This window comes from Hyla sarda, unplaced genomic scaffold (genome assembly GCF_029499605.1).
Source record: "Hyla sarda isolate aHylSar1 unplaced genomic scaffold, aHylSar1.hap1 scaffold_401, whole genome shotgun sequence".
Taxonomy (NCBI): Eukaryota; Metazoa; Chordata; class Amphibia; order Anura; family Hylidae; genus Hyla; species Hyla sarda.
In genome coordinates this window covers 1-283,120 of record NW_026610418.1, presented here as the reverse complement: position 1 = coordinate 283,120, position 283,120 = coordinate 1, and the positions used below count along the sequence as shown (strand labels likewise).

The following is a 283,120-nucleotide window of genomic DNA, read 5'->3' as shown; positions in this document are numbered from 1 at the left end:
CTTTACAAAGGGACAGGCTCCCCTCTTCCTCAGGTCCAACCCTCCTTTAGGCGTTTCACAGGAATAACAGCCAAATAGAGAAAATTCAAAATCTTCATTTTATACACTTATGTTCTTGTAGACCCAGTTTTTTAATTTTTACAAGAGGTAAAAGGAGAAAAATCCTCTCAAAATTTGTAACCCAATTTCTCTCGAGTAAGGAAATATCTCATGTGTATGTCAAGTGTTCAGCGGGCGCAGTAGAGGGCTCAGAAAGGAAGGTGCGACAATGGGAATTTGGAGAGTGAATTTTTCTGAAATGGTTTTTGGGGGGCATGTCACATTTAGGAAGCCCCTACGGTGCCAGAACAGCAGAAAACCCCCCACATGTCATACCATTTTGGAAACTACACCCCTCAAGGCACTTAACAAGGGGTCCAGTGAGCCTTAACACCCCACAGGTGTTTGATGACTTTTCCTTAAAGTCAGATGTGTAAATGAAAAAAAAAAATTCTCACTAAAGTGCAGTTTTTTCCCCAAATCTACCATTTTTATAAAAGGCAATGGAGAAAATGCCCCCCAAAATTTGTAACCCCATCTCTTGAGCATGGAAACACCCCATGTTATGATGTAAATTGCTATGCGGGCAAACTATAATGCTCAGAAGAGGGAGTCACATTTGGCTTTTTGAAAGCAAATTTTGCAGAAATGGTTTTTGGGGGACATGTCACATTTAGGAAGCCCCTATGGTGCCAGAACTGCAAAAAAACAAAAAAACACATGCATACTATTTTGGAAACTACACCCCTCAAGGAACGTAACAAGGGGTACAGAGAGCCTTAACACCTCACAGGTATTTCACGACTTTTTGTTAAAGTTGGATGTGTTAATGAGAAAAAAAAAAATCACTAAAATGCAGTTTTTTTCCCCCAAAAAACAATTAAAAACAAAAATTTGTAACCCCATTTCTTCTGAGTATGGAAATACCCCATGTGTGGACTTCAAGTGCTCTGCTGGCGCACTACAATGCTCAAGAGGAGGAGCGCCATTGAGCTTTTGGAAAGAATTTGTTTGGAATGGAAGTCAGGGGCCATGTTCGTTTACAAAGCCCCCAGTGGTGCCAGAACAGTGGACCCCCCCACATGTGACCCCATTTTGGAAACTACACCCCTCAGAATTTAATAAGAGGTGCAGTGAGTATTTCAACTCCACTGGAGTTTGACAGATCTTTGGAACAGTGGGCTGAGCAAATGCAAAATTAAATTTTTTCTTTTCACGGACCACTGTTCCAGAAAACTGTCAGACACCTGTGGGGCGCAAATGCTCACTGTACCCCTTATTACATTACGTGAGGGGTGTAGTTTCCAAAATGGGGTCACATGTGGGAGGGGTCCATTGTTCTGGCACATTGTAAACACACGTGGCCTTCAATTCCGGACAAATTTTCTCATCAAATTCCCAATGGCGCTCCTCTTCTGATCATTGCAGTTCGCCCACAAAGCACTTTACATCCACATATGGGGTATTTATATACTCAGAAGAAATGGGGTTACAAATTGTGGGGGGCTTTTTTCCTATTTTCCCTTGTGAAAATGAAAAATTTTGGGTAACTAGCATTTTAGTGAAATTTTATTTTATGGCTCACTATACCCCTTGTTACATTCCGTGAGGGGTGTAATTTCCAAAATAGGATCACATGTGGGTATTTTTTGCGTTTATGGCAGAACCGCTGTAAAATCAGCCACCCCTGTGCAAATCACCAATTTAGGCCTCAAATGTACATGGTGCGCTCTCACTCCTGAGCCTTGTTGTGCGCCAGCAGAGAATTTTACGCCCACATATGGGGCATTTCCGTAATCAGGAGAAATTGCATTACAAATTTTGGGGGTCTTTTTTTCCCTTTTACCTCTTGTGAAAATAAAAAGTAAAGGGCAACACCAGCATAGCATGTTAATGTAAAAATTCTTTTTTTTACACTAACAGGCTGGTGTAGACCAACTTTTCCTTTTCATAAGGGGTTAAAGGAGAAAAATACCCCCAAAATTTGTAGTGCAATTTCTCCCGGGTACGGAAATACCCCATATATTGCACTAAACTGTTTCCTTGAAATACGACAGGGCTCCGAAGTGAGCGCCATGCGCATTTGAGGACTAAATTAGGGATTGCATAGGGGTGGACATAGGGGTATTCTACGGCAGTGATTCCCAAACAGGGTGTCTCCAGCTGTTGCTAAACTCCCAGCATGCCTGGACAGTCAATGGCTGTCCGGAAATGCTGGGAGGAGTTGTTTTGCAACAGCTGGAGGCTCCGTTTTGGAAACACTGCTGAACAATACGTTTTTCATTTTTTATTGGGGAGGAACAGTGTAAGGGGGTGTATATGTAGTGTTTTACCCTTTATTATGTGTTCGTGTAGTGTTTTAGGGTACATTTGCACTGGCGGGTTACAGTGAGCTTACCGCTAGGAGTTTGCACTGCGGCAAAAAATTTGCCGCAGCACATACTTTAAGCAGGAAACTTACTGTAAACCCGTCCATGTGAATGTACCCTGTACGTTCACATGGGGGGGGGGGGGGGGGGCAAACCTCCAGCTTTTTTAAAACTACAACTCCCAGCATGCACTGACAGACCATGCATGCTGGGAGTTGTACTTTTGCAACAGCTGGAGGCACACTGGATGGATAACCTTCAGTTAGGTTCTGTTACCTAACTCAGTATTTTCCAACCAGTGTGCCTCCAGCTGTGTCAAAACTACAAATACTTGCATGTACTGATAGTCAAAGTGCATGCTGGGAGATTTAGTTACACAACTGCTAGAGGTACGCAACTACAACTCCCAGCATGCTGAGACAGCTGTTTTGCAACATCTGGAGGTCTACAGTTTAGAGACGACTGCACAGTGATTTCCAAACTGTGGGCCTCCAGATGTTGCAAAACTACAAATGCCAGCATGCCCAGACAGCAAACTGCTATGTGGGCATGCTGGGAGTTGTAGTTTTGCAAGATCTAGAGGGCCACAGTTCACAGCACAGTGATCTCTAAACTGTGACCCCTCCAGCTGTTGCAAAACTAAAAATCCCAGCATGACAGCTGTCTGGGCATGCTGGGAGTTGTAGTTTTGCAACATCTGGATGGTAACAGTGTAGAGACCACTGTATAATGGTCTCAAACTGTAGTCCCCTAGATGTTGCTAAGCAACTTACCGGCTTCCATCAGATCCAGGGAGCTGTCCTCTTCTGCCGCATGACATGCCTCACGCACCGATCTCCGACACCGATAGTCGCCCGCAGCCTCGCCCGCAGGGTAAGTGGATCTTCAGCGCCAGTCCCCTTTGTTTCCCCGTCCTGCCCCGCCTATTGTGGGTGGACAGAACGGGGAAAACGAAAGTTAACCCCCCCGCCCCCGATCTATTGGTGGTCGCATCTAGACCACCAATATCAGGGATAGGAGGGGTGGCACCCCTGCCACCTCACTCCTATCCCTTCAGGGGGATCGTGGGTGTCTTGGACAAGCGCGATCCCCTTATTTTCCGGGTCACCAGGTCACCATAGACCCGTAATCGCGCAAATCGCAAGTGGGAATTCACTTACCATTTGCGCAGATCGCCGACATGGGGAGGTCTGATGACCCCCCCCCCCCCCCGCCCCTGGACATCTGTGCGGGGTGCCTACTGATCGATATCAGCAGTCACCCCGGTCTGGTCCCCAAAATTCCCGCGGGCGTACAGGTACGCCCTTGGTCCTTAAGTACCAGGGAGCAAATGCGTACCTGGTCCCTTGGTCCTTAACAGAAAAAAATATGCAATTTTTGCTTCCGTAAGCATATATATATTTTTCTTTTCAAGTGTATAAAACCTATATGTTAACTTGTTGGGGGACAGAGGGCGTATGTATACGCCCACGTCACTTAAGGACAGAGGGCGGTACCTACACGCCCTCTGCATTTCCGATCACTGCAAATCACCGGGTGGTGATCGGAACGGGATGCCTGCTGAAATCATTCAGCAGGCATCCGTGCCAATGCCCGGGGGGGGGGGGGGTCCCGAGATCCTATGTGGGCGGTGATAACGGGCGGCTCCCTGGTGCGGCAATGACGTGCAGACTACAGAAGCTGGTGAGTTGCCTAGCAACATCTGGAGGGCTACAGTTTGAGACCACTATACAGTGGTCTCTAAACTGTAGCCATCCAGATGTTGCAAAACTACAACTCCCAGCATGACCAGACAGCTGATTGCTGGTTAGAAAATACTGAGTTAGGTAACAGAACCTAACTGAATGTTTTCCAACCAGTGTGTCTCCAGCTGTGGCAAAAGTACAATTCCCAGCATGCACGGTCTATCACTACATGCTGGGAGTTGTAGTTTTGAAACAGCTGTAGTATCCCCCCCCATGTAAATGTACAGGGTACATTCACATGGGCAGATTTACAGTGAGTATCCTGCTTCAAGTTTGAGCTGCAGCTAATTTTTCACCGCAGTGCGAACTCCCAGCGGGACACTAACCGTAAACCCGCCATAAAAACACTACACTACCACAAAATAAAGGGTAAAACACTACATATACACCCCCTTACACTGTCCCCCCCCCCTCATAATAAAAACGTATCGTACAGCAGTGTTTCCAAAATGGAGCCTCCAGCTGTAGCAAAACAACAATTCCCAGCATTTCCGGACAGCCACTGCCTGTCCAGGCATGCTGGGAGTTTAGCAACAGCTGGAGGTACCCTGTTTGGGAATCACTGGCGTAGAACACCCCTATGTCAAACCCTATGAAATCCCTAATTTAGTCCTCAAATGCGCATGGCGCTCTCACACTTTGGAGCCCTGTTGTATTTCAAGGAAACAGTTTAGGGCCACATATGGGGTATTTCTGTAGTTGGGAACAATTGCACTACAAATTTTGGGGGCTTTATCTCCTTTTACCCCTTATGAAAAGGAAAAGTTGGGGTCCACACCAGCCTGTTAGTGTAATTTTTTTCAATTTTTTTTACACTAACATGCTGGTGTTGCTAGGAAGAAAATACCCCCAAAATTTGTAACGCAATTTCTCCCGAGTATGGAAATACCCCATATGTGGGCGTAAAATGCTCTGCAGACGCACAAGGCTCAGGAGTGAGAGCGCACTATGTATATTTGAGGCCTAAATTGGTGATTTGCACAGGGGTGGCTGATTTTACAGCGGTTCTGACAACCACAAAAAAATACCCACGTGTGACCTCATTTTGGAAATTACACAGTGAGCCCTAACACCCCACAGATGTTTGACGAATTTTCATTAAAGTTGGATGGGAAAAAGAAAACTTTTTTTCACTAAAATGCTGGAGTTGCCCTAAATTTTTCATTTTCACAAGGGAAAATTGGAAAAAAGCCCCCCCCCCAAAAAAAAAAAATTTGTAACCCCCTTTCTTCTGAGTAAGAACATAACCCATATGTGGATGTAAAGTGCTCTGCGGGTGCACTACAATTCTCAGAAGAGAAGGAGCACCATTGGGATTTTGGAGAGAAATTTTGTCTGGAATTGAAGGCCACGTGTGTTTACAAAGCCCCCATAGTGCCAGAACAATTGAGTGTAGTGCGCCAGCAGAGCACTTGTAGTGCGCCAGCAGAGCACTTTTAGTCCACACATGGGGTATATCCATATACAGAAGAAATGGGGTTACAAATTTTGGGGAGCATTTTCTTCTCTTACCCCGTGTTAAAAATGTAAATTTGGGGAAAAAAAAATGTTTTTCTTCATTTACACATCCGACTAACAAAAAGTCGGCAAACACCTGTGAGGTGTTAAGGCTCCCTGTACCCTTTGTTACGTTCCTTGAGGGGTGTAGTTTCCAAAATAGTATGCCATGTGTTTTTTTTTTGCTGTTCTGGCCCTATAAGGGCTTCCTAAATGAGACATGCCCCCTAAAAACCTTTTCAGCAAAATTTGCTTTCCAAAAGCCAACTGTGACTCCTCTTCTGAGCATTGCAGTTTGCACGCAGAGCATTTTACATCCTAACATGGGGTATTTCCATACTCAGAAGAGACGGGGTTACAAATTTTGGGGGGCATTTTCTCCCATTACCCTTTGTAAAAATTGTAAATTTGGAGGGAAAAAACTGTACTTTAGTGAAAAAAGTATTTTCTTCATTTACACATCCAACTTGAACGAAAAGTTGTCAAACAACTGTGTGGAGTTAAGGCTCACTGGACCCCTGATTTTGAATTTTCTCCTTCACTTTGCTGCTATTCCTGTGAAACACCTAAAGGGTTAAACTTTCTGAAAGTAATTTTGACTACTTTGAGGGGGTGCAGTTTTTATAATTGGGTCATTTGTGGGGTATTTCTCATATGAAGGCCCTTCAAATCCACTTCAAAACTGAACTAGTCCTTCAAAAATTCTGATTTTCAAAATTGTGTGAAAAATTTGAAAATTGCTGCTGAAGTTTGAAGCCCTCTGATGTCTTCCAAAAGTAATAAAAATGTCAACTTAATAAAGCAAAGTGGACATATTGTATATGTGAATCATTATATAATTTATTTGCAATGTCTATTTTACTTACAAGCCGAGAGCTTCAAGGTTGGAAAAATGCTAAATTTCCAATTTTCTCATCAAATTTTGGAATTTTTCACCAAGAAATGATGCAAGTATCAACGAAAATTTACCACTAACAAAGTAGAATATGTCACGTAAAACAATCTCGGAATCAAGTTTATAAGTAAAAGCATCCCAGAGTTATTAATGCTTAAAGTGATAGAGGTCAGATTTGAAAAAAGAAATGTTCCCGTCCTTAGTCATAATGGGCTTCGCCCCCAAGGGTTTAACCGTTACATGGCCATGAAGTGCAGGAGCTGTGCCCATTTCATAAGCGGTGAGAGACGGCTATTATCAGAAGCAATCCCGCAGCTCATTAACCCTTAAAACGCATGATCAGCATTGATCACGGCGTCTAAAGGTAGAAAATGCTGATGCCTTATAAGTTACGCAAATAAAACATATGTTATATGGAATAGCGCAGAGTGAGCTCAGCCAGACAGCAGTGTACGTTTTTCAAATCTTGTGCAGAGGAACAGCTGACCATGATAACCAGATTCCAGCTTTCATTTTTTTTTAAAGCCTTTCTAAAAATAAAAGCTGAAATCCAGTTGGTTGCTATGGGCAACTGCTCCTGCACAAGGTTTGACAAATCTCCCCCTATGGCCATGTTCACACAGGAATGTCTGCACGGAAAATGTCCATACAGAGATTCCACACAGCGGAGCACTGGCAGAACACGCTAGAACTGCTCACAAATGCTCCGCCTCAGACAGCAATGCATTTCTGAGCGGAATCCACGAGAACAGAACAGGTTCAATGTTGTTACTGGCGTCAGAATAAGGATTTCCGCAGTAGATGCTGCAGGGGCGATTGTTGTGCGATGCAGAATATTTATGCGGAATTCCGCACGGACCTTCCGCTGTGTGAACGTAGGCTACGGCTATGTTCACATTGCAGAATTTTCTCTACTTCTCCATGCAAAAACCATGGCACCCAAGTCATTTTAACCCCACAGTTTTTCAGTTTTTGCATTTTCGTTTTTTGCTCATCACCTTCTAAAAATATTAACACTTTCAATTTTGCACCTACAGATCAATATGCGGGCTTATTTTTTGCGCCACCAATTGTACTTTTTAATGACAAAACTTTTTAATCGCAAAACCAGAAAAATTTATATTTGTGGGGCAAAACTGAAAAAAAAAAAAAAGCAACCCATTTTGTAACTTTTGGGGCTTCCGATTCTATACAGTACGCTTTCCTGTAAAAATGACACCATATCTTTATTCTGTAGGTCCGTACGGTTACAAGGGGAATAATATGGAGGGGGGTGATGACTATCCTCACTCCCTCTGACCCCCTTGTGCCATTATCCCTCCCCCCTCTATCCTAATGCCCGTGTGCTATAAAAAAAAAAAAGTGTAAAAAAAAATAGTCACTAAATTTGATTACCCCCCCTCCGTTTCCCTTTTTGCCATATCTGATAATAAAAGCACAAGGGGATTAATATAGGGTGTGATTAATCCCCCTTAATCCACTTTTGCCATTATTCCCCCCTCCATCTGATGCCCTTTTGCCATTATCCCCCTCCATCTTAAGCTGCTTTCACACTATAAAATTCATCCGTTTTAAAGATCTGTGATGTTCCGTTATGAAAACCCTGAAAAGCTGCCATTAAACGTCCGTTAGAAAATCCCATTATAGTCTATGGGATTTTTACATGATCCCGTTTTTATCAGTTATAGTCCGTTATTTTGTGACTGAAGATAGTAACGGGAGAAATAGTGCATGCACTAGTTCTTCCGTTCATTCTCCTGTTACAAAATAATGTCCATTATTAATAACAGACTATAACGGATTGAAACGGATCATAGAAAATCCCATTATAGTCTATGGGATTTTTACAACAGATGTATGGGATTTTCTAAAGGACGTTTAATGGCCGATTTTCTGGGTTTTCATAACGGAACATCAAACGGATCTTTAAAACGGATGAATTTTATAGTGTGAAAGCAGCTTAAGATGAAGGGGGATAATGGCAAAAGGGCATCAGAGGGAGGGGGGGAATAATGGAACAAGGGGATTAAGTATCGCATTAGTATAAAGGAAAGCACACGCCTTTTGTCCACGGGTACCCCTCGCGCGCAAGTTCCGCATGAGGAGTACCCGCAGACATGCTTTCAGCCTTTGTGGGTACAGTCGCTAAAAAGGTTAAGAACCACTGTTCTAGAGGACACCTTATCACTGGATCATGGGGGGGTTTGGTGGGTAAAACAGTACCTCCCCATAAGAAAATTTAAATAGCCCATAGGGTGGTGGTACCCAAAGAGGGAGAATCCAGCTTTTGCTAAACTACAACTCCCAGCATGCCTGGACCATCAAAGGCTTTCTGGCCATGCTGGGAGTTATAGTTTTGCAACAGCTGGAGGCTCCCTGTTTGGATAACAGTGCCCTATGCTCAGGGCTGCTGTCAGAAATTTGGGGGCCCCTTACACTGATCAAGGCCTAGGCCCCCCCACCCCAGGGGCCCACCTCTGATTCCCCCCACTAGGGCCAGTCTCTACTCCACACCCAAGTCCTCCCCAACTCTAGGAACTATATATATTTTTTTGAACCATGAAGTAAAACTTTAGTATGAATTAATTACCATTTTAATCGTATGAACCCCCAAAAGTTGCAAAATTGTGTTTTTTATTCAATTTTACCCCACATTTTTTTTCCATAGACTCCAAATTACAGATTTCATTACAAAGTACAATTGGTGGCACAAAAAAGCCCCATATGGGTCTATAAGTGGAAAATGTAACGTGTTATGGCTTTTAGAAGGCAAGAAGGAAAAATGAAAATGCAAAAAAAAAAAAAAAATTCCTTAAAGGGGTTAATATAATGGTGTCAAAAAGTCCCATCAGCACAAAAAATGCCCCTCGTACATCCCTGTATACAGAAAAATAAGTTATAGGAGTCAGAAGAAGATATTTATTGTCTTATAAATAGTTATAATTTTTTACAAATAGTACCATAAAACAACCTATCAATTGGGTACCATTGTAATTTTATGTACCTTTATAATTTAATACCCTTAACCACTTAAAGGGGTACTCCGCCCCAAACCTAAGATGTTAGATCGCGGGACCCCATGCGATCTCCGGTGCGGCACCCAGTTATTCGGCACACGGAGAGAATTGTGCGCCATGGCCGATGCGGCCACCGCGCCCCCTCCATTCATTTCTAATTTAAGGTACATACAATACCCAATTTATAGGTTGTTTTATGTTACTACTTGTAAAAAATGATAACTTTTTGTAAGACAAATAGGCTTATATAATTCTCCTTTTCTGACTCCTATAACTCTCTGTATACATGGATGTATGAGGGGCATTTTTTGTGCTGATGGGACTATTGACCACTTTCCATTTTTTTCTTCTAGTACAGTGGTGGGCAACCTTTTTTTTACCAAATGAGCCAAATCTCGCCAAAACCACGATTGAAATTTATTTTGAGAGCCACATTTTTTAAGCCGAATACACATAGGATGGTACCCTGTTTATAGTTTCAATACGTTTTTATAGAGAATATTCTGCATGCAAGTATCCACATAGGTCGGGAGGATACAAATAACTAATAAAACAAAAACTTTAGAATAATATTATTTATCGATAACGTTATATTCCGTAAAATTTGCCATACAATGTAGAGAAAATTACATCCTGACAAATTGGGACCTGTGGATGGCGCACTGGCATTTACCTGTGGATGGCGCACTGGCATTTACCTGTGGATGGCGCACTGGCATTTACCTGTGGATGGCGCACTGGCATTTACCTGTGGATGGCGCACTGGCATTTACCTGTGGATGGCGCACTGGCATTTACCTGTGGATGGCGCACTGGCATTTACCTGTGGATGGCGCACTGGCATTTACCTGTGGATGGCGCACTGGCATTTACCTGTGGATGGCGCACTGGCATTTACCTGTGGATGGCGCACTGGCATTTACCTGTGGATGACGCACTGGCATTTACCTGTGGATGACGCACTGGCATTTACCTGTTTATTTACTCAAGTATAAGCCGAGTTTTTCAGCACGATTCGTGCTGAAAACACCCCCCTCGGCTTATACTCGAGTGAACTCTCCGCACTCAGTGGTCTTCAACCTGCGGACCTCCAGAGGTTTCAAAACTACAACTCCCAGCAAGCCCGGGCAGCCCCCCTTTTCACATCAACCCTTTTTATGTCAATTCCACAATGTCACATTTCCGCGCCCCCCCCCCCTCGTGTCACATTTCCGCCCCCCCCCCCTCGTGTCACATTTCCGCCCCCCCCCCCCCTCGTGTCACATTTCCACCCCCTCCACCTCGTGTCACATTTCCGCCCCCCTCCATGATGGCCATCACGCCTTTCTTTTTCCTCTGCCTTATTCACATCTCTGATTTCCATAGTTAGGCACACTTAATTCATAATCACCACCCCCCCTCTCCCATGATGGCCATCAGTCACCCCTTTCATTTGTCTCTCCCTGGCCCTGTCCACATTTCTCATTTCCAAGTTCCAGAGGCATATAGTTCATATTCATGTTCCAAAGGCAGTCTGGGCATGCTGGGAGTTGTAGTTTTGCAACAGCTGGAGGCACCCTGGTTGGGAAATACTGCTGTACAGGTACACCCAATTTATACGAGTTAGTTCATTTAGTTAATATAGTTGTTGTAGGCCCCTCTCAGATGGCGACATACCTGGGGACTGTGACCTACAACTATATGGGAGCAACTGTCTGCAAAGAGGGGCCCTACGACAACTATACCCCCATATAACCACATGCTAACAGTTGCTCCCATATAATTGCAGACCTCAGTCCCCAGGACCCAGCTGCCTGTCACTGTCATTCCGTATTTACACCAACACTCCATTGGAACCCACCCCACCCATGCTTATACTACTATGTACCCTCACGGTTGGCCGGGTGCCTTCAGCTCAGGGTAGGCTCTTCTCCAAGGTGTCTAGGCCTATTCATCCGGTACGCTTCAGCTCCTCCCCAGCAGGCAGCGCTACTGAGATGGTGGGGCATGCCGATTATAGCGCAGCGGACGTGCCTGCGAACTGCACCTTCATTATGCTAACTGTGTATAGCGGCTGCTCCACTGGAGCCATAAAAACAAAAAATGAAAGGCGCCGGGTACCGGTTGTACCCCCCTGATGGGGCCCCTGCCTATGGGCTAATTTTTTATGTGGGGAGAGAGTAACCGTATAAAAGGTGTGTGTAAATTTAGTGTTATAGGGGAGATTTATCAAAACCTGTCCAGAGGAAACGTTGCCCATAGCAACCAATCAGATGACTCATTTTTCAGACGCCTATTAAAAAAGAAAGATTTGATTGGTTGCTATGGTAAACTCCGCGACTTTACCTTCAGAGAGTTTTTGATAAATCTCCCCCTTAGGCTTCTTTCACACTATGTAAGTGGTTCCGTTACAAACGGACATTAAGTTTTTTTTTGCCCCCACTTTAACTGCCCTTAATGTCCGTTATTGTAACGGAGCCTAACGGGAGTCATAACGGGCAAAGAGGATCCCATTCACTTGAGTGGGATTCCACTAGCGTCCGTTAGAACTCCTGTTATTGTGGCCGAATATAGCGGGAGGAAAATACGTTGCTTGCACTAACCGCACTAACGGCAATGTGAAAGGAGCGTTACTCTATTTCATTTATTATTTCATTTATTGCTGATCAGTAACAATTATTGATCAGCAGGTATAGGGGCAGGTGGCAGACTAATAAAACTCTGAGCATGTCCTTTGGCTGTCCAAAGGGCATGCTGGAAGTTGTAGTCATGCAACAGCTAGAGGGTATATTTTTCCCCTAACACTCTCTCCAAGGGGAATCAAACCATTTAGACTTTTTTTGTGTCTAAATTTGTCACATGAAAAATCACAGGCTGACCCTCTGACATTTTCAGAGACATTTACATCATCCTTATCTTCCGTGCCCCTGGAAGCCAAACTGGCCCGTGAGCGCCGTGATTCGCATGTCAAAATTTACCGGCCAATGACTGCGATCGAGGTCATGAGGAGGTCTTTACGTATATGTTTTATTTCTATTTAACTCCTTGGGGACGAAGGGCGTATGCATGCGCCCTCGCGTCCCGTCACTTAAGGACAGAGGGCGTATCCATACGCCCTCGGCATTTCCGATCACTGCCGCTCGCCGGGCGGTGATCGGACCGGGATGCCTGCTGATATCTATCAGCAAGCATCCCGTGGCAATGCCTAGGGGGGTCCTGAGACACCCCCCCCCCCATATCGGCGATCGCAGCAAATCGCAGGTCAATTCAGACCTGCGATTTGCCGCGATCCGGTCAAATCGGGTCACTGGTGACCCGATCTCCCGGAAAATAAGACTGATCGGAGCTGTCAGAGACCGCTCCGACCAGCCTAAAGCATAGGAGCGAGGTGGCAATGTTGCCACCCCCTCCAATCCCCTGCCATTGGTCGGTCAGGCTGACCACCAATGGCAGGAGGGGGGCGGGGGGTTAGAGTTCATTTCGGCCCGCTCTGCGCACCGATCGAAGTCGGTACAGAGCGGGGGGAACACGGGCGGCGAGGTGGGAGACATGGCCCGGCTTACCCAGACCGGAGGAGGCGGCGGAGGCGGCATCCTGGAGCAGCGGCACGAGCAGGAGGAGCGGGGGTCGGAAAGTGCGGCTGAGAAGGCTTGCAATGAAGATCGCGATAAGTGTTCAACACTGTGGCCTTCTAAAAGCTGCAAAAATACAACTCCCAGCATGCCCACACAGCCAAAGGCTGTCTGGGCATGCTGGGAGTTGTAGTTTTGCAACATCGAAAGTGGCACAGTTTGGAGACCACTATATGGTGGTCTCCAAACTGTAGCCCTCCAGATGTTGCAAACTACAACTCCCAGCATGCCCAGACAGTCAGGGATGCTGGGCGTGTAGTTCCGCAATATCTGGCCCTTCAGATGTTGCAGAACTACAATTCCCAGCATGCCTGGACAGTAGGGGCATGCTTGGAGTTGTAGTTTTGCAACATCTGGAGGGCTACAGTTTGGAGGCCACTGTTCTTCCCCAGTTGTTGCATAACTATAACTCCTAGCATGCCCAGACTGTCCAGGCATGCTGGGAGTTGTAGTTCTGCAACATATGAAGGGCCAGATATTGCAGAACTACACGCCCAGCATCCCTGACTGTACGGGCATGCTGGGAATTGTAGTTTTGCAACAGCTGTAGGCACATTGGTTGGGAAACACTGAGCTAGAGTCTGTTTTCTAACTCAGTGGTTCCAACCCGTGTGCCTCCAGCTGTTGCAAAACTACAACTGCCAGAGTGCACTGACAGACCGTACATGCTGGGAGTTGTAGTCTTGCAACAGCTGGAGGCACATGGGTTGGAATCACTGAGCTAGAGTCTGTTTTCTAACTCAGTGGTTCCCCACCAGTGTGCCTACAGCTGTTGTAAAACTAAAACTACCAGCATGTACGGTCTGTCAGTGCATTCTGGGAGTTGTCATTTTGCCACAGCTGAAGGTTTGGGGTGCCCCCCCCCCCCCCTTGGGGCGCCCCCCACCCCCCCATGTGAATGTACAGGGTACATTCACACGGGTGGGTTTACAGATGGTTTCCTTCAAGGAAACTTACTGTGAACCCCCGCCTGTGTGAATGTACCCTAAAAACACTACACTACATTAAATAAAAAGTAAAACACTAGACATACACCCCCTTACACGTCGCGCCCCCCCCCCCCCCCCCCCCCCAGTAAAAATGAAAATGTCTCAAACGGAGGTTTCCTAAACGGCGCCTCCAGCTGTGGCAAAACCACAACTCCCAGTGTTGCCGGACAGCCATAGACTGTCCTGGCAGGCTGGGAGTCTTGCAGCAGCTGGAGGCACCCTGTGGGAGACACTGCTGTAGGGTTTTGGTCGAGACAAGCCCCATCCTTGTAAGCGGGTCCACCCCTACTGCAAATTCCTAATTCAGGCCTCAAATGCGCATGGCGCTCTCTCACTTCAGAGCCCTGTCGTATTTCAAGGCAACAGTTTAGGGCCACATATGGGGTATCTCCGTACTCGGGAGAAATTGCGTTACAAATTTTGGGGGGATTTTTCTACCATTACCCTTCGTAGAAATGGTAAATTTGGGGGGAAACCTGCACTTTAGTGAAAAAATTTTTTTTTCATTTACACATCCGAATTTAACGAAAAGTCATCAAACACCTGTGGGGTGTTAAGGCTCACCGGACCCCTTGTTATGTGCCTTGAGGGGTGTAGTTTCCAAAATAGTATGCCATGTATTTTTTTTTTGCTGTTCTGGCACCATAGGGGGCTTCCTAAATGCGACATGCCCCCAAAAACCATTTCAGCAAAACTCACTCTCCAAAATCCCATTGTCGCTCCTTCCCTTCTGAGCCCTCTACTGCGCCCGCCGAACACTTGACATACACATATGAGGTATTTCCTTACTCGAGAGAAATTGGGTTACAAATTTTGGGGGGCTTTTTCTCCTTTTACCCCTTGTAAAATTTCAAAAACTGGGTCTACAAGAACATGCGAGTGTAAAAAATTAAGATTTTGAATTCACTTTGCTGCTATTTCTGTGAAACACCTAAAGGGTTAACAAACTTACTGAATGTCATTTTGAATACTTTGAGGGGTGCAGTTTTTATAATGGGGTCATTTATGGGGTATTTCTAATATGAAGGCCCTTCAAATCCACTTCAAAACTTAACTGGCCCCTAAAAAAATTCAGATTTTGAAAATTGTGAAAAATTGGAAAATTGCTTCTGAACTTTTAAGCCCTCTGATGTTTTCCAAAAGTAAAAACATGTCAACTTTATAATGCAAACATAAAGTAGACATATTGTATATGAATCAAAATATTTAGAATGTTTATTTTCCTTACAAGCAGAGAGCTTCAAAGTTAGGGTGGGTTCAAACTACGTTTTCTCCCATACGGGAGCGCATACGGCAGGGGGGAGCTAAAACCTCGCGCACCCGTATGCCTTCGTATGCGCTCCAGTATGTCATTCATTTCAATGAGCTGGCCGGAGTGAAACGTTCGGTCGGCTCATTTTTGCGCCGTATGCGCTTTTACGACCGGACCTAAAACCGTGGTTGACCACAGTTTTAGGTCCGGTTGTAAAAGCGCATACGGCGCAAAAATGAGCCGACCGAACGTTTCACTCCGGCCGGCTCGTTGAAATGAATGACATACGGGAGCGCATACGAAGGCATACGGGAGCGCGAGGTTTTAGCTCCCCCTGCCGTATGCGCTCCCGTATGGGAGAAAATGTAGTGTGAACCCAGCCTTAGAAAAATGAAATTTTTCACCAAGAAATGATGCAAGTATCGACAAAAATTTACCACCAACAAAGTAGAATATGTCATGAAAAAACTATCTCTGAATCAGAATGAAAAGTAAAAGCATCCCAGAGTTATTAATGCTTAAACTGACAGTGGTCAGAATTGCAAAAAATGCTCCCGTCCTTAGGGTTATAATGGGCTCCGTCCCCAAGGGGTTAATTGCATACCTTACACCAAAGCAAAAGCTCAGTGTGAACTCACCCATACAGCAGCGTCCATTTTTCAAACCTTGTACAGAGGAACAATGGAGCAGTTGCCCATGACAACCAGATTCCAGCTTTCATTTTTCAGAAAGGGAAGCTGGAATCTTATTGGTTGCTATGGGCAACTGCTCCACTCACTGTTCCTTTGTACAAGGTTTGATAAATCTCCCCCTATGGCAGTATTTTCCAACCAGCTTTAGCAAAACTACAACCCCCAGCATGCCTGCCTACAGCAGTGCTCCACACCCAGGCTGCCTCCAGCTGTTGCTAAAACACAACTCCCAGCATTTCTCTACAGCAGTGTTTCCCAACCTTTTTCGGGTCTGGGCACACCTCGAAAAAAAAAAAATCCGCGGGCACCGCTACAGAGGTTGACGAGCAAAAAACAAAAAAAAAAAAGGGGGGGGGGGTGGAGAATGGTAAAAAATGCAATGCACTATATCTATCAGTGGTATGTAGTTTAAAGTGCTGCTTTATACAGCAACTCACCAATGACGTCTTCTCTAATTTGCAATGTTGCCTTCTCTTCTCCATCTGGTCCAGGCCATCATCACGATTTCTTCCACACACAATTCTTCACCGTTAAACCTGCAAAACAAATCTATTAGGCGCCGAACTTTTTTTTAAATGGGTGACAGAGGGGGCCGGACAGAGGGGCGTAGAGGGGGGGGGGGGGGCGGACAGAGGGGCGTAGAGGGGGGGGGGCGGACAGGGGGGGGCGGACAGGGGGGCGTAGAGGGGGGGGGGCGGACAGGGGGGCGTAGGGGGGGGGGGCGGACAGGGGGGCGTAGGGGGGGGGGCGGTCAGGGGGGCGTAGGTAGGGGGGGCGGACAGAGGGGCGACCGGGGGGGGGCGGACAGAGGGGCGACCGGGGGGGGGCGGACAGAGGGGCGACCGGGGGGGGGGGCGGACAGAGGGGCGACCGGGGGGGGGCGGACAGAGGGGCGACCGGGGGGGGGCGGACAGAGGGGCGACCGGGGGGGGGCGGACAGAGGGGCGACCGGGGGGGGGGCGGACAGAGGGGCGACGGGGGGGGGGGCGGACAGAGGGGCGACGGGGGGGGGGGCGGACAGAGGGGCGACCGGGGGGGGGGGCGGACAGAGGGGCGACCGGGGGGGGGGCGGACAGAGGGGCGACCGGGGGGGGGGCGGACAGAGGGGCGACCGGGGGGGGGGCGGACAGAGGGGCGACCGGGGGGGGGCGGACAGAGGGGCGACCGGGGGGGGGCGGACAGAGGGGCGACCGGGGGGGGGCGGACAGAGGGGCGACCGGGGGGGGGCGGACAGAGGGGCGACCGGGGGGGGGGCGGACAGAGGGGCGACCGGGGGGGGGGCGGACAGAGGGGCGACCGGGGGGGGGCGGACAGAGGGGCGACCGGGGGGGGGGCGGACAGAGGGGCGACCGGGGGGGGCGGACAGAGGGGCGACCGGGGGGGGGCGGACAGAGGGGCGACCGGGGGGGGGCGGACAGAGGGGCGACCGGGGGGGGGCGGACAGAGGGGCGACCGGGGGGGGGGCGGACAGAGGGGCGACCGGGGGGGGGGCGGACAGAGGGGCGACCGGGGGGGGGGCGGACAGAGGGGCGACCGGGGGGGGGGCGGACAGAGGGGCGACGGGGGGGGGGGCGGACAGAGGGGCGACGGGGGGGGGGGCGGACAGAGGGGGCGACGGGGGGGGGGCGGACAGAGGGGCGACCGGGGGGGGGGGCGGACAGAGGGGCGACCGGGGGGGGGGCGGACAGAGGGGCGACCGGGGGGGGGCGGACAGAGGGGCGACGGGGGGGGGGCGGACAGAGGGGCGACCGGGGGGGGCGGACAGAGGGGCGACCGGGGGGGGGCGGACAGAGGGGCGACCGGGGGGGGGCGGACAGAGGGGCGACCGGGGGGGGGGCGGACAGAGGGGCGACCGGGGGGGGGCGGACAGAGGGGCGACCGGGGGGGGGGCGGACAGAGGGGCGACCGGGGGGGGGCGGACAGAGGGGCGACCGGGGGGGGGCGGACAGAGGGGCGACCGGGGGGGGGGGCGACCGGGGGGGGCGGACAGAGGGGCGACCGGGGGGGGGCGGACAGAGGGGCGACCGGGGGGGGGCGGACAGAGGGGCGACCGGGGGGGGGCGGACAGAGGGGCGACCGGGGGGGGGCGGACAGAGGGGCGACCGGGGGGGGCGGACAGAGGGGCGACCGGGGGGGGCGGACAGAGGGGCGACCGGGGGGGGCGGACAGAGGGGCGACCGGGGGGGGCGGACAGAGGGGCGACCGGGGGGGGGGGCGGACAGAGGGGCGACCGGGGGGGGGGCGGACAGAGGGGCGACCGGGGGGGGGGCGGACAGAGGGGCGACCGGGGGGGGGGCGGACAGAGGGGCGACCGGGGGGGGGGGCGGACAGAGGGGCGACCGGGGGGGGCGGACAGAGGGGCGACCGGGGGGGCGGACAGAGGGGCGACCGGGGGGGGGCGGACAGAGGGGCGACCGGGGGGGGCGGACAGAGGGGCGACCGGGGGGGGCGGACAGAGGGGCGACGGGGGGGGCGGACAGAGGGGCGACGGGGGGGGGCGGACAGAGGGGCGACGGGGGGGGCGGACAGAGGGGCGACGGGGGGGGCGGACAGAGGGGCGACGGGGGGGGCGGACAGAGGGGCGACGGGGGGGGGCGGACAGAGGGGCGACCGGGGGGGGGCGGACAGAGGGGCGACCGGGGGGGGGGCGGACAGAGGGGCGACCGGGGGGGGGCGGACAGAGGGGCGACCGGGGGGGGCGGACAGAGGGGCGACCGGGGGGGGCGGACAGAGGGGCGACCGGGGGGGGCGGACAGAGGGGCGACCGGGGGGGGCGGACAGAGGGGCGACCGGGGGGGGCGGACAGAGGGGCGACCGGGGGGGGCGGACAGAGGGGCGACCGGGGGGGGCGGACAGAGGGGCGACCGGGGGGGGGCGGACAGAGGGGCGACCGGGGGGGGCGGACAGAGGGGCGACCGGGGGGGGCGGACAGAGGGGCGACCGGGGGGGGCGGACAGAGGGGCGACCGGGGGGGGCGGACAGAGGGGCGACCGGGGGGGGGCGGACAGAGGGGCGACCGGGGGGGGGCGGACAGAGGGGCGACCGGGGGGGGGCGGACAGAGGGGCGACCGGGGGGGGCGGACAGAGGGGCGACCGGGGGGGGCGGACAGAGGGGCGACCGGGGGGGGCGGACAGAGGGGCGACCGGGGGGGGCGGACAGAGGGGCGACCGGGGGGGGCGGACAGAGGGGCGACCGGGGGGGCGGACAGAGGGGCGACCGGGGGGGGCGGACAGAGGGGCGACCGGGGGGGGGCGGACAGAGGGGCGACCGGGGGGGGCGGACAGAGGGGCGACCGGGGGGGGCGGACAGAGGGGCGACCGGGGGGGGCGGACAGAGGGGCGACCGGGGGGGGGCGGACAGAGGGGCGACAGGGGGGGGTGGACATGGGTGACAGGGGGGGGGGTGGACATGGGTGACAGGGGGGGGTGGACATGGGTGACAGGGGGGGGTGGACATGGGTGACAGGGGGGGGTGGACATGGGTGACAGGGGGGGGTGGACATGGGTGACAGGGGGGGGTGGACATGGGTGACAGGGGGGGGTGGACATGGGTGACAGGGGGGGGGTGGACATGGGTGACAGGGGGGGGTGGACATGGGTGACAGGGGGGGGTGGACATGGGTGACAGGGGGGGGTGGACATGGGTGACAGGGGGGGGTGGACATGGGTGACAGGGGGGGTGGACATGGGTGACGGGGGGGTGGACATGGGTGACAGGGGGGGGGCATACGGTGGACCCGGGTGATGGGGGTGGGGGGATTGGACAGGGGTAACAGAGGGGTGGAAAGGGTACAGTACCTTAAGCAAGCCGGTCCACGCAGCTTTGCAGGTCCACGGCAGGCACGGGAGTCCGGCAGGTGAAGATCGTTCCGATCCAGGGACCCATTTTCGGCCCACTGCACCGCAAGGTAGAAGGGGGAGGGGGACGCAGGGGGAAGGGGACGCAGGGGACGCAGTGGGGAGGGGGAGGGGACGCCGTGTGCGCAGTGCGCACGCAGGCTTCCCTTCCCCTCTGCGCCGCCAGTCATAAGCGCGCAGGCCGGGGCGGGATATTTAAAAAAAATAAAAAAATAAAAATAAAAAACGGCAAAATCCCGCGGCACCACGGCCAGTGGCGAACGGCACACACGTGTGCAGCGGCACCGCGGTTGGGAATCACTGCTCTACAGCCTAAGGTGTCGGGGCATGCTGGGGGTTGTAGTTTTGCAACAGCTGGAGGCTTCCTGGTTGGCAAACACTGCCTTAGGGAATTACAAATTTGGCTCCATTCAGTTTGGCTCCATTCATTTACTTCAATGGACCTGAACTGCAATACCACACAGCACCTCAGGAGAGGAGTGGTGCTGTTTGAGGAAGAAACCAGCTGTTTGTTTCCTATTCCTGGATAACCTATAACCAGATTGTTTAGGACCAAACAGGCAGAACAGGTGCATTGATTTTGAACCCCCCCCCCCCATACAACAGTGTCCATTCTTCAAACCTTGTACAGTGGAGCAATGGAGCAGTTGCCCATGACAACCAAATTCCAGCTTTTATTTTTTTTAGAAAAGAAAGCTGGAATCTGGTTGCTATGGGCAACTGCTCCATCCCTGTTCCTTTACACAAGGTTTGATAAATCTCCCCCTATGACAGTGTGTCCCAACCAGCTGTTGCAAAACTACAACTCCCAGCATTCCTGCCTATAGCAGTGTTTCCCAATCAGACTGCCTCCAGCTGTTGCAAAACTACAACTCCCAGCATTCCTGCCTACAGCAGTGTTTCCCAACCAGAGTGCCTCCAGCTGTTGCAAAACTACAACTCCCAGCATGCCTGCCTACAGCAGTGTTTCCCAACCAGAGTACCTCCAGCTGTTGCTAAACTACAACTCCCAGCATTCCTGCCTATAGCAGTGTTTCCCAACCAGAGTACCTCCAGCTGTTGCTAAACTACAACTCCCAGCATGCCCCGACAGCAAAACACTGCCTTATGGTGGAGTGAACTTTGCTCCATTCACTTCAATGGAAAGGAGCTGCAACCCCACACAACCGGAGGACAGGAGTGGTGATGGAAGAAACAGCTGTGTGTTTCCTATTCCTGGATAACCCATTAACCACATTGTTTATGACAAACTGTTTTCTCACTGCTGCTCATAAAGCACAATGCTATAAAGTCTTGTGTTATTTTTATGCATTTATCTCTGCAGTTCTCAAAACACGAAGGTGTGAACACAGCCCAAGTGAGTAACAAAGAACATGGCCGCCAATACAATGAGCACCAAACATCTGGGGCCAGTGTGCCCATAACTGTTGGCACATGGAGGTGCAGTAAAGCACAGGAAATGCTGCCAAAGTGTCCTCCACCCCATTACACCCCAAGGTTCACTTACTTTGGCCACAAACGCTCCTTGACATTTCCCTCCAAAAGTTTGGTGCACACCTGTCCTCATCTCCTCCAGGAAACCTGAGCCACACTGGATCAGCTGTATTTAAGGGTCCTTAATTAAGTGGCCACGCCCCCTCCAGAGCTGGAATCACAAACACCCTTTCAGTGCTGAACATATTTCAGAGCTGGTTTATCAAATTTATCACACTGCGTTCCTGTTTAATCGTATCCATCAACACCTCTCCAAAAACGGATGCTGACTTATACTGTAAATCGGGGCAGCTGACCCCACTTCTATGGACAAACAAAATCAACAGCGCCCTCCCCCTGTTTGGAGTCTGCTAAAAATAGCGAATATGTCCCAAAAAGTATTCATTAGGGAACTCTGGCCATAGAAGTGAATGGGGTCCGCAGCATCTCTTTATTAAAATGTATATGTTATGCAAAAGCGCTATGTGAACCCAGCCATACAGCAGCATCCATTTTTAGCATCCATTACCATTTCAGTTTTTTCGTTTTCAAGTATATAAAATGTATACGTAAAAGCGCAGTGTGAACGTACCCATAAAGCAGCGTCCGCTTTTTAGCATCCATTACAGTTTATGTTTTTTTCTCATTTTTAATTATATAAAACGCATACATAAAAGCTCAGTGTGAACCCACCCATACAGCAGTGTCCGTTTTAGCATGCATTACCGTTTATGTTTTTGTTTTCAAGTATATAAAACGCATACATAAAAGCGCAGTGTGAACCCACCCATACAGCAGCGTCCGTTTTTAACACCCCTTACTGTCTACGTTTTTTTCTTGTCTGTAAGTACATAAAATGCATACGTCAAAGCGCAGTGTGAACCCACCCATACACCAGCGTCCGTTTTTAACACCTGTTTCCGTCTACGTTTTTTTTCTTGTTTGTAAGTACATAAAACGCATACGTAAAAGCGCAGTGTGAACCCACCCATACAGCAGCATCCGTTTTTAACACCCGTTACCGTCTACGTTTTTTTCTTGTTTGTAAGTACATAAAACGCATACATAAAAGCGCAGTGTGAACCCACCCATACAGCAGCGTCCGTTTTTAACACCTGTTACCATCTACGTTTTTTTCTTGTTTGTAAGTACATAAAACGCATACATAAAAGCGCAGTGTGAACCCACCCATACAGCAGCATCCATTTTTAACACCTGTTACCGTCTACGTTTTTTTCTTGTTTGTAAGTACATAAAACGCATACATAAAAGCGCAGTGTGAACCCACCCATACAGCACCATCCGTTTTTAACACCCGTTACCGTTTACGTTTTTTTCTCGCTTGTAAATACATATAAAACCCATAAGTAAAAGCGCAGTGTGAACCCACCCATACAGCAGAGTCCGTTTTTTTTAGCATCCATTACCATTTTTGTTTTTTTTCCCATTTTTGATGATATAAAACGCATACATAAAAGCTCAGTGTGAACCCACCCATACAGCAGTGTCCGTTTTAGCATCCATTACCATTTTTGTTTTCAAGTATATAAAGCGCATACGTAAAAGCGCAGTGTGAACCTACCCATACAGCAGCGTCCCTTTTTGACACCCATTACCGTCTACATTTTTTTCTTGTTTGTAAGTACATAAAATGCATACATAAAAGCGCAGTGTGAACCCACCCATACAGCAGTGTCCGTTTTTTAGCAGTCATTACCGTTTAGGTTTATTCTCATTTTTAAGTATATAAAACGCATACGTAAAAGCTCAGTTTGAACCCACCCATACAGCAGCGTCCGTTTTTAACACCCGTTATTGTTTACATTTTTTCAGTTTTCAAGTGTATAAAACGCATAAGTAAAAGCGCAGCGTGAACCCACCCATACAGCAGCGTCCACTTTTAACATCCTCTACCGCTTACGTTTTTTTCTCTCGTTTGTAAGTATATAAAACTAATACGTAAAAGCGCAGTGTGAACCCACCCATACAGCAGCGTCCGTTTTAGCATCAATTACCATTTACGTTTTTTGTTTTCAAATATCTAAAGCGCTTACGTAAAAGCGCAGTGTGAACCCATACAGCAGCGTCCGTTTTTAACACCCGTTGCGGTTTACGTTTTTTTTTCTTGTTTGTAAGTACATAAAACGCATACGTAAAAGTGCAGTGTCAACCCACCCATACGGCAGCGTCCGTTTTTTAGCATCCATTACCGTTTAAGTATATAAAACGCATAAGAAAAAGCTCAGTTTGAACCCATCCATACAGCAGCGTCCGTTTTTAACACCCGTTACTGTTTAACTTATTTCAGTTTTCAAGTGTATAAAACGCATACGTAAAAGCGCAGCGTAAATCCACCCATACAGCAGCGTCCACTTTTAACATCTATTACCGTTTACGTTTTTCCGTTTGTAAATATATAAAACGCATATGTAAAAGCGCAGTGTGAACCCACCCATACAGCAGCATCCGTTTTTAACACCCGTTACTGTTTAACTTTTTTCAGTTTTGAAGTGTATAAAACGCATACGTAAAAGCGCAGCGTGAACCCACCCATACAGCAGCGTCCACTACCGCTTATGTTTTTTTCTCTTGTTTGTAAGTATATAAAACAAATATGTAAAAGCGCAGTGTGAACCCACCCATACAGCAGCGCCCCTTTTTAACATCCGTTACCGTTTACGTTGTTTTCTTGTTTATAAGTACATAAAACGCATACGTAAAAGCTCAGCGTGAACCCACCCACACAGCAGGGTCCACTTTTAACATCCATTACTGCTTAGGTTTTTTCTCTCGTTTGTAAGTATATAAAAGGAATACGTAAAAGCGCAGTGTGAACCCACCCATACAGCAGCGTCCCTTTTTAACATCCTTTACCGTTTACGTTTTTTTTCTTGTTTGTAAGTACATAAAACGCAAACGTAAAAGGGCAGTGTCAACCCACCTATACAGCAACGTCCATTTTTAACACCCGTTACTGTTTGACTTTTTTCCGTTTTCAAGTGTATAAACGCATACGTAAAAGCGCAGTGTGAACCCAACCATACAGCAGCATCCGTTTTTTAAGCATCCATTGCTGTTAACGTTTTTCGTCTGTAAATATATAAAACGCATATGTAAAAGCGCAGTGTGAACCCACTTATACAGCAGCATCCGTTTTTAACATCCGTTACTGTACAACTTTTTTCCGTTTTCAAGTGTATAAACGCATACGTAAAAGCGCAGTGTGAACCCACCCATACAGCAGTGTCCGTTTTACCACCCATTACAGTTTAAGTTTTTTCATTTTCAAGTGTATAAACGCATACATAAAAGCGCAGTGTGAACACACCCATACAGTAGTGCCCACTTTTAGCATCCGTTACCGCTTACATTTTTTTCTCTCATTTGTAAGTATATAAAACGCATACGTAAAAGTACAGTATGAGCCCACGCATACAGCAGTGTCTGTTTTTAGCATACGTTACTGTTTACATTTTTTCGTTTTCAACTGTATAAAACGAATACGTAAAAGTGCAGTGTGAACCCACCCGTATAGAAGCATCCGTTTTTAGCATACGTTACCATTTACGTTTTTTCCGTTTTAAAGTGTATAAAACACATATGTAAAAGTGCAGTGTGAACCCACCCATACAGCAGCATCTGTTTTTAGCATCAGATACCTTTTACGTTTTTTAACCCCTTAAGGACTCAGGGTTTTTCCGTTTTTGCACTTTCGTTTTTTCCTCCTTACCTTTAAAAAATCATAACCCTTTCAATTTTCCACCTAAAAATCCATATTATGGCTTATTTTTTGCGTCGCCAATTTTACTTTGCAGTGACATTAGTCATTTTACCCAAAAATGCACGGCGAAACGTAAAAAAAAATCATTGTGCGACAAAATCGAAAAAAAAACGCCATTTTGTAACTTTTGGGGGCTTCCGTTTCTACGCAGTGCATATTTCGGTAAAAATTACACCTTATCATTATTCTGTAGGTCCATACGGTTAAAATGATACCCTACTTATATAGGTTTGATTTTGTCGCACTTCTGGAAAAAATCATAACTACATGCAGGAAAATGTATACGTTTAAAAATGTCATCTTCTGACCCCTATAACTTTTTTATTTTTCCACGTACGGGGCGGTATGAGGACTCATTTTTTGCGCCGTGATCTGAAGTTTCTATTGGTATGATTTTTGTTTTGATCTGACTTTTTGATCACTTTTTATTCATTTTTTAATGTTATAAAAAGTTACCAAAATACGCTTTTTTGGACTTTGGAATTTTTTTGCGCGTACGCCATTGACCGTACGGCTTAATTAATGATATATTTTTATAGTTCGGACATTTACGCACGCGGCGATAGCACATATGTTTATTTTTATTTTTTTTTACACTGTTTTATTTTTCTTATGGGAAAAGGGGGGTGATTTAAACTTTTATTAGGGAAGGGGTTAAATGACCTTTATTAACACTTTTACTCAAAAGTGTAGGCTGCCGCTCTATTGAGTCCCCTGAAAATAGTGCATACAGAGTCATTAGTGGGGAGATTTATCAAAACCTGTCCAGAGGAAAATTTGCTGAGTTGCTATAGCAACCAGGTTGCTTCTTCCAGATCGCTGATTGGTTGCTATTGATAACTCAGCAACTTTTCCTCTGGACAGGTTTTGATAAATCTCCCCCTAGGTGACCCTGTTTGGCCACAGACATCAATCGGGTTCGCTGCTCCTGTTAACTGCAAATACTGCTATTGTTTTTGGCAGAATGCAAACAGACACCCCTAATGGGGCACAAACACAGTATGAACCTACCCTAAGTGAACCTTGGGGTGTAACGGGGTGGAGGACACTTTCACAGCTTTCCTGTGTTTTACTGCACCTCCACGTGGGATCAGTGATCGGCACACCGCCCCTTGAGCCCCAGTTGTTTGTTGTTTGGTGCTCATTGTATTGGCAGCCATGTTTTCATGGGATAGGGACCCCCCATACCCCAACCCCCAACAAAAGTCCCCTTTAAATAAAGACACTGCAAGTTAATTGCAATAAAGGCCACGGCCGTTTATTGAGGGTATATTTTATTAATAAATAATCAAATAAATTAATAATAAATAACCATTTAAATATATAATAAATATCTAAATAACTCCAAAACCATCATAAAAGATATAACACAGTGTGTACTCACAAACATCTGTCCACCCAGAAAACTCTGGGTGACACCCCCACACACATGCCCACAAAGGCATGCTAACCCACAACCGTGGCCTTTTCTAAGATATTCTGCAGACCAACATTAAATATATCCACACCAATCTCAGAAAGATGCACATTATCAGATCTATACAACCTTCTAAATCTATGTGTCTATAAGAGTACTCTCCGATATTTTTCATAAACTTCTCCATACCTCTGTTGATTCGTTTACGAATCCTGTCTAAAAAACGCTCTTTCTTAAAGGACCATGAAAGTCTTGGCACTATTTCGGACAAGACTAATTTAGTTGAGGGAAAAATCTCCTGAATAGCAAAGATCGTTTGTTTAAAACTCTGAAATAAAAGCGATGTGTTGGTTTTCCCAATATCATTGCCACCGATGTGCAAAACCAAAACATCTGGACTTGGCCATATAGCAGCTTTAGCTAAACAAAAATCAAATAACTCTGACAGACACAAACCACGTTTCCCACCCCAAAATACACAGACCTTCTCTTCTGGAAACCCTAAATTTAACCCATATGGTCTTTTGACAGCTTGTCTCCTGGCCCAATAGATGAAAGAATGTCCCAGAATCCAGACAATCGCTGTGGGAACTTCTGAAAGAAATGAATATTAAATGATTAACAATTCAGGTCTTATATATATTTAGAATCTATCCGACTGCCACCTGCCCAATGCTTTGATGACATCATCAGAGAGACCGGCTAAGGAAGCCTCTGTAGCTGCTCCAATTCTAAAAGAATGTGATTTGATGCCTGCTCCGATTAATCCCAAATGGCTAGAGCATTTTTGTAGAATATAATTAAATTGAAACCTGGTGAGGGCAGACCCATCTTTGTGAACGAACAAAGGTTGACCACCCTCTGGACGTACACTCAGATAAGTTTCCATTATTTTCACAGGACATAAGCTATTATCCAACAAGCGATATATATATATATATATATATATATATATATATATATATATATATGTATATATATATATATCTGTTTACCTTTACCTAACTTGTCTGTCTTTGACCTCTTAATATTAACTCTCATGTTAGCCTGAGAAATGCAGATGTCATCAATAGTCAAAGGAGACACGGATTGTCTATTCTGTGCAGCAAATTCTACTACTCTTAACCACTTAAGGACCGGGGTTTTTTCCGTTTTTGCATTTTAGTTTTTTGCTCCTTGCCTTTAAAAAATCATAACTCTTTCAATTTTGCACCTAAAAATCCATATGATGGCTTATTTTTTGCGCCACCAATTCTACTTTGTAATGAGGCCAGTCATTTTGCCCAAAAATCTACGGTGAAACGGAAAAAAAATCATTGTGCGACAAAATTGAAAACAAAAACGTAGTTTTGTAACTTTTGGGGGCTTCCTTTTCTACGTAGTAAATTTTTCGGTAAAAATGACACCGTATCTTTATTCTGTAGGTCCATACAATTAAAATGATACCCTACTTATATAGGTTTGATTTTGTCGGACTTCTGGAAAAAATCATAACTACATGCAGGAAAATGAATACATTTAAAATTGTCATCTTCTGACCCCTATAACTTTTTTATTTTTACGTGTATGGGGCGGTATGAGTGCTCATTTTTTGCGCCGTGATCTGAAGTTTTTAACGGTATCAATTTTGCAGTGATAGGACTTATTGATCTTTTTATTCATTTTTAAATGATATAAAAAGTGACCAAAAATGCACTATTTTGGACTTTGGAATTTTTTTGCGCGCACGCCATTGACCGAGCGGTTTAATTAATGATATATTTTTATACTTCGGACATTTCCGAACGCGGTGATACCATATGTGTGAAGCCTAGTTAGGCTGTATTTGTGAGAGGGGCGGTAACATCTCCACCCCCCTTGCACGTCAGGCGGCACATAGGGTTGTGGGCGGGGGCAGGGGTATATAGCGCCCCTACCTCCTATCAGTGGGCCGTTCCTGACGTTTGCGGACGTTGCCGTGCCGGGCAGGGAACACAGACTTCAAATCTCCCGCCAATATTTGGAGCTCCGCCAGTCCGACTACCGAAGCTTCGCTGTTCCGGTGGTGGTAATGTATAGGGAGATTGCTGGCATAGCAGGTGCGGCATGGGCGACAGGGGTTCAGGGAGGCAGAGGCTACGCGCAGCTTCTGTCAGAGAGGACCCCACAGAATCAGCGCAGTTACACTGGGGGGAACTGCTGAAGGAGCACGGCCAGGCTGCGGTGGTTCTGTCTGAGGCAGCGTGCTACAAGGCAGTTTGTTACCCCCACCACGCTCCGTGTTTGTGAGCACGAGCTTCCTTTCCTCAGCTGTAGGCAGTTGCCAACCTCGGTGCGCAGGGGAGACAGTGCGGTCTGCTGGTATATAATGCAGCCGGGCCGTACGTGGTAATGTCTGCTGTATAAGCCTCTCGAGCCAGGCTGCTAACTGTTGTATAATCAGATGGTATGGTGCACAACGTACATTTCAGGGCAGCTCCTCTCTAATTTGGGTGTCTCATTGTCAATATCGGGCAAATGTTACTTTTGGGGTCTCTTTATCATGAATTTGTTGCAACCGTTGAATTGTTTTCTGTGAACTGTATCCCCGCATTTGCCTTACAAACTCACCCCTGCTCTACAACTACACTTAACCTGCCCAACTCTCCTATACATATCAATGTATTCTCGGGGGCTGCAGTTGGGCGTGTTTTTACACCGCGTGGCCGGGATGCCTGGCGGGCATCTCTGTTTGCCGGGGCTCTGTAGTGGGCTCCCACTCCTGCTCCCCCAGCGCAGTGGAGTGAGAGACGGGACAACCAGACATCGCTCCTGTATCATGCCATGTCATATCATGCCAGGTTTAGAACACGTCTGCTTTCCATAGTTCCAAGCGAAAAAAAAAAAAAAAAAAAGTTTTGCATCACATACACTTCCAGTTGTTTGCATGGGCCGGTGCCCTCATCTCTGTGCGGCTCATGCACTTATGGGTTGCTAATTTAAGGACATTGGTGCTGCGCTTTCACTTTTATTGGTCACGCACAGCAGCATATCAGTTTCAATTATTACTTGGTCACACGCTCATAGCGTTTTCTTACAAATCACAGATTGGTATGTCATGGCGTTTACACGATCATTGTCGCCCACCACACGTTTTGCTCATACAACCATAGCATCCATACTATTTTATAGGTGCACGGGTTATATGGGTCTTACATGTGCACCTTTTCACACTGACCACACGGGCAAGGCATCTCACTGCTGGTACCTCCATTACTTGACGCATCACGCAGGGTACACTGCTCGTACATCCATAGTATGTCTACGGTTCACACACATGGCACACAATAGTCATCTGGCCATATGCCATAGCATTCATACTTGGCAATCTCTTTCATTCCATTTAATCTCTGTTAGTTGTATTCCCATACGCACAGCAGTTCATATTGTCCACTCATGTCACTCATGCGTCTACACGTTCTGGCATCTACATTTCTCATGTTCTTTCTATATGGTGGCACATCATGGTTGGCATGCATACTGTTCACATGCTCATGGCTTTCCATACTGTTCATACGTTCACGGCATTTACACTGTCCATGCGCTAACAGCATTTATACTGTTCATACACGCATGGTTTCTTACCCATGGGTTTGTACACTGTTGCACATGCTCACGAATTTTACTCGGTTCACACACGCACCGCTGTATAGCGTTCACACACTCACGGCATTCACACTGGGTGTACGCTCTTGGTTTCCGTGCACACATCATAGCATTTACACTATTTCATACGCTCTTGACATTGAAATTGTCCACACGCTCAAAGCGTCCACACCGTACGCATTTGTCCAGACGTTCATAGCTCTACACAGTTCATGTGCCGTGGCATTTTTCACTGGGCAGTTGCGGTGGTTTTTAAACGGGTTCATACGCTCTGGCGGTTATTTCATGCATTATGCACATGGCATTTCATTTCTGTTGGTACGCTCAGGACATCTACAAGATTGTGGCATTCATGCTGGTCATAAGGCAGGGCAGCTATACTCGCACCAGTTACACTGCATACACTCATGACATTAATACTGCCCGTACGCTTGATATTCATACGGATCGCATGCCCACAATATTCATACTGTGCACACACCCACAGGTTTGCTGTCATACGCACATGGCGTTTTGCACCTTTCATATGATCACAACACACATACTGGTCATGTGTCAGCATCAACACCGTTGCATTCACTGCTTGGCCGCTATGCTGGTCATAAGCTCAGTATCTATAGTGGCCATGCGCTCATATGTTCATGGCATCATCACTGTGTTTGTTAACCACACTGTTTTGACACGCTATTAGCATTTTTTACTGTCATTTGCTCATGGCTTGCACACGGTTCATACACGCAGTTATACTCTCCAAATGCAATGGATTTTATTTTGATCATACGCAATGGTATCTATACCGCTCATCCGCTCATGGCATTTACACGGGCACATGCTCTTGGCATTGACATTACGTTTTTGCCATTCGTACTGCACATACGCTCATCAGCATCCATACTGTTGCATTTGTCCTTAGCTCTTTCGGTGGCATACGCTCACGGTTCTTTGCTGATCATGCACTCTCGTTGGTCAGACATCCATTGGTTTTCATGACACACATGCACTCTTGACGAGGGACTGGTTGTGCATGTGTGGTGCTTTGTTTCTCTGTGTTTCACGCGCCTCGGGCTTTCGGGCTGTTCAGACGCTCATGGTGTCAGTGCCATGCGAAGGTGCATGGCATTGGCGAGCTGGTAGTGCTTGGTTTAGTGTATATACTCATAGTTTCATTGTACATTATGGGTGCTTCCATGCAGTGCATGCAGTAATAGTACACCTACGCGCATACCATCACACGACTCACACGCTCTTAACTTTGCGGTGCCCACGCTGGGACTACGTTATAGTTCCCATGACTACCACGCCTTCTGAGCAATAACATCACGACACACAGGTGGTTTAACCTGTCTCGTCTGCCACGTCTGCAGGAGGAGGCACCATGCAGGTTATTGTTACCGACACGTTCTTCAGAGCAATAACATCACGATACAGGTGGTTTACCTGTTATGCCTGCCACGTCTGCAGGGAGAGGCAGCACGCAGGTTATTTGTTACTGACACGTCTTCAGAGCAAGTACATTATGACACATAGGTGGTTGTTTTCCTGTTATGCCTTCCACGTCTGTAGGGGGATGCGCCACGCAGGTAATTGTTACTGACTTGTCTTCAGAGCAATAACGTTATGACACATAGGTGGTTTCTTTACCCGTTATGCCTGCCACGTCTGCAGGGGGAGGTACCACGCAGGTTATTGTTACTGACACGTCTTCAGAGCAATAACATTACGACACACAGGTGGTTGTTTTCCCGTTATGTCTGCCACGTCTGCAGGGGGAGGCACCATGCAGGTTGTTACTGACACGTCTTCAGAGCAATAACTTCACGACGCATAGATGGTTGTTTACTTGTTAGGCCTGCCACGTCTGCAGGGGAATGTACCACGCAGGTTTTTGTTACTGACACCTCTTCAGAGCAATAACATCATGCCACATAGGTGGTTGTTTACCAGGTATGCCTGCCACATCTGCAGGGGAGGTACCACGCGACAATTGTTACTGACACGTTTTCAGAGCTATAACGTTACGACACATAGGTGGTTTCTTTACCCATTATGCCTGCAACGTCTGCAGGGGGAGGTACCACACAGATTATTGTTACTGACACGTCTTCAGAGCAATAACATCACGACACATAGGTGGCTGCTTACCTGTTATGCCTGCCACCTCTGCAAGGGGAGTTGCCACGCAGGTTATTGTTACTGACACGTCTTCAGAGCAACATTCCGAATTAGGTTTGTTACCCTTCATGCCTGCCACGTCCGCAGGCTAAGGCTCACGCGGGTCTACACTACTGACACAGTCGCAAGGCAATAGACCACGGGTGAGCAAAAGCAACTCGCCACACACATGGGGTCACCATGTGTGACAACACGTCTGCCAGGGGATACACCATACAGGTTGTCACCAACATGTTTCCAGCATTGTTACCGACACGTCTTCAGAGCAATAACGTTATGACACATAGGTGGTTTCTTTACCCGTTATGCCTGCCACGTCTGCAGGGGGAGGTACCACGCAGGTTATTGTTACTGACACGTCTTCAGAGCAATAACATTACGACACACAGGTGGTTGTTTTCCCGTTATGTCTGCCACGTCTGCAGGGGGAGGCACCATGCAGGTTGTTACTGACACGTCTTCAGAGCAATAACTTCACGACGCATAGATGGTTGTTTACTTGTTAGGCCTGCCACGTCTGCAGGGGAATGTACCACGCAGGTTTTTGTTACTGACACCTCTTCAGAGCAATAACATCATGCCACATAGGTGGTTGTTTACCAGGTATGCCTGCCACATCTGCAGGGGAGGTACCACGCGACAATTGTTACTGACACGTTTTCAGAGCTATAACGTTACGACACATAGGTGGTTTCTTTACCCATTATGCCTGCAACGTCTGCAGGGGGAGGTACCACACAGATTATTGTTACTGACACGTCTTCAGAGCAATAACATCACGACACATAGGTGGCTGCTTACCTGTTATGCCTGCCACCTCTGCAAGGGGAGTTGCCACGCAGGTTATTGTTACTGACACGTCTTCAGAGCAACATTCCGAATTAGGTTTGTTACCCTTCATGCCTGCCACGTCCGCAGGGTAAGGCTCACGCGGGTCTACACTACTGACACAGTCGCAAGGCAATAGACCACGGGTGAACAAAAGCAACTCGCCACACACATGGGGTCACCATGTGTGACAACACGTCTGCCAGGGGATACACCATACAGGTTGTCACCAACATGTTTCCAGCATTGTTACCGACACGTCTTCAGAATGATAACGTTATGACACATAGGTGGTTTCTTTACCCGTTATGCCTGCCACGTCTGCAGGGGGAGGTACCACGCAGGTTATTGTTACTGACACGTCTTCGTAGCAATAACATTACGACACACAGGTGGTTGTTTTCCAGTTATGTCTGCCACGTCTGCAGAGGGAGGCACCATGCAGGTTATTGTTACTGACACGTCTTCAGAGCAATAACTTCACGACGCATAGATGGTTGTTTACTTGTTAGGCCTGCCACGTCTGCAGGGGAATGTACCACGCAGGTTTTTGTTACTGACACCTCTTCAGAGCAATAACATCATGCCACATAGGTGGTTGTTTACCAGGTATGCCTGCCACATCTGCAGGGGAGGTATCACGCGACAATTGTTACTGACACGTTTTCAGAGCTATAACGTTACGACACATAGGTGGTTTCTTTACCCATTATGCCTGCCACGTCTGCAGGGGGAGGTACCACACAGGTTATTGTTACTGACACGTCTTCAGAGCAATAACATAACGCCACACAGGTGATTGTTTTCCCGTTATGCCTGCCACGTCTGCAGGGGGAGGCTCCATGCAGGTTATCGTTACTGACACGTCTTCAGAGCAATAACATCACGACACATAGGTGGCTGCTTACCTGTTATGCCTGCCACCTCTGCAGGGGGAGTTGCCACGCAGGTTATTGTTACTGACACGTCTTCAGAGCAACATTCCGAATTAGGTTTGTTACACTTCATGCCTGCCACGTCCGCAGGGTAAGGCTCACGCGGGTCTACACTACTGACACAGTCGCAAGGCAATAGACCACGGGTGAGCAAAAGCAACTCGCCTCACACATGGGGTCACCATGTGTGACAACACGTCTGCCAGGGGATACACCATACAGGTTGTCACCAACATGTTTCCAGCAGAGTCCATTCACACGGTCCACGGCCCTATTAGCGCCTGCTTCACCGGCATTATCATTTGCACAATTGTCCAGCGTGTGGGCACGACTGCTCAGGCACAGAGCGGTAGTGTCTGCAGGTACATTTGGGTAGGCAAATTACAGACAGGATAGCTAGTGGGTCACTCGCAGTGGGACACCATTCATGAGGCAGTGGTGTTAGGAATGGGGCATTGGGTTAGCTTAGTTTTCAGGTAAGGTGCCCAGATACTGTTTGATCTACAGGAAATTAGGCTGTTCAACACCAAGGGTAATCGGGGGGTGTTGGTTGTGCCTATATGCTAACAGTTATATATTTGGCCACTTATTAGCAGGAACATGATAGGATTCATCAGGCCTGATAGGTCACAGTGTTTCACTCCTGCACTGATATTAGGCAGCATGCTACAGCGGACATCGGCTGGGGGTTTGGCCTGACCTTGCTCAAGTGCCAACTCTGGTTTCGCTCTTCAGTTTCCAGGCATAGATTCCGCAGCCAGTCAGTTCGCTTCACCAATTCCATCTCAATATCAGAGCTTTATCTTGGTCAGTGCTAGGGCAGGGGCTTTAGTCCTTGATTACATTTAATTCCCTACTAGATTTACTTTTTGCCCTCTTAAGGTATGGCCTCCGTCGCGGTCATTGGGCACATCTCAGACCGATAGGTTTAGTCATAATGTGTACATAACAAGTAAGTATATATCATTGTTATCACGAGTACGAATGTGTAAGCCCCGATCACAAGTGTGAAGCCTAGTTAGGCTGTATTTGTGAGAGGGGCGGTAACATCTCCACCCCCTTGCACGTCAGGCGGCACATAGGGTTGTGGGCGGGGGCAGGGGTATATAACGCCCCTACCTCCTATCAGTGGGCTGTTCCTGACGTTTGCGGACCCCTCCCAACCCCCCTTTCTTTTTCCTCTTTTATTCTTCATTTCATCCATTACAGGGCATGCCCTCTTAAGGTATGGCCTCCGTCGCGGTCATTGTGCACATCTCAGACCGATAGGTTAAGTCATAATGTGTACATTACAAGTAAGCATATATCATTGTTATCAAGAGTACGAATGTGTAAGCCCCGATCACAAATGTTTATTTTTATATTTATTTACACTGTGTTTTTTTTTATTGGAAAAGGGGGGTGATTCAAACTTTTAATAGGGGAGGAGTTAAATGATCTTTATTCACATAGGGACCTATAACACTGCACACACTGATCTTCATTATTGATCACTGGTTTCTCATAAGAAACCAGTGATCAACAATTCTGCCGCATGACTGCTCAGGCCTGGATCTCAGGCACTGAGCAGTCATTCGGCGATCGGACAGCGAGAAGGCAGGTAGGGGCCCTCCCGCTGTCCTGTAAGCTGTTCGGGATGCCGCGATTAGCCGCGGCTATCCCGAACAGCCCGACTGAGCTAGCCGGCAACTTTCACTTTCGCTTTTAGCCGCACGGCTCAGCTCTGAGCGCGCGGCTAAAGGGTAAATAGCGTGCGGCGCCGCGATCGGCGCTGCGCGCTATTAGAGGTGGGTCCCGGCTTCACTATGACGCCGGGCCCGCCGTGATATGACCCGGGGTTACTGTGTAACCCCGCATTATATCAGGAGAGCAGGACCAAGGACGTACCGGTACGTCCTTGGTCCTTAAGGGGTTAAATTCTGGCACAAAGAAACCTATTGAAAATCCTTCAATCAGTAAATTAGCTTTCTGAGAATTTGGAAATTTGCTTAGCCAAGGCAGCATGTTTATTAAGCTCACCGGCATCAACGCTTTTAGAAAGCGTCTCCCTGCTGGTAGGGGTGTTGTGAGAGGTAGAATTGATTTTTTTAAAACACTTATTGACCGGGTGGTTTCCCCCACAATGGGAACATTCATGTCTGTATTTACAGCGGGACTGCCACCGGCACTGACCTTCATTAAAGGCGAAACACACGCCTTTACGAAATGAACCCTGGCCCGCGACAGTAAAGCTGTGTGATCTTTGAGGTAACATCAAATTTAACTATAGCCCTACATCCTTATAACCCCATTTTATATGCGGGTGCACAGCTATTTTATGCTGGAACATTTCATCATAAATGATCCAGGCTGTTCCACCAAAGTTTCTATATGCTTCCAAAATGATGTCAACATATTGAAATAAAGAAGAGCACAAATTCGGCTTCTTCTCACCTAAAACTGCAGAAAAAATACAAAATGCCTGTATCCAATTATTAAAAGATTTCACTGGCGAAGATCTTTTCTTATCCTCGTCCTTATCCTCTTTCTTATCAGTATTTTTATTTTGACTCTCTCTAACCGAAGGACGCAAGGAAAATATGTCAACGTATTCTCCCTTCCATATCTTCTCCTTGGTGCCGTTTGACAAATGGAAACCCAATGGAGACAGCTCACAAGTTAAAGCTTCCTTCAAACAAACACCAGGAGCAGACAAAGAAGGCAGAGCAACAGATTCACTAGCTGTATTTTCTGTAAGCGCTGGCTGATTACTAAGCTGTTGTGCTGAACTAACACCCTGCGATACATTATTAATGACATTAGCCTCACTAACTACACACTCTTTCTGACGAACAACCTTGTCAATAACTGACGTAAAGGAGTTAGAACTACCTGACTGTGGAGGTACAATGGGCGGTGGAGGGGGGGGGGGGGAGCTGAGAAGGAGGTACCCAGGCGGCACTGACTGTGGAGGTAGCTGCTGAACCCTGAACCCTTGCCGGCCAGGCAGCCATCATGTTAAAGAAAGCCGCCATACCAGCAAAAAGGTCCCCGTACATCCTGGCGTTTTCCGGTCTATGCCGCTCGCCGGGCAGAGATCGGAACCGGATGCCTGCTGAAATCCTTCAGCAGGCATCCAGGGCAAACGCCGAGGGGGGCCATGTAGGCCCCACATGTCGGCGATCGCCACAAATCGCAAGGGAAATCGCCCTTGCGATCTGCGGCGATACCGGGCTGATCGGGTCTCTGAGACCCGACCACCCGGTAATTTCGCATGATCCCGGCTGTCACAGACAGCCAGGACCATGCTGAAGACTAGGAGCGAGGTGGCAAGCCTGCCACCTCCTCCGATCCCCTGAGATCTGTCGGTTAGTTAACCGACCAATCGCAGGAGGGGGGGCGGTTACTTCCTCCCGTCCTGCACGGCCCCTTGAAGTCCGGAGAGGACAAGAGGAAGACCGGAGGACGAGGCGGGGGACGGGGGAGTGCTGGGGACCGGCCCCGGTACTTACCTCGTCCCTGAAGACCCGGATCCAGACGATGAAGACGGCGGCGGCGGCGACAGGTGAGTATATCTTCAGCCGCGGTCGGGCCCTTTACAGCAATGCACGTCGCCGTAAAGCGACATGCATTGCTGTAATAGGACCCTGTAAACTACAACTCCCAGCATGCCCAGACAGCCCTTGGCGTCTGGGCATGCTGGGAGTTGCAGTTTTGCAACTTCTGGAGGTCCACAGTTTTTGGACCACTGTGCCCTTCCAGATGTTGCAAAACTGCACATCCTCAGCATGTGCTTACTGTCCAGGCATGCTGGGAGTTGTAGTTCTGTAACATCTGGCCCTTCAGATGTTGCAGAACTACAACTCCCAGCATGCCTGGACAGTTTTGGCATACTGGGAGTTGTAGTTTTGCAACATCCGGAAGGGCACAGATTGGGAACCACTGTATTAGTGGTCTGCAAACTGTAGTCCTCCAGATGTTGCAAAACTACAACTCCAAGCATGCTGGGAGTTGTAGTTCGGCAACATCTGGCTCTAAAGATGTTGCCGAACTACTACTCCCAGCATGCCTGAGAATGTTTGGGAGTTGTGGTTTTGCAACAGCTGGAGGCACACTGGTTGTTGTTTCCTAACTCAGTGTTTCCCAACCCGTGTGCCTCCAGCTGTTGCAAAACCACAACTCCCAAACATTCTCAGGCATGCTGGGAGTAGTAGTTTTGCAACAGCTGGAGGTCCCCCCCCTGTGAATGTACAGGGTACATTCACATGGGCAGGGGGCTTACAGTGAGTATCAGGCTGCAAGTTTGCGATGCAGCAAATTTTGCGCGGCAGCTCAAACTCGCAGCGGGAAACTCGCTGTAATCCCCGGCCCGTGTGACTGTACCCTAAAAACACTACACTAACACAAAATAAAATAAAAAGTAAAAAACACTACATATACACATACCCCATACACAGCCCCCTCCCCTCCCCAACAAAAATGAAAAACGTCTGGTACGCCACTCTTTCCAAAATGGAGCCTCCAGCTGTTGCAAAACAACAACTCCCAGCATTGCCGGACAGCCGTACATATATGTGGTATTGCCGTACTCGGGAGAAATTGACTAACAAATCTTGGGGGTCTTTTTCTCTCTTCACCCCTTATGAAAAGGTGAAGTTGGGGTCTACACCAGCATGTTAGTGTAAAAAAATTAACTTTTTACACTAACATGCTGGTGTTGCCCTATACTTTTCATTTTGACAAGAGGTAAAGGGGAAAAAAGCCCCCCAAAATTTGTAACGCAATTTCTCCCGAGTACGGAGATACCACATATGTGGGCGTAAAGTGCTCTGGGGGCGCACAACAAGGCCCAGAAGGGAGAGTGCGCCATGTACATTTGAGGTGATTTGCACAGGGGTGGCTGATTGTTACAGCGGTTTTGACAAACGCAAAAAAAACAAAACCCCACATGTGACCCCATTTCGGAAACTACACCCCTCACGGAATGTAATGAGGGGTGCAGTGAGAATTTACACCCCACAGGTGTCTGACGGATCTTTGGAAGAGTGGGCTGTGCAAATTAAAAATGTTGTACAGCCCACTGTTCCAAAGATATGACAGACACCAGTGGGGGGTAAATGCTCACTTTAAACCTTGTTACATTCTGCAAGGGGTCTAGTTTCCAAAATGGTATGCCATGTGGGGGTTATTTTGCTGTCCTGGCACCATATGGGCTTCCTAAATGCGACATGCCCCCCGAGCAAAATTTGCTCTCAAAAAGCCAAATATGACTCCTTCTCTTCTGGGCATTGTAGTTCGCCCGTAGTGCACTTCAGGTCAACCTATGGGGTGCCTCCATACTCAGAAGAGATGTGGTTACAAATTTTGGGGGGTATTTTCTGCTATTAACCCTTGCAAAAATGTGAAATTTGGGGGTGAAACACACCTTTTAGTGATTTTTTTTTATTTTTACGTATGCAAAAGTCGTGAAACCCCTGTGGGGTATTAAGGCTCACTTTATTTCTTGTTACGTTCCACAAGGGGTCTAGTTTCCAAAATGGTATGCCATGTGTTTTTTTTTTGCTGTCCTGGCACCATAGGGGCTTCCTAAATGCGACATGCCCCCGAGCAAAATTTGCTCTCAAAAAGCCAAATATGACTCCTTCTCTTCTGAGCATTGTAGTTCACCCAGGTCAACTTATGGAGTACCTTCATATTCAGAAGAGATGGGGTTACAATGTTTGGGGGGTATTTTCTGCTATTAACCCTTGCAAAAATTTGAAATTTGGGGGGAAACACACATTTTAGTGAAATTTTATTTTAATTTTTTTACATATGCAAAAGTCGTGAAACCCCTGTGGGGTATTAAGGCTCACTTTATTCCTTGTTACGTACCTCAAGGGGTCTAGTTTCCAAAATGGTGTGCCATGTGGGGGATTTTTGCTGTTCTGGCACCAGGGGCTTCCTAAATGCAACATGCCCCCCAAAAACCATTTCAAAAAAACTTACTCTCCAAAATCCCCTTGTCGCTCCTTCGCTTCCGAGCCCTCTACTGTGCCCGCCGAACACTTTACATAGATATATGATGTATGTGCTTACTCGAGAGAAATTGGGCTACAAATATAAGTATACATTTTCTCCTTTTTCCCCTTGTAAAAATGCAAAAATTGGGTCTACAAGAACATGCGAGTGTAAAAAATGGAGATTGTGAATTTTCTCCTTCACTTTGCTGTTATTCCTGTGAAACACCTAAAGGGTTAAAAGGCTGACCGAATATCATTTTGTATACTTTGGGGGGTGCAGTTGTTATAATGGGGTCATTTGTGGGGTATTTCTAATATGAAGACCCTTCAAATCCACTTCAAACCTGAACTGGTCCATGAAAAATTGTGAGTTTGGAAATTTTGTGAAAAATTGGAAAATTGCTGCTGAACTTTGAAGCCCTCTGGTGTCTTCCAAAAGTAAAAACACATAAATTTTATGATACATACATAAAGTAGACATATTGTATATGTGAATAAAAAAAAATTATTTGGAATATCCATTTTCCTTACAAGCAGAGAGCTTCAAAGTTAGAAAAATGCAACATTTTTCAATTTTTCATCAAATTTTGGGATTTTTCCTCAAGAAAGGATGCAAAATACCACAAAATTTTACCACTTTGTTAAAGTAGAATATGTCACGAAAAAACAATCTTGGAATCATAATAACTAAAAGCATTCCAGAGTTATTAATGTTTAAAGTGACAGTGGTCAGATGTGCAAAAAATGGCCGGGTCCTGAGGTGTAAAATGGTTGGGTCCTTAAGGGGTTAATACCCCACAGGTGATTGACGTACTTTTGTTAAAGTGAGACGTGAAAATGGAATATTTGATTTTAACATTAATATGCTGGTGTTACCTCCAGCCCTTCAAACAACACCCCTACAATCATCATCCTTGCCCACCCAGGAACACTCACATCCGCATGACCAACACACCTGCACCATATATGTTTCTCTGACACCTGGATCCATGACTGTTAGCCACTTTACCCAAACATGCTTTCCTCTGCATCCTCCATTTCTACACTCTACCTGTCAGGCTTGCTCTTCTCCCATGATTTAATTCAGAGAGATCCAGTGAGTGCAGCAAGCCCAACAGATATCAGGGCAATGGAGTGTGGACCTGAACTCACAGCCTCTGCACTCCAAAGCAGCAGCTCTAACCATGAGCCTGTGGGAGCTGCCTGGAAACAGGACATAGCGACCGCGGTTGTGGTCTTGGCCTGTTTTGACAAAAAGAGAAAGCCCACATGAAGGACTGGAACCAAAGACCGAGCTACCGCTCAGGCTTGCCACATACACAGCTACGGTTTGAGTCCCACAGCCTAGTGGTTAGAGCAGCCACCTTGCAGTGCTGAGGTTGTGTGTTTGAGTCTTGTGAACCCCCTGAGACTGAATTGAGAGATAGAAGGTGACAACAGCTGTAACACTTTTTGGCACCAGTTGATTTAAAAAAAAATTGCTTTCCACCGGAGTATCCCTTTATGATCCGCAACTAACTCCTTGATCTGTTTGTGGTTTGACTAAACTTACATCTAAAAAGTGTGACGAGAACCAGCCACCAACTGGTTCACATTCCTTAGATCTAGTGATGAACGGCATAGGCCATATTCGAATACGCGATATTTCGCGAATATTCCTCGCATATTCGTTATATTTGCTTTTTTTCCGCATATGCAAAAATTTATGTGCATATTCGTGAATATTGAGCCCTCCAGTGAACTGTGACTAGTGCATTGACTCTGTGATTTTTTGCATGTTGAAATCAATAGGCCCATTGTGGTCAATGGGGATCGCATGACATGTAAAACAGTAAGATAAGCAGGACTGTCTCAGCAGCACAGTGGAATGGGAGACCACCACTGGTTCAAGCCCTGGGGTGGGAAAGAGTGTTACAGTGTTGTGGTTAAACTTTACTTTCCTGGAAAAGCTGCTGAGTTACCCATACCAATCAGATTGCTTCTTTTATTTCTGAAAGAAGAAATCTGATTGGTTGCTAAGGGAAACTCAGAAACTTTTCCAGGAAAGTAAAGTTTAACCACAACACTGTAACACTCTTTCCCACCCCAGGGCTTGAACCAGTGGTGGTCTCCCATGCCACTGTGCTGCTGAGACAATCCTGCTTATCTTACTGTTTTACATGTTGTGAGATCCCCATAGACCAGATTGGGCCTATTAGTTTAAATAGGCAAAAAATCACAGAGTTAATGCACTAGTCACAGTTCCCTATACCATTAAAGAAGGGAGGGCTCAATATTCGCGAATATGAGCATAAACTTAAACAATAAGATAAGCAGGACCGTCTCGACAGCACAGTGGAATGGGAGACCACCACTCCTTCGAGTCCCTGGGTGTTACAGTGTTGTGGTTAAACTTTACTTTCCTGGAAAAGTGTACTATAGAGCCTTTTTTTCTGTCATATGTGCATACCACATAGCTACATCTAAGTAGTGTACTTTTTTGAGCCTGTTAATCTGCAACAAGCCGACATACAGTGAAAGGCGTATAGAGAAGCGTATTTTACTCCCCTTGTATACGCCCTAAGTATGTCAGGCAGAGAAGTGCCAGGATGTGCTCAGAGGAGTGGCAGAGGCCTAAATTTATCAGGCAGAGGTCGCAGCCAACTAGGGGCGAGTGGCAGCCGGAGTCGCAGCGAGAGGCCGGAGCTCGCGGTATCAGCTACCGGTCGTGTCTCTACCGACAACCCATCTGTCGTCGTTGATTCGTTGACGCGGTCATCCACTTCATCACGTCAAGTAACATTTGATACCCCCACAACTCTCAGATTGGGGAGCAGTCCCTGTCCCCAAATTGCCTCTGTCCTATGCTGTTCCCTCCCCTAAAGAATTATCTTACGCAGTGGGTTCAGCTCCTCTATTCAGTCAGGAAGATGTATTAGACGACAGTCAGCAGCTACTGCCCAGCCAAGAAGTGGAGGAGGCATCTGCCACTTCCTATGCTAGGCAGGCAATTAATGGTGAGTAGTGCGACGTGGGAGGTGGTGTTACTAGCATTCATGGTCCTGAATCATACACTGTTGAGGAACCTGAGGAGGACATCAGTGACGTTCAGACAGAACTCGTTGATGATGAAGCCGATCGCACTTGGGAGCCGGGTGCAGAGGGGGCTTCATCATCATCAGCAGAAGAGGGTTGCAGGTTGCCCGTGAGGCAGCAGATGAGCCAGCAAGGTGGTAGCATGGTTGGAAATTCAGAAGTGGAAATTTATGAGCCAAATGTGCCCGGGGTAGGCCACCTGTTTCGCAGCAGTCTACCTTCCAGGGAGGTAGTGGAACAGGGGTTCCTGGAGATGGCGGCAGTAGCAGTCGATTATTGCGCATTGTTGGTGGTAAAATCAGATACTCGGCGGTCTGGCAGTTTTTCATCAAATATCCGGAGGAAGTTAACACAGCCACATGCAAGATATGTCGTCAGAAGGTGAAGCGTGGACAGGGTATCAATGTTGGCACCACAGTCCTGCGTCAACATATGATGCGCCACCATAAAGCGGCCTGGGACAACCGTGGCTCAGATGTGGTGGTCCAGCCTGCCGCATCACCCAGTGGCACTAGGCAGCCAAACTTGATTTATGGCCGCAACTAGCAGGGTTTGCCCCGGAAAAGCTGTCCGGCAAGTAGTGTGCCATCAGAGCGGGTGTTTAGTGCGGCCGGGGCCATAGTCACCCCAAGGCGAACTCGTCTGTCCACGAAAAATGTGGAGAGATTGACCTTTGTGCAGATGAATCAGGCATGGATCAGCCAGGATTTCCACCCACCAATGTCAGATGCCTCAGAATAGATCGACCATGCTTCTCCACCAACACTTCACAATTATGGTTATGAAACCCTTTTGGGTGATCAATTAGGGTTATGAAACCCTCTTCGGTACTGCGAATGCCTGCTCCTGACTGATCTTGTGTCTTTTTGGAACTACTTGCCTCAATGATGCTTCTGGCCTTGGGCCTTTAATTTTTGGATGTTTAGCAGTGGCTAAATAGATGCTTAATGCAAATTTCAACATTGATCTTTAAATGTAAGGGGTTATAAAACCCTCTTGGGTACTGCGAATGCCTGCTCCTGACTGATCCCGTTTCTTTCAGGAACTACTTGCCTCACCGATACTTCTGGCCTTGGGCCTTTAATTTTTGGATGTTTGCACTAGCTACATACATGCTTAATTGAAATTTCAAAATTGATCGTGCAATGTAAGGGGTTATGAAAGCCTCTTGGGTACTGCTGATGCCTGCTCCTGACTGTGTGTTTCAGGAAGTACTTGGCTTATTGATGCTTCTGGGTTTGGGCCTTACATTTTTGGATGTTTAGCACGAGCTAAATACATGCTTAATATAAATTTCAGCATTAATATTTCAATGTAAGGGGTTATGAAACCCTCTTAGGTACTTCTGATGCCTGCACCTGACTGCTCCTGTTTCTTTCAGGAACTACTTGGCTTACTGATGCTTCAGAGCTTGGGCCTTAAATTTATGGATATTTTGCACTAGCTTACATACATGCTTAATTGAGATTTCAACATTGATCTTTCAATCTTAGGGGTTATGAAATCCTCTTGTGTTCTGCTGATGCCTTTTCCTGACTGTGTCTTTCAGGAACTACTTGGCTTACTGATGCTTCTGAGCTTGGGCCTTACATTTTTGGAGGGTAGCACTACCTAACATGCATCTTCAATAGAGATTTCAACATTCACCTTTTACTTTTAGGGGTTGTGAACCCCTTATGTGTACTCATGCTGCTTCCTGCTCCACTCTGTCAGCCCGTTGGTCCTGTGACAGTGTTTGACTCCACCTCCTCCATGTCCTCAGCTTCCACTGCCCGGACAAGTCTCAGTGGTCCTTCAGCATACCCTGTGTACAGGGTATGGCGGTGTCACGCTGTTCTTCACATGGTTTGCCTTGGCGCAAAGTGTTGGAAACAATGGCTGGTCAGGGCTATGGAGACATTGCGCCTACATCTCATGGCCACATGAGCCCTGTGGGGGCTTGTTAGATTTATCCCTTTGTACCCACACGCCGGGGTCCGGGACACTAAAACTTGGGAGTTAAAAGTTCAATTTCAAAATTAATAATTTCAATTTCAAAATCTTAAATTTAAATAAAAATAATCATACATTTCAATGGTCTCTTCATGCTTCAGCCAACTCCAGGCTGTGTCATTCAGGCAATATATGGTTTACTGATACTGCTGCTGGGTCTGGGACTGAAAATTTTGTTATGGTAGCACGATAACCACTAGGCTGTGGGACTCAAACTCTAGCTATGGCACGCCTGAGGAGTAGCTTGGTCTTTGGTTCCAGTCCTCCTCTGTGGGCTTTCTCTTTTCGTCAAAACAGGCCAAGATCACGGTCACTATGTCATGTCATGTCATGTCATGTCATGTCATGTCATGTCATGTCATGTTATGTTATGTTATGTTATGTTATGTTATGTTATGTTATGTTATGTTATGTTTCCAGGCAGCTCCTATGGGCTAGTGGTTAGGGCTGCTGCCTTGGAGTGTAGAGCCTGTGAGTTCAAGTCAATACTACTCCATTGCCATACTATCTGTCGGGCCTGCTCTGCTTTCCCAATCTCTCCGAATTAGATTGTGGGAGCAGAGCAAGCTTGATGGGTGGAATGTGGAATGTGGAATTGGAGTATGCTGAAGAAGGCATGCTTGGGAGAAGCAGCTGATGGTGACAGATCCAGGTGTTTGAGAAGTGTAAATGGTGTGGGAGAGTCGGGTTGGGTGATGGTTGGGTGCAGGTGTGGTTTGAAGGGCTGGAGACAATTGTGGTTGGTAGTGGATCCACTTCTCTTGTTATATAAATATTAACAAAATAATTAAAGACTGCCTTTTTGAACCTAATGCCAAATCCCACTGCTCTACTCACCTCAGCAAACAAAACACCACTTTTGGCAGATCTACAACCTCACATCCTCCATCAGTGAAAGGGGTGCACCTGCCTCCACTTCTACCTACACCTTTCACAATCCCCTCCAACAACTTACCTCAACATCACCTCACGTATTGCGTCCCATGTCACTTACCGCACACCTGCTGCTTCTTCCCGGCATGCGCGGCCCCGCTCCCTAAGGCACGCGCGCGAGCCGGCTTACTAAGATTTAAAGGGCCAGTGTACCACTAATTGGTGCCTGGTCCAATCTGTGTAAAACATGTAAAAGCCCACTCCCCCTTCCTGTCCTTGCCGGATCTTGTTGCCCTAGTGCCCTGAGAAAGCGTTTTGTGTGAATCCCTAGCCTTTGTATCCAGACGCTTTGCTGTTGCCCTTGACTACGAACCATTGCCATCTGCCCTGACCTTCTGCTTCGTCTGACCTTGCCTTAGCCTTTTCCTTGTGTACCTCACCAGTCTCAGCTGCCAAAGAGGTCGAGTCGCTATCAGGGGATATGACCTGGGAGTTACCACCGCAGCAAGTCCATCCCGCTTTGCGGCGGGCTCTGGTGAAAATGAGTAACTCCTTAGAATCGATCCCCCGGTACGGCCCACATCATCACCTCTCTGGCACAGAGGATCCACCTCCAGTATCCTCACCAGCCGCCAGACCAGACCCTGACAGTTAGCCATAGCTTCAAAGAAAAATACATTATTGGAAGCTGCTAAAATAATTGATTTTGCTAGAAAACAAGAGCAAGGAGAATTATCCAAAAAGGTTTGTCGTCAGACTTCATATAATACAGTATCGCAGCAGAAGAGACAGATACCAGAGGGAAACCAGATACCGCAGAGGAAAATAGAATCACAAACACATAGGAGGGCATTTATTAAAGTTTGCTTACGTAGGTTTTTTTGTTTTAGTTTTTTTTTAACTTCCCTTCAGCTTACGTGCGACAAATTTACTATCTTGTCGCACTACGTTAATAAATTTGTCGCAGGTAAGCAAAAGTGTGCATTTTTTCGCATGTAAGCGAAATCCTTAGTCAGAGTCTTTTTTTTACTTGCGAAGTTGTAAAGTTTAGTATTCTGACAAAAAATCGTTAATGGAGTGTTTTGACTAGTGTTCATTACGCCCCTATCTACTTGTTTAATATATTATACTTAGCAATGTCGAAAGTGGGTGGGAAACGGTCATCCAAAAGCCGTCACCTTTCACAGCCTACTGCAGCCGAGCAGATTTTAGAAAATGTAGGCGGACATTGCTAGTCAGGAACCCTCAGAGGCCTCCATGGTTCCTCTGTCTCAAGATGAATCTGAATGTTTTGATTCCGGGGCACCTCCAAAGAGTCGACTGCGTGCAGCTAAAAAAAAAATCTATACAGATCAAGAGATGGAGTTGCTAGTTGATGAGGTAATTATTTTTTTTATTATTATTTAATTATTTGGATGGCTAACATTGCTTTAATTTACAATCACATGTTTATTTTATTTTTTTTTTTTTTGTGGTGTCCCTTAGCAACTTGTCTATTTTTTTTCCCCTCCTGTTCATGTGGAATATTTTTTTTTAATGATTACTAGTCTATTGAAATAAATATTAATTAATTTCAAAATGTTGAATAGGTTAATTAAAATTAAAAACTGCAAGTTTGCTTGATTGCTACACTTTGGGTCAGTTTTCCCACATCTTTGTGGAATTAGCCAATTCTGTCCTTGTTAATCTGGTGGCTTCTTAATGATCGACAGCTCCACAAAGTGCAGGATCCAACACAAGAGTGGTAAGGTTAAATCAATCGTCATGTGACCAGACAATTTACCTGACCCCTTTTGTGCCCTATCATGCGCTTCGACGAGCTGACGTTCACTGTGAAGCCACAGCGATCTTCACCCATCAAATTTACAGACGGAAGCAGATAACGTACCTTACTTTCATGTGCCTAACATTATTTTATATTTTGTTTTTAAACTTTTTGTGTAGCTCCTTTCCTGCATTTTTATTTTCACAATGTTAAAAAATTTTTGACACCAAGTAGCGTTCTCCTATTTCACTTTCGTTCTTGATAAACTAAAGTTGGCCAGAGCAAATAATGAGATTGAACATTTCATTTTACACTGGCCTCTGCCAAAATGAAATAAGTGATCATATTGGTTGCTTGGGCCAACTTTTTTCAGAAAATGTTTTCCCGGTCCTTTACAATTTAGTCCTCTCTCAAACTCCGATGTTATCTTTCCATTATAGATTATAGGGAATTACAGCACCCTTTTTCCGGGTAAAAGGGATAAAATTCCAATGGAGGCCATAAATTCAGCGTGGAGCAACATTATGGAAAAAATGTACTCCATTGGAATTGCAAAATGCACTATCCCTGAACTTAAAAAGAAATGGTGTGATTTGAAGAAGAAGGTTAAGTCAAAAATGGCAACTATAGCAAGATATGCGCGCCAAACAGGTGGTGGGCCAAGCTGTCCTGAGAAATTAAATGCCATGGAGGAGAAGTTTGGCTCAACCTGTAGTCGTGATCAAATTGAAGGTTTTGGTTCTGCGGATATGTGCATGACTGCCCTTACGCCAGGTAAGTTTACTTTGTCTTCATACAGTTATTCTGCTTGGCCAAAACAAGCATACTTTTTGGGTGTGATTTGACTCTAAGCATGTTGCGCATGTTGCCTTTTTTTTACAGACCATTTAAAAAAAAATTAGTTTAAGTTTCTTAGCATTATGAATTGTGAGATGTGCAATTAGGCAGGAGTGAATGCGCTACTGCATAATTGCTTATTCCTCTGGGTCGTATATCTGCCAGACACATAGGACGTGAAAGCTGTCTGTAACACTATTGCGGTTGATTTTGCAAATCCTGTCCATAGGAAATGGGGATGAGTTGCCCCTAGCAACAAAATAAGATTGCTAATTGAATTATCTTAAATAACACTTCCAAGTTTAAGAAGACATATTATTGATTGCTATGGGAAACTCAAAATCATGCCCTATAGACATGTTGGGATAAATCTCGCCCCTATTAGTTGCTGAAATGCCTCACAAAACTGAAGCAAACAAAAAATGTGATAAATGATAATATTGAAATTGCCCTGATTTAATAAAAGGACAGTCTTCAAATAAACACTGGGGGAGATTCATGTAAACCTGAGCCGAGGAAGAGTCGTCCAGTTGACCATAGCAAACAATCAGATCTCTTCAGTCTTTTTTCACAGGCATCTTTACAATTGAAAGAAGCAAGCTGTTTGGTTGCTATTGCCAACTGCATTACTCTTCGTCTGCACACGTTCTTAAACTTCTCCACCACTGTGTGCACACAATAATATAGAATATAATTTTTTTTACTATTAATTCTCAAGACACATTTAAAAAAAAATTTTTTTCTCGAACAGAGCACCAAGTTGGGGTAGTGTGGTGAAATGCATCTAAATGTACGTCAGACGTATTAACTATTGGTGCAAATGGTATTAACGCCTTTGGTTAATGATGACAGAGCCTGGTTTAGCCTTAACCACACCGAGATAATACCGCTAAGCATGGGCTAAGCATAGGTCCATTTAATACACGGACACAAAGTGTCTGTAAACGATGGCTTTACTGTCACTAGACATATTACACATTCTTTACAGTACAGCCATTTTCCACAGGAGGTGACACCTGTTATGTTTTTTTTTTTTTTTGACTGTGTCTTCATAATTGAAGTCTTCATAATCTTACTAAAAGTAAGATTAGTTCTTCATGAACTTTGGTTATTCAAATATACATTTTGTTTAACATGCAAATTTGGATAATATTAATTTTAAAAGGCTGGCATTTATTTAAAAATAAAAAGGATTATGCTTTGTTTATTAATAATTTTTTAATTTTTGTATATTGGCGAATAAGGTAACAGATGAAGTCCTGATCACAAGTAACCCAATGTCCAATGAAGATCTTGAAGTACAAGATATGGAACATCCTGACTATGCTATGGTTGAGGTTCCTGAGGGAACTGTATATTGTCCCGAAAATGAATCTCCTACCCCCGAACAAATCATGCTACCGTCTGATTTGGGACTCACCCACAATCTGATTTTCTAAATGAATACACCAAGCAACATTTGAAGTATATGGCAGGAGTAGATACAGTGTCAATGGGACTTTCAAAAATAGCTAATATTTTGGAACATAAATTTGAAACAACTAACGAAAAGGTCAACTTTCCGTTACACACCAGCTCAGTGATCAGACACAACACTACTCCAGACCCAAACTATCCTAATCAAATAGCAATCTCTCCTTGTTCAGTACCTCCCAACCCTATTGTAACTTCAAGCAATCATTCAAGGTCAAATTTGTCAGATAGTACAGTGGTCCCTCAACATATGATATTAATTGGTTCCAGGAGAACCATCATATGTTGAAACCATCATATGTCAAGTACATATGTCTATGTAAAAATGGTAATTGGTTCTGTGGCCTCGGAACCATTGTATGTTGAATACATATCTCTATGGGAAACTGCTAATTCGTTCTGGGATGACCATTGTATGTGGAGTGTATGGGGAGTGTTTAACAAACCAGGGTGCCTCCAGCTGTTGCACAACTACAACTCCCAGCATGCATGTACAGCCATTGACTGTCTGGGCATGCTGGGAGTTATAGTTTGGCAACAGCTGGAGGCACACTGATAGGGAAACATTGATGTATGGGGTGTATTGTGTGTATATGTATTGTATGTGATGTGTGACATCGCATACAGTACTGTACAGTTCTTTAAATACCTTCAGGGGGGACAGAATGTCCTCCATTACGATCCTGCCGACTACAGCTCAATAGGAAAGGAAGGGGAGGGCAGCCAGCAGCTCATTGGATGCCTGCAGCAAGATGCTGCAGGCTATTGGCTATAGCTGCACTGGGGGGGCGGGGCTTACACGGAGCTCACAGTGGAAGCATGCGTGGGTTAGCAGGACAGCATGTGAGTAACAGGAGGCAGAACGGGGCACACGGGGCACATTAAACAACTATCTGTCAGTTGCTGAAGTTGTCAGCGCTGTCATATAGCCGTTCATGCGATGGCCCCGACACACAGCAGCATCATATGTCGATGCTGCCTTCAACATACGATGGGCTCTGAGAGGCCATCATACGTTGAAATGATCATATGTCGGGGCCATCATAAGTCGGGGGGTCACTGTATATGGTCCATGGATTCCATCGTTTGTGAGGATGAGCCTACACTTGATGATCCTATTGACTTCTCTGTGACTAAAGGTCCTACTGCACAGACAAATAAAATAAGTGCAACTTTATATGAACCTTATTCTGACCATCCTATTACTTCTGACCAATTTTTAATGTCCTGCAAGCAGAAACTTTCTATCCAAGGCGACGTAAAACAAACTCCTTTTACAGTAGATAAGTGTTCCCCTCAACCTAAAAATTTAGGCAGACCTCGAAATACACGAGCAAATAAAAAAAATAAAAAAAACATTACTTCAAGAAAATAGTTAGCTATGTAATTTCCAATAGTTAAATTTAAAAATTACTTCAGTCGGCAGTTCTTGTCTTGTCAATAGTTTTGGCCAGTTACTTAATTTTACAGTTTGATTTGGATGTAGTTTGTTGGATATGAAATTTTTTGGATATGAAATCTTACACAGTTTTTTGATCAGCAACCAATCACAGCTCATCTTTACTTTTCTGGTAAAATTAAAGCTGAGCTGAGATTGGTTGCTCTTTTAAATAAAAAAAATTCTTCTATTACACAGGTTGATCAATCATGACCAATATTCGGCTGTTCCTAGCTGCATTTACAGATACGATCCTCCAAAGGTTACCCTCTTCAAGCTCAGACCTCCACTAAGGAGATCAGACTGCATGCAGCATTGAAGTATTATGAAAGGATTAGTCCAGTGCTTTTAAAGTGAAACCATATCCTAGGGGATAATTTTCTAAATTGGCGGGTTTCCGATTAATGTGGCCCCTACCATTTCAGGAACATGTCTCCAAAAGTGGGGGGGAAGGGTGAATGTTGGCCAGCTCATGAGATGGCACATAACACGCCTCCTCAATCTAACTCTCTGTAAGAGCCGGACATTGACGAAGCCAGCGCACATGCTCGGACAGAGTTTGATTGATGAGGCGTGTCAGCTACCGCTTAGTGCAGTGGTCAACATCCCCCCATCTGGTTGGCTAGCGTTGACACGTATAGGGGATTGTGAATGCCACAGCGCTCATACAACACACTTATTAAAAATTATACTATATTTTTTGGGATATTGGATAACTTTAAAATAAATAGACTATTCCTTTTAAAAATTCATTTGTCCCCATTAAATTACGAGATATTAAATATTATTTTATGCAGAATAACTTTACAAGAGCTTGCGTTTCCAAAAAGTATTATATTAAAAGTGTAAACTTATTTGTAAACACTCTGTTTCGACCTACTAGTCTTTCTTAAAATATTTTTGAGTCTTTATTGAGTTCAAAAAATCTATCAGCCTTGAGACATACAAGCTCCTTACTGTTCCATGCAATGAACTGGTTCTTTTTATGACAGTTTCCAGGCTGAAGTTAGAGATTACGTACAGCAGCATGATTCTACTAACTATAATAAAGGACTGGTAGTGAGAACCACAGGGTGGCCCATATATATGGATACACCTTAATAAAATGGGAAGGGTTGGTGAAATTAACTTCCTGATTGTTGCTCATTAGTATATATGAGGGGGGAAACTTTTCAAGATGGGTGGTGACCATGGCGGCCATTTTGAAGTCGGCATATTTGATTCCAACTTTTTTTTTTTCAATAGGAACAGGGTCATTTGACACATTCAACTTTCTTGTAATTTAACAAGAAAAGCAATGATGTGCTTGGTTTAAAAGTAACTTGATTCTTTCATGAGTTATTTCCAAGTTTCTGACCACTTAGAAAATGTGTTGAATTTGCTACCCATTGTGTTGGATTGTCAATGCAACCCTCTTCTCCCACTCTTCACACACTGATAGCAACACAGCAGGAGAAAAGCTAGCACAGGCTTCCAGTATCCGTAGTTTAAGGTGCTTTACATCACGTATCTTCACAGCATATACAATTGCCTTTACATGACCCCAAAGATGAAAATCTAAGGGGGTGATATTGGGAGAATTTGGGGGCCATTCAACTGGCCCACGATGACCAATCCACTTTCCAGGAAACTGTTCATCTATGAATGGTCGGACTTCACACCCATAATGTGTTGGTGCACCACATTATGGGTGTCATGTCCAAGGATTCCTAGATGAACAGTTTCCTGACAAGTGGATTGGTCGTCGTGGCCAAGTTGAATGGCCCCCCAGGTCTACCGATCTGACCCCCTTACACTTATATCTTTAGGGTTATCTGAAGCCAATTGACTATGCTGTGAAGATACGAGATGTGCAGCACCTGAAACTACAGATAATGGAAGCTTGTGCTAGCATTTCTCCTGCGGTGTTGCTATCAGTGTGTGAAGAGTGGGAGAAGAGAGGTGCATTGACAATCCAACACAATGGGCAGCATATTGAAGATATTTTATAAGTGGTAAGAAACTCTTTACATCTCGGATACGATTCAAAAAATCTGTGGTGTCTTGAATATAAGATTTTGTGCGAAAAACAAACGGTCTCAGCACACGATCCAGGAAGATAGAGGCATTGCTTAAAAGGGAATTACGGCCCGATACTATGGGGAGTCCGGGGGGATTGACCAAACTCTTATGTATTTTAGGGAGAATATAGATTACTGGTGTGATAGGATATTTCACCGTGAGGAACTCTCTGAGTTCCTCATCAATGATACCTTCTGAATAGGCTTGTTCAACTATATTGGTCAACTTCCTCAAAATGTCATTTTTTGGATCTCTATCCAAAACTTGGTAGGTTTTGCCATCTAGTAATTGCCTATATACCTCTCTCTTGTAGTCAACTGTGTCCATAACCACGACCCCACCCCCTTTATCAGCGGGTTTTATGGTGAGGTCGCGGTTATGGACCAGTGACTCTAAGGCCACCTTTTCCTCTTTAGAAAGATTGTTATGTTTCAGTTCTCACCGTGTTGAATCCTCCCTTAGTTTCTCTAAGTCCTGCCGGACAAGAGAGACAAAGGTTTCAAATGGGTGTGAAACCACATTTGGATTGAATACACTTTTGTTGTACAAATCAAATTGTTCAAGTTTCAATGTCCTTTCTTGTATCAAAGCCCCTACACGTCTCTCTAAATGTTCCTGTTGATTAAACCAAATTTTAAGTTTAATACGCTTAAAGAAACTCTGTACATCACATTCTAGATCAAAAAGTTCGGGCAAAAAGATAAACCCTTTGATAGTAAAAAATAGCTCCGCCTCTGAAAGGGAATATGAAGATATATTTACCACTGTATCAATAGATGTTAAGTCATTTTTTTGTTGGTCTGAGGTTGAGTTGGCATCTGTTTCCCCAGCTTTTGCCTGCGAGTTCTTCCTGGATCTGTGTCTTTTTCGGCCACCTCTTCTAGTTGGTTTTTTGAAGAGGGAGTTCCCGATTGTCCTGCTCCTAAAAAATCTTTAGAAGAAGCAAAATTATCAGTCATGCTTTTAGTGGATGGTTTTTGAGCTTTGCCACGCTTTGTAGAAGACTCATGATTATCCATGTTGTTAAATGGTTGCTGATTCTACGTGTATATCCTCCCTTTAGTATAGTCAGTTTGATCCCTCTACCACTTTCTCTTTTTAACATCCATGACTTCACTCCTGAATTTCTCAAAAAAACTCTTGCTTTTATCCATATACAGCGTCAACATCAGCAGGCAACATCTTGGTTAGACTCTGTTCTAACTCTTGTACTCTCAGCTGGACACCAATCAATTCATTTTGTAAATGATCCAGGTTCAACAGTATAATATCATGCGCATATCTGTCTGAAATCTCCTCAAATTTCTTCTTAAAATTAGCATTATCCGTATAGACCGAAGGTCGCAATCTCGACCTCATACCTCTTGGAATTCTTTTACATCTATAGTATTCATACAAGGTGGTTAAATGCAGTTGCATATTAATTAAACGTTTGGACTAGAGATGAGCGAACTTACAGTAAATTCGATTCGTCACAAACTTCTCGGCTCGGCAGTTGATGCCTTTTCCTGCATAAATTAGTTCAGCTTTCAGGTGCTCCGGTGGGCTGGAAAAGGTGGATACAGTCCTAGGAGACTCTTTCCTAGGAATGTATCCACCTTTTCCAGCCCACCGGAGCACCTGAAGGCTGAACTAATTTACGCAGGATAAGTCATCAACTGCCGAGCCGAGAAGTTCATGACGAATTGAATTTACTGTAAGTTCGCTCATCTCTAGTTTGGACTCATATTTAAAACTTCGTTTAACATCAATGATAGTTGGAGTAGCCAGGAAAGTAACGTCTCCCCTGAGACCACCCAAAATTCTATTCACCTCACTTTCGGCATACGATGAACCATGAGAGTCAGTATCCTTATTCACTTCTTCTATAATAGCAGTGTGCCAGCAGCAAAATCAATAGACAAAAACCAGTAGAAAAATTGCAGCACTACTTCCAACATAGGTAAGGGGGGGTGCCAGCATTAAAAGACCCGATCACAGTCCATATTCCAATAGAAAACCAGTAGAACACAGCACTCCAAAGTAAACTTATGAATTTATTCTCTCATAGCAGCATACAACGTTTCAACTCCTCCTGGAGTCTTTTTCAAGCATGTGACACACACAGTTTAGGAGGGTATATAAACCCATACAACTCATTAGTGCAAATAACAGTTAATCACAAATCCATTATAAAAACATAATCAAAAAAATCATTACCAAAGTGCTAAATTCATATATATATGTAAAGTGCAGTATATGACATATAATAATAAAGTGCTTGTGTGCTAAATAGTGACTGTGAGTTAAAATCAATGCTTGAAAATACATATTTCATATATAATTACATCTAATCACCTATATCATACATAATTCTTATACCTGTAAACAACTTATTACATACTTTTAGCAGCAGCGAGGAGGCATGCACCCTCTGTAAAGATGGCGCGGGTGGCGTGAGTGAATAGCCCTATGCCCCTGCGCCAAAGCGCATATCAATCTAAAAAATCACGTGTGTAATCATGTGATCGGTCGTCCCGGCAACGCCGACGCTATAGCTATATGGAGCGCAGGAAGTCCCGATCTACAAATTTGAGATGCCGTGTATCATTAGTCCGATCAACCCCGCGGTAACATGTGCTGTAAAAACACAACATGCGGGGGAGATCGGGCCAATGCCTCAGCCACTCAAATGGTGTGAATATGAACCTAAAATACATCCAATAGGCACAATGTACAAAGCGTCTCACTACGCCAAGGGAGGCATGGAGATGAGACAGGGAGCAACCTAATGCAAAGACCACCCATATGTTAGAAATATTAATAGACAAAATTATATATAAAAATTATAAAAAATTATGAAAAAATAAAAAAAATGTGAAAATAAAAGAAACAAAATAAAAAAGTATAAATGAAAGGTAAAAAAATAAAAAAATATATAAAAATATGTAAAAATTAAAATATGAAAAATGAAAATAATACTAAGGGTTTATCTTTTTGCCCGAAGTCTACTGTTAACTGGTTTGATCTAGAATGTGATGTACAGAGTTTCTTTAGGCGTATTAAACTTAAAATTTGGTTTAATCAACAGGAACATGTAGAGAGACGTGTAGGGGCTTTGACACAAGAAAGGACATTGAAACTTGAACAATTTGATTTGTACAACATAAGTGTATTCAATCCAAATGTGGTTTCACACCCATTTGAAACCTTTGTCTCTCTTGTCCGGCAGGACTTAGAGAAACTAAGGGAGGATTCAACACGGGGAGAATTGACACATAACATTCTTTCTAAAGAGGAAAAGGTGGCCTTGGAGTCATTGGTCCATAACCGCGACCTCACCATAAAACCCGCTGATAAAGGGGGTGGGGTCGTGGTTATGGACACAGTTGACTACAAGGGAGAGGTATATAGGCAATTACTAGATGGCAAAACCTACCAAGTTTTGGATAGAGATCCAAAAAATTACATTTTGAGGAAGTTGACCAATATAGTTGAACAAGCCTATTCAGAAGGTATCATCGATGAGGAACTCAGAGAGTTCCTCACTGTGAAATATCCTATCACACCAGTAATCTATATTCTCCCTAAAATACATAAGAGTTTGGTCAATCCCCCCGGACGCCCTTTAGTATCGGGCCGTAATTCCCTTTTAAGCAATGCCTCTATCTTCCTGGATTGTGTGCTGAGACCGTTTGTTTTTCGCACACAATCTTATATTCAAGACACCACAGATTATTTGAATCGTATCCGAGATGTACAGACTTGTGATGACACGTTACTATTGTCTTTGTATATCACGAGTCTCTAAACCTTGATCAGCCATGAGCGAGGTTTGTCAGCCATTTCAAAGGTTTTGTCGACATCCGAGTTCCCCATAGCGGCCCAAAGATTAATGTTAGAGTTATTGAATTTGATTCTTACCAATAACTATTTTTTATTTGAAGATAAGTTTTTTTTTACAGTTAATTTGGACCGCTATGGGGACGAATGTCGCACCTATGTATGCTAATCTATACGTTGCAGCAATGGAGGAAGACGTTGTCTATCCATCCCACCACGCCGGACATTGTCTGGCGTGGTGGCGATTCATAGATGACGTCTTCCTCTTATGGGATGGTACCATTGAAGAGTTAGAGTCCTTCCACCTCTTTCTGAATAATATCGACCCCAGCATCTTGTTCACCACGTCCTACTCTCGAGAAAGCATTAGCTTTCTCGATGTTACGGTGAGCAAACATGAAGGGTGTTTACATACTTCACTATTCACGAAGGAAACTGACAAGAATACTTTACTACATTATAAAAGCTGCCATCCAAGAAAAATGGTTGAATCTCTAACGTTTAGCCAAATGATAAGAGCAAAACGGATAGTAGATGTTGAACAAATGTTAAACTCTACACTTGATCAGATGACACTAAATTGATTGAGAGACAGAAAATGAAAGCTAGTGCCCTAGACAGACAGTCTACTCTCCAAAAGAAAGCTAGAACACCACATACAAAAAGAATACCATTTACTACAGTATACAACATTCAGAGTATACATATATCCAAGATCATAAATAAACGCTGGCCCTTCATCCAACAGAGCTTTGCTAATATAGCAGAATTCACAGCCTACAAAAGACCTAGAAATTTGAGGGACAGACTGGTGAAAACTGAAGTCGAACCTCCCAAGACGTCTAGACAGACATTTCTGTCCACACAGAGGACGGGCTCTTTCCCGTGCCTGTCTTGTGTGAACTGCAAACTAATGATGAAGGGTTCATGCTTTGTACACCCAGTTTCACAGGTTGAATATAAACTGAAGTTTTATTTAACTTGTGACTCCTCCTGTGTAATTTATCTTTTGATGTGTCCTTGTAACCTTATTTATATAGGCCAGACTACTTGGAACTTAAAAACACGAATTAATAATCACCGCTTTAGTATACACAAGTGTAAGTTTGATCTGCCAGTTTCCAAACATTTCTCAGAATGTGGACATACAGAGAATGAACTCCGCTTTATGGCAATTGACCATATCCCAAACCCTGTGAGAGGGGGTGACAGATTGGCATTGCTAAAAAAGCGTGAGCTTTGGTGGATCCACAAGTTTGATACATTACGACCAAAGGGTCTTAATGTAGAATTTACTGTTTGCTAAGACATGAGTTCAATATTTAGTGGAGTCACTGTCCAGGGGAGGGAAATGTAGTCCTATCTGGGTTTACTCAATAATTCCGAACACCTTATATTCAGGCATGCAATATGACACACCATGTAATATTTATTTGTATCAACATGTTATGCGATTTTTTTTGTTAATTCTTTTCTGATACATTTTTTATTCTTTTTATTTTTCAGATATAGATGAACAAATACAGCAGAGAGGAGACACCACCATCTGGGCTACATTTATTATCACACAATTTTTATTTAGTTAGTTTGTAATAAAAATAAGCTTTTTTTTTTAACCCCTTAAGGACTTTTTTCAGTTTTTGCACTTTCGTTTTTTCCTCCTTACCTTTTAAAAATCATAACCCTTTCAATTTTCCACCTATAAATCCATATTATGGCTTATTTTTTGCTTCACCAATTCTACTTTGCAGTGACATTAGTCATGTTACCCAAAAATGCACGACGAAACGGAAAAAAAAATCATTGTGCGACAAAATCGAAGAAAAAACGCCATTTTGTAACTTTTGGGGCTTCCGTTTCTACGCAGTGCATATTTCGGTAAAAATTATACCTTATCATTATTCTGTAGGTCCATACGGTTAAAATGATACTCTACTTATATAGGTTTGATTTTGTCGCACTTCTGAAAAAATGCAGGAAAATTTATATGTTTAAAAATGTCATCTTCTGACCCCTATAACTTTTTTATTTTTCCATGTACAAGGCGGTATGAGGACTCATTTTTTGCGCCGTGATCTGAAGTTTTTATCGGTATGATTTTTGTTTTGATCTGACTTTTTGATCACTTTTTATTCATTTTTTAATGGTATAAAAAGTGATCAAAATGCGCTTTTTTGGACTTCGCGTTGGATGACAAATATGGGTTTCCAGCGCAGTTTAACCCTGGAAGGACCGGAACAGTAATAAAGCATGCATAAAAAATGCTCCATACCTAACTATAAACCCAGAAATAGACAATCTCAGAAGGATAACCATGTAATAACAGCCGCATCAGTTACGCAAAAATACTCACCTGCGCTGTCCACATGGATACCGGTCCATGGATATAACAACCATCATGCGCAAAAAAGCCCTCCAGCGCTGCCAAGTTAAAAACTAAAACTAATAACACCCCGAAGCTGTAAAGAACATACATCAATACACCACACTTATGCAAGATTTGAAAATTATTTGAAATAATGTCCACACATCTAATCAGAATCTCAGAAACGGGACACGGATTCCCGAGGACGTGACATGATGCCGGGAAGCCGCAGCATTATGTCAAACAACGAATACCTAGGTTACACTCTCCTAGGTGTTTGTTTTATTTCATAACCTATCAGCATCATATATTTTGTTTCAATTTTACTGTATTTTATTCATTTTTACTGTAATATAAAATGTCTTTGTTTAACCTTCATGCTGACCGTGACCCGCTGACCCGGTAGCACTCAGCTGATCTGTGTATTTAAAACTGGCGCCTTGTATGTTTTTTATCCCATTGCCTGACGAAGAACCCGGTTCGGGTTCGAAACTTTTAAGTTGGACCCTCCAATAAAACAGCCTTTTTTTAATATAGGCAGTTTTGTTATATCTTTATTACATCGGAGGAGGCGCCGGATCTCATCCCAATTTTTCTCCCCATTCCTATACTTGCCAGTCACGGTTAGGGATGCAGAGGCAGCCACCTACCTAACGCCACCGTACGCTTGGATCTCGGACCAGGGATACCAACGGCTTCTTGCTATCTGAAGGCTTACAAAGGTGTTGTGCCCGCAGCACAACTAACCACGGTAAGGTGCATCTAACTCGCACGTACCCGTTTCTGCCTCAAACAGTATCACACTAGGAGCGCGCCTCTCCTTTTTCCTTTTATTTTCAACTGTCAGGGACTTGACAGAGTTACTTGACAGTGAGAGGATGAAGTCCGCTAAGCTCCAGTGTAAGCTGCGAAAATGTGAGAAAAAGGAAGAGGACCAGGAAGTCCTAAAAGAGAGCAGAGACCAAGCTATGGTGGAATTGGCTCAAGAAAGGCTTCTGGGGCCGAAGTTACAGGTTACAGTTATGCTTTCTCTGAATGCCAAAAAGTCCTCTAAAGCTAAGATTGAGGTGAAGTCCTGTAAGAAGTCCCCTGAAGCTAGGACTGCGCTGAAACCTGGTGGGAAATCCTCTGAACCTGAGCAGACCAAAAAATCTGAAGGTAATGCTGAGGCAGAGAAATCCTCTGAAGCAGAAGCCAAACTAGAGTCAACTTCAAAAGCTGTGAGTAAAGAGAAGGGCACAACTGAAGCTACAGGTGAAGAGAAGAGTAAGCCTGAAGAAGCTGCAGTAGTAGATGCTGATTCTACACAAGAATCTGAAGGAGCCAAAGACTCTGAAGCCAAACCTGAGGAAGCTGGTGCTCCTGAAGAGAAAGCTGGAAGGGATGAGGTGAAACCAAGTGAGAAATCCACTGAAGTCAAGACTGAGGTGAAACCAGGTGGGAAGTCCTCTGAAGTTGAAACTGAGATGGACCCGTGTCAGAGGTCCTCTGACGGTACAAAGAACAAGACAGTGGTTGGTGAAGCCACTGAGGCCAAAAGATTCTCTGAAGCAGAGGCAGAAGTCCGGCAAGTCAGAAGAAGACAAAGGTTAGAAGCATTGGTCCTCTCACTCCTTAATTTCAAGAACCCTGCCCACACCCTGCCCTCTCTCTCTCTCTCTCTCTCTCTCTCTCGCCCCTGAGATATAGAAACCGGATGGTTTGCCCCTGGTCTATTATAAAACATTCCTTGACGTCCTCCTCCCCCATTTAACCGATTCTCTTTCTTTGGGCCAAGCTTCTTTCCAACATGATTAATAGGTTTCTCCCTAATCTGATTGCCCCTGAACTGTCGGGTTTTGTACCTGGCAAGGAGGGGAGGACTAATACCTTTAAGTTTTTAGCCTCAATACACCGCTCACTCAACTCGCTCACCGCTGATCCTTCTCGGAGTTGACGCCGAGAAGGCTTTCGATAGGGTACGATGGTCCTTCATGAAAACTGTCCTCCCTAAGTTTGGTTTCCCCCTGCCATTTATCTCCGCTATTTTCTCCCTCTTCGCCCACCCATATGCTTCCCTGCTCGTTAATGACTCCCCACCATTCCTTTTCACCAATGGCATGGCACCAGGCAGGGCTGTCCTCTGTCCCAAACACTTTTTTGTTCTACTCCAGAGAGTGAGACAACATACGGACATCAGTGGAATGCTTACCCCCTCTGGTGAGCTGAAGACACTGGCTTTTGCTGATGATTTGCTCTTCCTCCTCACCAAACCCGAGTCGGATTTGCCCTGCCTGGTGTCCTTGTTTGAGGAATTTGGTTCGCTTTCGAATTTATAGGTTAATATATCCAAGTCTGAATTGCTTAACCACTGATAGGGTTCCCACCCTGAGACACTTATTGTCACGATTCGGCAGGCTGGAGGTGGATCCTCTGTGTCAGAGAGGGATTGGCGTGGACCTTGTCGGTGGACCGGTTCTAAGTAGCTACTGGTTTTCACCAGAGCCCGCCGCAAACCGGGATGGTCTTGCAGCGGCGGTAGCAACCAGGTCGTATCCACCGGCAACGGCTCAACCTCTCTGACTGCTGAGATAGGCATGATACAAGGGATAAGGCAAGAGCAAGGTCGAACGTAGCAGAAGGTCAGGGCAGGCAGCAAGGATCGTAGTCAGGGGCAACGGCAGGAGGTCTGGAACACAGGCTAGGAACACTCAAGGAAAGGCTTTCTCTGGCACAAGGGCAACAAGATCCGGCAAGGGAGTGCAGGGGAAGTGAGGTATAAGTAGGGCAAGGAACAGGTGCAAACTAATCAGGGAGATTGGGCCAGGCACCATCATTGGTGCACTGGCCCATTAAATTGCAGAAACCCGGCGCGCGCACGCGCCCTAAGGAGCGGGTCTGCGCGCACAGGGACAACACAGACAGGGAATGGGTCAGGTACAGGGACCGAGATGCGCATCGCGAGCGGGCGCGTCCCGCATCACGAATCGCATCCCGGCTGGGAGCAATATCGCAGCGCACCCGGTCAGCAGGTCTGACCGGAGCGCTGCGAATAATAGAACGCTGCGAGTGCTTCGGGGAGGAGCACTCGGCGTAACACTTATCTCCCTTCCCTTGGGCGTCCGCCTCCTTGAAATATTTCGGGGTGCATATCACCAGCTCCCTCGGATTACTCTATAAGGCGAACTTCCAACCCCTTCTCTCTGAGATACAGTGTTTCCTGAGAGATTATGATAACTCCCTCATTATGACAACCCCCATCTCTTGGATAGGTAGACGTAATGTTCTTCAGACATATGTTATTCCCAAAATACTCTACAAGCTCCAAATGCTTCCCATAGCTCTCCCCCCCCCCCCCGTCCTTTTTCCTAGCTGTTAAGAGATTATTTTCAGCATACCTTTGGCGCTACAAAAGACCTAGAATTGCCCACTCACTCTTGGCCAGGCTGGCCGCTGAGGTTGGGATAGGTATCCCTGATGTCTTGACATTATACAGGGCGATTCAGCTTCGTAGGTGGTTTGCGTGCTCCTCTGCTCTCTCTTCTACACTTCCTGCTCCTTTTCCTCTGAACTTTCCTTGTCCCAGTGGGTGTTTGGTCCTCACTTCCTGAAAGATCTCTGGTTGCCTATGAAACGGCGTTACTCCCACTTGGACCCATCTCTTCTCTTCTCGAGTGTTCTCTCTGTTTGGCACACTCTTGCTCCCTCTCTTTCTCCCCTCTACTCCCCTCTGCTCTGGTGCCCGAGGTCGTGAATTGTGTCACGCCGGTATACGCTTCTCTATGGTCTAAACTTTCCCACATTCCTGTTCAACAGTTGTTCTCGAGTGGAGGTGTTCCGTCGGCAAACTCCTTGCAGGCGTTTATTGCCTGCGGTAAATTTGTCCTTCCTCCATATTAGACATATACAGCATTGCTGCGCCTTATTCCTGGCCAAAGCGTGTGAGATGCGGGGTCTGACTCCCTTTGAGTCCCAATTGATATAGCCACATAGGAACTCGCTTAAACTGTCCTTCCTTAAAAAATGGTGTTGGGGTCCGGCCCCCTCTTTATGGCCGGGATGCATTGCTTCCTGGGAGAGGGAACTGAACCTTACCCTCACCGACTCTGATGTAGAATATATCCTTAAACATTCTCAGGTTTACTCGAGATGTATTCGGCTAAGGGAATCCTACTTTAAATTATTGTCTAGATGGTATTGAACCCCTGAATTCATCTACATACATGGCCTTTCGACTAGCAACTCCTATTGGAGGTGCGGAACACAAGTGGGGAGTCTTACACATATCTGGTGGGCCTGCCCTTCCATTCAGGCATTTTGGAAAGATCTGGAATTGACAATTAATGCTATTGTACTCTCACCTATTGTGCTGACCCCTTATCTGGTCCTTCTAGGTAGACCCACTGTGGGTTCTCGTTTGCACAAGGATGCTCTCCTTGCTCACTTCTTGGCGTCTGCCAAATCCTTAATTCCGCTAAAATGGCTAAACACTGTACCACCCTCTGTTGCTGAGTGGATGGCCAAGATACACCAGATGTGTTGATTCCAAGAACTGTCCAGCAGATCTGACAGCTCACACGAGAAGTTCTTAACCACATGGGGGACATGTTTGAGTCATGTAAGCATCTAATACCTTTTGTCTTTGGGTGCACTACTGTATCCCCCAAGCTGGCCCTACTCCACTACAGAAACCGGGTTCTGGCAGATTGAGGGACCCAGCACCCTGAACCGGCTTCTCAGCCAACCCAGGTTGCTGGAAAGAAGAAAAGATAAACTTAACTTATCTTTGTGTCTTCTTCCTCTTCTCCTCTGGGCCTAAATCCTCTCCAAAAGAAAAGTTTTCCAGATGGGTGGGGAACTCCTGCATAACCATCTCTCACAGGAGACCCCATCTGTCAAGCTGCTGCCTTCACTGCAGTCACTGCCATCATCCTCACTCGAAGGAGGTAAGGCCACCTAAGCCGGGTTTCTGTGATTTGCACTCAGGGTAAGTGGGGGGTCAGGGGTAACAGTGGTGGTACATACAGAACCAATATCCATATCCCCCTCACTCACATCGCCCTCCTCACCTCCTTCCCCTTCCTCCATCTTTTCCTCCTCACTCTGGCAGTCATCTTGGTGGCTTTCTTTTTCTACACCTCTGGAGATCCTCATGTTGGAGAACCTCTCTTCTTTAACAAGCTTCTCGCTGAGGATGCCGGCTCCAGCAACAATGTCTGATCTTAGCTGAACCATCATGAGGAGACCATATAGTGGCTGATTGGCACAGCCTGGGGATGGCTGAAGCATGAGGAGGCCATATAGTGGCTGAATGGCACAGCCTGAAGTTGGCAAAAGCATGAGGAGACCATATAGTGGCTGAAAGGCCCAGCCTGGAGTTGGCTGAAGCATGAGGAGACCACGTAGTGGCTGAATGGCACAGCCTGGAGTTGGCTGAAGGATGATGAGACCATATAGTGGCTGAATGGCACAGCCTGAAGTTGGCTGAAGGATGATGAGACCATATAGTGGCTGAATGGCACAGCCTGAAGTTGGCTGAAGCATGAGGAGACCATATAGTGGCTGAATGGCACAGCCTGGAGTTGGCTGAAGCATGAAGAGACCATAAACTGGCTGAATGGCCAGGCTGGAATTAACTGAAGCATGAGGAGACCATATAGTGGCTGAATGGATCAGGTTGGAGTTGGCTGAAGCATTAGGAGACCGTATTGTGGCTGAATGGCACAGCCTGGAGGTGGCTGAAGCATGATTATTATTATTTTATTGGCACCATTTTGGAATAATGTAGACAAGTATGGTAAATCTAGGGGCCTGCAGTACCTATAAGAATATATATCCATCACAAAGAAATTTTTGGTCACATTACGGGTACACGTACTGTACATGTTGTGGATTTCCTGCTGCAGATTATTTCATGCGTATTTAATATAAGAAATAGCTAAACACAGCATCACATCTTCAGCATATACCGTATCTGTAAGAATATCCTTATTATTAAAGTAACAATTTAACAATTTCATCATAACTCCAAAAAACATGGTGAAATGAATTTCCCATTGACTGGCCATGATTGTTCTAGCATGAACTACCTTAAAATAAACCTGTCAATTAAATTGTTTGGATGTGTCAAAAGCTTTCATTGATGGAGGACTGAGTGTTCAGACCCCCACCAGTCATAAGAATAATCCAGGAGAAGTCCGCACAGTCACACGACCCTCTCCCTGCTCAGTGTGACGTCATCAAGACATGGTCCGTAAACTTATTTTGAGTGTGTGTCTCGATGACAGAGCTGGTAGAGAACGCGCTGAGTGTGGATATTTCCTGGTTCACTCTCCTGTTTGGCAGGGGTCTGAACAAACAGACCCCACTGATCAAAACTATTGACATGTGACTAGGACATGTCAAAGGTTTTTCCAAGTGACAGTGCCCTGGAAAATAGGTTTGTGCAAGGTGAAGGAATACAGAGCAAAACTGATATGTTTCACCACATTTATTTAGCTGTCCCCATAACCACCATATTCACGCTGAGATTTCATTCTGTATACTGCTCTTAAACAATTGCTGTGATTGGTTCCTATAGGCAACACAGACAGATTTTGTCAGTTTTAATAAATCTGTCCCAGTGTGTTTGCCCTTCTGCATGATGTAGGGAATGTTGCAGGACAGATATTCTATCTTTGGTGTTCTTTGGTGGCACCCGGGATTCCCAGCCAGCCTCCCATGCTGGTACTTACCAGGCCCTAAGCTGGGTAGCAGTCTGCGATCTGACGAGAGCAGGCGCGTTCAGCTTAGGATGTCCGTTGACAGCTTCACACACTTTATACTCTGGATTTAAGCATCAATTAATCCTTTTCCGAATCAGTACGGAAGGCGGCAACAGAGCAAAATGTCAACGGCACCCAGGATTCCCAGCCAGTCTCCCACGCCAGTACTTACCGGGCCCTAAGCTGGGTAGCAGTCTGCGATCTGACGAGAGCAGGCGCGTTCAGCTTAGGATGGCCATTGACATCTTCACGCCTTGTATACTGTGGATTTAAGCATCAATAAATATTTTTTTTAATCGGAGAGGAAGGCGGCAACAGAGCAAAATGTCAATAGCACCTTGGATTGCCAGCCAGACTCCCATGCCCATACTTGCCGGGCAGCAGTCTGCGATCTGACAAGAACAGGCGCATTCAGCTTAGGATAGCCGTAGACGGCTTCACACCCTGTATACTGTGGATTTAAGCATCAATAAATCCTTTTCGGAATCGGAGCAAAATGTCTACAGAGCTACAGAGCAAAATGTCAACAAACCCTGATATTCCCAGCCAGTCTCCCATGCTGGTACTTACCAGGCCCTAAGCTGGGTAGCAGTCTGCGATCTGACGAGAGCAGGCACGTTCAGCTTAGGATGGCCGTTGACAGCTTCACGCCCTTTATACTGTGCATTTAAGCATCAATAAATCCTTTTCAGAATCGGAGAGAAAGGCGGCAACAGAGCAAAATGTCAATAGCACCTTGGATTGCCAGCCAGTCTCCCATGCCCGTACTTGCCGGGCAGCAGTCTGCGATCTGACAAGAACAGGCACATTCAGCTTAGGATAGCCGTAGACGGCTTCACACCCTGTATACTGTGGATTTAAGCATCAATAAATCCTTTTCGGAATCGGAGCGGAAGGCGGCTACAGAGCAAAATGTCAACAACACCTGGGATTCCCAGCCAGTCTCCCATGCTGGTACTTACCGGGCCCTAAGCTGGGTAGCAGTCTACGATCTGACGAGAGCAGGCGCGTTCAGCTTAGGATGGCCGTTGACGGCTCCACGCCCTTTATACTGTGCATTTAAGCATCAATAAATCCTTTTCGGAATCGGAACGGAACGGAAGGCGGCAACAGAGCAAAATGTCAACGGCAGCCGGGATTCCCAGCCAGTGTCCCATGCCGGTACTTACCGGGCCCTAAGATCTGTACCAGTCTGCGATCTGACGAGAGCAGGCGCGTTAAGCTTAGGATGGCCGTCGACAGCTTAACACCTTGTATACTGTGGATTTAAGCATCAATAAATTATTTTCGGAATCGGAGCGGAAGGCAGCAATAGAGCAAGATGTCAACGGCAACCGGGATTCCCAGCCAGTCTCCCATGCCAGTACTTACCGGGCCCTAAGCTGGGTAACAGTCTGCGATCTGATGAGAGCAGGCGCGTTCAGCTTAGAATGGCCATTGACAGCTTCATGCTTTTTATACTGTGCATTTAAGCATCAATAAATCCTTTTCGGAATCGGAACAGAAGGCGGCAACAGAGCAAAATGTCAACTGCACCCGGGATTCCCAGCCAGTCTCCCATGCCGGTACTTACTGGGCCCTAAGTTGGGTAGCAGTCTGCGATCTGACGAGAGCAGGCGCGTTCAGCTTAGGATGGCCGTTGACATCTTTACGCCTTGTATATTGTGGATTTAAGCATCAATAAATATTTTTATTAATCGGAGAGGAAGGCGGCAACAGAGCAAAATGTCAATGGCACCTTGGATTGCCAGCCAGTCTCCCATGCCGGTATCTGCCGGGCAGCAGTCTGCGATCTGAGGAGAGCAGGCACGTTCAGGCTTAAGATGGCCGTTGATAGCTTCACACGTTGTATATTGTGGATTTAAGCATCAATAAATCCTTTTCCGAATCGGAGCGGAAGGCGGCAACAGATTAAAATGTCAACTGCACCCGGGATTCCCAGCCAGTCTCCCATGCTGGTACTTACCAGGCCCTAAGCTGGGTAGCAGACTGCGATCTGACGAGAGCTGGCGCGTTCAGCTTAGGATGGCCGTTGACAGCTTCACATTTTTTATACTGTGGATTTAAGCATCAATAAATAATTTTCGGAATCGGAACAGAAACAGAGCAAAATGTCAACTGCACCCGGGATTCCCAGCCAGTCTCCCATGCTGGTACTTATCAGGCCCGAAGCTGGGTAGCAGTCTGCGATCTGACGAGAACAGGCGCATTCAGCTTAGGATGGCCGTAGACATCTTCACACCCTGTATACTGTGGATTTAAGCATCAATAAATCCTTTTCGGAATCGGAGCAAAATGTCTACAGAGCTACAGAGCAAAATGTCAACAACACCTGAGATTCCCAGCCAGTCTCCCATGCTGGTACTTACCGGGCCCTAAGCTGGGTAGCAGTCTGCGATCTGACGAGAGCAGGCACGTTCAGCTTAGGACGGTCATTGACATCTTCATGCCTTGTATACTGTGGATTTAAGCATCAATAAATATTTTTTTAAATCTGAGAGGAAGGCGGCAACAGAGCAAAATGTCAATAGCACCTTGGATTGCCAGATAGTCTCCCATGCCTGTACTTGCCGGGCAGCAGTCTGCGATCTGACAAGAACAGGCGCATTCAGCTTAGGATAGCCGTAGACGGCTTCACACCCTGTATACTGTGGATTTAAGCATCAATAAATCCTTTTCGGAATCGGAGCAAAATGTCTACAGAGCTACAGAGCAAAATGTCAACAACACCTGAGATTCCCAGCCAGTCTCCCATGCTGGTACTTACCGGGCCCTAAGCTGGGTAGCAGTCTGCGATCTGATGAGAGCTGGCGCGTTCAGCTTAAGATGGCCGTTGACAGCTTCACACTTTGTATACTGTGCATTTAAGCATCAATAAATTCTTTTCGGAATCGGAGTGGAAGGCGGCAACAGAGCAAAATGTCAACGACACCTGGGATTCCCAGCCAGTCTCCCATGCCGGTATCTGCCGGGCAGCAGTCTGCGATCTGAGGAGAGCAGGCACGTTCAGGCTTAGGATGGCCGTTGACAGCTTCACACCCTGTATATTGTGGATTTAAGCATCAATAAATCCTTTTCGGAATCGGAGCGGAAGGCGGCAACAGAGCAAAATGTCAACGACACCTGGGATTCCCAGCCAGTCTCCCATGCTGTTACTTACCGGGCCCTAAGCTGGATAGCAGTCTGCGATCTGACGAGAGCAGGCGCGTTCAGCTTAGGATGGCCATTGACATCTTCACGCCTTGTATACTGTGGATTTAAGCATCAATAGATATTTTTTTTTAATCGGAGAGGAAGGCGGAAACAGAGCAAAATGTCAATAGCATCTTGGATTGCCAGATAGTCTCCCATGCCTGTACTTGCCGGGCAGCAGTCTGCGATCTGACAAGAACAGGCGCATTCAGCTTAGGATAGCCGTAGACGGCTTCACACCCTGTATACTGTGGATTTAAGCATCAATAAATCCTTTTCGGAATCGGAGCAAAATGTCTACAGAGCTACAGAGCAAAATGTCAACAACACCTGAGATTCCCAGCCAGTCTCCCATGCTGGTACTTACCGGGCCCTAAGCTGGGTAGCAGTCTGCGATATGACGAGAGCAGGCGCGTTCAGCTTAGGATGGCCGTTGACAGCTTCACGCCATTTATACTGTGCATTTAAGCATCAATAAATCCTTTTCGGAATCGGAGAGGAAGGCGGCAACAGAGCAAAATGTCAATAGCACATTGGATTGCCAGCCAGTCTCCCATGTCCGTACTTGACGGGCAGCAGTCTGCGATCTGACAAGAACAGGCACATTCAGCTTAGGATAGCCGTAGACGGCTTCACACCCTGTATACTGTGGATTTAAGCATCAATAAATCCTTTTAGGAATCGGAGCGGAAGGCGGCTACAGAGCAAAATGTCAACAACACCTGGGATTCCCAGCCAGTCTCCCATGCTGGTACTTACCGGGCCCTAAGCTGGGAAGCAGTCTGCGATCTGACGAGAGCAGGCGCGTTCAGCTTAGGATGGCCGTTGACAGCTTCACGCCCTTTATACTGTGCATTTAAGCATCAATAATTCCTTTTCCGAATCGGAGCGGAAGGCGGCAACAGATTAAAATGTCAACTGCACCCGGGATTCCCAGCCAGTCTCCCATGCTGGTACTTACCAGGCCCTAAACTGGGTATCAGTCTGCAATCTGACAAGAGCAGGCGCGTTCAGCTTAGAATGGCCGTTGACAGCTTCACACTTTGTATACTGTGCATTTAAGCATCAATTAATTCTTTTCGGAATCGGAGCGGAAGGCGGCAACAGAGCAAAATGTCAAAGACACCTGGGAATTCCCAGCCAGTCTCCCATGCTGTTACGTACCGGGCCCTAAGCTGGGTAGAAGTCTGCGATCTGACGGGAGCAGGCGCGTTCAGCTTAGGATGGCCATTGACAGCTTCATGCTTTTTATACTGTGCATTTAAGCATCAATAAATCCTTTTCGGAATCGGAGCAGAAGGCAGCAATAGAGCAAAATGTCAACGGCACCCGGGATTCCCAACCAGTCTCCCATGCCAGTACTTAACGGGCCCTAAGCTGGGTAGCAGTCTGCGATCTAACGAGAGCAGGCGCGTTCAGCTTAGGATGGCCATTGATAGCTTCATGCTTTTTATACTGTGCATTTAAGCATCAATAAATCCTTTTCGGAATCGGAGAGGAAGGCGGCAACAGAGCAAAATGTCAATAGCACCTTGGATTGCCAGCCAGTCTCCCATGCCCGTACTTGCCGGGCAGCAGTCTGCGATCTGACAAGAACAGGCACATTCAGCTTAGGATAGCCGTAGACGGCTTCACACCCTGTATACTGTGGATTTAAGCATCAATAAATCCTTTTCGGAATCGGAGCGGAAGGCGGCAACAGAGCAAAATGTCAACGGCAGCCGGGCATTCCCAGCCAGTGTCCCATGCCGGTACTTATCGGGCCCTAAGATCTGTACCAGTCTGCGATCTGACGAGAGCAGGCGCGTTAAGCTTAGGATGGCCATCGACAGCTTCACACCTTGTATACTGTGGATTTAAGCATCAATAAATTATTTTCGGTATCGAAGCGGAAGGCAGCAATAGAGCAAAATGTCAACAGAAACCGGGATTCCCAGCCAATCTCCCATGCTGGTACTTACCAGGCCCTAAGCTGTGTAGCAGTCTGCGATCTGACGAGAGCAGGCGCGTTCAGCTTAGGATGGCCGTTGACATCTTTACGCCTTGTATATTGTGGATTTAAGCATCAATAAATATTTTTATTATTCGGAGAAGAAGGCGGCAACAGAGCAAAACGTCAATGGCACCTTGGATTGCCAGCCAGTCTCCCATGCCGGTATCTGCCGGGCAGCAGTCTGCGATCTGAGGAGAGCAGGCACGTTCAGGCTTAGGATGGCCGTTGACAGCTTCACACCCTGTATATTGTGGATTTAAGCATCAATAAATCCTTTTCCGAATCGGAGCGGAATGCGGCAACAGATTAAAATGTCAACTGCACCCGGGATTCTCAGCCAGTCTCCCATGCTGGTACTTACCAGGTCCTAAGCTGGGTAGCAGTCTGCGATCTGACGAGAGCAGGCGCGTTCAGCTTAGGATGGCCGTTGACAGTTTCACACTTTGTATACTGTGGACTTAAGAATCAATAAATCATTTTCGGAATCGGAGCAGAAACAGAGCAAAATGTCAACTGCACTCGGGATTCCCAGCCAGTCTCCCATGCTGGCACTTACCAGGCACGAAGCTGGGTAGCAGTCTGCGATCTGACGAGAACAGGCGCATTCAGCTTAGGATTGCCGTAGACATCTTCACACCCTGTATACTGTGGATTTAAGCATCAATAAATCCTTTTCGGATTCGGAGCGGAAGGCGGCAACAGAGCAAAATGTCAACGACACCTGGGATTCCCAGCCAGTCTCCCATGCTGTTACGTACCGGGCCCTAAGCTGGGTAGAAGTCTGCGATCTGACGGGAGCAGGCGCGTTCAGCTTAGGATGGCCATTGACAGCTTCATGCTTTTTATACTGTGCAGTTAAGCATCAATAAATCCTTTTCGGAATCGGAGCGGAAGGCGGCAACAGAGCAAAATGTCAATGGCAGCCGGGATTCCCAGCCAGTCTCCCATGCCGGTACTTACCGGGCCCTAAGATCTGTACCAGTCTGCGATCTGACGAGAGCAGGCGCGTTCAGCTTAGGATGGCCGTCGACAGCTTCACACCTTGTATACTGTGGATTTAAGCATCAATAAATTATTTTCGGAATCGGAGCGGAAGGCAGCAATAGAGCAAAATGTCAACGGCACCCGGGATTCCCAACCAGTCTCCCATGCCAGTACTTACCGGGCCCTAAGCTGGGTAGCAGTCTGCGATCTGACGAGAGCAGGCGCGTTCAGCTTAGGATGGCCATTGACACCTTCATGCTTTTTATACTGTGCATTTAAGCATCAATAAATCCTTTTCGGAATCGGAGAGGAAGGCGGCAACAGAGCAAAATGTCAATAGCACCTTGGATTGCCAGCCAGTCTCCCATGCCCGTACTTGCCGGGCAGCAGTCTGCGATCTGACAAGAACAGGCACATTCAGCTTAGGATAGCCGTATACGGCTTCACACCCTGTATACTAAGGATTTAAGCATCAATAAATCCTTTTCGGAATCGGAGCGGAAGGCGGCTACAGAGCAAAATGTCAACAACACCTGGGATTCCCAGCCAGTCTCCCATGCTGGTACTTACCGGGCCCTAAGCTGGGTAGCAGTCTGCGATCTGACGAGAGCAAGCGCGTTCAGTTTAGGATGGCCGTTGACTGCTCCACACCCTGTATATTGTGCATTTAAGCATCGATAAATCCTTTTCCGAATCGGAGTGGAAGGCGGCAACAGAGCAAAATGTCAAATGCACCCGGGATTCCCAGCCAGTCTCCCATGCTGGTACTTACCAGGCCCTAAGCTGGGTAGCAGTCTGCGATCTGACAAGAACAGGCACATTCAGCTTAGGATGGCCGTAGACATCTTCTCACCGTGTATACTGTGGATTTAAGCATCAATAAAACCTTTTCGGAATCGGAGCGGAAGGCGGCAACAGAGCAAAATGTCAACAATACTTGGGATTCCCAGCCAGGCTCCCATGCTGGTACTTACAGGGCCCTAAGCTGGGTAGCAGTCTGCGATCTGCCGAGAGCAGGCGCGTTCAGCTTAGGATGGCCGTTGACAGCTTCTCGCCCTTTATACTGTGCATTTAAGCATCAATAAATCCTTTTCGGAATCGGAACGGAAGGCGGCAACAGAGCAAGATGTCAACGGCAGCCGGGATTCCCAACCAATGTCCCATGCCGGTACTTACCGGGCCCTAAGATCTGTACCAGTCTGCGATCTGACAAGAGCAGGCGCGTTAAGCTTAGGATGGCCGTCGACAGCTTCACACCTTGTATACTGTGGATTTAAGCATCAATAAATTCTTTTCGGAATCGGAGCGGAATGCAGCAATAGAGCAAAATGTCAACAGCACCCGGGATTCCCAGCCAGTCTCAAATACCAGTACTTACCGGGCCCTAAGCTGGGTAGCAGTCTGCGATCTGACGAGAGCAGGCGAGTTCAGCTTAGGATGGCCATTGACAGCTTCATGCTTTTTATACTGTGCATTTAATCATTAATAAATCCTTTTCGGAATCGGAACGGAAGGCGGCAACAGAGCAAAATGGCAACTGCACCCGGGATTCCCAGCCAGTCTCCCATGCCAGTGCTTACTGGGCCCTAAGCTGCGTAGCAGTCTGCGATCTGACGAGAGCAGGCGCGTTCAGCTTAGGATGGCCGTTGACATCTTCACACCTTGTATACTGTGGATTTAAGCATCAATAAATTATTTTCGAGAATCGGAGCGGAAGGCAGCAATAGAGAAAAATGGCAACGGCACCCGGGATTCCCAGCCAGTCTCCCATGCCAGTACTTACCGGGCCCTAAGCTGGGTAGCATTCTGCGATCTGACGAGAGAAGGCGCGTTCAGCTTAGGATGGCCATTGACAGCTTCATGCTTTTCATACTGTACATTTAAGCATCAATAAATCCTTTTCGGAATCGGAGAGGAAGGCGGCAACAGAGCAAAATGTCAATAGCACCTTGGATCGCCAGCCAGTCTCCCATGCCCGTACTTGCCGGGCAGCAGTCTGCGATCTGACAAGAACAGGCACATTCAGCTTAGAATAGCCGTAGACGGCTTCACACCCTGTATACTAAGGATTTAAGCATCAATAAATCCTTTTCGGAATCGGAGCGGAAGGCGGCTACAGAGCAAAATGTCAACAATACCTGGGATTCCCAGCCAGTCTCCCATGCTGGTACTTACCGGGCCCTAAGCTGGGTAGCAGTCTGCGATCTGACGAGAGCAGGCGCGTTCAGCTTAGGATGGCCGTTGAAAGCTTCACATCCTGTATATTGTGGATTTAAGCATCGATAAATCCTTTTCCGAATCGGAGCAGAAACAGAGCAAAATGTCAACTGCACTCGGGATTCCCAGTCAGTCTCCCATGCTGGTACTTACCAGGCCCGAAGCTGGGTAGCAGTCTGCGATCTGATGAGAACAGGCGCATTCATCTTAGGATGGCCGTAGACATCTTCACACCCTGTATACTGTGGATTTAAGCATCAATAAATCCTTTTCGGAATCGGAGCGGAAGGCGGCAACAGAGCAAAATGTCAACGACACCTGGGATTCCCAGCCAGTCTCCCAAGCTGTTACTTACCGGGCCCTAAGATCTGTACCAGTCTGCGATCTGACGAGAGCAGGCGCGTTCAGCTTAGGATGGCCATTGACAGCTTCATGCTTTTTATACTGTTCATTTAAGCATCAATAAATCCTTTTCGGAATCGGAACGGAAGGCGGCAACAGAGCAAAATGTCAACTGCACCCGGGATTCCCAGCCAGTCTCCCATGCCGGTACTTACTGGGCCCTAAGCTGGGTAGCAGTCTGCGATCTGACGAGAGCAGGCGCGTTCAGCTTAGGATGGCCGTTGACATCTTCAAGACTTGTATATTGTGGATTTAAGCATCAATAAATCCTTTTCCAAATCGGAGCGGAAGGCGGCAACAGATTAAAATGTCAACTGCACCCGGAATTCCCAGCCAGTCTCCCATGCTGGTACTTACCAGGCCCTAAGCTGGGTAGCAGTCTGCGATCTGACGAGAGCAGGCGCGTTCAGCTTAGGATGGCTGTTGACAGCTTCACACTTTGTATACTGTGGATTTAAGCATCAATAAATAATTTTCGGAATCGGAGCAGAAACAGAGCAAAATGTCAGATGCACCCGGGATTCCCAGCCAGTCTCCCATGCTGGTACTTACCAGGCCCAAAGCTGGCTAGCAGTCTTCGATCTGACGAGAGCAGGCGCGTTCAGCTTAGGACGGCCGTTGACATTTTCTCGCCTTGTATACTGTGCATTTAAGCATCAATAAATCCTTTTCGGAATCGGAGAGGAAGGCGGCAACAGAGCAAAATGGCAATAGCACCTGGGATTGCCAGCCAGTCTCCCATGCCCGTACTTGCCGCGCAGCAGTCTGCGATCTGACAAGAACAGGCACATTCAGCTTAGGATAGCCGTAGATGGCTTCACACCCTATATACTGTGGATTTAAGCATCAATAAATCCTTTTCCGAATCGGAGCGGAAGGCGGCAACAGATTAAAATGTCAACTGCACCCGGGATTCCCAGCCAGTCTCCCATGCTGGTACTTACCAGGCCCTAAGCTGGTTAGCAGTCTGTGATCTGACGAGAGCAGGCTGCGTTCAGCTTAGGATGACCGTTGACAGCTTCACACTTTGTATACTGTGGATTTAAGCATCAATAAATAATTTTCGGAATCGGAGCAGAAACAGAGCAAAATGTCAACTGCACTCGGGATTCCCAGCCAGTCTCCCATGCTGTTACTTACCAGGCCCGAAGCTGGGTAGCAGTCTGCGATCTGACGAGAACAGGCGCATTCATCTTAGGATGGCCGTAGACATCTTCACACCCTGTATACTGTGGATTTAAGCATCAATAAATCCTTTTCGGAATCTGAGCGGAAGGCGGCAACAGAGCAAAATGTCAACGACACCTGGGATTCCCAGCCAGTCTCCCATGCTGTTACTTACCGGGCCCTAAGCTGGGTAGCAGTCTGCGATCTGACGAGAGCAGGCGCGTTCAGCTTAGGATGGCCGTTGACAGCTTCTCGCCCTTTCTACTGTGCATTTAAGCATCAATAAATCCTTTTCGGAATCGGAACGGAAGGCGGCAACAGAGCAAAATGTCAACGGCAGCCGGGCACTCCCAGCCAGTGTCCCATGCCGGTACTTACCGGGCCCTAAGCTGGGTAGCAGTCTGCAATCTGACGAGAGCAGGCGCGTTCAGCTTAGGGTGGCCATTGACAGCTTCATGCTTTTTATACTGTGCATTTAAGCATCAATAAATCCTTTTCGGAATCAGAACGGAAGGCGGCAACAGAGCAAAATGTCAACTGCACCCGGGATTCCCAGCCAGTCTCCCATGCCGTTACTTACTGGGCCCTAAGCTGGGTAGCAGTCTGCGATCTGACGAGAGCAGGCGCGTTCAGCTTAGGATGGCCGTTGACGGCTCCTTGCCCTTTATACTGTGCATTTAAGCATCAATAAATCCTTTTCCGAATCGGAGCGGAAGGCGGCAACAGATTAAAATGTCAACTGCACCCGGGATTCCCAGCCAGTCTCCCATGCTGATACTTACCAGGCCCGAAGCCGGGAAGCAGTCTGCGATCTGACGAGAACAGGCGCATTCAGCTTAGGATGGCCGTAGACATCTTCACACCCTGTATACTGTGGATTTAAGCATCAATAAAACCTTTTCGGAATTGGAGCGGAAGGCGGCAACAGAGCAAAATGTCAACGACACTTGGGATTCCCAGCCAGTCTCCCATGCTGGTACTTACCAGGCCCTAAGCTGGGTAGCAGTCTGCGATCTGACGAGAGGAGGCGCGTTCAGCTTAGGATGGCCGTTGACAGCTTCACACTTTGTATACTGTGCATTTAAGCATCAATAAATCCTTTTCGGAATCCGAACGGAAGGCGGCAACAGAGCAAAATGTCAACGGCAGCCGGGATTCCCAGCCAGTGTCCCATGCCGGTACTTACCGGGCCCTAAGATCTGTACCAGTCTGCGATCTGACGAGAGCAGGCGCGTTCAGCTTAGGATGGCCGTTGACAGCTTCACACCTTGTATACTGTGGATTTAAGCATCAATAAATTATTTTCGGAATCGGAGCGGAAGGCAGCAATAGAGCAAAATGTCAACGGCAAGCGGGATTCCCAGCCAGTTTCCCATGCCAGTACTTACCGGGCCCTAAGCTGGGTAGCAGTCTGCGATCTGACGAGAGCAGGCGCGTTCAGCTTAGGATGGCCATTGACAGCTTCATGATTTTTATAATGTGCATTTAAGCATCAATAAATCCTTTTCGGAATTGGAACGGAAGGCGGCAACAGAGCAAAATGTCAACTGCACCCGAGATTCCCAGCCAGTCTCCCATGCCGGTACTTACTGGGCCCTAAGCTGGGTAGCAGTCTGCAATCTGACGAGAGCTGGCGCGTTCAGCTTAGGATGGCCGTTGACATCTTCTTTTCTTGTATATTGTGGATTTAAGCATCAATAAATATTTTTAATAATCGGAGAGGAAGGCGGCAACATAGCAAAATGTCAATGGCACCTTGGATTGCCAGCCAGTCTCCCATGCCCGTACTTGCCGGGCAGCAGTCTGCGATCTGACAAGAACAGGCGCATTCAGCTTAGGATAGCCGTTGACAGCTTCACACCCTGTATATTGTGGATTTAAACATCAATAAATCCTTTTCCGAATCGGAGCGGAAGGCGGCAACAGATTAAAATGTCAACTGCACCCGGGATTCCAGCCAGTCTCCCATGCTGGTACTTACCAGGCCCTGAGTTGGGTAGCAGTCTGCGATCTGACGAGAGCAGGCGCGTTCAGCCTAGGATGGCTGTTGACAGCTTCACACTTTGTATACTGTGGATTTAAGCATCAATAAATAATTTTCGGAATCGGAGCAGAAACAGAGCAAAATGTCAACTGCACCCGGGAATCCCAGTCAGTCTCCCATGCTGGTTCTTACCAGGCCCGAAGCTGGGTAGCAGTCTGCGATCTGATGAGAACAAGCACATTCAGCTTAGGATGGAAGTAGCCATCTTCACACCCTGTATACTGTGGATTTAAGCATCAATAAATCCTTTTCGGAACGGAGCGGAAGGCGGCAACAGAGCAAAATGTCAACGACACCTGGGATTCCCTGTCAGTCTCCCATGCTGGTACTTACCGGGCCCTAAGCTGGGTAGCAGTCTGCGATCTGACAAGAGCAGGCGCATTAAGCTTAGGATGGCCGTTGACAGCTTCTCGCCCTTTATACTGTGCATTTAAGCATCAATAAATCCTTTTCGGAATCGGAACGGAAGGCGGCAACAGAGCAAAATGTCAACGGCAGCCAGGATTCCCAGCCAGTGTCCCATGCCGGTACGTATCGGGCCCAAAGATCTGTACCAGTCTGCGATCTGACGAGAGCAGGCGCGTTCAGCTTAGGATGGCCATTGACAGCTTCATGCTTTTTATACTGTGCATTTAAGCTTCAATAAATCCTTTTCGGAATCGGAACGGAAGGCGGCAACATAGCAAAATGTCAATTGCACCCGGGATTCCCAGCCAGTCTCCCATGCCGGTACTTACTGGGCCCTAAGCTGCGTAGCAGTCTGCAATCTGACGAGAATAGGCGCGTTCAACTTAGGATGGCCGTTGACTTCTTCACGCCTTGTATACTGTGGATTTAAGCATCAATAAATATTTTTTTTAATCGGAGAGGAAGGCGGCAACAGAGCAAAATGTCAATAGCACCTTGGATTGCCAGCCAGTCTCCCATGCCCGTACTTGCTGGGCAGCAGTCTGCGATCTGACAAGAAAAGGCGCATTCAGCTTAGGATAGCCGTAGACGGCTTCACACCCTGTATACTGTGGATTTAAGCATCAATAAATCCTTTTCGAAATCGGAGCAAAATGTCTACAGAGCTACATGTCAACAACACCTGAGAATACCAGCCAGTCTCCCATGCTGGTACTTACCGGGCCCTAAGCTGGGTAGCAGTCTGCGATCTGACGAGAGCAGGTGCGTTCAGCTTAGGATGGCCGTTGACAGCTTCACGCCCTTTATACTGTGCATTTAAGCATCAATAAATCCTTTTCGGAATCGGAACGGAAGGCGGCAACAGAGCAAAATGTCAACGGCAGCCGATATTCCCAGCCAGTGTCCCATGCCGGTACTTACCGGGCCCTAAGATCTGTACCAGTCTGCGATCTGACGAGAGCAGGCATGTTAAGCTTAGGATGGCTGTTGACAGCTTCACACCTTGTATACTGTGGATTTAAGCATCAATAAATTATTTTCGGAATCGGAGCGGAAGGCAGCAATAGAGCAAAATGTCAATGGCACCCGGGATTCCCAGCCAGTCTCCCATGCCAGTACTTACCGGGCCCTAAGCTGGGTAGCAGTCTGCGATCTGACGAGAGCAGGCGCGTTTAGCTTAGGATGGCCGTTGACAGCTTCTTGCCCTTTATACTGTGCATTTAAGCATCAATAAATCCTTTTCGGAATCAGAGAGGAAGGCGGCAACAGAGCAAAATGTCAATAGCACCTTGGATTGCCAGCCAGTCTCCCATGCCCGTACTTGCCGGGCAGCAGTCTGTGATCTGACAAGAACAGGCACATTCAGCTTAGAATAGCCGTAGACGGCTTCACACCCTGTATACTAAGGATTTAAGCATCAATAAATCCTTTTCGGAATCGGAGCGGAAGGCGGCTACAGAGCAAAATGTCAACAACACCTGGGATTCCCAGCCAGTCTCCCATGCTGGTACTTACCGGGCCCTAAGCTGGGTAGCAGTCTGCGATCTGACGAGAGCAAGCGCGTTCAGTTTAGGATGGCCGTTGACTGCTCCACACCCTGTATATTGTGCATTTAAGCATCGATAAATCCTTTTCCGAATCGGAGCGGAAGGCGGCAACAGAGCAAAATGTCAAATGCACCCGGGATTCCCAGCCAGTTTCCCATGCTGGTACTTACCAGGCCCTAAGCTGGGTAGCAGTCTGCGATCTGACAAGAACAGGCACATTCAGCTTAGGATGGCCGTAGACATCTTCTCACCGTGTATACTGTGGATTTAAGCATCAATAAAACCTTTTCGGAATCGGAGCGGAAGGCGGCAACAGAGCAAAATGTCAACAATACTTGGGATTCCCAGCCAGGCTCCCATGCTGGTACTTACCGGGCCCTAAGCTGGGTAGCAGTCTGCGATCTGCCGAGAGCAGGCGCGTTCAGCTTAGGATGGCCGTTGACAGCTTCTCGCCCTTTATACTGTGCATTTAAGCATCAATAAATCCTTTTCGGAATCGGAACGGAAGGCGGCAACAGAGCAAAATGTCAACGGCAGCCGGGATTCCCAACCAGTGTCCCATGCCGGTACTTACCGGGCCCTAAGATCTGTACCAGTCTGCGATCTGACAAGAGCAGGCGCGTTAAGCTTAGGATGGCCGTCGACAGCTTCACACCTTGTATACTGTGGATTTAAGCATCAATAAATTCTTTTCGGAATCGGAGCGGAATGCAGCAATAGAGCAAAATGTCAACAGCACCCGGGATTCCCAGCCAGTCTCAAACACCAGTACTTACCGGGCCCTAAGCTGGGTAGCAGTCTGCGATCTGACGAGAGCAGGCGAGTTCAGCTTAGGATGGCCATTGACAGCTTCATGCTTTTTATACTGTGCATTTAATCATTAATAAATCCTTTTCGGAATCGGAACGGAAGGCGGCAACAGAGCAAAATGGCAACTGCACCCGGGATTCCCAGCCAGTCTCCCATGCCAGTGCTTACTGGGCCCTAAGCTGCGTAGCAGTCTGCGATCTGACGAGAGCAGGCGCGTTCAGCTTAGGATGGCCGTTGACATCTTCACACCTTGTATACTGTGGATTTAAGCATCAATAAATTATTTTCGAGAATCGGAGCGGAAGGCAGCAATAGAGAAAAATGGCAACGGCACCCGGGATTCCCAGCCAGTCTCCCATGCCAGTACTTACCGGGCCCTAAGCTGGGTAGCATTCTGCGATCTGACGAGAGAAGGCGCGTTCAGCTTAGGATGGCCATTGACAGCTTCATGCTTTTCATACTGTACATTTAAGCATCAATAAATCCTTTTCGGAATCGGAGAGGAAGGCGGCAACAGAGCAAAATGTCAATAGCACCTTGGATCGCCAGCCAGTCTCCCATGCCCGTACTTGCCGGGCAGCAGTCTGCGATCTGACAAGAACAGGCACATTCAGCTTAGAATAGCCGTAGACGGCTTCACACCCTGTATACTAAGGATTTAAGCATCAATAAATCCTTTTCGGAATCGGAGCGGAAGGCGGCTACAGAGCAAAATGTCAACAACACCTGGGATTCCCAGCCAGTCTCCCATGCTGGTACTTACCGGGCCCTAAGCTGGGTAGCAGTCTGCGATCTGACGAGAGCAGGCGCGTTCAGCTTAGGATGGCCGTTGAAAGCTTCACATCCTGTATATTGTGGATTTAAGCATCGATAAATCCTTTTCCGAATCGGAGCAGAAACAGAGCAAAATGTCAACTGCACTCGGGATTCCCAGCCAGTCTCCCATGCTGGTACTTACCAGGCCCGAAGCTGGGTAGCAGTCTGCGATCTGATGAGAACAGGCGCATTCATCTTAGGATGGCCGTAGACATCTTCACACCCTGTATACTGTGGATTTAAGCATCAATAAATCCTTTTCGGAATCGGAGCGGAAGGCGGCAACAGAGCAAAATGTCAACGACACCTGGGAATCCCAGCCAGTCTCCCAAGCTGTTACTTACCGGGCCCTAAGATCTGTACCAGTCTGCGATCTGACGAGAGCAGGCGCGTTCAGCTTAGGATGGCCATTGACAGCTTCATGCTTTTTATACTGTTCATTTAAGCATCAATAAATCCTTTTCGGAATCGGAACGGAAGGCGGCAACAGAGCAAAATGTCAACTGCACCCGGGATTCCCAGCCAGTCTCCCATGCCGGTACTTACTGGGCCCTAAGCTGGGTAGCAGTCTGCGATCTGACGAGAGCAGGCACGTTCAGCTTAGGATGGCCGTTGACATCTTCACGACTTGTATATTGTGGATTTAAGCATCAATAAATCCTTTTCCAAATCGGAGCGGAAGGCGGCAACAGATTAAAATGTCAACTGCACCCGGAATTCCTAGCCAGTCTCCCATGCTGGTACTTACCAGGCCCTAAGCTGGGTAGCAGTCTGCGATCTGACGAGAGCAGGCGCGTTCAGCTTAGGATGGCTGTTGACAGCTTCACACTTTGTATACTGTGGATTTAAGCATCAATAAATAATTTTCGGAATCGGAGCAGAAACAGAGCAAAATGTCAGCTGCACCCGGGATTCCCAGCCAGTCTCCCATGCTGGTACTTACCAGGCCCAAAGCTGGCTAGCAGTCTTCGATCTGACGAGAGCAGGCGCGTTCAGCTTAGGACGGCCGTTGACATTTTCTCGCCTTGTATACTGTGCATTTAAGCATCAATAAATCCTTTTCGGAATCGGAGAGGAAGGCGGCAACAGAGCAAAATGGCAATAGCACCTGGGATTGCCAGCCAGTCTCCCATGCCCGTACTTGCCGCGCAGCAGTCTGCGATCTGACAAGAACAGGCACATTCAGCTTAGGATAGCCGTACATGGCTTCACACCCTATATACTGTGGATTTAAGCATCAATAAATCCTTTTCCGAATCGGAGCGGAAGGCGGCAACAGATTAAAATGTCAACTGCACCCGGGATTCCCAGCCAGTCTCCCATGCTGGTACTTACCAGGCCCTAAGCTGGTTAGCAGTCTGTGATCTGACGAGAGCAGGCTGCGTTCAGCTTAGGATGACCGTTGACAGCTTCACACTTTGTATACTGTGGATTTAAGCATCAATAAATAATTTTCGGAATCGGAGCAGAAACAGAGCAAAATGTCAACTGCACTCGGGATTCCCAGCCAGTCTCCCATGCTGTTACTTACCAGGCCCGAAGCTGGGTAGCAGTCTGCGATCTGACGAGAACAGGCGCATTCATCTTAGGATGGCCGTAGACATCTTCACACCCTGTATACTGTGGATTTAAGCATCAATAAATCCTTTTCGGAATCTGAGCGGAAGGCGGCAACAGAGCAAAATGTCAACGACACCTGGGATTCCCAGCCAGTCTCCCATGCTGTTACTTACCGGGCCCTAAGCTGGGTAGCAGTCTGCGATCTGACGAGTGCAGGCGCGTTCAGCTTAGGATGGCCGTTGACAGCTTCTCGCCCTTTCTACTGTGCATTTAAGCATCAATAAATCCTTTTCGGAATCGGAACGGAAGGCGGCAACAGAGCAAAATGTCAACGGCAGCCGGGCATTCCCAGCCAGTGTCCCATGCCGGTACTTACCGGGCCCTAAGCTGGGTAGCAGTCTGCGATCTGACGAGAGCAGGCGCGTTCAGCTTAGGGTGGCCATTGACAGCTTCATGCTTTTTATACTGTGCATTTAAGCATCAATAAATCCTTTTCGGAATCAGAACGGAAGGCGGCAACAGAGCAAAATGTCAACTGCACCCGGGATTCCCAGCCAGTCTCCCATGCCGTTACTTACTGGGCCCTAAGCTGGGTAGCAGTCTGCGATCTGACGAGAGCAGGCGCGTTCAGCTTAGGATGGCCGTTGACATCTTCATGCCTTGTATATTGTGGATTTAAGCATCAATAAATATTTTTATTAATCGGAGAGGAAGGCGGCAACAGAGCAAAATGTCAATGGCACCTTGGATTGCCAGCCAGTCTCCCATGCCGGTAACTGCCGGGCAGCAGTCTGCGATCTGAGGAGAGCAGGCACGTTCAGGCTTAGGATGGCCGTTGACAGCTTCACACCCTGTATATTGTAGATTTAAGCATCAATAAATCCTTTTCCGAATCGGAGCGGAAGGCGGCAACAGATTAAAATGTCAACTGCACCCGGGATTCCCAGCCAGTCTCCCATGCTGGTACTTACCAGGCCCTAAGCTGGGTAGCAGTCTGCGATCTGACGAGAGCAGGCGCGTTCAGCTTAGGATGGCCGTTGACAGCTTCACACTTTGTATACTGTGGATTTAAGCATCAATAAATCCTTTTCGGAATCGGAGCGGAAGGCGGCAACAGAGCAAAATGTCAACGACACCTGGGATTCCCAGCCAGGCTCCCATGCTGGTACTTACCGGGCCCTAAGCTGGGTAGCAGTCTGTGATCTGACAAGAGCAGGCGCGTTCAGCTTAGGATGGCCGTTGACAGCTTTTTGCCCTTTATACTGTGCCTTTAAGCATCAATAAATCCTTTTCGGAATTGGAACGGAAGGCGGCAACAGAGCAAAATGTCAACGGCAGCCGGGATTCCCAGCCAGTCTCCCATGCCGGTACTTACCGGGCCCTAAGATCTGTACCAGTCTGCGATCTGACGAGAGCAGGCGCGTTAAGCTTAGGATGGCCGTTGACAGCTTCACACTTTGTATACTGTGGATTTAAGCATCAATAAATAATTTTCGGAATCGGAGCAGAAACAGAGCAACATGTCAGCTGCACCCGGGATTCCCAGCCAGTCTCCCATGCTGGTACTTACCAGGCCCAAAGCTGGGTAGCAGTCTTCGATCTGACGAGAGCAGGCGCGTTCAGCTTAGGACGGCCGTTGACATCTTCTTGCCTTGTATACTGTGCATTTAAGCATCAATAAATCCTTTTCGGAATCGGAGAGGAAGGCGGCAATAGAGCAAAATGGCAATAGCACCTGGGATTGCCAGCCAGTCTCCCATGCCCGTACTTGCCGGGCAGCAGTCTGCGATCTGAAAAGAACAGGCACATTCAGCTTAGGATAGCCGTAGATGGCTTCACACCCTGTATACTGTGGATTTAAGCATCAATAAATCCTTTTCCGAATCGGAGCGGAAGGCGGCAACAGATTAAAATGTCAACTGCACCCGGGATTCCCAGCCAGTCTCCCATGCTGGTACTTACCAGGCCCTAAGCTGGTTGGCAGTCTGCGATCTGACGAGAGCAGTCGCGTTCAGCTTAGGATGGCCGTTGACAGCTTCACACTTTGTATACTGTGGATTTAAGCATCAATAAATAATTTTCGGAATCGGAGCAGAAACAGAGCAAAATGTCAACTGCACTCGGGATTCCCAGCCAGTCTCCCATGCTGTTACTTACCAGGCCCGAAGTTGGGTAGCAGTCTGCGATCTGACGAGAACAGGCGCATTCATATTAGGATGGCCGTTGACAGCTTCACACTTTGTATACTGTGGATTTAAGCATCAATAAATCCTTTTCGGAATCGGAACGGAAGGCGGCAACAGAGCAAAATGTCAACGGCAGCCGGGATTCCCAGCCAGTCTCCCATGCCGGTACTTACCGGGCCCTAAGATCTGTACCAGTCTGCGATCTGACGAGAGCAGGCACGTTAAGCTTAGGATGGCCATCGACAGGTTCACACCTTGTATACTGTGGATTTAAGCATCAATAAATTCTTTTCGGAATCGGAGCGGAAGGCAGCAATAGAGCAAAATGTCAACGGCACCCGGGATTCCCAGCCAGTCTCCCATGCCAGTACTTACCGGGCCCTAAGCTGGGTAGCAGTCTGCGATCTGACGAGAGCAGGCAAGTTCAGCTTAGGATGGCCATTGACAGCTTCATGCTTTTTATACTGTGCATTTAAGCATCAATAAATCCTTTTCCGAATCGGAGAGAAAGGCGGCAACAGAGCAAAATGTCAATAGCACCTTGGATTGCCAGCCAGTCTCCCATGCCAGTACTTGCCGGGCAGCAGTCTGCGATCTGACAAGAACAGGCGCATTCAGCTTAGGATAGCCGTAGACGGCTTCACACCCTGTATATTGTGGATTTAAGCATCAATAAATCCTTTTCGGAATCGGAGCAAAATGTCTACAGAGCTACAGAGCAAAATGTCAACAACACCTGAGATTCCCAGCCAGTCTCCCATGCTGGTACTTACCGGGCCCTAAGCTGGGTAGCAGTCTGCGATCTAACGAGAGCAGGCGCGTTCAGCTTAGGATGGCCGTTGACAGCTTCATGCCCTTTATACTGTGCATTTAAGCATCAATAAATCCTTTTCCGAATCGGAGCGGAAGGCGGCAACAGATTAAAATGTCAACTGCACCCGGGATTCCCAGCCAGTCTCCCATGCTGGTACTTACCAGGCCCTAAGCTGGGTAGCAGTCTGCGATCTGACGAGAGCAGGCACATTCAGCTTAGGATGGCCGTTGACAGCTTCACACTTTGTATACTGTGCATTTAAGCATCAATAAATCCTTTTCGGAATCGGAACGGAAGGAGGCAACAAAGCAAAATGTCAACGGCAGCCGGGATTCCCAGCCAGTGTCCCATGCCGGTACTTACCGGGCCCTAAGATCTGTACCAGTCTGCGATCTGACGAGAGCAGGCGCGTTAAGCTTAGGATGGCCGTCGACAGCTTCACACCTTATATACTGTGGATTTAAGCATCAATAAATTCTTTTCGGAATCGGAGCGGAAAGCAGCAATAGAGCAAAATGTCAACGGCAACCGGGATTCCCAGCCAGTCTCCCATGCCAGTACTTACCGGGCCCGAAGCTGAGTAGCAGTCTGCGATCTGACGAGAGCAGGCGCGTTCAGCTTAGGATGGCCGTTGACATCTTCACGCCTTGTATACTGTGGATTTAAGCATCAATAAATATTTTTCGGAGAGGAAGGCGGCAACAGAGCAAAATGTCAATAGCACCTTGGATTGCCAGCCAGTCTCCCATGCCCGTACTTGCCGGGCAGCAGTCTGCGATCTGACAAGAACAGGCGCATTCAGCTTAGGATAGCCGTAGACGGCTTCACACCCTGTATACTGTGGATTTAAGCATCAATAAATCCTTTTCGGAATCAGAGAGGAAGGCGGCAACAGAGCAAAATGTCAATAGCACCTTGGATTGCCAGCCAGTCTCCCATGCCCGTACTTGCCGGGCAGCAGTCTGCGATCTGACAAGTACAGGCACATTCAGCTTAGGATGGCCGTAGACGGCTTCACACCCTGTATACTGTGGATTTAAGCATCAATAAATCCTTTTCGGAATCGGAGCGGAAGGCGGCTACAGAGCAAAATGTCAACTGCACCCGGGATTCCCAGCCAGTCTCCCATGGCGGTACTTACTGGGCCCTAAGCTTGGTAGCAGTCTGCGATCTGACGAGAGCAGGCGCGTTCAGCTTACGATGGCTGTTGACATCTTTACGCCTTGTATATTGTGGATTTAAGCATCAATAAATATTTTTATTAATCTGAGAAGAAGGCGGCAACAGAGAAAAATGTCAATGGCACCTTGGATTGCCAGCCAGTCTCCCATGCTGGTATCTGCCGGAGAGCAGTCTGCGATCTGAGGAGAGCAGGCACGTTCAGGCTTAGGATGGCCGTTGACAGCTTCACACCCTGTATATTGTGGATTTAAGCATCAATAAATCCTTTTCCGAATCGGAGCGGAAGGCGGCAACAGATTAAAATGTCAACTGCACCCGGGATTCCCAGCCAGTTTCCCATGCAGATACTTACCAGGCCCTAAGCTGGGTAGCAGTCTGCGATCTGACGAGAGCAGGCGCGTTCAGCTTAGGATGGCCGTTGACATCTTCACGCCTTGTATACTGTGGATTTAAGCATCAATAAATATTTTTCGGAGAGGAAGGCGGCAACAGAGCAAAATGTCAATAGCACCTTGGATTGCCAGCCAGTCTCCCATGCCCGTACTTGCCGGGCAGCAGTCTGCGATCTGACAAGAACAGGCGCATTCAGCTTAGGATAGCCGTAGACGGCTTCACACCCTGTATACTGTGGATTTAAGCATCAATAAATCCTTTTCGGAATCAGAGAGGAAGGCGGCAACAGAGCAAAATGTCAATAGCACCTTGGATTGCCAGCCAGTCTCCCATGCCCGTACTTGCCGGGCAGCAGTCTGCGATCTGACAAGTACAGGCACATTCAGCTTAGGATGGCCGTAGACGGCTTCACACCCTGTATACTGTGGATTTAAGCATCAATAAATCCTTTTCGGAATCGGAGCGGAAGGCGGCTACAGAGCAAAATGTCAACTGCACCCGGGATTCCCAGCCAGTCTCCCATGGCGGTACTTACTGGGCCCTAAGCTTGGTAGCAGTCTGCGATCTGACGAGAGCAGGCGCGTTCAGCTTACGATGGCTGTTGACATCTTTACGCCTTGTATATTGTGGATTTAAGCATCAATAAATATTTTTATTAATCTGAGAAGAAGGCGGCAACAGAGAAAAATGTCAATGGCACCTTGGATTGCCAGCCAGTCTCCCATGCTGGTATCTGCCGGAGAGCAGTCTGCGATCTGAGGAGAGCAGGCACGTTCAGGCTTAGGATGGCCGTTGACAGCTTCACACCCTGTATATTGTGGATTTAAGCATCAATAAATCCTTTTCCGAATCGGAGCGGAAGGCGGCAACAGATTAAAATGTCAACTGCACCCGGGATTCCCAGCCAGTTTCCCATGCAGATACTTACCAGGCCCTAAGCTGGGTAGCAGTCTGCGATCTGCCGAGAGCAGGCGCGTTCAGCTTAGGAAGGCCGTTGACAGCTGCACACTTTGTATACTGTGCATTTAAGCATCAATAAATCCTTTTCGGAATCGGAACGGAAGGCGGCAACAGAGCAAAATGTCAACGGCAGCCGGGATTCCCAGCTAGTGTCCCATGCCGGTACTTACCGGGCCCTAAGATCTGTACCAGTCTGCGATCTGACGAGAGCAGGCGCGTTAAGCTTAGGATGGCCGTCGACAGCTTCACACCTTGTATACTGTGGATTTAAGCATCAATAAATTCTTTTCGGAATCGGAGCGGAAGGCAGCAATAGAGCAAAATGTCAACGGCAACCAGTATTCCCAGCCAGTCTCCCATGCCAGTACGTACCTGGCCCTAAGCTGGGTAGCAGTCTGCAATCTGACGAGAGCAGGCACATTCAGCTTAGGATGGCCGTTGACAGCTTAACACTTTGTATACTGTGGATTTAAGCATCAATAAATAATTTTCGGAATCAAAGCAGAAACAGAGCAAAATGTCAACTGCACTCGGGATTCCCAGCCAGTCTCCCATGCTGGTACTTACCAGGCCCGAAGCTGGGTAGCAGTCTGCGATCTGCCGAGAACAGGCGCATTCAGCTTAGGATGGCCGTAGACATCTTCACACCCTGTATACTGTGGATTTAAGCATCAATAAATCCTTTTCGGAATCGGAGCGGAAAGCGGCAACAGAGCAAAATGTCAACGACACCTGGAATTCCCAGCCAGTCTCCCATGCTGTTACTTACCGGGCCCTAAGCTGGATAACAGTCTGCGATCTGACGAGAGCAGGCGCGTTCAGCTTAGGATGGCCGTTGACAGCTTCATGCTTTTTATACTGTGCATTTAAGCATCATTAAATCCTTTTCGGAATCGGAACAGAAGGCGGCAACAGAGCAAAATGTCAACGGCAGCCGGGATTCCCAGCCAGTGTCCCATGCTGGTACTTTCCGGGCCTTAAGATCTGTACCAGTCTGCGATCTGACGAGAGCAGGCGCGTTAAACTTAGGATGGCCGTCGACAGCTTCACACCTTTTATACTGTGGATTTAAGCATCAATAAATTATTTTCGGAATCGGAGTGGAAGGAAGCAATAGAGTAAAATGTCAACGGCACCCGGGATTCCCAGCCAGTCTCCCATGCCGGTACTTACCGGGCCCTAAGCTGGGTAGCAGTCTGCGATCTGACGAGAGCAGGCGCGTTCAGCTTAGGACGGCCATTGACAGCTTCATGCTTTTTATACTGTGCATTTAAGCATCAATAAATCCTTTTCGGGATCGGAACGGAAGGCGGCAACAGAGCAAAATGTCAACTGCATCCGGGATTCCCAGCCAGTGTCCCATGCCGGTACTTACCGGGCCCTAAGATCTGTACCAGTCTGCGATCTGACGAGAGCAGGCGCGTTAAGCTTAGGATGGCCGTCGACAGCTTCACACCTTGTATACTGTGGATTTAAGCATCAATAAATTCTTTTCGGAATCGGAGCGGAAGGCAGCAATAGAGCAAAATGTCAACGGCAACCGGGATTCCCAGCCAGTCTCCCATGCCAGTACGTACCTGGCCCTAAGCTGGGTAGCAGTCTGCGATCTGACGAGAGCAGGCGCGTTCAGCTTAGGACAGCCATTGACAGCTTCATGCTTTTTATACTGTGCATTTAAGCATCAATAAATCCTTTTCGGAATCGGAACGGAAGGCGGCAACAGAGCAAAATGTCAACTGCATCCGGGATTCCCAGCCAGTCTCCCATGCCGGTACATACTGGGCCCTAAGCTGAGTAGCAGTCTGCGATCTGACGAGAGCAGGCGCGTTAAGCTTAGGATGGCCGTCGACAGCTTCACACCTTGTATACTGTCGATTTAAGCATCAATAAATTATTTTCGGAATCGGAGCGGAAGGCAGCAATAGAGCAAAATGGCAACGGCACCCGGGATTCCCAGCCAGTCTCCCATGCCAGTACTTACCGGGCCCTAAGTTGGGTAGCAGTCTGCGATCTGACGAGAGCAGGCGTGTTCAGCTTAGGATGGCCGTTGACATCTTTACGCCTTGTATATTGTGGATTTAAGCATCAATAAATATTTTTATTATTCGGAGAAGAAGGCGGCAACAGAGCAAAATGTCAATGGCACCTTGGATTGCCAGCCAGTCTCCCATGCCTGTATCTGCCGGGCAGCAGTCTGTGATCTGAGGAGAGCAGGCACGTTCAGGCTTAGGATGGCCGTTGACAGCTTCACACCCTGTATATTGTGGATTTAAGCATCAATAAATCCTTTTCCGAATCGGAGCGGAAGGCGGCAACAGAGCAAAATGACAACTGCATCCGGGATTCCCAGCCAGTCTCCCATGCCGGTACATACTGGGCCCTAAGCTGGGTAGCAGTCTGCGATCTGACGAGAGCAGGCGCGTTAAGCTTAGGATGGCCGTCGACAGCTTCACACCCTGTATATTGTGGATTTAAACATCAATAAATCCTTTTCTGAATCGGAGCGGAAGGCGGCAACAGATTAAAATGTCAACTGCACCCGGGATTCCCAGCCAGTCTCCCATGCTGGTACTTACCAGGCCCTAAGCTGGGTAGCAGTCTGCGATCTGACGAGAGCAGGCGCGTTCAGCTTAGGATGGCCGTTGACAGCTTCACACTTTGTATACTGTGGATTTAAGCATCAATAAATAATTTTCGGAATCGGAGCAGAAACAGAGCAAAATGTCAACTGCACTCGGGATTCCCAGCCAGTCTCCCATGCTGGTACTTACCAGGCCCGAAGCTGGGTAGCAGTTTGCGATCTGACAAGAACAGGCGCATTCAGCTTAGGATGGCCGTAGATATCTTCACACCCTGTATACTGTGGATTTAAGCATCAATAAATCATTTTCGGAATCGGAGCGGAAGGCGGCTACAGAGCAAAATGTCAACAACACCTGGGATTCCCAGCCAGTCTCCCATGCTGGTACTTGCCGTGCAGCAGTCTGCGATCTGACAAGAACAGACACATTCAGCTTAGGATAGCCATAGACGGCTTCACACCCTGTATACTGTGGATTTAAGCATCAATAAATCATTTTCGGAATCGGAGCGGAATGCGGCTACAGAGCAAAATGTCAACAACACCTGGGATTCCCAGCCAGTCTCCCATGCTGGTACTTATCGGGCCCTAAGCTGGGTAGCAGTCTGCGATCTGACGAGAGCAGGCGGGTTCAGCTTAGGATGGCCGTTGACACCTTCACGCCCTTTATATTGTGGATTTAAGCATCAATAAATCCTTTTCCGAATCGGAGCGGAAGGCGGCAACAGATTAAAATGTCAACTGCACCCGGGACTCCCAGCCAGTCTCCCATGCTGGTACTTACCAGGCCCTAAGCTGGGTATCAGTTTGCGATCTGACGAGAGCAGGCGCGTTCAGCTTAGGATGGCCATTGACAGCTTCATGCTTTTTATACTGTGCATTTAAGCATCAATAAATCCTTTTCGGAATCGGAACGGAAGGCGACAACAGAGCAAAATGTCATCTGCACCCGGGATTCCCAGCCAGTCTCCCATGCAGGTACTTACTGGGCCCTAAGCTGGGTAGCAGTCTGCGATCTGACGAGAGCAGGCGCGATCAGCTTAGGATGGCCATTGACTTCTTCACGCCTTGTATATTGTGGATTTAAGCATCAATAAATATTTTTATTAATCGGAGAGGAAGGCGGCAACAGAGCAAAATGTCAATGGCACCTTGGATTGCCAGCCAGTCTCCCATGCCGGTAACTGTCGGGCAGCAGTCTGCGATCTGAGGAGAGCAGGCACTTCAGGCTTAGGATGGCCGTTGACAGCTTCACACCCTGTATGTTGTGTATTTAAGCATCAATAAATCCTTTTCCGAATCGGAGCGGAAGGCGGCAACAGATTAAAATGTCAACTGCACCCGGGATTCCCAGCCAGTCTCCCATGCTGGTACTTACCAGGCCCTAAGCTGGGTAGCAGTCTGCGATCTGACGAGAGCAGGCGCGTTCAGCTTAGGATGGCCGTTGACAGCTTCACACTTTGTATACTGTGGATTTAAGCATCAATAAATCCTTTTCGGAATCGGAGCGGAAGGCGGCAACAGAACAAAATGTCAACGACACCTGGGATTCCCAGCCAGTCTCCCATGCTGGTACTTACCGGGCCCTAAGCTGGGTAGCAGTCTGCGATCTGACGAGAGCAGGCGCGTTCAGCTTAGGATGGCCGTTGACAGCTTCAAACTTTGTATACTGTGCATTTAAGCATCAATAAATCCTTTTCGGAATCGGAACGGAAGGCGGCAACAGAGCAAAATGTCAACGGCAGCCGGGATTCCCAGCCAGTGTCCCATGCCGGTACTTACCGGGCCCTAAGATCTGTACCAGTCTGCGATCTGACGAGAGCAGGCGCGTTAAGCTTAGGATGGCCGTCGACAGCTTCACACCTTGTATACTGTGGATTTAAGCATCAATAAATTATTTTCGGAATCGGAGCGGAAGGCAGCAATAGAGCAAAATGGCAACGGCACCCGGGATTCCCAGCCAGTCTCCCATGCCAATACTTACCGGGCCCTAAGCTGGGTAGCAGTCTGCGATCTGACGAGAGCAGGCACGTTCAGCTTAGGTTGGCCATTGACAAATTCATGCTTTTTATACTGTGCATTTAAGCATCAATAAATCCTTTTCGGAATCGGAACGGAAGGCGGCAACAGAGCAAAATGTCAACTGCACCCGGGATTCCCAGCCAGTCTCCCATGCCGGTACTTACTGGGCCCTAAGCTGCGTAGCAGTCTGCGATCTGACGAGAGCAGGCGCGCTCAGCTTAGGATGGCCGTTGACATCCTCACGCCTTGTATACTGTGGATTTAAGCATCAATAAATATTTTTTTTTAATCGGAGAGGAAGGCGGCAACAGAGCAAAATGTCAATAGCATCTTGGATTGCCAGCCAGTCTCCCATGCCCGTACTTGCCGGGCAGCAGTCTGCGATCTGACAAGAACAGGCGCATTCAGCTTAGGATAGCCGTAGACGGCTTCACACCCTGTATACTGTGGATTTAAGCATCAATAAATCCTTTTCGGAATCGAAGCAAAATGTCTACAGAGCTACAGAGCAAAATGTCAACAACACCTGAGATTCCCAGCCAGTCTCCCATGCAGGTACTTACCGGGCCCTAAGCTGGGTAGCAGTCTGCGATCTGACGAGAGCAGGCGCGTTCAGCTTAGGATGGCCGTCGACAGCTTCACACCTTGTATACTGTGGATTTAAGCATCAATAAATTCTTTTCGGAATCGGAGCGGAAGGCAGCAATAGAGCAAAATGTCAACGGCAACCGGGATTCCCAGCCAGTCTCCCATGCCAGTACTTACCGGCCCTAAGCTGGGTAGCAGTCTTTGATCTGACGAGAGCAGGCACGTTCAGCTTAGGATGGCCATTGACAGCTTCATGATTTTTATACTGTGAATTTAAGCATCAATAAATCCTTTTCGGAATCGGAACGGAAGGCGGCAACAGAGCAAAATGTCAACTGCACCCGGGATTCCCAGCCAGTCTCCCATGCCGGTACTTACTGGGCCCTAAGCTGGGTAGCGGTCTGCGATCTGACGAGAGCAGGCGCGTTCAGTTTAGGATGGCCGTTGACATCTTCCCGCCTTGTATATTGTGGATTTAAGCATCAATAAATATTTTTATTAATCGGAGAGGAAGGCGGCAACAGAGCAAAATGTCAATGGCACCTTGGATTGCCAGCCAGTCTCCCATGCCGGTATCTGCCGGGCAGCAGTCTGCGATCTGAGGAGAGCAGACACGTTCAGCTTAGGATGGCCGTTGACAGCTTCACACCCTGTATATTGTGGATTTAAGCATCAATAAATCCTTTTCCGAATCGGAGCGGAAGGCGGCAACAGATTAAAATGTCAACTGCACCCGAATTCCAGCCAGTCTCCCATGCTGGTACTTACCGGGCCCTAAGCTGGGTAGCAGTCTGCGATCTGACGAGAGCAGGCGCGTTCAGCTTAGGTTGGCCGTTGACAGCTTCTCACCCTTTATACTGTGCATTTAAGCATCAATAAATCCTTTTCGGAATCGGAACGGAAGGCGGCAACAGAGCAAAATGTCAACGGCAGCCGGGATTCCCAGCCAGTGTCCATTGCCGGTACTTACCGGGCCCTAAGATCTTTACCAGTCTGCGATCTGACGAGAGCAGGCGCGTTAAGCTTAGTATGGCCGTCGACAGCTTCACACCTTGTATACTGTGGATTTAAGCATCAATAAATTATTTTCGGAATCGGAGCGGAAGGCAGCAATAGAGCAAAATGTCAACGGCACCCGGGATTCGCAGCCAGTCTCCCATGCCAATACTTACCGGGCCCTAAGCTGGGTAGCAGTCTGCGATCTGACGAGAGAAGGCGCGTTCAGCTTAGGATGGCCATTGAAAAATTCATGCTTTTTATACTGTGCATTTAAGCATCAATAAATCCTTTTCGGAATCGGAACGGAAGGCGGCAACAGAGCAAAATGCCAACTGCACCCGGGATTCCCAGCCAGTCTCCCATGCCGGTACTTACTGGGCCCTAAGCTGCGTAGCAGTCTGCGATCTGACGAGAGCAGGCGCGTTAAGCTTAGGATGGCCGTTGACATCTTCACGCCTTGTATACTGTGGATTTAAGCATCAATAAATATTTTTTTTAATCGGAGAGGAAGGCGGCAACAGAGCAAAATGTCAATAGCACCTTGGATTGCCAGCCAGTCTCCCATGCCCGTACTTGCTGGGCAGCAGTCTGCGATCTGACAAGAACAGCCGCATTCAGCTTAGGATAGCCGTAGACGGCTTCACACCCTGTATACTGTGGATTTAAGCATCAATAAATCCTTTTCCGAATCGGAGCGGAAGGCGGCAACAGATTAATGTGTCAACTGCACCTGGGATTCCAGCCAGTCTCCCATGCTGGTACTTACCGGGCCCTAAGCTGGGTAGCAGTCTGCGATCTGACGAGAGCAGGCGCGTTCAGCTTAGGTTGGCCGTTGACAGCTTCTCGCCCTTTATACTGTGCATTTAAGCATCAATAAATCCTTTTCGGAATCGGAACGGAAGGCGGCAACAGAGCAAAATGTCAACGGCAGCCGGGATTCCCAGCCAGTGTCCATTGCCGGTACTTACCGGGCCCTAAGATCTTTACCAGTCTGCGATCTGACGAGAGCAGGCGCGTTAAGCTTAGTATGGCCGTCGACAGCTTCACACCTTGTATACTGTGGATTTAAGCATCAATAAATTATTTTCGGAATCGGAGCGGAAGGCAGCAATAGAGCAAAATGTCAACGGCACCCGGGATTCGCAGCCAGTCTCCCATGCCAATACTTACCGGGCCCTAAGCTGGGTAGCAGTCTGCGATCTGACGAGAGAAGGCGCGTTCAGCTTAGGATGGCCATTGAAAAATTCATGCTTTTTATACTGTGCATTTAAGCATCAATAAATCCTTTTCGGAATCGGAACGGAAGGCGGCAACAGAGCAAAATGCCAACTGCACCCGGGATTCCCAGCCAGTCTCCCATGCCGGTACTTACTGGGCCCTAAGCTGCGTAGCAGTCTGCGATCTGACGAGAGCAGGCGCGTTAAGCTTAGGATGGCCGTTGACATCTTCACGCCTTGTATACTGTGGATTTAAGCATCAATAAATATTTTTTTTAATCGGAGAGGAAGGCGGCAACAGAGCAAAATGTCAATAGCACCTTGGATTGCCAGCCAGTCTCCCATGCCCGTACTTGCTGGGCAGCAGTCTGCGATCTGACAAGAACAGCCGCATTCAGCTTAGGATAGCCGTAGACGGCTTCACACCCTGTATACTGTGGATTTAAGCATCAATAAATCCTTTTCCGAATCGGAGCGGAAGGCGGCAACAGATTAAAGTGTCAACTGCACCTGGGATTCCAGCCAGTCTCCCATGCTGGTACTTACCGGGCCCTAAGCTGGGTAGCAGTCTGCGATCTGACGAGAGCAGGCACGTTCAGCTTAGGTTGGCCATTGACAGCTTCTTGTCCTTTATACTGTGCATTTAAGCATCAATAAATCCTTTTCGGAATCGGAACGGAAGGCGGCAACAGAGCAAAATGTCAACGGCAGCCGGGATTCCCAGCCAGTGTCCCATGCCGGTACTTACCGGGCCCTAAGATCTGTACCTGTCTGCGATCTGACGAGAGCAGGCGCGTTAAGCTTAGGATGGCCGTCGACAGCTTCACACCTTGTATACTGTGGATTTAAGCATCAATAAATCCTTTTCGGAATCGGAACGGAAGGCGGCAACAGAGCAAAATGTCAACTGCACCCGGGATTCCCAGCCAGTCTCCCATGCCGGTACTTACTGGGCCCTAAGCTGCGTAGCAGTCTGTGATCTGATGAGAGCAGGCGCGTTCAGCTTAGGATGACCGTTGACATCTTCACGCCTTGTATACTATGGATTTAAGCATCAATAAATATTTTTTTTAATCGGAGAGGAAGGCGGCAACAGAGCAAAATGTCAATAGCACCTTGGATTGCCAGCCAGTCTCCCATGCCCGTACTTGCCGGGCAGCAGTCTGCGATCTGACAAGAACAGGCGCATTCAGCTTAGGATAGCCGTAGACGGCTTCATACCCTGTATACTGTGGATTTAAGCATCAATAAATCCTTTTCGGAATTGAAGCAAAATGTCTACAGAGCTACAGAGCAAAATGTCAACAACACCTGAGATTCCCAGCCAGTCTCCCATGCTGGTACTTACCGGGCCCTAAGATCTGTACCAGTCTGCGATCTGACGAGAGCAGGCGTGTTTAGCTTAGGATGGCCGTTGACAGCTTCACACCCTGTATATTGTGGATTTAAGCATCAATAAATCCTTTTCCGAATCGGAGCGGAAGGCGGCAACAGAGCAAAATGACAACTGCATCCGGGATTCCCAGCCAGTCTCCCATGCCGGTACATACTGGGCCCTAAGCTGGGTAGCAGTCTGCGATCTGACGAGAGCAGGCGCGTTAAGCTTAGGATGGCCGTCGACAGCTTCACACCCTGTATATTGTGGATTTAAACATCAATAAATCCTTTTCTGAATCGGAGCGGAAGGCGGCAACAGATTAAAATGTCAACTGCACCCGGGATTCCCAGCCAGTCTCCCATGCTGGTACTTACCAGGCCCTAAGCTGGGTAGCAGTCTGCGATCTGACGAGAGCAGGCGCGTTCAGCTTTGGATGGCCGTTGACAGCTTCACACTTTGTATACTGTGGATTTAAGCATCAATAAATAATTTTCGGAATCGGAGCAGAAACAGAGCAAAATGTCAACTGCACCCGGGATTCCCAGCCAGTCTCCCATGCTGGTACTTACCAGGCCCGAAGCTGGGTAGCAGTCTGCGACCTGACGAGAACAGGCGCATTCAGCTTAGGATGGCCGTAGACATCTTCACACCCTGTATACTGTGGATTTAAGCATCAATAAATACTTTTCGGAATCGGAGCGTAAGGCGGCAACAGAGCAAAATGTCAACGACACCTGGGATGCCCAGCCAGTCTCCCATGCTGGCACTTACCGGGCCCTAAACTGGGTAGCAGTCTGCGATCTGACGAGAGCAGGCGTGTTCAGCTTAGCATGGCCGTTGACAGCTTTTCGCCCTTTATACTGTGCATTTAAGCATCAATAAATCCTTTTCGGAATCGGAACGGAAGGCGGCAAAATAGCAAAATGTCAACGGCAGCCGGGATTCCCAGCCAGTCTCCCATGCCGGTACTTACCGGGCCCTAAGATCTGTACCAGTATGCGATCTGACGAGAGCAGGCACGTTAAGCTTAGGATGGCCGTCGACAGCTTCACACCTTGCATACTGTGGATTTAAGCATCAATAAATTATTTTCGGAATCGGAGCGGAAGGCAGCAATACAGCAAAATGTCAACGGCACCCGGGATTCCCAGGCAGTCTCCCATGCCAGTACTTACCGGGCCCTAAGCTGGGTAGCAGTCTGCGATCTGACGAGAGCAGGCGCGTTCAGCTTAGGATGGCCGTTGACAGCTTTTCGCCCTTTATACTGTGCATTTAAGCATCAACAAATCCTTTTCGGAATCGGAACGGAAGGCGGCAAAATAGCAAAATGTCAACGGCAGCCGGGATTCCCAGCCAGTCTCCCATGCCGGTACTTACCGGGCCCTAAGATCTGTACCAGTCTGCGATCTGACGAGAGCAGGCGCGTTAAGCTTAGGATGGCCGTCGACAGCTTCACACCTTGTATACTGTGGATTTAAGCATCAATAAATCCTTTTCCGAATCGGAGCGGAAGGCGGCAACAGATTAAAATGTCAACTGCACCCGGGATTCCCAGCCAGTCTCCCATGCTGGTACTTACCAGGCCCTAAGCTGGGTAGCAGTCTGCGATCTGACGAGAGCAGGCGCGTTCATCTTAGGATGGCCATTGACAGCTTCATGCTTTTTAAACTGTGCATTTTAGCATCAATAAATCCTTTTCGGAATCAGAGAGGAAGGCGGCAACAGAGCAAAATGTCAATAGCCGGGCACCAGTCTGCGATCTGACAAGAACAGGCACATTCAGCTTAGGATAGCCATAGACGGCTTCACACCCTGTATACTGTGGATTTAAGCATCAATAAATCCTTTTAGGAATCGGAGCGGAAGGCGGCTACAGAGCAAAATGTCAACAACACCTGGGATTCCCAGCCAGTCTCCCATGCTGGTACTTACCAGGCCCTAAGCTGGGTAGCAGTCTGCGATCTGACGAGAGCAGGCGCGTTCAGCTTAGGATGGCAGTTGACAGCTTCACAGCCTTTATACTGTGCATTTAAGCATCAATAAATCATTTTCCGAATCGGAGCGGAAGGCGGCAACAGAGCAAAATGTCAACTGCACTCGGGATTCCCAGCCAGTCTCCCATGTCGGTACTTACTGGGCCCTAAGCTGGGTAGCAGTCTGTGATCTGACGAGAGCAGGCGCGTTCAGCTTAGGATGGCTGTTGACATCTTTATGCCTTGTATATTGTGGATTTAAGCATCAATAAATCATTTTCGGAATCGGAACGGAAGGCGGCAACAGAGTAAAATGTCAACGGCAGCCGGGATTCCCAGCCAGTGTCCCATGTCGGTACTTACCGGGCCCTAAGATCTGTACCAGTCTGCAATCTGACGAGAGCAGGCGCGTTCAGCTTAGGATGGCCGTTGACAGCTTCACGCCCTTTATACTGTGCATTTAAGCATCAATAAATCCTTTTCCGAATCGGAGCGGAAGGCGGCAACAGAGCAAAATGTCAAATGCACCCGGGATCCCCAGCCAGTCTCCCATGCCGGTACTTACTGGGCCCTAAGCTGGGTAGCAGTCTGCGATCTGACAAGAGCAGGCGCGTTCAGCTTAGGATGGCTGTTGACATCTTTACGCCTTGTATATTGTGGATTTAAGCATCAATAAATTTTTTTATTAATCGGAGAAGAAGGCGGCAACAGAGCAAAATGTCAATGGCACCTTGGATTGCCAGCCAGTCTCCCATGCCTGTATCTGCCGGGCAGCAGTCTGCGATCTGAGGAGAGCAGGCACGTTCAGGCTTAGGACGGCCGTTGACAGCTTCACACCCTGTATATTGTGGATTTAAGCATCAATAAATCCTTTTCCGAATCGGAGCGGAAGGCGGCAACAGATTAAAATGTCAACTGCACCCGGGATTCACGGCCAGTCTCCCATGCTGGTACTTACCAGGCCCTAGCAGTCTGCGATCTGACGAGAGCAGGCGCGTTCAGCTTAGGATGGCCGTTGACAGCTTCACACTTTGTATACTGTGGATTTAAGCATCAATAAATAATTTTCGGAATCGGAGCAGAAACAGAGCAAAATGTCAACTGTACTCGGGATTCCCAGCCAGTCTCCCATGCTGGTACTTACCAGGCCCGAAGCTGGGTAGCAGTCTGCGATCTGACGAGAACAGGCGCATTCAGCTTAGTATGGCTGTAGACATCTTCACACCCTGTATACTGTGGATTTAAGCATCAATAAATCCTTTTCGGAATCGGAACGGAAGGCGGCAACAGAGCAAAATGTCAACGACACCTGGGATTCCCAGCCAGTCTCCCATGCTTTTACTTACCGGGCCCTAAGCTGGGTAGCAGTCTGCGATCTGACGAGAGCAGGCACGTTCAGCTTAGGATGGCCGTTGACAGCTTCTTGCCCTTTATACTGTGCATTTAAGCATCAATAAATCCTTTTCGGAATCGGAACGGAAGGCGGCAACAGAGCAAAATGTCAACGGCAGCCGGGCATTCATAGCCAGTGTCCCATGCCGGTACTTACCGGGCCCTAAGATCTGTACCAGTCTGCGATCTGACGAGAGCAGGCGCGTTAAGCTTAGGATGGCCGTCGACAGCTTCACACCTTGTATACTGTGGATTTAAGCATCAATAAATTCTTTTCGGAATCGGAGCGGAAGGCAGCAATAGAGCAAAATGTCAACGGCACCCGTGATTCCCAGCCAGTCTCCCATGCCAGTACTTACCGGGCCCTAAGCTGGGTAGCAGTCTGCGATCTGACGAGAGCAGGCGCGTTCAGCTTAGGATGGCCGTTGACATCTTCACGCCTTGTATATTGTGGATTTAAGCATCAATAAATATTTTTTTAATCGGAGAGGAAGGCGGCAACAGAGCAAAATGTCAATAGCACCTTGGATTGCCAGCCAGTCTCCCATGCCCGTACTTGCCGGGCAGCAGTCTGCGATCTGACAAGAACAGGCGCATTCAGCTTAGGATAGCCGTAGACGGCTTCACACCCTGTATACTGTGGATTTAAGCATCAATAAATCCTTTTCGGAATCGGAGCAAATATCTACAGAGCTACAGAGCAAAATGTCAACAACACCTAAGATTCCCAGCCAGTCTCCCATGCTGGTACTTACGGGGCCCTAAGCTGGGTAGCAGTCTGCGATCTGATTAGAGCAGGCGAGTTCAGCTTAGGATGGCTGTTGACAGCTTCATGTCCTTTATACTGTGCATTTAAGCATCAATAAATCCTTTTCCGAATCGGAGCGGAAGGCGGCAACAGATTAAAATATCAACTGCACCCGGGATTCCCAGCCAGTCTCCCATGCTGGTACTTACCAGGCCCTAAGCTGGGTAGCAGTCTGCGATCTGACGAGAGCAGGCGCGTTCAGCTTAGGATGGCCGTTGACAGCTTCTCGCCCTTTATACTGTGCATTTAAGCATCAATAAATCCTTTTCGGAATCGGAATCGGAATCGTAACGGAAGGCGGCAACAGAGCAAAATGTCAACGGCAGCCGGGATTCCCAGCCAGTGTCCCATGCCGGTACTTACCGGGCCCTAAGATCTGTACCAGTCTGCGATCTGACGAGAGCAGGCGCTTTAAGCTTAGGATGGCCGTCGACAGCTTCACACCTTGTATACTGTGGATTTAAGCATCAATAAATTCTTTTCGGAATCGGAGCAATAGAGCAAAATGTCAACGGCAACCGGGATTCCCAGCCAGCCTCCCATGCCAGTACTTACCGGGCCCTAAGCTGGGTAGCAGTCTGTGATCTGACGAGAGCAGGCGCGTTCAGCTTAGGATGGCCATTGACAGCTTCATGCTTTTTATACTGTGCATTTAAGCATCAATAAATCCTTTTCGGAATCGGAACGGAAGGCGGCAACAGAGCAAAATGTCAACTGCACCCGGGATTCCCAGCCAGTCTCCCAGGCCGGTACTTACTGGGCCCTAATCTGGGTAGCAGTCTGCGATCTGACGAGAGCAGGCGCGTTCAGCTTAGGATGGCCATTGACATCTTCACGCCTTGTATATTGTGGATTTAAGCATCAATAAATATTTTTATTAATCGGAGAGGAAGGCGGCAACAGAGCAAAATGTCAATGGCACCTTGGATTGCCAGCCAGTCTCCCATGCCTGTATCTGCCGGGCAGCAGTCTGCGATCTGAGGAGAGCAGGCACGTTCAGGCTTAGGATGGCCATTGACAGCTTCACACGCTGTATATTGTGGATTTAAGCATCAATAAATCCTTTTCCGAATCGGAGCGGAAGGCGGCAACAGATTAAAATGTCAACTGCACCCGGGATTCCCAGCCTGTCTCCCATGCTGGTACTTACCAGGCCCTAAGCTGGGTAGCAGTCTGCGATCTGACGAGAGCAGGCGTGTTAAGCTTAGGATGGCGGTTGACAGCTTCACACTTTGTATACTGTGGATTTAAGCATCAATAAATAATTTTCGGAATCGCAGCAGAAACAGAGCAAAATGTCAACTGCACCTGGGATTCCCAGCCAGTCTCCCATGTCGGTACTTACTGGGCCCTAAGCTGGGTAGCAGTCTGCGATCTGACGAGTGCAGGCGCGTTCAGCTTAGGATGGCTGTTGACATCTTTACGCCTTGTATATTGTGGATTTAAGCATCAATAAATATTTTTATTAATCGGAGAAGAAGGCGGCAACAGAGCAAAATGTCAATGGCACCTTGGATTGCCAGCCAGTCTCCCATGCCGGTATCTGCCGGGCAGCAGTCTGCAATCTGAGGAGAGCAGGCACGTTCAGGCTTAGGATGGCCGTTGACAGCTTCACACCCTGTATATTGTGGATTTAAGCATCAATAAATCCTTTTCCGAATCGAAGCGGAAGGCGGCAACAGATTAAAATGTCAACTGCACCCGGGATTCCCAGCCAGTCTCCCATGCTGGTACTTACCAGGCCCTAAGCTGGGTAGCAGTCTGCGATCTGACGAGAGCAGGCGCGTTCAGCTTAGGATGGCCGTTGACAGCTTCACACTTTGTATACTGTGGATTTAAGCATCAATAAATAATTTTCGGAATCGGAGCAGAAACAGAGCAAAATGTCAACTGCACTTGGGATTCCCAGCCAGTTTCCCATGCTGGTACCTACTGGGCCCGAAGCTGGGTAGCAGTCTGCGATCTGACAAGAACAGGCGCATTCAGCTCAGGATGGCCGTAGACATCTTCACACCCTGTATACTGTGGATTTAAGCATCAATAAATCCTTTTCGGAATCGGAGCGGAAGGCGGCAACAGAGCAAATTGTCAACTGCACCCGGGATTCCCAGCCAGTCTCTCATGCCGGTACTTACTGGGCCCTAAGCTGCGTAGCAGTCTGCGATCTGACGAGAACAGGCGCGTTCAGCTTAGGATGGCCGTTGACATCTTCATGCCTTGTATACTGTGGATTTAAGCATCAATAAATATTTTTTTAAATCGGAGAGGAAGGCGGCAACAGAGCAAAATGTCAACGACACTTGGGATTCCCAGCCAGTCTCCCATGCTGGTACTTACCAGGCCCTAAGCTGGGTAGCAGTCTGCGATCTGACGAGAGCAGGCGCGTTCAGCTTAGGATGGCTGTTGACAGCTTCTCGCCCTTTATACTGTGCATTTAAGCATCAATAAATCCTTTTCGGAATCGGAACGGAAGGCGGCAACAGAGCAAAATGTCAACGGCAGCCGGGATTCCCAGCCAGTGTACCATGCCGGTACTTACCGGGCCCTAAGATCTGTACCAGTCTGCGATCTGACGAGAGCAGGCGCGTTAAGCTTAGGATGGCCGTCGACAGCTTCACACCTTGTATACTGTGGATTTAAGCATCAATAAATTCTTATCGGAGCGGAAGGCAGCAATAGAGCAAAATGTAAACAGCACCCGGGATTCCCAGCCAGTCTCCCATGCCAGTACTTACCAGGCCCTAAGCTGGGTAGCAGTCTGCGATCTGACAAGAGCAGGCGCATTCAGCTTAGGATGGCCATTGACAGCTTCATGCTTTTTATACTGTGCATTTAAGCATCAATAAATCCTTTTCGGAATCGGAACGGAAGGCGGCAACAGAGCAAATTGTCAACAGCACCCGGGATTCCCAGCCAGTCTCTCATGCCGGTACTTACTGGGCCCTAAGCTGCGTAGCAGTCTGCGATCTGACGAGAACAGGCGCGTTCAGCTTAGGATGGCCGTTGACATCTTCATGCCTTGTATACTGTGGATTTAAGCATCAATAAATATTTTTTTAAATCGGAGAGGAAGGCGGCAACAGAGCAAAATTTCAATAGCACCTTGGATTGCCAGCCAGTCTCCCATGCCCGTACTTGCCGGGCAGCAGTCTGCGATCTGACAAGAACAGGCGCATTCAGCTTAGGATAGCCGTAGAATGCTTCACATCCTGTATACTGTGGATTTAAGCATCAATAAATCCTTTTCGGAATCGGAGCGGAAGGCGGCTACAGAGCAAAATGTCTACAACACCTGGGATTCCCAGCCAGTCTCCCATGCTGGTACTTACCGGGCCCTAAGCTGGGTAGCAGTCTGCGATCTGACGAGAGCTGGCGCGTTCAGCTTAGGATGGCCGTTGACGGCTTCACGCCCTTTATACTGTGCATTTAAGCATCAATAAATCCTTTTCCGAATCGGAGCGGAAGGCGGCAACAGATTAAAATGTCAACGGCACCCAGGATTCCCAGCCAGTCTCCCATGCTGGTACTTACCAGGCCCTAAGCTGGGTAGCAGTCTGCGAGCTGACAAGAGCAGGCGCATTCAGCTTAGGATGGCCATTGACAGCTTCATGCTTTTTATACTGTGCATTTAAGCATCAATAAATCCTTTTCGGAATCGGAACGGTAGGCGGCAACAGAGCAAAATGTCAACGGCAGCCGGGATTCCCAGCCAGTGTCCCATGCCGGTACTTACCGGTCCCTAAGATCTGTACCAGTTTGCGATCTGACGAGAGCAGGCGCGTTAAACTTAGCATGGCCGTCGACAGCTTCACACCTTGTATACTGTGGATTTAAGCATCAATAAATTATTTTCGGAATCGGAACGGAAGGCGGCAACAGAGCAAAATGTCAACGGCAGCCTAGATTCCCAGCCAGTGTCCCATGCCGGTACTTACCGAGCCCTAAGATCTGTACCAGTCTGCGATCTGACGAGAGCAGGCGCGTTAAGCTTAGGATGGCCGTCGACAGCTTCACACCTTGTATACTGTGGATTTAAGCATCAATAAATTCTTTTCGGAATCGGAGCGGAAGGCAGCAATAGAGCAAGATGTCAATGGCAATGGCAACCGGGATTCTCAGCCAGTCTCCCATGCCAGTACTTACCGGGCCCTAAGCTGGGTAGCAGTCTGCGATCTGACAAGAGCAGGCGCGTTCAGCTTAGGATGGCCTTTGACAGCTTCGTGTTTTTTATACTGTGCATTTAAGCATCAATAAATCCTTTTCGGAATCGGAACAGAAGGCGGCAACAGAGCAAAATGTCAACTGCACCCGGGATTCCCAGCCAGTCTCCCATGCCGGTACTTACTGGGCCCTAAGCTGCGTAGCAGTCTGCGATCTGACGAGAGCAGGCGCGTTCAGCTTAGGATGGCCGTTGACATCTTCACGCCTTGTATACTGTGGATTTAAGCATCAATAAATATTTTTTTTAATCGGAGAGGAAGGCGGCAACAGAGCAAAATGTCAATAGCACCTTGGATTGCCAGCCAGTCTCCCATGCCCGTACTTGCCGGGCAGCAGTCTGCGATCTGACAAGAACAGGCGCATTCAGCTTAGAATAGCCGTAGACGGCTTCACACCCTGTATACTGTGGATTTAAGCATCAATAAATCCTTTTCGAAATCGGAGCAAAATGTCTACAGAGCTACAGAGCAAAATGTCAACAACACCTGAGATTCCCAGCCAGTCTCCCATGCTGGTATTTACCAGGCCCTAAGCTGGGTAGCAGTCTGCGATCTGACGAGAGCAGGCGCGTTCAGCTTAGAATGGCCGTTGACAGCTTCACGCCCTTTATACTGTGCATTTAAGCATCAATAAATCCTTTTCCGAATCGGAGCGGAAGGCGGCAACAGAGCAAAATGTCAACGACACCTGGGATTCCCAGTCAGTCTCCAATGCTGGTACTTACCGGGCCCTAAGCTGGGTAGCAGTCTGCGATCTGACGAGAGCAGGCGCGTTCAGCTTAGGATGGCCGTTGACATCTTCACGCCTTGTATATTGTGGATTTAAGCATCAATAAATATTTTTATTAATCGGAGAGGAAGGCGGCAACAGAGCAAAATGTCAATGGCACCTTGGATTGCCAGCCAGTCTCCCATGCCGGTAACTACAGGGCAGCAGTCTGCGATCTGACGAGAGCAGGCACGTTCAGCTTAGGATGGCCGTTGACATCTTTACGCCTTGTATATTGTGGATTTAAGCAGCAATAAATATTTTTATTATTCGGAGAAGAAGGCGGCAACAGAGCAAAATGTCAATGGCACCTTGGATTGCCAGCCAGTCTCCCATGCCTGTATCTGCCGGGCAGCAGTCTGCGATCTGAGGAGAGCAAGCACGTTCAGCTTAGGATGGCCGTTGACAGTTTCACACTTTGTATACTGTGGATTTAAGCATCAATAAATAATTTTCGGAATCGGAGCAGAAACAGAGCAAAATGTCAACTGCACCCGGGATTCCCAGCCAGTCTCCCATGCTGGTACTTACCAGGCCCGAAGCTGGGTAGCAGTCTGCGATCTGACGAGAACAGGCGCATTCAGCTTAGGATGGCCGTAGACATCTTCACACCCTGTATACTGTGGATTTAAGCATCAATAAATCCTTTTCGGAATCGGAGCAGAAGGCGGCAACAGAGCAAAATGTCAACGACACCTGGAATTCCCAGTCAGTCTCCCATGCTGGTACTTACCGGGCCCTAAGCTGGGTAGCAGTCTGCAATCTGACGAGAGCAGGCGCGTTCAGCTTAGGATGGCCGTTGACAGCTTCTCGCACTTTATACTGTGCATTTAAGCATCAATAAATCCTTTTCGGAATCGGAACGGAAGGCGGCAACAGAGCAAAATGTCAACGGCAGCCAGGATTCCCAGCCAGTGTCCCATGCCGGTACTTACCGGGCCCCAAGATCTGTACCAGTCTGCGATCTGACGAGAGCAGGCACGTTCAGCTTAGGATGGCCATTGACAGCTTCATGCTTTTTATACTGTGCATTTAAGCATCAATAAATCCTTTTCGGAATCGGAACGGAAGGCGGCAACAGAGCAGAATGTCAACTGCACCCGGGATTCCCAGCCAGTCTCCCATGCCGGTACTTACTGGGCCCTAAGCTGCGTAGCAGTCTGCGATCTGACGAGAGCAGGCGCGTTCAGCTTAGGATGGCCGTTGACATCTTCACGCCTTGTATACTGTGGATTTAAGCATCAATAAATATTTTTTTTAATCGGAGAGGAAGGCGGCAACAGAGCAAAATGTCAATAGCACCTTGGATTGCCAGGCAGTCTCCCATGCCCGTACTTGCCGGCCAGCAGTCTGCGATCTGACGAGAGCAGGCGCGTTCAGCTTAGGATGGCCGTTGACAGCTTCACACTTTGTATATTGTTTATTTAAGCATCAATAAATCCTTTTCGGAACGGAACGGAAGGCGGCAACAGAGCAAAATGTCAACGGCAGCCGGGATTCCCAGCCAGTGTCCCATGCCGGTACTTACCGGGCCCTAAGATCTGTACCAGTCTGCGATCTGACCAGAGCAGGCGCGTTCAGCTTAGGATGGCCGTTGACAGCTTCACACTTTTTATACTGTGGATTTAAGCATCAATAAATAATTTTCGGAATCGGAGCAGAAACAGAGCAAAATGTCAACTGCACCCGGGATTCCCAGCCAGTCTCCCATGCTGGTACTTACCAGGCCCGAAGCTGGGTAGCAGTCTGCGATCTGACGAGAACAGGCGCATTCAGCTTAGGATGGCCGTAGACATCTTCACACACTGTATACTGTATATGGTGGATTTAAGCATCAATAAATCCTTTTCGGAATCGGAGCGGAAGGCGGCAACAGAGCAAAATGTCAACGACACCTGGGATTCCCAGCCAGTCTCCCATGCCAGTACTTACCGGGCCCTAAACTGGGAAGCAGTCTGCGATCTGACAAGAGCAGGCGCGTTCAGCTTAGGATGGCCGTTGACATCTTCACGCCTTGTATATTGTGGATTTAAGCATCAATAAATATTTTTATTAATCGGAGAGGAAGGCGGCAACATAGCAAAATGTCAACGGCACCTTGGATTGCCAGCCAGTCTCCCATGCCGGTATCTGCCGGGCAGCAGTCTGCGATCTGAGGAGAGCAGACACGTTCAGCTTAGGTTGGCCGTTGACAGCTTCACACCCTGTATATTGTGGATTTAAGCATCAATAAATCCTTTTCCCAATCGGAGCGGAAGGCGGCAACAGATTAAAAGGTCACCTGCACCCGGGATTCCAGCCAGTCTCCCATGCTGGTACTTACATGGCCCTAAGCTGGGTAGCAGTCTGCGATCTGACAAAAGCAGGCACGTTCAGCTTAGGATGGCCGTTGACAGCTTCACACTTTGTATACTGTGGATTTAAGCATCAATAAATAATTTTCGGAATCGGAGCAGAAACAGAGCAAAATGTCAACTGCACCCGGGATTCCCAGCCAGTCTCCCATGCTGGTACTTACCAGGCCCGAAGCTGGGTAGCAGTTTGCGATCTGACGAGAACAGGCACATTCAGCTTAGGATGGCCGTAGACATCTTCACACCCTGTATACTGTGGATTTAAGCATCAATAAATCCTTTTCGGAATCGGAGCAGAAGGCGGCAACAGAGCAAAATGTCAACGACACCTGGGATTCCCAGTCAGTCTCCAATGCTGGTACTTACCGGGCCCTAAGCTGGGTAGCAGTCTGCGATCTGACGAGAGCAGGCGCGTTCAGCTTAGGATGGCCGTAGACATCTTCTCGCACTTTATACTGTGCATTTAAGCATCAATAAATCCTTTTCGGAATCGGAACGGAAAGCGGCAACAGAGCAAAATGTCAACTGCATCCGGGATTCCCAGCCAGTCTCCCATGCCGGTACTTACTGGGCCCTAAGCTGGGTAGCAGTCTGCGATCTGACGAGAACAGGCGCATTCAGCTTAGGATGGCCGTAGACATCGTCACACCCTGTATACTGTGGATTTAAGCATCAATAAATCCTTTTTGGAATCGGAGCGGAAGGCGGCAACAGAGCAAAATGTCAACGACACCTGGGATTCCCAGCCAGTCTCCCATGCTGGTACTTACCGGGCCCTAAGCTGAGTAGCAGTCTGCGATCTGACGAGAGCAGGTGCATTCAGCTTAGGATGGCCGTTGACTGCTTCTCACCCTTTATACTGTGCATTTAAGCATCAATAAATCCTTTTCGGAATCGGAACGGAAGGCGGCAACAGAGCAAAATGTCAACGGCAGCCGGGATTCCCAGCCAGTGTCCCATGCCGGTACTTACCGGGCCCTAAGATCTGTACCAGTCTGCGATCTGACGAGAGCAGGCGCGTTAAGCTTAGGATGGCCGTCGACAGCTTCACACCTTGTATACTGTTGATTTAAGCATCAATAAATTATTTTCGGAATCGGAGCGGAAGGCAGCAATAGAGCAAAATGTCAACGGCACCCGGGATTCCCAGCCAGTCTCCCATGCCAGTACTTACCAGGCCCTAAGTTGGGTAGCAGTCTGCGATCTGACGAGAGCAAGCACGTTTAGCTTAAGATGGCCATTGACATCTTTACGCCTTGTATATTGTGGATTTAAGCATCAATAAATATTTTTATTATTCGGAGAAGAAGGCGGCAACAGAGCAAAATGTCAATGGCACCTTGGATTGCCAGCCAGTCTCCCATCCCTGTATATTGTGGATTTGAGCATCAATAAATCCTTTTCTGAATCGGAGCGGAAGGCGGCAACAGATTAAAATGGCAACTGCACCCGGGATTCCCATCCAGTCTCCCATGCTGGTACTTACCAGGCCCTAAGCTGGGTAGCAGTCTGCGATCTGACGAGAGCAGGCGCGTTCAGCTTAGGATGGCCGTTGACAGCTTCACACTTTGTATACTGTGGATTTAAGCATCAATAAATAATTTTCGGAATCGGAGCAGAAACAGAGCAAAATGTCAACTGCACTCGGGATTCCCAGCCAGTCTCCCATGCTGGTACTTACCAGGCCTGAAGCTGGGTAGCAGTCTGCGATCTGACGAGAACAGGCGCATTCAGCTTAGGATGGCCGTAGACATCTTCACACCCTGTATACTGTGGATTTAAGCATCAATAAATCCTTTTCGGAATCGGAACGGAAGGCGGCAACAGAGCAAAATGTCAACGGCAGCCGGGATTCCCAGGCAGTGTCCCATGCCGGTACCTACCGGGCCCTAAGTACTGTACCAGTCTGCGATCTGACGAGAGCAGGCGCGTTAAGCTTAGGATGGCCGTCGACAGCTTCACACCTTGTATACTGTGGATTTAAGCATCAATAAATCCTTTTCGGAAAAGGAGAGGAAGGCGGCAACAGAGCAAAATGTCAATAGCACCTTGGATTGCCAGCCAGTCTCCCATGCCTGTACTTGCCGGGCAGCAGTCTGCGATCTGACAAGAACAGGCACATTCAGCTTAGGATAGCCGTAGACGGCTTCACACCCTGTATACTGTGGATTTAAGCATCAATAAATCCTTTTCGGAAGGCGGCTACAGAGCAAAATGTCAACAACACCTGGGATTCCCAGCCAGTCTCCCATGCTGGTACTTACCGGGCCCTAAGCTGGGTAGCAGTCTGCAATCTGACGAGAGCAGGCACGTTCAGCTTAGGATGGCCGTTGACAGCTTCACTCCCTTTATACTGTGCATTTAAGCATCAATAAATCCTTTTCCGAATCGGAGTGGAAAGCGGCAAAAGATTAAAATGTCATCTGCACCCGTGATTCCCAGCCAGTCTCCCATGCTGGTACTTACCAGGCCCGAAGCTGGGTAGCAGTCTGCGATCTGACGAGAACAGGCGCATTCAGCTTAGGATGGCCGTAGACATCTTCACACCCTGTATACTGTGGATTTAAGCATCAATAAATCCTTTTCGGAATCGGAGCAGAAGGCGGCAACAGAGCAAGATGTCAACGGCAACTGGGATTAACAGCCAGTCTCCCATGCCGGTGCTTACTGGGCCCTAAGCTGGGTAGCAGTCTGTGATCTGACGAGAGCAGGCGCGTTCAGCTTAGGATGGCCATTGACAGCTTCATGTTTTTTATACTGTGCATTTAAGCATCAATAAATCCTTTTCGGAATCGGAACAGAAGGCGGCAACAGAAGGTGCCAGCCAGTCTCCCATGCCGGTATCTGCCGGGCAGCGGTCTGCGATCTGAGGAGAGCAGGCACGTTCAGGCTTAGGATGGCCGTTGACAGCTTCACACCCTGTATATTGTGGATTTAAGCATCAATAAATCCTTTTCTGAATCGGAGCGGAAGGCGGCAACAGATTAAAATGGCAACTGCACCCGGGATTCCCATCCAGTCTCCCATGCCTGTACTTACCAGGCCCTAAGCTGGGTAGCAGTCTGCGATCTGACGAGAGCAGGCGCGTTCAGCTTAGGATGGCCGTTGACAGCTTCACACTTTGTATACTGTGGATTTAAGCATCAATAAATAATTTTCGGAATCAGAGCAGAAACAGAGCAAAATGTCAACTGCACTCGGGATTCCCAGCCAGTCTCCCATGCTGGTACTTACCAGGCCTGAAGCTGGGTAGCAGTCTGCGATCTGACGAGAACAGGCGCATTCAGCTTAGGATGGCCGTAGACATCTTCACGCCCTGTATACTGTGGATTTAAGCATCAATAAATCCTTTTCGGAATCGGAACGGAAGGCGGAAACAGAGCAAAATGTCAACGGCAGCCGGGATTCCCAGCCAGTGTCCCATGCCGGTACCTACCGGGCCCTAAGTACTGTACCAGTCTGCGATCTGACGAGAGCAGGCGCGTTAAGCTTAGGATGGCCGTCGACAGCTTCACACCTTGTATACTGTGGATTTAAGCATCAATAAATCCTTTTCGGAATCGGAACAGAAGGCGGCAACAGAGCAAAATGTCAACTGCACCCGGGATTCCCAGCCAGTCTCCCATGCCGGTACTTACTGGGCCCTAAGCTGGGTAGCAGTCTGCGATCTGATGAGAGCAGGCGCGTTCAGCTTAGGGTGGCCGTTGACATCTTTACGCCTTGTATATTGTGGATTTAAGCATCATTAAATATTTTTATTAATCGGAGAGCAAGGCGGCAACAGAGCAAAATGTCAATGGCACCTTGGATTGCCAGCCAGTCTCCCATGCCGGTATCTGCCGGGCAGCGGTCTGCGATCTGAGGAGAGCAGGCACGTTTAGGCTTAGGATGGCCGTTGACAGCTTCACACCCTGTATATTGTGGATTTAAGCATCAATAAATCGTTTTCCGAATTGGAGCGGAAGGCGGCAACAGATTAAAATGTCAACTGCACCCGGGATTCCCAGCCAGTCTCCCATGCTGCTACTTACCAGGCCCAAAGCTGGGTAGCAGTCTGCGATCTGACGAGAGCAGGCGCGTTCAGCTTAGGATGGCCGTTGACAGTTTCACACTTTGTATACTGTGGATTTAAGCATCAATAAATAATTTTCGGAATCGGAGCAGAAACAGAGCAAAATGTCAACTGAACCCGGGATTCCCAGCCAGTCTCCCATGCTGGTACTTACCAGGCCCGAAGCTGGGTAGCAGTCTGCGATCTGACGAGAACAGGCGCATTCAGCTTAGGATGGCCGTAGACATCTTCACACCCTGTATACTGTGGATTTAAGCATCAATAAATCCTTTTTGGAATCGGAGCAGAAGGCGGCAACAGAGCAAAATGTCAACGACACCTGGGATTCCCAGCCAGTCTCCCATGCTGGTACTTACCGGGCCCTAAGCTGAGTAGCAGTCTGCGATCTGATGAGAGCAGGCGCGTTCAGCTTAGGATGGCCGTTGACAGCTTCTTGCCCTTTATACTGTGCATTTAAGCATCAATAAATCCTTTTCGGAATCGGAACGGATGGCGGCAACAGAGCAAAATGTCAACGGCAGCCGGGATTCCCAGCCAGTGTCCCATGCCGGTACTTACCGGGCCCTAAGATCTGTACCAGTCTGCGATCTGACGAGAGCAGGCGCGTTAAGCTTAGGATTGCCGTCGACAGCTTCACACCTTGTATACTGTTGATTTAAGCATCAATAAATTATTTTCGGAATCGGAGCGGAAGGCAGCAATAGAGCAAAATGTCAACGGCACCCGGGATTCCCAGCCAGTCTCCCATGCCAGTACTTACCGGTCCCTAAGTTGGGTAGCAGTCTGCGGTCTGACGAGAGCAGGCACGTTCAGCTTAGGATGGCCATTGCCATCTTTATGCCTTGTATATTGTGGATTTAAGCATCAATAAATATTTTTATTATTCGGAGAAGAAGGCGGCAACAGAGCAAAATGTCAATGGCACCTTGGATTGCCAGCCAGTCTCCCATGCCAGTATCTGCCGGGCAGCAGTCTGAGATCAGAGGAGAGCAGGCACGTTCAGGCTTAGGATGGCCGTTGACAGCTTCACACCCTGTATATTGTGGATTTAAGCATCAATAAATCCTTTTCCGAATCGGAGCGGAAGGCGGCAACAGATTAAAATGGCAACTGCACCCGGGATTCCCATCCAGTCTCCCATGCTGGTACTTACCAGGCCGTAAGCTGGGTAGCAGTCTGCATTCTGACGAGAGCAGGCGCGTTCAGCTTAGGATGGCCGTTGACAGCTTCACACTTTGTATACTGTGGATTTAAGCATCAATAAATAATTTTCGGAATCGGAGCAGAAACAGAGCAAAATGTCAACTGCACTCGGGATTCCCAGCCAGTCTCCCATGCTGGTACTTACCAGGCCCTAAGCTGGGTAGCAGTCTGCGATCTGACGAGAGCAGGCGTGTTAAGCTTAGGATGGCCGTTGACAGCTTCACACTTTGTATACTGTGGATTTAAGCATCAATAAATAATTTTCGGAATCGGAGCAGAAACAGAGCCAAATGTCAACTGCACCCGGGATTCCCAGCCAGTCTCCCATGTCGGTACTTACTGGGCCCTAAGCTGGGTAGCAGTCTGCGATCTGACGAGAGCAGGCGCGTTCAGGTTAGGATGGCTGTTGACATCTTTACGCCTTGTATATTGTGGATTTAAGCAATAATAAATATTTTTATTAATCGGAGAGCAAGGCGGCAACAGAGCAAAATGTCAATGGCACCTTGGATTGCCAGCCAGTCTCCCATGCCGGTATCTGCCGGGCAGCGGTCTGCGATCTGAGGAGAGCAGGCACGTTCAGGCTTAGGATGGCCGTTGACAGCTTCACACCCTGTATATTGTGGATTTAAGCATCTATAAATCCTTTTCTGAATCGGAGCGGAAGGCGGCAACAGATTAAAATGGCAACTGCACCCGGGATTCCCATCCAGTCTCCCATGCTGGTACTTACCAGGCCCTAAGCTTGGTAGCAGTCTGCGATCTGACGAGAGCAGGCGCGTTCAGCTTAGGATGGCCGTTGACAGCTTCACACTTTGTATACTGTGGATTTAAGCATCAATAAATAATTTTCGGAATCGGAGCAGAAACAGAGCAAAATGTCAACTGCACTCGGGATTCCCAGCCAGTCTCCCATGCTGGTACTTACCAGGCCTGAAGCTGGGTAGCAGTCTGCGATCTGACGAGAACAGGCGCATTCAGCTTAGGATGGCCGTAGACATCTTCACACCCTGTGTACTGTGGATTTAAGCATCAATAAATCCTTTTCGGAATCGGAACGGAAGGCGGCAACAGAGCAAAATGTCAACGGCAGCCGGGATTCCCAGCCAGTGTCCCATGCCGGTACCTACCGGGCCCTAAGTACTGTACCAGTCTGCGATCTGACGAGAGCAGGCGCGTTAAGCTTAGGATGGCCGTCGACAGCTTCACACCTTGTATACTGTGGATTTAAGCATCAATAAATCCTTTTAGGAAAAGGAGAGGAAGGCGGCAACAGAGCAAAATGTCAATACCACCTTGGATTGCCATCCAGTCTCCCTTGCCTGTACTTGCCGGGCAGCAGTCTGCGATCTGACAAGAACAGGCACATTCAGCTTAGGATAGCCGTAGACGGCTTCACACCCTGTATACTGTGGATTTAAGCATCAATAAATCCTTTTCGGAAGGCGGCTACAGAGCAAAATGTCAATAGCACCTTGGATTGCCAGCCAGTCTCCCATGCCCGTACTTGCCGGGCAGCAGTCTGCGATCTGACAAGAACAGGCGCATTCAGCTTAGGATAGCCGTAGATGGCTTCACACCCTGTATACTGTGGATTTAAGCATCAATAAATATTTTTTTTAATCGGAGAGGAAGGCGGCAACAGAGCAAAATGTCAATAGCACCTTGGATTGCCAGCCATTCTCCCATGCCCGTACTTGCCGGGCAGCAGTCTGCGATCTGACAAGAACAGGCGCATTCAGCTTAGAATAGCCGTAGATGGCTTCACACCCTGTATACTGTGGATTTAAGCATCAATAAATCCTTTTCGGAATCGGAGCAAAATGTCTACAGAGCTACAGAGCAAAATGTCAACAACACCTGAGATTCCCAGCCAGTCTCCCATGCTGGTACTTACCAGGCCCTAAGCTGGGTAGCAGTCTACGATCTGACAAGAGCAGGCGCGTTCAGCTTAGGATGGCCATTGACAGCTTCATGCTCTTTATACTGTGCATTTAAGCATCAATAAATCCTTTTCGGAATCGGAGAGGAAGGCGGCAACAGAGCAAAATGTCAATAGCACCTTGGATTGCCAGCAAGTCTCCCATGCCCGTACTTGCCGGGCAGCAGTCTGCGATCTGACAAGAACAGGCACATTCAGCTTAGGATAGCCGTAGACGGCTTCACACCCTGTATACTGTGGATTTAAGCATCAATAAATCCTTTTCGGAATCGGAGGGGAAGGCGGCTACAGAGCAAAATGTCAACAACACCTGGGATTCCCAGCCAGTCTCCCATGCTGGTACTTACCGGGCCCTAAGCTGGGTAGCAGTCTGCGATCTGACGAGAGCATGCGCGTTCAGCTTAGGATGGCCGTTGACGGCTTCACGCCCTTTATACTGTGCATTTAAGCATCAATAAATCCTTTTCCGAATCGGAGCGGAAGGCGGCAACAGATTAAAATGTCAACTGCACCCGGGATTCCCAGCCAGTCTCCCATGCTGGTACTTACCAGGCCCTAAGCTGGGTAGCTGTCTGCGATCTGACGAGAGCAGGCGCGTTCAGCTTAGGATGGCCGTTGACAGCTTCACATTTTGTATACTGTGCATTTAAGCATCAATAAATCCTTTTCGGAATTGGAACGGAAGGCGGCAACAGAGCAAAATGGCAATAGCACCTGGGATTGCCAGCCAGTCTCCCATGCCCGTACTTGCCGGGCAGCAGTCTGCGAACTGACAAGAACAGGCACATTCGGCTTAGGATAGCCGTAGATGGCTTCACACCCTGTATACTGTGGATTTAAGCATCATTAAATGCTTTTCCGAATCGGAGCGGAAGGCGGCAACAGATTAAAATGTCAACTGCTCCCAGGATTCCCAGCCAGTCTCCCATGCTGGTACTTACCAGGCCCTAAGCTGGTTAGCAGTCTGCGATCTGACGAGAGCAGGCGCGTTCAGCTTAGGATGGCCGTTGACAGCTTCACACTTTGTATACTGTGGATTTAAGCATCAATAAATAATTTTCGGAATCGGAGCAGAAACAGAGCAAAATGTCAACTGCACTCGGGATTCCCAGCCAGTCTCCCATGCTGTTACTTACCAGGCCCGAAGCTGGGTAGCAGTCTACGATCTGACGAGAACAGGCGCATTCATCTTAGGATGGCCGTAGACATCTTCACACCCTGTATACTGTGGATTTAAGCATCAATAAATCCTTTTCGGAATCGGAGCGGAAGGCGGCAACAGAGCAAAATGTCAACGACACCTGGGATTCCCAGCCAGTCTCCCATGCTGTTACTTACCGGGCCCTAAGCTGGGTAGCAGTCTGCGATCTGACGAGAGCAGGCGCGTTCAGCTTAGGATGGCCGTTGACAGCTTCTCGCCCTTTCTACTGTGCATTTAAGCATCAATAAATCCTTTTCGGAATCGGAACGGAAGGCGGCAACAGAGCAAAATGTCAACGGCAGCCGGGCATTCCCAGCCAGTGTCCCATGCCGGTACTTACCGGGCCCTAAGATCTGTACCAGTCTGCGATCTGACGAGAGCAGGCGCGTTAAGCTTAGGATGGCCGTCGACAGCTTCACACCTTGTATACTGTGGATTTAAGCATCAATAAATTCTTTTCGGAATTCGAGCAATAGAGCAAAATGTCAATGGCAACCGGGATTCCCAGCCAGTCTCCCATGCCAGTACTTACCGGGCCCTAAGCTGGGTAGCAGTCTGCGATCTGACGAGAGCAGGCGCGTTCAGCTTAGGGTGGCCATTGACAGCTTCATGCTTTTTATACTGTGCATTTAAGCATCAATAAATCCTTTTCGGAATCAGAACGGAAGGCGGCAACAGAGCAAAATGTCAACTGCACCTGGGATTCCCAGCCAGTCTCCCATGCCGGTACTTACTGGGCCCTAAGCTGGGTAGCAGTCTGCGATCTGACGAGAGCAGGCGCGTTCAGCTTAGGATGGCCGTTGACATCTTCATGCCTTGTATATTGTGGATTTAAGCATCAATAAATATTTTTATTAATCGGAGAGGAAGGCGGCAACAGAGCAAAATGTCAATGGCACCTTGGATTGCCAGCCAGTCTCCCATGCCGGTAACTGCCGGGCAGCAGTCTGCGATCTGAGGAGAGCAGGCACGTTCAGGCTTAGGAAGGCCGTTGACAGCTTCACACCCTGTATATTGTAGATTTAAGCATCAATAAATCCTTTTTCGAATCGGAGCGGAAGGCGGCAACAGATTAAAATGTCAACTGCACCCGGGATTCCCAGCCAGTCTCCCATGCTGGTACTTACCAGGCCCTAAGCTGGGTAGCAGTCTGCGATCTGACGAGAGCAGGCGCGTTCAGCTTAGGATGGCCGTTGACAGCTTCTCACTTTGTATACTGTGGATTTAAGCATCAATAAATCCTTTTCGGAATCGGAGCGGAAGGCGGCAACAGAGCAAAATGTCAACGACACCTGGGATTCCCAGCCAGTCTCCCATGCTGGTACTTACCGGGCCCTAAGCTGGGTAGCAGTCTGTGTTCTGACAAGAGCAGGCGCGTTCAGCTTAGGATGGCAGTTGACAGCTTTTTGCCCTTTATACTGTGCCTTTAAGCATCAATAAATCCTTTTCGGAATCGGAACGGAAGGCGGCAACAGAGCAAAATGTCAACGGCAGCCGGGATTCCCAGCCAGTCTCCCATGCCGGTACTTACCGGGCCCTAAGATCTGTACCAGTCTGCGATCTGACGAGAGCAGGCGCGTTAAGCTTAGGATGGCCGTTGACAGCTTCACACTTTGTATACTGTGGATTTAAGCATCAATAAATAATTTTCGGAATCGGAGCAGAAACAGAGCAACATGTCAGCTGCACCCGGGATTCCCAGCCAGTCTCCCATGCTGGTACTTACCAGGCCCAAAGCTGGGTAGCAGTCTTCGCTCTGACGAGAGCAGGCGCGTTCAGCTTAGGACGGCCGTTGACATCTTCTTGCCTTTTATACTGTGCATTTAAGCATCAATAAATCCTTTTCGGAATCGGAGAGGAAGGCGGCAACAGAGCAAAATGGCAATAGCACCTGGGATTGACAGCCAGTCTCCCATGCCCGTACTTGCCGGGCAGCAGTCTGCGATCTGACAAGACCAGGCACATTCAGCTTAGGATAGCCGTAGATTGCTTCACACCCTGTATACTGTGGATTTAAGCATCAATAAATCCTTTTCCGAATCGGAGCGGAAGGCGGCAACAGATTAAAATGTCAACTGCACCCAGGATTCCCAGCCAGTCTCCCATGCTGGTACTTACCAGGCCCTAAGCTGGTTAGCAGTCTGCGATCTGACGAGAGCAGGCGCGTTCAGCTTAGGATGGCCGTTGACAGCTTCACACTTTGTATACTGTGGATTTAAGCATCAATAAATAATTTTCGGAATCGGAGCAGAAACAGAGCAAAATGTCAACTGCACTCGGGATTCCCAGCCAGTCTCCCATGCTGTTACTTACCGGGCCCGAAACTGGGTAGCAGTCTGCTATCTGACGAGAACAGGCGCATTCATCTTAGGATGGCCGTAGACATCTTCACACCCTGTATACTGTGGATTTAAGCATCAATAAATTCTTTTCGGAATTCGAGCAATAGAGCAAATTGTCAATGGCAACCGGGATTCCCAGCCAGTCTCCCATGCCAGTACTTACCGGGCCCTAAGCTGGGTAGCAGTCTGCGCTCTGACGAGAGCAGGCGCGTTCAGCTTAGGGTCGCCATTGACAGCTTCATGCTTTTTATACTGTGCATTTAAGCATCAATAAATCCTTTTCGGAATCGGAGCGGAAGGCGGCAACAGAGCAAAAGGTCAACGACACCTGGGATTCCCAGCCAGTCTCCCATGCTGGTACTTACCGGGCCCTAAGATGGGTAGCAGTCTGTGATCTGACGAGCGCAGGCGCGTTAAGCTTAGGATGGCCGTTGACAGCTTTTTGCCCTTTATACTGTGCATTTAAGCATCAATAAATCCTTTTCGGAATCGGAAGGCGGCAACAGAGCAAAATGTCAACGGCAGTCGGGATTCCCAGCCAGTGTCCCATGCCGGTACTTACCGGGCCCTAAGATCTGTACCAGTCTGCGATCTGACGAGAGCAGGCGCGTTAAGCTTAGGATGGCCGTCGACAGCTTCACACCTTGTATACTGTGGATTTAAGCATCAATAAATTCTTTTCTGAATCGGAGCGGAAGGCAGCAATAGAGCAAAATGTCAACGGCACCCAGGATTCCCAGCCAGTCTCCCATGCCAGTACTTACCGGGCCCTAAGCTGGGTAGCAGTCTGCGATCTGACAAGAGCAGGCGCGTTCAGCTTAGGATGGCCGTTGACATCTTCAAGCCTTGTATACTGTGGATTTAAGCATCAATAAATATTTTTTTTAATTGGAGAGGAAGGCGGCAACAGAGCAAAATGTCAACTGCACCCGGGATTCCCAGCCAGTCTCCCATGCTGGTACTTACCAGGCCCTAAGCAGGGTATCAGTCTGCGATCTGACGAGAGCAGGCGCGTTCAGCTTAGGATGGCCGTTGACAGCTACACACTTTGTATACTGTGCATTTAAGCATCAATAAATCCTTTTCGGAATCGGAACGGAAGGCGGCAACAGAGCAAAATGTCAACGGCAGCCGGGATTCCCAGCCAGTGTCCCATGCCAGTACTTACCGGGCCCTAAGATCTGTACCAGTCTGCGATCTGACGAGAGCAGGCGCGTTAAGCTTAGGATGGCCGTCGACAGCTTCACACCTTGTATACTGTGGATTTAAGCATCAATAAATTCTTTTCGGAATCGGAGCGGAAGGCAGCAATAGAACAAAATGTCAACGGCAACTGGGATTCCCAGCCAGTCTCCCATGCCAGTACTTACCGGGCCCTAAGCTGGGTAAAAGTCTGCGATCTGATGAGAGCAGGCGCGTTCAGCATAGGATGGCCATTGACAGCTTCATGCTTTTTATACTGTGCATTTAAGCATCAATAAATCCTTTTCGGAATCGGAACGGAAGGCGGCAACAGAGCAAAATGTCGGCTGCACCCGGGATTCCCAGCCAGTCTCACATGCCGGTACTTACTGGGCCCTAAGCTGGGTAGCAGTCTGCGATCTGACAAGAGCAGGCGCGCTCAGCATAGGATGGCCGTTGACATCTTCACGCCTTGTATATTGTGGATTTAAGCATCAATAAATATTTTTATTAATCGGAGAGGAAGGCGGCAACAAAGCAAAATGTCAATGGCACCTTGGATTGCCAGCCAGTCTCCCATGCCGGTAACTGCCGGGCAGCAGTCTGCGATCTGAGGAAAGCAGGCACGTTCAGGCTTAGGATGGCCGTTGACAGCTTCACACCCTGTATATTGTGGATTTAAGCATCAATAAATCCTTTTCCGAATCGGAGCGGAAGGCGGCAACAGAACAAAATGTCAATGGCACCTTGGATTGCCAGCCAGTCTCCCATGCCGGTAACTGCCGGGCAGGAGTCTGCGATCTGAGGAGAGCAGGCGCGTTCAGCTTAGGATGGCCGTTGACAGCTTCACACTTTGTATACTGTGGATTTAAGCATCAGTAAATAATTTTTGGAATCGGAGCAGAAACAGAGCAAAATGTCAACTGCACCCGGGATTCCCAGCCAATCTCCCATGCTGGTACTTACCAGGCCCGAAGCTGGGTAGCAGTCTGTGATCTGACAAGAACAGGCGCATTCAGCTTAGGATGGCCGTAGACATCTTCACACCCTGTATACTGTGGATTTAAGCATCAATAAATCCTTTTCGGAATTGGAGCGGAAGGCGGCAAAAGAGCAAAATGTCAACGACACCTGGGATTCCCAGCCAGTCTCCCATGCTGGTACTTACCGGGCCCTAAGCTAGGTAGCAGTCTGCAATCTGACGAGAGCAGGCGCGTTCAGCTTAGGATGGCCGTTGACAGCTTTTCGCCCTTTATACTGTGCATTTAAGCATCAATAAATCCTTTTCGGAATCGGAACGGAAGGCGGCAACAGAGCAAAATGTCAACGGCAGCCGGGATTCCCAGCCAGTGTCCCATGCCGGTACTTACCGGGCCCTAAGATCTGTACCAGTCTGCGATCTGACGAGAGCAGGCGCGTTTAGCTTAGGATGGCCGTCGACAGCTTCTCACCTTGTATACTGTGGATTTAAGCATCAATAAATTATTTTCGGAATCGGAGCGGAAGGCAGCAATAGAGCAAAATGTCAATAGCACCTTGGATTGACAGCCAGTCTCCCATGCCAGTACTTGCCGGGCAGCAGTCTGCGATCTGACAAGAACAGGCACATTCAGCTTAGGATAGCCGTAGATGGCTTCACACCCTGTAAACTGTGTATTTGAGCATCAATAAATCCTTTTCGGAATCGGAGCGGAAGGCGGCTACAGAGCAAAATGTAAACAACACCTGGGATTCCCAGCCAGTCTCCCATGCTGGTATTTACCGGGCCCTAAGCTGGGTAGCAGTCTGCGATCTGACGAGAGCAGGCGCTTTCAGCTTAGGATGGCCGTTGACAGCTTCTCGCCCTTTATACTGTGCATTTAAGCATCAATAAATCCTTTTCCGAATCGGAGCGGAAGGCGGCAACAGATTAAAATGTCAACTGCACCCGGGATTCCCAGCCAGTCTCCCATGCTGGTACTTACCAGGCCCTAAGCTGGGTAGCAGTCTGCGATCTGACGAGAGCAGGCGCGTTCAGCTTAGGATGGCCATTGACAGCTTCACACTTTGTATACTGTGCATTTAAGCATCAATAAATCCTTTACGGAATCGGAACGGATGTTGGCAACAGAGCAAAATGTCAACGGCAGCCGGAAATTCCCATTCAGTGTCCCATGCCGGTACTTACCGGGCCCTAAGATCTGTACCAGTCTGCGATCTGACGAGAGCAGGCGCGTTAAGCTTAGGATGGCCGTTGACAGCCTCACACCCTGTATATTGTGGATTTAAGCATCAATAAATCATTTTCTGAATCGGAGCGGAAGGCGGCAACAGATTAAAATGTCAACTGCACCTGGGATTCCCAGCCAGTCTCCCATGCTGGTACTTACCAGGCCCTAAGCTGGGTAGCAGTCTGCAATCTGACGAGAGCAGGCGCATTCAGCTTAGGATGGCCGTTGACAGCTTAACACTTTGTATACTGTGGATTTAAGCATCAATAAATAATTTTCGGAATCGGAGCAGAAACAGAGCAAAATGTCAACTGCACCCGGGATTCCCAGCCAGTCTCCCATGCTGGTACTTACCAGGCTCGAAGCTGGGTAGCAGTCTGCGATCTGCCGAGAACAGGCGCATTCAGCTTAGGATGGCCGTAGACATCTTCACACCCTGTATACTGTGGATTTAAGCATCAATAAATTCTTTTCGGAATCGGAGCGGAAAGCGGCAACAGAGCAAAATGTCAACGACACCTGGGATTCCCAGCCAGTCTCCCATGCTGTTACTTACCGGGCCCTAAGCTGGGTAGCAGTCTGCGATATGACGAGAGCAGGCGCGTTCAGCTTAGGATGGTCGTTGACAGCTTCATGCTTTTTATACTGTGCATTTAAGCATCAATAAATCCTTTTCGGAATCGGAAGGGAAGGCGGCAACAGAGCAAAATGTCAACGGCAGCCGGGATTCCCAGCCAGTGTCCCATGCCGGTACTTACCGGGCCCTAAGATCTGTACCAGTCTGCGATCTGACGAGAGCAGGCGCGTTTAGCTTAGGATGGCCGTCGACAGCTTCTCACCTTGAATACTGTGGATTTAAGCATCAATAAATTATTTTCGGAATCGGAGCGGAAGGCAGCAATAGAGCAAAATGTCAATAGCACCTTGGATTGCCAGCCAGTCTCCCATGCCAGTACTTGCCGGGCAGCAGTCTGCGATCTGACAAGAACAGGCACATTCAGCTTAGGATAGCCGTAGATGGCTTCACACCCTGTAAACTGTGTATTTGAGCATCAATAAATCCTTTTCGGAATCGGAGCGGAAGGCGGCTACAGAGCAAAATGTCAACAACACCTGGGATTCCCAGCCAGTCTCCCATGCTGGTATTTACCGGGCCCTAAGCTGGGAAGCAGTCTGCGATCTGACGAGAGCAGGCGCTTTCAGCTTAGGATGGCCGTTGACAGCTTCACTCCCTTTATACTGTGCATTTAAGCATCAATAAATCCTTTTCCGAATCGGAGCGGAAGGCGGCAACAGATTAAAATGTCAACTGCACCCGGGATTCCCAGCCAGTCTCCCATGCTGGTACTTACCAGGCCCTAAGCTGGGTAGCAGTCTGCGATCTGACGAGAGCAGGCGCGTTCAGCTTAGGATGGCCATTGACAGCTTCACACTTTGTATACTGTGCATTCAAGCATCAATAAATCCTTTTCGGAATCGGAACGGATGTTGGCAACAGAGCAAAATGTCAACGGCAGCCGGAAATTCCCATTCAGTGTCCCATGCCGGTACTTACCGGGCCCTAAGATCTGTACCAGTCTGCGATCTGACGAGAGCAGGCGCGTTAAGCTTAGGATGGCCGTTGACAGCCTCACACCCTGTATATTGTGGATTTAAGCATCAATAAATCCTTTTCTGAATCGGAGCGGAAGGCGGCAACAGATTAAAATGTCAACTGCACCTGGGATTCCCAGCCAGTCTCCCATGCTGGTACTTACCAGGCCCTAAGCTGGGTAGCAGCCTGCAATCTGACGAGAGCAGGCGCATTCAGCTTAGGATGGCCGTTGACAGCTTAACACTTTGTATACTGTGGATTTAAGCATCAATAAATAATTTTCGGAATCGGAGCAGAAACAGAGCAAAATGTCAACTGCACTCGGGATTCCCAGCCAGTCTCCCATGCTGGTACTTACCAGGCTCGAAGCTGGGTAGCAGTCTGCGATCTGCCGAGAACAGGCGCATTCAGCTTAGGATGGCCGTAGACATCTTCACACCCTGTATACTGTGGATTTAAGCATCAATAAATTCTTTTCGGAATCGGAGCGGAAAGCGGCAACAGAGCAAAATGTCAACGACACCTGGGATTCCCAGCCAGTCTCCCATGCTGTTACTTACCGGGCCCTAAGCTGTGTAGCAGTCTGCGATCTGACGAGAGAAGGCGCGTTCAGCTTAGGATGGTCGTTGACAGCTTCATGCTTTTTATACTGTGCATTTAAGCATCAATAAATCCTTTTCGGAATCGGAACGGAAGGCGGCAACAGAGCAAAATGTCAACGGCAGCCGGGATTCCCAGCCAGTGTCCCATGCCGGTACTTTCCGGGCCTTAAGATCTGTACCAGTCTGCGATCTGACGAGAGCAGGCGCGTTAAACTTAGGATGGCCGTCGACAGCTTCACTCCTTTTATACTGTGGATTTAAGCATCAATAAATTATTTTCGGAATCGGAGCGGAAGGCAGCAATAGAGCAAAATGTCAACGGCACCCGGGATTCCCAGCCAGTCTCCCATGCCGGAACTTACCGGGCCCTAAGCTGGGTAGCAGTCTGCGATCTGACGAGAGCAGGCAAGTTCAGCTTAGGATGACAGTTGACATCTTCATGCCTTGTATACTGTGGATTTAAGTATCAATAAATATTTTTTTTAATTGGAGAGGAAGGCGGCAACAGAGCAAAATGTCAATAGCACCTTGGATTGCCAGCCAGTCTCCCATGCCCGTACTTGCCGGGCAGCAGTCTGCGATCTGACAAGAACAGGCGCATTCAGCTTAGGATAGCCGTAGATGGCTTCACACCCTGTATATTGTGGATTTAAGCATCAATAAATCCTTTTCGGAATCGGAGCAAAATGTCTACAGAGCTACAGAGCAAAATGACAACAACACCTGAGATTCCCAGCCAGTCTCCCATGCTGGTACTTACCGGGCCCTAAGCTGGGTAGCAGTCTGCGATCTGACGAGAGCAGGCGCGTTCAGCTTAGGATGGCCGTTGACAGCTTCATGCCCTTTATACTGTGCATTTAAGCATCAATAAATCCTTTTCCGAATCGGAGCGGAAGGCGGCAACAGATTAAAATGTCAACTGCACCCGGGATTCCCAGCCAGTCTCCCATGCTGGTATTTACCAGGCCCTAAGCTGGGTAGCAGTCTGCGATCTGACGAGAGCAGGCGCGTTCAGCTTAGAATGGCCGTTGACAGCTTCACACTTTGTATACTGTGCATTTAAGCATCAATAAATCCTTTTCGGAATCGGAACGGAAGGAGTCAACAAAGCAAAATGTCAACGGCAGCCGGGATTCCCAGCCAGTGTCCCATGCCGGTACTTACCGGGCCCTAAGATCTGTACCAGTCTGCGATCTGACGAGAGCAGGCCCGTTAAGCTTAGGATGGCCGTCGACAGCTTCACACCTTATATACTGTGGATTTAAGCATCAATAAATTCTTTTCGGAATAGAAGGCAGCAATAGAGCAAAATGTCAACGGCAACCGGGATTCCCAGCCAGTCTCCCATGCCAGTACTTACCGGGCCCAAAGCTGGGTAGCAGTCTGCGATCTGACAAGAGCAGGCGCGTTCAGCTTAGGATGGCCGTTGACATCTTCATGCCTTGTATACTGTGGATTTAAGCATCAATAAATATTTTTTTAATCGGAGAGGAAGGCGCCAACAGAGCAAAATGTCGATAGCACCTTGGATTGCCAGCCAGTCTCCCATGCCCGTACTTGCCGGGCAGCAGTCTGCGATCTGACAAGAACAGGCGCATTCAGCTTAGGATAGCCGTAGACGGCTTCACACCCTGTATACTGTGGATGTAAGCATCAATAAATCCTTTTCGGAATCAGAGAGGAAGGCGGCAACAGAGCAAAATGTCAACTGCACCTTGGATTGCCAGCCAGTCTCCCATGCCCGTACTTGCCGGGCAGCAGTCTGCGATCTGACAAGTACAGGCACATTCAGCTTAGGATGGCCGTAGACGGCTTCACACCCTGTATACTGTGGATTTAAGCATCAATAAATCCTTTTCGGAATCGGAGCGGAAGGCGGCTACAGAGCAAAATGTCAACTGCACCCGGGATTCCCAGCCAGTCTCCCATGGCGGTACTTACTGGGCCCTAAGCTGGGTAGCAGTCTGCGATCTGACGAGAGCAGGCACGTTCAGCTTACGATGGCTGTTGACATCTTTACGCCTTGTATATTGTGGATTTAAGCATCAATAAATATTTTTATTAATCTGAGAAGAAGGCGGCAACAGAGAAAAATGTCAATGGCACCTTGGATTGCCAGCCAGTCTCCCATGCCGGTATCTGCCATGCAGATACTTACCAGGCCCTAAGCTGGGTAGCAGTCTGCGATCTGACGAGAGCAGGCACGTTCAGCTTAGGATGGCCGTTGACAGCTTCACACTTTGTATACTGTGCATTTAAGCATCAATAAATCCTTTTCGGAATCGGAACGGAAGGCGGCAACAGAGCAAAATGTCAACGGCAGCCGGGATTCCCAGCCAGTGTCCCATGCCGGTACTTACTGGGCCCTAAGATCTGTACCAGTCTGCGATCTGACGAGAGCAGGCGCGTTAAGCTTAGGATGGCCGTCGACAGCTTCACACCTTGTATACTGTGGATTTAGGCATCAATAAATTCTTTTCGGAATCGGAGCGGAAGGCAGCAATAGAGCAAAATGTCAACAGCAACCGGGATTCCCAGCCAGTCTCCCATGCCAGTACGTACCTGGCCCTAAGCTGGGTAGCAGTCTGCAATCTGACGAGAGCAGGCGCATTCAGCTTAGGATGGCCGTTGACAGCTTAACACTTTGTATACTGTGGATTTAAGCATCAATAAATAATTTTCGGAATCGGAGCAGAAACAGAGCAAAACGTCAACTGCACTCGGGATTCCCAGCCAGTCTCCCATGCTGGTACTTACCAGGCCCGCAGCTGGGTAGCAGTCTGCAATCTGCCGAGAACAGGCGCATTCAGCTTAGGATGGCCGTAGACATCTTCACACCCTGTATACTGTGGATTTAAGCATCAATAAATCCTTTTCGGAATCGGAGCGGAAAGCGGCAACAGAGCAAAATGTCAACGACACCTGGGATACCCAGCCAGTCTCCCATGCTGTTACTTACCGGGCCCTAAGCTGGATAGCAGTCTGCGATCTGACGAGAGCCGGCGCGTTCAGCTTAGGATGGCCGTTGACAACTTCATGCTTTTTATACTGTGCATTTAAGCATCAATAAATCCTTTTCGGAATCGGAACGGAAGGCGGCAACAGAGCAAAATGTCAACGGCAGCCGGGATTCCCAGCCAGTGTCCCATGCCGGTACTTTCCGGGCCTTAAGATCTGTACCAGTCTGCGATCTGACGAGAGCAGGCGCGTTAAACTTAGGATGGCCGTCGACAGCTTCACACCTTTTATACTGTGGATTTAAGCATCAATAAATTATTTTCGGAATCGGAGCGGAAGGAAGCAATAGAGCAAAATGTCAACGGCACCCGGGATTCCCAGCCAGTCTCCCATGCCGGTACTTACCGGGCCCTAAGCTGGGTAAAAGTCTGCGATCTGACGAGAGCAGGCAAGTTCAGCTTAGGATGACAGTTGACATCTTCACGCCTTGTATACTGTGGATTTAAGTATCAATAAATATTTTTTTTAATTGTAGAGGAAGGCGGCAACAGAGCAAAATGTCAATAGCACCTTGGATTGCCAGCCAGTCTCCCATGCCCGTACTTGCCGGGCAGCAGTCTGCGATCTGACAAGAACAGACGCATTCAGCTTAGGATAGCCGTAGACTGCTTCACACCCTGTATATTGTGGATTTAAGCATCAATAAATCCTTTTCGGAATCGGAGCAAAATGTCTACAGAGCTACAGAGCAAAATGTCAACAACACCTGAGATTCCCAGCCAGTCTCCCATGCTGGTACTTACCGGGCCCTAAGCTGGGTAGCAGTCTGCGATCTGACGAGAGCAGGCGCGTTCAGCTTAGGATGGCCGTTGACAGCTTCATGCCCTTTATACTGTGCATTTAAGCATCAATAAATCCTTTTCCGAATCGGAGCGGAAGGCGGCAACAGATTAAAATGTCAACTGCACCCGGGATTCCCAGCAAGTCTCCCATGCTGGTACTTACCAGGCCCTAAGCTGGGTAGCAGTCTGCGATCTGACGAGAGCAGGCGCGTTCAGCTTAGGATGGCCGTTGACAGCTTCACACTTTGTATACTGTGCATTTAAGCATCAATAAATCCTTTTCGGAATCAGAACGGAAGGAGGCAACAAAGCAAAATGTCAACGGCAGCCGGGATTCCCAGCCAGTGTCCCATGCCGGTACTTACCGGGCCCTAAGATCTGTACCAGTCTGCGATCTGACGAGAGCAGGCGCGTTAAGCTTAGGATGGCCGTCGACAGCTTCACACCTTATATACTGTGGATTTAAGCATCAATAAATTATTTTCGGAATCGGAGCGGAAGGCAGCAATAGAGCAAAATGTCAACGGCAACCGGGATTCCCAGCCAGTCTCCCATGCCAGTACTTACCGGGCCCGAAGCTAGGTAGCAGTCTGCGATCTGACGAGAGCAGGCGCGTTCAGCTTAGGATGGCCGTTGACATCTTCACGCCTTGTATACTGTGGATTTAAGCATCAATAAATATTTTTTTAATCGGAGAGGAAGGCGGCAACAGAGCAAAATGTCAATAGCACCTTGGATTGCCAGCCAGTCTCCCATGCCCGTACTTGCCGGGCAGCAGTCTGCGATCTGACAAGAACAGGCGCATTCAGCTTAGGATAGCCGTAGACGGCTTCACACCCTGTATACTGTGGATTTAAGCATCAATAAATCCTTTTCGGAATCAGAGAGGAAGGCGGCAACAGAGCAAATTGTCAATAGCACCTTGGATTGCCAGCCAGTCTCCCATGCCCATACTTGCCGGGCAGCAGTCTGCGATCTGACAAGTACAGGCACATTCAGCTTAGGATGGCCGTAGACGGTTTCACACCCTGTATACTGTGGATTTAAGCATCAATAAATCCTTTTCGGAATCGGAGCGGAAGGCGGCTACAGAGCAAAATGTCAACTGCACCCGGGATTCCCAGCCAGTCTCCCATGGCGGTACTTACTGGGCCCTAAGCTGGGTAGCAGTCTGCGATCTGACGAGAGCAGGCGCGTTCAGCTTACGATGGCTGTTGACATCTTTACGACTTGTATATTGTGGATTTAAGCATCAATAAATATTTTTATTAATCGGAGAAGAAGGCGGCAACAAAGAAAAATGTCAATGGCACCTTGGATTGCCAGCCAGTCTCCCATGCCGGTATCTGCCGGGCAGCAGTCTGCGGTCTGAGGAGAGCAGGCACGTTCAGGCTTAGGATGGCCGTTGACAGCTTCACACCCTGTATATTGTGGATTTAAGCATCAATAAATCCTTTTCCGAATCGGAGCGGAAGGCGGCAACAGATTAAAATGTCAACTGCACCCGGGATTCCCAGCCAGTTTCCCATGCAGATACTTACCAGGCCCTAAGCTGGGTAGCAGTCTGCGATCTGACGAGAGCAGGCGCGTTCAGCTTAGGATGGCCGTTGACAGCTTCACACTTTGTATACTGTGCATTTAAGCATCAATAAATTCTTTTCGGAATCGGAGCGGAAGGCAGCAATAGAGCAAAATGTCAACGACAACCGGGATTCCCAGCCAGTCTCCCATGCCAGTACGGACCTGGCCCTAAGCTGGGTAGCAGTCTGCGATCTGACGAGAGCAGGAGCGTTCAGCTTAGGACGGTCATTGACAGCTTCATTCTTTTTATACTGTGCATTTAAGCATCAATAAATCCTTTTCGGGATCGGAACGGAAGGCGGCAACAGAGCAAAATGTCAACTGCATCCGGGATTCCCAGCCAGTGTCCCATGCCGGTACTTACCGGGCCCTAAGATCTGTACCAGTCTGCGATCTGACGAGAGCAGGCTCGTTAAGCTTAGGATGGCCGTCGACAGCTTCACACCTTGTATACTGTGGATTTAAGCATCAATAAATTATTTTCGGAATCGGAGCGGAAGGCAGCAATAGAGCAAAATGTCAACGGCAACCGGGATTCCCAGCCAGTCTCCCATGCCAGTACGTACTTGGCCCTAAGCTGGGTAGCAGTCTGCGATCTGACGAGAGCAGGCGCGTTCAGCTTAGGACGGCCATTGACAGCTTCATGCTTTTTATACTGTGCATTTAAGCATCAATAAATCCTTTTCGGAATCGGAACGGAAGGCAGCAACAGAGCAAAATGTCAACTGCATCCGGGATTCCCAGCCAGTCTCCCATGCCGGTACATACTGGGCCCTAAGCTGAGTAGCAGTCTGCGATCTGACGAGAGCAGGCGCGTTAAGCTTAGGATGGCCGTCGACAGCTTCACACCTTGTATACTGTCGATTTAAGCATCAATAAATTATTTTCGGAATCGGAGCGGAAGGCAGCAATAGAGCAAAATGGCAACGGCACCCGGGATTCCCAGCCAGTCTCCCATGCCAGCACTTACCGGGCCCTAAGTTGGGTAGCAGTCTGCGATCTGACGAGAGCAGGCGTGTTCAGCTTAGGATGGCCGTTGACATCTTTACGCCTTGTATATTGTGGATTTAAGCATCAATAAATATTTTTTTTAATCGGAGAGGAAGGGGGCAACAGAGCAAAATGTCAATAGCACCTTGGATTGCCAGCCAGTCTCCCATGCCCGTACTTGCCGTCAGCAGTCTGCGATCTGACAAGAACAGGCACATTCAGCTTAGGATAGCCGTAGACGGCTTCACACACTGTATACTGTGGATTTAAGCATCAATAAATCCTTTTCGGAATCGGAGCGGAAGGTGGCTACAGAGCAAAATGTCAACAACACCTGGGATTCCCAGCCAGTCTCCCATGCTGGTACTTACCGGGCCCTAAGCTGGGTAGCAGTCTGCGATCTGACGAGAGCAGGCGCGTTCAGCTTAGGATGGCCGTTGAATTCTTCACGCCTTGTATACTGTGGAATTAAGCATCAATAAATATTTTTTTTAATCGGAGAGGAAGGCGGCAACAGAGCAAAATGTCAATAGCACCTTGGATTGCCAGCCAGTCTCCCATGCTTGTACTTGCCGGGCAGCAGTCTGCGATCTGACAAGAACAGGCGCATTTAGCTTAGGATAGCCGTAGACGGCTTCACACCCTGTATACTGTGGATTTAAGCATCAATAAATCCTTTTCGGAATCGGAGCGGAAGGCGGCTACAGAGCAAAATGTCAACAACACCTGGGATTCCCAGCCAGTCTCCCATGCTGGTACTTACCGGGCCCTAAGCTGGGTAGCAGTCTGCGATCTGACGAGAGCAGGCGCGTTCAGCTTAGGATGGCCGTTGACGGCTTCACGACCTTTATACTGTGCATTTAAGCATCAATAAATCCTTTTCCGAATCTGAGCGGAAGGCGACAACAGATTAAAATGTCAACTGCACCCGGGATTCCCAGCCAGTCTCCCATGCTGGTACTTACCAGGCCCTAAGCTGGGTATCAGTCTGCGATCTGACGACAGCAGGCGCGTTCAGCTTAGGATGGCCGTTGACAGCTTCACACTTTGTATACTGTGCATTTAAGCATCAATAAATCCTTTTCGGAATCGGAACGGAACAGAAGGCGGCAACAGAGCAAAATGTCAACGATAGCCGGGATTCCCAGCCAGTCTCCCATGCCGGTACTTACCGGTCCCTAAGATCTGTACCAGTCTGCGATCTGACGAGAACAGGCGCGTTAAGCTTAGGATGGCCGTCGACAGCTTCACACCTTGTATACTGTGGATTTAAGCATCAATAAATAATTTTCGGAATCGGAGCAGAAACAGAGTAAAATGTCAACTGCACTCGGGATACCCAGCCAGTCTCCCATGCTGGTATTTACCAGGCCCGAAGCTGGGTAGCAGTCTGCGATCTGACGAGAACAGGCGCATTCAGCTTAGGATGGCCGTAGACCGCTTCACACTCTGTATACTGTGGATTTAAGCATAAATAAATCCTTTTCGGAATCGGAGCAGAAGGCGGCAACAGAGCAAAATGTCAACAACACCTGGGATTCCCAGCCAGTCTCCCATGCTGGTACTTACCGGGCCCTAAGCTGGGTAGCAGTCTGCAATCTGACGAGAGCAGGCGCGTTCAGCTTAGGATGGCCGTTGACAGCTTCTCGACCTTTATACTGTGCATTTAAGCATCAATAAATCCTTTTTGGAATCGGAACGGAAGGCGGCAACAGAGCAAATTGTCAACTGCACCCGGGATTCCCAGCCAGTCTCCCATGCCGGTACTTATTGGGCCCTAAGATGCGTAGCAGTCTGCGATCTGACGAGAACAGGCGTGTTCAGCTTAGGATGGCCGTTGACATCTTCACGCCTTGTATACTGTGGATTTAAGCATCAATAAATATTTTTTTTAATCGGAGAGGAAGGCGGCAACAGAGCAAAATTTCAATAGCACCTTGGATTGCCAGCCAGTCTCCCATGCCCGTACTTGCCGGGCAGCAGTCTGCGATCTGACAAGAACAGGCGCATTCATCTTAGGATAGCCGTAGAATGCTTCACACCCTGTATACTGTGGATTTAAGCATCAATAAATCCTTTTCGGAATCGGAGCGGAAGGCGGCTACAGAGCAAAATGTCTACAACAACTGGGATTCCCAGCCAGTCTCCCATGCTGGTACTTACCGGGCCCTAAGCTGGGTAGTAGTCTGCGATCTGACCAGAGCTGGCGCGTTTAGCTTAGGATGGCCGTTGACGGCTTCACGCCCTTTATACTAAGCATTTAAGCATCAATAAATCCTTTTTCGAATCGGAGCGGAAGGCGGCAACAGATTAAATTGTCAACGGCACCCGGGATTCCCAGCCAGTCTCCCATGCTGGTACTTACCAGGCCCTAAGCTGGGTATCAGTCTGCGATCTGACGAGAGCAGGCGCGTTCAGCTTAGGATGGCCGTTGACAGCTTCACACTTTGTATACTGTGGATTTAAGCATCAATAAATCCTTTTCGGAATCGGAACGGAACGCAGCAACAGAGCAAAATGTCAACGGCAGCCGGGATTCCCAGCCAGTGTCCCATGCCGGTACTTACCGGTCCCTAAGATCTGTACCAGTTTGCGATCTGACGAGAGCAGGCGCGTTAAACTTAGGATGGCCGTCGACAGCTTCACACCTTGTATACTGTGGATTTAAGCATCAATAAATTTTTTTCGGAATCGGAACGGAAGGCGGCAACAGAGCAAAATGTCAACGGCAGCCTAGATTCCCAGCCAGTGTCCCATGCCGGTACTTACCGGGCCCTAAGATCTGTACCAGTCTGCGATCTGACGAGAGCAGGCGCGTTAAGCTTAGGATGGCCGTCGACAGCTTCACACCTTGTATACTGTGGATTTAAGCATCAATAAATTCTTTTCGGAATCGGAGCGGAAGGCAGCAATAGAGCAAGATGTCAATGGCAATGGCAACCGTGATTCCCAGCCAGTCTCCCATGCTGGTACTTACCAGGCCCTAAGCTGGGTATCAGTCTGCGATCTGACAAGAGCAGGCGCGTTCAGCTTAGGATGGCCTTTGACAGCTTCGTGTTTTTTATACTGTGCATTTAAGCATCAATAAATCCTTTTCGGAATCGGAACAGAAAGCGGCAACAGAGTAAAATGTCAACTGCACCCGGGATTCCCAGCCAGTCTCCCATGCCGGTACTTACTAGGCCCTAAGCTGCGTAGCAGTCTGCAATCTGACGAGAGCAGGCGCGTTCAGCCTAGGATGGCCGTTGACATCTTCAAGACTTGGATACTGTGGATTTAAGCATCAATAAATATTTTTTTTAATCGGAGAGGAAGGCGGCAATAGAGCAAAATGTCAATAGCACCTTTGATTGCCAGCCAGTCTCCCATGCCCGTACTTGCCGGGCAGCAGTCTGCGATCTGACAAGAACAGGCGCATTCAGCTTAGAATAGCCTTAGACGGCTCCACACCCTGTATACTGTGGATTTAAGCATCAATAAATCCTTTTCGAAATCGGAGCAAAATGTCTACAGAGCTACAGAGCAAAATGTCAACAACACCTGAGATTCCCAGCCAGTCTCCCATGCTGGTATTTACCAGGCCCTAAGCTGGGTAGCAGTCTGCGATCTGACGAGAGCAGGTGCATTCAGCTTAGAATGGCCGTTGACAGCTTCACACCCTTTATACTGTGCATTTAAGCATCAATAAATCCTTTTCCGAATCGGAGCGGAAGGCGGCAACAGAGCAAAATGTCAACGGCAGCCGGGATTCCCAGCCAGTGTCCCATGCCGGTACTTACCGGGCCCTAAGATCTGTACCAATCTGCGATCTGACGAGAGCAGGCGCGTTCAGGCTTAGGATGGCCGTCGACAGCTTCACACCTTGTATACTGTGGATTTAAGCATCAATAAAAAATTTTTTTAAATCGGAGAGGAAGGCGGCAACAGAGCAAAATGACAATGGCACCTTGGATTGCCAGCCAGTCTCCCATGCCCGTACTTGCCGGGCAGCAGTCTGCGATCTGACAAGAACAGGCGCATTCAGCTTAGGATAGCCGTAGACGGCTTCACACCCTGTATATTGTGGATTTAAGCATCAATAAATCCTTTTCGGAATCGGAGCAAAATGTCTACAGAGCTACAGAGCAAAATGTCAACAACACCTGAGATTCCCAGCCAGTCTCCCATGCTGGTACTTACCAGGCCCTAAGCTGGGTAAAAGTCTGCGATCTGACGAGAGCAGGCGCGTTAAGCTTAGGATGGCCGTCGACAGCTTCACACCTTGTATACTGTGTATTTAAGCATCAATAAATTATTTTCGGAATCGGAGCGGAAGGCAGCAATAGAGCAAAATGTCAACGGCAACCGGGTTTCCCAGCCAGTCTCCCATGCTGGTACTTACCAGGCCCGAAGCTGGGTAGCAGCCTGCGATCTGACGAGAACAAGCGCATTCAGCTTAGGATGGCCGTAGACATCTTCACATCCTGTATACTGTATACTGTGGATTTAAGCATCAATAAATCCTTTTCGGAATCGGAGCGGAAGGCGGCAACAGAGCAAAATGTCAACGACACCTGGGATTCCCAGCCAGTCTCCCATGCTGGTACTTACCGGGCCCTAAGCTGGGTAGCAGTCTGCGATCTGACGAGAGCAGGTGCGTTCAGCTTAGGATGGCCGTTTACAGCTTCTCGCCCTTTATACTGTGCATTTAAGCATCAATAAATCCTTTTCGGAATCGGAACGGAAGGAGGCAACAGAGCAAAATGTCAACGGTAGTCGTGATTCCCAGCCAGTCTCCCATGCCAATACTTACCGGGCACTAAGCTGGGTAGCAGTCTGCGATCTGACGAGAGGAGGCGCGTTCAGCTTAGGATGGCCATTGACAAATGCATGCTTTTTATACTGTGCATTTAAGCATCAATAAATCCTTTTCGGAATCGGAACGGAAGGCGGCAACAGAGCAAAATGTCAACTGCACCCGGGATTCCCAGCCAGTCTCCCATGCCGGTACTTACTGGGCCCTAAGCGGCGTAGCAGTCTGCGATCTGACGAGAGCAGGCGCGTTCAGCTTAGGATGGCCGTTGACATCTTCACGCCTTGTATACTGTGGATTTAAGCATCAATAAATATTTTTTTTAATCGGAGAGGAAGGCGGCAACAGAGCAAAATGTGAATAGCACCTTGGATTGCCAGCCAGTCTCCCATGCCCGTACTTGCCGGGCAGCAGTCTGCGATCTGACAAAAACAGGCGCATTCAGCTTAGGATAGCCGTAGACGGCTTCACACCCTGTATACTGTGGATTTAAGCATCAATAAATCCTTTTCGGATTCGAAGCAAAATGTCTACAGAGCTACAGAGCAAAATGTCAACAACACCTGAGATTCCCAGCCAGTCTCCTATGCTGGTACTTACCGGGCCCTAAGCTGGGTAGCAGTCTGCGATCTGACGAGAGCAGGCGCGTTCAGCTTAGGATGGCCGTTGACAGCTTCACACTTTGTATACTGTGCATTTAAGCATCAATAAATCCTTTTCCGAATCGGAGCGGAAGGCGGCAACAGATTAAAATGTCAACTGCACCCGGGATTCCCAGCCAGTCTCCCATGCTGGTACTTACCAGGCCCTAAGCTGGGTAGCAGTCTGCGATCTGACGAGAGCAGGCGCGTTCAGCTTAGGATGGCCGTTGACAGCTTCACACTTTGTATACTGTGCATTTAAGCATCAATAAATCCTTTTCGGAATTGGAACGGAAGGCGGCAACAGAGCAAAATGTCAACAGCAGCCGGGATTCCCAGCCAGTGTCCCATGCCGGTACTTACCGGGCCCTAAGATCTGTACCAGTCTGCGATCTGACGAGAGCAGGCGCGTTAACCTTAGGATGGCCGTCGACAGCTTCACACCTTGTATACTGTGGATTTAAGCATCAATAAATTATTTTCGGAATCGGAGCGGAAGGCAGCAATAGAGCAAAATGTCAACGGCAACCGGGATTCCCAGCCAGTCTCCCATGCCAGTACTTACCGGGCCCTAAGCTGGGTAGCAGTCTGCAAACTGACGAGAGCAGGCACGTTCAGCTTAGGATGGCCATTGATAGCTTCATGCTTTTTATACTATGCATTTAAGCATCAATAAATCCTTTTCGGAATCGGAACTGAAGGCGGCAACAGAGCAAAATGTCAACTGCACCCGGGATTCCCAGCCAGTCTCCCATGCTGGTACTTACTGGGCCCTAAGCTGGGTAGCAGTCTGCGATCTGACAAGAGCAGGCGCGTTCAGCTTAGGATGGCCGTTGACATCTTTACGCCTTGTATATTGTGGATTTAAGCATCAATAAATATTTTTATTAATCGGAGAGGAAGGCGGCAACAGAGCAAAATGTCAATGGCACCTTGGATTGCCAGCCAGTCTCCCATGCCGGTAACTGCCGGGCAGCAGTCTGCGATCTGAGGAGAGCAGGCACGTTCAGGCTTAGGATGGCCGTTGACAGCTTCACACCCTGTATATTGTGGATTTAAGCATCAATAAATCCTTTTCCGAATCGGAGCGGAAGGCGGCAACAGATTAAAATGTCAACTGCACCCGGGATTCCCAGCCAGTCTCCCATGCTGGTACTTACCAGGCCCTAAGCTGGGTAGCAGTCTGCGATCTGACGAGAGCAGGCGCGTTCAGCTTAGGATGGCCGTTGACAGTTTCACGCTTTGTATACTGTGGATTTAAGCATCAATAAATAATCTTCGGAATCGGAGCAGAAACCGAGCAAAATGTCAACTGCAACCGGGATTCCCAGCCAGTCTCCCATGCTGGTACTTACTGGGCCCTAAGCTGGGTAGCAGTCTGCGATCTGACTAGAGCAGGCGCGTTCAGCTTAGGATGGCCGTTGACATCTTCCCGCCTTGTATATTGTGGATTTAAGCATCAATAAATATTTTTATTAATCGGAGAGGAAGGCGGCAACAGAGCAAAATGTCAATGGCACCTTGGATTGCCAGCCAGTCTCCCATGCCGGTAACTGCCAGGCAGCAGTCTGCGATCTGAGGAGAGCAGGCACGTTCAGGCTTAGGATGGCCGTTGACAGCTTCACACCCTGTATATTGTGGATTTAAGCATCAATAAATCCTTTTCTGAATCGGAGCGGAAGGCGGCAACAGATTAAATTGTCAACTGCACCCGGGATTCCCAGCCAGTCTCCCATGCTGGTACTTACCAGGCCCGAAGCTGGGTAGCAGTCTGCGATCTGACGAGAACAGGCGCATTCAGCTTCGGATGGCCGTAGACAACTTCACACCCTGTATACTGTGGATTTAAGCATTAATAAATCCTTTTTGGAATCGGAGCGGAAGGCGGCAACAGAGCAAAATGTTAACAACACCTGGGATTCCCAGCCAGTCTCCCATGCTAGTACTTACCGGGCCCTAAGCTGAGTAGCAGTCTGCGATCTGACGAGAGCAGGCGCGTTCAGCTTAGGACGGCCGTTGACAGCTTCTCGCTCTTTATACTGTGCATTTAAGCATCAATAAATCCTTTTCGGAATTGGAACGGAAGCGGCAACAGAGCAAAATGTCAACGGCAGCCGGGATTCCCAGCCATTGTCCCATGCCGGTACTTACCAGGCCCTAAGATCTGTACCAGTCTGCGATCTGACGAGAGCAGGCGCGTTAAGCTTGGGATGGCCGTCGACAGCTTCACACCTTGTATACTGTGGATTTAAGCATCAATAAATTATTTTCGGAATCGGAGCGGAAGGCAGCAATAGACCAAAATGTCAACGCACCCGGGATTCCCAGCCAGTCTCCCATGCCAGTACTTACCGGGCCCTAAGTTGGGTAGCAGTCTGCAATCTGACGAGAGCAGTCGCGTTCAGCTTAGGATGGCCGTTGACATCTTCACGCCTTGTATATTGTGGATTTAAGCATCAATAAATATTTTTATTATTCGGAGAAGAAGGCGGCAACAGAGCAAAATGTCAATGGCACCTTTGATTGCCAGCCAGTCTCCCATGCCTGTATCTGCCGGGCAGCAGTCTGCGATCTGACGAGAGCAGGCGCGTTCAGCTTAGGATGGCCGTTGACAGTTTCACGCTTTGTATACTGTGGATTTGAGCATCAATAAATAATTTTCGGAATCGGAGCAGAAACAGATTAAAATGTCAACTGCACCCGGGATTCCCAGCCAGTCTCCCATGCTGGTACTTACCAGGCCCTCAGCTGGGTAGCAGTCTGCGATCTGACGAGAGCAGGCGCGTTCAGCTTAGGATGGCCGTTGACAGCTTCACACTTTGTATACTGTGGACTTAAGCATCAATAAATAATTTTCGGAATCGGAGCAGAAACAGAGCAAAATGTCAACTGCACTTGGGATTCCCAGCCAGTTTCCCATGCTGGTACCTACTGGGCCCGAAGCTGGGTAGCAGTCTGCGATCTGACAAGAACAGGCACATTCAGCTCAGGATGGCCGTAGACATCTTCACACCCTATATACTGTGGATTTAAGCATCAATAAATCCTTTTCGGAATCGGAGCGTAAGGCGGCAACAGAGCAAAATGTCAACGACACCTGGGATTCCCAGCCAGTCTCCCATGCTGGTACTTACCGGGCCGTAAACTGGGTAGCAGTCTGCGATCTGACAAGAGCAGGCGCGTTCAGCTTAGGATGGCCGTTGACAGATTTTCGCCCTTTATACTGTGCATTTAAGCATCAATAAATCCTTTTCGGAATCGGAACGGAAGGCGGAAAATAGCAAAATGTCAACGGCAGCCGGGATTCCCAGCCAGTCTCCCATGCCGGTACTTACCGGGCCCTAAGATCTGTACCAGTCTGCGATCTGACGAGAGCAGGCGCGTTAAGCTTAGGATGGCCGTCGACAGCTTCACACCTTGTATACTGTGGATTTAAGCATCAATAAATTATTTTCGGAATCGGAGCGGAAGGCAGCAATAGAGCAAAATGTCAACGGCACTCGGGATTCCCAGGCAGTCTCCCACGCCAGTACTTACCGGGCCCTAAGCTGGGTAGCAGTCTGTGATCTGACGAGAGCAGGCGCGTTCAGCTTAGGATGGCCATTGACAGCTTCATGCTTTTTATACTGTGCATTTAAGCATCAATAAATCCTTTTCGGAATCAGAGAGGAAGGCTGCAACAGAGCAAAATGTCAATAGCCGGGCAGCAGTCTGCGATCTGACAAGAACAGGCACATTCAGCTTAGGATAGCCATAGACGGCTTCACACCCTGTATACTGTGGATTTAAGCATCAATAAATCCTTTTCGGAATCGGAGCGGAAGGCGGCTACAGAGCAAAATGTCAACAACACCTGGGATTCCCAGCCAATCTGCCATGCTGGTACTTACCAGGCCCTAAGTTAGATAGCAGTCTGCGATCTGACGAGAGCAGGCGCGTTCAGCTTAGGATGGCAGTTGACAGCTTCACACCCTTTATACTGTGCATTTAAGCATCAATAAATCATTTTCCGAATCGGAGCGGAAGGCGGCAACAGAGCAAAATGTCAACTGCACCCGGGATTCCCAGCCAGTCTCCCATGTCGGTACTTACTGGGCCCTAAGCTGGGTAGCAGTCTGCGATCTGACGAGAGCAGGCACGTTCAGCTTAGGATGGCTGTTGACATCTTTATGCCTTGTATATTGTGGATTTAAGCATCAATAAATATTTTTATTAATCGGAGAAGAAGGCGGCAACAGAGCAAAATGTCAATGGCACCTTGGATTGCCAGCCAGTCTCCCATGCCGGTATCTGCCAGGCAGCAGTCTGCGATCTGAGGAGAGCAGGCAAGTTCAGGCTTAGGATGGCCGTTGACAGCTTCACACCCTGTATATTGTGGATTTAAGCATCAATAAATCCTTTTCCGAATCGGAGCGGAAGGCGGCAACAGATTAAAATGTCAATTGCACCTGGGATTCACGGCCAGTCTCCCATGCTGGTACTTACCAGGCCCTAAGCTGGGTAGCAGTCTGCGATCTGACGAGAGCAGGCACGTTCAGCTTAGGATGGCAGTTGACAGCTTCACACCCTTTATTTTGTGCATTTAAGCATCAATAAATCATTTTCCGAATCGGAGCGGAAGGCGGCAACAGAGCAAAATGTCAACTGCACCCGGGATTCCCAGCCAGTCTCCCATGTCGGTACTTACTGGGCCCTAAGCTGGGTAGCAGTCTGCGATCTGACGAGAGCAGGCGCGTTCAGCTTAGGATGGCTGTTGACATCTTTATGCCTTGTATATTGTGGATTTAAGCATCAATAAATATTTTTATTAATCGGAGAAGAAGGCGGCAACAGAGCAAAATGTCAAGGGCACCTTGGATTGCCAGCCAGTCTCCCATGCCGGTATCTGCCGGGCAGCAGTCTGCGATCTGAGGAGAGCAGGCAAGTTCAGGCTTAGGATGGCCGTTGACAGCTTCACACCCTGTATATTGTGGATTTAAGCATCAATAAATCCTTTTCCGAATCGGAGCGGAAGGCGGCAACAGATTAAAATGTCAACTGCACCCGGGATTCACGGCCAGTCTCCCATGCTGGTACTTACCAGGCCCTAAGCTGGGTAGCAGTCTGCGATCTGACGAGAGCAGGCGCGTTCAGCTTAGGATGGCCGTTGACAGCTTCACACTTTGTATACTGTGGATTTAAGCATCAATAAATAATTATCGAAATCGGAGCAGAAACAGAGCAAAATGTCAACTGTACTCGGGATTCCCAGCCAGTCTCCCATGCTGGTACTTAACAGGCCCGAAGCTGGGTAGCAGTCTGCGATCTGACGAGAACAGGCGCATTCAGCTTAGGATGGCCGTAGACATCTTCACACCCTGTATACTGTGGATTTAAGCATCAATAAATCCTTCTCGGATCGGAACGGAAAGCGGCAACAGAGCAAAATGTCAACGACACCTGGGATTCCCAGCCGGTCTCCCATGCTTTTACTTACCGGGCTCTAAGCTGGGTAGCAGTCTGCGATCTGACGAGAGCAGGCACGTTCAGCATAGGATGGCCGTTGACAGCTTCTTGCCCTTTATACTGTGCATTTAAGCATCAATAAATCCTTTTCGGAATCGGAACGGAAGGCGGCAACAGAGCAAAATGTCAACGTCAGCCGGGCATTCCCAGCCAGTGTCCCATGCCGGTACTTACCGGGCCCTAAGATCTGTACCAGTCTGCGATCTGACGAGAGCAGGCGCGTTAAGCTTAGGATGGCCGTCGACAGCTTCACACCTTGTATACTGTGGATTTAAGCATCAATAAATTCTTTTCGGAATCGGAGCGGAAGGCAGCAATAGAGCAAAATGTCAACGGCACCCGGGATTCCCAGCCAGTCTCCCATGCCAGTACTTACCGGGCCCTAAGCTGGGTAGCAGTCTGCGATCTGACGAGAGCAGGCGCGTTCAGCTTAGGATGGCCGTTGACATCTTCACGCTTTGTATATTGTGGATTTAAGCATCAATAAATATTTTTTTAATCGGAGAGGAAGGCGGCAACAGAGCAAAATGTCAATAGCACCTTGGATTGCCAGCCAGTCTCCAATGCCCGTACTTGCCGGGCAGCAGTCTGCGATCTGACAAGAACAGGCGCATTCAGCTTAGGATAGCCGTAGACGGCTTCACACCCTGTATACTGTGGATTTAAGCATCAATAAGTCCTTTTCGGAATCGGAGCAAAATGTCTACAGAGCTACAGAGCAAAATGTCAACAACACCTAAGATTCCCAGCCAGTCTCCCATACTGGTACTTATGGGGCCCTAAGCTGGGTAGCAGTCTGCGATCTGACTAGAGCAGGCGCGTTCAGCTTAGAATGGCTGTTGACAGCTTCATGCCCTTTATACTGTGCATTTAAGCATCAATGAATCCTTTTCCGAATCGGAGCGGAAGGCGGCAACAGATTAAAATGTCAACTGCACCCGAGATTCCCAGCAGGTCTCCCATGCTGGTACTTACCAGGCCCTAAGCTGGGTAACAGTCTGCGATCTGACGAGAGCAGGCGCGTTCAGCTTAGGATGGCCGTTGACAGCTTCTTGCGGTTTATACTGTGCATTTAAGCATCAATAAATCCTTTTCGGAATCGGAACGGAAGGCGGCAACAGAGCAAAATGTCAACGGCAGCCGGGATTCCCAGCCAGTGTCCCATGTCGGTACTTACCGGGCCCTAAGATCTGTACCAGTCTGCGATCTGACGAGAGCAGGCGCTTTAAGCTTAGGATGGCCGTCGACAGCTTCACACCTTGTATACTGTGGATTTAAGCATCAATAAATTCTTTTCGGAATCGGAGCAATAGAGCAAAATGTCAACGGCAACCAGGATTCCCAGCCAGCCTCCCATGCCAGTACTTACTGGGCCCTAAGCTGGGTAGCAGTCTGTGATCTGACGAGAGCAGGCGCGTTCAGCTTAGGATGGCCGTTGACAGCTTCATGCTTTTTATACTGTGCATTTAAGCAACAATAAATTCTTTTCGGAATCGGAACGGAAGGCGGCAACAGAGCAAAATGTCAACTGCACCCGGGATTCCCAGCCAGTCTCCCATGCCGGTACTTACTGGGCCCTAAGCTTGGTAGCAGTCTGCGATCTGACGAGAGCAGGCGCGTTCAGCTTAGGATGGCCATTGACATCTTCACGCCTTGTATATTGTGGATTTAAGCATCAATAAATATTTTTATTAATCGGAGAGGAAGGCGGCAACAGAGCAAAATGTCAATTGCACCTTGGATTGCCAGCCAGTCTCCCATGCCTGTATCTGCCGGGCAGCAGTCTGCGATCTGAGGAGAGCAGGCACGTTCAGGCTTAGGATGGCCATTGACAGCTTCACACGCTGTATATTGTGGATTTAAGCATCAATAAATCCTTTTCCGAATCGGAGCGGAAGGCGACAACAGATTAAAATGTCAACTGCACCCGGGATTCCCAGCCTGTCTCCCATGCTGGTACTTACCAGGCCCTAAGCTGGGTAGCAGTCTGCGATCTGACGAGAGCAGGCGCGTTCAGCTTAGAATGGCCGTTGACAGCTTCACACTTTGTATACTGTGGATTTAAGCATCAATAAATAATTTTCGGAATCGGAGCAGAAACAGAGCAAAATGTCAACTGCAGCCGGGATTCCCAGCCAGTCTCCCAAGCTGGTACTTACCAGGCCCTAAGCTGGGTAGCAGTCTGCGATCTGACGAGAGCAGGGGTGTTAAGCTTAGGATGGCCGTTGACAGCTTCACACTTTGTATACTGTGGATTTAAGCATCAATAAATAATTTTCGAAATCGGAGCAGAAACAGAGCAAAATGTCAACTGCACTTGGGATTCCCAGCCAGTTTCCCATGCTGGTACCTACTGGGCCCGAAGCTGGGTAGCAGTATGCGATCTGACAAGAACAGGCGCATTCAGCTCAGTATGGCCGTAGACATCTTCACACCCTATATACTGTGGATTTAAGCATCAATAAATCATTTTCGGAATCGGAGCGTAAGGCGGCAACAGAGCAAAATGTCAACGACACCTGGGATTCCCAGCCAGTCTCCCATGCTGGTACTTACCGGGCCGTAAACTGGGTAGCAGTCTGCGATCTGACGAGAGCAGGCGCGTTCAGCTTAGGGTGGCCGTTGATAGCTTTTCGCCCTTTATACTGTGCATTTAAGCATCAATAAATCCTTTTCGGAATCGGAACGGAAGGCGGCAAAATAGCAAAATGTCAACGGCAGCCGGGATTCCCAGCCAGTCTCCCATGCCGGTACTTACCGGGCCCTAAGATCTGTACCAGTCTGCGAGCTGACGAGAGCAGGCGCGTTAAGCTTAGGATGGCCGTCGACAGCTTCACACCTTGTATACTGTGGATTTAAGCATCAATAAAATATTTTCGGAATCGGAGCGGAAGGCAGCAATAGAGCAAAATGTCAACGGCACCCGGGATTCCCAGGCAGTCTCCCACGCCAGTACTTACCGGGCCCTAAGCTGGGTAGCAGTCTGTGATCTGATGAGAGCAGGCGCGTTCAGCTTAGGATGGCCATTGACAGCTTCATGCTTTTTATACTGTGCATTTAAGCATCAATAAATCCTTTTCGGAATCAGAGAGGAAGGCGGCAACAGAGCAAAATGTCAATAGCCGGGCAGCAGTCTGCGATCTGACAAGAACAGGCACATTCAGCTTAGGATAGCCATAGACGGCTTCACACTCTGTATACTGTGGATTTAAGCATCAATAAATCCTTTTCGGAATCGGAGCGGAAGGCGGCAACAGATTAAAATGTCAACTGCACCCGGGATTCACGGCAAGTCTCCCATGCTGGTACTTACCAGGCCCTAAGCTGGGTAGCAGTCTGCGATTTGACGAAAGCAGGCGCGTTCAGCTTAGGATGGCCGTTGACAGCTTCACACTTTGTATACTGTGGATTTAAGCATCAATAAATAATTTTCGGAAACTGAACAGAAACAGAGCAAAATGTCAACTGCACCCGGGATTCCCAGCCAGTCTCTCATGCTGGTACTTACCAGGCCCGAAGCTGGGTAGCAGTCTGCGATCTGAAGAGAACAGGCGCATTCAGCTTTGGATGGCCGTAGACCTCTTCACACCCTGTATACTGTGGATTTAAGCATTAATAAATCCTTTTCGGAATCGGAGCGGAAGGTAGCAATAGAGCAAAATGTCAATGACACTTGGGATTCCAAGCCAGTCTCCCATGCTGGTACTTACCGGGCCCTAAGCTGGGTATCAGTCTACGATCTGACGAGAGCAGGTGCGTTCAGCTTAGGATGGCCGTTGACAGCTGCTTGCCCTTTATACTGTGCATTTAAGCATCAATAAATCCTTTTCGGAATCGGAACGGAAGGCGGCAACAGAGCAAAATGTCAACGGCAGCCGGGATTCCCAGCCAGTGTCCCATGCCGGTATTTACCAGGCCCTAAGATCTGTACCAGTCTGCGATCTGACGAGAGCAGGCGCGTTAAGCTTAGGATGGCCGTCGACAGCTTCACACCTTGTATACTGTGGATTTAAGCATCAATAAATTATTTTCGGAATCGGAGCTGAAGGCAGCAATAGAGCAAAATGTCAACGGCACCCGGGATTCCCAGCCAGTCTCCCATGCCAATACTTACCGGGCCCTAAGCTGGGTAGCAGTCTGCGATCTGACGAGAGCAGGCGCGTTCAGCTTAGGATGGCCATTGACAGCTTCATGCTTTTTATACTGTGCATTTAAGCATCAATAAATCCTTTTCGGAATCGGAACGGAAGGCGGCAACAGAGCAAAACGTCAACTGCACCCGGGATTCCCAGCCAGTCTCCCATGCCGGTACTTACTGGACCCTAAGCTGCGTAGCAATCTGCGATCTGACAAGAGCAGGCGCGTTCAGCTTAGGATGGCCGTTGACATCTTCACGCCTTGTATACTGTGGATTTAAGCATCAATAAATATTTTTTTTAATCGGAGAGGAAGGCGGCAACAGAGCAAAATGTCAATAGCACCTTGGATTGCCAGCCAGTCTCCCATGCCCGTACTTGCCGCCAGCAGTCTGCGATCTGACAAGAACAGGCACATTCAGCTTAGGATAGCCGTAGACGGCTTCACACACTGTATACTGTGGATTTAAGCATCAATAAATCCTTTTCGGAATCGGAGCGGAAGGTGGCTACAGAGCAAAATGTCAACAACACCTGGGATTCCCAGCCAGTCTCCCATGCTGGTACTTACCGGGCCCTAAGCTGGGCAGCAGTCTGCGCTCTGATGAGAGCAGGCGCGTTCAGCTTAGGATGGCCGTTGACAGCTTCACGCCCTTTATACTGTGCATTTAAGCATCAATAAATCCTTTTCGGAATCGGAGAGGAAGGCGGCAACAGAGCAAAATGTCAATAGCACCTTGGATTGCCAGCCAGTCTCCCATGCCCGTACTTGCAGGGCAGAAGTCTGCGATCTCACAAGAACAGGCACATTCAGCTTAGCATAGCCGTAGACGGCTTCACACCCTGTCTACTGTGGATTTAAGCATCAATAAATCCTTTTCGGAATCGGAGCGGAAGGCGGCTACAGAGCAAAATGTCAACAACACCTGGGATTCCCAGCCAGTCTCCCATGCTGGTACTTACCGGGCCCTAAGCTGGGTAGCAGTCTGCGATCTGACGAGAGCAGGCGCGTTCAGCTTAGGCTGGCCGTTGACGGCTTCACGACCTTTATACTGTGCATTTAAGCATCAATAAATCCTTTTCCGAATCTGAGCGGAAGGCGACAACAGATTAAAATGTCAACTGCACCCGGGATTCCCAGCCAGTCTCCCATGCTGGTACTTACCAGGCCCTAAGCTGGTTGGCAGTCTGCGATCTGACGAGAGCAGGCGCGTTCAGCTTAGGATGGCCGTTGACAGCTTCACACTTTGTATACTGTGGATTTAAGCATCAATAAATAATTTTCGGAATCGGAACGGAACAGAAGGCGGCAACAGAGCAAAATGTCAACGATAGCCGGGATTCCCAGCCAGTCTCCCATGCCGGTACTTACCGGTCCCTAAGATCTGTACCAGTCTGCGATCTGACGAGATCAGGCGCGTTAAGCTTAGGATGGCCGTCGACAGCTTCACACCTTGTATACTGAGGATTTAAGCATCAATAAATTATTTTCGGAATCGGAGCGGAAGGCAGCAATAGAGCAAAATGTCAACGGCAACCAGGATTCCCAGCCAGTGTCCCATGCCAATACTTACCGGGCCCTAAGCTGTGTAGCAGTCTGCGATCTGACGAGAGCAGGCACGTTCAGCTTAGGATGGCCATTGACAGCTTCATGATTTTTATACTGTGGATTTAAGCATCAATAAATCCTTTTCGGAATCGGAACGGAAGGCGGCAACAGAGCAAAATGTCAACTGCACCCGGGATTCCCAGCCAGTCTCCCATGCCGGTTCTTCCTGGGCCCTAGGCTGGGTGGCGGTCTGCGAGCTGACGAGAGCAGGCGCGTTCAGCTTAGGATGGCCGTTCACATGTTCACGCCTTGTATATTGTGGATTTAAGCATCAATAAATATTTTTATTAATCGGAGAGGAAGGCGGCAACATAGCAAAATGTCAATGGCACCTTGGATTGCCAGCCAGTCTCCCATGCCGGTATCTGCCGGGCAGCAGTCTGCGATCTGAGGAAAGCAGACACGTTCAGCTTAGGATGGCCGTTGACAGCTTCACACCCTGTATATTGTGGATTTAAGCATCAATAAATCCTTTTCCGAATCGGAGCGGAAGGCGGCAACAGATTAAAATGTCAACTGCACCCGGGATTCCAGCCAGTCTCCCATGCTGGTACTTACCAGGCCCTAAGCTGGGTAGCAGTCTGCGATCTGACGAGAGCAGGCGCGTTCAGCTTAGGATGGCCGTTGACAGCTTCTCACTTTGTATACTGTGCATTTAAGCATCAATAAATAATTTTCGGAATCGGTGCAGAAACAGAGCAAAATGTCAACTGCACCCGGTATTCCCAGCCAGTCTCCCATGCTGGTACTTACCAAGCCCGAAGTTGGGTAGCAGTCTGCGATCTTACAAGAGCAGGCGCGTTCAGCTTAGGATGGACGTTGACAGCTTTTCGCCCTTTATACTGTGCATTTAAGCATCAATAAATCCTTTTCGGAATCGGAACGGAAGGCGGCAACAGAGCAAAATGTCAACGGCAGCCAGGATTCCCAGCCAGTGTCCCATGCCGGTACTTACCGGGCCCTAAGATCAGTACCAGTCTGCGATCTGACGAGAGCAGGCGCGTTCAGCTTAGGATGGCCATTGACAGCTTCATGCTTTTTATACTGTGCATTTAAGCATCAATAAATCCTTTTCGGAATCGGAACGGAAGGCGGCAACAGAGCAAAATGTCAACTGCACCCGGGATTCCCAGCCAGTCTCCCATGCCGGTACTTACTGGGCCCTAAGCTGCGTAGCAGTCTGCGATCTGACGAGAGCAGGCGCGTTCAGCTTAGGATGGCCATTGACATCTTCACACCTTGTATACTGTGGATTTAAGCATCAATAAATATTTTTTTAATCGGAGAGGAAGGCGGCAACAGAGCAAAATGTCAATAGCACCTTGGATTGCCAGCCAGTCTCCCATGCCCGTACTTGCCGGGCAGCAGTCTGCGATCTGACAAGAACAGGCACATTCAGCTTAGGATAGCCGTAGACGGCTTCACACCCTGTATACTGTGATTTCAAACATCAATAAATCCTTTTCGGAATTGGAGCAAAATGTCTACAGAGCTACAGAGCAAAATGTCAACAACACCTGAGATTCCCAACCAGTCTCCCATGCTGGTACTTACTGGGCCCTAAGCTGCGTAGCAGTCTGCGATCTGACGAGAGCAGGCGTGTTCATCTTAGGATGGCCGTTGACATCTTCACGCCTTGTATACTGTGGATTTAAGCATCAATAAATATTTTTTTTAATCGGAGAGGAAGGCGGCAACAGAGCAAAATGTCAATAGCACCTTGGATTGCCAGCCAGTCTCCCATGCCCGTACTTGCCGGGCAGCAGTCTGCGATCTGACAAGAACAGGCGCATTCAGCTTAGGATAGCCGTAGACGGCTTCACACCCTGTATACTGTGGATACTGTGGATACTGTGGATACTGTGGATACTGTGGATACTGTGGATACTGTGGATTTAAGCATCAATAAATCCTTTTCGGAATCGGAGCAAAGTGTCTACAGAGCTACAGAGCAAAATGTCAACAACACCTGATATTCCCAGCCAGTCTCCCATGCTGGTACTTACCGGGCCCTAAGCTGGGTAGCAGTCTGCGATCTGACCAGAGCAGGCGCGTTCAGCTTAGGATGGCCGTTGACAGCTTCTTGCCCTTTATACTGTGCATTTAAGCATCAATAAATCCTTTTCGGAATCAGAGAGGAAGGCGGCAACATAGCAAAATGTCAATAGCACCTTGGATTGCCAGCCAGTCTCCCATGCCTGTACTTGCCGGGCAGCAGTCTGTGATCTGACAAGAACAGGCACATTCAGCTTAGAATAGCCGTAGACGGCTTCACACCCTGTATACTAAGGATTTAAGCATCAATAAATCCTTTTCGGAATCGGAGCGGAAGGCGGCAACAGATTAAAAAGTCAACTGCAACCGGGATTCCCAGCCAGTCTCCCATGCTGGTACTTACCAGGCCCTAAACTGGGTATCAGTCTGCGATCTGACGACAGCAGGCGCGTTCAGCTTAGGATGGCCGTTGACAGCTTCACACTTTGTATACTGTGCATTTAAGCATCAATAAATCCTTTTCGGAATCGGAACGGAACAGAAGGCGGCAACAGAGCAAAATGTCAACTGCACCCGGGATTCCCAGCCAGTCTCCCATGCCGGTACTTACTGGGCCCTAAGCTGGATAGCAGTCTGCGATCTGACGAGAGCAGGCGCGTTCAGCTTAGGATGGCCGTTGACATCTTTACGCGTTGTATATTGTGGATTTAAGCATCAATAAATATTTTTATTAATCGGAGAGGAAGGCGGCAACAGAGCAAAATGTCAATGGCACCTTGGATTGCCAGCCACTCTCCCATGCCGGTATCTGCCGGGCAGCGGTCTGCGATCTGATGAGAGCAGGCACGTTCAGGCTTAGGATGGCCGTTGACAGCTTCACACCCTGTATATTGTGGATTAAAGCATCAATAAATCATTTTCCGAATCGGAGCGGAAGGCGGCAACAGATTAAAATGTCAATTTCACCCGGGATTCCCAGCCAGTCTCCCATGCTGGTACTTACCAGGCCCTAAGCTGGGTAGCAGTCTGCGATCTGATGAGAGCAGGCGCATTCAGCTTAGGATGGCGGTTGACAGCTTCACACTTTGTATACTGTGGATTTAAGAATCAATAAATAATTTTCGGAATCGGAACAGAGACAGAGCAAATTGTCAACTGCACACGGGATTCCCAGTCAGTCTCCCATGCTGGTACTTACCAGGCCCGAAGCTGGGTAGCAGTCTGCGATCTGACGAGAACAGGCGCATTCAGCTTAGGATGGCCGTAGACATCTTCACACCCTGTATACTGTGGATTTAAGCATCAATAAATCCTTTTCGGAATCGGAGCGGAAGGCGGCAACAGAGCAAAATGTCAACGACACTTGGGATTCCCAGCCAGTCTCCCATGCTGGTACTTACCAGGCCCTAAGCTGGGTAGCAGTCTGCGATCTGACAAGAGCAGGCGCGTTCAGCTTAGGATGGCCGTTGACAGCTTCTCGCCCTTTATACTGTGCATTTAAGCATCAATAAATCCTTTTCGGAATCGGAACGGAAGGCGGCAACAGAGCAAAATGTCAACGGCAGCCGGGATTCCCAGCCAGTGTCCCATGCCGGTACTTACCGGGCCCTAAGATCTGTACCAGTCTGCGATCTGACGAGAGCAGGCGCGTTAAGCTTAGGATGGCCGTCGACAGCTTCACAACTTGTATACTGTGGATTTAAGCATCAATAAATTATTTTCGGAATCGGAGCGGAAGGCAGCAATAGAGCAAAATGTCAACAGCACCCGGGATTCCCAGCCAGTCTCCCATGCCAGTACTTACCGGGCCCTAAGCTGCGTAGAAGTCTGCGATCTGACGAGAGCAGGCGCGTTCAGCTTAGGATGGCCGTTGACATCTTCACGCCTTGTATACTGTGGATTTAAGCATCAATAAATATTTTTTTTAATCGGAGAGGAAGGCGGCAACAGAGCAAAATTTCTATAGCACCTTGGATTGCCAGCCAGTCTCCCATGCCCGTACTTGCCGGGCAGCAGTCTGCGATCTGACAAGAACAGGCGCATTCAGCTTAGGATAGCCGTAGACGGCTTCACACCCTGTATACTGTGGATTTAAGCATCAATAAATCCTTTTCGGAATCGGAGCAAAATGTCTACAGAGCTACAGAGCAAAATGTCAACAACACCTGATATTCCCAGCCAGCCTCCCATACTGGTACTTACCGGGCCCTAAGCTGGGTAGCAGTCTGCGCTCTGACGAGAGCAGGCGCGTTCAGCTTAGGATGGCCGTTGACAGCTTCACGCCCTTTATACTGTGCATTTAAGCATCAATAAATCCTTTTCGGAATCGGAGAGGAAGGCGGCAACAGAGCAAAATGTCAATAGCACCTTGGATTGCCAGCCAGTCTCCCATGCCCGTACTTGCAGGGCAGAAGTCTGCGATTTGACAAGAACAGGCACATTCAGCTTAGCATAGCCGTAGACGGCTTCACACCCTGTCCACTGTGGATTTAAGCATCAATAAATCCTTTTCTGAATCGGAGCGGAAGGCGGCTACAGAGCAAAATGTCAGCAACACCTGGGATTCCCAGCCAGTCTCCCATGCTGGTACTTACCGGGCCCTAAGCTGGGTAGCAATCTGCGATCTGACGAGAGCAGGCGCGTTCAGCTTAGGATGGCCGTTGACGGCTTCACGACCTTTATACTGTGCATTTAAGCATCAAGAAATCCTTTTCCGAATCTGAGCGGAAGGCGACAACAGATTAAAATGTCAACTGCACCCGGGATTCCCAGCCAGTCTCCCATGCTGGTACTTACCAGGCCCTAAGCTGGGTATCAGTCTGCGATCTGACGACAGCAGGCGCGTTCAGCTTAGGATGGCCGTTGACAGCTTCACATTTTGTATACTGTGCATTTAAGCATCAATAAATCCTTTTCGGAATCGGAACGGAACAGAAGGCGGCAACAGAGCAAAATGTCAACGATAGCCGGGATTCCCAGCCAGTCTCCCATGCCGGTACTTACCGGTCCCTAAGATCTGTACCAGTCTGCGATCTGACGAGAGCAGGCGCGTTAAGCTTAGGATGGCCGTCGTCAGCTTCACACCTTGTATACTGTGGATTTAAGCATCAATAAATTATTTTCGGAATCGGAGCGGAAGGCAGCAATAGAGCAAAATGTCAATGGCAACCGGGATTCCCAGCCAGTCTCCCATGCCAGTACTTACCGGGCCCTAAGCTGGGTAGCAGTCTGTGATCTGACGAGAGCAGGCGCGTTCAGCTTAGGATGGCCATTGACAGCTTCATGATTTTTATACTGTGCATTTAAGCATCAATAAATCCTTTTCGGAATCGGAACGGAAGGCGGCAACAGAGCAAAATGTCAACTGCACCCGGGATTCCCAGCCAGCCTCCCATGCCGGTACTTACTGGGCCCTAAGCTGGGTAGCAGTCTGCGATCTGACGAGAGCAGGCGCGTTCAGCTTAGGATGGCCGTTGACATCTTTACGCCTTGTATATTGTGGATTTAAGCATCAATAAATATTTTTATTAATCGGAGAGGAAGGCGGCAACAGAGCAAAATGTCAATGGCACCTTGGATTGCCAGCCAGTCTCCCATGCCGGTATCTGCCGGGCAGCAGTCTGCGATCTGAGGAGAGCAGGCACATTCAGGCTTAGGATGGCCGTTGACCGCTTCACACCCTGTATATTGTGGATTTAAGCATCAATAAATCCTTTTCCGAATCGGAGCGGAAGGCGGCAACAGATTAAAATGTCAACTGCACCCGGGATTCCCAGCCAGTCTCCCATGCTGGTACTTACCAGGCCCTAAGCTGGGTAGCAGTCTGCAATCTGACGTGAGCAGGCGCGTTCAGCTTAGGATGGCCGTTGACAGCTTCACACTTTGTATACTGTGTATACTGTGGATTTAAGCATCAATAAATAATTTTCGGAATCGGAACAGAAACAGAGCAAAATGTCAACTGCACCCGGGATTCCCAGCCAGTCTCGAATGCTGGTACTTACCAGGCCCGAAGCTGGGTAGCAGTCTGCGATCTGACGAGAACAGGCGCATTCAGCTTAGGATGGCCGTAAACATCTTCATACCCTGTATACTGTGGATTTAAGCATCAATAAATCCTTTCCGGAATCGAAACGGAAGGCGGCAAAAGAGCAAAATGTCAACGGCAGCCGGGATTCCCAGCCAGTGTCCCATGCCGGTACTAACCGGGCCCTAAGATCTGTACCAGTCTGCGATCTGACAAGAGCAGGCGCGTGAAGCTTAGGATGGCCGTCGACAGCTTCACACCTTGTATACTGTGGATTTAAGCATCAATAAATTATTTTCGAGAATCGGAGCGGAAGGCAGCAATAGAGCAAAATGGCAACGGCACCCGGGATTCCCAGCCAGTCTCCCATGCCAGTACTTACCGGGCCCTAAGCTGGGTAGCAGTCTGCGATCTGACTAGAGCAGGCGCGTTCAGCTTAGGATGGCCATTGACTGCTTCATGCTTTTTATACTGTGCATTTAAGCATCAATAAATCCTTTTCGGAATCGGAACGGAAGGCGGCAACAGAGCAAAATGTCAACTGCACCTGGGATTCCCAGCCAGTCTCCCATGCCGGTACTTACTGGGCCCTAAGCTGGGTAGCAGTCTGCGATCTGACGAGAGCAGGCACGTTCAGCTTAGGATGGCCGTTGACATCTTCACGCCTTGTATATTGTGGATTTAAGCATCAATAAATATTTTTATTAATCGGAGAGGAAGGCGGCAACAGAGCAAAATATCAATGGCACCTTGGATTGCCAGCCAGTCTCCCATGCCGGTAACTGACGGGCAGCAGTCTGCGATCTGAGGAGAGCAGGCACGTTCAGGCTTAGGATTGCCGTTGACAGCTTCAAACCCTGTATATTGTGGATTTAAGCATCAATAAATCCTTTTCCAAATCGGAGCGGAAGGCGGCAACAGATTAAAATGTCAACTGCACCCGGGATTCCCAGCCAGTCTCCCATGCTGGTACTTACCAGGACCTAAGCTGGTTAGCAGTCTGCGATCTGACAAGAGCAGGCGCGTTCAGCTTAAGATGGCCGTTGACAGCTTCACACTTTGTATACTGTGGATTTAAGCATCAATAAATAATTTTCGGAATCGGAGCAGAAACAGAGCAAAATGTCAACTGCACTCGGGATTCCCAGCCAGTCTCCCATGACGTTACTTACCAGGCCCGAAGTTGGGTAGCAGTCTGCGATCTGACGAGAACAGGCGCATTCATCTTAGGATGGCCGTTGACAGGTTCACGCTTTGTATGCTGTGGATTTAAGCATCAATAAATCCTTTTCGGAATCGGAGCGGAAGGCGGCAACAGAGCAAAATGTCAACGACACCTGGTATTCTCAGCCAGTCTCCCATGCTGGTACTTACCGGGCCCTAAGCTGGGTAGCAGTCTGTAATCTGACGAGAGCAGGCGCGTTCAGCTTAGGATGGCCGTTGACAGCTTTTTGCCCTTTATACTGTGCATTTAAGCATCAATAAATCCTTTTCGGAATCGGAACGGAAGGCGGCAACAGAGCAAAATGTCAACGGCAGCCGGGATTCCCAGCCAGTCTCCCATGCCGGTACTTACTGAGCCCTAAGATCTGTACCAGTCTGCGATCTGACGAGAGCAGGCGCGTTCAGCTTAGGATGGCCGTCGACAGCTTCACACCTTGTATACTGTGGATTTAAGCATCAATAAATTCTTTTCGGAATCGGAGCGGAAGGCAGCAATAGAGCAAAATGTCAACGGCACCCGGGATTCCCAGCCAGTCTCCCATGCCAGTACTTACCGGGCCCTAAGCTGGGTAGCAGTCTGCGATCTGATGAGAGCAGGCGCGTTCAGCTTAGGATGGCCATTGACAGCTTCATGCTTTTTATACTGTGCATTTAAGCATCAATAAATCCTTTTCGGAATCGGAGAGAAAGGCGGCAACAGAGCAAAATGTCAATAGCACCTTGGATTTCCAGCCAGTCTCCCATGCCCGTACTTGCCGGGCAGCAGTCTGCGATCTGACAAGAACAGGCACATTCAGCTTAGGATAGCCGTAGACGGCTTCACACCCTGTATACTGTGGATTTAAGCATCAATAAATCCTTTTCGGAATCGGAGCGGAAGGCGGCTACAGAGCAAAATGTCAACAACACCTGGGATTCCCAGCCAGTCTCCCATGCTGGTACTTACCGGGCCCTAAGCTGGGTAGCAGTCTGCGATCTGACGAGAGCAGGCGCGTTCAGCTTACGATGGCCGTTGACAGTGTCATGCCCTTTATACTGTGCATTTAAGCATCAATAAATCCTTTTCCGAATCGGAGCGGAAGGCGGCAACAGAGCAAAATGTCAACTGCACCCGGGATTGCCAGCCAGTCTCCCATGCCGGTACTTACTGGGCCCTAAGCTGGGTAGCAGTCTGCGATCTGACGAGAGCAGGAGCGTTCAGCTTAGGATGGCCGTTGACATCTTTACGCCTTGTATATTGTGGATTTAAGCATCAATAAATATTTTTATTAATCGGAGAAGAAGGTGGCAACAGAGCAAAATGTCAATGGCACTTTGGATTGCCAGCCAGTCTCCCATGCCGGTATCTGCCGGGCAGCAGTCTGCGATCTGAGGAGAGCAGGCACGTTCAGGCTTAGGATGGCCGTTGACAGCTTCACACCCTGTATATTGTGGATTTAAGCATCAATAGATCCTTTTCCGAATCGGAGCGGAAGGCGGCAACAGATTAAAATGTCAACTGCACCTGGGATTCCCAGCCAGTCTCCCATGCTGGTACTTACCAGGCCCTAAGCTGGGTAGCAGTCTGCGACCTGACGAGAGCAGGCGCGTTCAGCTTAGGATGACCGTTGACAGCTTCACACTTTGTATACTGTGGATTTAAGCATCAATATATAATTTTCGGAATCGGAGCAGAAACAGAGCAAAATGTCAACTGCACTCGGGATTCCCAGCCAGTCTCACATGCTGGTACTTACTGGGCCCGAAGCTGGGTAGCAGTCTGTGATCTGACGAGAACAGGCGCATTCAGCTTAGGATGGCCGTAGACATCTTCACACCCTGTATACTGTGGATTTAAGCATCAATAAATCCTTTTCGGAATCGGATCGGAAGGCGGCAACAGAGCAAAATGTCAACGACACCTGGGATTCCCAGCCAGTCTCCCATGCTGGTACTTACCGGGCCCTAAGCTGGGTAGCAGTCTGCGATCTGCCGAGAGCAGGCGCGTTCAGCTTAGGATGGCCGTTGACAGCTTCTCGCCCTTTATACTGTGCATTTAAGCATCAATAAATCATTTTCGGAATCGGAACGGAAGGCGGCAACAGAGCAAAATGTCAACGGCAGCCGGGATTCCCAACCAGTGTCCCATGCCGGTACTTACCGGGCCCTAAGATCTGTACCAGTCTGCGATCTGACAAGAGCAGGCGCGTTAAGCTTAGGATGGCCGTCGACAGCTTCACACCTTGTATACTGTGGATTTAAGCATCAATAAATTCTTTTCGGAATCGGAGCGGAAGGCAGCAATAGAGCAAAATGTCAACAGCACCCGGGATTCCCAGCCAGTCTCAAATGCCAGTACTTACCGGGCCCTAAGCTGGGTAGCAGTCTGCGATCTGACAAGAGCAGGCGAGTTCAGCTTAGGACGGCCATTGACAGCTTCATGCTTTTTATACTGTGCATTTAATCATCAATAAATCCTTTTCGGAATCGGAACGGAAGGCGGCAACAGAGCAAAATGGCAACTGCACCCGGGATTCCCAGCCAGTCTCCCATGCCAGTACTTACTGGGCCCTAAGCTGCGTAGCAGTCTGCGATCTGACGAGAGCAGGCGCGTTCAGCTTAGGATGGCCGTTGACATCTTCACGCCTTGTATACTGTGGATTTAAGCATCAAAAAATATTTTTTTTAATCGGAGAGGAAGGCGGCAACAGAGCAAAATGTCAATAGCACCCTGGATTGCCAGCCAGTCTCCCATGCCCGTACATGCCGGGCAGCAGTCTGCGATCTGACAAGAACAGGCGCATTCAGCTTAGGATAGCCGTAGACGGCTTCACACCCTGTATACTGTGGATTTAAGCATCAATAAATCCTTTTCGGAATCGGAGCGGAAGGCGGCAACAGAGCAAAATGTCAACGACACCTGGGATTCCCAGCCAGTCTCCCATGCTGGTACTTACCGGGCCCTAAGCTGGGTAGCAGTCTGTGATCTGACGAGAGCAGGCGCGTTCAGCTTAGGATGGCCGTTGACAGCTTTTTGCCCTTTATACTGTGCATTTAAGCATCAATAAATCCTTTTCGGAATCGGAACGGAAGGCGGCAACAGAGCAAAATGTCAACGGCAGCCGGGATTCCCAGCCAGTGTCCCATGCCGGTACTAACCGGGCCCTAAGATCTGTACCAGTCTGCGATCTGACAAGAGCAGGCGCGTTAAGCTTAGGATGGCCGTCGACAGCTTCACACCTTGTATACTGTGGATTTAAGCATCAATAAATTATTTTCGAGAATCGGAGCGGAAGGCAGCAATAGAGCAAAATGGCAACGGCACCCGGGATTCCCAGCCAGTCTCCCATGCCAGTACTTACCGGGCCAGTACTTACCGGGCCCTAAGCTGGGTAGCAGTCTGCGATCTGACTAGAGCAGGCGCGTTCAGCTTAGGATGGCCATTGACTGCTTCATGCTTTTTATACTGTGCATTTAAGCATCAATAAATCCTTTTCGGAATCGGAACGGAAGGCGGCAACAGAGCAAAATGTCAACTGCACCTGGGATTCCCAGCCAGTCTCCCATGCCGGTACTTACTGGGCCCTAAGCTGGGTAGCAGTCTGCGATCTGACGAGAGCCGTTGACATCTTCACGCCTTGTATATTGTGGATTTAAGCATCAATAAATATTTTTATTAATCGGAGAGGAAGGCGGCAACAGAGCAAAATATCAATGGCACCTTGGATTGCCAGCCAGTCTCCCATGCCGGTAACTGACGGGCAGCAGTCTGCGATCTGAGGAGAGCAGGCACGTTCAGGCTTAGGATTGCCGTTGACAGCTTCAAACCCTGTATATTGTGGATTTAAGCATCAATAAATCCTTTTCCAAATCGGAGCGGAAGGCGGCAACAGATTAAAATGTCAACTGCACCCGGGATTCCCAGCCAGTCTCCCATGCTGGTACTTACCAGGACCTAAGCTGGTTAGCAGTCTGCGATCTGACAAGAGCAGGCGCGTTCAGCTTAAGATGGCCGTTGACAGCTTCACACTTTGTATACTGTGGATTTAAGCATCAATAAATAATTTTCGGAATCGGAGCAGAAACAGAGCAAAATGTCAACTGCACTCGGGATTCCCAGCCAGTCTCCCATGATGTTACTTACCAGGCCCGAAGTTGGGTAGCAGTCTGCGATCTGACGAGAACAGGCGCATTCATCTTAGGATGGCCGTTGACAGCTTCAAGTTTTGTATACTGTGGATTTAAGCATCAATAAATCCTTTTCGGAATCAGAGCGGAAGGCGGCAACAGAGCAAAATGTCAACGACACCTGGGATTCCAAGCCAGTCTCCCATGCCGGTACTTACTGAGCCCTAAGATCTGTACCAGTCTGCGATCTGACGAGAGCAGGCGCGTTCAGCTTAGGATGGCCGTCGACAGCTTCACACCTTGTATACTGTGGATTTAAGCATCAATAAATTCTTTTCGGAATCGGAGCGGAAGGCAGCAATAGAGCAAAATGTCAACGGCACCCGGGATTCCCAGCCAGTCTCCCATGCCAGTACTTACCGGGCCCTAAGCTGGGTAGCAGTCTGCGATCTGACGAGAGCAGGCGCGTTCAGCTTAGGATGGCCATTGACAGCTTCAAGCTTTTTATACTGTGCATTTAAGCATCAATAAATCCTTTTCGGAATCGGAGAGAAAGGCGGCAACAGAGCAAAATGTCAATAGCACCTTGGATTTCCAGCCAGTCTCCCATGCCCGTACTTGCCGGGCAGCAGTCTGCGATCTGACAAGAACAGGCACATTCAGCTTAGGATAGCCGTAGACGGCTTCACACCCTGTATACTGTGGATTTAAGCATCAATAAATCCTTTTCGGAATCGGAGCGGAAGGCGGCTACAGAGCAAAATGTCAACAACACCTGGGATTCCCAGCCAGTCTCCCATGCTGGTACTTACCGGGCCCTAAGCTGGGTAGCAGTCTGCGATCTGACGAGAGAAGGCGCGTTCAGCTTACGATGGCCGTTGACAGTGTCATGCCCTTTATACTGTGCATTTAAGCATCAATAAATCCTTTTCCGAATCGGAGCGGAAGGCGGCAACAGAGCAAAATGTCAACTGCACCCGGGATTGCCAGCCAGTCTCCCATGCCGGTACTTACTGGGCCCTAAGCTGGGTAGCAGTCTGCGATCTGACGAGAGCAGGAGCGTTCAGCTTAGGATGGCCGTTGACATCTTTACGCCTTGTATATTGTGGATTTAAGCATCAATAAATATTTTTATTAATCGGAGAAGAAGGCGGCAACAGAGCAAAATGTCAATGGCACCTTGGATTGCCAGCCAGTCTCCCATGCCGGTATCTGCCGGGCAGCAGTCTGCGATCTGAGGAGAGCAGGCACGTTCAGGCTTAGGATGGCCGTTGACAGCTTCACACCCTGTATATTGTGGATTTAAGCATCAATAGATCCTTTTCCGAATCGGAGCGGAAGGCGGCAACAGATTAAAATGTAAACTGCACCTGGGATTCCCAGCCAGTCTCCCATGCTGGTACTTACCAGGCCCTAAGCTGGGTAGCAGTCTGCGACCTGACGAGAGCAGGCGCGTTCAGCTTAGGATGACCGTTGACAGCTTCACACTTTGTATACTGTGGATTTAAGCATCAATAAATAATTTTCGGAATCGGAGCAGAAACAGAGCAAAATGTCAACTGCACTCGGGATTCCCAGCCAGTCTCACATGCTGGTACTTACTGGGCCCGAAGCTGGGTAGCAGTCTGTGATCTGACGAGAACAGGCGCATTCAGCTTAGGATGGCCGTAGACATCTTCACACCCTGTATACTGTGGATTTAAGCATCAATAAATCCTTTTCGGAATCGGATCGGAAGGCGGCAACAGAGCAAAATGTCAACGACACCTGGGATTCCCAGCCAGTCTCCCATGCTGGTACTTACCGGGCCCTAAGCTGGGTAGCAGTCTGCGATCTGATGAGAGCAGGCGCGTTCAGCTTAGGATGGCCGTTGACAGATTTTTGCCCTTTATACTGTGCATTTAAGCATCAATAAATCCTTTTCGGAATCGGAACGGAAGGCGGCAACAGAGCAAAATGTCAACGGCAGTCGGGATTCCCAGCCAGTGTCCCATGCCGGTACTTACCGGGCCCTAAGATCTGTACCAGTCTGCGATCTGACGAGAGCAGGCGCGTTAAGCTTAGGATGGCCGTCGACAGCTTCACACCTTGTATACTGTGGATTTAAGCATCAATAAATTCTTTTCTGAATCGGAGCGGAAGGCAGCAATAGAGCAAAATGTCAACGGCACCCAGGATTCCCAGCCAGTCTCCCATGCCAGTACTTACCGGGCCCTAAGCTGGGTAGCAGTCTGCGATCTGACGAGAGCAGGCGCGTTCAGCTTAGGATGGCCGTTGACAACTTCAAGCCTTGTATACTGTGGATTTAAGCATCAATAAATATTTTTTTTAATCGGAGAGGAAGGCGGCAACAGAGCAAAATGTCAACTGCACCGGGGATTCCCAGCCAGTCTCCCATGCTGGTACTTACCAGGCCCTAAGCTGGGTATCAGTCTGCGATCTGACGAGAGCAGGCGCGTTCAGCTTAGGATGGCCGTTGACAGCTTCACACTTTGTATACTGTGCATTTAAGCATCAATAAATCCTTTTCGGAATCGGAACGGAAGGCGGCAACAGAGCAAAATGTCAACGGCAGCCGGGATTCCCAGCCAGTGTCCCATGCCGGTACTTACCGGGCCTTAAGATCTGTACCAGTCTGCGATCTGACGAGAGCAGGCGCGTTAAGCTTAGGATGGCCGTCGACAGCTTCACACCTTGTATACTGTGGATTTAAGCATCAATAAATTATTTTCGGAATTGGAGCGGAAGGCAGCAATAGAGCAAAACGTTAACGGCAACCGGGATTCCCAGCCAGTCTCCCATGCCAGTACTTACCGGGCCCTAAGCTGGGTAGCAGTCTGCGATCTGACTAGAGCAGGCGCGTTCAGCTTAGGATGGCCATTGACTGCTTCATGCTTTTTATACTGTTCATTTAAGCATCAATAAATCCTTTTCGGAATCGGAACGGAAGGCGGCAACAGAGCAAAATGTCAACTGCATCCGGGATTCCCAGCCAGTCTCCCATGCCGGTACTTACTGGGCCCTAAGCTGGGTAGCAGTCTGCGATCTGACGAGAGCAGGCACGTTCAGCTTAGGATGGCCGTTGACATCTTCACGCCTTGTATATTGTGGATTTAAGCATCAATAAATATTTTTATTAATCGGAGAGGAAGGCGGCAACAGAGCAAAATATCAATGGCACCTTGGATTGCCAGCCAGTCTCCCATGCCGGTAACTGCCGGGCAGCAGTCTGCGATCTGAGGAGAGCAGGCATGTTCAGGCTTAGGATGGCCGTTGACAGCTTCACACCCTGTATATTGTGGATTTAAGCATCAATAAATCCTTTTCCAAATCGGAGCGGAAGGCGGCAACAGATTAAAATATCAACTGCACCCGGGATTCTTAGCCAGTCTCCCATGCTGGTACTTACCAGGCCCTAAGCTGGGTAGCAGTCTGCGATCTGACGAGAGCAGGTGCGTTCAGCTTAGGATGGCCGTTGACAGCTTCACACTTTGTATACTGTGGATTTAAGCATCAATAAATAATTTTCGGAATCGGAGCAGAAACAGAGCAAAATGTCAGCTGCACCCGGGATTCCCAGCCAGTCTACCATGCTGGTACTTACCAGGCCCAAAGCTGAGTAGCAGTCTTCGATCTGACGAGAGCAGGCGCGTTCAGCTTAGGACGGCCGTTGACATCTTCTCGCCTTGTATACTGTGCATTTAAGCATCAATAAATCCTTTTCGGAATCGGAGAGGAAGGCGGCAACAGAGCAAAATGGCAATAGCACCTGGGATTGCCAGCCAGTCTCCCATGCCCGTACTTGCCGGGCAGCAGTCTGCGATCTGACAAGAACAGGCACATTCAGCTTAGGATAGCCGTAGATGGCTTCACACCCTGTATACTGTGGATTTAAGTATCAATAAATCCTTTTCCGAATCGGAGCGGAAGGCGGCAACAGATTAAAATGTCAACTGCACCCGGGATTCCCAGCCAGTCTCCCATGCTGGTACTTACCAGGCCCTAAGCTGGTTAGCAGTCTGCGATCTGACGAGAGCAGGCGCGTTCAGCTTAGGATGGCCGTTGACAGCTTCACACTTTGTATACTGTGGATTTAAGCATCAATAAATAATTTTTGGAATCGGAGCAGAAACAGAGCAAAATGTCAACTGCACTCGGGATTCCCAGCCAGTCTCCCATGCTGTTACTTACCGGGCCCGAAGCTGGGTAGCAGTCTGCGATCTGACGAGAACAGGCGCATTCATCTTAGGATGGCCGTAGACATCTTCTCGCCTTGTATACTGTGCATTTAAGCATCAATAAATCCTTTTCGGAATCGGAGAGGAAGGCGGCAACAGAGCAAAATGGCAATAGCACCTGGGATTGCCAGCCAGTCTCCCATGCCCGTACTTGCCGGGCAGCAGTCTGCGATCTGACAAGAACAGGCACATTCAGCTTAGGATAGCCGTAGATGGCTTCACACCCTGTATACTGTGGATTTAAGCATCAATAAATCCTTTTCGGAATCGGAGCGAAAGGCGGCAACAGAGCAAAATGGCAGCGACACCTGGGATTCCCAGCCAGTCTCCCATGCTGTTACTTACCGGGCCCTAAGCTGGGTAGCACTCTGCGATTTGACGAGAGTAGGCGTGTTCAGCTTAGGATGGCCGTTGACAGCTCCTTGCCCTTTCTACTGTGCATTTAAGCATCAATAAATCCTTTTCGGAATCGGAACGGAAGGCGGCAACAGAGCAAAATGTCAACGGCAGCCGGGCATTCCCAGCCAGTGTCCCATGCCGGTACTTACCGGGCCCTAAGATCTGTACCAGTCTGCGATCTGACGAGAGCAGGCGCGTTAAGCTTAGGATGGCCGTCGACAGCTTCACACCTTGTATACTGTGGATTTAAGCATCAATAAATTCTTTTCGGAATTCGAGCAATAGAGCAAAATGTCAATGGCAACCGGGATTCCCAGCCAGTCTCCCATGCCAGTACTTACCGGGCCTAAGCTGGGTAGCAGTCTGCGATCTGACGAGAGCAGGCACGTTCAGCTTAGGGTGGCCATTGACAGCTTCATGCTTTTTATACTGTGCATTTAAGCATCAATAAATCCTTTTCGGAATCGGAGCAGAAGGCGGCAACAGAGCAAAATGTCAACGACACCTGGGATTCCCAGCCAGTCTCCCATGCTGGTACTTACCGGGCCCTAAACTGGGTAGCAGTCTGTGATCTGACGAGCGCAGGCGCGTTCAGCTTAGGATGGCCGTTGACAGCTTTTTGCCCTTTATACTGTGCATTTAAGCATCAATAAATCCTTTTCGGAATCGGAGCAGAAACAGAGCAAAATGTCAACTGCACTCGGGATTCCCAGCCAGTCTCACATGCTGGTACTTACTGGGCCCGAAGCTGGGTAGCAGTCTGTGATCTGACAAAAACAGGCGCATTCAGCTTAGGATGGCCGTAGACATCTTCACACCCTGTATACTGTGGATTTAAGCATCAATAAATCCTTTTCGGAATCGGATCGGAAGGCGGCAACAGAGCAAAATGTCAACGGCACCCAGGATTCCCAGCCAGTCTCCCATGCCAGTACTTACCGGGCCCTAAGCTGGGTAGCAGTCTGCGATCTGACGATAGCTTAGGATGGCCGTTGACATCTTCAAGCCTTGTATACTGTGGATTTAAGCATCAATAAATATTTTTTTTAATCGGAGAGGAAGGCGGCAACAGAGCAAAATGTCAACTGCACCCGGGATTCCCAGCCAGTCTCCCATGCTGGTACTTACCAGGCCCTAAGCTGGGTATCAGTCTGCGATCTGACGAGAGCAGGCGCGTTCAGCTTAGGATGGCCGTTGACAGCTTCACACTTTGTATACTGTGCATTTAAGCATCAATAAATCCTTTTCGGAATCGGAACGGAAGGCGGCAACAGAGCAAAATGTCAACGACACCTGGGATTCCCAGCCAGTCTCCCATGCTGTTACTTACCGGGCCCTAAGCTGGGTAACAGTCTGCGATCTGACGAGAGCAGGCGCGTTCAGCTTAGGATGGCCGTTGACAGCTTCTCTCCCTTTATACTGTGCATTTAAGCATCAATAAATCCTTTTCGGAATCGGAACGGAAGGCGGCAACAGAGCAAAATGTCAACGGCAGCCGGGCATTCCCAGCCAGTGTCCCATGCCGGTACTTACCGGGCCCTAAGATCTGTACCAGTCTGCGATCTGACGAGAGCAGGCGCGTTAAGCTTAGGATGGCCGTTGACAGCTTCACACCCTGTATATTGTGGATTTAAGCATCAATAAATCCTTTTCCGAATCGGAGCGGAAGGCGGCAACAGATTAAAATGTCAAATGCACCCGGGATTCCCAGCCAGTCTCCCATGCCAGTACTTACCGGGCCCTAAGCTGGGTAGCAGTCTGCGATCTGACGAGAGCAGGCGCGTTCAGCTTAGGATGGCCGTTGACAACTTCATGCCTTGTATACTGTGGATTTAAGCATCAATAAATATTTTTTTTAATCGGAGAGGAAGGCGGCAACAGAACAAAATGTCAATGGCACCTTGGATTGCCAGCCAGTCTCCCATGCCGGTAACTGCCGGGCAGCAGTCTGCGATCTGAGGAGAGCAGGCGCGTTCAGCTTAGGATGGCTGTTGACAGCTTCACACTTTGTATACTGTGGATTTAAGCATCAATAAATAATTTTCGGAATCGGAGCAGAAACAGAGCAAAATGTCAACTGCACTCGGGATTCCCAGCCAGTCTCCCATGCTGGTACTTACTGGGCCCGAAGCTGGGTAGCAGTCTGCAATCTGACGAGAACAGGCGCATTCAGCTTAGGATGGCCGTAGACATCTTCACACCCTATATACTGTGGATTTAAGCATCAATAAATCCTTTTCGGAATCGGAGCGGAAGGCGGCAACAGAGCAAAATGTCTACGACACCTGGGATTCCCAGCCAGTCTCCCATGCTGGTACTTACCGGGCCCTAAGCTGGGTAGCAGTCTGCGATCTGCCGAGAGCAGGCGCGTTCAGCTTAGGATGGCCGTTGACAGCTTCTTGCCCTTTATACTGTGCATTTAAGCATCAATAAATCCTATTCGGAATCGGAACGGAAGGCGGCAACAGAGCAAAATGTCAACGGCAGCCGGGATTCCCAGCCAGTGTCCCATGCCGGTACTTACCGGGCCCTAAGATCTATACCAGTCTGCGATCTGACGATAGCAGGCGCGTTAAACTTAGGATGGCCGTCGACAGCTTCACACCTTTTATACTGTGGATTTAAGCATCAATAAATTATTTTCGGAATCGGAGCGGAAGTCAGCAATAGAGCAAAATGTCAACTGCCAGTACTTACCGGGCCCTAAGCTGGGTAGCAGTCTGCGATCTGACGAGAGCAGGCGCGTTCAGCTTAGGATGGCCGTTGACAACTTCACGTCTTGTATACTGTGGATTTAAGCATCAATAAATATTTTTTTTAATCGGAGAGGAAGGCGGCAACAGAGCAAAATGTCAATAGCACCTTGGATTGCCAGCCAGTCTCCCATGCCCGTACTTGCCGGGCAGCAGTCTGCGAACTGACAAGAACAGGCGCATTCAGCTTAGGATAGCCGTAGATGGCTTCACACCCTGTATATTGTGGATTTAAGTATCAATAAATCCTTTTCGGAATCGGAGCAAAATGTCTACAGAGCTACAGAGCAAAATGTCAACTACACCTGAGATTCCCAGCCAGTCTCCCATGCTGGTACTTACCGGGCCCTAAGCTGGGTAGCAGTCTGCGCTCTGACGAGAGCAGGCGCGTTCAGCTTAGGATGGCCGTTGACAGCTTCACGGCCTTTATACTGTGCATTTAAGCATCAATAAATCCTTTTCGGAATCGGAGCGGAAGGCGGCAACAGATTAAAATGTCAACTACACCCGGGATTCCCAGCCAGTCTCCCATGCTTGTACTTACCAGGCCCTAAGCTGGGTAGCAGTCTGCGATCTGACGAGAGCAGGCGCGTTCAGCTTAGGATGGCCGTTGACAGCTTCACACTTTGTATACTGTGCATTTAAGCATCAATAAATCCTTTTCGGAATCGGAACGGAAGGCGGCAACAGAACAAAATGTCAACGGCAGCCGGGATTCCCAGCCAGTGTCCCATGCCGGTACTTACCGGGCCCTAAGATCTGTACCAGTCTGCGATCTGACGAGAGCAGGCGCGTTAAGCTTAGGATGGCCGTCGACAGCTTCACACCTTGTATACTGTGGATTTAAGCATCAATAAATTATTTTCGGAATCGGAGCGGAAGGCAGCAATAGAGCAAAATGTCAACGGCACCCGGGATTCCCAGCCAGTCTCCCATGCCAGTACTTACCGGGCCCGAAGCTGGGTAGCAGTCTGCGATCTGACGAGAGCAGGCGCGTTCAGCTTAGGATGGCCGTTGACATCTTCACGCCTTGTATACTGTGGATTTAAGCATCAATAAATATTTTTTTAATCGGAGAGGAAGGCGGCAACAGAGCAAAATGTCAACAGCACCTTGGATTGCCAGCCAGTCTCCCATGCCCGTACTTGCCGGGCAGCAGTCTGCGATCTGACAAGAACAGGCACATTCAGCTTAGGATAGCCGTAGACGGCTTCACACCCTGTATACTGTGGATACTGTGGATTTAAGCATCAATAAATCCTTTTCGGAATCGGAGCAAAGTGTTTACAGAGCTACAGAGCAAAATGTCAACAACACCTGATATTCCCAGCCAGTCTCCCATGCTGGTACTTACCGGGCCCTAAGCTGGGTAGCAGTCTGCGATCTGACCAGAGCAGGCGCGTTCAGCTTAGGATAGCCGTAGACGGCTTCACACCCTGTATACTGTGGATTTAAGCATCAATAAATCATTTTCGGAATAGGAGCGGAAGGCGGCTACAGAGCAAAATGTCAATGGCACCTTGGATTGCCAGCCAGTCTCCCATGCCGCTAACTGCCGGGCAGCAGTCTGCGATCTGAGGAGAGCAGGCACGTTCAGGCTTAGGATGGCCGTTGACAGCTTCACACCCTGTATATTGTGGATTTAAGCATCAATAAATCCTTTTCCGAATCGGAGCGGAAGGCGGCAACAGAACAAAATGTCAATGGCACCTTGGATTGCCAGCCAGTCTCCCATGCCGGTAACTGCCGGGCAGCAGTCTGCGATCTGAGGAGAGCAGGCGCGTTCAGCTTAGGATGGCCGTTGACAGCTTCACACTTTGTATACTGTGGATTTAAGCATCAATAAATAATTTTCGGAATCGGAGCAGAAACAGAGCAAAATGTCAACTGCACCCGGGATTCCCAGCCAGTCTCCCATGCTGGTACTTACCATGCCCGAAGCTGGGTAGCAGTCTGCGATCTGACAAGAACAGGCGCATTCAGCTTAGGATGGCCGTAGACATCTTCACACCCTGTATACTGTGGATTTAAGCATCAATAAATCCTTTTCGGAATCGGAGCGGAAGGCGGCAACAGAGCAAAATGTCAACGACACCTGGGATTCCCAGCCAGTCTCCCATGCTGGTACTTACCGGGCCCTAAGTTAGGTAGCAGTCTGCAATCTGACGAGAGCAGGCGCGTTCAGCTTAGGATGGCCGTTGACAGCTTCACACCTTGTATACTGTGGATTTAAACATCAATAAATTATTTTCGGAATCGGAGCGGAAGGCAGCAATAGAGCAGAATGTCAACGGCAACCGGGATTCCCAGCCAGTCTCCCATGCCAGTACTTACCGGGCCCGAAGCTGGGTAGCAGTCTGCGATCTGACAAGAGCAGGTGCGTTCAGCTTAGGATGGCCGTTGACAGCTTCACATTTTGTATACTGTGCATTTAAGCATCAATAAATATTTTTTTAATCGGAGAGGAAGGCGGCAACAGAGCAAAATGTCAATAGCAACTTGGATTGCCAGCCAGTCTCCCATGCCCGTACTTGCCGGGCAGCAGTCTGCGATCTGACAAGAACAGGCGCATTCAGCTTAGGATAGCCGTAGACGGCTTCACACCCTGTATACTGTGGATTTAAGCATCAATAAATCCTTTTCGGAATCAGAGAGGAAGGCGGCAACAGAGCAAAATGTCAATAGCACCTTGGATTGCCAGCCAGTCTCCCATGCCCGTACTTGCCGGGCAGAAGTCTGCGATCTGACAAGAACAGGCACATTCAGCTTAGGATAGCCGTAGACGGCTTCACACCCTGTATACTGTGGATTTAAGCATCAATAAATCCTTTTCGGAATCGGAGCGGAAGGCGGCTACAGAGCAAAATGTCAACAACACCTGCGATTCCCAGCCAGTCTCCCATGCTGGTACTTACCGGGCCCTAAGCTGGGTAGCAGTCTGCGATCTGACGAGAGCAGGCGCGTTCAGCTTAGGATGGCCGTTGACAGCTTCATGCCCTTTATACTGTGCATTTAAGCATCAATAAATCCTTTTCCGAATCGGAGCGGAAGGCGGCAATAGATTAAAATGTCAACTGCACCCGGGATTCCCAGCCAGTCTCCCATGCTGGTACTTACCAGGCCCTAAGCTGGGTAGCAGTCTGCTATTTGACGAGAGCAGGCGCGTTCAGCTTAGGATGGCCGTTGACAGCTTCACACTTTGTATACTGTGCATTTAAGCATCAATAAATCATTTTTAGGAATCGGAACGGAAGGCGGCAACAGAGCAAAATGTCAACGGCAGCCGGGATTCCCAGCCAGTGTCCCATGCCGGTACTTACCGGGCCCTAAGATCTGTACCAGTCTGCTATCTAACTAGAGCAGGCGCGTTCAGCTTAGGTTGGCCGTTGCCAGCTTCTCGTCCTTTATACTGTGCATTTAAGCATCAATAAATCCTTTTCGGAATCGGAACCAGTCTGCTAGTTTACCAGTCTGCGATCTGACGAGAGCAGGCGCGTTAAGCTTAGGATGGCCGTCGACAGCTTCACACCTTGTATACTGTGGATTTAAGCATCAATAAATTATTTTCGGAATCGGAGCGGAAGGCAGCAATAGAGCAAAATGTCAACGGCACCCGGGATTCCCAGCCAGTCTCCCATGCCAGTACTTACCGGGCCCGAAGCTGGGTAGCAGTCTGCGATCTGACGAGAGCAGGCGCGTTAAGCTTTGGATGGCCGTTGACATCTTCACGCCTTGTATACTGTGGATTTAAGCATCAATAAATATTTTTTTAATCGGAGAGGAAGGCGGCAACAGAGCAAAATGTCAACAGCACCTTGGATTGCCAGCCAGTCTCCCATGCCCGTACTTGCCGTGCAGCAGTCTGCGATCTGACAAGAACAGGCACATTCAGCTTAGGATAGCCGTAGACGGCTTCACACCCTGTATACTGTGGATTTAAGCATCAATAAAGCATTTTCGGAATCGGAGCGGAAGGCGGCTACAGAGCAAAATGTCAATGGCAACTTGGATTGCCAGCCAGTCCCCCATGCCGCTAACTGCCGGGCAGCAGTCTGCGATCTGAGGAGAGCAGGCACGTTCAGGCTTAGGATGGCCGTTAAAAGCTTCACACCCTGTATATTGTGGATTTAAGCATCAATAAATCCTTTTCCGAATCGGAGCGGAAGGCGGCAACAGAACAAAATGTCAATGGCACCTTGGATTGCCAGCCAGTCTCCCATGCCGGTAACTGCCGGGCAGCAGTCTGTGATCTGAGGAGAGCAGGCGCGTTCAGCTTAGGATGGCCGTTGACAGCTTCACACTTTGTATACTGTTGATTTAAGCATCAATAAATAATTTTCGGAATCGGAGCAGAAACAGAGCAAAATGTCAACTGCACCCGGGATTCCCAGCCAGTCTCCCATGCTGGTACTTACCATGCCCGAAGCTGGGTAGCAGTCTGCGATCTGACGAGAGCAGGCGCGTTCAGCTTAGGATGGCCGTTGACAGTTTCACGCTTTGTATACTGTGGATTTAAGCATCAATAAATAATTTTCGGAATCGGAGCAGAAACAGAGCAAAATGTCAACTGCACCCGGGATTCCCAGCCAGTCTCCCATGCTGGTACTTACCATGCCCGAAGCTGGGTAGCAGTTTGCGATCTGACGAGAGCAGGCGCGTACAGCTTAGGATGGCCGTTGACAGCTTCACACTTTGTATACTGTGCATTTAAGCATCAATAAATCCTTTTCGGAATTGGAACAGAAGGCGGCAACAGAGCAAAATGTCAACGGCAGCCGGGATTCCCAGCCAGTCTCCCATGCCAGTACTTACCGGGCCCTAAGCTGGGTAGCAGTCTGCGATCTGACGAGAGCAGGCACGTTCAGCTTAGGATGGCCATTGATAGCTTTATGCTTTTTATACTATGCATTTAAGCATCAATAAATCCTTTTCGGAATCGGAACGGAAGGCGGCAACAGAGCAAAATGTCAACTGCACCCGGGATTCCCAGCCAGTCTCCCATGCTGGTACTTACTGGGCCCTAAGCTGGGTAGCAGTCTGCGATCTGACGAGAGCAGGCGCGTTCAGCTTAGGATGGCCGTTGACATCTTCTCGCCTTGTATATTGTGAATTTAAGCATCAATAAATATTTTTATTAATCGGAGAGGAAGGCGGCAACAGAGCAAAATGTCAATGGCACCTTGGATTGCCAGCCAGTCTCTCATGCCGGTAACTGCCGGGCAGCAGTCTGCGATCTGAGGAGAGCAGGCACGTTCAGGCTTAGGATGGCCGTTGACAGCTTCACACCCTGTATATTGTGGATTTAAGCATTAATAAATCCTTTTCCGAATCGGAGCGGAAGGCGGCAACAGATTAAAATGTCAACTGCACCCGGGATTCCCAGCCAGTCTCCCATGCTGGTACTTACCAGGCCCTACGCTGGGTAGCAGTCTGCGATCTGACGAGAGCAGGCGCGTTCAGCTTAGGATGGCCGATGACGGTTTCACGCTTTGTATACTGTGGATTTAAGCATCAATAAATAATTTTCGGAATCGGAGCAGAAACAGAGCAAAATGTCAACTGCACCCGGGATTCCCAGACAGTCTCCCATGCTGGTACTTACCAGGCCCGAAGCTGGGTAGCAGCCTGCGATCTGACGAGAACAGGCGCATTCAGCTTCGGATGGCCGTAGACAACTTCACACCCTGTATACTGTGGATTTAAGCATCAATAAATCCTTTTTGGAATCGGAGCGGAAGGCGGCAACAAAGCAAAATGTCAACGACACCTGGGATTCCCAGCCAGTCTCCCATGCTGGTACTTGCCGGGCCCTAAACTGGGTAGCAGTCTGCGATATGACAAGAGCAGGCGCGTTCAGCTTAGGATGGCCGTTGACAGCTTTTCGCCCTTTATACTGTGCATTTAAGCATTAATAAATCCTTTTCGGAATCGGAACGGAAGGCGGCAAAATAGCAAAATGTCAACTGCACCTGGGATTCCCAGCCAGTCTCCCATGCCGGTACTTACCGGGCCCTAAGATCTGTACCAGTCTGCGATCTGACGCGAGCAGGCGCGTTAAGCTTAGGATGGCCGTCGACAGCTTCACACCTTGTATACTGTGGATTTAAGCATCAATAAATTCTTTTCGGAATCGGAGCAATAGAGCAAAATGTCAACGGCAACCGGGATTCCCAGCCAGCCTCCCATGCCAGTACTTACCGGGCCCTAAGCTGGGTAGCAGTCTGTGATATGACAAGAGCAGGCGCGTTCAGCTTAGGATGGCCATTGACAGCTTCATGCTTTTTATACGGTGCATTTAAGCATCAATAAATCCTTTTCGGAATCGGAACGGAAGGCGGCAACAGAGCAAAATGGCAACTGCACCCGGGATTCCCAGCCAGTCTCCCATGCCGGTACTTACTGGGCCCTAAGCTGGGTAGCAGTCTGCGATCTGACGAGAGCAGGCACGTTCAACTTAGGATGGATATTGACATCTTCACGCCTTGTATATTGTGGATTTAAGCATCAATAAATATTTTTATTAATCGGAGAGGAAGGCGGCAACAGAGCAAAATGTCAATGGCACCTTGGATTGCCAGCCAGTCTCCCATGCCGGTAACTGCCGGGCAGCAGTCTGCGATCTGAGGAGAGCAGGCACGTTCAGGCTTAGGATGGCCGTCGACAGCTTCACACTTTGTATACTGTGGATTTAAGCATCAATAAATTATTTTCGGAATCGGAGCGGAAGGCAGCAATAGAGCAAAATGTCAACGGCACCCGGGATTCCCAGCCAGTCTCCCATGCCAGTACTTACCAGGCCCTAAGCTGGGTAGCAGTCTGCGATCTGATGAGAGCAGGCGCGTTCAGCTTAGGATGGCCATTGACAGCTTCATGCTTTTTATACTGTGCATTTAAGCATCAATAAATCCTTTTCGGGATCAGAGAGGAAGGCGGCAACAGAGCAAAATGTCAATAGCACCTTGGATTGCCAGCCAGTCTCCCATGCCCGTACTTGCCGGGCAACAGTCTGCGATCTGACAAGAACAGGCACATTAAGCTTAGGATAGCCGTAGACGGCTTCACACCCTGTATACTGTGGATTTAAGCATCAATAAATCCTTTTCGGAATCGGAGCAGAAGGCAGCTACAGAGCAGAATGTCAACAACACCTGGGATTCAAAGCCAGTCTCCCATGCTGGTACTTACCGGGCCCTAAGCTGGGTAGCAGTCTGCGATCTGACGAGAGCAGGTGCGTTCAGCTTAGGATGGCCGTTGACAGCTTCACTCCCTTTATACTGTGCATTTAAGCATCAATAAATCCTTTTCCGAATCGGAGCGGAAGGCGGCAACAGAGCAAAATGTCAACTGCACCCGGGATTCCCAGCCAGTCTCCCATGCCGGTACTTACTGGGCCCTAAGCTGGGTAGCAGTCTGCGATCTGACGAGAGGAGGCGCGTTTAGCATAGGATGGCTGTTGACATCTTTACGCCTTGTATATTGTGGACTTAAGCATCAATAAATATTTTTATTAATCGGAGAAGAAGGCGGCAACAGAGCAAAATGTCAATGGCACCTTGGATTGCCAGCCAGTCTCCCATGCCGGTATCTGCCGGACAGCAGTCTGCGATCTGAGGAGAGCAGGCACGTTCAGGCTTAGGATGGCCGTTGACAGCTTCACACCCTGTATATTGTGGATTTAAGCATCAATAAATCCTTTTCCGAATCGGAGCGGAAGGCGGCAACAGATTAAAATGTCAACTGCACCCAGGATTCCCAGCCAGTCTCCCATGCTGGTACTTACCGGGCCCTAAGCTGGGTAGCAGTCTGCGATCTGACGAGATCAGGCGCATTCAGCTTAGGATGGCCGTAGACATCTTCACACCCTTTATACTGTGGATTTAAGCATCAATAAATCCTTTTCGGAATCGGAGCGGAAGGCGGCAACAGAGCAAAATGTCTACGACACCTGGGATTCCCAGCCAGTCTCTCATGCTTGTACTTACCGGGCCCTAAGCTGGGTAGCAGTCTGCGATCTGACGAGAGCAGGCGCGTTAAGCTTAGGATGGCCGTCGACAGCTTCACACCTTGTATACTGTGGATTTAAGCATCAATAAATTATTTTCGTTATCGGAGCGGAAGGCAGCAATAGAGCAAAATGTCAACCGGGATTCCCAGCCAGTCTCCCATGCCAGTACTTACCGGGCCCTAAGCTGGGTAGCAGTCTGCGATCTGACGAGAGCAGGCACGTTCAGCTTAGGATGGCCATTGACAGCTTCATGCTTTTTATACTGTGCATTTAAGCATCAATAAATCCTTTTCGGAATCGGAACGGAAGGCGGCAACAGAGCAAAATGTCAACTGCATCCGGGTTTCCCAGCCAGTCTCCCATGCCGGTACTTACTGGGCCCTAAGCTGGGTAGCAGTCTGCGATCTGACGAGAGCAGGCGCGTTCAGCTTAGGATGGCCGTTGACATCTTCACGCCTTGTATATTGTGGATTTAAGCATCAATAAATATTTTTATTAATCGGAGAGGAAGGCGGCAACAGAGCAAAATGTCAATGGCACCTTGGATTGCCAGCCAGTCTCCCATGCCGGTAACTGCCGGGCAACAGTCTGCGATCTGAGGAGAGCAGGCACGTTCAGGCTTAGGATGGCCGTTGACAGCTTCACACCCTGTATATTGTGGATTTAAGCATCAAAAAATCCTTTTCCGAATCGGAGCGGAAGGCGGCAACAGATTAAAATGTCAACTGCACCCGGGATTCCCAGCCAGTCTCCCATGCTGGTACTTACCAGGCCCTAAGCTAGGTAGCAGTCTGCGATCTGACGAGAGCAGGCGCGTTCAGCTTAGGATGGCCGTTGACAGTTTCACACTTTGTATACTGTGGATTTAAGCATCAATAAATAATTTTCGGAATCGCAGCAGAAACAGAGCAAAATGTCAACTGCACCCGGGATTCCCAGCCAGTCTCCCACGCTGGTACTTACCAGGCCCGAAGCTGGGTAGCAGTCTGCGATCTGACGAGAACAGGCGCATTCAGCTTAGGATAGCCGTAGACATCTTCACACCCTGTATACTGTGGATTTAAGCATCAATAAATCCTTTTTTGAATCGGAGCGGAAGGCGGCAACAGAGCAAAATGTCAACGACACCTGGGATTCCCAGCCAGTCTCCCATGCTGGTACTTACTGGGCCCTAAGCTGAGTAGCAGTCTGCGATCTAACGAGAGCAGGCGCGTTCAGCTTAGGACGGCCGTTGACAGCTTCACACCCTGTATATTGTGGATTTAAGCATCAATAAATCCTTTTCTGAATCAGAGCAGAAACAGATTAAAATGTCAACTGCACCCGGGATTCCCAGCCAGTCTCCCATGCTGGTACTTACCAGGCCCTAAGCTGGGTAGCAGTCTGCGATCTGACGAGAGCAGGCGCGTTCAGCTTTGGATGGCCGTTGACAGCTTCACACTTTGTATACTGTGGATTTAAGCATCAATAAATAATTTTCGGAATCGGAGCAGAAACAGAGCAAAATGTCAATTGCACCCGGGATTCCCAGCCAGTCTCCCATGCTGGTACTTACCAGGCCCGAAGCTGGGTAGCAGTCTGCGATCTGACGAGAACAGGCGCATTCAGCTTAGGATGGCCGTAGACACCTTCACACCCTGTATACTGTGGATTTAAGCATCAATAAATCCTTTTCGGAATCGGGCGTAAGGCGGCAACAGAGCAAAATGTCAACGACACCTGGGATGCCCAGCCAGTCTCCCATGCTGGCACTTACCGGGCCCTAAACTGGGTAGCAGTCTGCGATCTGACAAAAGCAGGCGCGTTCAGCTTAGGATGGCCGTTGACAGCTTTTCGCCCTTTATACTGTGCATTTAAGCATCAATAAATCCTTTTCGGAATCGGAACGGAAGGCGGCAAAATAGCAAAATGTCAACGGCAGCCGGGATTCCCAGCCAGTCTTCCATGCCGGTACTTACCGGGCCCTAAGATCTGTACCAGTCTGCGATCTGACGAGAGCAGGCACGTTAAGCTTAGGATGGCCGTCGACAGCTTCACACCTTGTATACTGTGGATTTAAGCATCAATTAATTATTTTCGGAATCGGAGCGGAAGGCAGCAATAGAGCAAAATGTCAACGGCACCCGGGATTCCCAGGCAGTCACCCATGCCAGTACTTACCGGGCCCTAAGCTGGGTAGCAGTCTGCGATCTGACGAGAGCAGGCGCGTTCAGCTTAGGATGGCCATTGACAGCTTCATGCTTTTTATACTGTGCATTTAAGCATCAATAAATCCTTTTCGGAATCAGAGAGGAAGGCGGCAACAGAGCAAAATGTCAATAGCACCTTGGATTGCCAGCCAGTCTCCCATGCCCGTACTTACCGGGCAGCAGTCTGCGATCTGACAAGAACAGGCACATTCAGCTTAGGATAGCCGTAGACGGCTTCACACCCTGTATACTGTGGATTTAAGCATCAATAAATCCTTTTCGGAATCGGAGCGGAAGGCGGCTACAGAGCAAAATGTCAACAACACCTGGGATTCCCAGCCAGTCTCCCATGCTGGTACTTACCGGGCCCTAAGCTGGTTAGCAGTCTGCGATCTGACGAGAGCAGGCGCGTTCAGCTTAGGATGGCCGTTGACAGCTTCATGCCCTTTATACTGTGCATTTAAGCATCAATAAATCCTTTTCCGAATTGGAGCGGAAGGCGGCAACAGAGCAAAATGTCAACTGCACCCGGGATCCCCAGCCAGTCTCCCATGCCGGTACTTACTGGGCCCTAAGCTGGGTAGCAGTCTGCGATCTGACGAGAGCAGGTGCGTTCAGCTTAGGATGGCTGTTGACATCTTTACGCTTTGTATATTGTGGATTTAAGCATCAATAAATATTTTTATTAATCGGAGAAGAAGGCGGCAACAGAGCAAAATGTCAATGGCACCTTGGATTGCCAGCCAGTCTCCCATGCCGGTATCTGCCGGGCAGCAGTCTGCGATCTGAGGAGAGCAGGCACGTTCAGGCTTAGGATGGCCGTTGACAGCTTAACACCCTGTATATTGTGGATTTAAGCATCAATAAATCCTTTTCCGAATCGGAGCGGAAGGCGGCAACAGATTAAAATGTCAACTACACCCGGGATTCCCAGCCAGTCTCCCATGCTGGTACTTACCAGGCCCTAAGCTGGGTAGCAGTCTGCAATCTGACGAGAGCAGGCGCATTCAGCTTAGGATGGCCGTTGACATCTTCACACTTTGTATACTGTGGATTTAAGCATCAATAAATAATTTTCGGAATCGGAGCAGAAACAGAGCAAAATGTCAACTGTACTCGGGATTCCCAGCCAGTCTCCCATGCTGGTACTTACCAGGCCCGAAGCTGGGTAGCAGTCTGAGATCTGACGAGAACAGGCGCATTCAGCTTAGGATGGCCGTAGACATCTTCACACCCTATATACTGTAGATTTAAGCATCAATAAATCCTTTTCGGAATCGGAGCGGAAGGCGGCAACAGAGCAAAATGTCTACGACACCTGGGATTCCCAGCCAGTTTCTCATATTGGTACTTACCGGGCCCTAAGCTGGGTAGCAGTCTGCGATCTGACGAGAGCAGGCACGTTCAGCTTAGGATGGCCGTTGACAGCTTCTCGCCCTTTATACTGTGCATTTAAGCATCAATAAATCCTTTTCGGAATCGGAACGGAAGTCGGCAACAGAGCAAAATGTCAACGGCAGCCGGGATTCCCAGCCAGTGTCCCATGCCGGTACTTACCGGGCCGTAAGATCTGTACCAGTCTGCGATCTGACGAGAGCAGGCGCGTTAAACTTAGGATGGCCGTCGACAGCTTCACACCTTGTATACTGTGGATTTAAGCATCAATAAATTCTTTTCGGAATCGGAGCGGAAGGCAGCAATAGAGCAAAATGTCAACGGCACCCGGGATTCCCAGCCAGTTTCCCATGCCAGTACTTACCGGGCCCCAAGCTGGGTAGCAGTCTGCGATCTGACGAGAGGAGGCGCGTTAAGCTTAGGATGGCCGTTGGCATCTTCATGCCTTGTATACTGTGGATTTAAGCATCAATAAATATTTTTTTTAATCGGAGAGGAAGGCGGCAACAGAGCAAAATGTCAATAGCACCTTGGATTGCCAGCCAGTCTCCCATGCCCGTACTTGCCAGGTAGCAGTCTGCGATCTGACAAGAACAGGCGCATTCAGCTTAGGATAGCCGTAGACGGCTTCACACCCTGTATATTGTGGATTTAAGCATCAATAAATCCTTTTCGAAATCGGAGCAAAATGTCTACAACGCTACAGAGCAAAATGTCAACAACACCTGAGATTCCCAGCCAGTCTCCCATGCTGGTACTTACCGGGCCCTAAGCTGGGTAGCAGTCTGCGATCTGACGAGAGCAGGCACGTTCAGCTTAGGATGGCCGTTGACAGCTTCTCGCCCTTTATACTGTGCATTTAAGCATCAATAAATCCTTTTCGGAATCGGAACCGGAACCGGAACCGGAAAGGAAGGCGGCAACAGAGCAAAATGTCAACGGCAGCAAGGATTCCCAGCCAGTGTCCCATGCCAATACTTACCGGGCCCCAAGATCTGTACCAGTCTGCGATCTGACGAGAGCAGGCGCGTTCAGCTTAGGATGGCCATTGACAGCTTCATGCTTTTTATACTGTGCATTTAAGCATCAATAAATCCTTTTTGGAATCGGAACGGAAGGCGGCAACAGAGCGAAACTTCAACTGCACCCGGGATTCCCAGCCAGTCTCCCATGCCGGTACTTACTGGGCCCTAAGCTGCGTAGCAGTCTGCGATCTGACGAGAGCAGGCGCGTTCAGCTTAGGATGGCCATTGACAGCTTCATGCTTTTTATACTGTGCATTTAAGCATCAATAAATCCTTTTCCGAATCGGAGCGAAAGGCGGCAACAGATTAAAATGTCAACTGCACCCGGGATTCCCAGCCAGTCTCCCATGCTGGTATTTACCAGGCCCTAAGCTGGGTAGCAGTCTGCGATCTGACGAGAGCAGGCGCGTTCAGCTTAGGATGGCCGTTGACAGCTTCACACTTTGTATACTGTGCATTTAAGCATCAATAAATCCTTTTCGGAATCGGAACGGAAGGTGGCAACAGAGCAAAATGTCAACGGCAGACGGGATTCCCAGCCAGTGTCCCATGCCGGTACTTACCAGGCCCTAAGATCTGTACCAGTCTGCGATCTGACGAAAGCAGGCGCGTTAAGCTTAGGATGGCCGTCGACAGCTTCACACCTTGTATACTGTGGATTTAAGCATCAATAAATTATTTTCGTAATCGGAGCGGAAGGCAGCAATAGAGCATAATGTCAACCGGGATTCCCAGCCAGTCTCCCATGCCAGTACTTACCGGGCCCTAAGCTGGGTAGCAGTCTGCGATCTGACGAGAGAAGGCGCGTTCAGCTTAGGATGGCCATTGACAGCTTCATGCTTTTTATACTGTGCATTTAAGCATCAATAAATTATTTTCGGAATCGGAGCGGAAGGCAGCAATAGAGCAAATTGTCAACGGCACCCGGGATTCCCAGCCAGTCTCCCATGCCAGTACTTACCGGGCCCTAAGTTGGGTAGCAGTCTGCGATCTTACAAGAGCAGGCGCGTTCAGCTTAGGATGGCCGCTGACAGCTTCACAGCCTTTATACTGTGCATTTAAGCATCAATAAATCATTTTCCGAATCGGAGCGGAAGGCGACAACAGATCTAAATGTCAACTGCACCCGGGATTCCCAGCCAGTCTCCCATGTCGGTAATTACTGGGCCCTAAGCTGGGTAGCAGTCTGCGATCTGACGAGAGCAGGCGCGTTCAGCTTAGGATGGCTGTTGACATCGTTATGCCTTGTACATTGTGGATTTAAGCATCAATAAATATTTTTATTAATCGGAGAAGAAGGCGGCAACAGAGCAAAATGTCAATGGCACCTTGGATTGCCAGCCAGTCTCCCATGCCGGTATCTGCCGGGCAGCAGTCTGCGATCTGAGGAGAGCAGGCACGTTCAGGCTTAGGATGGCCGTTGACAGCTTCACACCCTGTATATTGTGGATTTAAGCATCAATAAATCCTTTTCCGAATCGGAGCGGAAGGCGGCAACAGATTAAAATGTCAACTGCACCCGGGATTCACGGCCAGTCTCCCATGCTGGTACTTACCAGGCCCTAGCAGTCTGCGATCTGACGAGAGCAGGTGCGTTCAGCTTAGGATGGCCGTTGACAGCTTTACACTTTGTATACTGTGGATTTAAGCATCAATAAATAATTTTCGGAATCGGAGCAGAAACAGAGCAAAATGTCAACTGTACTCGGGATTCCCAGCCAGTCTCCCATGCTGGTACTTTCCAGGCCCGAAGCTGGGTAGCAGTCTGCGATCTGACGAGAACAGGCGCATTCAGCTTAGGATGGCCGTAGACATCTTCACACCCTGTATACTGTGGATTTAAGCATCAATAAATCCTTTTCGGAATCGGAACGGAAGGCGGCAACAGAGCAAAATGTCAACTACACCTGGGATTCCCAGCCAGTCTCCCATGCTTTTACTTACCGGGCCCTAAGCTGGGTAGCAGTCTGCGATCTGACGAGAGCAGGCACGTTCAGCTTAGGATGGCCGTTGACAGCTTCTTGCCCTTTATACTGTGCATTTAAGCATCAATAAATCCTTTTCGGAATCGGAACGGAAGGCGGCAACAGAGCAAAATGTCAACGGCAGCCGGGCATTCCTAGCCAGTGTCCCATGCCGGTACTTACCGGGCCCTAAGATCTGTACCAGTCTGCGATCTGACGAGAGCAGGCGCGTTAAGCTTAGGATGGCCGTCGACAGCTTCACACCTTGTATACTGTGGATTTAAGCATCAATAAATTATTTTCGGAATCGGAGCGGAAGGCAGCAATAGAGCAAAATGTCAACGGCACCCGGGATTTCCAGCCAGTCTCCCATGCCAGTACTTACCGGGCCCTAAGCTGGGTAGCAGTCTGCGATCTGACGAGAGCAGGCGCGTTCAGCTTAGGATGGCCGTTGACATCTTCACGCCCTGTATATTGTGGATTTAAGCATCAATAAATATTTTTTTAATCGGAGAGGAAGGCGGCAACAGAGCAAAATGTCAATAGCACCTTGGATTGCCAGCCAGTCTCCCATGCCCGTACTTGCCGGGCAGCAGTCTGCGATCTGACAAGAACAGGCGCATTCAGCTTAGGATAGCCGTAGACGGCTTCACACCCTGTATACTGTGGATTTAAGCATCAATAAATCCTTTTCGGAATCGGAGCAAATGTCTACAGAGCTACAGAGCAAAATGTCAACAACACCTAAGATTCCCAGCCAGTCTCCCATGCTGGTACTTACGGGGCCCTAAGCTGGGTAGCAGTCTACGATCTGACTAGAGCAGGCGCGTTCAGCTTAGGATGGCTGTTGACAGCTTCATGCCCTTTATACTGTGCATTTAAGCATCAATAAATCCTTTTCGGAATCGGAACGGAAGGCGGCAACAGAGCAAAATGTCAACGGCAGCCGGGATTCCCAGCCAGTGTCCCATGCCGGTACTTACCGGGCCCTAAGATCTGTACCAGTCTGCGATCTGACGAGAGCAGGCGCTTTAAGCTTAGGATGGCCGTCGACAGCTTCACACCTTGTATACTGTGGATTTAAGCATCAATAAATTCTTTTCGGAATCGGAGCAATAGAGCAAAATGTCAACGGCAACCGGGATTCCCAGCCAGCCTCCCATGCCAGTACTTACCGGGCCCTAAGCTGGGTAGCAGTCTGTGATCTGACAAGAGCAGGCGCGTTCAGCTTAGGATGGCCATTGAAAGCTTCATGCTTTTTATACTGTGCGTTTAAGCATCAATAAATCCTTTTCGGAATCGGAACGGAAGGCGGCAACAGAGCAAAATGTCAACTGCACCCGGGATTCCCAGCCAGTCTCCCATGCCGGTACTTACTGGGCCCTAAGCTGGGTAGCAGTCTGCGATCTGACGAGAGCAGGCGCGTTCAGCTTAGGATGGCCATTGACATCTTCACGCCTTGTATATTGTGGATTTAAGCATCAATAAATATTTTTATTAATCGGAGAGGAAGGCGGCAACAGAGCAAAATGTCAATGGCACCTTGGATTGCCAGCCAGTCTCCCATGCCTGTATCTGCCGGGCAGCAGTCTGCGATCTGAGGAGAGCAGGCACGTTCAGGCTTAGGATGGCCATTGACAGCTTCACACGCTGTATATTGTGGATTTAAGAATCAATAAATCCTTTTCCGAATCGGAGCGGAAGGCGGCAACAGATTAAAATGTCAACTGCACCCGGGATTCCCAGCCTGTCTCCCATGCTGGTACTTACCAGGCCCTAAGCTGGGTAGCAGTCTGCGATCTGACGAGAGCAGGCGCGTTCAGCTTAGAATGGCCGTTGACAGCTTCACACTTTGTATACTGTGGATTTAAGCATCAATAAAAAATTTTCGGAATCGGAGCAGAAACAGAGTAAAATGTCAACTGCAGCCGGGATTCCCAGCCAGTCTCCCATGCTGGTACTTACCAGGCCCTAAGCTGGGTAGCAGTCTGCGATCTGACGAGAGCAGGCGTGTTAAGCTTAGGATGGCCGTTGACAGCTTCACACTTTGTATACTGTGGATTTAAGCATCAATAAATAATTTTCGGAATCGGAGCAGAAACAGAGCAAAATGTCAACTGCACCCGGGATTCCCAGCCAGTCTCCCATGTCGGTACTTACTGGGCCCTAATCTGGGTAGCAGTCTGCGATCTGACGAGAGCAGGCGCGTTCAGCTTAGGATGGCTGTTGACATCTTTACGCCTTGTATATTGTGGATTTAAGCATCAATAAATATTTTTATTAATCGGAGAAGAAGGCGGCAACAGAGCAAAATGTCAATGGCACCTTGGATTGCCAGCCACTCTCCCATGCCGGTATCTGCCGGGCAGCAGTCTGCGATCTGAGGAGAGCAGGCACGTTCAGGCTTAGGATGGCCGTTGACAGCTTCACACCCTGTATATTGTGGATTAAAGCATCAATAAATCATTTTCCGAATCGGAGCGGAAGGCGGCAACAGATTAAAATGTCAATTTCACCCGGGATTCCCAGCCAGTCTCCCATGCTGGTACTTACCAGGCCCTAAGCTGGGTAGCAGTCTGCGATCTGATGAGAGCAGGCGCATTCAGCTTAGGATGGCGGTTGACAGCTTCACACTTTGTATACTGTGGATTTAAGAATCAATAAATAATTTTCGGAATCGGAACAGAGACAGAGCAAATTGTCAACTGCACACGGGATTCCCAGCCAGTCTCCCATGCTGGTACTTACCAGGCCCGAAGCTGGGTAGCAGTCTGCGATCTGACGAGAACAGGCGCATTCAGCTTAGGATGGCCGTAGACATCTTCACACCCTGTATACTGTGGATTTAAGCATCAATAAATCCTTTTCGGAATCGGAGCGGAAGGCGGCAACAGAGCAAAATGTCAACGACACTTGGGATTCCCAGCCAGTCTCCCATGCTGGTACTTACCAGGCCCTAAGCTGGGTAGCAGTCTGCGATCTGACAAGAGCAGGCGCGTTCAGCTTAGGATGGCCGTTGACAGCTTCTCGCCCTTTATACTGTGCATTTAAGCATCAATAAATCCTTTTCGGAATCGGAACGGAAGGCGGCAACAGAGCAAAATGTCAACGGCAGCCGGGATTCCCAGCCAGTGTCCCATGCCGGTACTTACCGGGCCCTAAGATCTGTACCAGTCTGCGATCTGACGAGAGCAGGCGCGTTAAGCTTAGGATGGCCGTCGACAGCTTCACAACTTGTATACTGTGGATTTAAGCATCAATAAATTATTTTCGGAATCGGAGCGGAAGGCAGCAATAGAGCAAAATGTCAACAGCACCCGGGATTCCCAGCCAGTCTCCCATGCCAGTACTTACCGGGCCCTAAGCTGCGTAGAAGTCTGCGATCTGACGAGAGCAGGCGCGTTCAGCTTAGGATGGCCGTTGACATCTTCACGCCTTGTATACTGTGGATTTAAGCATCAATAAATATTTTTTTTAATCGGAGAGGAAGGCGGCAACAGAGCAAAATTTCAATAGCACCTTGGATTGCCAGCCAGTCTCCCATGCCCGTACTTGCCGGGCAGCAGTCTGCGATCTGACAAGAACAGGCGCATTCAGCTTAGGATAGCCGTAGACGGCTTCACACCCTGTATACTGTGGATTTAAGCATCAATAAATCCTTTTAGGAATCGGAGCAAAATGTCTACAGAGCTACAGAGCAAAATGTCAACAACACCTGATATTCCCAGCCAGTCTTCCATGCTGGTACTTACCGGGCCCTAAGCTGGGTAGCAGTCTGCGCTCTGACGAGAGCAGGCGCGTTCAGCTTAGGATGGCCGTTGACAGCTTCACGCCCTTTATACTGTGCATTTAAGCATCAATAAATCCTTTTCGGAATCGGAGAGGAAGGCGGCAACAGAGCAAAATGTCAATAGCACCTTGGATTGCCAGCCAGTCTCCCATGCCCGTACTTGCAGGGCAGAAGTCTGCGATCTCACAAGAACAGGCACATTCAGCTTAGCATAGCCGTAGACGGCTTCACACCCTGTCTACTGTGGATTTAAGCATCAATAAATCCTTTTCAGAATCGGAGCGGAAGGCGGCTACAGAGCAAAATGTCAACAACACCTGGGATTCCCAGCCAGTCTCCCATGCTGGTACTTACCGGGCCCTAAGCTGGGTAGCAGTCTGCGATCTGACGAGAGCAGGCGCGTTCAGCTTAGGATGGCTGTTGACGGCTTCACGACCTTTATACTGTGCATTTAAGCATCAATAAATCCTTTTCCGAATCTGAGCGGAAGGCGACAACAGATTAAAATGTCAACTGCACCCGGGATTCCCAACCAGTCTCCCATGCTGGTACTTACCAGGCCCTAAGCTGGGTATCAGTCTGCGATCTGACGACAGCAGGCGCGTTCAGCTTAGGATGGCCGTTGACAGCTTCACACTTTGTATACTGTGCATTTAAGCATCAATAAATCCTTTTCGGAATCGGAACGGAACAGAAGGCGGCAACAGAGCAAAATGTCAACGGCAGCCAGGATTCCCAGCCAGTGTCCCATGCCGGTACTTACCGGGCCCTAAGATCTGTACCAGTCTGCGATCTGACGAGAGCAGGCGCGTTCAGCTTAGGATGGCCATTGACAGCTTCATGCTTTTTATACTGTGCATTTAAGCATCAATAAATCCTTTTCGGAATCGGAACGGAAGGCGGCAACAGAGCAAAATGTCAACTGCACCCGGGATTCCCAGCCAGTCTCCCATGCCAGTACTTACCGGGCCCTAAGCTGCGTAGAAGTCTGCGATCTGACGAGAGCAGGCGCGTTCAGCTTAGGATGGCCGCTGACATCTTCACGCCTTGTATACTGTGGATTTAAGCATCAATAAATATTTTTTTTAATCGGAGAGGAAGGCGGCAACAGAGCAAAATTTCAATAGCACCTTGGATTGCCAGCCAGTCTCCCATGCCCGTACTTGCCGGGCAGCAGTCTGCGATCTGACAAGAACAGGCGCATTCAGCTTAGGATAGCCGTAGACGGCTTCACACCCTGTATACTGTGGATTTAAGCATCAATAAATCGTTTTCGGAATCGGAGCAAAATGTCTACAGAGCTACAGAGCAAAATGTCAACAACACCTGATATTCCCAGCCAGTCTCCCATGCTGGTACTTACCGGGCCCTAAGCTGGGTAGCAGTCTGCGCTCTGACGAGAGCAGGCGCGTTCAGCTTAGGATGGCCGTTGACAGCTTCACGCCCTTTATACTGTGCATTTAAGCATCAATAAATCCTTTTCGGAATCGGAGAGGAAGGCGGCAACAGAGCAAAATGTCAATAACACCTTGGATTGCCAGCCAGTCTCCCATGCCCGTACTTGCAGGGCAGAAGTCTGCGATCTCACAAGAACAGGCACATTCAGCTTAGCATAGCCGTAGACGGCTTCACACCCTGTCTACTGTGGATTTAAGCATCACTAAATCCTTTTCGGAATCGGAGCAGAAGGCGGCTACAGAGCAAAATGTCAACAACACCTGGGATTCCCAGCCAGTCTCCCATGCTGGTACTTACCAGGCCCTAAGCTGGGTAGCAGTCTGCGATCTGACAAGAGCAGGCGCGTTCAGCTTAGGATGGCCGTTGACAGCTTCACACTTTGTATACTGTGCATTTAAGCATCAATAAATAATTTTCGGAATCGGAGCAGAAACAGAGCAAAATGTCAACTGCACCCGGTATTCCCAGCCAGTCTCCCATGCTGGTACTTACCAGGCCCGAAGCTGGGTAGCAGTCTGCGATCTTACAAGAGCAGGCGCGTTCAGCTTAGGATGGCCGTTGACAGCTTCTCGCCCTTTATACTGTGCATTTAAGCATCAATAAATCCTTTTCGGAATCGGAACGGAAGGCGGCAACAGAGCAAAATGTCAACGGCAGCCAGGATTCCCAGCCAGTGTCCCATGCCGGTACTTACCGGGCCCTAAGATCTGTACCAGTCTGCGATCTGACGAGAGCAGGCGCGTTCAGCTTAGGATGGCCATTGACAGCTTCATGCTTTTTATACTGTGCATTTAAGCATCAATAAATCCTTTTCGGAATCGGATCGGAAGGCGGCAACAGAGCAAAATGTCAACTGCACCCGGGATTCCCAGCCAGTCTCCCATGCCGGTACTTACTGGGCCCTAAGCTGCGTAGCAGTCAGCGATCTGACGAGAGCAGGTGCGTTCAGCTTAGGATGGCCATTGACATCTTCACACCTTGTATACTGTGGATTTAAGCATCAATAAATATTTTTTTTAATCGGAGAGGAAGGCGGCAACAGAGCAAAATGTCAATAGCACCTTGGATTGCCAGCCAGTCTCCCATGCCCGTACTTGCCGGGCAGCAGTCTGCGATCTGACAAGAACAGGCACATTCAGCTTAGGATAGCCGTAGACGGCTTCACACCCTGTATACTGTGGATACTGTGGATTTAAGCATCAATAAATCCTTTTCGGAATCGGAGCAAAGTGTCTACAGAGCTACAGAGCAAAATGTCAACAACACCTGATATTCCCAGCCAGTCTCCCATGCTGGTACTTACCGGGCCCTAAGCTGGGTAGCAGTCTGCGATCTGACCAGAGCAGGCGCGTTCAGCTTAGGATGGCCGTTGACAGCTTCTTGCCCTTTATACTGTGCATTTAAGCATCAATAAATCCTTTTCGGAATCAGAGAGGAAGGCGGCAACATAGCAAAATGTCAATAGCACCTTGGATTGCCAGCCAGTCTCCCATGCCCGTACTTGAAGGGCAGCAGTCTGTGATCTGACAAGAACAGGCACATTCAGCTTAGAATAGCCGTAGACGGCTTCACACCCTGTATACTAAGGATTTAAGCATCAATAAATCCTTTTCGGAATCGGAGCGGAAGGCGGCTACAGGGCAAAATGTCAACAACACCTGGGATTCCCAGCCAATCTCCCATGCTGGTACTTACCGGGCCCTAAGCTGGGTAGCAGTCTGCGATCTGACGAGAGCAGGCGCGTTCAGTTTAGGATGGCCGTTGACTGCTTCATGCCCTTTATACTGTGCATTTAAGCATCAATAAATCCTTTTCCGAATCGGAGCGGAAGGCGGCAACAGATTAAAAAGTCAACTGCAACCGGGATTCCCAGCCAGTCTTCCATGCTGGTACTTACCAGGCCCTAAGCTAGGTATCAGTCTGCGATCTGACGACAGCAGGCGCGTTCAGCTTAGGATGGCCGTTGACAGCTTCACACTTTGTATACTGTGCATTTAAGCATCAATAAATCCTTTTCGGAATCGGAACGGAACAGAAGGCGGCAACAGAGCAAAATGTCAACTGCACCCGGGATTCCCAGCCAGTCTCCCATGCCGGTACTTACTGGGCCCTAAGCTGGATAGCAGTCTGCGATCTGACGAGAGCAGGCGCGTTCAGCTTAGGATGGCCGTTGACATCTTTACGCGTTGTATATTGTGGATTTAAGCATCAATAAATATTTTTATTAATCGGAGAGGAAGGCGGCAACAGAGCAAAATGTCAATGGCACCTTGGATTGCCAGCCACTCTCCCATGCCGGTATCTGCCGGGCAGCGGTCTGCGATCTGATGAGAGCAGGCACGTTCAGGCTTAGGATGGCCGTTGACAGCTTCACACCCTGTATATTGTGGATTAAAGCATCAATAAATCATTTTCCGAATCGGAGCGGAAGGCGGCAACAGATTAAAATGTCAATTGCACCCGGGATTCCCAGCCAGTTTCCCATGCTGGTACTTACCAGGCCCTAAGCTGGGTAGCAGTCTGCGATCTGATGAGAGCAGGCGCATTCAGCTTATGATGGCGGTTGACAGCTTCACACTTTGTATACTGTGGATTTAAGAATCAATAAATAATTTTTGGAATCGGAACAGAGACAGAGTAAATTGTCAACTGCACACGGGATTCCCAGCCAGTCTCCCATGCTGGTACTTACCAGGCCCGAAGCTGGGTAGCAGTCTGCGCTCTGACGAGAACAGGTGCATTCAGCTTAGGATGGCCGTAGACATCTTCACACCCTGTATACTGTGGATTTAAGCATCAATAAATTCTTTTCGGAATCGGAGCGGAAGGCGGCAACAGAGCAAAATGTCAACGACACTTGGGATTCCCAGCCAGTCTCCCATGCTGGTACTTACCAGGCCCTAAGCTGGGTAGCAGTCTGCGATCTGACGAGAGCAGGCGCGTTCAGCTTAGGATGGCCGTTGACAGCTTCCCGCCCTTTATACTGTGCATTTAAGCATCAATAAATCCTTTTCGGAATCGGAACGGAAGGCGGCAACAGAGCAAAATGTCAACAGCACCCGGGATTCCCAGCCAGTCTCCCATGCCAGTACTTACCGGGCCCTAAGCTGCGTAGAAGTCTGCGATCTGACGAGAGCAGGCGCGTTCAGCTTAGGATGGCCGTAGACATCTTCACACCCTGTATACTGTGGATTTAAGCATCAATAAATCCTTTTCGGAATCGGAGCGGAAGGCGGCAACAGAGCAAAATGTCAACGACACTTGGGATTCCCAGCCAGTCTCCCATGCTGGTACTTACCAGGCCCTAAGCTGGGTAGCAGTCTGTGATCTGACGAGAGCAAGCGCGTTCAGCTTAGGATGGCCGTTGACATCTTCACGCCTTGTATACTGTGGATTTAAGCATCAATAAATATTTTTTTTAATCGGAGAGGAAGGCGGCAACAGAGCAAAATTTCAATAGCACCTTGGATTGCCAGCCAGTCTCCCATGCCCGTACTTGCCGGGCAGCAGTCTGCGATCTGACAAGAACAGGCGCATTCAGCTTAGGATAGCCGTAGACGGCTTCACACCTTGTATACTGTGGATTTAAGCATCAATAAATCCTTTTCGGAATCGGAGCAAAATGTCTACAGAGCTACAGAGCAAAATGTCAACAACACCTGATATTCCCAGCCAGTCTCCCATGCTGGTACTTACCGGGCCCTAAGCTGGGTAGCAGTCTGCGCTCTGACGAGAGCAGGCGCGTTCAGCTTAGGATGGCCGTTGACAGCTTCACTCCCTTTATACTGTGCATTTAAGCATCAATAAATCCTTTTCGGAATCGGAGAGGAAGGCGGCAACAGAGCAAAATGTCAATAGCAACTTGGATTGCCAGCCAGTCTCCCATGCCCGTACTTGCAGGGCAGAAGTCTGCAATTTGACAAGAACAGGCACATTCAGCTTAGCATAGCCGTAGACGGCTTCACACCCTGTCTACTGTGGATTTAAGCATCAATCAATCCTTTTCGGAATCGGAGCGGAAGGCGGCTACAGAGCAAAATGTCAACAACACCTGGGATCCCCAGCCAGTCTCCCATGCTGGTACTTACCGGGCCCTAAGCTGGGTAGCAGTCTGCGATCTGACAAGAGCAGGCGCGTTCAGCTTAGGATGGCCGTTGACGGCTTCACGACCTTTATACTGTGCATTTAAGCATCAATAATTCCTTTTCCGAATCTGAGCGGAAGGCGACAACAGATTAAAATGTCAACGGCATCCGGTATTCCCAGCCAGTGTCCCATGCCGGTACTTACCGGGCCCTAAGATCTGTACCAGTCTGCGATCTGACGAGAGCAGGCGCGTTAAGCTTAGGATGGCCGTCGACAGCTTCACACCTTATATACTGTGGATTTAAGCATCAATAAATTCTTTTCGGAATCGGAGCGGAAGGCAGCAATAGAGCAAAAAGTCAACGGCACCCGGGATTCCCAGCCAGTCTTCCATACCAGTACTTACCGGGCCCTAAGCTGGGTAGCAGTCTGCGATCTGACGAGAGCAGGCGCGTTCAGTTTAGGATGGCCATTGACTGCTTCATGCCCTTTATACTGTGCATTTAAGCATCAATAAATCCTTTTCCGAATCGGAGCGGAAGGCGGCAACAGATTAAAAAGTCAACTGCAACCGGGATTCCCAGCCAGTCTCCCATGCTGGTACTTACCAGGCCCTAAGCTGGGTATCAGTCTGCGATCTGACGAGAGCAGGCACGTTCAGCTTAGGATGGCCGTTGACAGCTTCACACTTTGTATACTGTGCATTTAAGCATCAATAAATCCTTTTCGTAATCGGAACGGAAGGCGGCAACAGAGCAAAATGTCAACGGCAGCCGGGATTCCCAGCCATTGTCCCATGGCGGTACTTACCGGGCCCTAAAATCTGTACCAGTCTGCAATCTGACGAGAGCAGGCGCGTTAAGCTTAGTATGGCCGTCGACAGCTTCACACCTCGTATACTGTGGATTTAAGCATCAATAAATTATTTTCGGAATCAGAGCGGAAGGCAGCAATAGAGCAAAAAGTCAACGGCACCCGGGATTCCCAGCCAGTCTCCCATGCCAGTACTTACCGGGCCCTAAGCTGGGTAGCAGTCTGCGATCTGACGAGAGCAGGCGCGTTCAGCTTAGGATGGCCATTGACATCTTCACGCCTTGTATACTGTGGATTTAAGCATCAATAAATATTTTTTTTAATCGGAGAGGAAGGCGGCAACAGAGCAAAATGTCAATAGCACCTTGGATTGCCAGCCAGTCTCCCATGCCCGTACTTGCCGGGCAGCAGTCTGCGATCTGACAAGAACAGGCGCATTCAGCTTAGGATAGTCGTAGACGGCTTCACACCCTGTATACTGTGGATTTAAGCATCAATAAATCCTTTTCGGAATCGGAGCAAAATGTCTACAGAGCTGCAAAGCTAAATGCCAACAACACCTGAGATTCCAAGCCAGTCTCCCATGCTGGTACTTACCGGGCCCTAAGCTGGGTAGCAGTCTGCAATCTGACGAGAGCAGGCGTGTTCAGCTTAGGATGGCCGTTGACAGCTTCACGCCCTTTATACTGTGCATTTAAGCATCAATAAATCCTTTTCCGAATCGGAGCAGAAGGCGGCAACAGATTAAAATGTCAACTGCACCCGGGATTCCCAGCCAGTCTCCCATGCTGGTACTTACAAGGCCCTAAGCTGGGTAGCAGTCTGCGATCTGACGAGAGCAGGCGCGTTCAGCTTAGGATGGCCGTTGACAGCTTCACACTTTGTATACTGTGCATTTAAGCATCAATAAATCCTTTTCGGAATCGGAACGGAAGGCGGCAACAGAGCAAAATGTCAACGGCAGCTGGGATTAACAGCCAGTGTCCCATGCCGGTACTTACCGGGCCCTAAGATCTGTACCAGTCTGCGATCTGACGAGAGCAGGCGCGTTAAGCTTAGGATGGCCGTCGACAGCTTCACACCTTGTATACTGTGGATTTAAGCATCAATAAATTCTTTTCGGAATCGGAGCGGAAGGCAGCAATAGAGCAAAATGTCAACGGCACCCGGGATTCCCAGCCAGTCTCCCATGCCAGTAGTTACCGGGCCCTAAGCTGGGTAGCAGTCTGCGATCTGACGAGAGCAGGCACGTTCAGCTTAGGATGGCCATTGACAGCTTCATGCTTTTTATACTGTGCATTTAAGCATCAATAAATCCTTTTCGGAATCGGAGAGGAAGGCGGCAACAGAGCAAAATGGCAATAGCACCTTGGATTGCCAGCCAGTCTCCCATGCCCGTACTTGCCGGGCAGCAGTCTGCGATCTGACAAGAACAGGCACATTCAGCTTAGGATAGCCGTAGACGGCTTTACACCCTGTATACTGTGGATTTAAGCATCAATAAATCCTTTTCGGAATCGGAGCGGAAGGCGGCTACAGAGCAAAATGTCAACAACACCTGGGATTCCCAGCCAGTTTCCCATGCTGGTACTTACCGGGCCCTAAGCTGGGTAGCAGTCTGCGATCTGACGAGAGCAGGCGCGTTCAGCTTAGGATGGCCGTTGACAGCTTCACACCCTGTATATTGTGCATTTAAGCATCGATAAATCCTTTTCCGAATCGGAGCGGAAGGCGGCAACAGATTAAAATGTCAACTGCACCCGGGATTCCCAGCCAGTCTCCCATGCCGGTACTTACTGGGCCCTAAGCTGGGTAGCAGTCTGCGATCTGACGAGAGCAGGAGCGTTCAGCTTAGGATGGCCGTTGACATCTTTACGCCTTGTATATTGTGGATTTAAGCATCAATAAATATTTTTATTAATCGGAGAAGAAGGTGGCAACAGAGCAAAATGTCAATGGCACCTTGGATTGCCAGCCAGTCTCCCATGCCGGTATCTGCCGGGCAGCAGTCTGCGATCTGAGGAGAGCAGGCACGTTCAGGCTTAGGATGGCCGTTGACAGCTTCACACCCTGTATATTGTGGATTTAAGCATCAATAGATCCTTTTCCGAATCGGAGCGGAAGGCGGCAACAGATTAAAATGTCAACTGCACCTGGGATTCCCAGCCAGTCTCCCATGCTGGTACTTACCAGGCCCTAAGCTGGGTAGCAGTCTGCGACCTGACGAGAGCAGGCGCGTTCAGCTTAGGATGACCGTTGACAGCTTCACACTTTGTATACTGTGGATTTAAGCATCAATAAATAATTTTCGGAATCGGAGCAGAAACAGAGCAAAATGTCAACTGCACTCGGGATTCCCAGCCAGTCTCACATGCTGGTACTTACTGGGCCCGAAGCTGGGTAGCAGTCTGTGATCTGACGAGAACAGGCGCATTCAGCTTAGGATGGCCGTAGACATCTTCACACCCTGTATACTGTGGATTTAAGCATCAATAAATCCTTTTCGGAATCGGATCGGAAGGCGGCAACAGAGCAAAACGTCAACGACACCTGGGATTCCCAGCCAGTCTCCCATGCTGGTACTTACCGGGCCCTAAGCTGGGTAGCAGTCTGCGATCTGCCGAGAGCAGGCGAGTTCAGCTTAGGATGGCCGTTGACAGCTTCTCGCCCTTTATACTGTGCATTTAAGCATCAATAAATCCTTTTCGGAATCGGAACGGAAGGCGGCAACAGAGCAAAATGTCAACGGCAGCCGGGATTCCCAACCAGTGTCCCATGCCGGTACTTACCGGGCCCTTAGATCTGTACCAGTCTGCGATCTGACAAGAGCAGGCGCGTTAAGCTTAGGATGGCCGTCGACAGCTTCACACCTTGTATACTGTGGATTTAAGCATCAATAAATTCTTTTCGGAATCGGAGCGGAAGGCAGCAATAGAGCAAAATGTCAACAGCACCCGGGATTCCCAGCCAGTCTCAAATGCCAGTACTTACCGGGCCGTAAGCTGGGTAGCAGTCTGCGATCTGACAAGAGCAGGCGAGTTCAGCTTAGGATGGCCATTGACAGCTTCATGCTTTTTATACTGTGCATTTAATCATCAATAAATCCTTTTCGGAATCGGAACGGAAGGCGGCAACAGAGCAAAATGGCAACTGCACCCGGGATTCCCAGCCAGTCTCCCATGCCAGTACTTACTGGGCCCTAAGCTGCGTAGCAGTCTGCGATCTGACGAGAGCAGGCGCGTTCAGCTTAGGATGGCCGTTGACATCTTCACGCCTTGTATACTGTGGATTTAAGCATCAATAAATATTTTTTTTAATCGGAGAGGAAGGCGGCAACAGAGCAAAATGTCAATAGCACCTTGGATTGCCAGCCAGTCTCCCATGCCCGTACATGCCGGGCAGCAGTCTGCGATCTGACAAGAACAGGCGCATTCAGCTTAGGATAGCCGTAGACGGCTTCACACCCTGTATACTGTGGATTTAAGCATCAATAAATCCTTTTCGGAATCGGAGCGGAAGGCGGCAACAGAGCAAAATGTCAACGACACCTGGGATTCCCAGCCAGTCTCCCATGCTGGTACTTACCGGGCCCTAAGCTGGGTAGCAGTCTGCAACCTGACAAGAGCAGGCGCATTCAGCTTAGGATGGCCGTTGACAGTTTCTTGCCCTTTATACTGTGCATTTAAGCATCAATAAATCCTTTCCGGAATCGGAACGGAAGGCGGCAAAAGAGCAAAATGTCAACGGCAGCCGGGATTCCCAGCCAGTGTCCCATGCCGGTACTAACCGGGCCCTAAGATCTGTACCAGTCTGCGATCTGACAAGAGCAGGCGCGTTAAGCTTAGGATGGCCGTCGACAGCTTCACACCTTGTATACTGTGGATTTAAGCATCAATAAATTATTTTCGGAATCGGAGCGGAAGGCAGCAATAGAGAAAAATGTCAACAGCACCCGGGATTCCCAGCCAGTCTCAAATGCCAGTACTTACCGGGCCCTAAGCTGGGTAGCAGTCTGCGATCTGACAAGAGCAGGCGAGTTCAGCTTAGGATGGCCATTGACAGCTTCATGCTTTTTATACTGTGCATTTAATCATCAATAAATCCTTTTCGGAATCGGAACGGAAGGCGGCAACAGAGCAAAATGGCAACTGCACCCGGGATTCCCAGCCAGTCTCCCATGTCAGTACTTACTGGGCCCTAAGCTGCGTAGCAGTCTGCGATCTGACAAGAGCAGGCGCGTTCAGCTTAGGATGGCCATTGACTGCTTCATGCTTTTTATACTGTGCATTTAAGCATCAATAAATCCTTTTCGGAATCGGAACGGAAGGCGGCAACAGAGCAAAATGTCAACTGCACCTGGGATTCCCAGCCAGTCTCCCATGCCGGTACTTACTGGGCCCTAAGCTGGGTAGCAGTCTGCGATCTGACGAGAGCAGGCACGTTCAGCTTAGGATGGCCGTTGACATCTTCACGCCTTGTATATTGTGGATTTAAGCATCAATAAATATTTTTATTAATCGGAGAGGAAGGCGGCAACAGAGCAAAATATCAATGGCACCTTGGATTGCCAGCCAGTCTCCCATGCCGGTAACTGACGGGCAGCAGTCTGCGATCTGAGGAGAGCAGGCACGTTCAGGCTTAGGATTGCCGTTGACAGCTTCAAACCCTGTATATTGTGGATTTAAGCATCAATAAATCCTTTTCCAAATCGGAGCGGAAGGCGGCAACAGATTAAAATGTCAACTGCACCCGGGATTCCCAGCCAGTCTCCCATGCTGGTACTTACCAGGACCTAAGCTGGTTAGCAGTCTGCGATCTGACAAGAGCAGGCGCGTTCAGCTTAAGATGGCCGTTGACAGCTTCACACTTTGTATACTGTGGATTTAAGCATCAATAAATAATTTTCGGAATCGGAGCAGAAACAGAGCAAAATGTCAACTGCACTCGGGATTCCCAGCCAGTCTCCCATGATGTTACTTACCAGGCCCGAAGTTGGGTAGCAGTCTGCGATCTGACGAGAACAGGCGCATTCATCTTAGGATGGCCGTTGACAGCTTCACGCTTTGTATACTGTGGATTTAAGCATCAATAAATCCTTTTCGGAATCGGAGCGGAAGGCGGCAACAGAGCAAAATGTCAACGACACCTGGGATTCCCAGCCAGTCTCCCATGCTGGTACTTACCGGGCCCTAAGCTGGGTAGCAGTCTGTGATCTGACGAGAGCAGGCGCGTTCAGCTTAGGATGGCCGTTGACAGCTTTTTGCCCTTTATACTGTGCATTAAAGCATCAATAAATCCTTTTCGGAATCGGAACGGAAGGCGGCAACAGAGCAAAATGTCAACGGCAGCCGGGATTCCCAGCCAGTCTCCCATGCCGGTACTTACTGAGCCCTAAGATCTGTACCAGTCTGCGATCTGACGAGAGCAGGCGCGTTCAGCTTAGGATGGCCGTCGACAGCTTCACACCTTGTATACTGTGGATTTAAGCATCAATAAATTCTTTTCGGAATCGGAGCGGAAGGCAGCAATAGAGCAAAATGTCATCGGCACCCGGGATTCCCAGCCAGTCTCATATGCCAGTACTTACCGGGCCCTAAGCTGGGTAGCAGTCTGCGATCTGACGAGAGCAGGCGCGTTCAGCTTAGGATGGCCATTGACAGCTTCATGCTTTTTATACTGTGCATTTAAGCATCAATAAATCCTTTTCGGAATCGGAGAGAAAGGCGGCAACAGAGCAAAATGTCAATAGCACCTTGGATTTCCAGCCAGTCTCCCATGCCCGTACTTGCCGGGCAGCAGTCTGCGATCTGACAAGAACGGGCACATTCAGCTTAGGATAGCCGTAGACGGCTTCACACCCTGTATATTGTGGATTTAAGCATCAATAAATCCTTTTCGGAATCGGAGCGGAAGGCGGCTATAGAGCAAAATGTCAACAACACCTGGGATTCCCAGCCAGTCTCCCATGCTGGTACTTACCGGGCCCTAAGCTGGGTAGCAGACTGCGATCTGACGAGAGCAGGCGCGTTCAGCTTACGATGGCCGTTGACAGTGTCATGCCCTTTATACTGTGCATTTAAGCATCAATAAATCCTTTTCCGAATCGGAGCGGAAGGCGGCAACAGAGCAAAATGTCAACTGCACCCGGGATTGCCAGCCAGTCTCCCATGCCGGTACTTACTGGGCCCTAAGCTGGGTAGCAGTCTGCGATCTGACGAGTGCAGGAGCGTTCAGCTTAGGATGGCCGTTGACATCTTTACGCCTTGTATATTGTGGATTTAAGCATCAATAAATATTTTTATTAATCGGAGAAGAAGGCGGCAACAGAGCAAAATGTCAATGGCACCTTGGATTGCCAGCCAGTCTCCCATGCCGGTATCTGCCGGGCAGCAGTCTGCAATCTGAGGAGAGCAGGCACGTTCAGGCTTAGGATGGCCGTTGACAGCTTCACACCCTGTATATTGTGGATTTAAGCATCAACAGATCCTTTTCCGAATCGGAGCGGAAGGCGGCAACAGATTAAAATGTCAACTGCACCTGGGATTCCCAGCCAGTCTCCCATGCTGGTACTTACCAGGCCCTAAGCTGGGTAGCAGTCTGCGACCTGACGAGAGCAGGCGCGTTCAGCTTAGGATGACCGTTAACAGCTTCACACTTTGTATACTGTGGATTTAAGCATCAATAAATAATTTTCGGAATCGGAGCAGAAACAGAGCAAAATGTCAACTGCACTCGGGATTCCCAGCCAGTCTCACATGCTGGTACTTACTGGGCGCGAAGCTGGGTAGCAGTCTGTGATCTGACGAGAACAGGCGCATTCAGCTTAGGATGGCCGTAGACATCTTCACACCCTGTATACTGTGGATTTAAGCATCAATAAATCCTTTTCGGAATCGGATCGGAAGGCGGCAACAGAGCAAAATGTCAACGACACCTGGGATTCCCAGCCAGTCTCCCATGCTGGTACTTACCGGGCCCTAAGCTGGGTAGCAGTCTGCGATCTGATGAGAGCAGGCGCGTTCAGCTTAGGATGGCCGTTGACAGATTTTTGCCCTTTATACTGTGCATTTAAGCATCAATAAATCCTTTTCGGAATCGGAACGGAAGGCGCAACAGAGCAAAATGTCAACGGCAGTCGGGATTCCCAGCCAGTGTCCCATGCCGGTACTTACCGGGCCCTAAGATCTGTACCAGTCTGCGATCTGACGAGAGCAGGCGCGTTAAGCTTAGGATGGCCGTCGACAGCTTCACACCTTGTATACTGTGGATTTAAGCATCAATAAATTCTTTTCTGAATCGGAGCGGAAGGCAGCAATAGAGCAAAATGTCAACGGCACCCAGGATTCCCAGCCAGTCTCCCATGCCAGTACTTACCGGGCCCTAAGCTGGGTAGCAGTCTGCGATCTGACGAGAGCAGGCGCGTTCAGCTTAGGATGGCCGTTGACAATTTCAAGCCTTGTATACTGTGCATTTAAGCATCAATAAATATTTTTTTTAATCGGAGAGGAAGGCGGCAACAGAGCAAAATGTCAACTGCACCCGGGATTCCCAGCCAGTCTCCCATGCTGGTACTTACCAGGCCCTAAGCTGGGAATCAGTCTGCGATCTGACGAGAGCAGGCGCGTTCAGCTTAGGATGGCCGTTGACAGCTTCACACTTTGTATACTGTGCATTTAAGCATCAATAAATCCTTTTCGGAATCGGAACGGAAGGCGGCAACAGAGCAAAATGTCAACGGCAGCCGGGATTCCCAGCCAGTGTCCCATGCCGGTACTTACCGGGCCCTAAGATCTGTACCAGTCTGCGATCTGACGAGAGCAGGCGCGTTAAGCTTAGGATGGCCGTCGACAGCTTCACACCTTGTATACTGTGGATTTAAGCATCAATAAATTCTTTTCGGAATTGGAGCGGAAGGCAGCAATAGAGCAAAACGTTAACGGCAACCGGGATTCCCAGCCAGTCTCCCATGCCAGTACTTACCGGGCCCTAAGCTGGGTAGCAGTCTGCGATCTGACTAGAGCAGGCGCGTTCAGCTTAGGATGGCCATTGACTGCTTCATGCTTTTTATACTGATCATTTAAGCATCAATAAATCCTTTTCGGAATCGGAACGGAAGGCGGCAACAGAGCAAAATGTCAACTGCATCCGGGATTCCCAGCCAGTCTCCCATGCCGGTACTTACTGGGCCCTAAGCTGGGTAGCAGTCTGCGATCTGACGAGAGCAGGCACGTTCAGCTTAGGATGGCCGTTGACATCTTCACGCCTTGTATATTGTGGATTTAAGCATCAATAAATATTTTTATTAATCGGAGAGGAAGGCGGCAACAGAGCAAAATATCAATGGCACCTTGGATTGCCAGCCAGTCTCCCATGCCGGTAACTGCCGGGCAGCAGTCTGCGATCTGAGGAGAGCAGGCACGTTCAGGCTTAGGATGGCCATTGACAGCTTCACACCCTGTATATTGTGGATTTAAGCATCAATAAATCCTTTTCCAAATCGGAGCGGAAGGCGGCAACAGATTAAAATATCAACTGCACCCGGGATTCCCAGCCAGTCTCCCATGCTGGTACTTACCAGGCCCTAAGCTGGGTAGCAGTCTGCGATCTGACGAGAGCAGGCGTGTTCAGCTTAGGATGGCCGTTGACAGCTTCACACTTTGTATACTGTGGATTTAAGCATCAATAAATAATTTTCGGAATCGGAGCAGAAACAGAGCAAAATGTCAGCTGCACCCGGGATTCCCAGCCAGTCTCCCATGCTGGTACTTACCAGGCCCAAAGCTGAGTAGCAGTCTTCGATCTGACGAGAGCAGGCGCGTTCAGCTTAGGACGGCCGTTGACATCTTCTCGCCTTGTATACTGTGCATTTAAGCATCAATAAATCCTTTTCGGAATCGGAGAGGAAGGCGGCAACAGAGCAAAATGGCAATAGCACCTGGGATTGCCAGCCAGTCTCCCATGCCCGTACTTGCCGGGCAGCAGTCTGCGATCTGACAAGAACAGGCACATTCAGCTTAGGATAGCCGTAGATGGCTTCACACCCTGTATACTGTGGATTTAAGTATCAATAAATCCTTTTCCGAATCGGAGCGGAAGGCGGCAACAGAGCAAAATGTCAACTGCACTCGGGATTCCCAGCCAGTCTCCCATGCTGTTACTTACCGGGCCCGAAGCTGGGTAGCAGTCTGCGATCTGACGAGAACAGGCGCATTCATCTTAGGATGGCCGTAGACATCTTTACACCCTGTATACTGTGGATTTAAGCATCAATAAATCCTTTTCGGAATCGGAGCGAAAGGCGGCAACAGAGCAAAATGGCAGCGACACCTGGGATTCCCAGCCAGTCTCCCATGCTGTTACTTACCGGGCCCTAAGCTGGGTAGCACTCTGCGATTTGACGAGAGTAGGCGCGTTCAGCTTAGGATGGCCGTTGACAGCTCCTTGCCCTTTCTACTGTGCATTTAAGCATCAATAAATCCTTTTCGGAATCGGAACGGAAGGCGGCAACAGAGCAAAATGTCAACGGCAGCCGGGCATTCCCAGCCAGTGTCCCATGCCGGTACTTACCGGGCCCTAAGATCTGTACCAGTCTGCGATCTGACGAGAGCAGGCGCGTTAAGCTTAGGATGGCCGTCGACAGCTTCACACCTTGTATACTGTGGATTTAAGCATCAATAAATTCTTTTCGGAATTCGAGCAATAGAGCAAAATGTCAATGGCAACCGGGATTCCCAGCCAGTCTCCCATGCCAGTACTTACCGGGCCTAAGCTGGGTAGCAGTCTGCGATCTGACGAGAGCAGGCACGTTCAGCTTAGGGTTGCCATTGACAGCTTCATGCTTTTTATACTGTGCATTTAAGCATCAATAAATCCTTTTCGGAATCGGAGCAGAAGGCGGCAACAGAGCAAAATGTCAACGACACCTGGGATTCCCAGCCAGTCTCCCATGCTGGTACTTACCGGGCCCTAAACTGGGTAGCAGTCTGTGATCTGACGAGCGCAGGCGCGTTCAGCTTAGGATGGCCGTTGACAGCTTTTTGCCCTTTATACTGTGCATTTAAGCATCAATAAATCCTTTTCGGAATCGGAGCAAAAACAGAGCAAAATGTCCACTGCACTCGGGATTCCCAGCCAGTCTCACATGCTGGTACTTACTGGGCCCGAAGCTGGGTAAAATGGCAAAATGAGCAAAAAAGAGCAAAATGGCAGCGACACCTGGGATTCCCAGCCAGTCTCCCATGCTGTTACTTACCGGGCCCTAAGCTGGGTAGCACTCTGCGATTTGACGAGAGTAGGCGCGTTCAGCTTAGGATGGCCGTTGACAGCTCCTTGCCCTTTCTACTGTGCATTTAAGCATCAATAAATCCTTTTCGGAATCGGAACGGAAGGCGGCAACAGAGCAAAATGTCAACGGCAGCCGGGCATTCCCAGCCAGTGTCCCATGCCGGTACTTACCGGGCCCTAAGATCTGTACCAGTCTGCGATCTGACGAGAGCAGGCGCGTTAAGCTTAGGATGGCCGTCGACAGCTTCACACCTTGTATACTGTGGATTTAAGCATCAATAAATTCTTTTCGGAATTCGAGCAATAGAGCAAAATGTCACTGGCAACCGGGATTCCCAGCCAGTCTCCCATGCTAGTACTTACCGGGCCTAAGCTGGGTAGCAGTCTGCGATCTGACGAGAGCAGGCACGTTCAGCTTAGGGTGGCCATTGACAGCTTCATGCTTTTTATACTGTGCATTTAAGCATCAATAAATCCTTTTCGGAATCGGAACAGAAGGCGGCAACAGAGCAAAATGTCAACGACACCTGGGATTCCCAGCCAGTCTCCCATGCTGGTACTTACCGGGCCCTAAACTGGGTAGCAGTCTGTGATCTGACGAGCGCAGGCGCGTTCAGCTTAGGATGGCCGTTGACAGCTTTTTGCCCTTTATACTGTGCATTTAAGCATCAATAAATCCTTTTCGGAATCGGAGCAGAAACAGAGCAAAATGTCAACTGCACTCGGGATTCCCAGCCAGTCTCACATGCTGGTACTTACTGGGCCCGAAGCTGGGTAGCAGTCTGTGATCTGACAAAAACAGGCGCATTAAGCTTAGGATGGCCGTAGACATCTTCACACCCTGTATACTGTGGATTTACGCATCAATAAATCGTTTTCGGAATCGGATCGGAAGGCGGCAACAGAGCAAAATGTCAACGGCACCCAGGATTCCCAGCCAGTCTCCCATGCCAGTACTTACCGGGCCCTAAGCTGGGTAGCAGTCTGCGATCTGACGATAGCAGGCGCGTTCAGCTTAGGATGGCCGTTGACATCTTCAAGCCTTGTATACTGTGGATTTAAGCATCAATAAATATTTTTTTTAATCGGAGAGGAACTCGGCAACAGAGCAAAATGTCAACTGCACCCAGGATTCCCAGCCAGTCTCCCATGCTGGTACTTACCAGGCCCTAAGCTGGGTATCAGTCTGCGATCTGACGAGAGCAGGCGCGTTCAGCTTAGGATGGCCGTTGACAGCTTCACACTTTGTATACTGTGCATTTAAGCATCAATAAATCCTTTTCGGAATCGGAACGGAAGGCGGCAACAGAGCAAAATGTCAACGACACCTGGGATTCCCAGCCAGTCTCCCAATCTGTTACTTACCGGGCCCTAAGCTGGGTAGCAGTCTGCGATCTGATGAGAGCGGGCGCGTTCAGCTTAGGATGGCCGTTGACATCTTCACGCCTTGTATACTGTGGATTTAAGCATCAATAAATATTTTTTTAATCGGAGAGGAAGGCGGCAACAGAGCAAAATGTCAACAGCACCTTGGATTGCCAGCCAGTCTCCCATGCCCGTACTTGCCGGGCAGCAGTCTGCGATCTGACAAGAACAGGCACATTCAGCTTAGGATAGCCGTAGACGGCTTCACACCCTGTATACTGTGGATACTGTGGATTTAAGCATCAATAAATCATTTTCGGAATCGGAGCAAAGTGTCTACAGAGCTACAGAGCAAAATGTCAACAACACCTGATATTCCCAGCCAGTCTCCCATGCTGGTACTTACTGGGCCCTAAGCTGGGTAGCAGTCTTCAATCTGACCAGAGCAGGCGCGTTCAGCTTAGGATAGCCGTAGACGGCTTCACACCCTGTATACTGTGGATTTAAGCATCAATAAATCATTTTCGGAATAGGAGCGGAAGGCGGCTACAGAGCAAAATGTCAATGGCACCTTGGATTGCCAGCCAGTCTCCCATGCCGCTAACTGCCGGGCAGCAGTCTGCGATCTGAGGAGAGCAGGCACGTTCAGGCTTAGGAAGGCCGTTGACAGCTTCACACCCTGTATATTGTGGATTTAAGCATCAATAAATCCTTTTCCGAATCGGAGCGGAAGGCGGCAACAGAACAAAATGTCAATGGCACCTTGGATTGCCAGCCAGTCTCCCATGCCGGTAACTGCCGGGCAGCAGTCTGCGATCTGAGGAGAGCAGGCGCGTTCAGCTTAGGATGGCCGTTGACAGCTTCACACTTTGTATACTGTGGATTTAAGCATCAATAAATAATTTTCGGAATCGGAGCAGAAACAGAGCAAAATGTGAACTGCACCCGGGATTCCCAGCCAGTCTCCCATGCTGGTACTTACCATGCCCGAAGCTGGGTAGCAGTCTGCGATCTGACAAGAACAGGCGCATTCAGCTTAGGATGGCCGTAGACATCTTCACACCCTGTATACTGTGGATTTAAGCATCAATAAATCCTTTTCGGAATCGGAGCGGAAGGCGGCAACAGAGCAAAATGTCAACGACACCTGGGATTCCCAGCCAGTCTCCCATGCTGGTACTTACCGGGCCCTAAGTTAAGTAGCAGTCTGCAATCTGACGAGAGCAGGCGCGTTCAGCTTAGGATGGCCGTTGACAGCTTCACACCTTGTATACTGTGGATTTAAACATCAATAAATTATTTTCGGAATCGGAGCGGAAGGCAGCAATAGAGCAGAATGTCAACGGCAACCGGGATTCCCAGCCAGTCTCCCATGCCAGTACTTACCGGGCCCGAAGCTGGGTAGCAGTCTGCGATCTGACAAGAGCAGGCGCGTTCAGCTTAGGATGGCCGTTGACAGCTTCACACTTTGTATACTGTGCATTTAAGCATCAATAAATATTTTTTTAATCGGAGAGGAAGGCGGCAACAGAGCAAAATGTCAATAGCACCTTGGATTGCCAGCCAGTCTCCCATGCCCGTACTTGCCGGGCAGCAGTCTGCGATCTGACAAGAACAGGCGCATTCAGCTTAGGATAGCCGTAGACGGCTTCACACCCTGTATACTGTGGATTTAAGCATCAATAAATCCTTTTCGGAATCAGAGAGGAAGGCGGCAACAGAGCAAAATGTCAATAGCACCTTGGATTGCCAGCCAGTCTCCCATGCCCGTACTTGCCGGGCAGAAGTCTGCGATCTGACAAGAACAGGCGCATTCAGCTTAGGATGGCCGTAGACATCTTCACACCCTGTATACTGTGGATTTAAGCATCAATAAATCCTTTTCGGAATCGGAGCGGAAGGCGGCAACAGAGCAAAATGTCAACGACACCTGGGATTCCCAGCCAGTCTCCCATGCTGGTACTTACCGGGCCCTAAGCTGGGTAGCAGTCGGCGATCTGACGAGAGCAGGCGCGTTCAGCTTAGGATGGCCGTTGACAGCTTCATGCCCTTTATACTGTGCATTTAAGCATCAATAAATCCTTTTCCGAATCGGAGCGGAAGGCGGCAACAGATTAAAATGTCAACTGCACCCGGGATTCCCAGCCAGTCTCCCATGCTGGTACTTACCAGGCCCTAAGCTGGGTAGCAGTCTGCGATCTGACGAGAGCAGGCGCGTTCAGCTTAGGATGGCCGTTGACAGCTTCACACTTTGTATACTGTGCATTTAAGCATCAATAAATCCTTTTTAGGAATCGGAACGGAAGGCGGCAACAGAGCAAAATGTCAACGGCAGCCGGGATTCCCAGCCAGTGTCCCATGCCGGTACTTACCGGGCCCTAAGATCTGTACCAGTCTGCGATCTGACGAGAGCAGGCGCGTTAAGCTTAGGATGGCCGTCGACAGCTTCACGCCTTGTATACTGTGGATTTAAGCATCAATAAATATTTTTTTAATCGGAGAGGAAGGCGGCAACAGAGCAAAATGTCAACAGCACCTTGGATTGCCATCCAGTCTCCCATGCCCGTACTTGCCGTGCAGCAGTCTGCGATCTGACAAGAACAGTCACATTCAGCTTAGGATAGCCGTAGACGGCTTCACACCCTGTATACTGTGGATTTAAGCATCAATAAATCATTTTCGGAATCGGAGCGGAAGGCGGCTACAGAGCAAAATGTCAACAACACCTGGGATTCCCAGCCAGTCTCCCATGCTGGTACTTATCGGGCCCTAAGCTGGGTAGCAGTCTGCGATCTGACGAGAGCAGGCGGGTTCAGTTTAGGATGGCCGTTGACAGCTTCACGCCCTTTATATTGTGGATTTAAGCATCAATAAATCCTTTTCCGAATCAGAGCGGAAGGCGGCAACAGATTAAAATGTCAACTGCACCCGGGACTCCCAGCCAGTCTCCCATGCTGGTACTTACCAGGCCCTAAGCTGGGTATCAGTCTGCGATCTGACGAGAGCAGGCGCGTTCAGCTTAGGATGGCCATTGACAGCTTCATGCTTTTTATACTGTGCATTTAAGCATCAATAAATCCTTTTCGGAATCGGAACGGAAGGCGACAACAGAGCAAAATGTCATCTGCACCCGGGATTCCTAGCCAGTCTCCCATGCCGGTACTTACTGGGCCCTAAGCTGGGTAGCAGTCTGCGATCTGACGAGAGCAGGCACGTTCAGCTTAGGATGGCCATTGACATCTTCACGCCTTGTATACTGTGGATTTAAGCATCAATAAATATTTTTATTAATCGGAGAGGAAGACGGCAACAGAGCAAAATGTCAATGGCACCTTGGATTTCCAGCCAGTCTCCCATGCCGGTAACTGTCGGGCAGCAGTCTGCGATCTGAGGAGAGCAGGCACGTTCAGGCTTAGGATGGCCGTTGACAGCTTCACACCCTGTATATTGTGTATTTAAGCATCAATAATTCCTTTTCCGAATCGGAGCGGAAGGCGGCAACAGAACAAAATGTCAACTGCACCCGGGATTCCCAGCCAGTCTCCCATGCTGGTACTTACCAGGCCCTAAGCTGGGTAGCAGTCTGCGATCTGACGAGAGCAGGCGCGTTCAGCTTAGGATGGCCGTTGACAGCTTCACACTTTGTATACTGTGGATTTAAGCATCAATAAATCCTTTTCGGAATCGGAGCGGAAGGCGGCAACAGAACAAAATGTCAACGACACCTGGGATTCCCAGCCAGTCTCCCATGCTGGTACTTACCGGGCCCTAAGCTGAGTAGCAGACTGCGATCTGACGAGAGCAGGCGCGTTCAGCTTAGGATGGCCGTTGACAGCTTCTCGCTATTTATACTGTGCATTTAAGCATCAATAAATCCTTTTCGGAATCGGAACGGAAGGCGGCAACAGAGCAAAATGTCAACGGCAGCCGGGATTCCCAGCCAGTGTCCCATGCCGGTACTTACCGGGCCCTAAGATCTGTACCAGTCTGCGATCTGACGAGAGCAGGCGCGTTAAGCTTAGGATGGCCGTCGACAGCTTCACACCTTGTATACTGTGGATTTAAGCATCAATAAATTATTTTCGGAATCGGAGCGGAAGGCAGCAATAGAGCAAAATGTCAACGGCACCCGGGATTCCCAGCCAGTCTCCCATGCCAATACTTACCGGGCCCTAAGCTGGGTAGCAGTCTGCGATCTGACGAGAGCAGGCACGTTCAGCTTAGGATGGCCATTGACAAATTCATGCTTTTTATACTGTGCATTTAAGCATCAATAAATCCTTTTCGGAATCGGAACGGAAGGCGGCAACAGAGCAAAATGTCAACTGCACCCGGGATTCCCAGCCAGTCTCCCATGCCGGTACTTACTGGGCCCTAAGCTGCGTAGCAGTCTGCGATCTGACGAGAGCAGGCGCGTTCAGCTTAGGATGGCCGTTGACATCCTCACGCCTTGTATACTGTGGATTTAAGCATCAATAAATATTTTTTTTAATCGGAGAGGAAGGCGGCAACAGAGCAAAATGTCAATAGCACCTTGTATTGCCAGCCAGTCTCCCATGCCCGTACTTGCCGGGCAGCAGTCTGCGATCTGACAAGAACAGGCGCATTCAGCTTAGGATAGCCGTAGACGGCTTCACACCCTGCATACTGTGTATTTAAGCATCAATAAATCCTTTTCGAAATCGAAGCAAAATGTCTACAGAGCTACAGAGCAAAATGTCAACAACACCTGAGATTCCCAGCCAGTCTCCCATGCTGGTACTTACCGGGCCCTAAGCTGGGTAGCAATCTGCGATCTGACGAGAGCAGGCGCGTTCAGCTTAGAATGGCCGTTGACAACTTCACACTTTGTATACTGTGCATTTAAGCATCAATAAATCCTTTTCCGAATCGGAGCGGAAGGCGGCAACAGATTAAAATGTCAACTGCACCCGGGATTTCCAGCCAGTCTCCCATGCTGGTACTTACCAGGCCCTAAGCTGGGTAGCAATCTGCGATCTGACGAGAGCAGGCGCGTTCAGCTTAGAATGGCCGTTGACAGCTTCACACTTTGTATACTGTGCATTTAAGCATCAATAAATCCTTTTCCGAATCGGAACGGAAGGCGGCAACAGAGCAAAATGTCAACGGCAGCCGGGATTCCCAGCCAGTGTCCCATGCCGGTACTTACCGGGCCCTAAGATCTGTACCAGTCTGCGATCTGACGAGAGCAGGCGCGTTCAGCTTAGTATGGCCGTCGACAGCTTCACACCTTGTATACTGTGGATTTAAGCATCAATAAATTCTTTTCGGAATCGGAGCGGAAGGCAGCAATAGAGCAAAATGTCAACGGCAACCGGGACTCCCAGCCAGTCTCCCATGCCAGTACTTACCGGGCCCTAAGCTGGGTAGCAGTCTTTGATCTGACGAGAGCAGGCGCGTTCAGCTTAGGATGGCCATTGACAGCTTCATGAATTTTATACTGTGCATTTAAGCATCAATAAATCCTTTTCGGAATCGGAACGGAAGGCGGCAACAGAGCAAAATGTCAACTGCACCCGGGATTCCCAGCCAGTCTCCCATGCCGGTACTTACTGGGCCCTAAGCTGGGTAGCAGTCTGCAATCTGACGAGAGCAGGCGCGTTCAGTTTAGGATGGCCGTTGACATCTTCCCGCCTTGTATATTGTGGATTTAAGCATCAATAAATATTTTTATTAATCGGAGAGGAAGGTGGCAACAGAGCAAAATGTCAATGGCACCTTGGATTGCCAGCCAGTCTCCCATGCCGGTATCTGCCGGGCAGCAGTCTGCGATCTGAGGAGAGCAGACACGTTCAGCTTAGGATGGCCGTTGACAGCTTGACACCCTGTATATTGTGGATTTAAGCATCAATAAATCCTTTTCCGAATCGGAGCGGAAGGCGGCAACAGATTAAAATGTCAACTGCACCCCGGATTCCAGCCAGTCTCCCATGCTGGTACTTACCGGGCCCTAAGCTGGGTAGCAGTCTGCGACCTGACTAGAGCAGGCGCGTTCAGCTTAGGTTGGCCGTTGCCAGCTTCTCGTCCTTTATACTGTGCATTTAAGCATCAATAAATCCTTTTCGGAATCGGAACCAGTCTGCCAGTTTACCAGTCTGCGATCTGACGAGAGCAGGCGCGTTAAGCTTAGGATGGCCGTCGACAGCTTCACACCTTGTATACTGTGGATTTAAGCATCAATAAATTATTTTCGGAATCGGAGCGGAAGGCAGCAATAGAGCAAAATGTCAACGGCACCCGGGATTCCCAGCCAGTCTCCCATGCCAGTACTTACCGGGCCCGAAGCTGGGTAGCAGTCTGCGATCTGACGAGAGCAGGCGCGTTAAGCTTTGGATGGCCGTTGACATCTTCACGCCTTGTATACTGTGGATTTAAGCATCAATAAATATTTTTTTAATCGGAGAGGAAGGCGGCAACAGAGCAAAATGTACACAGCACCTTGGATTGCCAGCCAGTCTCCCATGCCCGTACTTGCCGTGCAGCAGTCTGCGATCTGACAAGAACAGGCACATTCAGCTTAGGATAGCCGTAGACGGCTTCACACCCTGTATACTGTGGATTTAAGCATCAATAAATCATTTTCGGAATCGGAGCGGAAGGCGGCTACAGAGCAAAATGTCAATGGCAACTTGGATTGCCAGCCAGTCCCCCATGCCGCTAACTGCCGGGCAGCAGTCTGCGATCTGAGGAGAGCAGGCACGTTCAGGCTTAGGATGGCCGTTGACAGCTTCACACCCTGTATATTGTGGATTTAAGCATCAATAAATCCTTTTCCGAATCGGAGCGGAAGGCGGCAACAGAACAAAATGTCAATGGCACCTTGGATTGCCAGCCAGTCTCCCATGCCGGTAACTGCCGGGCAGCAGTCTGTGATCTGAGGAGAGCAGGTGCGTTCAGCTTAGGATGGCCGTTGACAGCTTCACACTTTGTATACTGTTGATTTAAGCATCAATAAATAATTTTCGGAATCGGAGCAGAAACAGAGCAAAATGTCAACTGCACCCGGGATTCCCAGCCAGTCTCCCATGCTGGTACTTACCATGCCCGAAGCTGGGTAGCAGTCTGCGATCTGACGAGAGCAGGCGCGTTCAGCTTAGGATGGCCGTTGACAGTTTCACGCTTTGTATACTGTGGATTTAAGCATCAATAAATAATTTTCGGAATCGGAGCAGAAACAGAGCAAAATGTCAACTGCACCCGGGATTCCCAGCCAGTCTCCAATGCTGGTACTTACCATGCCCGAAGCTGGGTAGCAGTCTGCGATCTGACGAGAGCAGGCGCGTACAGCTTAGGATGGCCGTTGACAGCTTCACACTTTGTATACTGTGCATTTAAGCATCAATAAATCCTTTTCGGAATTGGAACAGAAGGCGGCAACAGAGCAAAATGTCAACGGCAGCCGGGATTCCCAGCCAGTGTCCCATGCCGGTACTTACCGGGCCCTAAGATCTGTACCAGTCTGTGATCTGACGAGAGCAGGCGCGTTAAGCTTAGGATGGCCGTCGACAGCTTCACACCTTGTATACTGTGGATTTAAGCATCAATAAATTATTTTCGGAATCGGAGCGGAAGGCAGCAATAGAGCAAAATGTCAACGGCAACCGGGATTCCCAGCCAGTCTCCCATGCCAGTACTTACCGGGCCCTAAGCTGGGTAGCAGTCTGCGATCTGACGAGAGCAGGCACGTTCAGCTTAGGATGGCCATTGATAGCTTCATGCTTTTTATACTATGCATTTAAGCATCAATAAATCCTTTTCGGAATCGGAACGGAACGGAAGGCGGCAACAGAGCAAAATGTCAACTGCACCCGGGATTCCCAGCCAGTCTCCCATGCTGGTACTTACCGGGCCCTAAGCTGGGTAGCAGTCTGCGATCTGACGAGAGCAGGCGCGTTCAGCTTAGGATGGCCGTTGACATCTTCACGCCTTGTATATTGTGGATTTAAGCATCAATAAATATTTTAATTAATCGGAGAGGAAGGCGGCAACAGAGCAAAATGTCAATGGCACCTTGGATTGCCAGCCAGTCTCTCATGCCGGTAACTGCCGGGCAGCAGTCTGCGATCTGAGGAGAGCAGGCACGTTCAGGCTTAGGATGGCCGTTGACAGCTTCACACCCTGTATATTGTGGATTTAAGCATCAATAAATCCTTTTCCAAATCGGAGCGGAAGGCGGCAACAGATTAAAATATCAACTGCACCCGGGATTCCCAGCCAGTCTCCCATGCTGGTACTTACCAGGCCCTAAGCTGGGTAGCAGTCTGCGATCTGACGAGAGCAGGCGCGTTCAGCTTAGGATGGCCGTTGACAGTTTCACGCTTTGTATACTGTGGATTTAAGCATCAATAAATAATTTTCGGAATCGGAGCAGAAACAGAGCAAAATGTCAACTGCACCCGGGATTCCCAGACAGTCTCCCATGCTGGTACTTACCAGGCCCGAAGCTGGGTAGCAGCCTGCAATCTGACGAGAACAGGCGCATTCAGCTTCGGATGGCCGTAGACAACTTCACACCCTGTATACTGTGGATTTAAGCATCAATAAATCCTTTTTGGAATCGGAGCGGAAGGCGGCAACAAAGCAAAATGTCAACGACACCTGGGATTCCCAGCCAGTCTCCCATGCTGGTACTTGCCGGGCCCTAAACTGGGTAGCAGTCTGCGATCTGACAAGAGCAGGCGCGTTCAGCTTAGGATGGCCGTTGACAGCTTTTCGCCCTTTATACTGTGCATTTAAGCATCAATAAATCCTTTTCGGAATCGGAACGGAAGGCGGCAAAATAGCAAAATGTCAACTGCACCTGGGATTCCCAGCCAGTCTACCATGCCGGTACTTACCGGGCCCTAAGATCTGTACCAGTCTGCGATCTGACGCGAGCAGGCGCGTTAAGCTTAGGATGGCCGTCGACAGCTTCACACCTTGTATACTGTGGATTTAAGCATCAATAAATTCTTTTCGGAATCGGAGCAATAGAGCAAAATGTCAACGGCAACCGGGATTCCCAGCCAGCCTCCCATGCCAGTACTTACCGGGCCCTAAGCTGGGTAGCAGTCTGTGATATGACGAGAGCAGGCGCGTTCAGCTTAGGATGGCCATTGACAGCTTCATGCTTTTTATACGGTGCATTTAAGCATCAATAAATCCTTTTCGGAATCGGAACGGAAGGCGGCAACAGAGCAAAATGTCAACTGCACCCGGGATTCCCAGCCAGTCTCCCATGCCGGTACTTACTGGGCCCTAAGCTGGGAAGCAGTCTGCGATCTGACGAGAGCAGGCACATTCAACTTAGGATGGATATTGACATCTTCACGCCTTGTATATTGTGGATTTAAGCATCAATAAATATTTTTATTAATCGGAGAGGAAGGCGGCAACAGAGCAAAATGTCCATGGCACCTTGGATTGCCAGCCAGTCTCCCATGCCGGTAACTGCCGGGCAGCAGTCTGCGATCTGAGGAGAGCAGGCACGTTCAGGCTTAGGATGGCCGTCGACAGCTTCACACCTTGTATACTGTGGATTTAAGCATCAATAAATTATTTTCGGAATCGGAGCGGAAGGCAGCAATAGAGCAAAATGTCAACGGCACCCGGGATTCCCAGCCAGTCTCCCATGCCAGTACTTACCAGGCCCTAAGCTGGGTAGCAGTCTGCGATCTGACGAGAGCAGGCGCGTTCAGCTTAGGATGGCCATTGACAGCTTCATGCTTTTTATACTGTGCATTTAAGCATCAATAAATCCTTTTCGGGATCAGAGAGGAAGGCGGCAACAGAGCAAAATGTCAATAGCACCTTGGATTGCCAGCCAGTCTCCCATGCCCGTACTTGCCGGACAGCAGTCTGCGATCTGACAAGAACAGGCACATTAAGCTTAGGATAGCCGTAGATGGCTTCACACCCTGTATACTGTGGATTTAAGCATCAATAAATCCTTTTCGGAATCGGAGCAGAAGGCGGCTACAGAGCAAAATGTCAACAACATCTGGGATTCAAAGCCAGTCTCCCATGCTGGTACTTACCAGGCCCTAAGCTGGGTAGCAGTCTGCGATCTGACGAGAGCAGGTGCGTTCAGCTTAGGATGGCCGTTGACAGCTTCACTCCCTTTATACTGTGCATTTAAGCATCAATAAATCCTTTTCCGAATCGGAGCGGAAGGCGGCAACAGAGCAAAATGTCAACTGCACCCGGATTCCCAGCCAGTCTCCCATGCCGGTACTTACTGGGCCCTAAGCTGGGTAGCAGTCTGCGATCTGACGAGAGGAGGCGCGTTTAGCTTAGGATGGCTGTTGACATCTTTACGCCTTGTATATTGTGGACTTAAGCATCAATAAATATTTTTATTAATCGGAGAAGAAGGCAGCAACAGAGCAAAATGTCAATGGCACCTTGGATTGCCAGCCAGTCTCCCATGCCGGTATCTGCCGGACAGCAGTCTGCGATCTGAGGAGAGCAGGCACGTTCAGGCTTAGGATGGCCGTTGACAGCTTCACACCCTGTATATTGTGGATTTAAGCATCAATAAATCCTTTTCCGAATCGGAGCGGAAGGCGGCAACAGATTAAAATGTTAACTGCACCCGGGATTCCCAGCCAGTCTCCCATGCTGGTACTTACCGGGCCCTAAGCTGGGTAGCAGTCTGCGATCTGACGAGAACAGGCGCATTCAGCTTAGGATGGCCGTAGACATCTTCACACCCTTTATACTGTGGATTTAAGCATCAATAAATCCTTTTCGGAATCGGAGCGGAAGGCGGCAACAGAGCAAAATGTCTACGACACCTGGGATTCCCAGCCAGTCTCTCATGCTTGTACTTACCGGGCCCTAAGCTGGGTAGCAGTCTGCGATCTGACGAGAGCAGGCGCGTTAAGCTTAGGATGGCCGTCGACAGCTTCACACCTTGTATACTGTGGATTTAAGCATCAATAAATTATTTTCGTTATCGGAGCGGAAGGCAGCAATAGAGCAAAATGTCAACCGGGATTCCCAGCCAGTCTCCCATGCCAGTACTTACCGGGCCCTAAGATGGGTAGCAGTCTGCGATCTGACGAGAGCAGGCACGTTCAGCTTAGGATGGCCATTGACAGCTTCATGCTTTTTATACTGTGCATTTAAGCATCAATAAATCCTTTTCGGAATCGGAACGGAAGGCGGCAACAGAGCAAAATGTCAACTGCATCCGGGTTTCCCAGCCAGTCTCCCATGCCGGTATTTACTGGGCCCTAAGCTGGGTAGCAGTCTGCGATCTGACGAGAGCAGGCGCGTTCAGCTTAGGATGGCCGTTGACATCTTCACGCCTTGTATATTGTGGATTTAAGCATCAATAAATATTTTTATTAATCGGAGAGGAAGGCGGCAACAGAGCAAAATGTCAATGGCACCTTGGATTGCCAGCCAGTCTCCCATGCCGGTAACTGCCGGGCAACAGTCTGCGATCTGAGGAGAGCAGGCACGTTCAGGCTTAGGATGGCCGTTGACAGCTTCACACCCTGTATATTGTGGATTTAAGCATCAAAAAATCCTTTTCCGAATCGGAGCGGAAGGCGGCAACAGATTAAAATGTCAACTGCACCCGGGATTCCCAGCCAGTCTCCCATGCTGGTACTTACCAGGCCCTAAGCTGGGTAGCAGTCTGCGATCTGACGAGAGCAGGCGCGTTCAGCTTAGGATGGCCGTTGACAGTTTCACACTTTGTATACTGTGGATTTAAGCATCAATAAATAATTTTCGGAATCGGAGCAGAAACAGAGCAAAATGTCAACTGCACCCAGGATTCCCAGCCAGTCTCCCATGCTGGTACTTACCAGGCCCGAAGCTGGGTAGCAGTCTGCGATCTGACGAGAACAGGCGCATTCAGCTTAGGATGGCCGTAGACATCTTCACACCCTGTATACTGTGGATTTAAGCATCAATAAATCCTTTTTGGAATCGGAGCAGAAGGCGGCAACAGAGCAAAATGTCAACGACACCTGGGATTCCCAGCCAGTCTCCCATGCTGGTACTTACTGGGCCCTAAGCTGAGTAGCAGTCTGCGATCTAACGAGAGCAGGCGCGTTCAGCTTAGGACGGCCGTTGACAGCTTCTTGCCCTTTATACTGTGCATTTAAGCATCAATAAATCCTTTTCGGAATCGGAACGGAAGGCGGCAACAGAGCAAAATGTCAACGGCAGCCGGGATTCCCAGCCAGTGTCCCATGCAGGTACTTACCGGGCCCTAAGATCTGTACCAGTCTGCGATCTGACGAGAGCAGGCGCGTTAAGCTTAGGATGGCCGTCGACAGCTTCACACCTTGTATACTGTGGATTTAAGCATCAATAAATTATTTTCGGAATCGGAGCGGAAGGCAGCAATAGAGCAAAATGTCAACTGCACTCGGGATTCCCAGCCAGTCTCCCATGCTGGTACTTACCAGGCCCGAAGCTGGGTAGCAGTCTGCGATCTGATGAGAACAGGCGCATTCAGCTTAGGATGGCCTTGGACATCTTCACACCCTGTATACTGTGGATTTAAGCATCAATAAATCCTTTTCGGAATTGGAGCGTAAGGCGGCAACAGAGCAAAATGTCAACGACACCTGGGATTCCCAGCTGGTCTCCCATGCTGTTACTTACCGGGCCCTAAGCTGGGTAGCAGTCTGCGATATGACGAGAGCAGGCGCGTTCAGCTTAGGATGGCCGTTGCCAGCTTCGCACTTTGTATACTGTGGATTTAAGCATCAATAAATAATTTTCGGAATCGGAGCAGAAACAGAGCAAAATGTCAACTGCACCCGGGATTCCAAGCCAGTCTCCCATGCTGGTACTTACCAGGCCCGAAGCTGGGTAACAGTCTGCGATCTGACGAGAACAGGCGCATTCAGCTTAGGATGGCCGTAAACATCGTCACACCCTGTATACTGTGGATTTAAGCATCAATAAATCCTTTTCGGAATCGGAGCGTAAGGCGGCAACAGAGCAAAATGCCAACGACACCTGGGATGCCCAGCCAGTCTCCCATGCTGGAACTTTCCGGGCCCAAAACTGGGTAGCAGTCTGCGATCTGACAAGAGCAGGCGCATTCAGCTTAGGATGGCCGTTGACAGCGTTTCGCCCTTTATACTGTGCATTTAAGCATCAATAAATCCTTTTCAGAATCGGAACGGAAGGCGGCAAAATAGCAAAATGTCAACGGCACCCGGGATTCCCAGCCAGTCTCCCACGCTGGTACTTACCAGGCCCGAAGCTGGGTAGCAGTCTGCGATCTGACAAGAACAGGCACATTCAGCTTAGGAGGGCCGTAGACATCTTCACACCCTGTATACTGTGGATTTAAGCATCAATAAATCCTTTTTGGAATCAGAGCGGAAGGCGGCAACAGAGCAAAATGTCAACGACACCTGGGATTCCCAGCCAGTCTCCCATGCTGGTACTTACCGGGCCCTAAGCTGAGTAGCAGTCTGTGATCTGACGAGAGCAGGCGCGTTCAGCTTAGGACGGCCGTTGACAGCTTCTCGCCCTTTATACTGTGAATTTAAGCATCAATAAATCCTTTTCGGAATCGGAACGGAAGGCGGCAACAGAGCAAAATGTCAACGGCAGACGGGATTCCCAGCCAGTGTCCCATGCAGGTACTTACCGGGCCCTAAGATCTGTACCAGTCTGCGATCTGACGAGAGCAGGCGCGTTCAGCTTAGGATGGCCGTCGACAGCTTCACACCGTGTATACTGTGGATTTAAGCATCAATAAATTATTTTCGGAATCGGAGCGGAAGGCAGCAATAGAGCAAAATGTCAATGGCACCCGGGATTCCCAGCCAGTCTCCCATGCCAGTACTTACCGGGCCCTAAGTTAGGTAGCAGTCTGCAATCTGACGAGAGCAGGCGCGTTCAGCTTAGGATGGCCGTTAACATCTTCACGCCTTGTATATTGTGGATTTAAGCATCAATAAATATTTTTATTATTCGGAGAAGAAGGCGGCAACAGAGCAAAATGTCAACGGCACCTTGGATTGCCAGCCAGTCTCCCATGCCTGTATCTGCCGGGCAGCAGTCTGCGATCTGAGGAGAGCAGGCACGTTCAGGCTTAGAATGGCCGTTGACAGCATCACAGCCTGTATATTGTGGATTTAAGCATCAATAAATCCTTTTCTGAATCAGAGCAGAAACAGATTAAAATGTCAACTGCACCCGGGATTCCCAGCCAGTCTCCCATGCTGGTACTTACCAGGCCCTAAGCTGGGTAGCAGTCTGCGATCTGACGAGAGCAGGCGCGTTCAGCTTTGGATGGCCGTTGACAGCTTCACACTTTGTATACTGTGGATTTAAGCATCAATAAATAATTTTCGGAATCGGAGCAGAAACAGAGCAAAATGTCAACTGCACCCGGGATCCCCAGCCAGTCTCCCATGCTGGTACTTACCAGGCCCGAAGCTGGGTAGCAGTCTGCGATCTGACGAGAACAGGCGCATTCAGCTTAGGATGGCCGTAGACATCTTCACACCCTGTATACTGTGGATTTAAGCATCAATAAATCCTTTCCGGATCGGGCGTAAGGCGGCAACAGAGCAAAATGTCAACGACACCTGGGATGCCCAGCCAGTCTCCCATGCTGGCACTTACCGGGCCCTAAACTGGGTAGCAGTCCGCGATCTGACGAGAGCAGGCGCGTTCAGCTTAGGATGGCCGTTGACAGCTTTTCGCCCTTTATACTGTGCATTTAAGCATCAATAAATCCTTTTCGGAATCGGAACGGAACGGAAGGCGGCAAAATAGCAAAATGTCAACGGCAGCCGGGATTCCCAGCCAGTCTTCCATGCCGGTACTTACCGGGCCCTAAGATCTGTACCAGTCTGCGATCTGACGAGAGCAGGCACGTTAAGCTTAGGATGGCCGTCGACAGCTTCACACCTTGTATACTGTGGATTTAAGCATCAATTAATTATTTTCGGAATCAGAGCGGAAGGCAGCAATAGAGCAAAATGTCAACGGCACCCGGGATTCCCAGGCAGTCTCCCATGCCAGTACTTACCGGGCCCTAAGCTGGGTAGCAGTGTGCGATCTGACGAGAGCAGGCGCGTTCAGCTTAGGATGGCCATTGACAGCTTCATGCTTTTTATACTGTGCATTTAAGCATCAATAAATCCTTTTCGGAATCAGAGAGGAAGGCGGCTACAGAGCAAAATGTCAACAACACCTGGGATTCCCAGCCAGTCTCCCATGCTGGTACTTACCGGGCCCTAAGCTGGGTAGCAGTCTGCGATCTGACGAGAGCAGGCGCGTTCAGCTTAGGATGGCCGTTGACAGCTTCATGCCCTTTATACTGTGCATTTAAGCATCAATAAATCCTTTTCCGAATTGGAGCGGAAGGCGGCAACAGAGCAAAATGTCAACTGCACCGGGGATCCCCAGCCAGTCTCCCATGCCGGTACTTACTGGGCCCTAAGCTGGGTAGCAGTCTGCGATCTGACGAGAGCAGGTGCGTTCAGCTTAGGATGGCCGTTGACAGCTTCACACTTTGTATACTGTGGATTTAAGCATCAATAAATAATTTTCGGAATCGGAGCAGAAACAGAGTAAAATATCAACTGCAGCCGGGATTCCCAGCCAGTCTCCCATGCTGGTACTTACCAGGCCCTAAGCTGGGTAGCAGTCTGCGATCTGACGAGAGCAGGCGTGTTAAGCTTAGGATGGCCGTTGACAGCTTCACACTTTGTATACTGTGGATTTAAGCATCAATAAATAATTTTATTAATCGGAGAAGAAGGCGGCAACAGAGCAAAATGTCAATGGCACCTTGGATTGCCTGCCAGTCTCCCATGCCGGTATCTGCCGGGCAGCAGTCTGCGATCTGAGGAGAGCAGGCACGTTCAGGCTTAGGATGGCCGTTGACAGCTTCACACCCTGTATATTGTGGATTTAAGCATCAATAAATCCTTTTCCGAATCGGAGCGGAAGGCGGCAACAGATTAAAATGTCAACTGCACCCGGGATTCCCAGCCAGTCTCCCATGCTGGTACTTACCAGGCCCTAAGCTGGGTAGCAGTCTGCGATCTGACGAGAGCAGGCGCGTTCAGCTTAGGATGGCTGTTGACAGCTTCACACTTTGTATACTGTGGATTTAAGCATCAATAAATAATTTTCGGAATCGGAGCAGAAACAGAGCAAAATGTCAACTGCACTTGGGATTCCCAGCCAGTTTCCCATGCTGGTACCTACTGGGCCCGAAGCAGGGTAGCAGTCTGCGATCTGACAAGAACAGGTGCATTCAGCTCAGGATGGCCGTAGACATCTTCACACCCTATATACTGTGGATTTAAGCATCAATAAATCCTTTTCGGAATCGGAGCGTAAGGCGGCAACAGAGCAAAATGTCAACGACACCTGGGATTCCCAGCCAGTCTCCCATGCTGGTACTTACCGGGCCGTAAACTGGGTAGCAGTCTGCGATCTGACGAGAGCAGGCGCGTTCAGCTTAGGATGGCCGTTGACAGCTTTTCTCCCTTTATACTGTGCATTTAAGCATCAATAAATCCTTTTCGGAATCGGAACGGAAGGCGGCAAAATAGCAAAATGTCAACGGCAGCCGGGATTCCCAGCCAGTCTCCCATGCCGGTACTTACCGGGCCCTAAGATCTGTACCAGTCTGCGATCTGACGAGAGCAGGCGCGTTAAGCTTAGGATGGCCGTCGACAGCTTCACACCTTGTATACTGTGGATTTAAGCATCAATAAATTATTTTCGGAATCGGAGCGGAAGGCAGCAATAGAGCAAAATGTCAACGGCACCCGGGATTCCCAGGCAGTCTCCCACGCCAGTACTTACCGGGCCCTAAGCTGGGTAGCAGTCTGCGATCTGACGAGAGCAGGCGCGTTCAGCTTAGGATGGCCATTGACAGCTTCATGCTTTTTATACTGTGCATTTAAGCATCAATAAATCCTTTTCGGATTCAGAGAGAAAGGCGGCAACAGAGCAAAATGTCAATAGCCGGGCAGCAGTCTGCGATCTGACAAGAACAGGCACATTCAGCTTAGGATAGCCATAGACGGCTTCACACCCTGTATACTGTGGATTTAAGCATCAATAAATCCTTATCGGAATCGGAGCGGAAGGCGGCTACAGAGCAAAATGTCAACAACACCTGGGATTCCCAGCCAGTCTCCCATGCTGGTACTTACCAGGCCCTAAGCTGGGTAGCAGTCTGCGATCTGACGAGAGCAGGCGCGTTCAGCTTAGGATGGCAGTTGACAGCTTCACAGCCTTTATACTGTGCATTTAAGCATCAATAAATCATTTTCCGAATCGGAGCGGAAGGCGGCAACAGAGCAAAATGTCAACTGCACCCGGGATTCCCAGCCAGTCTCCCATGTCGTTACTTACTGGGCCCTAAGCTGGGTAGCAGTCTGCGATCTGACGAGAGCAGGCGCATTCAGCTTAGGATGGCTGTTGACATCTTTATGCCTTGTATATTGTGGATTTAAGCATCAATAAATATTTTTATTAATCGGAGAAGAAGGCGGCAACAGAGCAAAATGTCAATGGCACCTTGGATTGCCAGCCAGTCTCCCATGCCGGTATCTGCCGGGCAGCAGTCTGCGATCTGAGGAGAGCAGGCAAGTTCAGGCTTAGGATGGCCGTTGACAGCTTCACACTCTGTATATTGTGGATTTAAGCATCAATAAATCCTTTTCCGAATCGGAGCGGAAGGCGGCAACAGATTAAAATGTCAACTGCACCCGGGATTCACGGCCAGTCTCCCATGCTGGTACTTACCAGGCCCTAAGCTGGGTAGCAGTCTGCGATCTGACGAGAGCAGGCGCGTTCAGCTTAGGATGGCCGTTGACAGCTTCACACTTTGTATACTGTGGATTTAAGCATCAACAAATAATTTTCGGAATCGGAGCAGAAACAGAGCAAAATGTCAACTGTACTCGGGATTCCCAGCCAGTCTCCCATGCTGGTACTTACCAGGCCTGAAGCTGGGTAGCAGTCTGCGATCTGACAAGAACAGGCGCATTCAGCTCAGGATGGCCGTAGACATCTTCACACCCTATATACTGTGGATTTAAGCATCAATAAATCCTTTTCGGAATCGGAGCGGAAGGCGGCAACAAAGCAAAATGTCTACGACACCTGGGATTCCCAGCCAGTCTCTCATGCTGGTACTTACCGGGCCCTAAGCTGGGTAGCAGTCTGCGATGTGACGAGAGCAGGCGCGTTCACCTTAGGATGGCCGTTGACAGCTTCTCGCCCTTTATACTGTGCATTTAAGCATCAATAAATCCTTTTTGGAATCGGAACGAAAGGCGGCAACAGAGGAAAATGTCTACAGAGCTACAGAGCAAAATGTCAACAACACCTGAGATTCCAAGCCAGTCTCCCATGCTGGTACTTACCGGGCCCTAAGCTGGGTAGCAGTCTGCGATCTGACGATAGCAGGCGCATTCAGCTTAGGATGGCCGTTGACAGCTTCTCGCCCTTTATACTGTGCATTTAAGCATCAATTAATCCTTTTCGGAATCGGAACGGAAGGCGGCAACAGAGCAAAATGTCAACGGCAGCCAGGATTCCCAGCCAGTGTCCCATGCCGGTACTTACCGGGCCCCAAGATCTGTACCAGTCTGCGATCTGACGAGAGCAGGCGCGTTCAGCTTAGGATGGCCATTGACAGCTTCATGCAATTTATACTGTGCATTTAAGCATCAATAAATATTTTTTTTAATCGGAGAGGAAGGCGGCAACAGAGCAAAATATCAATAGCACCTTGGATTGCCAGCCAGTCTCCCATGCCCGTACTTGCCGGGCAGCAGTCTGCGATCTGACAAGAACAGGCGCATTCAGCTTAGGATAGTCGTAGATGGCTTCACACCCTGTATACTGTGGATTTAAGCATCAATAAATCCTTTTCGAAATCGGAGCAAAATGTCTACAGAGCTACAGAGCAAAATTTCAACAACTCCTGAGATTCCCAGCCAGTCTCCAATGCTGTTACATACCGGGCCCTAAGCTGGGTAGCAGTCTGCGATCTGACGAGAGCAGGCGCGTATAGCTTAGGATGGCCATTGACAGCTTCATGCTTTTTATACTGTGCATTTAAGCATCAATAAATCCTTTTCGGAATCGGAACGGAAGGCGGCAACAGAGCAAAAGGTCAAATGCACCCGGGATTCCCAGCCAGTCTCCCATGCCGGTAACTGCCGGGCAGCAGTCTGCGATCTGAGGAGAGCAGGCACGTTCAGGCTTAGGATGGCCGTTGACATCTTCACACCCTATATACTGTGGATTTAAGCATCAATAAATCCTTTTCGGAATCGTAGCGGAAGTCGGCAACAGAGCAAAATGTCAATGACACCTGGGATTCCCAGCCAGTCTCCCATGCTGGTTCTTACCGGGCCCTAAGCTGGGTAGCAGTCTGCGATCTGACGAGAGCAGGCGCGTTCAGCTTAGGATGGCCGTTGACAGCTTCACACTTTGTATACTGTGCATTTAAGCATCAATAAATCCTTTTCAGAATCGGAACGGAAGGCGGCAACAGAGCAAAATGTCAACGGCAGCCGGCATTCCCATCCAGTGTCCCATGCCGGTACTTACCGGACCCTAAGATCTGTACCAGTCTGCGATCTGACGAGAGCAGGCGCGTTAAGCTTAGGATGGCCGTCGACAGCTTCACACCTTGTATACTGTGGATTTAAGCATCAATAAATTATTTTCGGAATCGGAGCAAAAGTCAGCAATAGAGCAAGATGTCAACGGCAACCGGGATTCCCAGACAGCCTCCCATGCCAGTATTTACCAGGCCCTAAGCTGGGTAGCAGTCTGCGATCTGACGAGAGCAGGCATGTTCAGCTTAGGATGGCCATTGACAGCTTCATGCTTTTTATACTGTGCATTTAAGCATCAATAAATCCTTTTCGGAATCGGAACAGAAGGCGGCAACAGAGCAAAATGTCAACTGCACTTGGGATTCCCAGCCAGTCTCAAATGCCGGTACTTACTGGGCCCTAAGTTGGGTAGCAGTCTGCGCTCTGACGAGAGCAGGCGCGTTCAGCTTAGGATGGCCGTTGACATCTTTACACCTTGTATATTGTGGATTTAAGCATCAATAAATATTTTTATTAATCGGAGCGGAAGGCGGCAACAGAGCAAAATGTAAATGGCACCTTGGATTGCCAGCCAGTCTACCATGCCGGTATCTGCCAGGCAGCAGTTTGCGATCTGAGGAGAGCAGGCACGTTCAGGCTTAGGATGGCCGTTGACAGCTTTACACCATGTATATTGTGGATTTAAGCATCAATAAATCCTTTTCCGAATCGGAGCGGAAGGCGGCAACAGATTAAAATGGCAACTGCACCCGGGATTCCCAGCCAGTCTCCCATGCTGGTACTTACGGGGCCCTAAGCTGGGTAGCAGTCTGCGATCTGACGTGAGCAAGCGCGTTCAGCTTAGGATGGCCGTTGACAGCTTCACACTTTGTATACTGTGGATTTAAGCATCAATAAATAATTTTCGGAATCTGAACAGAAACAGAGCAAAATGTCAACTGCACCCGGGATTCCCAGCCAGTCTCCCATGCTGGTACTTACCAGGCCCAAAGCTGGGTAGCAGTCTGCGATCTGACGAGAACAGGCGCATTCAGCTTTGGATGGCCGTAGACCTCTTCACACCCTGTATACTGTGGATTTAAGCATCAATAAATCCTTTTCGGAATCGGAGCGGAAGGTGGCAACAGAGCAAAATGTCAATGACACTTGGGATTCCAAGCTAGTCTCCCATGCTGGTACTTACCGGGCCCTAAGCTGGGTATCAGTCTACGATCTGACGAGAGCAGGCGCGTTCAGCTTAGGATGGCCGTTGACAGCTTCTTGCCCTTTATACTGTGCATTTAAGCATCAATAAATCCTTTTCGGAATCGGAACGGAAGGCGGCAACAGAGCAAAATGTCAACGGCAGCCGGGATTCCCAGCCAGTGTCCCATGCCGATACTTACCGGGCCGTAAGATCTGTACCAGTCTGCGATCTGACGAGAGCAGGCGCGTTAAACTTAGGATGGCCGTCGACAGCTTCACACCTTGTATACTGTGGATTTAAGCATCAATAAATTCTTTTCGGAATCGGAGCGGAAGGCAGCAATAGAGCAAAATGTCAACGGCACCCGGGATTCCCAGCCAGTCTCCCATGCCAGTACTTACCGGGCCCCAAGCTGGGTAGCAGTCTGCGATCTGACGAGAGGAGGCGCGTTAAGCTTAGGATGGCCGTTGGCATCTTCATGCCTTGTATACTGTGGATTTAAGCATCAATAAATATTTTTTTTAATCGGAGAGGAAGGCGGCAACAGAGCAAAATGTCAATAGCACCTTGGATTGCCAGCCAGTCTCCCATGCCCGTACTTGCCAGGTAGCAGTCTGCGATCTGACAAGAACAGGCGCATTCAGCTTAGGATAGCCGTAGACGGCTTCACACCCTGTATATTGTGGATTTAAGCATCAATAAATCCTTTTCGGAATCGGAGCAAAATGTCTACAACGCTACAGAGCAAAATGTCAACAACACCTGAGATTCCCAGCCAGTCTCCCATGCTGGTACTTACCGGGCCCTAAGCTGGGTAGCAGTCTGCGATCTGACGAGAGCAGGCACGTTCAGCTTAGGATGGCTGTTGACAGCTTCTCGCCCTTTATACTGTGCATTTAAGCATCAATAAATCCTTTTCGGAATCGGAACCGGAACCGGAAAGGAAGGCGGCAACAGAGCAAAATGTCAACGGCAGCAAGGATTCCCAGCCAGTGTCCCATGCCAATACTTACCGGGCCCCAAGATCTGTACCAGTCTGCGATCTGACGAGAGCAGGCGCGTTCAGCTTAGGATGGCCATTGACAGCTTCATGCTTTTTATACTGTGCATTTAAGCATCAATAAATCCTTTTCGGAATCGGAACGGAAGGCGGCAACAGAGCAAAACTTCAACTGCACCCGGGATTCCCAGCCAGTCTCCCATGCCGGTACTTACTGGGCCCTAAGCTGCGTAGCAGTCTGCGATCTGACGAGAGCAGGCGCGTTCAGCTTAGGATGGCCATTGACAGCTTCATGCTTTTTATACTGTGCATTTAAGCATCAATAAATCCTTTTCCGAATCGGAGCGGAAGGCGGCAACAGATTAAAATGTCAACTGCACCCGGGATTCCCAGCCAGTCTCCCATGCTGGTATTTACCAGGCCCTAAGCTGGGTAGCAGTCTGCGATCTGACGAGAGCAGGCGCGTTCAGCTTAGGATGGCCGTTGACAGCTTCACACTTTGTATACTGTGCATTTAAGCATCAATAAATCCTTTTCGGAATCGGAACGGAAGGTGGCAACAGAGCAAAATGTCAACGGCAGACGGGATTCCCAGCCAGTGTCCCATGCCGGTACTTACCAGGCCCTAAGATCTGTACCAGTCTGCGATCTGACGAAAGCAGGCGCGTTAAGCTTAGGATGGCCGTCGACAGCTTCACACCTTGTATACTGTGGATTTAAGCATCAATAAATTATTTTCGTAATCGGAGCGGAAGGCAGCAATAGAGCAAAATGTCAACCGGGATTCCCAGCCAGTCTCCCATGCCAGTACTTACCGGGCCCTAAGCTGGGTAGCAGTCTGCGATCTGACGAGAGAAGGCGCGTTCAGCTTAGGATGGCCATTGACAGCTTCATGCTTTTTATACTGTGCATTTAAGCATCAATAAATTATTTTCGGAATCGGAGCGGAAGGCAGCAATAGAGCAAATTGTCAACGGCACCCTGGATTCCCAGCCAGTCTCCCATTCCAGTACTTACCGGGCCCTAAGTTGGGTAGCAGTCTGCGATCTTACAAGAGCAGGCGCGTTCAGCTTAGGATGGCCGTTGACAGCTTCATAGCCTTTATACTGTGCATTTAAGCATCAATAAATCATTTTCCGAATCGGAGCGGAAGGCGGCAACAGAGCTAAATGTCAACTGCACCCGGGATTCCCAGCCAGTCTCCCATGTCGGTAATTACTGGGCCCTAAGCTGGGTAGCAGTCTGCGATCTGACGAGAGCAGGCGCGTTCAGCTTAGGATGGCTGTTGACATCTTTATGCCTTGTACATTGTGGATTTAAGCATCAATAAATATTTTTATTAATCGGAGAAGAAGGCGGCAACAGAGCAAAATGTCAATGGCACCTTGGATTGCCAGCCAGTCTCCCATGCCGGTATCTGCCGGGCAGCAGTCTGCGATCTGAGGAGAGCAGGCACGTTCAGGCTTAGGATGGCCGTTGACAGCTTCACACCCTGTATATTGTGGATTTAAGCATCAATAAATCCTTTTCCGAATCAGAGCGGAAGGCGGCAACAGATTAAAATGTCAACTGCACCCGGGATTCACGGCCAGTCTCCCATGTCGGTAATTACTGGGCCCTAAGCTGGGTAGCAGTCTGCGATCTGACGAGAGCAGGCGCGTTCAGCTTAGGATGGCTGTTGACATCTTTATGCCTTGTACATTGTGGATTTAAGCATCAATAAATATTTTTATTAATCGGAGAAGAAGGCGGCAACAGAGCAAAATGTCAATGGCACCTTGGATTGCCAGCCAGTCTCCCATGCCGGTATCTGCCGGGCAGCAGTCTGCGATCTGACGAGAGGAGGCGCGTTAAGCTTAGGATGGCCGTTGGCATCTTCATGCCTTGTATACTGTGGATTTAAGCATCAATAAATATTTTTTTTAATCGGAGAGGAAGGCGGCAACAGAGCAAAATGTCAATAGCACCTTGGATTGCCAGCCAGTCTCCCATGCCCGTACTTGCCAGGTAGCAGTCTGCGATCTGACAAGAACAGGCGCATTCAGCTTAGGATAGCCGTAGACGGCTTCACACCCTGTATATTGTGGATTTAAGCATCAATAAATCCTTTTCGGAATCGGAGCAAAATGTCTACAACGCTACAGAGCAAAATGTCAACAACACCTGAGATTCCCAGCCAGTCTCCCATGCTGGTACTTACCGGGCCCTAAGCTGGGTAGCAGTCTGCGATCTGACGAGAGCAGGCACGTTCAGCTTAGGATGGCCGTTGACAGCTTCTCGCCCTTTATACTGTGCATTTAAGCATCAATAAATCCTTTTCGGAATCGGAACCAGAACCGGAAAGGAAGGCGGCAACAGAGCAAAATGTCAACGGCAGCAAGGATTCCCAGCCAGTGTCCCATGCCAATACTTACCGGACCCCAAGATCTGTACCAGTCTGCGATCTGACGAGAGCAGGCGCGTTCAGCTTAGGATGGCCATTGACAGCTTCATGCTTTTTATACTGTGCATTTAAGCATCAATAAATCCTTTTCGGAATCGGAACGGAAGGCGGCAACAGAGCGAAACTTCAACTGCACCCGGGATTCCCAGCCAGTCTCCCATGCCGGTACTTACTGGGCCCTAAGCTGCGTAGCAGTCTGCGATCTGAAGAGAGCAGGCGCGTTCAGCTTAGGATGGCCATTGACAGCTTCATGCTTTTTATACTGTGCATTTAAGCATCAATAAATCCTTTTCCGAATCGGAGCGGAAGGCGGCAACAGATTAAAATGGCAACTGCACCCGGGATTCCCAGCCAGTCTCCCATGCTGGTATTTACCAGGCCCTAAGCTGGGTAGCAGTCTGCAATCTGACGAGAGCAGGCGCGTTCAGCTTAGGATGGCCGTTGACAGCTTCACACTTTGTATACTGTGCATTTAAGCATCAATAAATCCTTTTCGGAATCGGAACGGAAGGTGGCAACAGAGCAAAATGTCAACGGCAGACGGGATTCCCAGCCAGTGTCCCATGCCGGTACTTACCAGGCCCTAAGATCTGTACCAGTCTGCGATCTGACGAAAGCAGGCGCGTTAAGCTTAGGATGGCCGTCGACAGCTTCACACCTTGTATACTGTGGATTTAAGCATCAATAAATTATTTTCGTAATCGGAGCGGAAGGCAGCAATAGAGCAAAATGTCAACCGGGATTCCCAGCCAGTCTCCCATGCCAGTACTTACCGGGCCCTAAGCTGGGTAGCAGTCTGCGATCTGACGAGAGAAGGCGCGTTCAGCTTAGGATGGCCATTGACAGCTTCATGCTTTTTATACTGTGCATTTAAGCATCAATAAATTATTTTCGGAATCGGATCGGAAGGCAGCAATAGAGCAAATTGTCAACGGCACCCGGGATTCCCAGCCAGTCTCCCATGCCAGTACTTACCGGGCCCTAAGTTGGGTAGCAGTCTGCGATCTTACAAGAGCAGGCGCGTTCAGCTTAGGATGGCCGTTGACAGCTTCACAGCCTTTATACTGTGCATTTAAGCATCAATAAATCATTTTCCGAATCGGAGCGGAAGGCGGCAACAGAGCTAAATGTCAACTGCACCCGGGATTCCCAGCCAGTCTCCCATGTCGGTAATTACTGGGCCCTAAGCTGGGTAGCAGTCTGCGATCTGACGAGAGCAGGCGCGTTCAGCTTAGGATGGCTGTTGACATCTTTATGCCTTGTACATTGTGGATTTAAGCATCAATAAATATTTTTATTAATCGGAGAAGAAGGCGGCAACAGAAAAAAATGTCAATGGCACCTTGGATTGCCAGCCAGTCTCCCATGCCGGTATCTGCCGGGCAGCAGTCTGCGATCTGAGGAGAGCAGGCACGTTCAGGCTTAGGATGGCCGTTGACAGCTTCACACCCTGTATATTGTGGATTTCAGCATCAATAAATCCTTTTCCGAATCGGAGCGGAAGGCGGCAACAGATTAAAATGTCAACTGCACCCGGGATTCACGGCCAGTCTCCCATGCTGGTACTTACCAGGCCCTAGCAGTCTGCGATCTGACGAGAGCAGGCGCGTTCAGCTTAGGATGGCCGTTGACGGCTTCACACTTTGTATACTGTGGATTTAAGCATCAATAAATAATTTTCGGAATCGGAGCAGAAACAGAGCAAAATGTCAACTGTACTCGGGATTCCCAGCCAGTCTCCCATGCTGGTACTTTCCAGGCCCGAAGCTGGGTAGCAGTCTGCCATCTGACGAGAACAGGCGCATTCAGCTTAGGATGGCCGTAGACATCTTCACACCCTGTATACTGTGGATTTAAGCATCAATAAATCCTTTTCGGAATCGGAACGGAAGGCGGCAACAGAGCAAAATGTCAACTACACCTGGGATTCCCAGCCAGTCTCCCATGCTTTTACTTACCGGGCCCTAAGCTGGGTAGCAGTCTGCGATCTGACGAGAGCAGGCACGTTCAGCTAAGGATGGCCGTTGACAGCTTCTTGCCCTTTATACTGTGCATTTAAGCATCAATAAATCCTTTTCGGAATCGGAACGGAAGGCGGCAACAGAGCAAAATGTCAACGGCAGCCGGGCATTCCTAGCCAGTGTCCCATGCCGGTACTTACCGGGCCCTAAGATCTGTACCAGTCTGCGATCTGACGAGAGCAGGCGCGTTAAGCTTAGGATGGCCGTCGACAGCTTCACACCTTGTATACTGTGGATTTAAGCATCAATAAATTATTTTCGGAATCGGAGCGGAAGGCAGCAATAGAGCAAAATGTCAACGGCACCCGGGATTTCCAGCCAGTCTCCCATGCCAGTACTTACCGGGTTCTAAGCTGGGTAGCAGTCTGCGATCTGACGAGAGCAGGCGCGTTCAGCTTAGGATGGCCGTTGACATCTTCATGCCCTGTATATTGTGGATTTAAGCATCAATAAATATTTTTTTAATCGGAGAGGAAGGCGGCAACAGAGCAAAATGTCAATAGCACCTTGGATTGCCAGCCAGTCTCCCATGCCCGTACTTGCCGGGCAGCAGTCTGCGATCTGACAAGAACAGGCGCATTCAGCTTAGGATAGCTGTAGACGGCTTCACACCCTGTATACTGTGGATTTAAGCATCAATAAATCCTTTTCGGAATCGGAGCAAATGTCTACAGAGCTACAGAGCAAAATGTCAACAACACCTAAGATTCCCAGCCAGTCTCCCATGCTGGTACTTACGGGGCCCTAAGCTGGGTAGCAGTCTACGATCTGACTAGAGCAGGCGCGTTCAGCTTAGGATGGCTGTTGACAGCTTCATGCCCTTTATACTGTGCATTTAAGCATCAATAAATCCTTTTCGGAATCGGAACGGAAGGCGGCAACAGAGCAAAATGTCAACGGCAGCCGGGATTCCCAGCCAGTGTCCCATGCCGGTACTTACCGGGCCCTAAGATCTGTACCAGTCTGCGATCTGACGAGAGCAGGCGCTTTAAGCTTAGGATGGCCGTCGACAGCTTCACACCTTGTATACTGTGGATTTAAGCATCAATAAATTCTTTTCGGAATCGGAGCAATAGAGCAAAATGTCAACGGCAACCGGGATTCCCAGCCAGCCTCCCATGCCAGTACTTACCGGGCCCTAAGCTGGGTAGCAGTCTGTGATCTGACAAGAGCAGGCGCGTTCAGCTTAGGATGGCCATTGAAAGCTTCATGCTTTTTATACTGTGCATTTAAGCATCAATAAATCCTTTTCGGAATCGGAACGGAAGGCGGCAACAGAGCAAAATGTCAACTGCACCCGGGATTCCCAGCCAGTCTCCCATGCCGGTACTTACTGGGCCCTAAGCTGGGTAGCAGTCTGCGATCTGACGAGAGCAGGCGCGTTCAGCTTAGGATGGCCATTGACATCTTCACGCCTTGTATATTGTTGATTTAAGCATCAATAAATATTTTTATTAATCGGAGAGGAAGGCGGCAACAGAGCAAAATGTCAATGGCACCTTGGATTGCCAGCCAGTCTCCCATGCCTGTATCTGCCGGGCAGCAGTCTGCGATCTGAGGAGAGCAGGCACGTTCAGGCTTAGGATGGCCATTGACAGCTTCACACGCTGTATATTGTGGATTTAAGAATCAATAAATCCTTTTCCGAATCGGAGCGGAAGGCGGCAACAGATTAAAATGTCAACTGCACCCGGGATTCCCAGCCTGTCTCCCATGCTGGTACTTACCAGGCCCTAAGCTGGGTAGCAGTCTGCGATCTGACGAGAGCAGGCGCGTTCAGCTTAGAATGGCCGTTGACAGCTTCACACTTTGTATACTGTGGATTTAAGCATCAATAAATAATTTTCGGAATCGGAGCAGAAACAGAGTAAAATATCAACTGCAGCCGGGATTCCCAGCCAGTCTCCCATGCTGGTACTTACCAGGCCCTAAGCTGGGTAGCAGTCTGCGATCTGACGAGAGCAGGCGTGTTAAGCTTAGGATGGCCGTTGACAGCTTCACACTTTGTATACTGTGGATTTAAGCATCAATAAATAATTTTCGGAATCGGAGCAGAAACAGAGCAAAATGTCAACTGCACCCGGGATTCCCAGCCAGTCTCCCATGTCGGTACTTACTGGGCCCTAATCTGGGTAGCAGTCTGCGATCTGACGAGAGCAGGCGCGTTCAGCTTAGGATGGCTGTTGACATCTTTACGCCTTGTATATTGTGGATTTAAGCATCAATAAATATTTTTATTAATCGGAGAAGAAGGCGGCAACAGAGCAAAATGTCAATGGCACCTTGGATTGCCTGCCAGTCTCCCATGCCGGTATCTGCCGGGCAGCAGTCTGCGATCTGAGGAGAGCAGGCACGTTCAGGCTTAGGATGGCCGTTGACAGCTTCACACCCTGTATATTGTGGATTTAAGCATCAATAAATCCTTTTCCGAATCGGAGCGGAAGGCGGCAACAGATTAAAATGTCAACTGCACCCGGGATTCCCAGCCAGTCTCCCATGCTGGTACTTACCAGGCCCTAAGCTGGGTAGCAGTCTGCGATCTGACGAGAGCAGGCGCGTTCAGCTTAGGATGGCCGTTGACAGCTTCACACTTTGTATACTGTGGATTTAAGCATCAATAAATAATTTTCGGAATCGGAGCAGAAACAGAGCAAAATGTCAACTGCACTTGGGATTCCCAGCCAGTTTCCCATGCTGGTACCTACTGGGCCCGAAGCAGGGTAGCAGTCTGTGATCTGACAAGAACAGGTGCATTCAGCTCAGGATGGCCGTAGACATCTTCACACCCTATATACTGTGGATTTAAGCATCAATAAATCCTTTTCGGAATCGGAGCGTAAGGCGGCAACAGAGCAAAATGTCAACGACACCTGGGATTCCCAGCCAGTCTCCCATGCTGGTACTTACCGGGCCGTAAACTGGGTAGCAGTCTGCGATCTGACGAGAGCAGGCGCGTTCAGCTTAGGATGGCCGTTGACAGCTTTTCGCCCTTTATACTGTGCATTTAAGCATCAATAAATCCTTTTCGGAATCGGAACGGAAGGCGGCAAAATAGCAAAATGTCAACAGCAGCCGGGATTCCCAGCCAGTCTCCCATGCCGGTACTTACCGGGCCCTAAGATCTGTACCAGTCTGCGATCTGACGAGAGCAGGCGCGTTAAGCTTAGGATGGCCGTCGACAGCTTCACACCTTGTATACTGTGGATTTAAGCATCAATAAATTATTTTCGGAATCGGAGCGGAAGGCAGCAATAGAGCAAAATGTCAACGGCACCCGGGATTCCCAGGCAGTCTCCCACGCCAGTACTTACCGGGCCCTAAGCTGGGTAGCAGTCTGCGATCTGACGAGAGCAGGCGCGTTCAGCTTAGGATGGCCATTGACAGCTTCATGCTTTTTATACTGTGCATTTAAGCATCAATAAATCCTTTTCGGATTCAGAGAGGAAGGCGGCAACAGAGCAAAATGTCAATAGCCGGGCAGCAGTCTGCGATCTGACAAGAACAGGCACATTCAGCTTAGGATAGCCATAGACGGCTTCACACCCTGTATACTGTGGATTTAAGCATCAATAAATCCTTTTCGGGATCGGAGCGGAAGGCAGCTACAGAGCAAAATGTCAACAACACCTGGGATTCCCAGCCAGTCTCCCATGCTGGTACTTACCAGGCCCTAAGCTGGGTAGCAGTCTGCGATCTGACGAGAGCAGGCGCGTTCAGCTTAGGACGGCAGTTGACAGCTTCACAGCCTTTATACTGTGCATTTAAGCATCAATAAATCATTTTCCGAATCGGAGCGGAAGGCGGCAACAGAGCAAAATGTCAACTGCACCCGGGATTCCCAGCCAGTCTCCCATGTCGTTACTTACTGGGCCCTAAGCTGGGTAGCAGTCTGCGATCTGACGAGAGCAGGCGCATTCAGCTTAGGATGGCTGTTGACATCTTTATGCCTTGTATATTGTGGATTTAAGCATCAATAAATATTTTTATTAATCGGAGAAGAAGGCGGCAACAGAGCAAAATGTCAATGGCACCTTGGATTGCCAGCCAGTCTCCCATGCCGGTATCTGCCGGGCAGCAGTCTGCGATCTGAGGAGAGCAGGCAAGTTCAGGCTTAGGATGGCCGTTGACAGCTTCACACCCTGTATATTGTGGATTTAAGCATCAATAAATCCTTTTCCGAATCGGAGCGGAAGGCGGCAACAGATTAAAATGTCAACTGCACCCGGGATTCACGGCCAGTCTCCCATGCTGGTACTTACCAGGCCCTAAGCTGGGTAGCAGTCTGCGATCTGACGAGAGCAGGCGCGTTCAGCTTAGGATGGCCGTTGACAGCTTCACGCTTTGTATACTGTGGATTTAAGCATCAACAAATAATTTTCGGAATCGGAGCAGAAACAGAGCAAAATGTCAACTGTACTCGGGATTCCCAGCCAGTCTCCCATGCTGGTACTTACCAGGCCTGAAGCTGGGTAGCAGTCTGCGATCTGACAAGAACAGGCGCATTCAGCTCAGGATGGCCGTAGACATCTTCACACCCTATATACTGTGGATTTAAGCATCAATAAATCCTTTTCGGAATCGGAGCGGAAGGCGGCAACAAAGCAAAATGTCTACGACACCTGGGATTCCCAGCCAGTCTCTCATGCTGGTACTTACCGGGCCCTAAGCTGGGTAGCAGTCTGCGATCTGACGAGAGCAGGCGCGTTCACCTTAGGACGGCCGTTGACAGCTTCTCGTCCTTTATACTGTGCATTTAAGCATCAATAAATCCTTTTTGGAATCGGAACGAAAGGCGGCAACAGAGGAAAATGTCTACAGAGCTACAGAGCAAAATGTCAACAACACCTGAGATTCCAAGCCAGTCTCCCATGCTGGTACTTACCGGGCCCTAAGCTGGGTAGCAGTCTGCGATCTGACGATAGCAGGCGCATTCAGCTTAGGATGGCCGTTGACAGCTTCTTGCCCTTTATACTGTGCATTTAAGCATCAATTAATCCTTTTCGGAATCGGAACGGAAGGCGGCAACAGAGCAAAATGTCAACGGCAGCCAGGATTCCCAGCCAGTGTCCCATGCCGGTACTTACCGGGCCCCAAGATCTGTACCAGTCTGCGATCTGACGAGAGCAGGCGCGTTCAGCTTAGGATGGCCATTGACAGCTTCATGCAATTTATACTGTGCATTTAAGCATCAATAAATATTTTTTTTAATCGGAGAGGAAGGCGGCAACAGAGCAAAATATCAATAGCACCTTGGATTGCCAGCCATTCTCCCATGCCCGTACTTGCCGGGCAGCAGTCTGCGATCTGACAAGAACAGGCGCATTCAGCTTAGGATAGTCGTAGATGGCTTCACACCCTGTATACTGTGGATTTAAGCATCAATAAATCCTTTTCGAAATCGGAGCAAAATGTCTACAGAGCTACAGAGCAAAATTTCAACAACTCCTGAGATTCCCAGCCAGTCTCCAATGCTGTTACATACCGGGCCCTAAGCTGGGTAGCAGTCTGCGATCTGACGAGAGCAGGCACGTTCAGCTTAGGATGGCCATTGACAGCTTTATGCTTTTTATACTGTGCATTTAAGCATCAATAAATCCTTTTCGGAATCGGAACGGAAGGCGGCAACAGAGCAAAAGGTCAAATGCACCCGGGATTCCCAGCCAGTCTCCCATGCCGGTAACTGCCGGGCAGCAGTCTGCGATCTGAGGAGAGCAGGCACGTTCAGGCTTAGGATGGCCGTTGACATCTTCACACCCTATATACTGTGGATTTAAGCATCAATAAATCCTTTTCGGAATCGTAGCGGAAGTCGGCAACAGAGCAAAATGTCAACGACACCTGGGATTCCCAGCCAGTCTCCCATGCTGGTACTTACCGGGCCCTAAGCTGGGTAGCAGTCTGCGATCTGACGAGAGCAGGCGCGTTCAGCTTAGGATGGCCGTTGACAGCTTCACACTTTGTATACTGTGCATTTAAGCATCAATAAATCCTTTTCGGAATCGGAACGGAAGGCGGCAACAGAGCAAAATGTCAACGGCAGCCGGCATTCCCATCCAGTGTCCCATGCCGGTACTTACCGGGCCCTAAGATCTGTACCAGTCTGCGATCTGACGAGAGCAGGCGCGTTAAGCTTAGGATGGCCGTCGACAGCTTCACACCTTGTATACTGTGGATTTAAGCATCAATAAATTATTTTCGGAATCGGAGCGGAAGTCAGCAATAGAGCAAGATGTCAACGGCAACCGGGATTCCCAGACAGCCTCCCATGCCAGTACTTACCAGGCCCTAAGCTGGGTAGCAGTCTGCGATCTGACGAGAGCAGGCATGTTCAGCTTAGGATGGCCATTGACAGCTTCATGCTTTTTATACTGTGCATTTAAGCATCAATAAATCCTTTTCGGAATCGGAACAGAAGGCGGCAACAGAGCAAAATGTCAACTGCACTTGGGATTCCCAGCCAGTCTCAAATGCCGGTACTTACTGGGCCCTAAGTTGGGTAGCAGTCTGCACTCTGACGAGAGCAGGCGCGTTCAGCTTAGGATGGCCGTTGACATCTTTACACCTTGTATATTGTGGATTTAAGCATCAATAAATATTTTTATTAATCGGAGCGGAAGGCGGCAACAGAGCAAAATGTAAATGGCACCTTGGATTGCCAGCCAGTCTACCATGCCGGTATCTGCCAGGCAGCAGTCTGCGATCTGAGGAGAGCAGGCACGTTCAGGCTTAGGATGGCCGTTGACAGCTTTACACCATGTATATTGTGGATTTAAGCATCAATAAATCCTTTTCCGAATCGGAGCGGAAGGCGGCAACAGATTAAAATGTCAACTGCACCCGGGATTCCCAGCCAGTCTCCCATGCTGGTACTTACCAGGCCCTAAGCTGGGTAGCAGTCTGCGATCTGACGTGAGCAAGCGCGTTCAGCTTAGGATGGCCGTTGACAGCTTCACACTTTGTATACTGTGGATTTAAGCATCAATAAATAATTTTCGGAATCTGAACAGAAACAGAGCAAAATGTCACCTGCACCCGGGATTCCCAGCCAGTCTCCCATGCTGGTACTTACCAGGCCCGAAGCTGGGTAGCAGTCTGCGATCTGACGAGAACAGGCGCATTCAGCTTTGGATGGCCGTAGACCTCTTCACAGCCTGTATACTGTGGATTTAAGCATCAATAAATCCTTTTCGGAATCGGAACGGAAGGCGGCAACAGAGCAAAATGTCAACGGCAGCCGGGATTCCCAGCCAGTGTCCCATGCCGGTACTTACTGGGCCCTAAGCTGCGTAGCAGTCTGCGATCTGACGAGAGCAGGCGCGTTCAGCTTAGGATGGCCGTCGACAGCTTCATACCTTGTATACTGTGGATTTAAGCATCAATAAATTATTTTCGGGATCGGAGCTGAAGGCAGCAATAGAGCAAAATGTCAACGGCACCCGGGATTCCCAGCCAGTCTCCCATGCCAATACTTACCGGGCCCTAAGCTGGGTAGCAGTCTGCGATCTGACGAGAGCAGGCGCGTTCAGCTTAGGATGGCCATTGACAGCTTAACGCTTTTTATACTGTGCATTTAAGCATCAATAAATCCTTTTCGGAATCGGAACGGAAGGCGGCAACAGAGCAAAACGTCAACTGCACCCGGGATTCCCAGCCAGTCTCCCATGCCGGTACTTACTGGGCCCTAAGCTGCGTGGCAATCTGTGATCTGACGAGAGCAGGCGCGTTCAGCTTAGGATGGCCGTTGACATCTTCACGCCTTGTATACTGTGGATTTAAGCATCAATAAATATTTTTTTTAATCGGAGAGGAAGGCGGCAACAGAGCAAAATGTCAATAGCACCTTGGATTGCCAGCCAGTCTCCCATGCCCGTACTTGCCGTCAGCAGTCTGCGATCTGACAAGAACAGGCACATTCAACTTAGGATAGCCGTAGACGGCTTCACACACTGTATACTGTGGATTTAAGCATCAATAAATCCTTTTCGGAATCGGAGCGGAAGGTGGCTACAGAGCAAAATGTCAACAACACCTGGGATTCCCAGCCAGTCTACCATGCTGGTACTTACCGGGCCCTAAGCTGGGTAGCAGTCTGCGATCTGACGAGAGCAGGCGCGTTCAGCTTAGGATGGCCGTTGACATCTTCACGCCTTGTATACTGTGGATTTAAGCATCAATAAATATTTTTTTTAATCGGAGAGGAAGGCGGCAACAGAGCAAAATGTCAATAGCACCTTGGATTGCCAGCCAGTCTCCCATGCCTGTACTTGCCGGGCAGCAGTCTGCGATCTGACAAGAACAGGCGCATTTAGCTTAGGATAGCCGTAGACGGCTTCACACCCTGTATACTGTGGATTTAAGCATCAATAAATCCTTTTCGAAATCGGAGCAAAATGTCTACAGAGCTACAGAGCAAAATGTCAACAACACCTTAGATTCCCAGCCAGTCTCCCATGCTGGTACTTACCGGGCCCTAAGCTGGGTAGCAGTCTGCGATCTGATGAGAGCAGGCGCGTTCAGCTTAGGATGGCCGATGACAGCTTTACGCACTTTATACTGTGCATTTAAGCATCAATAAATCCTTTTCCGAATCGGAGCAGAAACAGAGTAAAATGTCAACTGCACCCGGGATTCCCAGCCAGTCTCCCATGCTGGTATTTACCAGGCCCGAAGCTGGGTAGCAGTCTGCGATCTGACGAGAACAGGCGCATTCAGCTTAGGATGGCCGTAGACCGCTTCAAACTCTGTATACTGTGGATTTAAGCATAAATAAATCCTTTTCGGAATCGGAGCAGAAGGCGGCAACAGAGCAAAATGTCAACGACACCTGGGATTCCCAGCCAGTCTCCCATGCTGGTACTTACCGGGCCGTAAACTGGGTAGCAGTCTGCGATCTGACGAGAGCAGGCGCGTTCAGCTTAGGATGGCCGTTGACAGCTTCTCGACCTTTATACTGTGCATTTAAGCATCAATAAATCCTTTTCGGAATCGGAATGGAAGGCGGCAACAGAGCAAAATGTCAACGGCAGACGGGATTCCCAGCCAGTGTCCCATGCCGGTACTTACCGGGCCCTAAGATCTGTACCAGTCTGCGATCTGACGAGAGCAGGCGTGTTAAGCTTAGGATGGCCGTCGACAGCTTCACACCTTGTATACTGTGGATTTAAGCATCAATAAATCCTTTTCGGAATCGGAGCGGAAGGCGGCTACAGAGCAAAATGTCAACAACACCTGGGATTCCCAGCCAGTCTCCCATGCTGGTACTTACCGGGCCCTAAGCTGGGTAGCAGTCTGCGATCTGACAAGAGCAGGTGCGTTCAGCTTAGGATGGCCGTTGACAGCTTCACTCCCTTTATACTGTGCATTTAAGCATCAATAAATCCTTTTCCGAATCGGAGTGGAAAGCGGCGACAGATTAAAATGTCATCTGCACCCGGGATTCCCAGCCAGTCTCCCATGCTGGTACTTACCAGGCCCTAAGCTTGGTAGCAGTCTGCGATCTGATGAGAGCAGGCGCGTTCAGCTTAGGATGGCCGTTGACAGCTTCACACTTTGTATACTGTGCATTTAAGCATCAATAAATCCTTTTCGGAATCGGAACCGGAACCGGAACGGAAGGCGGCAACAGAGCAAAATGTCAACGACAGTCGGGATTCCCAGCCAGTGTCCCATGCCGGTACTTACCTTGCCCTAAGATCTGTACCAGTCTGCGATCTGACGAGAGCAGGCGCGTTAAGCTTAGGATGGCCGTCGACAGCTTCACACCTTGTATACTGTGGATTTAAGCATCAATAAATTCTTTTCGGAATCGGAGCGGAAGGCAGCAATAGAGCAAGATGTCAACGGCAACCGGGATTCCCAGCCAGTCTCACATGCCAGTACTTACAGGGCCCTAAGCTGGGTAGCAGTCTGCGATCTGACGAGAGCAGGCGCGTTCAGCTTAGGATGGCCATTGACAGCTTCAAGCTTTTTATACTCTGCATTTAAGCATCAATAAATCATTTTCGGAATCGGAACAGAAGGCGGCAACAGAGCAAAATGTCAACTGCACACGGGATTCCCAGCCAGTCTCCCATGCTGGTACTTACCAAGCCCTAAGCTGGGTAGCAGTCTGCGATCTAATGAGAGCAGGCGCGTTCAGCTTAGGATGGCCGTTGACATCTTTACGCGTTGTATATTGTGGATTTAAGCATCAATAAATATTTTTATTAATCGGAGAGGAAGGCGGCAACAGAGCAAAATGTCAATGGCACCTTGGATTGCCAGCCAGTCTCCCATGCCGCGGTCTGCGATCTGAGGAGAGCAGGCACGTTCAGGCTTAGGATGGCCGTTGACAGCTTCACACCCTGTATATTGTGGATTAAAGCATCAATAAATCATTTTCCGAATCGGAGCGGAAGGCGGCAACAGATTAAAATGTCAACTGCACCCGGGATTCCCAGCCAGTCTCCCATGCTGGTACTTACCAGGCCCTAAGCTGGGTAGCAGTCTGCGTTCTGACGAGAGCAGGCGCATTCAGCTTAGGATGGTGGTTGACAGCTTCACACTTTGTATACTGTGGATATAAGAATCAATAAATAATTTTCGGAATCGGAACAGAAACAGAGCAAAATGTAAACTGCACACGGGATTCCCAGCCAGTCTCCCAAGCTGGTACTTACGAGGCCCGAAGCTGGGTAGCAGTCTGCGATCTGACGAGAACAGGCGCATTCAGCTTAGGATGGCCGTAGACATCTTCACACCCTGTTTACTGTGGATTTAAGCATCAATAAATCCTTTTCGGAATCGGAGCGGAAGGCGGCAACAGAGCAAAATGTCAACGACACTTGGGATTCCCAGCCAGTCTTCCATGCTGGTACTTACCAGGCCCTAAGCTGGGTAGCAGTCTGTGATCTGACGAGAGCAGGCGCGTTCAGCTTAGGATGGCCGTTGACAGCTTCACACTTTGTATATTATGTATTTAAGCATCAATAAATCATTTTCGGAATCGGAACGAAGGCGGCAACAGAGCAAAATGTCAACGGCAGCCGGGATTCCCAGCCAGTGTCCCATGCCGGTACTTACTGGGCCCTAAGATCTGTACCAGTCTGCGATCTAACGAGAGCAGGCGCGTTAAGCTTAGGATGGCCGTCGACAGATTCACACCTTGTATACTGTGAATTTAAGCATCAATAAATTCTTTTCGGAATCGGAGCGGAAGGCAGCAATAGAGCAAAATGTCAACGGCAACCGGGATTCCCATCCAGTCTCCCATGCCAGTACTTATCGGGCCCTAAGCTGGGTAGCAGTCTGCGATCTGACAAGAGCTGGCGTGTTCAGCTTAGGATGGCCATTGACAGCTTCAAGATTTTTATACTGTGCATTTAAGCATCAATAAATCCTTTTCGGAATCGGAACGGAAGGCGGCAACAGAGCAAAATGTCAACTGCACTCGGGATTCCCAGCCAGTCTCCCATGCCGTTACTTACTGGGCCCTAAGCTGGGTAGCAGTCTGCGATCTGACGAGAGCAGGCGCGTTCAGCTTAGGATGGCCATTGACAGCTTCATGCTTTTTATACTGTGCATTTAAGCATCAATAAATCCTTTTCGGAATCGGAACGGAAGGCGGCAACAGAGCAAAATGTCAACTGCACCCGGGATTCCCAGCCAGTCTCCCATGCCGGTACTTACTGGGCCCTAAGCTGGGAAGCAGTCTGCGATCTGACGAGAGCAGGCACGTTCAGCTTAGGATGGCCGTTGACATCTTCACGCCTTGTATATTGTGGATTTAAGCATCAATAAATATTTTTATTAATCGGAGAGGAAGGCGGCAACATAGCAAAATGTCAATGGCACCTTGGATTGCCAGCCAGTCTCCCATGCCGGTATCTGCCGGGCAGCAGTCTGCGATCTGAGGAGGGCAGACACGTTGAGCTTAGGATGGCCGTTGACAGCTTCACACCCTGTATATTGTGGATTTAAGCATCAATAAATCCTTTTCCGAATCGGAGCGGAAGGCGGCAACAGATTAAAATGTCAACTGCACCCGGGATTCCAGCCAGTCTCCCATGCTGGTACTTACCAGGCCCTAAGCTGGGTAGCAGTCTGCGATCTGACGAGAGCAGGCGCGTTCAGCTTAGGATGGCCATTGACAGCTTCACACTTTGTATACTGTGGATTTATGCATCAATAAATAATTTTCGGAATCGGAGTAGAAGCAGAGCAAAATGTCAACTGCACACGGGATTCCCAGCCAGTCTCCCATGCTGGTACTTACCAGGCCCAAAGCTGGGTAGCAGTTTGCGATCTGACGAGAACAGGCACATTCAGCTTAGGATGGCCGTAGACATCTTCACACCCTGTATACTGTGGATTTAAGCATCAATAAATCCTTTTCGGAATCGGAGCAGAAGGCGGCAACAGAGCAAAATGTCAACGACACCTGGGATTCCCAGTCAGTCTCCCATGCTGGTACTTACCGGGCCCCAAGATCTGTACCAGTCTGCGATCTGACGAGAGCAGGCGCGTTCAGCATAGGATGGCCATTGACAGCTTCATGCTTTTTATACTGTGCATTTAAGCATCAATAAATCCTTTTCGGAATCGGAACGGAAGGCGGCAACAGAGCAAAATGTCAACTGCACCCGGGATTCCCAGCCAGTCTCCCATGCCGGTACTTACTGGGCCCTAAGCTGCGTAGCAGTCTGCGATCTGACGAGAGCAGGCGCGTTCAGCTTAGGATGGCCGTTGACATCTTCACGTCTTGTATACTGTGGATTTAAGCATCAATAAATATTTTGTTTAATCGGAGAGGAAGGCGGCAACAGAGCAAAATGTCAATAGCACCTTGGATTGCCAGCCAGTCTCCCATGCCCGTACTTGCCGGGCAGCAGTCTGCGATCTGACAAGAACAGGCGCATTCAGCTTAGGATAGCCGTAGACGGCTTCACACCTTGTATACTGTGGATTTAAGCATCAATAAATCCTTTTCGAAATCGGAGCAAAATGTCTACAGAGCTACAGAGCAAAATGTCAACAACACCTGAGATTCCCAGCCAGTCTCCCATGCTGGTACTTACCGGGCCCTAAGCTGGGTAGCAGTCTGCGATCTGACGAGAGCAGGCGCGTTCAGCTTAGGATGGCCGTTGACAGCTTCACGCCCTTTATACTGTGCATTTAAGCATCAATAAATCCTTTTCCGAATCGGAGCGGAAGGCGGCAACAGATTAAAATGTGAACTGCACCCGGGGTTCCCAGCCAGTCTCCCATGCTGGTACTTACCAGGCCCTAAGCTGGGTAGCAGTCTGCGATCTGACGAGAGCAGGCGCGTTCAGCTTAGGATGGCCGTTGACAGCTTCACACTTTGTATACTGTGCATTTAAGCATCAATAAATCCTTTTCGGAATCGGAACGGAAGGCGGCAACAGAGCAAAATGTCAACGGCAGCCGGGATTCCCAGCCAGTGTCCCATGCCGGTACTTACCGGGCCCTAAGATCTGTACCAGTCTGCGATCTGACGAGAGCAGGCGCGTTCAGCTTAGGATGGCCGTCGACAGCTTCACACCTTGTATACTGTGGATTTAAGCATCAATAAATATTTTTTTTTAATCGGAGAGGAAGGCGGCAACAGAGCAAAATAAAAATAGCACCTTGGATTGCCAGCCAGTCTCCCATGCCCGTACTTGCCGGGCAGCAGTCTGCGATCTGACAAGAACAGGCGCATTCAGCTTAGGATAGCCGTAGACGGCTTCACACCCTATATATTGTGGATTTAAGCATCAATAAATCCTTTTCGGAATCGGAGCAAAATGTCTACAGAGCTACAGAGCAAAATGTCAACAACACCTGAGATTCCCAGCCAGTCTCCCATGCTGGTACTTACCGGGCCCTAAGCTGGGTAGCAGTCTGCAATCTGACGAGAGCAGGCGCATTCAGCTTAGGATGGCCGTTGACAGCTTCACCCCCTTTATACTGTGCATTTAAGCATCAATAAATCCTTTTCCGAATCGGAGCGGAAGGCGGCAACAGATTAAAATGTCAACTGCACCCGGGAATCCCAGCCAGTCTCCCATGCTGGTACTTACCAGGCCCTAAGCTGGGTAGCAGTCTGCGATCTGACGAGAGCAGGCGCATTCAGCTTAGGATGGCCGTTGACATCTTCATGCCTTGTATATTGTGGATTTAAGTATCAATAAATTATTTTCGGAATCGGAGCTGAAGGCAGCAATAGAGCAAAATGTCAACGGCACCCGGGATTCCCAGCCAGTCTCCCATGCCAATACTTACCGGGCCCTAAGCTGGGTAGCAGTCTGCGATCTGACGAGAGCAGGCGCGTTCAGCTTAGGATGGCCATTGACAGCTTAATGCTTTTTATACTGTGCATTTAAGCATCAATAAATCCTTTTCGGAATCTGAACAGAACGGAAGGCGGCAACAGAGCAAAACGTCAACTGCACCCGGGATTCCCAGCCAGTCTCCCATGCCGGTACTTACTGGGCCCTAAGCTGCGTAGCAATCTGCGATCTGACGAGAGCAGGCGCGTTCAGCTTAGGATGGCCGTTGACATCTTCACGCCTTGTATACTGTGGATTTAAGCATCAATAAATATTTTTTTTAATCGGAGAGGAAGGCGGCAACAGAGCAAAATGTCAATAGCACCTTGGATTGCCAGCCAGTCTCCCATGCCCGTACTTGCCGTCAGCAGTCTGCGATCTGACAAGAACAGGCACATTCAGCTTAGGATAGCCGTAGACGGCTTCACACACTGTATACTGTGGATTTAAGCATCAATAAATCCTTTTCGGAATCGGAGCGGAAGGTGGCTACAGAGCAAAATGTCAACAACACCTGGGATTCCCAGCCAGTCTACCATGCTGGTACTTACCGGGCCCTAAGCTGGGTAGCAGTCTGCGATCTGACGAGAGCAGGCGCGTTCAGCTTAGGATGGCCGTTGACATCTTCACGCCTTGTATACTGTGGATTTAAGCATCAATAAATATTTTTTTTAATCGGAGAGGAAGGCGGCAACAGAGCAAAATGTCAATAGCACCTTGGATTGCCAGCCAGTCTCCCATGCCTGTACTTGCCGGGCAGCAGTCTGCGATCTGACAAGAACAGGTGCATTTAGCTTAGGATAGCCGTAGACGGCTTCACACCCTGTATACTGTGGATTTAAGCATCAATAAATCCTTTTCGAAATCGGAGCAAAATGTCTACAGAGCTACAGAGCAAAATGTCAACAACACCTGAGATTCCCAGCCAGTCTCCCATGCTGGTACTTACCGGGCCCTAAGCTGGGTAGCAGTCTGCGATCTGACGAGAGCAGGCGCGTTCAGCTTAGGATGGCCGATGACAGCTTTATGCACTTTATACTGTGCATTTAAGCATCAATAAATCCTTTTCCGAATCGGAGCAGAAGTCGGCAACAGATTAAAATGTCAACTGCACCCGGGATTCCCAGCCAATCTCCCATGCTGGTACTTACCAGGCCCTAAGCTGGGTAGCAGTCTGCGATCTGACGAGAGCAGGCGCGTTCAGCTTAGGATGGCCGTTGACAGCTTCACACTTTGTATACTGTGGATTTAAGCATCAATAAATAATTTTCGGAATCGGAGCAGAAACAGAGTAAAATGTCAACTGCACCCGGGATTCCCAGCCAGTCTCCCATGCTGGTATTTACCAGGCCCGAAGCTGGGTGGCAGTCTGCGATCTGACGAGAACAGGTGCATTCAGCTTAGGATGGCCGTAGACCGCTTCAAACTCTGTATACTGTGGATTTAAGCATAAATAAATCCTTTTCGGAATCGGAGCAGAAGGCGGCAACAGAGCAAAATGTCAACGACACCTGGGATTCCCAGCCAGTCTCCCATGCTGGTACTTACCGGGCCCTAAGCTGGGTAGCAGTCTGCGATCTGACGAGAGCAGGCGCGTTCAGCTTAGGATGGCCGTTGACAGCTTCTCGACCTTTATACTGTGCATTTAAGCATCAATAAATCCTTTTCGGAATCGGAATGGAAGGCGGCAACAGAGCAAAATGTCAACGGCAGACGGGATTCCCTGCCAGTGTCCCATGCCGGTACTTACCGGGCCCTAAGATCTGTACCAGTCTGCGATCTGACGAGAGCAGGCGTGTTAAGCTTAGGATGGCCGTAGACAGCTTCACACCTTGTATACTGTGGATTTAAGCATCAATAAATTATTTTCGGAATCGGAGCGGAAGGCAGCAATAGAGCAAAATGTTAACGGCACCCGGGATTCCCAGCCAGTCTCCCATGCCCGTACTTGCCGGGCAGCAGTCTGCGATCTGACAAGAACAGGCACATTCAGCTTAGGATAGCCGTAGACGGCTTCACACCCTGTATACTGTGGATTTAAGCATCAATAAATCCTTTTCGGAATCGGAGCGGAAGGCGGCTACAGAGCAAAATGTCAACAACACCTGGGATTCCCAGCCAGTCTCCCATGCTGGTACTTACCGGGCCCTAAGCTGGGTAGCAGTCTGCGCTCTGACGAGAGCAGGTGCGTTCAGCTTAGGATGGCCGTTGACAGCTTCACTCCCTTTATACTGTGCATTTAAGCATCAATAAATCCTTTTCCGAATCGGAGTGGAAAGCGGCGACAGATTAAAATGTCATCTGCACCCGGGATTCCCAGCCAGTCTCCCATGCTGGTACTTACCAGGCCCTAAGCTTGGTAGCAGTCTGCGATCTGATGAGAGCAGGCGCGTTCAGCTTAGGATGACCGTTGACAGCTTCACACTTTGTATACTGTGCATTTAAGCATCAATAAATCCTTTTCGGAATCGGAACCGGAACCGGAACCGGAACCGGATCGGAAGGCGGCAACAGAGCAAAATGTCAACGACAGTCGGGATTCCCAGCCAGTGTCCCATGCCGGTACTTACTGGGCCCTAAGATCTGTACCAGTCTGCGATCTGACGAGAGCAGGCGCGTTAAGCTTAGGATGGCCGTCGACAGCTTCACACCTTGTATACTGTGGATTTAAGCATCAATAAATTCTTTTCGGAATCGGAGCGGAAGGCAGCAACAGAGCAAGATGTCAACGGCAACCGGGATTCCCAGCCAGTCTCACATGCCAGTACTTACCGGGCCCTAAGCTGGGTAGCAGTCTGCGATCTGACGAGAGCAGGCGCGTTCAGCTTAGGATGGCCATTGACAGCTTCAAGCTTTTTATACTCTGCATTTAAGCATCAATAAATCCTTTTCGGAATCGGAACAGAAGGCGGCAACAGAGCAAAATGTCAACTGCACACGGGATTCCCAGCCAGTCTCCCATGCTGGTACTTACCAGGCCCTAAGCTGGGTAGCAGTCTGCGATCTAACGAGAGCAGGCGCGTTCAGCTTAGGATGGCCGTTGACATCTTTACGCGTTGTATATTGTGGATTTAAGCATCAATAAATATTTTTATTAATCGGAGAGGAAGGCGGCAACAGAGCAAAATGTCAATGGCACCTTGGATTGCCAGCCAGTCTCCCATGCCGGTATCTGCCGGGCAGCGGTCTGCGATCTGAGGAGAGCAGGCACGTTCAGGCTTAGGATGGCCGTTGACAGCTTCACACCCTGTATATTGTGGATTAAAGCATCAATAAATCATTTTCCGAATCGGAGCGGAAGGCGGCAACAGATTAAAATGTCAACTGCACCCGGGATTCCCAGCCAGTCTCCCATGCCCTAAGCTGGGTAGCAGTCTGCGTTCTGACGAGAGCAGGCGCATTCAGCTTAGGATGGTGGTTGACAGCTTCACACTTTGTATACTGTGGATTTAAGAATCAATAAATAATTTTCGGAATCGGAACAGAAACAGAGCAAAATGTAAACTGCACACGGGATTCCCAGCCAGTCTCCCAAGCTGGTACTTACGAGGCCCGAAGCTGGGTAGCAGTCTGCGATCTGACGAGAACAGGTGCATTCAGCTTAGGATGGCCGTAGACATCTTCACACCCTGTTTACTGTGGATTTAAGCATCAATAAATCCTTTTCGGAATCGGAGCGGAAGGCGGCAACAGAGCAAAATGTCAACGACACTTGGGATTCCCAGCCAGTCTCCCATGCTGGTACTTACCAGGCCCTAAGCTGGGTAGCAGTCTGCGATCTGACGAGAGCAGGCGCGTTCAGCTTAGGATGGCTGTTGACAGCTTCTCGCCCTTTATACTGTGCATTTAAGCATCAATAAATCCTTTTCGGAATCGGAACGGAAGGCGGCAACAGAGCAAAATGTCAACGGCAGCCGGGATTCCCAGCCAGTGTCCCATGCCGGTACTTACCGGACCCTAAGATCTGTACCAGTCTGCGATCTGACGAGAGCAGGCGCGTTCAGCTTAGGATGGCCTTTGACAGCTTCGTGTTTTTTATACTGTGCATTTAAGCATCAATAAATCCTTTTCGGAATCGGAACAGAAGGCGGCAACAGAGCAAAATGTCAACTGCACCCGGGATTCCCAGCCAGTCTCCCATGCCGGTACTTTCTAGGCCCTAAGCTGGGTAGCAGTCTGCGATCTGACGAGAGCAGGCGCGTTCAGCTTAGGATGGCCGTTGACATCTTTATGCGTTGTATATTGTGGATTTAAGCATCAATAAATATTTTTATTAATCGGAGAGGAAGGCGGCAACAGAGCAAAATGTTAATGGCACCTTGGATTGCCAGCCAGTCTCCCATGCCGGTATCTGCCGGGCAGCAGTCTGCGATCTGAGGAGAGCAGGCACGTTCAGGCTTAGGATGGCCGTTGACAGCTTCACACTTTGTATGCTGTGGATTTAAGCATCAATAAATAATTTTCGGAATCGGAGCAGAAACAGAGCAAAATGTCAACTGCACCCGTGATTCCCAGCCAGTCTCCCATGCTGGTACTTACCGGGCCCTAAGCTGGGTAGCAGTCTGCGATCTGACGAGAGCAGGCGCGTTCAGCTTAGGATGGCCATTGACATCTTCCCGCCTTGTATATTGTGGATTTAAGCATCAATAAATATTTTTATTAATCGGAGAGGAAGGCGGCAACAGAGCAAAATGTCAATGGCACCTTGGATTGCCAGCCAGTCTCCCATGCCTGTATCTGCCGGGCAGCAGTCTGCGATCTGAGGAGAGCAGGCTCGTTCAGGCTTAGGATGGCCATTGACAGCTTCACACGCTGTATATTGTGGATTTAAGCATCAATAAATCCTTTTCCGAATCGGAGCGGAAGGCGGCAACAGATTAAAATGTCAACTGCACCCGGGATTCCAGCCAGTCTCCCATGCTGGTACTTACCAGGCCCTGAGTTGGGTAGCAGTCTGCGATCTGACGAGAGCAGGCGCGTTCAGCCTAGGATGGCTGTTGACAGCTTCACACTTTGTATACTGTGGATTTAAGCATCAATAAATCCTTTTCCGAATCGGAGCGGAAGGCGGCAACAGATTAAAATGTCAACTGCACTCGGATTCCCAGCCAGTCTCCCATGCTGGTACTTACCAGGCCCTAAGCTGGGTAGCAGTCTGCGATCTGACGAGAGCAGGCGCGTTCAGCTTAGGATGGCCTTTGACAGCTTCGTGTTTTTTATACTGTGCATTTAAGCATCAATAAATCCTTTTCGGAATCGGAACAGAAGGCGGCAACAGAGCAAAATGTCAACTGCACCCGGGATTCCCAGCCAGTCTCCCATGCCGGTACTTACTAGGCCCTAAGCTGGGTAGCAGTCTGCGATCTGACGAGAGCAGGCGCGTTCAGCTTAGGATGGCCGTTGACATCTTTATGAGTTGTATATTGTGGATTTAAGCATCAATAAATATTTTTATTAATCGGAGAGGAAGGCGGCAACAGAGCAAAATGTCAATGGCACCTTGGATTGCCAGCCAGTCTCCCATGCCGGTATCTGCTGGGCAGCAGTCTGCGATCTGAGGAGAGCAGGCACGTTCAGGCTTAGGATGGCCGTTGACAGCTTCACACTTTGTATACTGTGGATTTAAGCATCAATAAATAATTTTCGGAATCGGAGCAGAAACAGAGCAAAATGTCAACTGCACCCGGGATTCCCAGCCAGTCTCCCATGCCGGTACTTACTGGGCCCTAAGCTGCGTAGCAGTCTGCGATCTGACGAGAGCAGCCGCCTTCAGCTTAGGATGGCCGTTGACATCTTCACGCTTTGTATACTGTGGATTTAAGCATCAATAAATATTTTTTTTAATCGGAGAGGAAGGCGGCAACAGAGCAAAATGTCAATAGCACCTTGGATTGCCAGCCAGTCTCCCATGCCTGTACTTGCCGGGCAGCAGTCTGCGATCTGACAAGAACAGGCGCATTTAGCTTAGGATAGCCGTAGACGGCTTCACACCCTGTATACTGTGGATACTGTGGATTTAAGCATCAATAAATCCTTTTCGAAATCGGAGCAAAATGTCTACAGAGCTACAGAGCAAAATGTCAACAACACCTGAGATTCCCAGCCAGTCTCCCATGCTGGTACTTACCGGGCCCTAAGCTGGGTAGCAGTCTGCGATCTGACGAGAGCAGGCGCGTTCAGCTTAGGATGGCCGATGACAGCTTTATGCACTTTATACTGTGCATTTAAGCATCAATAAATCCTTTTCCGAATCGGAGCAGAAGTCGGCAACAGATTAAAATGTCAACTGCACCCGGGATTCCCAGCCAATCTCCCATGCTGGTACTTACCAGGCCCTAAGCTGGGTAGCAGTCTGCGATCTGACGAGAGCAGGCGCGTTCAGCTTAGGATGGCCGTTGACAGCTTCACACTTTGTATACTGTGGATTTAAGCATCAATAAATAATTTTCGGAATCGGAGCAGAAACAGAGTAAAATGTCAACTGCACCCGGGATTCCCAGCCAGTCTCCCATGCTGGTATTTACCAGGCCCGAAGCTGGGTAGCAGTCTGCGATCTGACGAGAACAGGAGCATTCAGCTTAGGATGGCCGTAGACCGCTTCAAACTCTGTATACTGTGGATTTAAGCATAAATAAATCCTTTTCGGAATCGGAGCAGAAGGCGGCAACAGAGTAAAATGTCAACGACACCTGGGATTCCCAGCCAGTCTCCCATGCTGGTACTTACCGGGCCCTAAGCTGGGTAGCAGTCTGCGATCTGACGAGAGCAGGCGCGTTCAGCTTAGGATGGCCGTTGACAGCTTCTCGACCTTTATACTGTGCATTTAAGCATCAATAAATCCTTTTCGGAATCGGAATCGGAATGGAAGGCGGCAACAGAGCAAAATGTCAACGGCAGACGGGATTCCCAGCCAGTGTCCCATGCCGGTACTTACCGGGCCATAAGATCTGTACCAGTCTGCGATCTGACGAGAGCAGGCGTGTTAAGCTTAGGATGGCCGTCGACAGCTTCACACCTTGTATACTGTGGATTTAAGCATCAATAAATTATTTTCGGAATCGGAGCGGAAGGCAGCAATAGAGCAAAATGTTAACGGCACCCGGGATTCCCAGCCAGTCTCCCATGCCCGTACTTGCCGGGCAGCAGTCTGCGATCTGACAAGAACAGGCACATTCAGCTTAGGATAGCCGTAGACGGCTTCACACCCTGTATACTGTGGATTTAAGCATCAATAAATCCTTTTCGGAATCGGAGCGGAAGGCGGCTACAGAGCAAAATGTCAACAACACCTGGGATTCCCAGCCAGTCTCCCATGCTGGTACTTACCGGGCCCTAAGCTGGGTAGCAGTCTGCGATCTGACGAGAGCAGGTGCGTTCAGCTTAGGATGGCCGTTGACAGCTTCACTCCCTTTATACTGTGCATTTAAGCATCAATAAATCCTTTTCCGAATCGGAGTGGAAAGCGGCGACAGATTAAAATGTCATCTGCACCCGGGATTCCCAGCCAGTCTCCCATGCTGGTACTTACCAGGCCCTAAGCTTGGTAGCAGTCTGCGATCTGATGAGAGCAGGCGCGTTCAGCTTAGGATGGCCGTTGACAGCTTCACACTTTGTATACTGTGCATTTAAGCATCAATAAATCCTTTTCGGAATCGGAACCGGAACCGGAACGGAAGGCGGCAACAGAGCAAAATGTCAACGACAGTCGGGATTCCCAGCCAGTGTCCCATGCCGGTACTTACTGGGCCCTAAGATCTGTACCAGTCTGCGATCTGACGAGAGCAGGCGCGTTAAGCTTAGGATGGCCGTCGACAGCTTCACACCTTGTATACTGTGGATTTAAGCATCAATAAATTCTTTTCGGAATCGGAGCGGAAGGCAGCAATAGAGCAAGATGTCAACGGCAACCGGGATTCCCAGCCAGTCTCACATGCCAGTACTTACCGGGCCCTAAGCTGGGTAGCAGTCAGCGATCTGACGAGAGCAGGCGCGTTCAGCTTAGGATGGCCATTGACAGCTTCAAGCTTTTTATACTCTGCATTTAAGCATCAATAAATCCTTTTCGGAATCGGAACAGAAGGCGGCAACAGAGCAAAATGTCAACTGCACACGGGATTCCCAGCCAGTCTCCCATGCTGGTACTTACCAGGCCCTAAGCTGGGTAGCAGTCTGCGATCTAACGAGAGCAGGCGCGTTCAGCTTAGGATGGCCGTTGACATCTTTACGCGTTGTATATTGTGGATTTAAGTATCAATAAATATTTTTATTAATCGGAGAGGAAGGCGGCAACAGAGCAAAATTTCAATGGCACCTTGGATTGCCAGCCAGTCTCCCATGCCGGTATCTGCCGGGCAGCGGTCTGCGATCTGAGGAGAGCAGGCACGTTCAGGCTTAGGATGGCCGTTGACAGCTTCACACCCTGTATATTGTGGATTAAAGCATCAATAAATCATTTTCCGAATCGGAGCGGAAGGCGGAAACAGATTAAAATGTCAACTGCACCCGGGATTCCCAGCCAGTCTCCCATGCTGGTACTTACCAGGCCCTAAGCTGGGTAGCAGTCTGCGTTCTGACGAGAGCAGGCGCATTCAGCTTAGGATGGTGGTTGACAGCTTCACACTTTGTATACTGTGGATTTAAGAATCAATAAATAATTTTCGGAATCGGAACAGAAACAGAGCAAAATGTAAACTGCACACGGGATTCCCAGCCAGTCTCCCAAGCTGGTACTTACGAGGCCCGAAGCTGGGTAGCAGTCTGCGATCTGACGAGAACAGGCGCTTTCAGCTTAGGATGGCCGTAGACATCTTCACACCCTGTTTACTGTGGATTTAAGCATCAATAAATCCTTTTCGGAATCGGAGCGGAAGGCGGCAACAGAGCAAAATGTCAACGACACTTGGGATTCCCAGCCAGTCTTCCATGCTGGTACTTACCAGGCCCTAAGCTGGGTAGCAGTCTGTGATCTGACGAGAGCAGGCGCGTTCAGCTTAGGATGGCTGTTGACAGCTTCTTGCCCTTTATACTGTGCATTTAAGCATCAATAAATCCTTTTCGGAATCGGAACGGAAGGCGGCAACAGAGCAAAATGTCAACGGCAGCCGGGATTCCCAGCCAGTGTCCCATGCCGGTACTTACCGGACCCTAAGATCTGTACCAGTCTGCGATCTGACGAGAGCAGGCGCGTTCAGCTTAGGATGGCCTTTGACAGCTTCGTGTTTTTTATACTGTGCATTTAAGCATCAATAAATCCTTTTCGGAATCGGAACAGAAGGCGGCAACAGAGCAAAATGTCAACTGCACCCGGGATTCCCAGCCAGTCTCCCATGCCGGTACTTTCTAGGCCCTAAGCTGGGTAGCAGTCTGCGATCTGACGAGAGCAGGCGCGTTCAGCTTAGGATGGCCGTTGACATCTTTATGCGTTGTATATTGTGGATTTAAGCATCAATAAATATTTTTATTAATCGGAGAGGAAGGCGGCAACAGAGCAAAATGTCAATGGCACCTTGGATTGCCAGCCAGTCTCCCATGCCGGTATCTGCCGGGCAGCAGTCTGCGATCTGAGGAGAGCAGGCACGTTCAGGCTTAGGATGGCCGTTGACAGCTTCACACTTTGTATACTGTGGATTTAAGCATCAATAAATAATTTTCGGAATCGGAGCAGAAACAGAGCAAAATGTCAACTGCACCCGGGATTCCCAGCCAGTCTCCCATGCTGGTACTTACCGGGCCCTAAGCTGGGTAGCAGTCTGCGATCTGACGAGAGCAGGCCCGTTCAGCTTAGGATGGCCATTGACATCTTCACGCCTTGTATATTGTGGATTTAAGCATCAATAAATATTTTTATTAATCGGAGAGGAAGGCGGCAACAGAGCAAAATGTCAATGGCACCTTGGATTGCCAGCCAGTCTCCCATGCCTGTATCTGCCGGGCAGCAGTCTGCGATCTGAGGAGAGCAGGCTCGTTCAGGCTTAGGATGGCAATGACAGCTTCACACGCTGTATATTGTGGATTTAAGCATCAATAAATCCTTTTCCGAATCGGAGCGGAAGGCGGCAACAGATTAAAATGTCAACTGCACCCGGGATTCCAGCCAGTCTCCCATGCTGGTACTTACCAGGCCCTGAGTTGGGTAGCAGTCTGCGATCTGACGAGAGCAGGCGCGTTCAGCCTAGGATGGCTGTTGACAGCTTCACACTTTGTATACTGTGGATTTAAGCATCAATAAATCCTTTTCCGAATCGGAGCGGAAGGCGGCAACAGATTAAAATGTCAACTGCACCCGGGATTCCCAGCCAGTCTCCCATGCTGGTACTTACCAGGCCCTAAGCTGGGTAGCAGTCTGCGATATGACGAGAGCAGGCGCGTTCAGCTTAGGATGGCCTTTGACAGCTTCGTGTTTTTTATACTGTGCATTTAAGCATCAATAAATCCTTTTCGGAATCGGAACAGAAGGCGGCAACAGAGCAAAATGTCAACTGCACCCGGGATTCCCAGCCAGTCTCCCATGCCGGTACTTACTAGGCCCTAAGCTGGGTAGCAGTCTGCGATCTGACGAGAGCAGGCGCGTTCAGCTTAGGATGGCCGTTGACATCTTTATGAGTTGTATATTGTGGATTTAAGCATCAATAAATATTTTTATTAATCGGAGAGGAAGGCGGCAACAGAGCAAAATGTCAATGGCACCTTGGATTGCCAGCCAGTCTCCCATGCCGGTATCTGCTGGGCAGCAGTCTGCGATCTGAGGAGAGCAGGCACGTTCAGGCTTAGGATGGCCGTTGACAGCTTCACACTTTGTATACTGTGGATTTAAGCATGAATAAATAATTTTCGGAATCGGAGCAGAAACAGAGCAAAATGTCAACTGCACCCGGGATTCCCAGCCAGTCTCCCATGCCGGTACTTACTGGGCCCTAAGCTGCGTAGCAGTCTGCGATCTGACGAGAGCAGGCGTGTTCAGCTTAGGATGGCCGTTGACACCTTCACGCCTTGTATACTGTGGATTTAAGCATCAATAAATATTTTTTTTAATCGGAGAGGAAGGCGGCAACAGAGCAAAATGTCAATAGCACCTTGGATTGCCAGCCAGTCTCCCATGCCCGTACTTGCCGGGCAGCAGTCTGCGATCTGACAAGAACAGGAGCATTCAGCTTAGGATAGCCGTAGACGGCTTCACACCCTGTATACTGTGGATTTAAGCATCAATAAATCCTTTTCGAAATCGGAGCAAAATGTCTACAGAGCTACAGAGCAAAATGTCAACACCTGAGATTCCCAGCCAGTCTCCCATGCTGGTACATACCAGGCCCTAAGCTGGGTAGCAGTCTGCGATCTGACGAGAGCAGGCGCGTTCAGCTTAGAATGGCCGTTGACAGCTTCCCGGCAATTATACTGTGCATTTAAGCATCAATAAATCCTTTTCCGAATCGGAGCGGAACGGAAGGCGGCAACAGAGCAAAATGTCAACGGCACCCGGGATTCCCAGCCAGTGTCCCATGCCGGTACTTACCGGGCCCTAAGATCTGTACCAGTCTGCGATCTGACGAGAGCAGGCGCGTTAAGCTTAGGATGGCCGTCGACAGCTTCACACCTTGTATACTGTGGATTTAAGCATCAATAAATATTTTTTTTTAATCGGAGAGGAAGGCGGCAACAGAGCAAAATGACAATAGCACCTTGGATTGCCAGCCAGCCTCCCATGCCCGTACTTGCCGGGCAGCAGTCTGCGATCTGACAAGAACAGGCGCATTCAGCTTAGGATAGCCGTAGACGGCTTCACACCCTGTATATTGTGGATTTAAGCATCAATAAATCCTTTTCGGAATCGGAGCAAAATGTCTACAGAGCTACAGAGCAAAATGTCAACAACACCTGAGATTCCCAGCCAGTCTCCCATGCTGGTACTTACCAGGCCCTAAGCTGGGTAAAAGTCTGCGATCTGACGAGAGCAGGCGCGTTAAGCTTAGGATGGCCGTCGACAGCTTCACACCTTGTATACTGTGGATTTAAGCATCAAAAAATTATTTTCGGAATCGGAGCGGAAGGCAGCAATAGAGCAAAATGTCAACGGCAACCGGGATTCCCAGCCAGTCTCCCATGCCAGTACTTACCTGGCCCTAAGCTGGGTAGCAGTCTGCGATCTGACGAGAGTAGGCGCGTTCAGCTTAGGATGGCCGTTGACATCTTCACGCCTTGTATATTGTGGATTTAAGCATCAATAAATATTTTTATTAATAGGAGAGGAAGGCGGCAACATAGCAAAATGTCAATAGCACCTTGGATTGCCAGCCAGTCTCCCATGCCGGTATCTCCCGGGCAGCAGTCTGCGATCTGAGGAGAGCAGGCGCGTTCAGCTTAGGATGGCCGTTGACAGCTTCACACTTTGTATACTGTGGATTTAAGCATCAATAAATAATTTTCGGAATCGGAGCAGAAACAGAGCAAAATGTCAACTGCACCCGGGATTCCCAGCCAGACTCCCATGCTGGTACTTACCAGGCCCGAAGCTGGGTAGCAGTCTGCGATCTGACGAGAACAGGCACATTCAGCTTAGGATGGCCGTAGACATCTTCACACCCTGTATACTGTGGATTTAAGCATCAATAAATCCTTTTCGGAATCGGAGCAGAAGGCGGCAACAGAGCAAAATGTCAACGACACCTGGGATTCCCAGTCAGTCTCCCATGCTGGTACTTACCGGGCCCTAAGCTGGGTAGCAGTCTGCAATCTGACGAGAGCAGGCGAGTTCAGCTTAGGATGGCCGTTGACAGCTTCTCGCCCTTTATACTGTGCATTTAAGCATCAAGAAATCCTTTTCGGAATCGGAACGGAAGGCGGCAACAGAGCAAAATGTCAACGGCAGCCAGGATTCCCAGCCAGTGTCCCATGCCGGTACTTACCGGGCCCCAAGATCTGTACCAGTCTGCGATCTGACGAGAGCAGGCGCGTTCAGCTTAGGATGGCCATTGACAGCTTCATGCTTTTTATACTGTGCATTTAAGCATCAATAAATCCTTTTCGGAATCGGAACGGAAGGCGGCAACTGAGCAAAATGTCAACTGCACCCGGGATTCCCAGCCAGTCTCCCATGCCGGTACTTACTGGGCCCTAAGCTGCGTAGCAGTCTGCTATCTGACGAGAGCAGGCGTGTTCAGCTTAGGATGGCCGTTGACATCTTCACGCCTTGTATACTGTGGATTTAAGCATCAATAAATATTTTTTTTAATCGGAGAGGAAGGCGGCAACAGAGCAAAATGTCAATAGCACCTTGGATTGCCAGCCAGTCTCCCATGCCCGTACTTGCCGGCCAGCAGTCTGCGATCTGACGAGAGCAGGCGAATTCAGCTTAGGATGGCCGTTGACAGCTTCACACTTTGTATACTGTGCATTTAAACATCAATAAATCCTTTTTGGAATCGGAACGGAAGGCGGCAACAGAGCAAAATGTCAACGGCAGCCGGGATTCCCAGCCAGTGTCCCATGCCGGTACTTACCGGGCCCTAAGATCTGTACCAGTCTGCGATCTGACGAGAGCAGGCGCGTTAAGCTTAGGATGGCCGTCGACAGCTTCACACCTTGTATACTGTGGATTTAAGCATCAATAAATTATTTTTGGAATCGGAGCGGAAGGCAGCAATAGAGCAAAATGTCAACGGCAACCGGGATTCCCAGCCAGTCTCCCATGCCAGTACTTACCGGGCACTAAGCTGGGTAGCAGTCTGCGATCTGACAAGAGCAGGCGCGTTCAGCTTAGGATGGCCTTTGACAGCTTCATGCTTTTTATACTGTGCATTTAAGCATCAATAAATCCTTTTCGGAATCGGAACGGAAGGCGGCAACAGAGCAAAATGTCAACGGCAGCCAGGATTCCCAGCCAGTGTCCCATGCCGGTACTTACCGGGCCCCAAGATCTGTACCAGTCTGCGATCTGACGAGAGCAGGCGCGTTCAGCTTAGGATTGCCATTGACAGCTTCATGCTTTTTATACTGTGCATTTAAGCATCAATAAATCCTTTTCGGAATCGGAACGGAAGGCGGCAACTGAGCAAAATGTCAACTGCACCCGGGATTCCCAGCCGGTCTCCCATGCCGGTACTTACTGGGCCCTAAGCTGCGTAGCAGTCTGCGATCTGATGAGAGCAGGCGTGTTCAGCTTAGGATGGCCGTTGACATCTTCACGCCTTGTATACTGTGGATTTAAGCATCAATAAATATTTTTTTTAATCGGAGAGGAAGGCGGCAACAGAGCAAAATGTCAATAGCACCTTGGATTGCCAGCCAGTCTCCCATGCCCGTCCTTGCCGGCCAGCAGTCTGCGATCTGACGAGAGCAGGCGAATTCAGCTTAGGATGGCCGTTGACAGCTTCACACTTTGTATACTGTGCATTTAAACATCAATAAATCCTTTTCGGAATCGGAACGGAAGGCGGCAACAGAGCAAAATGTCAACGGCAGCCGGGATTCCCAGCCAGTGTCCCATGCCGGTACTTACCGGGCCCTAAGATCTGTACCAGTCTGCGATCTGACGAGAGCAGGCGCGTTAAGCTTAGGATGGCCGTCGACAGCTTCACACCTTGTATACTGTGGATTTAAGCATCAATAAATTATTTTTGGAATCGGAGCGGAAGGCAGCAATAGAGCAAAATGTCAACGGCAACCGGGATTCCCAGCCAGTCTCCCATGCCAGTACTTACCGGGCACTAAGCTGGGTAGCAGTCTGCGATCTGACAAGAGCAGGCGCGTTCAGCTTAGGATGGCCTTTGACAGCTTCATGCTTTTTATACTGTGCATTTAAGCATCAATAAATCCTTTTCGGAATCGGAACGGAAGGCGGCAACAGAGCAAAATGTCAACGGCAGCCAGGATTCCCAGCCAGTGTCCCATGCCGGTACTTACCGGGCCCCAAGATCTGTACCAGTCTGCGATCTGACGAGAGCAGGCGCGTTCAGGTTAGGATTGCCATTGACAGCTTCATGCTTTTTATACTGTGCATTTAAGCATCAATAAATCCTTTTCGGAATCGGAACGGAAGGCGGCAACTGAGCAAAATGTCAACTGCACCCGGGATTCCCAGCCAGTCTCCCATGCCGGTACTTACTGGGCCCTAAGCTGCGTAGCAGTCTGCGATCTGATGAGAGCAGGCGTGTTCAGCTTAGGATGGCCGTTGACATCTTCACGCCTTGTATACTGTGGATTTAAGCATCAATAAATATTTTTTTTAATCGGAGAGGAAGGCGGCAACAGAGCAAAATGTCAATAGCACCTTGGATTGCCAGCCAGTCTCCCATGCCCGTCCTTGCCGGCCAGCAGTCTGCGATCTGACGAGAGCAGGCGAATTCAGCTTAGGATGGCCGTTGACAGCTTCACACTTTGTATACTGTGCATTTAAACATCAATAAATCCTTTTCGGAATCGGAACGGAAGGCGGCAACAGAGCAAAATGTCAACGGCAGCCGGGATTCCCAGCCAGTGTCCCATGCCGGTACTTACCGGGCCCTAAGATCTGTACCAGTCTGCGATCTGACGAGAGCAGGCGCGTTAAGCTTAGGATGGCCGTCGAGAGCTTCACACCTTGTATACTGTGGATTTAAGCATCAATAAATTATTTTTGGAATCGGAGCGGAAGGCAGCAATAGAGCAAAATGTCAACGGCAACCGGGATTCCCAGCCAGTCTCCCATGCCAGTACTTACCGGGCACTAAGCTGGGTAGCAGTCTGCGATCTGACGAGAGCAGGCGCGTTCAGCTTAGGATGGCCTTTGACAGCTTCATGCTTTTTATACTGTGCATTTAAGCATCAATAAATCCTTTTCGGAATCGGAACGGAAGGCGGCAACAGAGCAAAATGTCAACTGCATCCGGGATTCCCAGCCAGTCTCCCATGCCGGTACTTACTGGGCCCTAAGCTGGGTAGCAGTCTGCGATCTGACGAGAGCAGGCGCGTTCAGCTTAGGATGGCCGTAGACATCTTCACGCCTTGTATATTGTGGATTTAAGCATCAATAAATATTTTTATTATTCGGAGAAGAAGGCGGCAACAGAGCAAAATGTCAATGGCACCTTGGATTGCCAGCCAGTCTCCCATGCCGGTAACTGCCGGGCAGCAGTCTGCGATCTGACGAGAGCAGGCACGTTCAGCTTAGGATGGCCGTTGACATCTTTACGCCTTGTATATTGTGGATTTAAGCATCAATAAATATTTTTATTATTCGGAGAAGAAGGCGGCAACAGAGCAAAATGTCAATGGCACCTTGGATTGCCAGCCAGTCTCCCATGCCTGTATCTGCCGGGCAGCAGTCTGCGATCTGAGGAGAGCAGGCACGTTCAGGCTTACGATGGCCGTTGACAGCTTCACACCCTGTAAATTGTGGATTTAAGCATCAATAAATCCTTTTCTGAATCGGAGCGGAAGGCGGCAACAGATTAAAATGTCGACTGCACCCGGGATTCCCAGCCTGTCTCCCATGCTGGTACTTACCAGGCCCGAAGCTGGGTAGCAGTCTGCGATCTGACGAGAACAGGCGCATTCAGCTTAGGATAGCAGTAGACGGCTTCACACCCTGTATACTGTGGATTTAAGCATCAATAAATCATTTTCGGAATCGGAGCAGAAGGCGGCAACAGAGCAAAATGTCAACAACACCTGGGATTCCCAGCCAGTCTCCCATGCTAGTACTTTCCGCGCCCTAAGCTGGGTAGCAGTCTGCGATCTGACGAGAGCAGGCGCGTTCAGCTTAGGATGGCCATTGACAGCTTCACGCCCTTTATATTGTGGATTTAAGCATCAATAAATCCTTTTCCGAATCGGAGCGGAAGGCGTCAACAGATTAAAATGTCAACTGCACCCGGGACTCCCAGCCAGTCTCCCATGCTGGTACTTACAAGGCCCAAAGCTGGGTATCATTCTGCGATCTGACGAGAGCAGGCGCGTTCAGCTTAGGATGGCCGTTGACAGCTTCACACTTTGTATATTGTGCATTTAAGCATCAATAAATCCTTTTCGGAACGGAACGGAAGGCGGCAACAGAGCAAAATGTCAACGGCAGCCGGGAGTCCCAGCCAGTGTCCCATGCCGGTACTTACCGGGCCCCAAGATCTGTACCAGTCTGCGATCTGACGAGAGCAGGCGCGTTCAGCTTAGGATGGCCGTTGACAGCTTCACACTTTGTATACTGTGGATTTAAGCATCAATAAATAATTTTCGGAATCGGAGCAGAAACAGAGCAAAATGTCAACTGCACCAGGGATTCCCAGCCAGTCTCCCATGCTGGTACTTACCAGGCCCGAAGCTGGGTAGCAGTCTGCAATCTGACGAGAACAGGCGCATTCAGCTTAGGATGGCCGTAGACATCTTCACACAATGTATACTGTATATGGTGGATTTAAGCATCAATAAATCCTTTTCCGAATCGGAGCGGAAGGCGGCAACAGAGCAAAATGTCAACGACACCTGGGATTCCCAGCCAGTCTCCCATGCTGGTACTTACCGGGCCCTAAGCTGGGTAGCAGTCTGCGATCTGACGAGAGCAGGCGCGTTCAGCTTAGGATGGCCGTCGACAGCTTCACACCTTGTATACTGTGGATTTAAGTATCAATAAATTCTTTTCTGAATCGGAGCGGAAGGCAGCAATAGAGCAAAATGTCAACGGCACCAGGGATTTCCAGCCAGTCTCCTATGCCAGTACTTACCGGGCCCTAAGCTGGGTAGCAGTCTGCGATCTGAAGAGAGCAGGCGCGTTCAGCTTAGGATGGCCATTGACAGCTTCATGCTTTTTATACTGTGCATTTAAGCATCAATAAATCCTTTTCGGAATCTGAGAGGAAGGCGGCAACAGAGCAAAATGTCAATAGTACCTTGGATTGCCAGCCAGTCTCCCATGCCCGTACTTGCCGGGCAGCAGTCTGCGATCTGACTAGAACAGGCGCATTCAGCTTAGGATAGCCGTAGACGGCTTCACACCCTGTATACTGTGGATTTAAGCATCAATAAATCCTTTTCCGAATCGGAGCGGAAGGCGGCAACAGATTAAAATGTCAACTGCACCCGGGATTCCCAGCCAGTCTCCCATGCTGGTACTTACCAGGCTTTAAGCTGGGTAGCAGTCTGCGATCTGACGAGAGCAGGCGCGTTCAGCTTAGGATGGCCGTTGACAGCTTCACACTTTGTATACTGTGGATTTAAGCATCAATAAATAATTTTCGGAATCAGAGCAGAAGCAGAGCAAAATGTCAACTGCACCCGGGATTCCCAGCCAGTCTCCCATGCTGGTACTTACCAGGCCCGAAGCTGGGTAGCAGTCTGCGATCTGACGAGAACAGGCGCATTCAGCTTAGGATGGCCGTAGACATCTTCACACACTGTATACTGTATATGGTGGATTTAAGCATCAATAAATCCTTTTCGGAATCGGAGCGGTAGGCGGCAACAGAGCAAAATGTCAACGACACCTGGGATTCCCAGCCAGTCTCCCATGCTGGTACTTTCCGGGCCCTAAGCTGTGTAGCAGTCTGCGATCTGACGAGAGCAAGCGCGTTCAGCTTAGGATGGCCGTTGACAGCTTCTTGTCCTTTATACTGTGCATTTAAGCATCAATAAATCCTTTTCGGAATCCGAACGGAAGGCGGCAACAGAGCAAAATGTCAACGGCAGCCTGGATTCCCAGCCAGTGTCCCATGCCGGTACTTACCGGGCACTAAGATCTGTACCAGTCTGCGATCTGACGAGAGCAGGCGCGTTCAGCTTAGGATGGCCATTGACAGCTTCATGCTTTTTATACTGTGCATTTAAGCATCAATAAATCCTTTTCGGAATCGGAGAGGAAGGCGGCAACAGAGCAAAATGTCAATAGCACCTTGTATTGCCAGCCAGTCTCCCATGCCCGTACTTGCCGGGCAGCAGTCTGCAATCTGACAAGAACAGGCGCATTCAGCTTAGGATAGCCGTAGACGGCTTCACACCCTGTATACTGTGGATTTGAGCATCAATAATTCCTTTTCCGAATCGGAGCAGAAGGCGGCAACAGATTAAAATGTCAACTGCACCCGGGATTCACAGCCAGTCTCCCTTGCTGGTACTTACCAGGCCCTAAGCTGGGTATCAGTCTGCGATCTGACGAGAGCAGGCGCGTTCAGCTTAGGATGGCCGTTGACAGCTTCACACTTTGTATATTATGTATTTAAGCATCAATAAATCTTTTTCGGAATCGGAACGGAAGGCGGCAACAGAGCAAAATGTCAACGGCAGCCGGGATTCCCAGCCAGTGTCCCATGCCGGTACTTACTGGGCCCTAAGATCTGTACCAGTCTGCGATCTGACGAGAGCAGGCGCGTTAAGCTTAGGATGGCCGTCGACAGATTCACACCTTGTATACTGTGGATTTAAGCATCAATAAATTCTTTTCGGAATCGGAGCGGAAGGCAGCAATAGAGCAAAATGTCAACGGCAACCGGGATTCCCATCCAGTCTCCCATGCCAGTACTTATCGGGCCCTAAGCTGGGTAGCAGTCTGCGATCTGACAAGATCTGGCGCGTTCAGCTTAGGATGGCCATTGACAGCTTCAAGATTTTTATACTGTGCATTTAAGCATCAATAAATCCTTTTCGGAATCGGAACGGAAGGCGGCAACAGAGCAAAATGTCCACTGCACTCGGGATTCCCAGCCAGTCTCCCATGCCGTTACTTACTGGGCCCTAAGCTGGGTAGCAGTCTGCGATCTGACGAGAGCAGGCGTGTTCAGCTTAGGATGGCCATTGACAGCTTCATGCTTTTTATACTGTGCATTTAAGCATCAATAAATCCTTTTCGGAATCGGAACGGAAGGCGGCAACAGAGCAAAATGTCAACTGCACCCGGGATTCCCAGCCAGTCTCCCATGCCGGTACTTACTGGGCCCTAAGCTGGGAAGCAGTCTGCGATCTGACGAGAGCAGGCACGTTCAGCTTAGGATGGCCGTTGACATCTTCACGCCTTGTATATTGTGGATTTAAGCATCAATAAATATTTTTATTAATCGGAGAGGAAGGCGGCAACATAGCAAAATGTCAATGGCACCTTGGATTGCCAGCCAGTCTCCCATGCCGGTATCTGCCGGGCAGCAGTCTGCGATCTGAGGAGAGCAGACACGTTGAGCTTAGGATGGCCGTTGACAGCTTCACACCCTGTATATTGTGGATTTAAGCATCAATAAATCCTTTTCCGAATCGGAGCGGAAGGCGGCAACAGATTAAAATGTCAACTGCACCCGGGATTCCAGCCAGTCTCCCATGCTGGTACTTACCAGGCCCCAAAGCTGGGTAGCAGTCTGCGATCTGACGAGAGCAGGCGCGTTCAGCTTAGGATGGCCATTGACAGCTTCACACTTTGTATACTGTGGATTTATGCATCAATAAATAATTTTCGGAATCGGAGTAGAAACAGAGCAAAATGTCAACTGCACACGGGATTCCCAGCCAGCCACCCATGCTGGTACTTACCAGGCCCAAAGCTGGGTAGCAGTTTGCGATCTGACGAGAACAGGCACATTCAGCTTAGGATGGCCGTAGACATCTTCACACCCTGTATACTGTGGATTTAAGCATCAATAAATCCTTTTCGGAATCGGAGCAGAAGGCGGCAACAGAGCAAAATGTCAACGACACCTGGGATTCCCAGTCAGTCTCCCATGCTGGTACTTACCGGGCCCTAAGCTGGGTAGCAGTCTGCGATCTGACGAGAGCAGGCGCGTTCAGCTTAGGATGGCCATTGACAGCTTCTCGCCCTTTATACTGTGCATTTAAGCATCAATAAATCCTTTTCGGAATCGGAACGGAAGGCGGCAACAGAGCAAAATGTCAACGGCAGCCAGGATTCCCAGCCAGTGTCCCCTGCCGGTACTTACCGGGCCCCAAGATCTGTACCAGTCTGCGATCTGACGAGAGCAGGCGCGTTCAGCTTAGGATGGCCATTGACAGCTTCATGCTTTTTATAATGTGCATTTAAGCATCAAAAAATCCTTTTCGGAATCGGAACGGAAGGCGGCAACAGAGCAAAATGTCAACTGCACCCGGGATTCCCAGCCAGTCTCCCATGCCGGTACTTACTGGGCCCTAAGCTGCGTAGCAGTCTGCGATCTGACGAGAGCAGGCGCGTTCAGCTTAGGATGGCCGTTGACATCTTCACGCCTTGTATACTGTGGATTTAAGCATCAATAAATATTTTGTTTAATCGGAGAGGAAGGCGGCAACAGAGCAAAATGTCAATAGCACCTTGGATTGCCAGCCAGTCTCCCATGCCCGTACTTGCCGGGCAGCAGTCTGCGATCTGACAAGAACAGGCGCATTCAGCTTAGGATAGCCGTAGACGGCTTCACACCCTGTATACTGTGGATTTAAGCATCAATAAATCCTTTTCGAAATCGGAGCAAAATGTCTACAGAGCTACAGAGCAAAATGTCAACAACACCTGAGATTCCCAGCCAGTCTCCCATGCTGGTACTTACCGGGCCCTAAGCTGGGTAGCAGTCTGCGATCTGACGAGAGCAGGCGCGTTCAGCTTAGGATGGCCGTTGACAGCTTCACGCCCTTTATACTGTGCATTTAAGCATCAATAAATCCTTTTCCGAATCGGAGCGGAAGGCGGCAACAGATTAAAATGTCAACTGCACCCGGGGTTCCCAGCCAGTCTCCCATGCTGGTACTTACCAGGCCCTAAGCTGGGTAGCAGTCTGCGATCTGACGAGAGCAGGCGCGTTCAGCTTAGGATGGCCGTTGACAGCTTCACACTTTGTATACTGTGCATTTAAGCATCAATAAATCCTTTTCGGAATCGGAACGGAAGGCGGCAACAGAGCAAAATGTCAACGGCAGCCGGGATTCCCAGCCAGTGTCCCATGCCGGTACTTACCGGGCCCTAAGATCTGTACCAGTCTGCGATCTGACGAGAGCAGGCGCGTTAAGCTTAGGATGGCCGTCGACAGCTTCACACCTTGTATACTGTGGATTTAAGCATCAATAAATATTTTTTTTAATCGGAGAGGAAGGCGGCAACAGAGCAAAATAAAAATAGCACCTTGGATTGCCAGCCAGTCTCCCATGCCCGTACTTGCCGGGCAGCAGTCTGCGATCTGACAAGAACAGGCGCATTCAGCTTAGGATAGCCGTAGACGGCTTCACACCCTGTATATTGTGGATTTAAGCATAAATAAATCCTTTTCGGAATCGGAGCAAAATGTCTACAGAGCTACAGAGCAAAATGTCAACAACACCTGAGATTCCCAGCCAGTCTCCCATGCTGGTACTTACCGGGCCCTAAGCTGGGTAGCAGTCTGCAATCTGACGAGAGCAGGCGCGTTCAGCTTAGGATGGCCGTTGACAGCTTCACGCCCTTTATACTGTGCATTTAAGCATCAATAAATCCTTTTCCGAATCGGAGCGGAAGGCGGCAACAGATTAAAATGTCAACTGCACCCGGGAATCCCAGCCAGTCTCCCATGCTGGTACTTACCAGGCCCTAAGCTGGGTAGCAGTCTGCGATCTGACGAGAGCAGGCGCATTCAGCTTAGGATGGCCGTTGACATCTTCATGCCTTGTATATTGTGGATTTAAGCATCAATAAATATTTTTATTAATCGGAAAGGAAGGTGGCAACATAGCAAAATGTGAATGGCACCTTGGATTGCCAGCCAGTCTCCCACGCCGGTATCTGCCGGGCAGCAGTCTGCGATCTGAGGAGAGCAGACACGTTCAGCTTAGGATGGCCGTAGACAGCTTCACACCCTGTATATTGTGGATTTAAGCATCAATAAATCCTTTTCCGAATCGGAGCGGAAGGCGGCAACAGATTAAAATGTCAACTGCACCCGGGATTCCAGCCAGTCTCCCATGCTGGTACTTACCAGGCCCTAAGCTGGGTAGCAGTCTGCGATCTGACGAGAGCAGGCGCGTTCAGCTTAGGATGGCCGTTGACAGCTTCATACTTTGTATACTGTGGATTTAAGCATCAATAAATAATTTTCGGAATCGGAGCAGAAACAGAGCAAAATGTCAACTGCACCCGGGATTCCAGCCAGTCTCCCATGCTGGTACTTACCAGGCCCGAAGCTGGGTAGTAGTCTGCGATCTGACGAGAACAGGCACATTCAGCTTAGGATGGCCGTAGACATCTTCACACCCTGTATACTGTGGATTTAAGCATCAATAAATCCTTTTCGGAATCGGAGCGGAAGGCGGCAACAGAGCAAAATGTCAACGACACCTGGGATTCCCAGTCAGTCTCCCATGCTGGTATTTACCGGGCCCTAAGCTGGGTTGCAGTCTGCGATCTGACGAGAGCAGGCGCGTTCAGCTTAGGATGGCCGTTGACAGCTTCACGCCCTTTATACTGTGCATTTAAGCATCAATAAATCCTTTTCGGAATCAGAACGGAAGGCGGCAACAGAGCAAAATGTCAACGGCAGCCAGGATTCCCAGCCAGTACTTACCGGGCCCCAAGATCTGTACCAGTCTGTGATCTGACAAGAGCAGGCGCGTTCAGCTTAGGATGGCCATTGACAGCTTCATGCTTTTTATACTGTGCATTTAAGCATCAATAAATCCTTTTCGGAATCTGAACGGAAGGCGGCAACAGAGCAAAATGTCAACTGCACCCGGGATTCCCAGCCAGTCTCCCATGCCGGTACTTACTGGGCCCTAAGCTGCGTAGCAGTCTGCGATCTGACGAGAGCAGGCGCGTTCAGCTGAGGATGGCCGTTGACATCTTCACGCCTTGTATACTGTGGATTTAAGCATCAATAAATATTTTTTTTAATCGGAGAGGAAGGCGGCAACAGAGCAAAATGTCAATAGCACCTTGGATTGCCAGCCAGTCTCCCATGCCCGTACTTGCCGGGCAGCAGTCTGCGATCTGACAAGAACAGGCGCATTCAGCTTAGGATAGCCGTAGACGGCTTCACACCCTGTATACTGTGGATTTAAGCATCAATAAATCCTTTTCGAAATCGGAGCAAAATGTCAACAACACCTGAGATTCCCAGCCAGTCTCCTATGCTGGTACTTACTGGGCACTAAGCTGGGTAGCAGTTTGCGATCTGACGAGAGCAGGCGCGTTCAGCTTAGGATGGCCATTGACAGCTTCACACTTTGTATACTGTGCATTTAAGCATCAATAAATCCTTTTCGGAATCGGAACGGAAGGCGGCAACAGAGCAAAATGGCAACGGCAGCCGGGATTCCCAGCCAGTGTCCCATGCCGGTACTTACCGGACCCTAAGATCTGTACCAGTCTGCGATCTGACGAGAGCAGGCGCGTTAAGCTTAGGATGGTCGTCGACAGCTTCACACCTTGTATACTGTGGATTTAAGCATCAATAAATTATTTTCGAATCGGAACGGAAGGCGGCAACAGAGCAAAATGTCAACTGCATCCGGGATTCCCAGCCAGTCTCCCATGCCGGTACTTACTGGGCCCTAAGCTGGGTAGCAGTCTGCGATCTGACGAGAGCAGGCACGTTCAGCTTAGGATGGCCGTTGACATCTTCACGCCTTGTATATTGTGGATTTAAGCATCAATAAATATTTTTATTAATCGGAGAGGAAGGCGGCAACAGAGCAAAATGTCAATGGCACCTTGGATTGCCAGCCAGTCTCCCATGCCGGTAACTGCCGGGCAGCAGTCTGCGATCTGAGGAGAGCAGGCACGTTCAGGCTTAGGATGGCCGTTGACAGCTTCACACCCTGTATATTGTGGATTTAAGCATCAATAAATCCTTTTCCGAATCGGAGCGGAAGGCGGCAACAGATTAAAATGTCAACTGCACCCGGGATTCCCAGCCAGTCCCCCATGCTGCTACTTACCAGGCCCTAAGCTGGGTAGCAGTCTGCGATCTGACGAGAGCAGGCGCGTTCAGCTTAGGATGGCCGTTGACAGTTTCACACTTTGTATACTGTGGATTTAAGCATCAATAAATAATTTTCGGAATCGGAGCAGAAACAGAGCAAAATGTCAACTGCACCCGGGATTCCCAGCCAGTCTCCCATGCTGGTACTTACCAGGCCCGAAGCTGGGTAGCAGTTTGCGATCTGACGAGAACAGGCGCATTCAGCTTAGGATGGCCGTAGACATCTTCACACCCTGTATACTGTGGATTTAAGCATCAATAAATCCTTTTTGGAATCGGAGCGGAAGGCGGCAACAGAGCAAAATGTCAACGACACCTGGGATTCCCAGCCAGTCTCCCATGCTGGTACTTACCGGGCCCTAAGATCTGTACCAGTCTGCGATCTGACGAGAGCAGGCGCGTTAAGCTTAGGATGGCCGTCGACAGCTTCACACCTTGTATACTGTTGATTTAAGCATCAATAAATTATTTTCGGAATCGGAGCGGAAGGCAGCAATAGAGCAAAATGTCAACGGCACCCGGGATTCCCAGACAGTCTCCCATGCCAGTACTTACCGGGCCCTAAGTTGGGTAGCAGTCTGCGATCTGACGAGAGCAGGCACGTTCAGCTTAGGATGGCCATTGACATCTTTACACCTTGTATATTGTGGATTTAAGCATCAATAAATATTTTTATTATTCGGAGAAGAAGGCGGCAACAGAGCAAAATGTCAATGGCACCTTGGATTGCCAGCCAGTCTCCCATGCCTGTATCTGCCGGGCAGCAGTCTGCGATCTGAGGAGAGCAGGCACGTTCAGGCTTAGGATGGCCGTTGACAGCTTCACACCCTGTATATTGTGGATTTAAGCATCAATAAATCCTTTTCTGAATCGGACGGAAGGCGGCAACAGATTAAAATGGCAACTGCACCCGGGATTCCCATTCAGTCTCCCATGCTGGTACTTACCAGGCCCTAAGCTGGGTAGCAGTCTGCGATCTGACGAGAGCAGGCGCGTTCAGCTTAGGATGGCCGTTGACAGCTTCACACTTTGTATACTGTGGATTTAAGCATCAATAAATAATTTTCGGAATCGGAGCAGAAACAGAGCAAAATGTCAACTGCACTCGGGATTCCCAGCCAGTCTCCCATGCTGGTACTTACCAGGCCTGAAGCTGGGTAGCAGTCTGCGATCTGACGAGAACATGCGCATTCAGCTTAGAATGGCCGTAGACATCTTCACACCCTGTATACTGTGGATTTAAGCATCAATAAATCCTTTTCGGAATCGGAGCGGAAGGCGTCAACAGAGCAAGATGTCAACAGCAACTGGGATTCCCAGCCAGTCTCCCATGCCGGTACTTACTGGGCCCTAAGCTGGGTAGCAGTCTGTGATCTGACGAGAGCAGGCGCGTTCAGCTTAGGATGGCCATTGACAGCTTTATGTTTTTTATACTGTGCATTTAAGCATCAATAAATCCTTTTCGGAATCGGAACAGAAGGCGGCAACAGAGCAAAATGTCAACTGCACCTGTGATTCCCAGCCAGTCTCCCATGCTGGTACTTACCAGGCCCTAAGCTGGGTAGCAGTCTGCGATCTGACGAGAGCAGGCGCGTTCAGCTTAGGATGGCCGTTGACAGCTTCACACTTTGTATACTGTGGATTTAAGCATCAATAAATAATTTTCGGAATCGGAGCAGAAACAGAGCAAAATGTCAACTGCACCCGGGATTCCCAGCCAGTCTCCCATGCTGGTACTTACCAGGCCCGAAGCTGGGTAGCAGTTTGCGATCTGACGAGAACAGGCGCATTCAGCTTAGGATGGCCGTAGACATCTTCACACCCTGTATACTGTGGATTTAAGCATCAATAAATCCTTTTTGGAATCGGAGCGGAAGGCGGCAACAGAGCAAAATGACAACGACACCTGGGATTCCCAGCCAGTCTCCCATGCTGGTACTTACCGGGCCCTAAGCTGAGTAGCAGTCTGCGATCTGACGAGAGCAGGCGCGTTCAGCTTAGGATGGCCGTTGACAGCTTCTCGCCCTTTATACTGTGGATTTAAGCATCAATAAATCCTTTTCGGAATCGGAACGGAAGGCGGCAACAGAGCAAAATGTCAACGGCAGCCGGGATTCCCAGCCAGTGTCCCATGCCGGTACTTACCGGGCCCTAAGATCTGTACCAGTCTGCGATCTGACGAGAGCAGGCGCGTTAAGCTTAGGATGGCCGTCGACAGCTTCACACCTTGTATACTGTTGATTTAAGCATCAATAAATTATTTTCGGAATCGGAGCGGAAGGCAGCAATAGAGCAAAATGTCAACGGCACCCGGGATTCCCAGCCAGTCTCCCATGCCAGTACTTACCGGGCCCTAAGTTGGGTAGCAGTCTGCGATCTGACGAGAGCAGGCACGTTCAGCTTAGGATGGCCATTGACATCTTTACGCCTTGTATCTTGTGGATTTAAGCATCAATAAATATTTTTATTATTCGGAGAAGAAGGCGGCAACAGAGCAAAATGTCAATGGCACCTTGGATTGCCAGCCAGTCTCCCATGCCTGTATCTGCCGGGCAGCAGTCTGCGATCTGAGGAGAGCAGGCACGTTCAGGCTTAGGATGGCCGTTGACAGCTTCACACCCTGTATATTGTGGATTTAAGCATCAATAAATCCTTTTCTGAATCGGACGGAAGGCGGCAACAGATTAAAATGGCAACTGCACCCGGGATTCCCATTCAGTCTCCCATGCTGGTACTTACCAGGCCCTAAGCTGGGTAGCAGTCTGCGATCTGACGAGAGCAGGCGCGTTCAGCTTAGGATGGCCGTTGACAGCTTCACACTTTGTATACTGTGGATTTAAGCATCAATAAATAATTTTCGGAATCGGAGCAGAAACAGAGCAAAATGTCAACTGCACTCGGGATTCCCAGCCAGTCTCCCATGCTGGTACTTACCAGGCCTGAAGCTGGGTAGCAGTCTGCGATCTGACGAGAACATGCGCATTCAGCTTAGAATGGCCGTAGACATCTTCACACCCTGTATACTGTGGATTTAAGCATCAATAAATCCTTTTCGGAATCGGAACGGAAGGCGTCAACAGAGCAAGATGTCAACAGCAACTGGGATTCCCAGCCAGTCTCCCATGCCGGTACTTACTGGGCCCTAAGCTGGGTAGCAGTCTGTGATCTGACGAGAGCAGGCGCGTTCAGCTTAGGATGGCCATTGACAGCTTCATGTTTTTTATACTGTGCATTTAAGCATCAATAAATCCTTTTCGGAATCGGAACAGAAGGCGGCAACAGAGCAAAATGTCAACTGCACCTGGGATTCCCAGCCAGTCTCCCATGCCGGTACTTACTGGGCCCTAAGCTGGGTAGCAGTCTGCGATCTGACGAGAGCAGGCGCGTTCAGCTTAGGATGGCCGTTGACATCTTTACGCCTTGTATATTGTGGATTTAAGCATCAATAAATATTTTTATTATTCGGAGAAGAAGGCGGCAACAGAGCAAAATGTCAATGGCACCTTGGATTGCCAGCCAGTCTCCCTTGCCTGAATCTGCCGGGCAGCAGTCTGAGATCTGAGGAGAGCAGGCACGTTCAGGCTTAGAATGGCCGTTGACAGCTTCACACCCTGTATATTGTGGATTTAAGCATCAATAAATCCTTTTCCGAATCGGAGCGGAAGGCGGCAACAGATTAAAATGGCAACTGCACCCGGGATTCCCATCCAGTCTCCCATGCTGGTACTTACCAGGCCCTAAGCTGGGTAGCAGTCTGCGATCTGACGAGAGCAGGCGCGTTCAGCTTAGGATGGCCGTTGACAGCTTCATACTTTGTATACTGTGGATTTAAGCATCAATAAATAATTTTCGGAATCGGAGCAGAAACAGAGCAAAATGTCAACTGCACTCGGGATTCCCAGCCAGTCTCCCATGCTGGTACTTACCAGGCCCTAAGCTGGGTAGCAGTCTGCGATCTGACGAGAGCAGGCTTGTTAAGCTTAGGATGGCCGTTGACAGCTTCACACTTTGCATACTGTGGATTTAAGCATCAATAAATAATTTTCGGAATCGGAGCAGAAACAGAGCAAAATGTCAACTGCACCCGGGATTCCCAGCCAGTCTCCCATGTCGGTACTTACTGGGCTCTAAGCTGGGTAGCAGTCTGCGATCTGACGAGAGCAGGCGCGTTCAGCTTAGGATGGCCGTTGACATCTTTACGCCTTGTATATTGTGGATTTAAGCATCAATAAATATTTTTATTAATCGGAGAAGAAGGCGGCAACAGAGCAAAATGTCAATGGCACCTTGGATTGCCAGCCAGTCTCCCTTGCCTGAATCTGCCGGGCAGCAGTCTGAGATCTGAGGAGAGCAGGCACGTTCAGGCTTAGGATGGCCGTTGACAGCTTCACACCCTGTATATTGTGGATTTAAGCATCAATAAATCCTTTTCCGAATCGGAGCGGAAGGCGGCAACAGATTAAAATGGCAACTGCACCCGGGATTCCCATCCAGTCTCCCATGCTGGTACTTACCAGGCCCTAAGCTGGGTAGCAGTCTGCGATCTGACGAGAGCAGGCGCGTTCAGCTTAGGATGGCCGTTGACAGCTTCACACTTTGTATACTGTGGATTTAAGCATCAATAAATAATTTTCGGAATCGGAGCAGAAACAGAGCAAAATGTCAACTGCACTCGGGATTCCCAGCCAGTCTCCCATGCTGGTACTTACCAGGCCTGAAGCTGGGTAGCAGTCTGCGATCTGACGAGAACAGGCGCATTCAGCTTAGGATGGCCGTAGACATCTTCACACCCTGTATATTGTGGATTTAAGCATCAATAAATCCTTTTCGGAATCGGAACGGAAGGCGGCAACAGAGCAAAATGTCAACGACAGCCGGGATTCCCAGCCAGTGTCCCATGCAGGTACCTACCGGGTCCTAAGTACTGTACCAGTCTGCGATCTGACGAGAGCAGGCGCGTTAAGCTTAGGATGGCCGTCGACAGCTTCACACCTTGTATACTGTGGATTTAAGCATCAATAAATCCTTTTCGGAAAAGGAGAGGAAGGCGGCAACAGAGCAAAATGTCAATAGCACCTTGGATTGCCAGCCAGTCTCCCATGCCCGTACTTGCCGGGCAGCAGTCTGCGATCTGACAAGAACAGGCGCATTCAGCTTAGGATAGCCGTAGAAGGCTTCACACCCTGTATACTGTGGATTTAAGCATCAATAAATCCTTTTCGGAATCGGAGCAAAATGTCTACAGAGCTACAGAGCAAAATGTCAACAACACCTGAGATTCCCAGCTAGTCTCCCATGCTGGTACTTACCAGGCCCTAAGCTGGGTAGCAGTCTACGATCTGACGAGAGCAGGCGCGTTCAGCTTAGGATGGCCATTGACAGCTTCACGCCCTTTATACTGTGCATTTAAGCATCAATAAATCCTTTTCGGAATCGGAGAGGAAGGCGGCAACAGAGCAAAATGTCAATAGCACCTTGGATTGCCAGCAAGTCTCCCATGCCCGTACTTGCCGGGCAGCAGTCTGCGATCTGACAAGAACAGGCACATTCAGCTTAGGATAGCCGTAGACGGCTTCACACCCTGTATACTGTGGATTTAAGCATCAATAAATCCTTTTCGGAATCGGAGCGGAAGGCGGCTACAGAGCAAAATGTCAACAACACCTGGAATTCCCAGCCAGTCTCCCATGCTGGTAATTACCGGGCCCTAAGCTGGGTAGCAGTCTGCAATCTGACGAGAGCATGCGCGTTCTGCTTAGGATGGCCGTTGACGGCTTCTCGCCCTTTATACTGTGCATTTAAGCATCAATAAATCCTTTTCGGAATCGGAACGGAAGGCGGCAACAGAGCAAAATGTCAACGGCAGCCGGGAATCCCAGCCAGTGTCCCATGCCGGTACTTACCGGGCCCTAAGATCTGTACCAGTCTGCGATCTGACGAGAGCAGGCGCGTTAAGCTTAGGATGGCCGTCGACAGCTTCACACCTTGTATACTGTGGGTTTAAGCATCAATAAATTATTTTCGGAATCGGAGCGGAAGGCAGCAATAGAGCAAAATGTCAACGGCACCCGGGATTCCCAGCCAGTCTCCCATGCCAGTACTTACCAGGCCCTAAGCTGGGTAGCAGTTTGCGATCTGACGAGAGCAGGCGCGTTCAGCTAAGAATGGCCATTGACAACTTCACGCCTTGTATACTGTGGATTTAAGCATCAATAAATATTTTTTTTAATCGGAGAGGAAGGCGGCAACAGAGCAAAATGTCAATAGCACCTTGGATTGCCAGCCAGTCTCCCATGCCCGTACTTGCCAGGCAGCAGTCTGCGATCTGACAAGAACAGGCGCATTCAGCTTAGGATAGCCGTAGATGGCTTCACACCCTGTATACTGTGGATTTAAGCATCAATAAATCCTTTTCGGAATCGGAACAAAATGTCTACAGAGCTACAGAGCAAAATGTCAACAACACCTGAGATTCCCAGCCAGTCTCCCATGCTGGTACTTACCGGGGCCTAAGCTGGGTAGCAGTCTGCGATCTGACGAGAGCAGGCGCGTTCAGCATAGGATGGCCGTTGACAGCTTCACGCCCTTTATACTGTGCATTTAAGCATCAATAAATCCTTTTCGGAATCGGAGAGGAAGGGGGCAACAGAGCAAAATGTCAATAGCACCTTGGATTGCCAGCCAGTCTCCCATGTCGGTACTTGCCGGGGAGCAGTCTGCGATCTGACAAGAACAGGCACATTCAGCTTAGGATAGCCGTAGACGGCTTCACACCCTGTATACTGTGAATTTAAGCATCAATAAATCCTTTTCGGAATCGGAGCGGAAGGCGGCTACAGAGCAAAATGTCAACAACACCTGGGATTCCCAGCCAGTCTCCCATGCTGGTACTTACCGGGCCCTAAACTGGGTAGCAGTCTGCGATCTGACAAAAGCAGGCGCATTCAGCTTAGGATGGCCGTTGACAGCTTCACGCCCTTTATACTGTGCATTTAAGCATCAATAAATCCTTTTCCGAATCGGAGCGGAAGGCGGCAACAGATTAAAATGTCAACTGAACCCGGGATTCTCAGCCAGTCTCCCATGCTGGTACTTACCTGGCCCTAAGCTGGGTATCAGTCTGCGATCTGACAAGAGCAGGCGCGTTCAGCTTAGGATGGCCGTTGACAGCTTCACATTTTGTATACTGTGCATTTAAGCATCAATAAATCCTTTTCGGAATCGGAACGGAAGGCGGCAACAGAGCAAAATGTCAACGGCAACCGGGATTCCCAGCCAGTGTCCCATGCCGGTACTTACCGGGCCCTAAGATCTGTACCAGTCTGCGATCTGACGAGAGCAGGCGCGTTAAGCTTAGGATGGCCGTCAACAGCTTCACACCTTGTATACTGTGGATTTAAGCATCAATAAATTATTTTCGGAATCGGAGCGGAAGGCAGCAATAGAGCAAAATGTCAACGGCACCCGGGTTTCCCAGCCAGTCTCCCATGCCAATACTTACCGGGCCCTTAGCTGGGTAGCAGTCTGCGATCTGACGAGAACAGGTGCGTTCAGCTTAGGATGGCCATTGACAGCTTCATGTTTTTTATACTGTGCATTTAAGCATCAATAAATCCTTTTCGGAATCGGAACGGAAGGCGGCAACAGAGCAAAATGTCAACTGCACCCGGGATTCCCAGCCAGTCTCCCATGCCGGTACTTACTGGGCCCTAAGCTGCGTAGCAGTCTGCGATCTGACGAGAGCAGGCGCGTTCAGCTTAGGATGGCCGTTGACATCTTCACGCCTTGTATACTGTGGATTTAAGCATCAATAAATATATTTTTTAATCTTAGAGGAAGGCGGCAACAGAGCAAAATGTCAATAGCACCTTGGATTGCCAGCCAGTCTCCCATGCCCGTACTTGCCGGGCAGCAGTCTGCGATCTGACAAGAACAGGCGCATTCAGCTTAGGATAGCCGTAGACGGCTTCACACCCTGTATACTGTGGATTTAAGCATCAATAAATCCTTTTCGGAATCGGAGCAAAATGTCTACAGTGCTACAGAGCAAACTGTCAACAACAGCTGAGATTCCCAGCCAGTCTCCCATGCTGGTACTTACCGGGCCCTAAGCTGGGTAGCAGTCTGCGCTCTGACGAGAACAGGCGCGTTAAGCTTAGGATGGCCGTTGACAGCTTCATGCCCTTTATACTGTGCATTTAAGCATCAATAAATCCTTTTCCGAATTGGAGCGGAAGGCGGCAACAGATTAAAATGTCAACTGCACCCGGGATTTCCAGCCAGTCTCCCATGCTGGTACTTACCAGGCCCTAAGCTGGGTAGCAGTCTGCGATCTGACGAGAGCAGGCACGTTCAGCTTACGATGGCCGTTGACAGCTTCACACTTTGTATACTGTGCATTTAAGCATCAATAAATCCTTTTCGGAATCGGAACGGAAGGCGGCAACAGAGCAAAATGTCAACGGCAGCCGGGATTCCCAGCCAGTGTCCCATGCCGGTACTTACCGGGCCCTAAGATCTGTACCAGTCTGCGATCTGACGAGAGCAGGCGCGTTAAGCTTAGGATGGCCGTCTACAGCTTCACACCTTGTATACTGTGGATTTAAGCATCAATAAATTCTTTTCGGAATCAGAACGGAAGGCGGCAACAGAGCAAAAATGTCAACTGCACCCAGGATTCCCAGCCAGTCTCCCATGCCGGTACTTACTGGGCCCTAAGCTGGGTAGCAGTCTGCGATCTGACGAGAGCAGGCGCGTTCAGCTTAGGATGGCCGTTGACAGCTTCTCGCCCTTTATACTGTGGATTTAAGCATCAATAAATCCTTTTCGGAATCGGAGCGGAAGGCGGCAACAGAGCAAAATGTCAATGACACCTGGGATTCCCAGCCAGTCTCCCATGCTGGTACTTACCGGGCCCTAAGCTGGGTAGCAGTCTGCGATCTGACGAGAGCAGGCGCGTTCAGCTTAGGATGGCCGTTGTCAGCTTCTTGCCCTTTATACTGTGCATTTAAGCATCAATAAATCCTTTTCGGAATCGGAACGGAAGGCGGCAACAGAGCAAAATGTCAACGGCAGCCGGGATTAACAGCCAGTGTCCCATGCCGGTACTTACCGGGCCCTAAGATCTGTACCAGTCTGCGATCTGACGAGAGCAGGCGCGTTAAGCTTAGGATGGCCGTCGACAGCTTCACACTTTGTATACTGTGGATTTAAGCATCAATAAATTATTTTCGGAATCGGAGCGGAAGGCGGCAACAGAGCAAAATGTCAACGACACCTGGGATTCCCAGCCAGTCTCCCATGCTGGTACTTACCGGGCCCTAAGCTGGGTAGCAGTCTGCGATCTGACGAGAGCAGGGGCGTTCAGCTTAGGATGGCCGTTGACAGCTTCTCGCCCTTTATACTGTGCATTTAAGCATCAATAAATCCTTTTCGGAATCGGAACGGAAGGCGGCAACAGAGCAAAATGTCAACTGCACCCGGGATTCCCAGCCAGTCTCCCCTGCTGGTACTTACCAGGCCCTAAGCTGGGTATCAGTCTGCGATCTGACGAGAGCAAGCGCGTTCAGCTTAGGATGGCCGTTGACAGCTTCACACTTTGTATACTGTGCATTTAAGCATCAATAAATCCTTTTCGGAATCGGAACAGAAGGCGGCAACAGAGCAAAATGTCAACTGCACCTGGGATTCCCAGCCAGTCTCCCATGATGGTACTTACTGGGCCCTAAGCTGGGTAGCAGTCTGCGATCTGACGAGAGCAGGGGCGTTCAGCTTAGGATGGCCGTTGACAGCTTCTCGCCCTTTATACTGTGCATTTAAGCATCAATAAATCCTTTTCGGAATCGGAACGGAAGGCGGCAACAGAGCAAAATGTCAACGGCAGCCGGGATTCCCAGCCAGTGTCCCATGCCGGTACTTACCGGGCCATAAGATATGTACCAGTCTGCGATCTGACGAGAGCAGGCGCGTTAAGCTTAGGATGGCCGTCAACAGCTTCACACCTTGTATACTGTGGATTTAAGCATCAATAAATTATTTTCGGAATCGGAGCGGAAGGCAGCAATAGAGCAAAATGTCAACGGCACCCGGGATTCCCAGCCAGTCTCCCATGCCAGTACTTACCGGGCCCTAAGCTGGGTAGCAGTCTGCGATCTGACGAGAGCAGGCGCGTTCAGCTTAGGATGGCCATTGACAGCTTCATGCTTTTTATACTGTGCATTTAAGCATCAATAAATCCTTTTCGGAATCGGAGAGGAAGGCGGCAACAGAGCAAAATGTCAATAGCACCTTGGATTTTCAGCCAGTCTCCCATGCCCGTACTTGCCGGGCAGCAGTCTGCGATCTGACAAGAACAGGCACATTCAGCTTAGGATAGCCGTAGACGGCTTCACACCCTGTATACTGTGGATTTAAGCATCAATAAATCCTTTTCGGAATCGGAGCAAAATGTCTACAGAGCTACAGAGCAAAATGTCAACGACACCTGAGATTCCCAGCCAGTCTCCCATGCTGGTACTTACCGGGCCCTAAGCTGGGTAGCAGTCTGCGATCTGACGAGAGCAGGCGCGTTCAGCATAGGATGGCCGTTGACAGCTTCATGCCCTTTATACTGTGCATTTAAGCATCAATAAATCCTTTTCGGAATCGGAACGGAAGGCGGCAACAGAGCAAAATGTCAACTGCACCCGGGATTCCCAGCCTTACTCCCATGCCGGTACTTACTGGGCCCTAAGCTGCGTAGGAGTCTGCGATCTGACGAGAGCAGGCGTGTTCAGCTTAGGATGGCCGTTGACATCTTCACACCTTGTATACTGTGATTTTAAGCATCAATAAATATTTTTTTTAATCAGAGAGGAAGGCGGCAACAGAGCAAAATGTCAATAGCACCTTGGATTGCCAGCCAGTCTCCCATGCCCGTACTTGCCGGGCAGCAGTCTGCGATCTGAAAAGAACAGGCGCATTCAGCTTAGGATAGCCGTAGACGGCTTCACACCCTGTATACTGTGGATTTTAGCATCAATAAATCCTTTTCGGAATCGGAGCAAAATGTCTACAGAGCTACAGAGCTAAATGTCAACAACACCTGAGATTCCCAGCCAGTCTCCCATGCTGGTACTTACCGGGCCCTAAGCTGGGTAGCAGTCTGCAATCTGACGAGAGCAGGCGCGTTCAGCTTAGGATGGCTGTTGACAGCTTCACGCCCTTTATACTGTGCATTTAAGCATCAATAAATCCTTTTCCGAATCGGAGCGGAAGGCGGCAACAGATTAAAATGTCAACTGCACCCGGGATTCCCAGCCAGTCTCCCATGCTGGTACTTACCAGGCCCTAAGCTGGGTAGTAGTCTGCGATCTGACGAAAGCTGGCGCGTTCAGCTTAGGATGGCCGTTGACAGCTTCACACTTTGTATACTGTGCATTTAAGCATCAAAATCCTTTTCGGAATCGGAACGGAAGGCGGCAACAGAGCAAAATGTCAACGGCAGCCGGGATTAACAGCCAGTGTCCCATGCCGGTACTTACCGGGCCCTAAGATCTGTACCAGTCTGCGATCTGACAAGAGCAGGCGCGTTAAGCTTAGGATGGCCGTCGACAGCTTCACACCTTTTATACTGTGGATTTAAGCATCAATAAATTATTTTCGGAATCGGAGCGGAAGGCGGCAACAGAGCAAAATGTCAACGATACCTGGGATTCCCAGCCAGTTTCCGATACTGGTACTTACCGGGCCCTAAGCTGGGTAGCAGTCTGCGATCTGACGAGAGCAGGCGCGTTCAGCTTAGGATGGCCGTTGACAGCTTCTTGCCCTTTATACTGTGCATTTAAGCATCAATAAATCCTTTTCGGAATCGGAACGGAACGGAAGGCGGCAACAGAGCAAAATGTCAACGGCAGCCGGGATTCCCAGCCAGTGTCCCATGACGGTACTTACCGGGCCCTAAGATCTGTACCAGTCTGCGATCTGACGAGAGCAGGCGCGTTAAGCTTAGGATGGCCGTCGACAGCTTCACACCTTGTATACTGTGGATTTAAGCATCAATAAATTATTTTCGTAATCGGAGCGGAAGGCAGCAATAGAGCAAAATGTCAACGGCACCCGGGATTCCCAGCCAGTCTCCCATGCCAGTACTTTCCGGGCCCTAAGCTGGGTAGCAGTCTGCGATCTGACGAGAGCAGGCGCGTTCAGCTTAGGATGGCCATTGACAGCTTCATGCTTTTTATACTGTGCATTTAAGCATCAATAAATCCTTTTCGGAATCGGAGAGGAAGGCGGCAACAGAGCAAAATGTCAATAGCACCTTGGATTGCCAGCCATTCTCCCATGCCCGTACTTGCCGGGCAGCAGTCTGCGATCTGACAAGAACAGGCGCATTCAGCTTAGGATAGCCGTAGACGGCTTCACACCCTGTATACTGTGGATTTAAGCATCAATAAATCCTTTTCGGAATCGGAGCAAAATGTCTACAGAGCTACAGAGCAAAATGTCAACAACACCTGAGATTCCCAGCCAGTCTCCCATGCTGGTACTTACCAGGCCCTAAGCTGGGTAGCAGTCTGCGATCTGACGAGAGCAGGTGCGTTCAGCTTAGGATGGCCGTTGACAGCTTCATGCCCTTTATACTGTGCATTTAAGCATCAATAAATCCTTTTCGGAATCGGAGAGGAAGGCGGCAACAGAGCAAAATGTCAATAGCACCTTGGATTGCCAGCCAGTCTCCCATGCCTGTACTTGCCGGGCAGCAGTCTGCGATCTGACAAGAACAGGCGCATTTAGCTTAGGATAGCCGTAGACGGCTTCACACCCTGTATACTGTGGATTTAAGCATCAATAAATCCTTTTCGAAATCGGAGCAAAATGTCTACAGAGCTACAGAGCAAAATGTCAACAACACCTGAGATTCCCAGCCAGTCTCCCATGCTGGTACTTACCGGGCCCTAAGCTGGGTAGCAGTCTGCGATCTGACGAGAGCAGGCGCGTTCAGCTTAGGATGGCCGATGACAGCTTTACGCGCTTTATACTGTGCATTTAAGCATCAATAAATCCTTTTCCGAATCGGAGCAGAAGTCGGCAACAGATTAAAATGTCAACTGCACCCGGGATTCCCAGCCAATCTCCCATGCTGGTACTTACCAGGCCCTAAGCTGGGTAGCAGTCTGCGATCTGACGAGAGCAGGCGCGTTCAGCTTAGGATGGCCGTTGACATCTTCACACTTTGTATACTGTGGATTTAAGCATCAATAAATAATTTTCGGAATCGGAGCAGAAACAGAGTAAAATGTCTACTGCACCCGGGATTCCCAGCCAGTCTCCCATGCTGGTATTTACCAGGCCCGAAGCTGGGTAGCAGTCTGCGATCTGACGAGAACAGCCGCATTCAGCTTAGGATGGCTGTAGACCGCTTCAAACTCTGTATACTGTGGATTTAAGCATAAATAAATCCTTTTCGGAATCGGAGCAGAAGGCGGCAACAGAGCAAAATGTCAACGACACCTGGGATTCCCAGCCAGTCTCCCATGCTGGTACTTACCAGGCCCTAAGCTGGGTAGCAGTCTGCGATCTGACGAGAGCAGGCGCGTTCAGCT

The 283,120-nt window shown here is 49.2% G+C and overlaps 109 pseudogenes; all 109 read right to left on the bottom strand.

Moving 5' to 3' along the window:
• Positions 1-66,742: 66,742 nt before the first annotated feature.
• On the bottom strand, positions 66,743-66,862 carry LOC130333126 (5S ribosomal RNA; annotated as a pseudogene).
• Positions 66,863-67,941: 1,079 nt separating this feature from the next.
• On the bottom strand, positions 67,942-68,061 carry LOC130333174 (5S ribosomal RNA; annotated as a pseudogene).
• Positions 68,062-72,917: 4,856 nt separating this feature from the next.
• On the bottom strand, positions 72,918-73,037 carry LOC130333216 (5S ribosomal RNA; annotated as a pseudogene).
• Positions 73,038-75,715: 2,678 nt separating this feature from the next.
• On the bottom strand, positions 75,716-75,835 carry LOC130333127 (5S ribosomal RNA; annotated as a pseudogene).
• A 6,262-nt stretch (positions 75,836-82,097) lies between these two features.
• Positions 82,098-82,217, bottom strand: LOC130333152 (5S ribosomal RNA; annotated as a pseudogene).
• Positions 82,218-84,681: 2,464 nt separating this feature from the next.
• LOC130333143 (5S ribosomal RNA) lies at positions 84,682-84,801 on the bottom strand (annotated as a pseudogene).
• Positions 84,802-86,669: 1,868 nt separating this feature from the next.
• On the bottom strand, positions 86,670-86,789 carry LOC130333157 (5S ribosomal RNA; annotated as a pseudogene).
• Positions 86,790-87,275: 486 nt separating this feature from the next.
• On the bottom strand, positions 87,276-87,395 carry LOC130333202 (5S ribosomal RNA; annotated as a pseudogene).
• Positions 87,396-90,014: 2,619 nt separating this feature from the next.
• On the bottom strand, positions 90,015-90,134 carry LOC130333159 (5S ribosomal RNA; annotated as a pseudogene).
• Positions 90,135-90,418: 284 nt separating this feature from the next.
• LOC130333165 (5S ribosomal RNA) lies at positions 90,419-90,538 on the bottom strand (annotated as a pseudogene).
• Positions 90,539-91,821: 1,283 nt separating this feature from the next.
• On the bottom strand, positions 91,822-91,941 carry LOC130333142 (5S ribosomal RNA; annotated as a pseudogene).
• A 1,263-nt stretch (positions 91,942-93,204) lies between these two features.
• On the bottom strand, positions 93,205-93,324 carry LOC130333141 (5S ribosomal RNA; annotated as a pseudogene).
• Positions 93,325-93,406: 82 nt separating this feature from the next.
• Positions 93,407-93,526, bottom strand: LOC130333194 (5S ribosomal RNA; annotated as a pseudogene).
• A 5,679-nt stretch (positions 93,527-99,205) lies between these two features.
• Positions 99,206-99,325, bottom strand: LOC130333184 (5S ribosomal RNA; annotated as a pseudogene).
• A 637-nt stretch (positions 99,326-99,962) lies between these two features.
• On the bottom strand, positions 99,963-100,082 carry LOC130333156 (5S ribosomal RNA; annotated as a pseudogene).
• A 1,672-nt stretch (positions 100,083-101,754) lies between these two features.
• LOC130333224 (5S ribosomal RNA) lies at positions 101,755-101,874 on the bottom strand (annotated as a pseudogene).
• A 2,067-nt stretch (positions 101,875-103,941) lies between these two features.
• Positions 103,942-104,061, bottom strand: LOC130333140 (5S ribosomal RNA; annotated as a pseudogene).
• A 3,087-nt stretch (positions 104,062-107,148) lies between these two features.
• Positions 107,149-107,268, bottom strand: LOC130333111 (5S ribosomal RNA; annotated as a pseudogene).
• A 657-nt stretch (positions 107,269-107,925) lies between these two features.
• Positions 107,926-108,045, bottom strand: LOC130333123 (5S ribosomal RNA; annotated as a pseudogene).
• Positions 108,046-110,316: 2,271 nt separating this feature from the next.
• Positions 110,317-110,436, bottom strand: LOC130333208 (5S ribosomal RNA; annotated as a pseudogene).
• Positions 110,437-113,974: 3,538 nt separating this feature from the next.
• Positions 113,975-114,094, bottom strand: LOC130333161 (5S ribosomal RNA; annotated as a pseudogene).
• A 3,218-nt stretch (positions 114,095-117,312) lies between these two features.
• LOC130333188 (5S ribosomal RNA) lies at positions 117,313-117,432 on the bottom strand (annotated as a pseudogene).
• A 272-nt stretch (positions 117,433-117,704) lies between these two features.
• LOC130333223 (5S ribosomal RNA) lies at positions 117,705-117,824 on the bottom strand (annotated as a pseudogene).
• Positions 117,825-119,091: 1,267 nt separating this feature from the next.
• On the bottom strand, positions 119,092-119,211 carry LOC130333139 (5S ribosomal RNA; annotated as a pseudogene).
• An 871-nt stretch (positions 119,212-120,082) lies between these two features.
• Positions 120,083-120,202, bottom strand: LOC130333199 (5S ribosomal RNA; annotated as a pseudogene).
• Positions 120,203-127,254: 7,052 nt separating this feature from the next.
• Positions 127,255-127,374, bottom strand: LOC130333162 (5S ribosomal RNA; annotated as a pseudogene).
• Positions 127,375-129,655: 2,281 nt separating this feature from the next.
• Positions 129,656-129,775, bottom strand: LOC130333117 (5S ribosomal RNA; annotated as a pseudogene).
• Positions 129,776-129,857: 82 nt separating this feature from the next.
• On the bottom strand, positions 129,858-129,977 carry LOC130333118 (5S ribosomal RNA; annotated as a pseudogene).
• Positions 129,978-130,261: 284 nt separating this feature from the next.
• On the bottom strand, positions 130,262-130,381 carry LOC130333154 (5S ribosomal RNA; annotated as a pseudogene).
• A 2,255-nt stretch (positions 130,382-132,636) lies between these two features.
• On the bottom strand, positions 132,637-132,756 carry LOC130333151 (5S ribosomal RNA; annotated as a pseudogene).
• Positions 132,757-133,028: 272 nt separating this feature from the next.
• LOC130333213 (5S ribosomal RNA) lies at positions 133,029-133,148 on the bottom strand (annotated as a pseudogene).
• A 1,482-nt stretch (positions 133,149-134,630) lies between these two features.
• Positions 134,631-134,750, bottom strand: LOC130333201 (5S ribosomal RNA; annotated as a pseudogene).
• A 1,092-nt stretch (positions 134,751-135,842) lies between these two features.
• On the bottom strand, positions 135,843-135,962 carry LOC130333129 (5S ribosomal RNA; annotated as a pseudogene).
• An 893-nt stretch (positions 135,963-136,855) lies between these two features.
• LOC130333108 (5S ribosomal RNA) lies at positions 136,856-136,975 on the bottom strand (annotated as a pseudogene).
• A 682-nt stretch (positions 136,976-137,657) lies between these two features.
• On the bottom strand, positions 137,658-137,777 carry LOC130333221 (5S ribosomal RNA; annotated as a pseudogene).
• An 82-nt stretch (positions 137,778-137,859) lies between these two features.
• On the bottom strand, positions 137,860-137,979 carry LOC130333138 (5S ribosomal RNA; annotated as a pseudogene).
• Positions 137,980-138,858: 879 nt separating this feature from the next.
• LOC130333135 (5S ribosomal RNA) lies at positions 138,859-138,978 on the bottom strand (annotated as a pseudogene).
• Positions 138,979-143,579: 4,601 nt separating this feature from the next.
• Positions 143,580-143,699, bottom strand: LOC130333149 (5S ribosomal RNA; annotated as a pseudogene).
• A 479-nt stretch (positions 143,700-144,178) lies between these two features.
• LOC130333198 (5S ribosomal RNA) lies at positions 144,179-144,298 on the bottom strand (annotated as a pseudogene).
• A 1,865-nt stretch (positions 144,299-146,163) lies between these two features.
• On the bottom strand, positions 146,164-146,283 carry LOC130333207 (5S ribosomal RNA; annotated as a pseudogene).
• A 1,034-nt stretch (positions 146,284-147,317) lies between these two features.
• LOC130333150 (5S ribosomal RNA) lies at positions 147,318-147,437 on the bottom strand (annotated as a pseudogene).
• An 865-nt stretch (positions 147,438-148,302) lies between these two features.
• On the bottom strand, positions 148,303-148,422 carry LOC130333175 (5S ribosomal RNA; annotated as a pseudogene).
• Positions 148,423-148,504: 82 nt separating this feature from the next.
• On the bottom strand, positions 148,505-148,624 carry LOC130333200 (5S ribosomal RNA; annotated as a pseudogene).
• Positions 148,625-152,747: 4,123 nt separating this feature from the next.
• On the bottom strand, positions 152,748-152,867 carry LOC130333204 (5S ribosomal RNA; annotated as a pseudogene).
• Positions 152,868-156,748: 3,881 nt separating this feature from the next.
• On the bottom strand, positions 156,749-156,868 carry LOC130333182 (5S ribosomal RNA; annotated as a pseudogene).
• Positions 156,869-159,130: 2,262 nt separating this feature from the next.
• LOC130333172 (5S ribosomal RNA) lies at positions 159,131-159,250 on the bottom strand (annotated as a pseudogene).
• Positions 159,251-160,721: 1,471 nt separating this feature from the next.
• Positions 160,722-160,841, bottom strand: LOC130333197 (5S ribosomal RNA; annotated as a pseudogene).
• Positions 160,842-162,105: 1,264 nt separating this feature from the next.
• LOC130333180 (5S ribosomal RNA) lies at positions 162,106-162,225 on the bottom strand (annotated as a pseudogene).
• A 284-nt stretch (positions 162,226-162,509) lies between these two features.
• LOC130333211 (5S ribosomal RNA) lies at positions 162,510-162,629 on the bottom strand (annotated as a pseudogene).
• Positions 162,630-164,297: 1,668 nt separating this feature from the next.
• On the bottom strand, positions 164,298-164,417 carry LOC130333220 (5S ribosomal RNA; annotated as a pseudogene).
• A 1,851-nt stretch (positions 164,418-166,268) lies between these two features.
• On the bottom strand, positions 166,269-166,388 carry LOC130333177 (5S ribosomal RNA; annotated as a pseudogene).
• Positions 166,389-168,639: 2,251 nt separating this feature from the next.
• On the bottom strand, positions 168,640-168,759 carry LOC130333185 (5S ribosomal RNA; annotated as a pseudogene).
• A 1,266-nt stretch (positions 168,760-170,025) lies between these two features.
• On the bottom strand, positions 170,026-170,145 carry LOC130333128 (5S ribosomal RNA; annotated as a pseudogene).
• A 4,339-nt stretch (positions 170,146-174,484) lies between these two features.
• On the bottom strand, positions 174,485-174,604 carry LOC130333137 (5S ribosomal RNA; annotated as a pseudogene).
• Positions 174,605-177,856: 3,252 nt separating this feature from the next.
• Positions 177,857-177,976, bottom strand: LOC130333196 (5S ribosomal RNA; annotated as a pseudogene).
• A 272-nt stretch (positions 177,977-178,248) lies between these two features.
• On the bottom strand, positions 178,249-178,368 carry LOC130333106 (5S ribosomal RNA; annotated as a pseudogene).
• Positions 178,369-182,654: 4,286 nt separating this feature from the next.
• On the bottom strand, positions 182,655-182,774 carry LOC130333119 (5S ribosomal RNA; annotated as a pseudogene).
• A 2,849-nt stretch (positions 182,775-185,623) lies between these two features.
• On the bottom strand, positions 185,624-185,743 carry LOC130333205 (5S ribosomal RNA; annotated as a pseudogene).
• Positions 185,744-186,413: 670 nt separating this feature from the next.
• Positions 186,414-186,533, bottom strand: LOC130333217 (5S ribosomal RNA; annotated as a pseudogene).
• Positions 186,534-187,422: 889 nt separating this feature from the next.
• On the bottom strand, positions 187,423-187,542 carry LOC130333145 (5S ribosomal RNA; annotated as a pseudogene).
• Positions 187,543-187,814: 272 nt separating this feature from the next.
• Positions 187,815-187,934, bottom strand: LOC130333178 (5S ribosomal RNA; annotated as a pseudogene).
• A 2,477-nt stretch (positions 187,935-190,411) lies between these two features.
• LOC130333169 (5S ribosomal RNA) lies at positions 190,412-190,531 on the bottom strand (annotated as a pseudogene).
• An 82-nt stretch (positions 190,532-190,613) lies between these two features.
• LOC130333122 (5S ribosomal RNA) lies at positions 190,614-190,733 on the bottom strand (annotated as a pseudogene).
• Positions 190,734-191,213: 480 nt separating this feature from the next.
• LOC130333144 (5S ribosomal RNA) lies at positions 191,214-191,333 on the bottom strand (annotated as a pseudogene).
• Positions 191,334-192,615: 1,282 nt separating this feature from the next.
• LOC130333186 (5S ribosomal RNA) lies at positions 192,616-192,735 on the bottom strand (annotated as a pseudogene).
• A 1,276-nt stretch (positions 192,736-194,011) lies between these two features.
• LOC130333121 (5S ribosomal RNA) lies at positions 194,012-194,131 on the bottom strand (annotated as a pseudogene).
• A 3,468-nt stretch (positions 194,132-197,599) lies between these two features.
• Positions 197,600-197,719, bottom strand: LOC130333171 (5S ribosomal RNA; annotated as a pseudogene).
• A 1,668-nt stretch (positions 197,720-199,387) lies between these two features.
• LOC130333179 (5S ribosomal RNA) lies at positions 199,388-199,507 on the bottom strand (annotated as a pseudogene).
• Positions 199,508-199,790: 283 nt separating this feature from the next.
• Positions 199,791-199,910, bottom strand: LOC130333210 (5S ribosomal RNA; annotated as a pseudogene).
• A 6,122-nt stretch (positions 199,911-206,032) lies between these two features.
• Positions 206,033-206,152, bottom strand: LOC130333176 (5S ribosomal RNA; annotated as a pseudogene).
• An 82-nt stretch (positions 206,153-206,234) lies between these two features.
• LOC130333134 (5S ribosomal RNA) lies at positions 206,235-206,354 on the bottom strand (annotated as a pseudogene).
• A 1,271-nt stretch (positions 206,355-207,625) lies between these two features.
• Positions 207,626-207,745, bottom strand: LOC130333133 (5S ribosomal RNA; annotated as a pseudogene).
• An 82-nt stretch (positions 207,746-207,827) lies between these two features.
• Positions 207,828-207,947, bottom strand: LOC130333107 (5S ribosomal RNA; annotated as a pseudogene).
• Positions 207,948-208,831: 884 nt separating this feature from the next.
• LOC130333109 (5S ribosomal RNA) lies at positions 208,832-208,951 on the bottom strand (annotated as a pseudogene).
• A 2,980-nt stretch (positions 208,952-211,931) lies between these two features.
• Positions 211,932-212,051, bottom strand: LOC130333168 (5S ribosomal RNA; annotated as a pseudogene).
• Positions 212,052-213,710: 1,659 nt separating this feature from the next.
• Positions 213,711-213,830, bottom strand: LOC130333187 (5S ribosomal RNA; annotated as a pseudogene).
• A 1,859-nt stretch (positions 213,831-215,689) lies between these two features.
• On the bottom strand, positions 215,690-215,809 carry LOC130333132 (5S ribosomal RNA; annotated as a pseudogene).
• A 3,278-nt stretch (positions 215,810-219,087) lies between these two features.
• Positions 219,088-219,207, bottom strand: LOC130333113 (5S ribosomal RNA; annotated as a pseudogene).
• An 82-nt stretch (positions 219,208-219,289) lies between these two features.
• LOC130333212 (5S ribosomal RNA) lies at positions 219,290-219,409 on the bottom strand (annotated as a pseudogene).
• A 670-nt stretch (positions 219,410-220,079) lies between these two features.
• Positions 220,080-220,199, bottom strand: LOC130333153 (5S ribosomal RNA; annotated as a pseudogene).
• A 681-nt stretch (positions 220,200-220,880) lies between these two features.
• LOC130333124 (5S ribosomal RNA) lies at positions 220,881-221,000 on the bottom strand (annotated as a pseudogene).
• A 233-nt stretch (positions 221,001-221,233) lies between these two features.
• Positions 221,234-221,353, bottom strand: LOC130333155 (5S ribosomal RNA; annotated as a pseudogene).
• An 11,464-nt stretch (positions 221,354-232,817) lies between these two features.
• On the bottom strand, positions 232,818-232,937 carry LOC130333131 (5S ribosomal RNA; annotated as a pseudogene).
• Positions 232,938-233,618: 681 nt separating this feature from the next.
• Positions 233,619-233,738, bottom strand: LOC130333112 (5S ribosomal RNA; annotated as a pseudogene).
• A 2,444-nt stretch (positions 233,739-236,182) lies between these two features.
• LOC130333193 (5S ribosomal RNA) lies at positions 236,183-236,302 on the bottom strand (annotated as a pseudogene).
• A 1,478-nt stretch (positions 236,303-237,780) lies between these two features.
• On the bottom strand, positions 237,781-237,900 carry LOC130333148 (5S ribosomal RNA; annotated as a pseudogene).
• A 473-nt stretch (positions 237,901-238,373) lies between these two features.
• Positions 238,374-238,493, bottom strand: LOC130333167 (5S ribosomal RNA; annotated as a pseudogene).
• A 1,079-nt stretch (positions 238,494-239,572) lies between these two features.
• Positions 239,573-239,692, bottom strand: LOC130333130 (5S ribosomal RNA; annotated as a pseudogene).
• A 3,670-nt stretch (positions 239,693-243,362) lies between these two features.
• LOC130333116 (5S ribosomal RNA) lies at positions 243,363-243,482 on the bottom strand (annotated as a pseudogene).
• A 1,087-nt stretch (positions 243,483-244,569) lies between these two features.
• LOC130333146 (5S ribosomal RNA) lies at positions 244,570-244,689 on the bottom strand (annotated as a pseudogene).
• A 478-nt stretch (positions 244,690-245,167) lies between these two features.
• LOC130333166 (5S ribosomal RNA) lies at positions 245,168-245,287 on the bottom strand (annotated as a pseudogene).
• Positions 245,288-246,164: 877 nt separating this feature from the next.
• LOC130333191 (5S ribosomal RNA) lies at positions 246,165-246,284 on the bottom strand (annotated as a pseudogene).
• Positions 246,285-246,758: 474 nt separating this feature from the next.
• On the bottom strand, positions 246,759-246,878 carry LOC130333209 (5S ribosomal RNA; annotated as a pseudogene).
• Positions 246,879-251,342: 4,464 nt separating this feature from the next.
• On the bottom strand, positions 251,343-251,462 carry LOC130333190 (5S ribosomal RNA; annotated as a pseudogene).
• A 480-nt stretch (positions 251,463-251,942) lies between these two features.
• LOC130333183 (5S ribosomal RNA) lies at positions 251,943-252,062 on the bottom strand (annotated as a pseudogene).
• A 4,664-nt stretch (positions 252,063-256,726) lies between these two features.
• Positions 256,727-256,846, bottom strand: LOC130333173 (5S ribosomal RNA; annotated as a pseudogene).
• A 1,869-nt stretch (positions 256,847-258,715) lies between these two features.
• LOC130333218 (5S ribosomal RNA) lies at positions 258,716-258,835 on the bottom strand (annotated as a pseudogene).
• Positions 258,836-262,101: 3,266 nt separating this feature from the next.
• Positions 262,102-262,221, bottom strand: LOC130333226 (5S ribosomal RNA; annotated as a pseudogene).
• An 82-nt stretch (positions 262,222-262,303) lies between these two features.
• On the bottom strand, positions 262,304-262,423 carry LOC130333160 (5S ribosomal RNA; annotated as a pseudogene).
• A 676-nt stretch (positions 262,424-263,099) lies between these two features.
• Positions 263,100-263,219, bottom strand: LOC130333215 (5S ribosomal RNA; annotated as a pseudogene).
• Positions 263,220-265,290: 2,071 nt separating this feature from the next.
• LOC130333222 (5S ribosomal RNA) lies at positions 265,291-265,410 on the bottom strand (annotated as a pseudogene).
• A 682-nt stretch (positions 265,411-266,092) lies between these two features.
• LOC130333115 (5S ribosomal RNA) lies at positions 266,093-266,212 on the bottom strand (annotated as a pseudogene).
• An 82-nt stretch (positions 266,213-266,294) lies between these two features.
• Positions 266,295-266,414, bottom strand: LOC130333163 (5S ribosomal RNA; annotated as a pseudogene).
• Positions 266,415-271,431: 5,017 nt separating this feature from the next.
• LOC130333110 (5S ribosomal RNA) lies at positions 271,432-271,551 on the bottom strand (annotated as a pseudogene).
• A 4,042-nt stretch (positions 271,552-275,593) lies between these two features.
• On the bottom strand, positions 275,594-275,713 carry LOC130333120 (5S ribosomal RNA; annotated as a pseudogene).
• A 3,089-nt stretch (positions 275,714-278,802) lies between these two features.
• On the bottom strand, positions 278,803-278,922 carry LOC130333219 (5S ribosomal RNA; annotated as a pseudogene).
• A 688-nt stretch (positions 278,923-279,610) lies between these two features.
• On the bottom strand, positions 279,611-279,730 carry LOC130333195 (5S ribosomal RNA; annotated as a pseudogene).
• A 1,891-nt stretch (positions 279,731-281,621) lies between these two features.
• On the bottom strand, positions 281,622-281,741 carry LOC130333206 (5S ribosomal RNA; annotated as a pseudogene).
• Positions 281,742-282,019: 278 nt separating this feature from the next.
• LOC130333189 (5S ribosomal RNA) lies at positions 282,020-282,139 on the bottom strand (annotated as a pseudogene).
• Between the last annotated feature and the right edge of the window lie 981 nt (positions 282,140-283,120).